Below are 230,659 nucleotides of genomic sequence, written 5' to 3'. Positions count from 1 at the left end.
TTATTGAACTATTTTGGTATTGGGAAGGATTCAAAAAGATTCAAAAATGTCAATTCACTTGAATCTTTTTCAATCCCACACGTGACCCGAAATGTGAAATTATTTTGTTATTGAAAAGTATTCAGAAAGATTGAAAATTTCAATTCATTCGAATCTTTTTCAATTCCACTCTTAGCCCGAAATATGGAACTATTTTGGTATTGAGAAAGATTGAAAAAGATTAAAAAATTTCAATTCATTTGAAGTCTTTTCAATCCCACACGTGACCCGAAATGTGATATTATTTTGGTATTGAAAAGTATTCAGAAAGATTAAAAATATCAATTCTTTTGAATCTTTTTCAATTCCTCGGAAGTTTAGAAATTCTAATATTATTTTTTGATTCAATAGAATTGAAAAGTGTTAATTTTAGGCGCACATGAAAATCTGGTGGCATAAAAAGTATTCAAAAGTATTCAATTCTCATCTTTTTCATTCCTTTTCAATGAGTATTTTTAATCAAGGTAATGAAATAATGCAGCTAATGTACTTTACTTTAGAAGTTATAATTGATAAACTTAATCGATTGTTAATAATTCAAATTGATAATTAAAAATGTTTTTTTTTTTTTTTTTATAAATTTAATTATTTAATTAAGGAATTTTATATTATTAAATTTATTACTATATGTACTAAATATATTTTATATACTGTCAATAACTGTTTCTGCATAAATTTTTTTTTTAATTTTAACATGACTTTTTTAACTGAAAAAATTTAAGTCAACTAAGTCAAATTCAAGACAACGTGACTTGGTTGGCGTAAATGGGTACTAAGTAAGACAACTTAGTCAAAAGCAAGTCAAAACCAAACGTATTTTTGTATCTTAAAATATGTTTTTCATTTATTAAAAAAAAAGAAACTTCAACTTGACTTACTTTTGTCTTCCTAGATTTGCTTTCTTTAAATTTTGAAAATTACGTCAAAATCAAGTTATTTTTTTGACCCGGATCAGCACGATATCGACATGACCTGGGTTCGATTCCCAGTTTGGGCTATCTATATTTTGCCCAATTTATCTGTAAATTGTCTTATTGAGAAAGTTAATTTAAGTTTAATTAAAGTTAATTATACGTTTAGGTTTCACTATATTTTAAAATTCGTCAATTTTTAAATATAGTGAAACCTAAACTTACAATTAACCTTTTCGAGAAAAAATTTTTATATATAATCATATAAAATTATGTATGGGCCATTCTCAGTTAAGACGTAAATTCGACGTCCACGGTAAAAAATCAACTTTTTTAAAAAAATTTATTTAAAAAAATGTAATTATCTCTTAAAACTCGTGCTCATGTAAGTGGTCACTCAAATTAGTTTCTTAATTTTATTTAATTTAGTCACAATTTTATCTCAAAGTCAAAAAACATCTCTCCCCTGGCTTGTTCCCGGGTTGATTCTGTTTATGTATTAGTAATTTAAAGTGCTTAGGAATCAAATAGATTATTCAAATTATATATTTCAACAGAATAAATTGAATAAATTCTCCTAATCAAGCGAGTAAAATTGCATGATTTTTTTTTTTATAAAAAAAATTACGTTTAAGTTTGTTCCCCACCTTTTGCGTCTCGTCCCCTGGCATATTTATTTTCCTGTAAAATCGGTATTTGTTTACCGACTCGCGGGAATTGAAGACCTTGAACGAACGTCATTAAATTTATATTTTGTAGTCAGCGTCATCCGAACTAGGTGCGCAGTCATTTTGTTATTTATTTCAGTACTGACACTCTGTGGTTACAGTTAAGAACGAGTGAATGGAGTTTCTCCCCTGGTAAGTTTTATTCTAAAAATATTTATCTCAAAATTTTAATTCATCTGTATATTTACTTCTTGTTGTTTATAGATTCTATGTTTCTTGGTTAATCGCGTACAATAAATACATTTGTCATTACTTCTGTTTTTGGTACTAAAAAGTATCTCCCCTGTTTATATCTCCCCTGTCTTGTAAAGGCTAAGGGAAAGACACGATATCCAGGGGAGATATGAAAACTTCAAACTAGAATTTATTTTACTGTTTTTTTATTGTTTAAAGGTTGCATATTGTTATTTAATTTAAAGTATAAATATATTCACGATATAGTTCATTGAGAAAACTCGATTACTATGTTTTTTTTACAAAAAAATTAAAGACTAATTATTATTAACTAATAATTAAGGATTGATAATTAAATATTTTAATACAAAAATAATTCATGTTATTGATGAGATTATAATTCAAATAATAATTTATATTTTGAAGTTAAACTGTATTACTAGTATATAATGAAGGCTGTTTGAAAATTTGAAGACTAATTATTATTATCTAATAATTAAAAATTGATATTAAAATTATAAAATGACTGAATAAAGTTAATACTTAAATGAAAAGTTGTTTTCTTTCATAAAATAACATTAAAATCCTTTCCCTGTTTCAAAGTATCCTACTCTGTTTATCAAGTCTCTCCCCTAGATTGAGAATTTTCCCTGGTTTCTTATAAAACAAGATAAAATTAATAAATTGACTGACCGCCTTGCAGACCTGTTTAGAATGATTATTTTGGTCGAAACATCATAAAATTTAATTAAATTTCCAAATTTTTTATCGTGCTGCGTTTTATCAATAAGCGATATACGTCTTAAATGAGAATGACACATTTAATTAAATAATACTGGATTATATATAATTATATATAAAAAAAAGACCAAATATAATCATATCCCAGTAAACACATATACGTAAATGTGACGTAAAAGTGACTTTACGCTATGTCATGATTTACGTAAGATATAAGTCATGAATGAGTCAGATGTGACTCATTATTTCACACTTTTTTATGTAAGATTATGATATAAAACTAATGACGTATACATGACGTAAATGTGATGTCTGTGTGATATTCCATGACGTCAGTATGACATATGGGTGATTTCGAAATCATCAATCCAGAAAAAACATTTTTCCCAGGAAAAAATGATCAGACCTGATCATGCCTGTTCATGGCTGTTCATGTATGTTCACGACTGTTTATGTCTGCTTATAGATTTAAAATTTTGGTGGCCAAGAATCTATCACATATAAGATTCTTATTACTTGAAGTTCATACGAAACTTACTTTTCAACTAAATCTCTTAGGTCAGTGGGTAGTGTGTTAAAGTTTCGAGCGCAAGGTCCACGGTTCAAATCCTGCACACGCCCGAATTTTTTTTTTTTTATTTTTATAGCAATAATTATATACAATATAATATAGTTATACATAATTATATATAAAATTATATAGGGCCATTTTTTATATTTAATTTTTTTCCCGGATGGGCAGGAACAGACCTGAACATACCTGATCAGGCCTGAAGACTCATGCCTGTTCATGTCTGATCAGGTCTGATCATTTTTTCCCGGGTTGAAAAAAAAAAATCGGTCTGTCGGTTGACCCTGCGGGCCAGCCCCAAAACTTCCCGCTGTTTTCGACCTCAAAGAGCTCGAAAACATTAGTGTAGATATATTTTCGAGCTCTTCGAGCTCGAAAATGCTATCACATGCAATTGTTTTTTTATGATCTTTTCAAGCTCTAACAAGTTACCTGTTATGCTGAAGTTTGAAAATTTAAGAATCGAAAATCATCAATGAAGCGGTTTTTAAAATTTAGTTCCTGATTTTGTTCAGTAAAATAAGTGTATTAAGGCAGAAATCAATGTCGGGGATCAAAATCAAGATTTAAATAAATTTTGACTCATGTAAGAAACAATAAAATATGAAATATCCGATAAAAATATTAAAAACTACGTTTTATCGATTTTTTTTGTTGATAATATGATTTAAACTAAAAACCAAGTTCGATGACATTATATGATCGAAAGAAATCATAAAAAAGATGAGTTGGTATGATATCAGGCACATTTTAGTACGTTATATTCTGATTTATCCGGAAAAAATAACATAAAATGTTATTTTTTTAACTTTTCAACGCCGATATCTTTTGAACTAATCAATCGATTTTGATAGTTGACGTGGCAATCGGCGCGTTTTATTGAATTCTAAAGCTGATTAAAAGTTGGAATCGATCGCGTCAGTCGTTTCGAAAATATTTAGAAAAAACCGTTTTTTATCATTTCTTTCTCCCGCGATAACTCTCGAACGAATTATCCGATTTTGATGTTTGAGGTAGCAATCGACGCGTTTTATTGAGTTCTAGAGCTGATCGGATTTTGAAGTCGATTGTATAAGTCGCTTTTGAGAAATCAATAAAAAACTAAAAAAATTTTTTTTTTTTTATCGTAATTTGCAAATATTTTCGAGTCTATTCGATCAAATAATCTGAAATTTTCAGAAAAGTTGATGGCCAATAAGCTCTTCCGATTGCCACCTCAACCATCCAAATCGATTCATTAGTTCAAAAGTTACAAAGAGTTTACATACATACATACATACACACACACACACACACACACACACACACACACACACACACACACACACACACACACACACACACACACACACACACACACACACACACACACACACACACATACATACATACACACACTCGGACATCATTCTGAAAATAGTCAGAATAGCTTCCTAGGACCTCAAAACGTCGACATCTGATGAAAACTCGATTTCCGAAAATCGGGGTGAAAACAATAACTTCCCGAAATTTTTGAAAATCGTCGATTTTCTTAGCGGGAAGTGAAAAAAAAATAAAATATCGAATTTTCGATTTGATTATTACCGCGCGAATGCATTATGAATTCAGAAACAAGATTTGATAGCAGTGAATTATGAAAAAATCCTGGGCGTCTACTGGGTTCGAACACGGCTCCTCTTGACTGGCAGTCCTAAACGTTGCTCCCTGGTCACATCATGAGAGTTCAAGTATTATGCTTAATTAATGCGTTTAGAGTGAAATTCCAGTAAGTACTTAGTTCATAAGTTTTCGTGATGGATTTTTACAAAATTCAAAAAAACTCCATGAACTCATAAATTTTCAAGAGCCTTTTCTGCCTCAATGAGATTGTAAAAATAAGGTGCTAATTAAGTGCTTGCAAATGGACCACAGGGACTGTGAGAATCTCTATTTTATGGGGGGATCCCATAGATTTTTCTTATAGTACTACCCGTATGTGAATCAGAAATTCAACTATTTTTTGTCGATTCAAAAGCGTTTGGAAATATTTAAAAAATAAAATCTTTTTCAATCTTTTTAGGTACGTCGATTTAAAACGATTCATTTTCATTTGCTCTTTTAAAACGATGTAGATTAAATAAATTCCAAAGTATTCAAAACAATTAAAAAAAATTTCTTTGAATTGTTTAGAATCGATTCGAATCCTTTTTTAATCAGGGAGTCTTTTGAAATCTTCCTGCAATGTAAAAACTAAATTATTCTTTCTCAATGCAAAAAGATTTAATACAATTAGATTTTTTGAATAATTTTGAATCCATAAATTGTAATTACTATTTGTCGATTCAAATAGATCTAAAACGATTCAAAATACCTAATCGTATTAAATCGTTGTGAATCGACGAATAATAATTTTATTTCTGCATCGTGGGAAAATTTGAACCGATTCAATACCCCATATAACAATTTTTTTCGATTCTTGAGTAAGTCTACTCTGAAGATTGATAAATACTAGTGTTTTTTTCTACGTATATGTTTTACTACAGATACTTGTGACCAGATTTAAATTGCAAGCCTAGTGCAAGCCTTACATAAGAAATTTGTATCAGATTATAACTCAGTTCTGGAGAAAGGCCATGGTTGAAAATAGTTGCGCATAGCTTGCTCAAGGCTCAAAATTGACTTGAGCCTTGAGCAGATTTTAAGCAAGCCAAGCGTAAGTACCTACTGTAAGTTACTAGTGCAAGAAATGTGTCAGACACTGTTTCATTGCGCGTGTTCAAGATACCTTTAATATTCTTGCGTATGATATCATGAGCAAGACATACACAAATCTTGACATAGGGATCTTAATACATAATATTGCGAAAGATACATACGTAGAAAAAGACACTAGCAGCTAGGGGTCTAGCTCAAGATACTTCAGAGTCTTGCTCAAACACGTGTTACTAGGGACAATTAGATTTTTCGAATTTTTTTTGAAGAAACAATCTAATTGATGTAGATTCAATGTAGATTTAAAAGTATTCGATTTTTTAATTTCGAGTATTTTTCAATGATTTCAAACTGCTTATTAAAATTTCCACTTTTCGAATCGATTTGGATCGTTTCTTTTAATCAGGGATGGCCAAGTTTGACTGATCGGGAAATTGGCTAGATCTAGCCTTGTACGGCCATATATGGTCTAATCAAAAAATTGGTCAGATCTGTCTTTATATTAGCACATCAAGTTATAGATGGCCTGGACTGGCCAGATATAGCCAAATTTCTGTTCAGGTCGAATATAGCCTGATCTAGGCAATTCATATCTCGCCAAATAAGGCCAAATCAAAACGTTTCTTCATGGGGAGTGAATATAGTTTTATGTAACTGGGTATAGTTATAGTGAAGCGAATAAATGTAAAAATCTTATCGAATTATGTGTGTGTGCGCGCGCGCGTGTGTGTGTCTGTGTGTATATGTGGGGCTCAACATTTCTATGATGACAGCAGTTTTCTGCAAAAAATTACTTAGAACCTTTCTCACAAAGTGAAATAGACGCAAAAATACGTGCATAGCATTAGGATTATACATTGACCTTTACGCTCCTATGATACTCATTAAATGGATTCTTTCACGGTGCCACTAGCCGATCTGAGAGCACATAACTGGCACCTTATTACTACATCTAATTAAGGGCAAAGAAACCCCTTGCAGAGGATGTGGATCGTCAACTGACATTTACACTCCTATGAGACTTATAAGATGGATTTTTTTACAATCCCGGTGTTCCATCTGCAAGCACTTAATTAGTACCTTATTTCTACAATTCAATAGAGGTAAAAGAAGCCTACGCTTTATCGATAGTCATTTACTGTTCCGTTGGTTCTATAGGATTGACTTTTGTATGGTGTCTGTACTTTATTCACAACCACTTGATTAGCACCTTATTTTGACAGTCTCACAGAGGTGGAGAAAGCCCTCGTAGAGTATACCCGAGAAATAACTTTTTAATGAAATTTTATGCTGAAAATGGCCTGATGAAATTTCATAAAAAATCATGAAGTTTTATAAAATATTATGCTGAAAATAGGGTGAAGAAATTTTATTCAAATTTATAGAATTTAATGAAATTTCATAACATTCTGCAGTCAGCATTTATTTTTTGAAAAAAATATTAGATTACAAAAAAAAATTGCAATAACACGGAAAAAAATGAACTATATAAACTGAGAAACAACGAGTAATATAATAATAAAGTGATCAGTAAATACTATCATTTAAAATAGTAATTCTTTCACATATAAATAAAACGTGAATAATTATTGAATAAATATCAAAATATATTCCCTATGCAGAAAAGATTGATGTTTGAATTTTAAAAATTGTGACTTAAACATTACAAATTTATGGCACTTATTATAAAATTCATTGTTTGAAATATTAAAATTCCCTATATTGGCACCTAGGGTCCGGATTATAATTTCAAATAGTAATTTTTAAAGTATTTTTTTTCTGTATAGATCTCAAACATTGATCTAATAGATGAAGGCATTACTGAGGTAGACTAATTATATTTTTTATTAATGAAAAAATCCTGGTAACTGCTAGGCTCGAACCCAAGACCTCTCGATTCGAAGTCCATGCTGCTATCCACTGCGCTGACCCACGTAAGTGGTCGCGTATGAATAAATAGTATATTTATCAAAATGTGGAGTTTTAAACTTTTATAATAATTCAAAAAACTTCATATAATTTCATGAAACTTTATAAAAATATATAAAATTTCATATGACTAAGTCCTTAGGATCTTCTTAACAGCTACACTGAAAAGAATAATCGCTAGCTGCTAGCGATTATTTTCTTTAGCAGCTAGCGATTAAAAATCGTTAGCTGCAAGCGATTATTTCGCTAGTAGTTAGCGCTTTTTTCGTTAACAGGTAGCGATTAAAAATCGCTTGCTGGAAGCGATTTTTTCGCTAGCCGTTAGAGATTTGTTCGAAAGTAGCTAGCACGGTGTAGTTTTAACTCAATGTGAGTATAATGTTCCACACTGTTTGGTGTTATTAGCTCGAAACTTATACATCGTCCAATCATAAGATCTTTAGGACAAGGAGGGGGAGGCAATATGGACATTGAGGCAAAATGGGCCACTGAGGCAAAATGGTCCCCCCAAAATTTTTAACATGAAAAGTTTTTGGGGCGGAGGGGAGAGGCAAAATGGGACTCTGAGGCAAAATGGGCCACTAAGGTAAAATGGTCCTCCCAAAATTTTTCTAATGTGAGTTTTTCAGCTTGTTTCACTTTTTTCTTTTTCTGCTGAGTTTTTGGTGTAAATTTGCTGTGTCTATCAAAATGGAAAAATACTGAAAAGTTGCGTAAAATGTGCCCCCAACAAAACTCAATGTATTTTGCTTGGTTGTTTTATGTTTTAAAACTTTTGCTATGTATTTAGTATAGAAGAGTTGATAGTGAAGATTTGGACTTTAAAATAACTTAATTCAAAGTTTTCTGTTGAATTACCATTCGATTAATTAAAAAAAGTTTAGGAACCCGTTTAGCTAAAAATATTCGTAGCTTTTCGGAGTCTAGGCAGCCGATTTATTCCCCCCCCCCCCCTCCCCCGGAAGAATTTTCGTGTTAAAAATTTTGGGGAGACGATTTAACCTCAGTGTCCCATTTCACCCCTCCCCTCCGCCCCAAACGCTTTTCATGATAAAAACTTTGGGGGCCCATTTTGCCCTCATCTATTTCGAGGCATCCAAAATTTTAGGGGGCCCACATTGCCCCCCCCCCCTTGTCCTACAGATCTTTTGATCGGACCGAAAATCATGAGCAGCTAGCGTAAAAATCGCTAACTGCTAGCGAAATAATTTTTTGCAGTTAACGATTTTGAATCGCTAGTTGCTAAAGAAAAAATCGCTAACGGCTAGCGAAATAATCGCTTGCAGCTAACGATTTTTAATCCCAGCTGCTAGAGAAAATAATCACTAGCAGCTAGCGATTATTTTTTTCAGTAAGGAGGCAGCCTTGTTGCTGCAACAGGAAAAAATCCAGTTGCAACAACAGGATTTTCCTGCAGCTGCAACGAATCCGTCATATTGCAGCAACAGGATACTGTTGTTGCGACTTAATAGTAAAAGGTAATTACACAGTAAAAAATTTTGAGTCATTGCGTCAAATAACTTAATGTTTTTAAGTATTTAAAATTATTTTTTTTTGTTCTCACTCGAAATATTTGTAGAAAAAATATTAAAAATTATTATATATATTTATTATTATTTAAAATAATTGAGTAACTTTACTTTTTTTACTTTTGATTTATCTGCTTACCCCAGCAGCCCAAAATTATTATTGAAATTTTTATTTTAAAATTATAAATTAGTTTAATACAGAGGAATTTATTATTTTGAGTGTGAGTGAGAATAAATTCCGTATCTTTCTCTCTCTCTTAAGTGTTGAGAGATAAGTTTTAAAAAGGAAATAAACAAAGATTATATTATGTATTATTCTTATAATTGAAAATCTAAATAATTAAATAATTATTTCTTTTATTTAAAATTAAATCAGGATTATTAATTAAGTTAAATTATATTTATTTTTGGTCAACTCAGTTAATATAATTTATTGTGATATTGCGATTATATTGTTGGCAAAATAACCAGGTATTATTGTTATTAATTTAAACAAACTAAATATTGTGAAAAATTATTATTTTTACTATTGTTTATAAAATTAAAACGTGGAAACCAACGGCTGTCGGGGAAAGTTTAATATTTATTTCTCTTGATCTTTTCCTACTGCTTAATTTCATTTTTCCTGATCTTATTTGTTATGTGTATGTAATTATTTATTATTTATCTACAATTGTTCATCATTTATTTAATTTTTATTGTGTCGCTCGAGTGTTTATCTGCTTCACTGCAAGCTGCTTGCGCGGATCTTTTCCTCGTAAGTTTTCCTCCTGAACAATTTTTGTCCGTTTTGAATAAACGGTCTGGCGCCTGCGTGCACTAATCCAGCCTGAGGAGTTGGTCCAGGCACGAGAACATTTAATTATTATTTATATTTTGACAATTATTTAAATTTATTATTTTATTTTAATTTGATCTCGATATTTATTATCATTTAATATCGTTTATTATTATTTATTATTATTTAGTATCACGCGTGGGCGACCGCATACGCTATATTAGGCTGTTCCGCGTCTCCGTCGCGAAATTCCAGCAAAGTATACGTTATAATTATACGTAAAACTTTATAAAATTTCATGAAAATATATGAAATTTCATATCAATGACACCTTAGGATCTCGATAACGATTATGTAAAATTTTATAAAATCATAAATAATTGTATAAAAATTTATGGAATTTCACAAAATTTTGCAAAATTCTAATAGTATGATTTCACAAAATTTGATAAAATTTTGTGAAATTTTATCAAACTTCATAAAATTTCATGAAAAAATTTTTTTCCGGGTATGGATTCTCTTTTGACCTTTACAATCCTATGAGGATAATACGATGGTTTTTTTTTACAGTTTCTGTGGTCCATCTGCAAACACTCAATTAGCACTTTATTCCTACAGTTTGATGGAGGTAAAGAAGGTCCATGCAAAAGGTTAAGATTATCCAATGATTTTCACGCTCTTAATCAGACTCGTAGGGTGAATTTTCATCTGGTGTATGTAGTTTATTTGCAAACACTTAATAAGCACCTTATTCCTACAGTCTAACAGAAGCAGAGAAGATCCTTACAAATTATTAGGATCCTCCAATGACCTTTACACTCCTATGCGACCCATAAGATAGATATTTTTACAGTCCCTGTGGTCCATTTGCAAGCACTTAATTAGGATCTTATTCCTACAGTTTAGCAGAGGTAGAAAAACCTTCGCAAATTATTAAGATTATCCATTAACCTTTACGCTCCTATGAGACTTATAGGATCGATTTTTTTTTCATAGCTGTGGTCCATCTGCAAGTACCTAATTAGCACCTTATTCCTTTAGCTTAATAGTGGTGGAGAAAATTCTTTTCGAGCACCAGGAATATTCATTGATCTTTCCTGCCTTATGAAATTTATAGGATGAACTTTTACATGATATTTACTTTTTTTTTTGCAAGCACCTCATCAGCACTTAATTATAGATCTATTTATTATACGTACAGATAATCCACTTATAATCTAAAAGACGTATGCTACTGCTTTTAATTCCAGGTATTCGAATTTTTTGTATCTTTGTTTTCTCATTTACATATGTAAATTTTTTTTGAAGCACCTAATTAGTACCTAATTACCAATACTTAATTGTTCTCGATTTTGTGCTGGAATTATTATTAACGATACCTGATTTTTGAAAGCTTGTTTTTGCAAATAGTGACTTTAATTTATATTTGTCCAAAATTGAACTATCTTTACCATTTAGCACATCATTAGCACCTAATTGTCCAACTCTTTTATTTATTATTCACTGTTTATTTTTATTGCGTTGCTAGCATAACGTTACGCTAGCAACGCAACATAAAGGGATCGATTTTGGTGTAAATTAAAGCGCACCTAATTTATAAATTCTACATCTAGTTTGCACCTCAAAAGCAGCTAATTTTGGCATTTTCTAAATGCAATTTCCAGACTTTGCGTTGCTAGCGTCACAGAGCTCACGAGTCAGCTGGGGTTTCTTTTGTTTTTTTATTTTCATAACAATTATTGTTTATACGACTTAACAAAGTTATATACAATTTTATAAAATTATATATAAATTTTATTCCCGAGATAACAATGCTGATCTCACTATATATGTTCTGATATGTCCATGTCAGATCATATCAAATCTAATCTGTACATATATTGTCTGATATGGCCGATTTCCATATCAGGCCTGATATGGGCGGTTCTTATCAGGCCATATCACAAAATTTTTTCATGGGCTGTTGAAAATTCAGTTTTTGAAAATCTTATCAGAACCAATAATTCTTCTTTTTTTAAAAGTTTCAAATTTTCTTAGCGGGAAGTTAAAAAAAAACAAAGATTAATTACCAAAAATATTTAAATCCTAAAGTTTCAATTAAAAATGAATATTAATTACAAGACCATAATTTTTACGCTCTCCTGTTTAGGAAATCTCTTAGAATCCAATAGATTTTCATAAATTCCTATAGAGATTTTATAGCAATGAATGAGTTTCATGAGGTGCTGTCGTTAATTATAGGGCCTTATACATATAGCTATAAGAATCTATTGGATTTTTTAAGCAGAGTCTTTTCATTTTTAACTTCCCGCTAAGAAAACTGTAAATTTTTTAAAATTCGAGAAGTTATTGTTATCACCCCGATTTCCGAAAATCGAGTTTTCATTAGATGTCGACGTTTTGAGATCCTAGGAAGCTATTCCGACTATTTTCAGAATGATATCCGAGTATGTGTATGTATGTGTGTCTGTATGTATGTAAACTCTTTGTAACTTTTTAACTAATGAATCGATTTAGATGGTTTAGGTGGCAATCGAAAGAGCTTGTTGACCATCAACTTTCCTGAAAATTTCAAATTATTTGATCGAATAGACTCGAAAATATTGGCGAATTACGAAAAAAATAACATTTTTTTTCTTAGTTTTTTATTGATTTCTCAGAAACGACTCGAACGGTCGACTTCTAAATCTAATTAGCTTTAGAATTTGATAAAACGCGTTGATTGTTGCCTTAGCTATCTCAATCAGTTAATTTGTTCGAGAGATATCGCGGGAGATAGAAATGGTCAAAAATGTTTTTTCCAAATATTTTCGAAAGGACCGACCCGATCGATTTGAAATTTCAATTAGTTCTAGAATTTAATGAAACACGCCGATTGCCACCTTGAACGTCAAAATCGGTTAATTAGTTCAAAAGATATCGGCGTTGAAATGTTAAGAAAATAACAGTTTATGTTATTTTTTCCGGATAAATCATAATATAATGTACTAAAATGTGTCTTGAATCATACAAACTCTTCCTCTTTATAGTTTCTTTCGATCATCATATTATGTCATCTAACTTGTTTTTTAGTTTAAATCATATTATCAACAAAAAAATTGAAAAAACGCAGTTTTTAATATTTATCTCGTATATTTTATCTTTTATTATTTCTTACATGAGTCAAAACTTATTTAAATCTTGATTTTGATTCCTGACATTGATTTTTGCCTCAATACACTTATTTTATTGAACATAATCAGGTATTAAATTTTAAAAACCACTTCTTCATTAATGATTTTCGATTCTCAAATTCTCAAACTTCAGCATAAAACGTTAGAGCTTGAAAAAATCATAAAAAAACAATGGCATGTGATAGCATTTTCGAGCTCGAAGAGCTTGGAAATATGTCCACACTAATGTTTTCGAGCTCCTTCAGGTCGAAAACAGCGGGAAGTTTTGGGGCTGGCCCGCAGGGCCAACCGACGCCCAGATTTTTTTTACTGTCTCGATAGAAATTTTCACTATACTGACGAAATTTGACCGAATCACAACCAATTTTAAACCATTATCAGTGATTCAAAGACGGTAATTCTTCCGTACTAATGAAAACGCTTGGGAAAGAATAAAAATATTATCAAGTGTATATAAAACATGCAAAATTTTCTTCAGGTTATATAGATAAACGAGATGGATTTATTTCAAAAAATCATCTAATTATTCGATGATTCCAAATATTCTACGTAAAATTTCAAGTAAATAATTTTAAGTGTTAAACTCATTCCGTCGTTGAAATGGATTCTGATAATAATCTATGTAAAGCAATAATTCCATTCTATATAGTGCAACAAAACCTTGATCGGAATTGAAAAATATTTTCTTTAGTATTCTAGATTACCTTGTCTTCCTTTCAAGTAAGCCATTGGATTTGTGTCTTGAAAATCGCGTGTATACCCAAAAGAGTGAGCAAACGGTCTCCTGTAAAAAGGAGGTAGACTTTGGTCTTCTTAAGTTAATTGTATCTTGAGAATATAATTAATTTCAGTATCTGAATAATTAATGTACAAAAATGGTCACTATAAAAAAGATTATATCAAATGTGGGTAGGTAAGCCTACGCTTTAAGACCATGACAATGATGTCATCTAGATAAGTATCACGGTCAAACAAGTTTCCATGTATGCTATATTTTTTAATAAATTCAACTTGTTACGTGATTCCGTCAAGACAGAAAAAAACGTTGTCTACATATCCTCCAGAAATTTTAAATTTTAAGATAATGAAGTTTCAGATGAGTTGAACAATGGGTTTATTAGTAAATTCTATTTATCGACTTCAACTGTAAAAAATATTACAGTCATTACTTACTAAGCTAAAAAATTTGATACGTACAGATAGCTCCTATAAATGTTTTGTCGTTGATTTTTAAATGTAAAATATAAGAAACAGCAATCTTTCTCTCAACTCCTTTCAATTCGACCTTTTGCCAGTCATAAAAAGACTTTTACAAAATCTTTTTTTTAGAGTATTTTCATTAATTTAATTTCATTTTTTTTAAGAACGTCTGACTAAGTTTTCTTACACATCCTTAAATAAATATTATCTTATAAAAATTAAAAAAATCTTGTAAGTTAAATTAAAAATTGAATTTCTTTATTATTCTTAAAATTACATATCATATTAGCACCCAATATTTCTAAATATTTGAGAAATGTTTTTCGAAAATATATTGGCATAATAGTTGTGATGAGTATTTTAAAAATATTTCGAAAACATTTTGTCTACAATATTATGAAAAAATTTTTATAAAACATTCATCTGAAGTATTGTTAAACTATATTTCAGAATATTATATAATATGCTATAGTATATATAATTTATGCTATAGCATAAAATATGTTTCTTTTTAATATATATATATTAAGGTGGCTCATTTGAAACGAATGTATTTTTTTTTTTGCTCCATTGACGGAATATCGATCTAGACATAAAAAAAAATTTCAACATGTAAAAGGGAGGTTTTTTTTTAAATTCTTTATAGTTTAGCTGCATTTCACATTTCGTTATTGTCTAAAGGCAGAAGTTGTAGAGGAAATTTACAAAAAAATTGTTTTGTAGAATTCATTGATTGTTTGTTAAAAAATTTGCCTGTTGTTGTATATCAATACATTTTGTATCAGCTACATTGTTATGGCAGAATAATATAATTTCTAAAAAAAATCATCTCACAAGTGAAAATTAAATTATTAATTTAACAAACCAGATACTTCAAACATAATTTGAAATTTTCACATGTATAATTTCATCTATTTCAGAAACCGAAGATCCCACAGCTTCGGCTTAGAGGACCTTTTTTGTAGCAAATTTGATTTCCTACAAATTTGTCGTTGACGTTTTTGCGATAACTATAGTGGTTTATAAGAAAAAATAAGTTAAAATCGATAATAACCGACTTTTAAATATTTTAACTTTGACATCGTTCCTGTCACATAAATCTTACTGTAGGAAGTTTTAAAATAAAAAGGTCCCTCTACATCTTCTGCCTTTAAACAATATAAAATGCTAAATGCAGCTAAGCTGTAAATAATTTTTAAAACAATCTCTACTTTACATGTTAAATGAATGGGAAAATTTCAAATTCAAGTACCGAGTACTTAAAATTAAAATTAAGGGCTCAAATTTGGTCGAAAACTTTGTTTTTATATCTAGAACAATATCCCAGGTAGGAACCGCCAATGATGACAATTGGGCCAGCGTTGGCCCTTTTTTAATCTGCCAAGCCTTGATAGCCGAACATGGCTAACACTTGGTTCTGTAGTAATACCAAGCTGTAAGCAGGCAGTTTATCATAATTTTTCCATAATTAAAAAAAAGAAAAAAATTCTGAAGCACGACGGGTTCCTTTCGACAAATTAAGGAAAAAAAATGTCGCAAATTTTTTTTTTTTTAATAAATTTGCATCTTTTTATTTCATATACATCAAATTTAAAATAAAAAAACAATTTATTTCTAACAGGGGGACTCCTATCATCACTTCCAAAATAATAATTTCGACAAAAAACAACTTTTATGTTTTACGAAAAATTAAATATTTTTTTTGTTACGTATTGCATATTTTATTTCAATTTTTCTAGAAAAATTATAATTTATTTACCGGTTTTTTAAATTATGAACTTCCCGCTAAGGAAATCGACGATTTTCGAAAATTGAAATTTTATATCGATGTTTTGAGGTACTAGAAAGCTATTCTGACGATTTTCAGAACGATGTCCGAGTGTGTGTGTGTGTTTTAGCTTGAAAAGCTTTTAAAAAAAGAATCGGATTGAAATGCATTTTCCAGCTCGAAGAGTCTGAAAATGTATTCACAATAATGTTTTCGAGCTCAAGGCGCTCGAAAACAGCGAAAAGTTTTTGGGCTGGCCCGTAGGCGAACCGTTGCCCAGATTTTTAATATTTCTCTCTACACGGAAAAAAATCATAGAAACGGTTCCCCATAATTTTTGGAAATTTCATCCTATACCACCATAGGAATTACGACCATAAATTATGGGAGAAGTTCCTATAATTATAGGAATGTTTCCCATAATTATAGGAATAGTTCTTACACAGTTAGAAAATTTGTGTTAAATTTAACACAAATCACATACCCCAAACGCTCACTTAATTTTGTGTGTCAATTTAACACATTATACTTGTGTCAAACAATAACACAAGCCCAGTGTTAAATAGATTAACACAAAAATTTTGTAAATTTAACATTTTTTTGTGTGAGCCCAACAAACCAGTTCTGTTAAATTTAACTTAAAAAGTGTGTTAAATCTAGATTTTTTTTAATGTAGTTTCAACAAACTACTACGTGTCAAATAAACTCAAGTATTTGGTTAAAAATTGAACGCAAATAATTAATTATTTTGACTTAAAATGAATGTCAATTTAACACACATCTAGCATTGAATTTAACTTAATGACTACGTGAAAGTTACATTGTTTCAGTGTTGAAGAATGAAAAGTTGACTTACATACTTTAAAAAATAATTCAACATAAATAAACTCTTAAGATGTTATCATGGGAATTCTATGAATTGTACTTCCTTAAAATAATAATAATAATAATAATAATAATAATTCTCAAAGAGCTCATGTACTCACAACAATTTTTCGAGCTCAAGGAGCTTGAAAACAACAGCAATTTTTGGGGCTGGCCCGCAGGGTCAACTGATAGACCGATTTTTTAGCCAACGAGTAACTGTTTATAAGTGCACACTCACTACCTCATTGTGTTAACCTAGCTAGTGGATATAAGTTTTAATCTATCCACTGGCTTGTTCTGATCAGTCAGCCATCGGCTAAGATTGCGTTACATAGTGAGGTTATGGCTGGCCAATTCTATTAGACAGTGATGAGATATGACTTAAATCTGTTAGCTACGTGCTGGCCAGCTATAAGTTTCAATTCTAATCGGGATATATTAATGTAAAAAACGATATACCAAGATATATATGAGGCGTTCCACGTCAAATCGGACACCATTTAGCTTTTGCACCTCAGATTTTTTTGAAACTTTTTTATCTTTTATTATAGGTCGAAAGAGGCCTCGATGATTTTTTCAAATCGCACGACTCATGATGCGAAGAATCAGAGAGTGCTTTACGATCGAAAAATTGTTTTCGCCTCACTTCGGCAACTATTTCAATTACTATACCTTTGTTAGTTCACGGAATTCAGATATGTTGCATTTTATTTTGAAGATAATTTAATGGAGATTAATTCCATACTTTTCAAAAATTCATTTAGTTTAATAAAGATGGAAAAAACATCAAAATATTAAAAAAAAATTTCCTGTCCGTCAAATATGAAACCCCTAGACACGATATAACTTGCGAAAAAATCGAGTAATTAAATCAAATTTTTTTTTTTAAATTCTTTGAAAGATTTGTGGGTTCCCTATTGCAAATGGCTCGGTAACTCAGAGTCGTTTAATTACAATTAATAAAAGAATAAAAAAGGCTGCATAATTATATCCATATGTATCTATGTAAAATTAATATGGATGGTGATATATCTATACTAGAGTGGCGCAAAAAAACCGACTATTTTTTATTTTTGATTCCGCATGAAAATTTGTTGGTTTACGATGTTTTAAGAAGCCTCTCAAAAAACCAGCTCGATAAAAAATTTTCAAGAGGTCGCTCACGAATTTTTGAAATATCAAAAATGATTGAAATTCGAATTTTTTATTTCAAAATGTTTTCTTTCTCAAGGCAGCAGTAGTTTATATTTATAGAATCATGACTATGCTGAAAATTTGAGCCCAAAATTCAAATATTTAAACGGCGCTCAAGAATTTTCCATAATAACTGATAATATGTAACTAATAGTTCAAATTAGTTGTTGTATTTTTTTATAACTCAATTATTGTCATTTCAGTAAAATATATCTTTTGCATAACCAAAAATATACAGGACAGTCTTGAACAATAAAATTTGGTAAGTTTTGTAGAAGCAAAAAAACCTACAAATTGAATTAAAACATAAAAAAGTATTTAAATAACTTATTATTTCTATTTCTCGGGTTATATTTTTATTCATTGTCATGCTAATTGATGGTGAAAAAATCGAGAAGTTTTATTTTCAATATTTAAAGGTCGCTCGAAAACGTCCAAAAGACAGCACTCGCAAACATTCAAAATTCTTGAGCGAGGTTTAAATATTTAAATTTTGGGCTTAAATTTTCAACGGAATCAAGATTCCACAAATATAAACTATTGCTGCTACGAGAAAAAAAAAAAATTGAAATAAAAAATTCGAATTTCGATCATTTTTGATATTTTCAAAATTCGTGAGCGACCTTTTAAAAATTTTTTATCGATCTGATTTTTGAAGAGGCTTCTTAAAACATCGTAAACCAACAAATTTTTATAAGAGACTCGAAAAAAAAAATAGTCGTTTTTTTTTGCGCCACCCTAATCTATACATTATACGTACATTTATTCCACCAGAGGCGTTTGCGGATAACTGTCCTAGTACAGCTGTTTTTTTGTTTTATTGCTAATTGGTAAGCCTGAATTTTTAGGTAGATTTTTTTAAAAATCTAACTATTGTATTTGTCCTCATGGTCGATTTTACAAGGAATTTCGTCATAAACTATTATAATTAGTTTAGTAGAGTTCAAAAATACCATTCGTTAAAAAATTTATATATGCATAACAGGGCTATGCTGTTACTCTGGTCGTCCTTAAATTATCTTTTTAAGGGCGCCACTGGAAGGATTAAACGGTCTTCCAGAACCGGTTCTTAATGCTCAGGGTCGGTGTAAATTTTAATTATAAGAGAAGGAAGAGGAAGGATAATTTTATAAATAACTAGATTTATTTATTATCACAATATTCACTTTTATTAATTCACAACCTTGTAATTAAAACCTTATAATTTTATCACTTATAACCTTTGACCTTAAACCTTATAACTTTAGACCTTGTAATTTATACCTTATAACTTATACCTTATAACTATTAAACCTTTGGACCTTATAACCTTTAGACCTTATAACTATTAACCTTTTGACCTTATAACTTCTGCCAATTACCTTTGGACTTACTTTACTTAACTACATAGCCACTACCTTGGCATCACACACACACTCACACTCAATTAAAATCATTGCCAACTACCTTTGGACTTACAATTAAAATCGGTTACCTCCCGAATTATTTATTAACTATTCTATACATTTTAAAATTCATTTCCTATACACACTGCACTCATGTCCCCTGGACTTACTCACACACACTGAATTTCAAATGGCTATTCCCGCCACGCACTTAATAAATTAATTAATTAATTTATGAAGAAAAATTATTATTATTAATTAATTAATTTCAATATAACTCCTTTCCAACCACTAAACATTATTTCTTCAATATAATACTGATCCAAATTTTACTAGAATTAATATTTTAAGTTTTAGTTAGTAAAATCTCATTTCTATCTTCTTAAATCGACACTCGACTTTTTACTTTATAGATTTTCCTTTATACCGAGTATTGTTTATAATAATTTTATTAATTAATTTTATTTGTAATTTTAATTATTACTTTACTATAATTATTAATTTTATTTGTGGTTGACGTAAATTAATTTAATAAGTCTACTTAGGTCTTTGTCTGGTTATGGAAATTAATTCTTATTAATTTATTGATTTGGCCATTTTAACTATTTTAATTAATAATTAATTTATATCAACGCGGACTAGAATGTGAAAATTCTGGCTCGTCATTCACGATCGGCCTAGAATTTTCTACGACGCATATAATTCCGGCGATGGCCTGGAATCTTAAGACAACGCCCTGGACCCGGTAATTGGGCCTGGACCCGGTTAGACAACCGTCTGGCTTAATTTTTATTAATAAATTAATTTTATAACTAATTAATCATTGACTATAAGTCTAGACGCGGATTACCCCGACGAACGACTAAGTATTTATGCAATTAAATTAATATCCTGGCTACGGCCTAAAATAATTAATTTAATTAATACCTGATTACTTTCTGATGCGGTTCTCTTTAATTCCCCGTCTCTCGTCGGATCCTTTTTGTTGTCGTCTCGTTCGTCGCGTTCTCCTGCTTTGTCTCGCGTCCTTCCTCCTGTTATTTCTCGTCTTTTTCGTTCTATTTGGTGCTGGCTCCTTCACCTGCTTTTCCAAATAATTAATACAATAATATCAAAGGTACCGGCTAACGGCCTGGTATCAATAATAGTTAATAAAATATCGCTTGGTTCCACAAAAGAATCCAAGTCTAAAATTGATTAATTACCTGAATGATGAAGAGCGTCTTAATTACTCGGCGTCTTGTCCGGTTGTGTGTCTCGGCCTGGGTTTTCTCTTCACTTATAACTGTACACCCACTCGACCGAATTCGGCAACTTCCGGAAACTTCGCCACCCCTACTTATCACTAAGTGGGACTGACAGACAAGCCCCTACGATTTCCGCGTGGGACGACAGTCGCACTCTACCCCGGATAACCCTGGGGCAGTAATAGATTATATCGACCGCGCACATGATAGAAAATCACGGCAATTGAGCGCGGAAAATTCAAAGTTCCCTGTTACATATGTATATATATATATATATATATATTTATGTAATAAAACCGACTTTTGAGGACACGATTGCGTTTACAATTCTTATCCGATCTTAATAAAACTTTCTACGCTTATTTTATGTGTAATTACCACGGTTAGGTTCGAAGATAGGCTGAATCGGTCAATTGGTTTAGAAGTTATGGCTGTTTGAAATTTTAACGATTTTTCGAAAAAATCAGTTTTTAATCACTTTTAAAGTCCATATAACTTTATAACTAAAACTCATAGATAATTTCTGTAAAAAGTAGTTTAAAACTTGACTAATAAGCTTTAATTTGTGACTTTGAACTTTATATTTAAACCATTTCTTCCAATAATTTTATAGCCTTGAAAATTTTAATGGAATCAAAAAATGTTGAAAATATGGTTTCCATTCCACATAACTTATGCTTGTCTCATTAAAATCCAGTTTCGTCAGTTGTATTTTATTGTGCACAAAATAACCTGTAAATTTCACTTATATTTTAAAAGTATTTATTTATTATTTATGATGTATTAAATGTACCTCCAAAGCTTATATAACTTCAAAACTAATATTCATAGACAATTTCCGTAATAAGTATCTGAAAGCTCGTCTAATAATCTTTAATGTATGACCTTAAGCTTCATGTTTTAACCATTTCTTCCAATAATTTGATTGCCTTGAAATTTTTAATGAAATCGAAAAATGTTGAAAATATGGTTTTCATTTCACATAACTTATGCATTCCCATTATAATACAATTTTGTTACGTGCAGTTTATTGTGAACAAAATAACCTGTAAATTTTAGAGCTATTTCATATTTTAAAAGTATTTCTCTTATTGTTTATGATGTTCCAATCGTACCTGTACGTCGTATAATTATAACTGGTCTTGCTATTGTAACAGCGATTACAATTATGATCTAATACTAATTAAATTTTCAATACTTTATTTATGTGAAGGTTAGTTTAGTACATTACCAATATAATGTTATGTCAAATCAACTATCTGAAGGTCTCTATCGAAAATATTTGTTGTCCTTTTTTACCGTCACTCTTAAAAAATGAGTTTAATTTATGTCATGACTATACACTAACATATATCACAAGATATGTATAGATAAAACTAACTTTTTATATCGATTAATTGAAAAATCTATCTTCCATTTCGGCTACCGAATGGCCTTTTTGTTTCAAACAATTCTTTTTTTTTTACTTACATATATTTTTTTTGTTATTAACCGAAATATGTTAATTGAGTTTTCTTATAATGATAAAAAAAAATACTAATGTAATTAAAAAAAAAAAAAAAAAAAAAAACAAATTTTAATGAAAGAAAGTTTTATATATTTTAAATTTACTCGTGCTTCCCGCCATTTTTTTATTATTATTTTTCATGTTTTAATTTTATTATTTCATAATAAATGATGATTACAAGTCGTGTACTTTTGGATTTTCCAAATTTTTTTTTCCTTCAACCGTTTTCGAGATATTGAATTTTGAAAATTATAGAGATTTTTTTTTCAAACGCCTATAACTTCGCGAAAAGTGGTTTAAATAAAATTTTTGAGGAGATAAAAAATGTTCATGTTTAGATATCTTTTCAGTAAAGAATATCAAAAAAATTTTTTGAACTACGCTTCTATTGAAATTTAAACTTTTAAGTATAAATTGTCGATTTAAAAAAAAAAAACATGTACTGATCGATTTTTCTTATAATTTTTCACAGCAAACTGTCACCTATTCTACAACTTTTCCAGCTATCCCTGATTAAAAACTCCGATTGAAACTGATTGAAAACGTCCTATCAGATTTAATCAGAAATTTCTGATTGACATTCAATCAGTTTCAATTGGATTCAATCGGAAATCTGCGGCACGACGGCCCTCTTCCCAAAAAATTATAAAAAAAAAACTTTTTTTTTTAATTTTCCGTCAAGTTATGACCTCTATAATATTTTTATCATATTTAAGGCCAATATGTAATATGTGGGGTGAAATGGACGACTCGAAAAAAAATTGAAAACAGAAAATAAAAAAATAAAAAATTTTTTAGTTACAATTTTTTTCCGAGTGGTCCATTTTGCCCCACATATCACAAATTTGCCTAGAATACGATAAAAACATTACAGACGTCATAACTTGAGTTCAAAAAAAATCATTAAAAAAAGTAAATTGTTTTTGAATTAATATTTTGATTTTCTTCATTTATCTATAAAATATTTCGTTCTATGAAATTTAACTTCTCTACCTAAGGAGTCAAATTTCTCAAAACAACTACCCTGTTTAGAAAATCTCATAAAATCCAATAGATTCTCATGGCTTCTTATAGAGATTTTATAAGAATAAATGAGTTCTATGAGAAGTGATATAGTTAAGTATAGGGCCTTAAACATACAGTTCTAAGAATCTATCGGATTTTTTAAGCAGGGACTCTACAATTATTTTGTACTAAATTTTATCAAATCTTGAAATGAATGAATTGTGATTTGCAGTAAGTAAAATGTTACATCGTTTAAAAACTCGATGTGTTGAAATGAATCGATATCGACTACATTCGAAAGGACGATGTTTTCAGAATGAGTTGGTATCTTCTGAAACCAAGAGCTTGATTTTCTTCAGCCAACTAAGTTGTTTTTTTATTCGAAGAAACTAAAAACATTTAAAGCAAAAATTTATATTTTTAAATCAAGATTGAATTTCTTTATTGGAGAGCTTTATATTGCACACATGTTTGTAATATATTGATAAATTTTAAGTTAAGTAGGGTAAATGCTTTAGTAACTGATCGGGCACCAGTAGTTGGCCGCTTTTGTATTAAGATCCTAAAATTGTCATCAAATGAATATCTTATGGCCTTAAAATTAATATTTTATTGTTGTTAAACTTACAATAATCATAGTTAGTAACTGCTTTAAATATTATACAATTTTATAACGTCAAAAATAATTCGTGAAAATTTCTCACAGCATGATTTAACTAAAATCAGTCATTTACTATAGTAGAGTATCTGAGAGGTGTGTACATTCTTTAATTAATAAAATAATTTTTATTGAGTTAATCTTGTTAAATTAAGTTCTGTACTAGTTACTAATAGATATTTAACAAATTTATTAATGAAATCTTGCAAAAATATTCATGTAAGTACCAATTTAATCACCGGTCAGACACTGGTACAACCAAAACACCATTGTTCCATAAATCAATGACTTCGGTCATATACTGGAACCCGCGATTTTTTACAACACCAATAGTTGACCGCCCGATTGTATACGTTTTTAACCTATACGAGATAAAAGTATCATGTGGGCATGTTCACTTGATGAATAGAGTTTAACACGAATGTTTTTTATTTAAAATGATATGTAGTTATTAAATATAATGATAATAAGACAATATTTGTACTTTGTATCATTTGTGTATCAAATAAGATGATTGCTAGGTTAAGTTTATACTTGGAGTAAATAGGTATTATTTTTATAACATTGAAAATTGCAGACATAAATATAAAATAGTTAATGGTTTATTTTTAACAATAAGTTCTATTATTTTTAATAAGAATTGGATGCATGTGGGGCATTCTACGCCAAATCGGACGGTTTTAAGAATTTTAATTTTTAATTTCCGTCATTTTTTTATATTTTTTAGTACTCATCAAAAAACTCATCCTCCTAAATTTTGAGATTTTTTTTATCATTGGTTCAAAAGATATGAAACTTTCAAAAAAACCGCTCTTTTCATGGTTTTTTGCTTACAACTTTTTGAAAATTTGTTTAAATACAAAAACTCAGAGAATAAAAAAGTTTCGTTATTCCATGTACTTTTAGAAAAAAAACACAAATAATTTTTTAGAACAATTTTTCTGCGTTATTTTTGAGTTTTAAAACTTTAAAGTAGTTTTCTGAAAATCATGCATATTTTGATTTTCCTGAAAATTTGTGTCAACGAATTACTATATATTCCACAACTTTTCAGATGGTTCCGGTCGTGGGACCTCCACGGCTACTATTTTTTTTCGATTATTGAAAATTAAAAAAATTTTTTTTTCGTTATAAATTATTGTTCGTACCGATTTTTGACACTGTGCGCTTGTTTTTTTTACATATTAAAAATTGATTTCGATATTTTTTTATTCTTATTAGGGATTTAAAAGCAGTAAGCAAAAATTAATGCTATTAATGAGCAGTTATAATAAATGTTCTGATTTATTAAGAAGTAACTATTTCGAAGCAAAAGAAACTTTAGATTTGCTATACAATTCAGCTAAGACCATTACAGGAGCTTTAAAATATCGTATAATTATTCGAAAAAGCGACGGAGCTATATTAACTAACGAGTAATCTAGTTTATAAAACAATCGTTAATGTAAAACTTTTAAAAGAACACGGAACTAATTAAAAACGTTTGTAATACAGTTTCGTCGCTTTTTCGAATAATTATATGATATTTTAGAGCTCCTGTAATAGTCTTAGCTGAATTGTATAGCAAATCTAATGTTTCCTTTGCTTCGAAATAGTTACTTCTTAATAAATCAGAAAATTGATTATAACTGCTCATAAATAGCATTAATTTTTGCTTACTGCTTTAAAATCCCTAATAAGAATAAAAAAATATCGAAATCAATTTTTAATATGTAAGAAAAACAAGTGCACAGTGTCAAAAATCGGTACGAACAATAATTTATAACGAAAAAAAAATTTTTTTTATTTTCAACAATCGAAAAAAAATAGTAGCCGTGAAGGTCCCACGACCGGAACCATCTGAAAAGTTGTGGAATATATATAGTAATTAGTTGACACAAATTTTCAGGAAAATCAAAATATGCATGATTTTCAGAAAATGACTTTAAAGTTTCAAAACTCAAAAACAACGCAGAAAAATTTTTCTAAAAAATTATTTGTGTTTTTTTTCTAAAAGTACATGGAATAACGAAACTTTTTTATTCTTTGAGTTTTTTTATTTAAACAAATTTTCAAACAGTTATAAGCAAAAAACCATGAAAAGAGCGGTTTTTTTGAAAATTTCATGTCTTTTGAACCAATCCGGGTCAAAAAATTAGGTCTGTTTTAAAATAAATGATAAATTCAAATATTTTTTCTTTAATTCAAGTCTATCAATCGTATTTATTTTATATAGGAATTTAATCTGTTTCTACCCGTACTATTCCTTATCCAGGCCAATATCAGACTTATGTTCGTATGATATTTAGTCTGTTTTAAATCGGGTTTAGATTAAAAACAGAATTTTTTATTATAATTATTAGCCTGTGTTCAATTGCTTTTAAGGACAAAAACAAACTTTATTTACTGTAATTTTTAGTCTGTTTTTAATCGTTTTTAGATCTAAACAGGATTTTTTGAAAATATAAATAATAATTATATAGATTTATAAGTTCAATTTAATTTTCTTAATATTTGAAACGCTATTGCCCTTCCGTAATAAGATATCACAAGAATTTTGATGTTTGCTAATGCCAAAATATTTTCGATTTTATCCAGTATATAAGAAAATTTTTTTTGACATTTTAAGAGTTATTTTATTACTCTTATTCCATGCTATAAATATTCAGTCAAAACAACTAAAAATTAAGCTGTCAAACTTCCATTAACTGCCGACATTTTTCAACAAAAGATACTCAATGAATAGTAAACAAAACGATCAACTCTGTAACTTAATATTTTTTTTATAAATATTGCCCATAAATAAAAATTTTATAAGTCCATGATTTAATCTACTTTTGTCCTTGCAAAATTTCAGAACTAAAATTTTTCAAAGTTCAAGAATCAATCTAGTTTTGTCTGCCCGTAACGCAATTGTTTTTTAGAACAACAGGTCGAAAACAGCTTAAAATTTTTGTAAAAGTTCAAAAACAGATCAAATAGTCCAAGTAGACTGAAATCAGATCACATTTTTCGGTCCGGGTAGATCAAAAACAGATTAAAATTTTGATAGAAGTTCAATAATAGACTAAGTAGTCTAAATACCGCCTAGTTAGGCCAAAATCAGATCAAATTTTTCGATTCGGGAATGATAAAAAAAATCTCAAAATTCAGGAGGATGAGTTTTTTGATGAGTACTAAAAAATTTACAAAAATGACGGAAATTAAAAATTAAAATTCTTAAAACCGTCCGATTTGGCGTGGAATGCCCCATGTACATCCACAACATAATAAAAATTATAATTACAACTATAATAAATACTTTTATCACAATATTTAATTTATTTAAAATCTAAAAATCTTCTCCATGTCTGACTACATTCCACTGTCAATATTTTTATTGGTTAATAACTGAATTTTATTAATAATAACTTACTAAAAATTGATGAACAATTTTTGCAAACTATAAATAATTTGTGTAAACAATTTTATATTTTAATTATAAATGTTAGTTCGTAAAATGTTTTACTACTGTCACTAATGAATCAAGGTTGTACTAATCTGTTACGTATTTAATGTTATTGGTTTTGTTATAAACTTAACGAATTTTATGAACTAATTATATAAATTTAACTTAAAAAAACATCTAAATACAAAAAAGTTATAGATTAAACACAAAATAACTTATTTAAGTTTGAAAAACAATCGATGTTTTGTGATCGGTCAACTACTGAAATTAATCGACTTAATATTGGTTCGAAATTATTCTTTAATAAATTGTTTTTCTGTTGGTATAAAATTTGACCCATTTTAGTGTAATCGAAAAAGTCTAAAGATAATTTAATGTGAGTGAATGAGTCAAAAAATTTAGAACGATCATAAAGCACCCTCAGCGCTTTCGCGCTTGAGGTGTGCAATATAAATTTGTTATAAAGTCTTCGCGTATTTTTACGGTAAAAAGTATTCTTTGATTCTTCACGTTTTTCGGGATATTATTCAATATTAAAATAAAAATGAAATTAAATGGATTAAGTTAAATTGAAGATAATCAATGCTGTACCGGTGCTAAACAGTTGATATTAGTTCACGACTTACAACGATCAAGGACCAATCGTATGATCTGAGCTCACGTGATCGGATGCTATACGCTAATATCGCGTTGATTATGCTTCTGAAGCTAGTAGAAAATAAAATACCGATTATACGAGTGCTTACGACGATCAAGGACCGATCCAATGATCTGGGCTCACGTGACCGAATGCTCAATCGGGATATCAATCCTCTAGCCATGAACACCGTCAAGTGTCCGGAGTTCGGCACGGTTCAGAGTTTGATTCCCAAAAAAACTGATGAGCTAAAGTCCATGGTCTTTTTATATGATCTTCACATATGAAAAGTGATGGTAACCAGTTTCCCATACGAGAAGACTCGGACTCGCCCGAAAGTTCTAAGCCAATGCACACGTGTGATCCCCCGGAAATAGATTTTGACTATTAAGTAGGCTGATGACCTGGCGCCACTCTGTCGCCGAGCGTGCTCGTGCAGGAAACCATAAATTTGGAGGTTTCCATTAGCTTCCTCTAATTTCCAAGAATCACATGCAGGTGCGCATGAGTTGGGTGGTCTATAGTTTTAAGATGAAAAATCAAGGAAAAGATTGCAACGCTTATGCTTAGATTCTTAAATGGGAACGGATACATAAATTTTAAAAATACGTTAAGTAAAAATGATGAAATTTCAAGAAAAGAGAAATCTATCATATGCGTAATCCATTAGTACAATCCGACTTAATTGTAAAGCGTAGACAACGCACAGGTAGGAATATTTGTCCGGTACGATTGCTGGCGTCAATAAGTCGGCGTAATATATAAAAAGGTTAACGTATAAAAGGTCTTAATATGTACTTATTTGGGAAGAAAGAATATAATTTTTGAATGTAGCAGTCGTTACAATGGCCAACAAGCTCTTTCGATTGCCGCCTTAAACATCCAAATCGATTCATTAGTTAAAAAGTTATAGACCATTCACACACATACATACACACAGACACACACATACATACATACAGACACTCGGACATCATTCTGAAAATACTCAGTATAGCTTCCTAGGACCCCAAAACGTCGACATCTGATAAAAACTCGATTTTCGAAAACTGGGGTGAAAACAATAAGTTCCCGAAATTTTTGAAAATCATCGATTTTCTAAGCGGGAAGTTAAAAATATTAAATTTCGAAAAAAAAATAAAATTATTTTAATTAGATTCGAAATGCAATCTATTGTATTAGAAACGTTACTTAGAGGCATTATACAAGATTTTAATTGATGAAAAAATCCCGATGACTGTTGGGCTCGAACTTGCATCCTCCAGATCTAAAGTCTTTGACGCTATCTACTGCGCTGATCCACGTATGCGATCACCTGAGTGTAAGCAGTATATTTATCATAATACCAAAGAATAACTTGAAGAAATAAAAAACCCGTGATGCAATAATCGACGTACTCTTTCATGACAAAGAGATTATTCTTGCCAAGTCTGGTCGCACCTAATATTATAGTCGAATAATAGGGCGCCACTGGAAGATGAACTCAGCCTTCCAGAACCGGATGTTGTATGATTTTATTTTAATTAAATTAGATTAATTTACTACTCAGGGTCGTTTGTAATATTTTGTGAGTGAGAAGAGGAACTGTAGAATAGGCTGAAATAATGTTACTCCAAATTTTTAATTATTTTTAGCACCTTGCTTTTATTCTATTAACCTTATGACAATAATTATTTCTTATGACAAACTAATGTGTCCCCTGAACATTACTTATGACAAACTAAATTTCCTTATGACAAACTAATAATTTCCTTATGACAAACTAATGATTATCTCGTCTCCCGGACGGTTACTTATGACAAACTAATATTTTCTCGTCTCCTGGACGGTAACTTATGACAAACTAAATTTCCTCGTCTCCCGGACGGTAACTTATGACAAATCAAATTTTCGTCCTCTGGATGTTTTTCCACACCCACACACCCACGTTAAATTATATCTCGTCCCCTAGACGGTAAACCTTAATTTTGTCCCCTGGACATTAACCTTAACCTGTCCACCGGACCTAAATCACAGATACAGTTTTTCTTACTCTAATTGACTCTACTTTACTTTATTTAATTTTGTATTCAATGACATCACTTTCTTTTACTCAATTATTAAACTTGATTTTTCGATATAAAAATTTCACTAATAAAAATCCCAATATAAATTTTCACAATTATTTAGTTCTTATTTACTTTCACTGATTTATTTAATTCATTTTATAATTGTTGATTAATTAATTTTGGTTTTAATTTAATTATTAATTAATTTTCCACCGATAAAATTCATTAACATTTGCTTCCAAAATTTATATAATTAATTCACTCAATTTTCCTGATAAATATTCTTACTACATACTTCAATATTCAACTCAATTTACTGACAAAATAATCCGTTCTTAACTTTTACTCGACACGATTTTACCGTAAATTTTCTAGCGTCTTAAAATTCTGATTTTCCGATTTTATAATTTCACGTAGAATTATTTAAAATTATTTTAAAATATATTATGACTAAATTTACGACTAGAATTACGTTTAAAAATTGACTAGAACATTCGGCCGGTGAATTGGCGTCGCAAGGCCTGAATTTACGATTTTACAACGCGGACAACTTTTGTCTAGAGCGGCCGACAGGCCTGGGATACTTTTGTAATTGATTGAATTTAATTGAATTTATTTATTGAATAATTTACGCGGAAAATTATTTTATTCCAGCCGAGAGGCCTCAAATAAAATAAATTTAGAGTTCAGGCATAATGGCGAGTACCCGGCAAAGAATTTACGGAAGTTTCGAGAACACGAGACGCATGGTTAAACTAGCCGACGGGCCTTGAGCTACCAATCTATTTCACGTAACCCGCAGAAAGATATTAAGTAATTTATTTATAATTAATTCGGCCCTCTAATAATTTTATTAGAGGCCTTAATTAATTACAAATTTTACCTCGAGAAAACTCCAGCCTACGATGAGGAAGGTATCGGGTGGTCTCGTTGACTCCTCTAGTTTTTTTTTCTCCGCCGGTCTGGTTCTCCTCACACTCTCTCTCACCAAAAAGAAATTTTCAATTGATAACCTGTCAATGATCAATCCGCATTAGTAAATTGTTAAATTATTCCTTATTGTAATTATCGGCCTAAAGGCCTAATAATTAATTAACAAGTTAAATATTAATTAATAAATCGCCTCGTTCCACGTGAAGCGTGAACGGAAGTATATATTTACCTTGGTGATAACTAATTTGCGTCCGGCTGTTGTTGTCGTCTGACCAACTCTGTCTACTTTTCGTTCCGCAGTCCATTATATCGTTTCACTTCAGTTCACTTCTCCGGAAACCTATTCCCACTTTCTTAGACTAAGGAAATGACGAACGGACGGGCCTTAGTGATCCATGCGACACCCGGTGACTAGTCGCATCACTACTCGCAACTTACGAGGTCGTCGCCCGGTTATTGGCGGGAACGAAATTCAAATTCAAATTAATTAATTATATGTGTTCATTAAATTTACCCTGTTACACTTTTTATAAATATATTATTATTTTGTACTTTGTTTAATTTTGAGCTACCCGGGAAAACATGATCAGACCTGATCATGACTGTTCATGCATGATCAGGCCTGAAATTAGACCTGATCATGCCTGTTCATGTATGATCAGGCCCGAAATCAGACATGATCAGGCCTGATCATACCTATCCATGTCTGTTCATATCTGAAGCGTTAAATACGCTCAGGCCTGATCGTATCTGTTCATGCCTGAATCGCAAAGAACAAATTTGTTTTATTATTAAATTTTCGAAAAAAAACTGTTTCGATAACAAATTTTGAGCATTTCATATTGTATATGAATCATAAAAATTATTAAAATAATAATAATTTTTTTATTGGGCTATCCCAAAAAGTTTCCGATTGGATCCCGATGTGGCGAAACCAATAAAAGTTCGTTATTTTTGTATTGGGCTATCCCAATGGGTTCCCAATTAGGCCTCACTCAGGAAAAACTGATGTCGGGTATGTGGTTTTTGCATTGGGATATCCCAACAAGTTTCTAACTGGGTCCCGATATGGCAAAACCAATAAAAGTTAGTTATTTTTGTATTGGGCTATCCCAATGAGTTCCCAATTAGGTCTCATTCAGGAAAAACTGATGTAGGGTAGGTAATTTTTGAATTAGAATATCGCAACAAGTTCCCGATCTGGTTCCGACTGGGATAAACCTACTAGGCATGCTAAAGCGATTCCCAATTGGGACCCAATATATGTATTGGGACAATTTCTAGTCGGGTATGAGAAAGATTGATTGTTCATTATATTCTGTCTCGATACAAATGAACTTTAGCAGTGAAAGACATTAATTGGATGATTTTCTCTATTATCTATAGCATATTTTATTATATTATTGTTCATAACCCTTACATTATAGTTTACGATTCCAGTAATTTAAAAAAACTTTATATACATTTTACGATTTGTAAGCACAATGAAATAATGTCTTACGAAACTTTATAGAACTTTTTGAGATTTTAAAAAATTGTATAAAATTTTAGACAATTTAAAAAAATTTGAAAAATTCATAAAATTAGTTTTTCCCGGTTAGTGAAATAATTGAGGTTTTGTCCTGAGAATAATCAACAAGCCAATCAAGTGATTTCTTAAACGATAATATTGCTAGATGAGTCCTTAAGTGTCATTTCATTTCAATAGTCGTAAAAATTAGAAAATTTTTCGATCGTAAAGCACTCTCTAATGCTTCGCATTAAGAGTCGTGCAATATAATATTTGAAAATTTAACAATTCAGATTACTGTTTTAGTATCATGACATACAAAGGAATAGCGTTTTAAAATCAAATTACCAAGATGCTCAAGACGTAATAAAAATTTATAAGTTTAGGTCACCTAATTAAATTTTATACTCAAATACTGCTATTCCCCAGTAAACACATTGACGTAAATTTGACGTCAGAGAGACGTTACGTTATGTCATCATTTACATAAGATAAAAATTATGAATGAGTCAGGTGTAACTCATCATTTCACACTTTTTTACGTACGATTATGATGTAAAACTAATGACGTATACATGACGTAAATGAGATGTCTGTGTGACATTCCATGACGTCATTATGACTTATGGGTGATGTCAAAATCATCAATCGGAAAAAAAAAGAAAAAAAAATTGAAATACCGAATTTTTGATTTGATTATTACCGCACGAACGCATTACGAATTCAGAAACAAGATGTGATAGCAGTAAATGATGAAAAAATCCTGGGCATCGGCTGGGTTCGAACACGGCTCCTCTTGGCTGGTGGTCCTGAACATTGCTCACTGGTCACATCAAGAGAGTTTAAGTCTTATGCTGAATTCATGTGTTTAGAGTGAAATGCCAGTAAGTACTTAGTTCATAAGTTTTCGTGATGGATTTTTACAAAATTCAAAAAAACTCCATGAACTTATACGAAATTTTATAAAAACAATATTTTTCTGCCTCGATGATAATTATAAAATATTATGTAAAATTTTATTAAGTTTCTTCAAATTTTTTAATTTTCTGATGTGATGTAAAAATTAAAAAAATCTTATATAAAATTTTGCAAAACATTAAATAATTCCACAAAACTGTATGAAATTCAATCGATTGAAAAATTGCAATACTAAACTTTACAATCTTAATATTAAAGAAGTTCAAACTGTCGTTACATTTTCTTTGTCATCCTCAATGATATTTTCGGTGTATCATTTAAAAAAATAAAGTTAATTTTTTTATGCTCACGCCAATGTTTTAATCTAAAACGTCTGAAATCTATTGTTGAGTTTATCGATTACTTTGGCCCCAAAAATGTTTGACATTTAGTTGTTATTTTTACACATTTACACATTTTTAAAAATTCATTCTATGGTTGTTTTATTTTAATAAATAGATGATAGAAAACTATGACTTGGAAATTACATCAGTATTGCGTAAAATACTGACTTGTCACTGATGTAATAATATGATTCAATAGTGACATCCATATTACGTATAACCGTGATTTTGCTACTGACATAAATGTATGATTAAAAAATTACGTCATTATGATGTACAATAATCTCTTTATTACTACGCAACAATGTAATGTAGATTTTTTGTCAAGCGTACGTAATTCATAAGTCATAACTGTGACGTCATACAAGAGTCATGCTTACATCAATATGATGTCAAGTTTTTACATTATATTAAAGTCATACAGAACGTCACATTGACATCAAATTTGCCTGAGATGTCGTGACATTTCTATAACGTACGTATGATGTCAAAACAAGGTCATGTGTTCACTAGGTCAGATGATAATTAAACATTGTTTAATAATTTTTTAATCGGGGAAAATTGTCATTTATTTTTCATACTGCTGTGATATTATAAAAAATATTCATGTCTCGTAAGTTATTATGCTATTTAGTTACAACATTACACTGTAAAAAATCACTGGAGTAAGTCCAAGCGGTGTAGGTGTTAAAATCGGCGGTGTTAAATTTTAACACCGAAAGCGGTATGAAAATAACGCCGCCGCCGGCATAAATATTCTGTACCGGTGTTAAAATAACGCCGCCGCCGGTGTAGATATTCTAAATCGATGTTAAAATATTTTACTTTGTGAATATTTTTACTTACTCGATCACAATACTTGTTAATAAATGATATTTTTTATTAATTTTTATAAAGCATTGACATTTTTTGTGTTTTATAATTTTTTAAGTTTTTTAAGTACCGCTTTTACACCGGTATTACCCTGCTTTTACACCGATATTACTCCGCTTTTACAGCGGTTACCCTGCTTTTAGACCGGTTCAACACCGGTATTTTAACACCGCTGCATTACGCCTCCTAGACCCGTGTAATTTCATTTTAACACCGCTCTTTTTACAGTGTAAATATTTTCATTTTTAAGAGACGATTACATAACCTCATAACTGTTTTGTTGAAAATGTAATCTTATGCCGGTATGAATAGTCCTCCGGCTGAAAAGGAGGATTTTCACAACGGTTTCTGACGTATTTAGGGCCAGGGGTCATGAAAATTTAGTCTATTTTGTTCAAAACGGATCCAAACAATTGTTATGAAATAGAAAATTTCCAAAAACTATAGAAAAAAATAACTCAAGAATTGTTTTTTTCGTGAAATTTCGTAGAAAAAAAGCCCAAAGTTTGATTCTTTTGAAATTTTTTGAAAAAATTTTTTTTTTTTACCTCACATTCACTGACAGTAACCCAGAAAATGTAAGAAAATCCGAAAAAAATCACTTTTTCATTTTGATGATGATTACACCATTAAAGGGACTAAACTTGTTCTTTTAACTATTTTTCGCGAAACTTTGATTAATTAATTCGGACATACAGTTCAATGGGTCGATTTAAAAACTTACAGAGCTTTTGGTGGTACATTCTGCTGCAAAAACACCTGACAACATTACCCTTTCCATCAATATTTGTAAAGTAGCAGTTGATTGACTAAAAAACTATAAAAAGTCATTTTTTGTATGTTTTTCAAATTGATATTGGAGGATGAAAAAAAAAGTTTTTTTTTTTTTTAATCGAAAATGAGGCTCTTGGGCAATTTAATCAAGTTTTCAAAGCTGCCCTTAACATTATGGTACAACCATAACTTGCAGCGATATTAATTATCAAAGACAAAAGGATCCTTTTTTATTTAAAGACTGATATCACAGCAACAAATTATCGTACAGAGAAAGCAATAAAAGCAAATTGTAGATTAATAAATTTCTTAACCGGGATTATACATTAGATTTCTCGAAAAAAATTTACCTAGGCCCGTAGACCTAAAAAACAAGACTAAAAAATTTAGAAAATTTTTGTCTCGAGCTATTTCTTATAATTACGCAATGACCGTGACTCAAAAGAACTTTTTGCTAGAAGATCTTAAAATTAAGGATTTCAAGCCTCAAATTACTTTTCTTAATTTTTTGACAGGACCATTTTTCACGAATGCAGCCTTTCAAAAATCACTAAAAAATATCTAAAAATTTTTTTTCTTTTAATTTTTTTGGATAAGTGTATTTGAGATAGAAAAAAAAACGATTATATCTTTTTTGTGTTATTTTATTCTGAACATTTTTTTAAATAAACTTCCCCATCAAATCTACGGTTCGAGAGTTATATCGATTTAAACTATTAAATTGTTGTTAATAACAATTGTTTGCACCACTTTTGAACAAAATGCATTAGATGTTCGTGATCCCCGGCCCTAAATACGACAGAAACCATGGTTCTCAATGCATTGAGAAAATCCTTGGCCAACAAAATGTATATGGACCTTCCTCTTCAGCCGGAAGACTATCGTATATACGTAAAATACTATAACATAGAATGTGCGCATGCGGATAGAGGTTTAAAGAGAGTAAAGCATATGCTAACCAGATTTAAGTACATTCGTTGCAAGACCATCTAATTGAAAAAGTGTTATTTTATTATCATCAATTTTACATAAATAATCAAGTGAAAGTGATTTTTGTATCGACTCCACTTAACAATAAATTTTTTTTTAGGTAAGTCGAAAATAATACAAATCTATGACTATACATAAACTTGCAATAAAAAAATTACTGATAATTCCTGAGCAGTATTAAAACTTTGAGTGCACGTTACAGTCGGTGAAAAAATTTGATTATAAAATGTATAACAGTGAATCTTAGAAGGACTTGTAATGTTCAAGTCTTAGTGTATTTAAAATATTTAGATATTTCTGAAATTCGTTGATATCTTTAAAAATGAATTTTCGATGATAATTATTTTATTGTTTATTTATTATTGAAATTTACTGTAAATTTTAATAGTTTTATGATTGTCAACCATCAATTTATTGAAAATAAACGTTTTGATTGAAAGTAAATGAGATTCCTAGTTAATATTGATTAAAACTTAATTAAATAGAATAAATCACTTACATACTTAAAGTATATGATTTATTCAATTAAATACTTTAAAGCTTATTAATTTTTGAGATGTTTCTAATATCTATTTATTATCAATAAAATATCTTTAATTTTAACAAAATTTCATTGAAGAGCCTTAACTCTATTAATATATTTATTATAAAGAAATCATTTTACCAGTGTAAGAAAGTATTTTCTTTTCGAAAGGTGATTACGAATAAACAGATATAATTATTAGATTACTAATTTAAATACGTCATTTGCAATTATAAATCGGAACACGCAGAGAAATTTTTAATAAAAATTACCCAAAAAGTACTGTGAGAATAAGTGGTAAATATCTAAATTTTTCACATGTACATTGTAAAATATACTGTTCGATAGCATGTAAATGAAGTGCAATTTCTACTAAGAACATAATAAAAATGTCGTTAATGGCTAGATATCCTTTCAGTACCAAACTTTAGGAGTAATTTTTACTCGAAAATTCTTTGCGTGAAGATACATCAAGCTTAAATATATTCTATAATAAAATTGTTTCGCTAATACGATTTGAATCATCATTTTTATTTATTTTTTCGTCTATAAATGTGTGCATTCTTTGATAAGTTTTTATTTCACCTGATTCTATCATTTCAATTTAAATTATGCAATACTTTGATATTTATTTCAGAAATTATTGAGCGTATTTTTATCTTTGAAGTAGTTACTTGACTTTTTTTATTAGATAATGAGTGGTTTAACACAACGGCAATGGTCTCCAACAAAGAGACGAGGACCGATCAGCGCCGAATTCCGGAGTCCAGGACCTGCATGTGTTTCTCTACCATCACTTATAGGTTGTTCACTAAAATAATTAATATTAAAATTAAAACATAAAATAAGGGTTCATTTATTGAATTAAATAAACACTAAATTTCAGGTAAAACTGTTCCTGATTCTAAACGAGGTCGAGCTCCAGCATTTTCATTTGGTAGTCGGTAATTGATACTTTAATTATACTACAAATTAAATCATTAGTTTAAGTTTTTCAACTACTATTTTTTTCAGACATTCACTAAAAAATGAAAGTCCAGGACCTGGGCCAGGCCAATATAATGTGTCAGGATTAAGTGTCAAAGGTATATTACTACAATTTTTCATTCTGAAAAATATTTATAATGAAATAAAAATACAATTTAAATATACTTAAGCTCAAGTATACACGAGATAAAGAACGCAACTATTCAGACATACAAGTCGTTCCATTCATATATTTTTTGACGTTGGAATCCGAACGTATTGATCAAACCAACAAAAACATTGACATCACTATGCATGTTTTAATTAGGGAACAAGCATACACAGTTGAAGAATTTTTATTAACTTTAATATAAACCATATATTTCACAGGGTCTATTTAAGGTTTCGTGTCAATTTTACACGGTATACATATGTTAATTAATAACATAAGTTTTGGGGCAAATATTTAACACATACTAAGCGAAAAAAAACTTTTTAAGTATATGTTTGCGTGTATATTATAGTACCAAGTAAATATTGATGTAATCATAGTGAAAATATACTACAACCAAGTATATTTTTTTGAACCAATTATCAAAAATGGGATAATCGAGAAAATACTACCTACACGGAAAGAAAATTCTAGCAAAATTTACGATGTTAAAATCGTCATCGTGGACTAGATTTTTATTAGCGTCAATTTTAAAATATCTTACTTCAAAATTTACTATTTGGGTTATATTTTTCACTATTTAACATCGTAATTTCAATAAAGACTTTTAGGATTAAAAATTACTTCAAAAATTACAATTTAACATCGTAAAAAAAAAGAAATAAAAATTATAATTCAAAACTATATTTATTCCTATATTTATTTTTCTATGTACTTTTGAATAAAATAAGTATTACAGTGCTGTCTCTGCTATAATACGATGTAAGCTATAAAAATTACGATGTTGTATCGTAATTTTTAAATATTAACTGCGTCTGCCGCAAGAGGCGCTCTTATGACTTATGAATGTTTATTCAAATCGTTTATATGGACCTTAAAAACTATCTAAAGTGGGATCTAAAGTAGGCTCTTCTCTGGCCGAGTGGTCCAAGGCGTTGGATACTTCGCACTCTAAAGGGCTTGGGTTCGAATCCGACGTCCGAACGATTATTATTTTATTCTTTTATTTTAAATTTTACGATATTCACATTGTAGTTTATATTAAAGAGCTTAAGACTTCGTATTATTTGTCTAAAGTATTATTTCTTAAATGAAATTCCAATGCTACATCGTAAAAATGATGATTTTGAAAGTCTAGTCCACCACTACCATAATCGATAGGACAAATTATGATATTACTATCGTAAATTAAATTAGATTTTTTTTCCGTGTAGTTGGAATATGCCTTAATTATGATTAAAGAAATATTTGTCGGAATCTAAAATGTAGTTTTATCATAAATACCTTCAATTCTTTTGTTATCAGACTTGCCACTTGCAGTTGAGCTGTAATTCTGATCCTCGTGCCCTCAAAGTTTCATAAGAAAGGTGAAATCATACTTCCAAAGTGACTTAAAAACTATGATTTCACTTTTTATAGCCTTAAATACAAATTAAGAATATATTTTGTGGGAGTTATAAGTTTTTAAGTTTTGTCAATCGATTGAATTTTCCTAAGTCCCAAATTTTTTATATTTATGTTTATTTCATCCTGACAACTTTGGAATCTTAATTAAATAAATAATTATTACACCCAATCGATATTTGAATATTTTCTAAATAATAACTGTTTTTAATTAATAGTTAAAGAGTTTTTCCCAAGTAAGAAAAAACCCTGATTAGAAAATACGATTAATGACGATTAAAAATGTTTTAATGGTTTTGAATCGTCAATTGATGATTAAAGATTATTAAAAACGATTGAAATTTTTAGTTGTTTTTAATCCTTATGCGGGACCAAAAATTGTAATATTATTTTACGATTAAAGACGATTAATGATGATTAAATTTTTAATTGTTATTAATCATCACAAATCGTATTTTCTAATCAGGGGAAGAAAAAAGTATATTATGATCTAAATAAACTATTGACTATACTCTTATAAACCTAGAAAAATTATGTTAAGATTAATATTATAAATATAAATTGACTTTTGAGAAAAATAATTAAATTAACTCATCAAATTTATTTTTTCAATTTCATAAATTCTGATAATGTAAGATAAATAGATATCTAAAACGATGACTTAGTTAATATATTTAGTAGTTATTATTAATATATTAAACATATATGTTTGAATACAAATAATTTTGTGAACTTCTTTAGTAGTAACTGGCATAGCCATAAACAAAAGATTATAAAATTTCATTGAAATACAAATTGATGTTAGAAATCATATCAGAAACGAAATAAAGTTTTCGAAATTCCTATATTCATATAAATAGGATATTGTCATATTGCATGATCATTACGCACTCGAAACGCATAATTAAATTCAGAACTATGATAAATTGCTCGGAAGCTACCCCTAACATAAGTATGCATTTAAAGTATTTTCGATAAAATGACCTACAGTTTGAAAATTCTAAGTGTATCTTATCTAAGATACCAGGAAATCAATAGCGTGAACTTTTTTCATGAAATCGACTCCTATGAAGTTTGCGGGAGCGTAGGAACTGCAAGTTTTCAGGTTTTTTAGTCAAAAGACCTACAGAATTAAACTTACAAATGAATATCATCTACGAAAAAAGGAATCCAGTTGCGTAATTATTTTTTAGGAGATCCACTCTTTCAGCGGTTTATGAGAGCGTCAAAAATGTAACTATGTCTGATTTTTGTACAAAAGACCTACAAATTTCAAATTTCAAATAAAATTAGGGTATATATTTACAAGTGGGGTCCACATGTATATTAATAAGCAAAAATCGAAATTTAGACAAATGACTTTACAATCAATTTCAACCGCAAGCATTTGTCGGTGAATTCAAGATACTCTTGCACCATTGGGTGTTTTTTTGAGCCCAACAAGCTATGAGTGTATATCCAGAGTATAAATTATGCTCATTTTCGAAATTAACTTTGAGATTTTTCAGTTCTGTGCTACATTGTACTAATTGACATAATTTTCTTATTATTTTATGCACTGAATCTTAAGTCAACGACCAAAACTTAAGGGGACCCGGTGGTCTAGAGGCTGAAAATTTCATGATTTAAAAAAATTTTTTTTTTTATATGTTTATAAATATCAAACCTTTTGAAATTTTGAGCGATTATTTTATTGTTATTATTATATGAGAAAATGCTTATAGCTAAGAAAAAAAATTATTTTTAGTATTTAAAAGATGGCGTTGAAGCCAGTTCCTTTAAAAAAAGGAGCCCGGGCGGCGTAAAACAATTTAGCTCTTCTATGGGTCTGAAACAAAAAATTCAATGGATTTTTAATCAGTATAAATATACCTATCGCTGGTACCAGAATGAAAAAAAAAAAAATTTTTTTGAAAAAGTGGCACTTTGTTGCAATTTTTAGTCAAAAAATTGCCTTTTTTTCGTAACATTTTGCATGTTAAAAAATAGAAATATTCAACGCAAAAATTTTATTCTAGTTCCAGCTATAGCTGTTGGTGTATTAAATAACATATTTAAATTTGAAAGCAATCGACCCGATAGTTTTTTTTTTTTTTTTCAACAACGTCAGGCAGAAAAAAGTAGTTTCGAGATAAACGCGTTTAAAGTTTTAGTTGAAGAAATTCTGAAGAAAACTAGATTTGAACATATACTTACGATTAATCAGCTATTTCAGCACCATATTTTTTTCTTGTGCACTTCTTCGGTTTTTCTTGTTTTTCATTATATGTTGACTTGTTTATCATTATTATAACTTAGGTATAGAAACCGATGCAGATGTTGTCCGCCGCACAATAGAATAAAAATTACTTACTCGGCCGGCCTGCTAAATATCTTTTAGAACATGAAATACTGGAAATATCATCACCATATTTTCACAGTATATTTTTGAAATACTATACTTTCGAAATGTGCAAAAAAAAAAATTGATTTTTCAAACGTTCTGGACCACCGGATCCCCTTAATGTAAAGTCGTCCCAAAAAAAGTTTGGGATTTTGCCCCACCACAATTATCCCACCTTTACCACAATGTTTGTGTTTGCGGACGCATAAGTCGAAATATTATAGTAAAGGTGGAACAATTGTGGTAGGGTGAAATCCTAAACTTTCATCGGGAAGACTGTATATGCCTGTGTGCCATAATTTCTGTAGTTTCATACTAAGTACGTTAATTGACTTGTCATTAAGGCTATATTAACGCACTCTCGCCTTAAACTACATCTCTTATTAGTACGCGCTGGCGTAAAACTGTGTTGTGAGCTTTAGTCAGACACTATACTAGCAAGAGAAGGCGAATACCGTTCAACTACTTGCAACGAAATGTCAGGTGACCTGTTGTACACCTTAAAAGTATTGAAATAACACAAATATACCGATTTTCACTATACAAGAGTTCAAAAAATTTTGTAACTCTTAGTTAGGCCCATAGACCTCCACCGTCCATCTTACAGTATTATATAAAAATGCAATTATATATTAGAAAAAACTTATATTTGAAAATTTGCATGATTTTATTTTTACTAGGCACATTGAACTCATGTCTGGTTTATGTGTATGGGCATCTGGGTGAAACTAATGACTCCACCGTCCATCTTACGGCTTGAAATGAATTAATATTTATAGAAAATTTACTCACTTCAAGCACTTTAGTTATAAGGTCCGGATAGATATCTAGTGTTAGAGACATAAACACATACAGAAAATTTAATCAGCCGTATAGCAGCTCTATTTAGGAAATTTCATAGAATTCGATAGATTCTTATGAATTCCTATAGAGGTTTTATAAGAACGAATGATATTTATGAGAAGTGCTATAGTTAAGTATAGGGCCTTATACATACAACTATAAGAATCTATCGAATTTTGTAAGCCGGGAGAACACGTGGAAAAAGTTGAATTATAGATCTTTGAGGTGTAAGCACTTAGAATCCTGAAAAATTTGGTGGTCCCTGATTCTACTCAAATACCTATATTAGTTACAACACGAAAAAATCACCGGTCTAAATTTTTTTTCGACGAATCGAATTTTATGTGGCTTTTTGAGAGTAAAAATTAAAAATTTTGGTATTTTAACCAAAAGACGTACAATATTTAACTTTTAAATTAATATTAGCTACGTCACAAGGAAACCAATGTAAAGAATTATTTATTGAAAATTTACTTTTAAATCAATGGTGTATTTTTATTAGGTAAATTTTTTTAAAAAACTAACTATTGTATTTGTCCTCATGGTCGATTTTTCAAGGAATTTCATCATAAACAATCATAACTAATTGTGCAGAGTTCAAAAATATCATTCGTTAAAAAATTTATGTATCATATATATATATATATATATATATATATATATATATATATATATATATATATATATATGAGGGTGCTTTGTTTCCGGCGAAAGTATTTTTTTTGTCGCTCATCAAGCAAAATATTATTTTTTATACTAAAACTAAAATTCCTGCCAAGTTTAAGCTCTTAATTCCAATCCTAAGTACTTTCCATTTGATTTCAAAGATTTCCCATTTAAAATACACGTAAATTAAATTACTTTTTTTTTTAACTTTCTAATACTCAGCTGCGTTTTATGACGTCGACACGGTTTTGGTCGCAAATTATAGGGCATTTGGTGTTCTTCAAAAATGCCCATAGTAACTTAGCTGTAATTCCAGCTGTTTTACTGATGTCCGCTGAGGAAGTCATTTTTCGTATCAAATTGACCTTTATTGGCTTGCAGAACGTAAACCAATGAATGTAAACCAAAAATGTAAATAGAAATTTCATAGGAAATTTTATTCCCATCAAAAAAAAGCCCTATGACTCTGTGAAATGAGCGAATAAACTAATTGGATCTGGTTTAGGCGAGGTTAGTTAAACAATTAAAAATTACACAGATTTTATCACAAAATAAATTATAGATTTATTTACACTTATTTACACTTAAAAATTATGAGAATTATAGTTAATAGCAAAAGCGACTAGATAAATTATACGCGATAGCGAATGCAAACTCAGAGATATAATTCACATATAAAATTGACACGTGGTCAATAGCGGTTAAGTCAATAATAATTAATTAACAATTAATTATTGTCACAAGAACAATTTATTTATTCTCAATAAATAGCAGCCTTGATGTACTGTCTAAATATCGAGGATAATTTAGCGTAGCGATTTAGTTATAATTTTACACAAATTATTTACTGAAACGGTTCAAGCACGAGGTTGCAAGTAGCAAAAACACGTTGTAGAATGAATAATGGTAGCGTCGTTGAATCGTCGAGAAGCTTGGTCTCGACGTGGCAGCCTTGCTGCATATAACGAATTTTCCTATTGGCTTAAAAGTGCGCCAACAGGTATCAGTTGATAGCGAGCTCTCTCATAGGCTGACCAATATAAAACGAATTTTGTGATTGGTCAGCTTGTAGCGGGTTCTCAGGACGTCTTGACACGATCCTGAGTTAGAAATTGTATGTGCCGGGCCCAAATAGCGAGTGACCCGGCACTATTCTGACCTTCAGTCAGTAGCGAGTTCGGCAACTCTCGAACCGAGCGGAAATGCACGAAGCTTGATTCAAATTAATCAAGCTCGTGACTGAACAGACTCAAGTCGCTAAAGTTCATAGTTTCCGAGTTATAGGAGTTTTAATAATTTAAAAAATATAATATTAAAAAAAATGACAATTGCTATCTTATTATGGGCATTTTTGAAGAACACCAAATGCCCTATGATTTGCAACCAAAACCGTGTTGACGTCATAAAACGCAGCTGAGTATTAGAAAGTTAAAAAAAAAGTAATTTAATTTACGTGTATTTTAAATGGGAAATCTTTGAAATCAAATGGAAAGTACTTAGGATTGGAATTAAGAGCTTAAACTTGGCAGGAATTTTAGTTTTAGTATAAAAAATAATATTTTGCTTGATGAGCGACAAAAAAAATACTTTCGCCGGAAACAAAGCACCCTAATAAATAAATAAATAAATATATATATATATATATTGTAACATGATGGAAAATTCGACATCGACTCGTGGTTTGAATTTATTTCAAATAAGAAATAGTTACCGGATGAGCAAATTTTAGTGACATCTAGAATCGAAAATTTCGACTTCGACCGACTAATTGATCCAACCCATGGATCGTGATGGGAGATCCGGACTAGACGCCGTACTGAACGGTCACGTTTTACGATTCGAGAAATTCAACCCGACCAAACGAACAATTTTGATTACGACTCTTGAACAACGTGAATTTTGTTCTATAAGAACAATCCGAGTGATTAACGAACAATTCATTGCGATAAGTAAATTTTTTTTAACAAATAACCGCCGTCGTGAACAAGCGAATAAGCCGAAGCCTCGGCACGAGAACTGATCAAGTGTACGACCGATTGATTTGGTTTTATGAACAAGTGCAACGTGATTTGTGGAAATAATAATTAAATTAATGATTGATTGTACGTACTAACTGTATGATAGTGAAATTTCACGCGTTACCGAAATAAAATATTATTTTATATTTTATTTTATTCCAATCGAGCAATTCCGAGAATTACGGATTATCTCCTTCTCATTCGTTGCGGCAGCCGAGTTTTGCCATGTAAAATACTCTGACGTCACCGGTCGAGTATTTCGTTAAGAACTACGTGGAGTGTGTTGATGAAATAAACGGCGAGTTTTTTTTTCTTTCGACAACTGACTGTTATTTTTTTTTTGAGCAAAACTGACTGTTTCCGATCAACTACGTTTTGTTGTACTTTGGTTTATATCGAGTCAAGCCGACAACGGCATTTATTATGTTTGTGTAACCGACAATTTGTGTGAAACCGATCAGTTATTTTGTCTATTGAATATACGACTAATTTGTTTAATTCTGATCACTTATTTTATCGTAATTTTAACTGCCTGACCTTTCCCCGATCCGCCACCCTGAGCCGATATTTTACTAATTATTTATTTGGTGATTATAAAATCACCTGGCACCCAACTTGAAAGATTCTGACCAAGGTTGTCAAATAGTAAGTGTACTCGGACTTCACTCCGGTAGATCCCCGGTGGTGAAAAACCCGTTACAATATATATATATATATATATATATATATATATATATATATATATATATGTATATAAATATATATATATGCATGGGATAGAACCGACTTTTGAGGACACGATTGCGTCTACAATTTTTCTCCGATCTTAATGAAATTTTCTACACTCATTCTATGTGTAATTACCACGGTTAAGTTCGAAGATAGGCTGAATGGGTCCATTAGTTTAGAAGTTATGGCTGTTTGAAATTTTAACGATTTTTCGAAAAAATCAGTTTTTAATCACTTTTAGGTTCTGTAAAATGAGCGAATAAATCAGTTGGATCTGATTTAGGCGAGGTGAATTAAACAATTAAAAATTTGTCACGTAACGATTCAAATTACTTAATTTTTATTTAGTTATAAGTTGAATATTTTAATTATATATTTGAATTTGAGTCGTTGCGCGGGCATTCTGCCATTTCGCCGATGGAGACAGCGGTCCGTGCACGGCGCTAGCGCATGCGCGCTGAGTATGAGTGAGCACATGTGTGAATAGATTTTAATTTATGATTTAAAGATGCAAATAATTGATTTTTGTAAAATTTAAGTTCAACTCAGTATTTAATATCGTTTATTATTATTTATTATAATTATTATTATCACGCGTGGGCGACCTCATACGCTATATGGAGAGATTTCGCGTCTCCGTCGCGAAAATTTAGTAGGTATACGTTATAAATTACACAGATTTTATTAATAAATAAATTATAGATTTATTTACACTTATTTACACTTTAAAATTATGAGAACTTATACTTAAGAGTGAATGCGACTAGAAAATAATACGCGATAGCGAATGCAAACTCAAAGATATAATTCACGTATAAATTGACGCGTGGTCAGTAGCGGTTAACTCACGGAAATTAATCTTACTATTAATCTCTAGCAAAAGAACAATTTATATATTCTCAATAAATAGCAGCCTTGATATACTGACTAAATATTGAGGATAATTCAGCGTAGCGGTTTAGTTTTATATCACAAAAGAATTAATTACTGAAGCGGTTTCAAGCACGAGGTTGCAAGTAGCGAAGCACGTTGTAGAATCATCAATAGATGGTAGCGTCGTTGAGTCGTCGAGGAGCTTGGTGTCGACGTGGCAGCCTTGCTGCATATAACGAATTTTCCCATTGGCTTAAAAGCGCGCTAACGGGAAGTAATTGATAGCGAAGCCTCTTATTGGCTGGCCAATATATAACGAATAACGTGATTGGCCGGCTTGTAGTGGGTTCTCAAGGCGTCTTGACACGGTCCTGAGTTAGAAATTGTATGTGCCGGGCCCAAATAGTGACCTGGCACTATTCTGACCTTTAGTCAGTAGCGAGCTCGGCAACTCCCGAACCGAGCGGAAATGCACGAAGCTTGATTCAAACTAGTCAAGCTCGTGACTGAACAGGTCCATATAACTATAAAACTAAAACTCATAGATAATTTCTGTGAAAATTATTATAAAGCTTGACTAATAAGCTTTAGTTTATGGCCTCAAACTTTATATTTTGACCACTTCTTCCAATAATTTGATAGTTTTGAAAATTTGAATGAAATCAAAAAATGTCGAAAATATGGTTTTCATTTCACATAACTTATGCTTGTCCCATTATAATCCAGTTTCCTCAGTTGTAATTAATTGTGCACAAAATAACCTGTAAATTCTAATGCTATTTTATATTTCGAAAGTATTATTTTATTACTTATCGTGCATCAAATGTACCTCTACTCCCTATGATTATCAATGGTCTTGTCATTACGATAGCACCCATAGTTCTTATCGGATTTTAATCAAATTTTTCACACTTATTCTATAGATGATTACCTTGATCATGTTCGAAGATTGGCTAAATCATTCGAATAGTTTTTAAATTACAGCTGTTTTAATTTCTTGTGATTTTTCATAAAAATCAGTTTTTAATCACTTCTAAAGCTTATATAACTTCAAAGCTAATATTCATAGACAATTTCCGTAATAACCCTGCTTAAAAAATCTCATAAGATCCGATAGCTTCTTATAAATTCTCATAGGAATTTTATGAGAATCAATGTGTTCTATGGGAAGTGGTCCCTCTTCTCATAGAACTCACTGAATTTTATGAAATTGTATAGGAGGTATTTAAAAAAATTATTTTCTCATAGATTTTGATAAGGGATTCTTTATAATAATCTATCGGAAAATACAAATGTTTATATAAAATGAGTTTTTATAAGGTTGGATGGGATAAAATATTCACGGGATTTATAGGGATCTATAAGAAAATAATATAATTTACAAAATTTCTATTCAGTTGAGAATGTATGAGGAAATGATTTAGTCACTAACAAATGGAATCTATGAGAAAATAAATTAGCAAAATTTTTGTTTCAATGAGAACGTATGAGGAAATCATTCCGTCAGTAATGATGGGATTCTATGAGAAAATAATAAAATTGACAAAATTTCTATTTGGATGAGAATGCATAAGGAAATAATCTTGTCACTTACAACTGGAATCTATGAGAAATTAATAAAATTAGCAAATTTTTATTTTAATGAGAATATATGAGGAAATGATCCTGTCACTAATAATTAGATCCTATGAGAATATAATAAAATTTATAAACTTCCCGTTTGGATGAGAACGTATCCAAAAATATTTTTATCAGTCACAATTGGATTCTAAAAGAAAATAATAAAATTTACAAAATTTCTGTTTTAATAAGAACGCATGAGAAAATGATCCTGTCATTAATAATTGAATTTTATGAGAATATAATAAAATTCATCATATTCCTGTTTGTATGTTCAATGACTTGTTGTCTCATGTAAGTTACGGTATTTACGCATATAAACACATTAGTCTAGTCAACAAGTGCCTTTTTGACGAAAATCTGTCCAAGACCATCGAAAATTATGATTGAGGTCTGATTTGATTTGAAATAGCATCTATAAAAAAAAATTAAAGTGGAAATTTGGGCCTGGCAAAAATTGTAACTCATTAACAGTTTAGTAAAAAAAAAAAAAAAAGTGGTTTGGTTTTTTACAAATAGTTCGACAACTATTTACGATATCCAAAATCTGTAAAAAGATCCTCAAAGAGCAGGAAATTTCCAAAAAAAGTCCTGTTTCCCCGAACTGTACCGACAATATTTATAATTTTAATTTAGCGGTGAAAATGGGACTAAAAACGGGTAGCAGTGCATGCACGCGCGTCAATAGAATCAATAGCATATTCGAAAAATATTATTTTAACTGATTAAATATAAATATTAAGAAATAAAAAAAATTTGATTTTTTCTAAACACATGGATTAATAATAATCCACCGAAAAAAAAATTTTACCTGAATTTTTCAATTAACTATGCTTTTGTTATTTAGTTCATTTTTACTCGTTCAAAATTTATATAAAAACCCTGATTATTTCTAAACTAAGAATCCAGGATTTTTTTCACTTCGTAGAGCTGTTCTTGAAATGGTTTAGAAAAAATCGCCTTTGGAAAAATTAAAAAATTTCGATTTTTTACTTTTTTATTTACGATCTAAGGAATTGAAAAATTAAAAATGTAAATAAAGCAATCAAGGAATTTGATTTTTTTGATTATTTTGTTTTTTTATTGCTAAAAGCTACTTAACAATAATTTAAAAAAAATTGTTGCTTACATCGTTTAAATAATTATTATAAACAAATGCATTGTTAATAAAATTAAAAAAAATTTTTTTTGTTTTGGGAATAAGATGCTTGATGAAAATAATGATTTTTAAGAAAAAAAAATCGTCTCTTAAAAAAAATTTTTTATTGCTAAAAAGCGCATTTGCTAATTAACAATTTTTTTTTGTTGCGTATGTTATGTCCAAACTAGTAGCTTGTACTGTGATATTGGACAAGTTATTATAATTTTTATTTTCGGCCCTAGTCTTTCGACCAATAGACCGGGATCAGAGTAATTATCTGGAAGGGTTTTCGAAATAAAAAAAAAATGTTGTAAATATGAATTCAACTTATAACGATCTCTTCTATTTCGCGCGTCCCACGGCGGAGTGTAGTTGGCGCTCAATAGCCGTTATGGCTCTCCGTTGATCGAAAACTGAAAATAAAATAAACCCAGAACCAAATATCCCACCTGGAGATGTCCTGAATCTCCCTGGACTGGCTGCTCCGCTCAGGCTGGGTTAGAAATCCTAATTGGGCGCCAGTTCGTGTGCCCCACGAACAAAAAAATCAACTCAAAATAACACAACGGAGAAAATGAAAATGAAAATAAAATAAAATGACAGGATAGCGATTTCAGATTTAGGAAAAAGGATAGCAAGAAAGATAGCAATAATTAAAATAATAAAATTAAATAAATACCGGGTTGATGACCACTTGCTTTAGTTATCCATTAATTAATTAAATAATCAGTCAATGTATAGCGCATACTCACATAAATAATGTTCGCAAAATAATAAAGCACTTACAACAGAAAATAATAAAGATAGTATGCGCATATAAACTAAATTCAAATAATAATACTATTGCCTACACAATAAATGTGTTGAACAAAATATATATATCGGTGAATAAATAATAATTCACTCGCACATGACCAACAATAATAAAATAATTATTAACGCAAATAATAAAATAATTGTTTGATAACTCAAATCAAAAAAATTAAATAAATATACTAATGATTCAGAGTAACAATAAGCAATACCTCAAATTAATAGTAATTAATACGCAAATTAATTAATACCCTTTAACCAATATTCGAATAAATAGTAATCAATAATTCACTTTCAGAATAAACATTACGTTAAATACTAATTATTTTCAAGCAATATTCCGCTGAGTAATAATTAATAATTAAAATCAAATCAATGATGAGTTATAAATAGTACTCAGATACTAACAATTTATAACTCAAATTATTAGTACTCGAGTCTCAATTCAGATTAGTAATATTTCATAACTTAAATCACGAATATTTCATAAATAATACATAAATAAATAATAATTTATAATTCAACTTATTAATAATTCATAAGCCAACTCAATAATAATTCATAAAACAATACTCAGATAAATAATAATTCGTACCCCAAATTATTAAACTCGGTGCTGGGTAATGTAGATATATACATATATATATATATCAAGCTATCGAGACTCAGGCGCATATGATGATAATCACGTGGCGTAAAATAATAATAATAGCAAAAATATTTCTTCACAATAAGTATTCGCTGTTTGAATAATAATAAATAATCGTGATTAAACTCTTATCATCCCCTGGGCTCGATTATTACTAATTTTATTCGTATGCTTGTAATCACAACTTAATAATACCCACAATAATACTTTATCAAATACGTGATATTCCCACGCTTGCAAATGGCCACCAACGCGGGAATGCAAAGCTTCACGCCAATGAATTTACCAAAGGTACTTACAGTCGTCGTTGTAGTACAATCGGCGAACAGTTGTCAATATCCAATGGGTTCAATATTAAGATATCGCTCTTCGATAGTAGCGTAAATCAAACTCAGTTTAATTGACAATGTGTATATATATATCAAAGCAAATCACTTAAACAAGATTTTAGAATGCAGCAGCACACCTTGCTCGTACAAAAGATTATCCACGTCTGACCATAGCAGCACGTGATTTTCATGCCAGCACCTCGACCGGCCATATTTTATATATGCATCTCAGTTTAACCCATCGGAGTAATATCTCTGTCGCATGTTGCTTACACATACTACCAACGCCGACGTACCCGATGTCAATTGTGTAGCCTTGCCAATTCCCGACGTCAAATGCCCAATTACTTTGTATATTACTAATTAACAAGAATTTAAATGGCTAAACCCATTAATAGTGTATGTAAAATAAGTATAAATTTCATTGATAATTTAATAAATTTGTTGCTGACAACTGTTGCGTCGCCGCGCATGCGCCGACCAACCACAATAATTACAAGCATATAAATAAAATGAATAATTACCTTCCAGCCTCATAAATTATACGTATAAACTCAACCTAATCAGTAATTTTTGCGGATTTCAGTGCAGTTTTCACCTAAACAATTAATTAAATACAAGCGATACAATAATAAAAATAAAATGTCAAATATAAACAAAATAATCATAAAATTATTAAGTGTAGAGACGTGTGAGCAGCGTGTGCTGCCATCTGTTGCTCACCGACCTGATGTGAGACTGCCACGACATTTAAATATCGTGACACCTCCCCACCAGGCCGGTCTTAGCCCTCTGCAAGACCTCTGGCCGAGACAACAGCAGTCTCTACATCCATTGGCGTGTTGATTAATGTATATCATCACTTACCTTCTCTTGCTACGTTGAGGTATAGGAACGGTAGTTGAATGAGTATAATGCAGGGTTATTGGGTGTGTGGCGTTTAATATTTATGAAAACCAAATACACAACAAACAATGATTAAGACTGTAATTGGCCGCCTACCGACACGATCAAAACAAACAATAAATGAATTCGAAGGGAAAAAGAAAATCCGTTGTGAACGCTCGTGGCCTACCCTCAATTTAGCCCATAGCACTGCATAACCTCTGGGTCCCAGGTGAACTTTGGGACTTCGGCCAATGCCTACAACTGCTCGTATCCCGTACGTCGGCATTTCGGACACCGCGTTATTCCATGAGGGGTGTATGGGGTGGGGTACACTCGTACGCTGCAACACACCATACACCGCTCTCTAACGGCCAACCTTGCGCGTCCATGGGGTCCATGGCAAACATCTGTGCCGTCGAAAAATGCCACGCATTCGTCGCAGAACGGTTTCAGCTCTGCCGGTGGCTGGTCGCACTCCCGTGCGGTGTGGGTCCATGAGTAGCATCTTGCGCAACCAATGGGGACTACTCGGGCTGCCCACTGGCGTTTCCAGTCCTCCACCTGGGTGAAAAACAGCCCTCCTACGACTGCCTTCCACTCGTCCGTCCAAGGTTGACGTTCGCGCTCCCTCTCCTCCCACAACTCAGCCCTCAGCCGCTTCCAACCGGCGTCTTTTTGCTCGGCCGTCAAAACCGGGGCCGCCACACCGTAATGCACCCAGTTCCTGGCACACATCAAGTCTGAAAGAAACATTTGATTCAGTTGGTTATCCTAACCCCACTAGAGCTATCCCAGCAAGCGATAGAAGTAAGCAGTAAACAATGGCGAAACCAGAGTATAGCATATAGTAAGCGAGAGACGGTAACACAAACAGAAGCTAGCTAGACATAAACGAACCATTGGAGAATCATCACGCGACCGCCACCAAATTTATGAACGTTAGAGCGATTGAACCTTCAACCGCTTGTGCCACATTCTCAGCCCGCTTGAACAGCTTCAGAAATTTTATATGACTACGACCTACTGGTTTACCCTCAAGAGTTTTCAATTCTACGATCACCGGTGTGACCACCGAATCAACCACCAATGGACCGACAAACCTTGGAGCCAACTTCCCAACCACTTGGTAGCTCTTCTTGGACAACACCTTGTTTGGCCGATACACATGGTCCCCGACTCTAAAAACCCCCACTCGGCGAGTTTTATTGTAATACTTGGCATATCGTTCAGAAGCCCGACGGATGTTCTGGTTGACCACATCTCTCAAATCCACCATTCGATCCATGCGCTCTATCCAGGCTGATCGATCCAAATCGGTATTGAGTTGAACTGCATCATTATTGTGCCCATAACATCTCATCGGACACGGATCTCGTCCAAAGTTGAGGAAAGCTGGACTCACTCCCAAGCTTTCATGATTGGCCGTGTTATAAGCGAATTGAAACTCGTGTATGTGTGTGTCCCACTCCCGATGGTCGTCTTCTAGATAGCTCATGATCATGGTCTTAATATTCCGATTTACGCGCTCCACTGGGTTGGCTTGAGCATGATACGGTGGCGTGGTTATATGTTGGATCCCACACTCCTCAATAACAGATTGCACGTCCTTATTGAGATACTCCCGGCCGTTATCGGTCCAGAACACCTTTGGAGTTCCCCACCGATTCAGGATCGCTTGCCTGAGACCATTAGCCACTGCTTTCCCATTAGCTGCCCGTACTGGGACACACTCGATCCAGCGTGTATACAAGTCTTCGAAAATTATCAGGTAAGCGAATCCTGATTTTGAACGAGTGAACGACATGGTATCTGCAGCCACCACTTCCCATGGTTCCATTGGCGTTCGAGTTTCCATCAGTCCCATGGGCTTTTGTTGGACCGGTTTAGCCTCAATGCAGGTTTCACACTCCGCTACGTACTGACGAACGTCTTTGGCCATGCCTGGCCAATAATACCGAGCTTTGATCCGCTCCATGGTCTTCCGGATTCCCAAATGGCCTGATTGAGGGTGGTCATGAGCCTGTTGCAATACCCACCATTTATCCGTAGGTGGTACTACCAGTTTCCAACTTCCTTCACCATCAGCAATCAAACTCTCCATTGGCGCCGACCCTTGTTTATACATTCGTCCATTTTCCAATCGATATCCCACTATCGAGTTTGGATCGGCTTCCAACCTTTGACACTTTTCAGCGTACCAATCATCCTCTGCATCACCTTCCAGGGCATCTAACTCGTCTATCGGGCTTTCATCTCCTTTCAATCGCCGAGATAACGCGTCTGGGGCCTCATTTTCCGACCCACGGCGATACTCAATGCGCATGTCATATTCAGACAATTCCAGGGCCCATCTGGCCAATTTTCCTGTGGTGTCCCGTGTATTCATCAACCACCGGAGACTGGAATGATCTGTCACCACCGTGAATGTGTAGCCCTCCAGGTATGGACGAAATTTCCTCACTGCCCACACCACAGCAAGGCACTCTTTTTCTGTGGTGTTGTAGTTGGCTTCCGCTGGAGTTAACGATTTGCTGGCACAGGCAATCAGTCGTTCTTTGTCCTCTTCCCGTTGGACCAGCACTGCACCCAATCCTGATTGACTGGCGTCGGTGTATAACACAAATGGTAAAGAATAGTCGGGCGTACTCAAAACTGGTGCCTCCACCAGGGCCTGTTTCAATGCCTGGAATGAAGCTTCCTCAACTTCAGTCCACTTCCACTGGGTATTCTTGCGTGTTAACCTGAATAGGGGTCCAGCTACGCAGGCAACATTTTTCAGGTGACGGTGATACCAATTTATCATTCCATTAAATCGTCGAACTTGTCTCACGGTCTTTGGTGTCGGATAGTTCACGATTGGCTCGATTTTCTCTTGATCTGGCCTCAATCCATCCTTATCCAGCAAGAAACCCAAAAATCGAGCTTGAGACTGGCAGAATTTACTTTTCTCAAAATTTAGAGTAAACCCTGCATCTCGTATCCACCTCAGGACTTCTGATAATACCTCTAGATGTTTTTCAAACGACGGTATGATGTCGTCCAGATACGCTGCAGCATATGGTTTTAGATCTGGAGTGATGATACGATCAATTCCCCACTGGAAGGTGGCAGGCGCATTACATAACCCCATTGGCATCCTCTTGTACTGGTAGAGGCCTCTACCAGGTACCCAGAACGCTGTATATGGCCGACATTGTTCAGTCAACAGAATCTGATAATACGCAGAATTCATATCGATTGTCGAGATGTAATGGCCTTCACCACAGCCATCCAATACTTCATGTATTGGGGGTGAACGATAGGTGTCCCGCTCGGTCACTGCATTTACATCTCTAAAATCCACGCACATTCTGTACTTCCCATTGGGCCGTTTTACCATCACCGGTTGACTCAGCCACTCGGACGACGCCGCTGGTTCAATTATGCCCTCAGTTACCATTTGATTCACAATTTCTTGCATGGCTTCCAACACCACTGGCGATCGCCGATAGACCCGTTGTTTAACCGGTTTATGTGCTTTCAGCCTGATGTCATTCTCAACCAAATGTGTCAGGCCCAATCCTAGTGCCATCAAACTCTTCTGATGTTCGATAAACTGTTGCAACCGTTTTGTTTCCTCACCAGTCAGCTCTTGCAGCGCACACAGTGATTTCCGAGCACCAACAGACGTTTCCCGACTCAACTCATGCCACTCGCCATCGCGTATCCGCCATAAGTTACGTTGCAGGTCCAATTGCATCTGGAAGTGGTCAATGAAATTCATACCAATTAGATTTAGCGACCCCAGTCGTGGTATATAGTGGATTGGAAATGTCACCTCTTCGACATTATCCAATTTAAATACTGGTCCAATCACACCTCCACTCTCATCGGTGGTATGATTGGCCATACCAAATCTGGTAGGAATTTCTTCCATCACATATGAACACCCTGAGTCCATGAGCTCCTTGGCGAACGATCCAAACGCTTTGGTCTTAGCACCAGTGTCAATAATAGCAATGCGAGACATTCCTGCAGCACTTATTGTAACCATTGGCCGAGCACGCCCTGTCTTGAACCTCCAAAACCCACCGGTGATTCTTGAACTCGCCCGATTCCACGATGGCTGTACTGCATGTAACGTATCCGTCGACACGTCCATGGTCGCGTCTAATTCTTGCGCAGAACATCCATTGGACTGATGACTGCTGGCGTGTACCTCGACCTTGACCCGAATACGTTGTGTTTGTTCTGTTGGTTGAGGGATTACCACGCTATGGGAACCGTCATCCTCTATTGACGGCTCGCATTGGCGTTTTTCGGCTGCCCTGACCTCGGTGGACACTGGAAAGTTACTGCAGTCTTGCCCACGGTACCACATCGAGGACACACATCACGATGAGGTTCACGGCAGTCGTAACTCAGATTCTGCAGTGAACCACAGTTGAAACAGAAGCGTGGACGTCGGAATGATGGCGCACGCGGATTCAACCGCCCATTGGTACGTGAAGTCGACGGAGTAGGGTTACTGTCACTGACCGGTACCACTGGCGCTGCTGGGGGGGGGGGATTCTGTCTCACCACCGGTGCCTTGGATCCAGCTGGGGTATCGGTCCTAGCTGTAATACCCACTGGCGCCAATTCCTGTCCCAACACCCGTTTTTCACGTTTCTTATTCTTCCCGGGTTTGGCCTGTTCCACTGGTGGTTGTTGCTGCGTGGCATTCCCAGATTCATGCGCTTCCACGGCATGAAGCAACCCTTTATGTTCGCGGGGTTGTTTTGGGCCGTACGCGTATGAGCATTCTTTAACAAATGCTTCTTCCCGTGGTGGTGGAGCTCGTCTAGTCTTCATAGCCCGCCATTTTTCTTCTAGACGAGTCGCCTCGTACAACAACGCCTGGAAAGTGTCAAACTTACCAGCTGGGCAGTGGTCCCAGTACTCTGGACGTAGTCCTTGGCATGCACGACGAACCTGTCGTGACTCCTCTGGTGGATGCCTCAGTCTCGAATACAAACTTTGCAGGCAGATCAGATAATTCCGAGCTGACTCTTTGTCCCCTTGGTTGCGCGCTCGAATATCCGCCTTAATTTCCCGCTGGCGTCTTCCTCCAGTGAACCAGGTTCGAAATTCGTCCTTGAATTGCTCCCATCGGGTCCCCCGCTCAAAATTGGCTGAGCACCAGGTTGCAGCCACGCCAGTGAATACTTCTGGCAAGACTGCCAGACGATCTTCGTGACGAATACCCGCACTACGCATGAGTACCGATAATCGCCGCAGGAATTCATCCCCAGTCATTGAGCCATCCCCAGCGAATGACAACTTCCAATTACGTGCGATAGCCCCGTAATCACGGTCATGGCCTCGTGACCTCGATCTTGACCGTCGTTCTGCCCTCTGACTGGCATATGAATCGTCAGACGACCCTGACTGAGTCCCACTGGAGTCCGAATCATCGTCACGATGCTGTGATCCCCTTTGGCGATTTTGATGTGTCGATCCATGACCCTGGTTTGTCGCTGATGGCCAATTAACATGCACATTTGACGTGGATGTAGTGCATGCCGGTGGTACTGCGCTCATTTGCGTCCCACACGCATTTACGGTGCGCGTGACAGCTCCATGACCTCCCATTGGTCCAGCTACTGTGTGAATGGTGCTCAAGTGAGACGGTATCGTAGTCACAGCACAACTCCGGATTGGTGATGATGCTCTGAATGGGTCCAATGGCCGTGTCACAGCCGCCATTGTGTGTCCGACGGTCATATTGGCCACCATCGTCGTGATTTTGTTCTCGAACACCCGTAATACCTCCACGATATCACGGTAAGTCGCAAATGCATCTATTGGCCTAGGTTGCGACGACTCTGAGCTCACAACGACCGCTGGTGCACTTGTTACTGGCACCACTGGAGCCCCAGACGGCACAGGTACTCCTACTTGGCTTCCCAGCGGTCGAATTCTCTCCAAGATGGCCACTTCGGCCCGTTCACGGCCCACAGCTGCCTCGCGAACCAATTCATCCACCAATGGGTCCCATAGGGCATCTTTGCCATCGTCCCGGTCCATCAGTCGCTTCACCCGGTCCCGAATAACCTCATCAGACCCATTGTAATTTAGCCATCGGCTACGCAAATATTCCCTCAGAGCTGGCACATCCACATACTCTGGAATAGTATTTGAGTCCGCTGGGATTTCATCAATTGATGGACTCCATCGTACATTCAGGGCCCCTAACGCCCTCTGGTGGTATCGATTCAATCGATTTCTCAAAATTTGTGGCGACCCAAATGTCGATAGCCCAAAACTGGCCAACAGCATTTTAAGTTTGGACGGTGGTTGGTCCATCAACCACGTGAGCTCCGATGGTGGAAGCGTGTCATCACCATCGTGGTTTTCAACGCCCTCTAGATTTAGGGTCTCGTTTCCTGGACGTCTGTCCACCGCTGCCAACTCAGCTGCCAATGGAACGGGTTCCAACTGATGTTCCCAGTCCTGCTGACCAGTTGGGGAGTCGTCCCCATTTCCACCGCGCATTCTCTTACACGCCTCCAATAACGCACTTGACTCGTCCCAAATTTGACGCCACGAATCCATTTTTATTGAAACAAATTACCGACTTAATAAACGAATACAAAAAGAAATCGACCAATTGGTGAAACTATCAAACAAAATATAAACAAGAGATTGGAACAAACAACCCGAAATCTTATCTTGTAACCTACTTCTCCGCACCTAAACCTGAAATTCAATAAAATCGACCTGTTCGAACTAATGGCTCCCTGGCCCCACGTTGGGCGCCATATAACGATCTCATCTATTTCGCGCGTCCCACGGCGGAGTGTAGTTGGCGCTCAATAGCCGTTATGGCTCTCCGTTGATCGAGAACTGAAAATTAAATAAACCCAGAACCAAATATTCCACCTGGAGATGTCCTGAATCTCCCTGGACTGGCTGCTCCGCTCAGGCTGGGTTAGAAATCCTAATTGGGCGCCAGTTCGTGTGCCCCACGAACAAAAAAATCAACTCAAAATAACACAACGGAGAAAATGAAAATGAAAATAAAATAAAATGACAGGATAGCGATTTCAGATTTAGGAAAAAGGATAGCAAGAAAGATAGCAATAATTAAAATAATAAAATTAAATAAATACCGGGTTGATGACCACTTGCTTTAGTTATCCATTAATTAATTAAATAATCAGTCAATGTATAGCGCATACTCACATAAATAATGTTCGCAAAATAATAAAGCACTTACAACAGAAAATAATAAAGATAGTATGCGCATATAAACTAAATTCAAATAATAATACTATTGCCTACACAATAAATGTGTTGAACAAAATATATATATCGGTGAATAAATAATAATTCACTCGCACATGACCAACAATAATAAAATAATTATTAACGCAAATAATAAAATAATTGTTTGATAACTCAAATCAAAAAAATTAAATAAATATACTAATGATTCAGAGTAACAATAAGCAATACCTCAAATTAATAGTAATTAATACGCAAATTAATTAATACCCTTTAACCAATATTCGAATAAATAGTAATCAATAATTCACTTTCAGAATAAACATTACGTTAAATACTAATTATTTTCAAGCAATATTCCGCTGAGTAATAATTAATAATTAAAATCAAATCAATGATGAGTTATAAATAGTACTCAGATACTAACAATTTATAACTCAAATTATTAGTACTCGAGTCTCAATTCAGATTAGTAATATTTCATAACTTAAATCACGAATATTTCATAAATAATACATAAATAAATAATAATTTATAATTCAACTTATTAATAATTCATAAGCCAACTCAATAATAATTCATAAAACAATACTCAGATAAATAATAATTCGTACCCCAAATTATTAAACTCGGTGCTGGGTAATGTAGATATATACATATATATATATATCAAGCTATCGAGACTCAGGCGCATATGATGATAATCACGTGGCGTAAAATAATAATAATAGCAAAAATATTTCTTCACAATAAGTATTCGCTGTTTGAATAATAATAAATAATCGTGATTAAACTCTTATCATCCCCTGGGCTCGATTATTACTAATTTTATTCGTATGCTTGTAATCACAACTTAATAATACCCACAATAATACTTTATCAAATACGTGATATTCCCACGCTTGCAAATGGCCACCAACGCGGGAATGCAAAGCTTCACGCCAATGAATTTACCAAAGGTACTTACAGTCGTCGTTGTAGTACAATCGGCGAACAGTTGTCAATATCCAATGGGTTCAATATTAAGATATCGCTCTTCGATAGTAGCGTAAATCAAACTCAGTTTAATTGACAATGTGTATATATATATCAAAGCAAATCACTTAAACAAGATTTTAGAATGCAGCAGCACACCTTGCTCGTACAAAAGATTATCCACGTCTGACCATAGCAGCACGTGATTTTCATGCCAGCACCTCGACCGGCCATATTTTATATATGCATCTCAGTTTAACCCATCGGAGTAATATCTCTGTCGCATGTTGCTTACACATACTACCAACGCCGACGTACCCGATGTCAATTGTGTAGCCTTGCCAATTCCCGACGTCAAATGCCCAATTACTTTGTATATTACTAATTAACAAGAATTTAAATGGCTAAACCCATTAATAGTGTATGTAAAATAAGTATAAATTTCATTGATAATTTAATAAATTTGTTGCTGACAACTGTTGCGTCGCCGCGCATGCGCCGACCAACCACAATAATTACAAGCATATAAATAAAATGAATAATTACCTTCCAGCCTCATAAATTATACGTATAAACTCAACCTAATCAGTAATTTTTGCGGATTTCAGTGCAGTTTTCACCTAAACAATTAATTAAATACAAGCGATACAATAATAAAAATAAAATGTCAAATATAAACAAAATAATCATAAAATTATTAAGTGTAGAGACGTGTGAGCAGCGTGTGCTGCCATCTGTTGCTCACCGACCTGATGTGAGACTGCCACGACATTTAAATATCGTGACAAACTATTATATATTCTACAATCAAAATTTCTAATGCTATGATCACAATAGATCTCAAAATTTGAAATATTTGATAAATGTATTAGGAGGCGACCCGCCAACGCTAATTACATAGACACAAAATTATCATAAATTCAAAATTAATACGGGGATAAAGGTGGCCACGTGCCTACTCTTTCTCGTATAATTAGAAGTTTTCAATAAAATATTCGTTATTAGAGTACTTCGATAACGTAAAATGTTTCGTAAGAGATTTTGTTAGTTGGAAACTTGTTTGATTACAAAGAAAATTTAACTTAAATTTATAGTACCTGAAGTTGTTGAGTCTAGAGTATACTTCTGGCTTACACTGATTTTACTGTACTATACTACTCGCGGTTACAATTTGATTTGACGTAAACTTGCTATTTTTAATTTAATTATTCACTAACTGAAACAATATTTACTAAACACTAATATATAGTTATAAAATAAAGTGTGAGGACACTTAAACAACTAAATAAAACAACAAAGTGTGAGAACACTTGTGAATGAAAAACTAGTACGGAACTAGTGTGAAGTGTGAGAACACTTGTAAAAGAAAAGTAGTACGGAACTAGTGTATACCTTCCTGTCGTCACTGACCCGGAACTAACAACTGAGAGTGATTGATGAGTGTCTATACTTTTTATATTTTCCGATCGGGTTCTATTTGGTGGATCGTTTTGGGGGAAAACTGTGTCCAATCGGAACACAGTTCCCCTGGGTCCTTTCCCTTTCCCTAGGATTTTCTGCTAGGGAAGTGGTAAAAGCATACCCTGATGCGGGCCTATGTGTGTGCGCATCCGCACATACACCCACATACACAATATTCTATGATATTTGTAACTTATTTATAATAATAGAAATTTATATCTATTTTATAAATTTTCCTTATGACTATTTACTTTTATTTATATATGTAAATTTTTATTTACTTAAGTTTTATTGGTTTAATTCTTTACTTATTTAAAAAAAAATTTATATCTGTTTGCATGAATCTTTTCTTATGTAAATTCTATTAATTAATTTATTTGTTAATATAAAACTTTATAATTTTTCCTCATAGTTTCACTTCTTTAAATTTTATTAATTTATTTAATTATTTGAGTAAAAATTTTTATTTACTCTTATAATTTTTATTTATTTGAGTTTTGTTAATTTATTTAATTATTTATGTAAAATTTATATTTATTCTTATAATTTTTATTTATTCGAGTTTTATTAATTTATTTCATTATTTATGTAAAATTTTATATTTTACTCTTATAATTTTTATTTATTTGAACTTTATTAATTAACTTATTTATTTGAACATTCTGGGCCACGTGTCATTAAATTTATTTCTTTAAGTTTTACGTTTACGTGGACACAAAAAATTTTTATCTACAAAAATGCACTTAAAAATATAAGGGCTTATAAGATTATGTTCTTCGTATATTTTATTTATTTAACAATGAGTCATTGTTAAACTTTCAATTTTTCTTTTAAAATATTTTAAGTACACTTTTGTTGATAAAATATTTTTGTTAATTTTTATGGAAAGTGTTTCCAGATGTTCTTTGGGCCTTCATTCTATTGTGACCCGAGGGGTCATAAAAACATTTTACAACTACATTATTTCTTATCACTCTAGGGGTATAAAAAAAAAATAAATAAAATCTGGTCGCCACGTATTTTTTTCAATGGATAAATTTAAGTGAAATAAATTAAAAAAAAAAAAAGAGAAATAATAATGTTCAGCTTTTTGGCTGGACGTAACACTAAGTATTAATATTAATGAACTATTTCTTTTTTAAATCATAATTTATCATGTTCTTTTGTTTTATAAAAAAATCATTTTTTAATAATTTTTCATTTGTTTATTAAACAAACAATTCGTTGTAAACAAATGAATTTTTACGCTACATTTTTCTTAAATACTAAAAAAAATACTAAAAACAATCATGTGTTATTTTTTTATCGGAAAACATTTTAGGAATATTCAAGTCGAATTTTATCTGTTTTTTCTTGTAATTTAATCAATTTCATAAAGTTTAAAACTGACATTTTTCAAGATTATAAAAAAAGAATAGAAACAATTGAGTAACTTTCTTAAAAAAAATGCATTAAATGAATTTAAAACTATTACAAAAAATAAAGAGAACATCATATTATCAAAATTTCAATAATAAATAAAAATAATGTTTTTTAAGCTTAGTCTTGGCCATATATAGTACTGGATAGCTTCAAGTAAAAGAATAAATTTCGATTTCCAAATGCATGTGGTGGCCGAGCGGGCTAAATCACTTGACTTGAACTGTTTTCAGAGCTTCAATCGAAGGGTCATCAGTTCGAGTCCCATCACATGGAAAATAATTAAAGACACTTCTTTACCGAAGTTGAAAAATAATATACAGTAGACTCTGGTTATAAGTTATATTTCTGTCTATACTCTTACTTACAGGAAAAAATGAAATTGTCGTGAAGGTGAGTAGAACGTCCGATGTAACTTATAACAAGAGTCTACTGTATAACTCTCAGTGGGTTAAAATGAGTTGTCAACTAGTAATTAAATTAATTTTTTAAACAAAGAAATAAATGATTTTGTTTTCTTTTTCAATTCAACTGAAAATAATTTAAAAATTTAAATTACTCCAAATAATTTTTAATTATCTTAGGAAACAGAAATATACCATATTTCTCTCATTTTTTTATTATTATCTCATAGAACCCCATAAGTATGTCGCCTACGAATTAACGTAAAGATAATAAAAATATTTTCTCATTCATTCTTATACAGCGGTAAGCGTGGTATAAACTTGTACCCATAGAATCTTATAAGAAATTGACGCATTGCAAATTATCATCTCATAGATTCCCATAAGAATGTCGCTTACGAATTCACGTGAAAAAATGAAACTATTTTCCCATTCATTCTTTTACAACAAGAAGAAACAAGATTCTTTTACGAAATGTATAAGTACGACGCATTCCTAATCATTCCGATACAAATGTGAACATGTACAACAAATTTTATATAAGAATGAATGATTCATAAGTTGAAAGATTTGGTAAGTTTCTATCGGATTATGCTCGGGTTTGAATATTCTCATAGGTTCTAATATGAACTATCATTTTTCGATGGGACACTTTTCCGATTCATTCTCATAAAAATTTTTTTATGAGAATCTATCGGATTTTTTAAGCAGGGAAGTATCTGAAAGCTCGTCTAATAATCTTTAATGTATGACCTTAAGCTTTATGTTTTAACCATTTCTTCCAATAATTTGATTGCCTTGAAATTTTTAATGAAATCGAAAAATTTTGAAAATATGGTTTTCATTTCACATAACTTATGCATTCCCATTATAATACAATTTTGTTACGTGTAGTTTATTGTGAACAAAATAACCTGTAAATTTCACAGCTATTTTATGTTTTAAAAGTACAGTGGACCTCCGGTAATCCGACAAACATTATACAGGGCAGTGTCGGACTATCGAGTTTGTCGGATTACAGAGCACTGCCTAAGACCGCTATAGTCCGGAATTTTTTACAAAAGAGTACCTTGTAATCCGACAAATTACATATCCAATGATAAGAATCTATATGTAATATGTACATATGTACTTTGAAGTACAAATCATACTTAATTTATGTAAGTCGAATTTAGTAAATTAAATAACAATTGAGAGCTTACGTTTTATTATAAAATTAAGCATAAATGCACATACATATCTACCAAAATAATCAAGAATTATTAATCAAAATCATGTAGTGAATATGTCAAATTATGAAGCTTTGAAATATTCATCAATTTTTTTTTGTTTAAGGTTGTTATAATGCGAGATCAGAGCTTTGTCCCTCAGTCTTCTCAAAAGTAAAAGTTCGTTGTAGGATGTACCATTCTCTTCAGCCCATTGTAAACCTAGCTCAAAAGCGTTAACTGCGTCTTGTTCTGTGACTTGTGGAGCAGTTGCAATCACGTCGTCGTTATCTTCCTGATTGTTTGTTGTATAATTAGAAACCTCTTTAATAATATCTTCGTCAGACATTTCATAAAAAACATTTTCTTCTTTATCCATTCCACGGCACCAGATTTCCAAATCTTCCGGACTTATCTGTGTTTCAGTAGCGACTTGTTTTATAACTTCCGAAGTTACACTGATTTATGGATCGTTGCTAGGAGTGGTGACTATATCTGGCCATAACTTTTTCCAAGACGATTTAATAGTTGATGACGGTAACGCACTCCACGACTGACTAAGAGCAAAAACCAAGTCTTTCATATTAAATTCTTTTAAAGTTTTTTCTATTGGTTGGTCTTTTGATACGGATCTCAGAAGTAGGTTTTTTTTATAGTCTTGCTTAACAAACTGAATGATGTTTTGGTCCATTGGTTGAATCAGTGCAGTGCAATTTGGCGGAAGAAATATCGCAGTGATGCATTTATCCTCAGTTGTCAGTTCTTCTTCAGCCGGATGACCGGGAGCGTTCTCAAGAAGCCACAACGCTTTTTGAGGAGAATTATTATATCTTTTAACCATTTTCTAACTTCAGGTACGAAGCATTCATCAAACCACTTTTTGAAAAGGTCTTTTGTCATCCATGCACTTTTTTGTCCGTAATAGTGTACAGGTAAATCAATGTTTTTGAATGCCCTTGGTTTATTAGATTTCCCAATGACCACCATCTTAAGCGCGTGTGTATCTGCAGCATTAGCACATGGTAGTATGGTTACGCGCTCTTTACTCACTTTTCGTCCAGGTACGGATTTTTCGTTACAAGAAACGAAAGTTTTGTTAGGCATCACACGCCAAAGAAGCCCTGATTCGTCTGCATTGTACACCTGTGACGGGTCAAGATTTAAATCGTTCACCTTTTGCAAAAATCTTAATTTAAAGGGCTCTATGCAGGTGGCATCGTTAGAAAGTTTCTCTCCTGTAATAGTCATTAAACGTATGCCATGACGACTTTTAAAACGTTCTAGCCATCCTTCGCTGGCCACAAAATCATCTTTTTTTGTTATTTCCTTATAAAAAAACTTAGCTTTCATGGCCAACATGGGTCCCGAAATTGGTGCATGCCTATTTCTTTCCTGAAGAACACATGTACAAAGCTTCTTCCACTTCTGGATGTTCAGCTTTCTTGAGTGTCTGTCTCTTGCCTGGCCCGCAGTCAGTAGTTGACACGAACTTCTTAATCTTCTCGTGGTTTTTTTTAATGTCATAAATTGTAGATCGGCCTACGCCGTATTCACTTGCTAAACTACTGAAAGTTTCATTGCGATTTAAGCGATCTAAAATATCACATTTTTCTTTAATTGTCAACGTTTTGTGCTTTCGCTTCTGGGTTTGTGACGACATTACTAGGTACTATACCTAATACACAATGAATAAATAGTAAACAATGAACGCACGCTAGGCCGTACCGCTATCACTAGTAGTCAAATTCAAACTAAGTAAAACAATGCATACGCGTCGAGCACAATAGCGGTAGCGCGTACGAGTTGTGACTTGTTCAAACCTGCGTGATCTACATTAGCGAAGATTGTCAAACATAATTCAAAGTCATGTCGGATTACAGGGGGCGCCGGATTAGACAGGGGCCGGATTATCGTGGGTCCACTGTATTACTTTTATTATTTATGATGTTTCAATCGTACCTGTACGTCCTATAATTATAACTAAGCTTGTCATACTAACAGCGATTACAATTATGATCTCATACTAATTAAATTGTCAATACTTTATTTACGTGAAGGTTAGTTTGGTACATTACCTATATAATGTTATGTCAAATCAACTATCTGAAGTTTTCTATCGAAAATAATCATTGTTCTTTTTTACCCTCACTTTTGGAAAACGAGTCTGATTTCATATCATTATACACTAACATATATCTACACACTAACAAGATAGGTATGTATGAAACTATTTTTTTATATCGATTAATTGAAAATCTACTTTCCATTTCGACTGCCGAATGGCCTTTTTTTTATAAAGTCAACTGTTATAGGACTGGCTTTTTTACATAGAAAAGTGCGAGAGAATAATAAGCTTTACGTCTATTCGAACGATAAAAGCTAGGATATTGATAACAATAATTCAAACAAAATATATAATCATATAACATTACAAAATACCTAGCTAATAAATATTTTATTATTGATTAGATTTTAATGCCAAGGCTTAGCTGCCAAATGGCAGAAGTATACAGAATATACAAAGATACAATATGAAGCTTGTCACGTAAGTGTTTAGGAAATCTATTCTACAAAATTAATTATTGAAAAGATTGAAAAAGATTCAGGAGAAAACAAAAATAAAATTTCAAGAGCAAGTTTACTATTATTTACATCCATCAACAAACTAGAATTTTATTATATCAGTTTTTTAGTCTTCTACTTTTCAAGTTTTCTAGTTTCTACTCAATTTGTCATATAATATTAACTTCCTTTCTTAAGATTTAAGAAAAAATCAAATATTGCGATTTCAAAAATTTAGAACTCCGCGTTTCAGTGATCTCAATCGGTAAATTTCGCCAGAGCTGAATCGATGTTATAACAAACGAATGCTTACATATATGGACCATCCCACGCTAAATCAAATACTTTGAAACCCCCATCCAAAACGTGTCTCAGAATTTTTTAAAATTTTTGTACCTAACCAAAAAAAAAGTTACGAATTTCAAATAAAAAAGTTTTTTATTTAATAAGCTATAACTTTTTTAAAAATTGAATTATCAGGACGTTTTATTTTTTCAAACTTTCCGTTTTTAAATCTACTTTTTGAAAAAAATAGCGCAAAATTATTCAAAGTTATTCTAGAGATTTATGGGGGTATTCAATCTCTGATTAAAAACTGCAATTGAATCTGAATGAAACCTTATCGGAATTCTATCAGTTTCAATCGGAAATGCTCGGGAGTGTTTAAGGTCTCCGACTGAATTTCAATCATTTTCAATCGGAAAATAATAAATTTTATTTTTCAATTATTTTCCGATTAGACACGTGTGTGGCACCCACTTCTTATTAATTATTGATGAGTTTATAGGTTATTATAATTAAGATAATTTAATTAAAATGAACGACTGAGTTAAAAGTTTTTATGGATCGATTTGAATAATTATTCTCCAATGTAAAAAAATTTTATTGCTCCATATAATTTTTTTTGCTCAGTTATAATTAATACATTTTCATAAAATATACGTTCAGCGATAAATTTATAAATTATTGAAGTACACACATTTATCAGACGTGGTTAGGATTGACTTAGTCAGTAAGATTTCGCGCTACGTCGAAAAGAGGGTGGGAGGAAACTTATTAACAATTTGTCGAGACTTATCTGGATGTACGTAGGCTTACTGGTGGTATTGGTTTCCGATTCGTTACGGACTCCTTGGACTCGATGTCAATCCTCTTCAATGAAATCCTCACGGGCAGACGTTGTACACTAAACCACCACACTCATTTAGTAATAAAATTTGGTTTTCTTTAACCAGACGAAGGAGTCGCAAAATCTTCTTATTTCATTAATTCAAATGAAAACAAGTATGACTTATAATAGATTTTATAATTTAGTTTAATATATAAAGAAAAGTAATAGATAAAATTATTCAGCTAACAGATTTTCATGTCAATCGGCTTGCGATTCCTGAACTCAAGTATATACAATAACATCGAAATAGAACTGATTACTCGACTAAATGATTAAATATGACAAACTTATCGTGAGGCCGGCTCATATAAATTGTATTGAGTTCTGGTTGTAGAATAGGAACCTCGCAAAGTGTCATCAGTCCGTTTCCTTACTGGTTCGCCAGTGCCAAACCATCAACCAGGACGTAACACCTGATTAAGAAAAATGATTTGCTGCATTTTAAGTGTATATCTATAGATTCGTTGATTCAAATTGTTTTAAATCATTACAAACTGTTTTGAATCATTCTAAATCGTTTTTCTTAATCAGGAATCGTAAAAACAGTTGACTAGACATAGTATAGGGGTAATAACGAAACGTTTAGTTGATATGACGAGATTATTCTCGCCGTGTATAATAAAAATTGATGAAAACATCAATCAAAATTTAAATAATATATATATATATATATATATCACGGTCGCTCACGAATTTTAAAAATATCAAAAATGATTGAAATTATATTTCGTTTTCAAAATCTTTCTCATGGCAGCAATAGTTTATATTTATAAAATTACGACTATGCTGAAAATTTCAGCCGAGAATTTTAATATTTAAACGGCGCTTAAGAATTTTGAATATTAACTGATAAACTTATTTTTATTTATTTATTGCTTATAACAAGATACAATCTTCATAGCATATATGTACAGTGCTTAAGTAGCACACGGTCATAATATTAACTAGCTGGATGGTTACGCCGAGTCCAGCTCAAGTCTCAAAACAGTCTCTGCAAAATGCGAATACTTTCTTTAACAGATTAAGATTGCTAGTATCTAAAAACTTTAATGATGCGTAATGATTTTCCGTAGTAGAGTTCCAACTAGGTAAAAACTTTTCTCTCAGTTCTGTGTATCTCGGGCAGAATAATAGAAGAAGGACTAAGGTTTCATTTTTCGTTCTGGTGGCAGTATTTATATGCGATTATAGAGTAGAGCTTGTGGGTAGTTTTGTTTATGGTCAGGTTGGTTGCGTAGTTAGAAGCCATTCTCATTTGGAGGAGCAATCTTGAAATATGAGGAGGTAAGCGAGTGAGAATCTGGGTAGACAGCAGGGGGGACTGGCTCAGGTATTTGAATTGACAGGCCAACGGAATACAATATCTGGACAGATCATATTAGATTTTCAATTTTTGGGGGAAAGGTTGTCGAGCATGCCGTCTTCATTGGTCAGACACAGCTGGTCCTTTAGTTGTTGTGCCCAGTTCAAATTGGGAACGTTAAAGAGAGTGGACAATAATGGCCGCCTTCAAGACCGGTACCGAGATGTGGTCAATGTCGAGCTTGAGTCTGACGATGTAACCAGGAGTGCAGCGAGGCAGAGCGAGTAGACGTTTGAAAAAGAAAAGGTTGGCAGATTTCAGCTTCTTTAGGAAGTCAGGTTTTAGGCACCACAAGTGAGACATGTAAGTTAGTGTAGCGCGTGTAATGCTGTGATGCAGCTCCAGTTTTCACAGCTAGGATTTCCCTTTAACTCTTGAGAGAATCGTGAGAACAGTGCCCGCAGCTATCTTACCCTTCTTGGCTGCTTCCTCAATGGTAGTGTTACCTAGTATAGAGCTGCAGAAGTTTACTCCCAAATAGGAGTACGAGCGCACCGATTCAATTATAGAGCCGTTTTTTTTTAAGATGACAGAAGTACGTTTTCTACTGTTGTGACTAACAGTTAGGACCTTATTTTTTGCAACGTTGACAGAAAGACCGTTTAGCGAGCATTATTCTAGTAAGATGAGCAGACTTTTTTGTAGGCGGCGATCGTAGCGGCTAAGAGAACAAGTCGTCGGCGTATAGAAGCATTAACACCTCTACTATTCCAATGAAGAAGCTCTCAGCATCCCTGACTTTGAAGAAGGAGATGATGTCACTGATATATAAGCTAAAGAGACATTGGCTGAGGATTTCACCCTGGAAGACTCCCTCCGTGATGTCGATTGGCTCTGATAATCCCTCGTTACTACGAACTATCATGTGAATATTGCTGTATAGATTACTTAGGAGTCGCAAGATCTCGGAACAGACCAAGTTTGGATAGCTTCTCCTAGAGCTTCTGATGAGGAACGGAGTCAGAAGCTCTCCTAAAGTCGATGAAAAGGGCATAAGCAGGAATGCCTGTGAAATGCGCTTGTAATTGTAACAAGGAGATTAAGATAAATACGTTATCTTCACAACCACGGCCAGAGCGGAAACCAACTTGCTCCTCGGGGATCAGATTATTTTCTTCAGCCCATTCCTTGATTCGATCATGGAGAATCTGAGTAAATACCTTGGCCAGGCAGTTGACCCATGCAATGCCACGATAGTTATTTGGGACCGTGGCGTCACCATTCTTATGGAGAATACACATGGTCTCACTAAACCAGTCACTAGGTGCAGTACCTGATCCCAGAATCTTGTTGAACAATGAGAGGGATCCCGAAAAAAATAGACCTGGAAAAAATAGACCCGGAGAATATAGACCGGAAAAAATAGACCCAGAATAAATAGACTCAGAGAAAATAAATCAGCAAAAATAGACCAAAAAAAAAAAACAGATGCAAACATCTAATGTTTTTCATTAAGTAACTAGTTTTATTTTATTTTGTATAGGGCTTTGCCCCTGAATCCTTTAGAGGTGTCTTTTTTTCACGAAAGAAATTAACAAATGAATTGAAGGCTACGTAACATTTGACCCGAAGACAAATTACCCGCAACAAAACACCCGCAAACCAAAATATCTATAATTAATATGCTATCAGATAATATACTAACAACAATTATTGTTATTAAATATAGATTTTGTGTGTGTAATTAAAAAAATGTACTTACACATAAAAAGGTGTGAAAAATAGCGTCTTTTTTTCACGAATTTTGTGTGTGTGCAATTACAAAAATATGCCCGCACAGAAAACAGTATGGAAAATAGAGCCTTTTTTTCATGAATGTTATGTGTGTGCAATTAAAATAATATATCCACACATAAAAAAATGTCAAAAGTGGCACTAGGTCCCTGAACCCTACCGAGGCTTCACCCCTGGATCCCCTTATTAAGATACTCTTTTATTACGGAAAAAAAAACAAAAAGATTTTTTTTCTCCTTTCTTATTTTTTTTTTTTTAATTGATTTTCGGGATGGATTATCGGGGATGAATTGTCTTGGTCCTAAAAAGCGTCACACCGTGTGGCGGATGTTTTGGTTTGCGGATATTTCGGCATCAGGTATTTTGACGTCGGGTGTTTTGTCGTGGGTATTTTATTGCGAGTGATTTGTCTTCGGGTAAAAGGTCGTGTCACCGAGTTCCGAATTGATAGCCATTGAAAGACATGATACCATCAAATTGTAAGGCCGAGTATGAAGTTCCTCATGAAATCGGTAGTCAGCTGATAAGTTGATTTTTCGGGTCTATTTTTTCTGGTCTATTTTTTCCGGAGCTATTTTTTCCGGTTACCAGCTTTGCTCTGCTTGGCTTTAGAGAGACTTTTAATGAGTTCGGCCATGGTAATCTCGTCGTCGAGTTTAACAACTTCGGTATTTGGTAAGGTGTCGGAGACAGTGGATCTAGCGGGGTAGGTGCTGTTGAAAAATTTCTCCCATTCATGCAGAGAAATAGTGGATAGATGAGGAGAGAAGCTCCTGGTGGACCTGGTGACTTTCCAAAATTCTGTTGGGTTACTGACGTTAGGGAACATCCATAAATTACGTAACACATTTTGAAGATTTTTCAGACCCCTCCCTTCTAGTATGTGATAAATCTTAACAAATGACCAGACCCCTATGCCCTTAAGAGATTTGTTACGTAACATTATAATTTTGTCGCAACAGATGAAGTTCTTGAATAATTTAAATTCGAATTTCTTGCACACTATAATTGCTATATATTCATACTCGAGTCGGAGTATGAGTTTTCTTTTGGTTCCCTCAATTTCTTAAAATTATTATTTTGATTCTCCAACATTCTCTTTGGATTTATTTTGATGTTCTTACATTCTCGCCATGTTTTTTTGCTTTTTTTGTTGTCTGTAAGCTGTTCTGAGTTCTCTATTCGAAGTTTCTAATTCTCGGCAACAATAGTTATGGATGATGATTCGCTTTTGATTCTCCTTTGTTCTTAAAAAATTCACGTAAAAAGTTTTATGAATCAAAAACCAATTAATTAAAAATCTGCCAATCGTTTTTAAGAGCACTGGCCGACAATAGCTACCCAAAAAAAAAGTATCCATGTTTGTGTTTGCAGACTAGATACTTCACTTGGCTTCAATAGAGCATCATTATATCAATACTCTAGTGAATTCGTTTATACAGAAGAGAAGTTTAAAACAAACTTGGTATTTAGTACGATTTCCATTTATTTTTAGTAAAATTCTAAAAATATAATCAAATTATAAATAAACAATACTCATAATTTTGTAAGTTTGTTAATATTGACCCCCCCCCCTTAACGTAACAATGCATAACAAATTGAAAAGCGCCCCCCCCCCTCAAAATGTGTTACGTAATTTATGGAATTTCCCTTATTAAATTTATGTCTAATTTGCCTGACGTGCTTGACTTCTTTAAGTTCTATTAACGAGTAGAATTTGCTTTTTAAAGAGTGATAATCTTTCCAGCCTAGACGGTCGTTGCAGGCTAATTTACAAAGCTTAAGCGACAAGTTTACTCTTTGTTTCAGATGATAACAATCTTTATCAAACCAGGGTTTGTTAGTGTGCCCCGACTTGCGCGAATAGGCTTAGTATATAACAGTGTTTAGTTGCCGATATTATACCGAGACAAAGATTTTTGTATAGGCTATTTATGTTGTCGGTAACAGAGTGTGCCGAAACGAGGGGAGACCAGCTCATCGATGTTCTTTACGCATCTCTCTCTTCTGGCTTCCAACGAGGAATAGGGAGTTTGTCTTGCTTGCAAGCCAGATATACCGCTTGTGTATAGTTTGCGTTTGGAGTAAAGAGCTCAACTGTAACAGGAAAATGGTCTGAGTTGGTAATGACAAGGTTGATTTCCATATTTTTGACGAGGTAAAGCCTTAACATGCTGATCCAATTTAGGTCCACGGTGCTCTGACCATTTTTGTTTGAGAATGTGCATCGTCCTGGAGTGTCTGTTAAAGTGTGGCCATTTAAAAGTACGAAACTATTGATGTCCATGAAGTTCAGGATCATCTTGCCCCTCTGATTGGTAGATCTGTCCATAGAGTATCTGACTGGGGATAAGGAGGGAATATCCAGTATATTAGGGTCGTAGACTCTAAACGAACCAAGCCTGGCGTTGAAATCACCCGCAATTACAAAAATATCATGAGGTATTTCCGAACAAATATGATTTATCATAAGTCGCAGTTCATGAAGCTCCTTAGAGAGATCAGAGTCAGGGCTGAAGTAAATAGAAATGGTAACTATACGTGTGTCTGTTAGTATTATTAATGAAGCAATCCACGAGCGGCTGGAAGCCAAAACTTTATGATGAGCAGAATTATTCACCAAAGTGACAAGTCCTCTTCTGGCTCTCCCTGGCAGATTGTAGGGTTTGGTGGCGGGACTCCAAGACACGATATTGTTTTGGCAAGGAGGAGCAAAAGGGGGGTGTATTCGATAACCAGGTTTCAGAGGCGCTGACATGCAATGAGTCGAGTCCATCGATTGCTTCAACTATCTTATTAAACCCTTGGACGTTCCAGAACGTGAGCTTTGCTGTTGTGTGACTTGTTGGCCATTTTTTATACAATTGCAATCGTCTGTATCCATTTGAGCTTGTGCATCTTCTTATTGTGTTTGAAGGTTACGTGGGATGAAGCGGCTAGTCCAGTTGGAAAAACCAAAACTTTGTTAGACGAGTCCACTTTGTGGGGGATTCCATCTACGTAGGCTTTAGGATGCCCGTATCTATCCTTCTTTTCTTCTTGCGTGAGTCTTTTACCCAATTCCTTTATACTTTTCTCCATTCGCTTCTCCTCAGGGGTTAAATCATGGTTAATGTAGATTGGGATCTTGAGGTTTTTTTTCTTCTCCATGGCAATGTTTTTCACGTTTTGATCCTTGAGGGTGACTTTAAGCTTATTATTTTCCTTTCCAAACACAGATACGCTGGAAATACAGTTTTTAGAGGTAAAGTGAGTCTCTAAAAATTCACTTACTGAGTTGGTAGGATTTACTTTATTAAATACTAAGCCTCTGATGATTACGTTTTTTCTTCTAAGATGTTTCTCGACAGCAGAGATCGAAGATCTTATGACTTGGTTCTCAATCGCAGATGGGTAAGTAACAGTTCGAGAGGTTAGCTTTGAAGGGCATCTAGAATCGGGAGCAGAGAAGGCAATAGATTGCTCCAGTAATTCCAGTCGGGATTTTTAGTCAGCAATCTCTGATTTGAGAGCTACATTTTCAACAGCAAAATCTTTTTTAATCGACTAAATTAACGAGGTGCTTGATAGTTTGACGTCAGCGATTTCAGCTGATAGCTCCAATTTGACTTTGTCGAGATGGGCTTTGTCTTCAGCTCTTTATTTTCCCATGTTTTTGAGGATAGCGTCTAAAAGCTCTTTGCTTTCTCCGATATTATTTTAAAACTGTCAAACTGAACGTGGCGAAGAGGATCCACGCTGTAGTTTCTCAGGTAGGCTGGTCTTGAGTCCAGAATCTCTAAGCCTCTTCTTAAATTTATTAAACAGATCTGGTAATGAGTTTGTGTGATCAGGGTGATGTTTTTTCAAAGATTCTGCCAGGGAAGGCCGGCCCCTACCGCTCCTAGATGTGAATAGTTATGTATCCTTTCCTTTGGTCGTGGGAGTTGAAAGGAAATTGGAAGTGTCCTTGCTTGCGTTCAAATTTCCTGCTGGTAGAGTTGGAGGAGAGAAAGTAGTATTGGTAGTGACCCCTGGTACTTCACACGAGGGACTAGACTCTTCGGCTAGAGTGTTGTTAACTGCCGTATCAGCGCTTGCGCAGATTACATTCATCCCTCGCGGTTTTGAAAATACTGGAATAATTTCAGAATTATACGATATAAATACTGCATAAATACGGTATTACTTAAGTTATTATGGCCAGTTTTTTTGTCAAATCATCACCAAAAACTTACGAAATAAATTCAGAATATTTACGGTAATAAAACAGAAAACATACGATATTTTCACAGCATTAAAACTGTAATTGTAAAGTATATTTAGGGCATTCCACGCTAAATCGACCACTTTTGACCCCGACCCCTTTCGATTTGGCTAAAATTTTTTTTTCCTTTTCTACTCTATTAAAATCATTTTTCAGGAAATTTTTTAATTTTTTTACCCAACCCAAAAAAAGTTATGAGTTTTTCAAAAATAAGGCTTTTATTTTTTTAAATAGCTATAACTTCTTCAAAAATTGACCAATTGGGACGTTTTTTTTTTTCCAAAATTTTTGTCTTTGAATGTACTTTCCAGAAAAAAATATAAAAAAATTTTAAGATGATAAACTCTATCAAATACTTTGTTTTTTTGAGAAAAACCGCCATTTTCTTGAAGTTCGCCATTTTTGATTTTTTTTAATTTCTCATAAAAAAACTTCAATTAATTCTACAATTTTTCCCGCCAATCCCAGAATGAGCAGACTTTTCCTTCGATTTTTTTTATCAATTGAAAAAAAATTTTTGCCCTGTTGGGCTTATTTTACAAAACATCACTGTGGAAATTTTTGAGAATTTCTCGACGACTTTATAGTTTGAAAAATTGAGACGAAAAAATTAATTGAAACTAGTAATCCTCGAAAGTATTTGGATTTTTTTTAAAAAAGTGAGAAAAAAAATTGAAGATACCTATAAATAATTTTATTGTAATTTTTTTTTTAACTACACCTAAAAAAAAAAAAACGAAAAAAAAAATTGCTCTTTGGTTTATTTTTGACCAAGTCACAGACTTTCGAAAAATTAATCTAACGCACATTACTATTTCACTGTAGCCGAAGAGTCTAGTCCCTCGTGTAAAGTACCAGGGGTCGCTACCAATACTTCCCCTCCTCCAACTCTACCAGCGGGAAATTTAAACGCAAGCAAGCTATCGCGTGGGATCGATCTCGAGTCCTAATTATTTGAAGTCTGATCTGTTAATCACTGTGCCAAATCACTTACTTAACCCTAGACTGGTCAACGTATGAGCGTGACGCCGCAGTTAATTCTAATATTTTTATTACAATTACATTTTTTACTAAAAAGGTTTGAATAAAATTTGACTTTGTTCTTCAAACATTTTAAAATATGTAAAAAATTTTTTTGAACATGTTTAATAACATAAAGTTGCTATAAAAAAAATTCTAAAAAAAAAGTAACGGATTTGCGGGGCTGTCTTCATCACTTGACCATAGTCGTTAGTAGATTTTTACTTGCGATCTTGCCGTCTCTGGTGTATGTTTCCTCTTTCCGACTTCTCATGTTTATGCGCAGACTTGCGCAGACTGTTACCGGCTGTTATTATGTATGAAAGATTAGATGGAAGTAAATATTTATTTTTATTAATAAACATTTTTAAAAACTCTGCAATGAAGAAAATAATGTTTTAATTTGTTTTGTGGTTGAATTTTTAATAAATTTATTAAAATATTTTTTTCTGCCCACTACTAAAATATTTCCATCTACTGCCGAAGGCATTAACCTATGTTTACGTGATATTGTTATTTATAAAAAAAATAGTTGAGCTCTTTTTAAGTTAAATAAAATCAAATACTAGCGAAATTTAATTAACAAATAAGTATGTTCAATTTGTTTAAATAACTAATTGTTTTAAACAGAGTTTGAAATTATTGAAAATAAAGTTGAAAATTTTTTTTTATGTTCGAATTTTTTACAATATTCCCGCCGAAAATAATACACTAATAGAAAACAGCCAGAGCGATCAGGCAACGTTGCACTTTCAAAAGCATTGCGGCAATTCTCTCATCATTTGACCAAAGTTCTTAGGTCGCGTTTGTTGACCAGTCTAGGGTTAAAGGATGAAGTTAATAGTACGAGAGCCAGACCTACTTCGACCTTCACCGATTTTGCAACCCGATGAGATATATTTTTTAATATGCTTTGATAATAGATAAATACTCCTATAATAGCTTGCCTACCAAAATCCTGACCAGGCATTATTTGCTGTCGGTTAGTGTACAATTTAGCTGGTTAGAAGAACGGTAAAAAATAAAAAAAAAATTTAATTTTTATTAATTTATTTGAAAATAGCCTGGTCAGGATTTTGGTAGGCAAGCTATTATAGGAGTATTTATCTATTATCAAAGCATATTAAAAAATATATCTCATCGGGTTGCAAGATCGGTGAATATCGAAGTAGGTCCGACTCTTAGACTATAATGACATTAATCTGGATACAAATAAAATTAAGAAAATTGAAGACATCAATTTCTCTGACTAATTATTTTCACTTACATTCTTTTGTTTAAATTAAAAACATGCGAACTAAGAGAATAAAATAAAAAGTTTTATACTTTGTATATTTTCGATCATTTGAAATGCAGAAGTGAACAGAAAATAAAAATAAATTTTTTATAACTTTCCATTACATGAGCATAAATCTGGCGAAATTACAGGATAACTGCGGTATTATTACCAAAAGAATACGATTTTATTACGATAAAAATATCGTATTGTTACGGTTTTTCTATAGCTTTTTTTTCGGTACAAGTTCGGTATTTTTATAGTAATTGTACTGTAGTATTCTCATAAATTTACAGTTTAAATACAGTAAATATATTGTATAACTATAGTAAATAAGTTGGTCAATCTAACCATGATAATACCAAATTATATCGGTGAATATATGGCATGAGCATAAATGCTGAATATTTACGGAATTCCCGGGAAAAAATGATTTTGCCTAATTATATATAATTATATGTAATCACTTATATATGATCAGATCAAAAAATTGGCCAGACCTGATTATATATAATGATGCATCAACGAATATAGTCATTGTTAGAATCTCATTTAGAATATCTGTAAATTATTAAGTAATTTACTTGGGATTTATTGTCTTCATCAATATAAATTTCAGTTAAATTTAATTAAAAAAAAAAAATTATTATCTGTTGATTACTATTTCACTACGAGGTCACTCGTCCAATTCATGTCCCACGTCGATGCTGCTTAACTTTGGTTATCGCTGGATTGATCCTCTACCCGGGAAAAACGAATTATATATGGTCATTTGTAGATCATATATGGTCATATATAGATCATATATAAGTCATATATGATGATACATGGAAATATATAGTTTTCGATTGTTATTGTATATAAATATATATAATATTGTATATAAATATGTATAAATACATATAATAGGGTGGGTAAAAAAAATCAACTATTTTTTTTTTACACTTGCGATCGAAAATTGGGTTGCTAGACACCTTAAAAAAATTCTCACCAAATATGAGCTCTTAATTTTAATAGAAAGATCCTCCGCATTGCAGTTTTTTATTTTTTTCTCAGTCCAATAAAGAAAAATTCATACCTCATCGTAAATTGATTGTACAAAAAAATGTTCAAAAACAATTTTGTAGGAAATTGAATGCTCTACAAAAAAGGTATCTTATATTTTTTCTGTAGACCTCACCATTCCAATGATATTGATGATTTAAGTTTTATTATTTTAAGACAAAATTCATTATTGTTTATGAATTTTATAACTCGACAATAAATGACTATTATGGAATGCGCAATACTAATTTTTGTAGGAAATTAACTGCTCTATAAAAATGGTATCTTATGTTTTGACGATTAAATTAAGCGTTCAAACGATATTCATCATCAAACTTTCATGTGTACTGATTTTAAGAGTTTTTGATGAGACACAGAAAAATTTCAATTCTATTGATGAATTTCATACAAATTCCATTTTTCGTCATTAATATAAGTATTATTTGACTTTAATTTTCAAAATTTTTGAAAATTTTTTTTCAATAATTCTAAACATTTTATTTTTAATTATTAAAAATCACGATTACGTTTTTTTTCGAATTTGTCTTCAAAACGGCTATAAAAATTTTTCCAATATAGCTAGATATTGTCCTAGGAAAAATTTCTTCTATAGAGAATTTTTGTTTTGTATTTCATTTCTTATTGCAAGTTGTTAAAGAGCATCGAAAAAATTACCCTACTTACAATAAAAAATTGTTGAAAATTAACAACTCAGTTGAAAATTGAAATAAAAAACTTTTTTATAACTTATTGAACATTTTTTTTCTCTAAAACTGAAACATATTATAATATCATTTATATTGAAAACTTTGCTTTTTTTATCAACAAATAATTAACTAAGCGATAAACAATGTACAATTTATTTTTTTGAATGCAAACTAAGATACTTACACATAAAAAAAAACTTGATAAATATTTTGAAGTTTCTTAGCTGATAAAAACTAAAATTCGTGTAAATTTTAAAAACTTATAAATTACATAGAAATTTTATTGATTATCTTATCAAAAACTCTTAAAATCAGTACACATGGAAGTTTGATGATGAATATCGTTTAAACGCTTAATTTAATCGTCAAAACATAAGACACCATTTTTATAGAGCAGTTAATTTCCTACAAAAATTAGTATTGCGCATTCAATAATAGTCATTTATTGTCAAGTTATAAAATTCATAAATAATAATGAATTTTGTCTTAAAATGACAAAACTTACATCATCAATATCATTGGAATGGTGAGGTCTACGGAAAAAATGTAAGATACCTTTTTCGTAGAGCATTCAATTTCCTACAAAATTCTTTTCGAACATTTTTTTGTACAATCAATTTATGATTAGGTATAAATTTTTTTCTATTGGACTGAGAAAAAAATGAAAAACTGCGATGCGGAGGATCTTCCTATTAAAATTAAGAACTCATATTTGGTGAGAATTTTTTTAAGGTGTCCAGCAACTCAATTTTTAATCGTAATATATAACTATATATAGGTATATATAATAATATATTGTCAAATTTCATTGATCTCGAATGCTATATATTACCATATGTAACTTTATTCGAACATATATAACAATATATGGGAATATATAGTTTTCGATTGTTCCTACGTATGGATATATATAACTATATATAGGTCTATATAATAATACATGGTCATACATAAATGTGAACATGAAAATTTCATACATTTCGATATCATACACATCGAATATCAATCAACCAATTTTTACTGTAATAACAATAATCAATCAACCAATATCATTCTATTTTGCTTTTTCGAAAGTGATTATGTTCTTTCAATCTTAGCACAACTAAACTTCGTTGTAACGAATATGGTCATATCAAGTTATATATGGCCGTATAAAATTATATACCGTTATATATTGTCACATAGAGATTCAAACGTGAATCGCTGCGCGCGCTTTTCCTTCTCGCCGTGAATTTAACAACACCTCCTAGCTCAAATCAAGCGCATTTATTTATTATAATTTATTATTATTTAACTATTCCTATTATTTTGATGGATTATTTTAGTATGATTTAATTATGGATTTATTGATATTATTGTTTATTATGTTTATATAAATGTTTTGATAATTATTTTGATTTTATATACTTAATCGATATTTTCATTTCAGTCAGTAGCACGCGTGTGTGTAGAGTATACATAAAAATATCGACCGAAGTGAGAGTAAGTCGATATAGCGGTGATAAAATTCAATATTTTTCTCCAGCCACGTGGTGCACTGAAATAATTATTATGTTATCGTTGAAAGGGTTAATAATTATTATGTTTATGTTGATAAATAGGAAATATTATTTAATTTATTATAATAAAATAACTTAGGTCGTTTCATGACTTTGAATATTTTATTTTAATTGAAAATTTCGGGTCCGAGGTCATGAGAGGGGATAACGCGGGAGTGATACCTCTCCCTCGGAAAAATCAACGAAAAATAAGGAGAGAGGACCGGGATTTTGTAAAAGTAGGACGTGTTGTTGTACGTAGTTATCTTTGAGTAAATTGTTCTGGCCCAGTTGCCGTAATAACATAATTAAATAGTTAGAGTTTATTTAATTTGGATAATAAAAATATAGCTTATGTATTGTTTATTATTGAAAGTTCCAGAAGTAAATTTTTGTCAACGCCGGTAAGTCAATTGTATTATCATTTGCTGCATCGGCTATCGCTGGACCCTCGTTAGAGTTGATCGCGATAAATAATTGAACCGGAGTTATTGTTATAATAAGTTGAATATATTCGGCGTCCGTCACGGCATTTGGGTGCATATGTACTAAGACGCGTCGAGTAAATTCTTCAGAAGATTAGACAAGGATAGCGTATGTAGCTCCTTGTCTTACAACAGTACTTAAAATATTATTTCTCTGGGTAAAATTTATTTTATAATTTAATGGTATGCAACCCAGTGTTTCCAAATATGTATCGAGTACCTGCGTCTTTCTCTCCCCAGAGTAAATAATATAAAATAAAGAAAAAGATTAGTATTATTTTATTTCTTACAATCTATATTAATTATATTGGGTAAAAATTTGTAATTTGCAATTTGGTTTCCCCAGTGGATAATTTAATAATATTATTTAAATTGAATTGATTATTATTGTAACCATTTGTTGAGTTTATTTAAATATATTTTGAATTAAATAATTTCGTAAAAGGAACCCAGTGATAGCCAATATTCATTTGTTTGTTTCCTGGATATATTTAGTAGTAATTATTCCTTATTATTTTTTTTATTCATTATATATTTGTTTGGTTGTCATTCCGCTTGGTGCATACATTCTCGCTCAAGATTTTGTCCCGTGATCTCTCCCCTGATTGTTATTGGTTTTGTCCGTTTCGTAAAAACGGGCTGGCGCCCTCGTGCACTAACCCAGCCTGAGGAGCTGGTTCAGGCACACCTTTAATTTATTTATTATTTTTAGTTATAATTATTATCGTTATTTATAATTTTTTTTAATATACACTTGGGTGATCACATACGATTCCAGGTTTGTTTCACGTCTCCGTCGTGAAAATAAAAACGGTTTTCGTTAAAATATCGCCAATTTCCATATATTGCCATATATGTCGCATTTATATATGGCCATATATAATTCGTTTTTCCCGGGTTTTTATTTGTCACAGCACATAATATTACTGGGTTACAAAATTAAATCGTTGATTTAATTTATAAATACTGTGAATTGTTTGATCTCATGGATACGTAATTAATTAAATACAAGTTATAGAATTGAGCTTGAGTAAATAATTAAAATAATTGAGGTAATTAAATTGAGTCTAGTTGAACACTGAACTGATCGCAAAAATTTCATGAGAATAAGTAACATGAATTCAGAGGTTACTGAGCGAAGTAAATAATTGAACACTTAATGATCATTTTTTAATAGCATTAAATGCATAAATATTTGAGTTCATTGAGTTCTAATATTATTGATCACTTAATTTAGTTGGATTGATTGAGATCGTAATAAATTACACTGAATTGAATTTATTTGTTGAACACATGGTAGCATGATTGCAGAGGCTACCGAGCAAGAATTATCTTTTTGTTCAATTAAAAGATTGAGCATAGTAATAATTAAAATAATTATAATATTATGTCTTTTACTTAATCGAGCACTTGTAACAATCATTTATTTAATAAAAAGGCACCTCTGTGATGTTTCCCGTTGGAATAACCTCTTGAGAAACGTGGTCGATGAACACTATAATTCTTGAGTTCTTGATATAATTGATTTTTGAGCTCTGGTGCCCAAAATTATAAAAATTATTATATTTATATTGAGTTTGATGATCGCTGAATTTAATAAAATAATTATTCCAATTTATTTATCTAAGATGAGCCCAAAATAATACGATTTAATAACCCTGTTTAAAAATATTGATTGAAACGAATTAAAAATGATAAAATTCGAATTCTTTTTAATAATTTTAATTCTTTTGCTTGTATATATAGATATACAGTTTGCATGGAGTGGCCGCTTCTCAATTCTTTTCAATCAGTATTTTTAACCAAGGAAAACACGTGTTTTTACTTGAGTGCTCGTAGTTTAAATACTTCGGAGGTATTTGATTTCTGAAATATTGTCCTTCTCAATATTGTTAATTCTTTATTACGAAAGAATGAATATTGTAAATTCTGAGTATGTGTTGATATGAAGATGAGAAAATCGATGTTTTTGACGAGGTTATAATTCGTCATTCTGAACTATGAACCATCTTTATTTTTTACATTCGTCACTGTGATTTTCTGAAGTTGGTATACTTCTAAAATTTTTACTTTTGGCGGTTTGCCTGCAAGCCGTAGGTGCTACCTCTTTCTGCCACAAGTGCAACTATATTTTAATTCAAATATAGTTGTAATTACGCACCCTAGTGGATCCGAATTACGGTAAATTACCTATATCATGGAAAAATACTGTATTTTACCGCAATTTACCGTAATTTGTGGTAAATACCAGATTTTACGATAATTCTTCTGAATACCGTAAATTACGGTAAGCCTGCGGTAAAATACAGCACTTTTTCCGTAAAATACCGCAGTATTGCGGTAGTCAACTGTAAATTACGGTGATTTGCGGAAATTACGGCAATTCTTCCGAATGCCGTCAAGTACGGTACTTTAAGGTTATTTACGGTAAACTACGGCAATTTACCGTAATTCTGATCTACTAGGGCAACAGTCAACAAAAAAAATTTCGGACAAAATGTTGGCGATTGGTGGTATCGACATTTTGTCAATTTTTTTTTTATTTTCTTTGATTTTTAACGTAAAAGACTTACGAGAAAAATTTGTTGGGAGAAGATATATATGGAGAAGGAGAAAGTAACCGGTGCTAAGTAGCAGTGGAAGTAGTTCAGTGCTCGCTATTAGACCGTACCTAATCTCTTGTGCTGTTCCTGGTTAGACATATATGTCAGAATTGTTATATTCGATGCTTGATAACAATTTTAGCCTAGGTACTCCTCCGATATTTGACAGAGTGACAAGTGCCTGTTCTGGTGGTCATAGAGTAGATGCTTAATTACATTATGCCTTTAATGTTCCGTTGAATAATTTTTCTCACTATACAAAAATTAAAAATACTTTTTAGCCAACAAAAAAAAAAAAGTTTTCAAATCAAAACAAAACTTCTGATTGTTTCAAAAATTTTCTGTTCCTTTTATTTTGTGCGTTTGAGTATATTAAATAGGTATAAAAAAATTTTTAATAGCTATATTTTAGCCGATTCTTGTGCGTATTTCAAATGTAACTTAAATATATTAAAAATATACCTTAGAATATATAAGAAATACATGTTCCAAAATATGAAAAAATTATATGAACAATATTTTTCAAATTTTTTAATTTAACCACTACAATATTTTTAATTTAACCAACAACATAAAAAAAGTATCATATTAGAATTATATATTTTTTATGTACTTGAAATATATTTTTTGAATATTTTCATAAATGAATTTTTTATATATTTTAAGACATAGGGAAGGGGAAGCAAAACGAGGTAACCTCAAAATTAACAGTCATAAATTGTTTTTAATCTTCGTGCGGAACCAGAAATTACAATATTATTTGACGATTAAAGACGATTCATGACGATTTAAAATTTTTAATCGTCATGAATCGACTTTAATCTTCATGCAGGACTAGAAATTGTAATATTATTTTACGATTAAGAACGATTCATGACGATTAAAAATTTCAAATCGTCATGAATCGTAAAATAATGTTGCAATTTCTGATTCCGCATGAAGATTAAAGACGATTCATAACGATTTGAAATTTTTAATCGTCATGAATCATCTTTAATCGTCAAATAATATATAGCCATTTCTGGTCCTGCATGAAGATTTATAACGATTTAAAACGATTAAAAATTTAATCGTTTTCAATCCTCTTGAATCATTAATTGACGATTCATGATGATTTAAAACGATTAAAACAGTTTTAATCGTCACAAATCGTTTTGTTTAATCGGGGCACGTCATGCACTTCAATTCCACTCTAGATTCACTCTGCTAAAACTGTGGTTCCACTCTAAAGAACACTTGTGATTCGTTTTGAAAACTGTTTGGATTCACTCTGGAAAGACTCTCGTTTCATTCTGGATTTACATTGAATTTGCTCAGAATTTGCTCTGGATTTACGCTGAATTTATACTCTTGAATTACTCTGAATACCCTTTGGGAATATTTTGGTTATGCTCTGGATTCAGTCTGATACCACACTTAAAAAAGGGCACAAAACCGTTCTGGAATCACGCTGAATCAGTATGGATCCATTCTGACTCTGGTACCAAAGTTGTTCCAGAATATATTTTATACAGGGTGTCCAATAGGAAATTGCTGAAACTAATTGGCTGTCATTTCAAAACACGTGCACAGAATTAGAAAAGTCAAATTGCTTTAAATAGAGGAAATTCTGCATTTTTTAACGCACATAAATAAAATCGAGTCAAATATTTTTTATGTCAATTTATTATATCTAATAAAAATAACGAAAAAGTACAATGATAAAAGTACAACGTAAAAATGGAAGAAAAACCGAAAAAAATTAATTTTTTCATTTTGGTAATGATTACACAAATTAAGGATTGAAACTTGTTCCTTTAATTGTTTTATAAAACTTTGAGCAATCTGAAAATTTACAGGGTTTTTGGGGGTACATTAAGCTGTAAAATCACCTTGTAACATTAGTCTTCCCGCCAATATTTGCAAAGTAGCGAGAAGTTGACTAAAAAACCAGAAAATGGCCATTTTTTGTGGGTTTTTCAAATTGATATTAAGGATGAAAAAAATTTTTTCTTCAAAATAATTAAAAATGGAGCTTATAGGGTATTTATTCAAGTTTTTCAAACTGCCCTTTGAATTTCTGTGCGACTATTAGTTGCTGAGATATCAATAATCAAAGACAAAAGGATCCTTTTTCATTTGAAGGCTGATATCTTAGCAGCAAATTGTCGTACAGAGAAAGAAAAAAAACAAATTGAAGCTGAATAAATTTCCTAAACGAGTCATGAATTGGTTTTTTCGAAAAAACTTTTCCCGGCTTCGTAGACCTAAAAAACGAAACCAAAAAATTTACAAAAATTTTGTCTCAACCTATTTCTTATGATTCCGCAAAAACCGTGGCTCAAAAAATTATTTTTCCGGAAGATCTTTAAACTAGAGATTTCAAGCTTCAATTTGCTTTTTTTATGTTTTCGATACGATTATTTTTCACAAAAATACAGGCTTCCAAAAATCGCTAAAAATTTGATAAAATTTTCTTGTTCCTTTAATTTTTTGGATAAAGATAGTCAAAACTTTAAATTGAACAATAAAAATTGAAGCTTTTTGAACAAGCCTTAAGCTTATTCGTACAGCAATCTATGAATCTCAAAAAGCCACAATTTCAAAACTAGACAACCGACGTGGCCCATATCCCAAGCGATCTTGAATCACGGTATATTACGGTGAATCACCGGGAATCACTGTGAACGCTCACCGTGAAGCTACCGTAAATCACGGTGATTCACCGCGATTCACAGTGATTCATCGTGATTCACGGTAGCATCACGACGATTCACCGTGGTTCATCGTGATTTACGGTAGCATCACGGTTATTTACCGTAAGAGTTTACCGTGATATTACAGCGAATCACAATAAATCGTCGCGAGATCTCACCACGATGACGTAATCACGATGATTTCGCGAAAAGTACTGTTATTGTATAAAAAAAAAGTCAATACATTATGAAATCTGGATGGGGCAGCAAAATTAAAAAAAAATTCACGGTGAATCACGGTAAATCTCTATAGTTCAATTATAGAACATCACCGTGATTCACCGTGAATAGACGTGAATCACTGTGATTTTACTTCAAATCGACGTAATTTCACCTATTAGCGTGATTTACCGTGATTCACTGTAATTCACCCTATATCACGGTGAATCAGGACTGCCAGGGATTATCGAATTTAATCAAGATAATCGCCTATAGAATATATAGAAAGTTTTATTAAGATCCGATAAGAATTGTAAGCACATTCACGATGACAGCCCGGGAAAAAATAATCAGATCTGATCAGATATTAACAGGCATCAGTCTTCAGGTCTGAAAAGATATGAAAAATGACCGGGTCTGACCAGACCTGGCCAGGCATATTCAGGTCTGATCAGGCATGTTCGTGTCTGTTCATGCCCACCCGGGTAAAAAAGTGGTCCTATATAATTATATATTATGATGTATAGCTATATACAAATATATATAATTATTTCTATAAAATAAAAAAAATAAATAAATAAATTCGGGCTTGTGCAGGATTTGAATCGTGGACCTTGCGCTCGAAAGTTTAACCCGCTACCCGTTGACCTAAGAGATTGACTTAAAAAGTAAGTTCTGTATAAACTTCAAATAATAAAAATCTTATACTTAATAGATTCTTGGTCAACAAAATTTTACATCTATTTAATTAATTATTGATTTATAGTTATATGAAATTATATATAATTATAACTACATTATATATATATATATATATATATATATATATATATATATATATATATATATATATAATTATAACTAAGATTTTAAATTTAATCTCATATACAGGCTGGATCAGATGTGAACAGGCATGAACAGACTTGGACAGGTATGATCAGGCCTGAGAGTATTTAACGTTTCAAACGTGAACAGACATGGGTAGGTATGATCAGGCCTGGTCATGTGTAATTTTAGGCCTGATATAATCTATATATAATATATCTAATCGAATCGATAATAATTCCAGATTATGTAATAATTATCCCGCAATAATTAAAAATAGGTATAACATTGTAAGCAATAAAAGCAGAAGGAAATGACTATAATCAATGGAAAGATAATAACGAAAGAATTAATATTCAATAAACACCTATACCCTAATCCTAATTAATAATCGGTAATTAACAAATTAAAATAAGGCTCATCTAATAACATTGAGCTGGATCTAGAAGCTTCTTTCTAAGGCGTGGCGCATGACTCACCACTGTTATGTCCGACTTCGCAAACTTTCCTACAGTCACTCATGTTGAACTCTCCATAGGAATACAATTCCATTTTCTCTTGAGAGACACAAGGATGGGTTCAATGAAGTGTGACAAACCTATTCTACCATATTTCTTTCTTTCTGTCTTTCATTCTCTTATTCTTCGGTCCCCACTTACTGTCAGCTAAGATCGCTCTAATGCGCACAATTAGCATTGACTTAAATTAAGTTCCGTCAACGGGGCATCTCACAAGATGCAACTCACCTAAAAATTTCCTTTTCCCTTCAACTCGGACCCCCATGGTTGCGGCGTTCAAGAAAATTTTGAAACTCGAAATCACTCTACCGAACACCGGTTTGCATTGCGGCTTGTAGCTGAGTTACCCCTCAGCAAAGAGTCAATCACTAGGTACAGCGGTATCCTCAAATCTCTTATAAAAAAAAAAAAAGAAATAAAACCGATCACGTCACTTTTATAATTCAATTAAATTCATAAAATAAATCATTAAAATCGCATCGCGAAAGAAAATCATAACAGTGAAAATATATCAAGGTATACATTTATACAGTCATACATTTATATATATATATATAGAAAAAAATAATCACGCATCGCGGAAACAAGTATAACAAAAATAAGTATTAAATAAATGTTCAAAAATAAAAACCAATTCTCCTTAAAGAGCACTGTTTCTATTTCCTGCGAAGGAAAATAAAGAAATTTTTTTTGTTCAATATAAAATAAAAATTTCTGTATCGAAAGAGGTAAAAATATAAAAAAAAAATAATAAATAATAATGACAGTGTTATTGGTTGTGAGTGATAAGTGTTAATAGAAAATTTGTAAAAATTATTATATCCGAAAATTCAAACTTAAAATTTTGAGCGTAATTAATTAATGTATAAGGTAATAAAGATATTCCTTTAAAGAGTATTAGCTCTATTTTCTTTAAAGAAAAATTAAAGGAGTTTTTATTGCCAAATAAAAATTGGAGTCTGAAATAAACAAAAAAAAAAAAACATAAGTGACAATAAGTTTGTGTATTATTCATCGAATAAGTTAAGCAATAAGTCTTCACCCCACCCTCATCAGGAAATCGCTAGCACCGAGATCTGGCAGCCAATTCAAGGGTCTACAACACGGGAACTAGCGCAAGAAAAAATATAAATTTATACCTCAACACTAAAGGTAAGGTAATAATAATTGACTTCATTTCTTTTCTACTCTAATAACTTTTCCAATCAGCCTCAAAAGGTTTAAGAGGAAATAAGGAAGCTATTAAATTATAAATCGTACGTATTGATCAGCGCATTTTTAATGTTCATATACCTATAAAGATAACTCTGCTTTTACCGATATAGAAATGAAAGAAAGTCCACATCGAAACGTATCCCAAAATAAACAAATTAAGGCTTGAACTAAACATTTGAGCCGAAAATTGCATTGGTTAGTCCGAACGCCTAATCCACGCAACCAAAATAATTAATAAATAATAGTCGGACATAACACCACGATCATCTTCTTTCTTTAACACATACGACTATATCACTGAATTCTACTTCGAATAACTCGACAAATAATTAAAATAATAAAAAACTGAGATTATCACAATAATTCTCTAGCGCACATCTATCTATGAGCCTAATAATAATCGCAGTTTATTGAATATTGTATTTAAAAATAGGTGTCACATTTAAACCACTGAAGATAGAAAGAAATGACTATAAGTTATAGCCTATAACCAATCGAAAAATAATAACATTAGGATCAATAATCAATAACCACCTATATCATAAATCTAATTAATAACCCGTAATTAACAGACTAAAATAACTCCTAATAACATGGGGTCAAATCTTCTTCTTCCACCTATAGGAACTACAATCGTCTTTTTTTTGAGTCGTTTGTCATTGTTCTGGAAATTTTGACCCGAGATCGTCACGTACGCCTTTTCTTACACCTCACCTCGCAAGTATTCAACTCTGCTTAATACCCAGTAAACATATTTATGAAAATTGTACGTCAGAGTGACGTTACGCTATGGCATCATTTACGTAAGATAAAGTCATGAATGAGTCAGGTGTGACTCATTATTTCGCACTTTTTTACGTAAGATTATGATGTAAAACTAATGACGTATACATGACGTAAATGTGATGTCTGTGTGACATTCCATGACATCAGTAAGACATATGGGTGATGCCAAAATCATCGATCCGGAAAAAATATTTTTGAAAAAAAAAAAAAATTAAATACCAAATTTTTTATCTAAGGTGTCATTCGACGCGGCTTATAAAGTTTTAGAGCTGATTAGATTTCGGAATCAATCCATCATGCAAATTTGAAGTTATCCAAAAAAAAAAAACACTTTTTGAAAAATTTTATTTTTGAAATATCTCCGAACGCGCCAAAATTTCCACAGCTCCTAGATACTAACGAGACGCGTCGAATGACCTCCCCTCGCAGTTTTGCGAATGCCGTAAAATTGCCGTAAATTTTCGGGATTTATGCACATGCCGTAAATTTACCGTAATAATTTGGTATTAAAATGGTTATTTTGGCCAGTTTTTTTCCTGCAGTTATGCCATATACTTACTGCACTTACGCTGTAGAGTTACCAGATTACTACAGTAATATTACTATAAAAATACCGAACCTTCACCGAAAAAATGCTGTAAAAAAACTATAACAATACCGAACTTTTACCAAAAAAATGCTGTATAAAAACTATAATACGATAATGTAGTAATAATAAAATCGTTGTTTTTGTGATAATGATACCGTCAGTATCCTGCAATTTTGCCAGATTTATGCTGATAAAATAGAAAATTATAAAAAAAATTTGGTTTTATTTTTTGTTCGCTTCTACATTTAAAATCATCGAAAATGTGCAAAATGTAATATTTTTTATTTTATTTTATTGGTTGACACAATTCTTACTCAAACAAAAACATGTAAGTGAAAATAACTATCTGTGAAAATTGATGTTTTCAATTTTCTTAAGTTTGTTTGTATCCATCTGAATACAATTAGTAACATATTTCAAGTAAGTGATTTGGCATAATGGCTACTAGATCAGACTTTGAACAAATAGGTCTCGGGATCGAGTCCACGAGTTAACGGGTGTTTTTATTTTTTTTTTTTTTTCATGACAGTTATTTAATATATAACTTTATAAGGTTCTATATAATTATATAAAATTATATATAACTGAATAATATTTCGTATAATTATGTATAAATTTTTTTACGGGTAGAACGGTTTGATGCTGCAAAAATGCCAAAAATATACTATAAATATGCTGTATAATTACTGTTTTAATTCTGTGAAAATACCGTATTTTTTCTGTTTTATTACCGTAAATATTAGGAATTTATTTCGTAAATTTTTGGTAATAATTTTTGGTATTTTTTAGTAACGATTCGGAAAATCAAAATTATCTTGCACCGCATAAATAATTATTTTAAGATTTTTATCTTAAGGGAGCCCAGTGGTCTAGAGGCGGAAAATTTCATGATTTTAAAAAAATTTTTTTTTATATGTTAATAAATATCAAACCGTTTGAAATTTTTAGGGATTATTTTATTGTTATTGATATATACAAAAATGCTTATAGCTAAGAAAAAAAATTATTTTTAGTATTTAAAAGATGGCGTTAAAGCCAGCTCCTTTAAAAAAAGGGACCCGGGCGGCGTAAAACAATTCAGCTCTTCTATGGGTCTGAAACAAAAAATTGAATGGATTTTTAATCAGTATAAATATACCTATCGCTGGTACTAGAATAAAAAAAATCGGTCTGTCGGTTGACCCTGCGGGCCAGCCCCAAAACTTCCCGCCTATTTCGAGCTCCTTGAGCTCAGAAAATTGTTGTAGATACATTTTCTCTCCGAGCTCGAAAATACTTTTGTATGCTTTGGTTTTCGAAAGAAAACGTTTTTTACGATTTTTTTTCAAACGATATCTCTCGAACGAATAAACCGATTAAGACGTTCAAGGCGACAATCGACATGTTTTATTGAGTTCTATAACTGATTAAAATTTGAAATCGATCGCGTCGGTCATTTCAAAAATATTCAGAAAAAACCATTTTTCACCATTTCTTTCTCCCGCGATAACTCTGGAACGAATTATCCGATTTTGATGTTTGAGGTGGCAATCGACGCGTTTTATTGAGTACTAGAGCTGATTAGATTTTGAAGTCGATCGTATGAGTCGTTTTTGAGAAATCAATAAAAAACTAAAAAAAAAATTTTTTTTTACGTAATTCGCAAATATTTTCGAGTCTATTCGATCAAATAATCTGAGATTTTCAGGAAAGTTGATGGCCAACAAGCTCTTTCGATTGCCACCTCAACCATCCAACCACCCACACACACACACACACACACACACACACACACACACACACACACACACACACACACACACACACACACACACACACACACACACACACACATACACACACACACTCGGACATCATTCTGAAAATAGTCAGAATAGCTTCCTAGGACCTCAAAACGTCGACATCTGATGAAAACTCGATTTTCAAAAATCGGGGTGAAATCAATAACTTCCCGAAATTTTTGAAAATCGTCGATTTTCTTAGCGGGAAGTTGAAAAAAAATTTTTTGAAAAAGTGGCACTTTGTTGAAATTTTTAGCCCAAGAATTGCCTTTTTTCCGTAACATTTTGCATGTCAAAAAATAGAAATATTCAACGCAAAAATTTTATTCTAGTTCCAGCTATAGCTGTTGGTGTATTAAATAACATATTTAAGTTTGAAAGCAATCGACCGGATAGTTTTTTTTTTTTTTTTTTTCCAACAACGTCAGGCAGAAAAAAGTAGTTTCGAAATAAACGCGTTTAAAGTTTTAGTAAACGAAATTCTGAAGAAAACTAGATTTGAACATATACTTACGAATAATCAGCTATTTCAGCACCATATTTTTTTCTTGTGCACTTCTTCGGTTTTTCTTGTTTTTCATTATATGTTGACTTGTTTATCATTATTATAACTTAGGTATAGAAACCGATGCAGATGTTTCCCGCCGCACAATAGAAAAAAAATTACTTACTCGGCCGGCCTGCTAAATAGCTTTTAGAACATGAAATACTGGGAATATCATCACCATATTTTCACAGTATATTTTTGAAACACTATACTTTCGAAATATGCAAAAAAAATCGATTTTTCAAAATTTCTAAACCACCGGGTCCCCTTAAGTCAAAATTTTTTATTCGAATCGACATAGTTTTATGATTGAATCGAAAAATTTTTACTTGTTTAATGTTTTTATTTCTAAGCAGAACGCAGTAAAATGACGAGTTTTTGCACGACTTTTAGTGCGAAGCATTGGAGTGTGCATTACAATCGAAAAATTCTGTTTGCCGCTTTTTCGCTACTGCTTTTACTGTTCCACTCTTGTTAGTCTTCCTAGCGGATCTGATATTAGGGTAGGATTACGGGGCGTTACCGTAGATTACGGTAAGTTACCATATATTACGGTACTAGAATAATATACCGTAACATACCGTATGTAGCGGCAATAGGATAATATACCGTAACATACCATATATTACGGTATAAGGATAATATACCATAACATACCGTAGTTATCCGTAACCCTACCGTAGTTATGCCGTAGCTCTACCGCACCTCACCGCAACCTTACTGCAATTTACCGCAATGTTACCATAATTTACCATGGTTCTACCGCAATTTACGATCGCCCAACCGTATTTTACCGTAGTTTCTACCGTAATTTACGGTCGTTCTACTTGCCATTTCATGACTGCAAGCAACGGTAAATTAACGAGAGAACTATGATTAAAATACGATACCTGTTCGTGCGATCATCAATAATAAAGTTCTGGTTCTTCATTGTGAGTGATATCTTTACTGCCGATTACAGTAGAGTGAAAGTTCAGCCTACTACTTAACGTACACTACCACATTACAGTGGTTCACGGTAAATAATTTACGTGATCAATTTTAGCCCTAGTAGATCCGAATTACGGTAAATTACCATAGTTTACTGTAAATAGCCGTAAATTACTGCAAATTGCGGTAATTTGCGGTAAGCTACGGTAAAATACCGTATTCTACGGCAAATTTACACTAAAATTTGCGGCAATACTGCGGTAAAATACGGTAATTTACCGTAATTCGGATCCACTAGGAGGGCATGTTTGTTCATAGTAAAGAAGTTCTGATAAATCCACGCTGCGTGAATGTGAGGGTATAACAGGGCTATGCTGTTACTCTGGTCGTCCTTGAATTACCTTTTAAGGGCGCCACTGGAAGTGATAACGGCCTCCCAGAACCAGATCTTAAATCTTCAGGGTCGGTGTAATTTTATTTAATTGTAAGAGAAGGATGAGGAAGGATAACTTATAATAATTTACTATTTCGATTCGCAAGTTAAACCTTTTATTTTCCAATGACCTATTTGACCTTTATAATTTAACTTTACTTATGACCTTTTATAAACCTTATATTTTATACCTTTAATAAACCTTATAACTTCTTATATAAACCTTATAACATTAAACCTTTTAAACCTTAAACCTTATGACCTTAATTGACCTTATAACCTTATAACCTTTTAAAACCTTAATTAACCTTATAACCTTTATAACATTATTTAATTAACCCGCAATAATTTTATTTAATAAAATCAGCCAACTACCTTTGACAATTCCACACACTCACACACTCTCTGATTAAAAATCGCTTAACCTTCGCGATACTTAATTACTAAATTATCCACTAAAATCCTTATCTATTTCACTCACACACTCACTCTGTCCCCTGGACTTATTTTACACACACTTAATTTTAATTTATTTTCCCGCAATTAATAATTTAATTAATTTAGAGAATTATATAATTATTAATTAATTTATTAATTGATTTTTCTTTTATCTCTTCATTGATCATTATTTTTTTCCATTAATTGCTTAACACTTATTTTAATATCACAACCTTCACTCAGTAATTTAATAACGCGTTACTTCAGGTACTTTTATCACCGCGATAATTATTCTTATTTTATTTACCCCGTTTACTTAATTAATTATAATTTCTTTAATTACTTAAATTTTCCTATTTAATTTACCGACGACTTTGACCACGGATCTCTCTTAGCTTTCCGAGACAATTTTAATTGATTTTATTTATTTTATTATTTTTATTAAATTTTATTTATAATTAATTAATTATTGACTAGCAACTATGACTAGATTCGACAGTTCCGGTGCGCAAGTCACTCGACCTACCTGGAAACTTCTAGAACAATTCCGGCTACCTGCCTGGAAATATTTTATTAACGCAATGGCTCCGGCTACCTGCCTGGAGTTAATTAATTACTAAAATTTTATAATTATGTCCGAGTTTAATTTATTAATTTTCTTTTTGAAATTATTTAATTCGCGAGAATTTGGCTTAGACGCGACGATATCAAACGTATACTAAGTATGTGATAAAATTTTCTGGCTTCCCGCCTGGAATAAATTTTATAAATACCTCTCCAGTTAAAAACTCTCCAGATCTTTTTTTCCGTCGTGTTTTTGTCTGGGTTCCGTCTGGTTATTTTTGTCCTTGTAAAAGTTTTGGTCTTAGTTGTGGTTTCGTCTGTCTCTCTCTATACTCTCCTCTCTCTCTCTCTCCTTACTCTCCTTCAACCTGTTACAATCAGACGCAATCAGTAATGTTTATAGAAAATACCGGCTAACTGCCTGGTATTTGTTATAAATAATTGAAATTTACATCGCTTGGTTTCACAATAAACTCAAGCTATTAATTAATTAATTACCTGTGATAATTCAATTAACGGCGTCTGTTATGGCGTTGGTTGTCTCGTCACTTTGTTCTCTCCACCTCTCTATTCGGACGTCCCGATGGTTAATGCCCGATTCTCGTTCCGGTCCCCGTTTATAATTGCTCGCTCACTCTTGACTATAGTTGTCCTTTTATCTCTCCTACTTAACTCTAGGTGGGGTCGACGGTCGAACAAGTGAAATTTCCATTTCCGGACGACTAGTCGCTACCTACCCGGAATACCCGGAGTGGTAATGTCACATGACCGACAGTGCGCATAATAGATTTTATTTGAATTTATTTGAACGCGGTAAATACGAATTTACCCCGTTACAAGGGCCTAATATCCACGCTATTTCTATCGATTCATTTTGTCTTTGTTTGGTAGATGGCACCATGTAAATTTTTTATTCGAGTAATAAAATCCCAAGGAAACATCAATTCTCAAAATCATAGGTTAGACTTACGGTAGAAATATCGTAACTTACAGTACTTGTTCCGTAACTTACGGTAGTGTTACGGTATAGATATCGTAACTTACGGTACTGTTACGGTAGAGCTACCGTAGCTTACGGTAGTTTAACGGTAACTCTACCGCAATTTTACGGTCGTGCTATCATTACATCACCGTAGGTTACGGTAGCTATACTCAAGTTACGGTAGCACTACCGTAAGTTACGATCAATCTACCGTAATACTACCGTAGACCTACCGTAGTATTAGATTCGTCAGGGCCACGGATCTTAACCAAGTTATATATTATCGGGTAGAGAATATAATAAGGATTAATTCTGTGACTTATAACGACCAATTCGATGTATTAAAGAACTTAAAAAACATCAAAATGTAAAAAAAAAATTTTTCGTCAAGCAGCAGAAAAAGTGTCCGTAACCCGTAAACACAAAAACTCGAGAAAAAAGTCATTATTTGGATCACTTTTTTTCTTTATGATTATTTTAGGGCTAAAGTAGTAGTTGCCAATTTTGTATATCTATACATGCTTTTTACATATACTTTCATCACACTAGTCGCACATGCGCGAAAAAACACATCTGATTATTTTTTGGAACGAAATTAAAATTTCTAGTGCAATAAAAAGAAAAAAACAATTCTCCTTGAAACTTTTATCGTATAATTTTCTTTTTTTTTACACGACTCTCTTGCTTTGTTTTTATATATATATATGTATTTTCTACGATTAAATGAGCCTTAAGAGTTGTGCACTCTTGGATTTACCAAAATTTTTTTAAAAACTCAAGTTGTAGTAATACACATGTACCTATCATAGAATCTGAAGATCGCTTGTTAATTATATATAACCATATATAATTATGTAAAATTATATATTCGTAATTTTTTCCGTAGCATTATATATAATTATATGCAAATATATATAATTATGTAAGATTATATATAATCATCTTTTTCTCGGTTCTATATATAATTCTGTAAAACTATATATACTTGCATATAATTGTATATAATTTTGTATAATTGTATATAATTATATAAGTTTTTTTTACGAGGGTTTGAACATACTATTACTCACTATTATGCAATAATCCTATTTGTATCCACTATTTTAATGTTAATAATTAGAATTACTTATGCTGTCACTAGAAACATTTACTTAAGACGCGTTTACATTTGTTTCTCTATTCGCACTCAACTGGATAAACGGTACTATCTCTGTTGCACTTGTACATTAAATAGGAACTTTGTCCAAGCTTTTCTCGTAAACAAATGGAAGTTATCAAAAAATTCAAGTGCACTTCGCTAGTTCATAGAGTGAAGCATCGGGTCTGAGTCTTTATTTTGCGTTTAGAGATTTTATTTCAGAGAAAAGCTGGGACAAAATTATCTGAAAACCGTTCTTAAGACTACACAGTTCACCCAGAGAGTAAGTTGTGATTGGTTCATACTCCCACTCTCCAAAAACTGTATACCCTGCTTAAAAAATCCGATAGATTCTTATAGCTGTATGTATAAGGCCCTATACTTAACTATAGCACTTCTCATAGAATTTATTCATTCTTATAAAATCTGTATGGGAGTTTATGAGAATCTATTGATTCTATGAGATTTTCCGAACAGCCTAAGTTAACGACGTTGCTACACAATAACATTACGAATTAAAAATTTCCGAAAACTCCCGACAGTGAATAACTTTTTAGAAAGCCTTTACAGGTACTGAAAAACATGAGTCGAGTAATTTTACTTTCAAGTGATTTTTTTTTCTTCTATTGTGTTATTAGATTTTCAATCTATTTTTGCTTATGAAATCACTATTAAAAGTAGCTATTATATTGAATGAACTAAATAATCAAACAAAACTGGATATTATGATAAATTAAGTAACATTGGTTTTAGTATTACGAATAAATTAGTCTCTTAATTTGTTTTTATTCAAATCAATCCGTGAACCCATTTTAGTTTCATTTGATTTGTGCAAATGCGTTTCAATGAAATTTATTATAAAATTGCTGCTATAAACTCAGAATGAAAAAACATTAAAATAAACTCAATTTCTTTCGATTTGTTTTTATCCACTAGGATGATCAATTTGAAATGACTTGTTTATTTTAACTTTATACGAGTATTTTTATATGGGACAAATAATTTCATCTAATTTATTGAATTCCTTTGCGAACAAATTTCAGGAAAAAATAAAGCTCCAGCATTATCATTACATGGCTACACTAAAATAGAAAAAATCGAATGTACACCAGCTCCAGGTGATTATGACCCAGAGAAAGCGGAAATTTTTATTCAAGATAGTTCACCAAAATATTCATTTGGAATAAAAGCACCAATCGAAAAAATTAACTCAACTCCTGGTAAGATGTAAATTATATTTTTTATTGCTTGAAGTATGTGTATGCTTCGTTAATTTAATTCCATCTACTTTATATAATAAAGTAGATGGAATAGTAAACAAAATAGATGGAAAAGTAAACTTAATAGTAAACAAAAACCATATGATTATTTGCACGTATTTAATTTTTGTTGTATCCACGCATAATAATTTACATATGCACTGATTAATTTCATTTGACACAGTTACATTAAATTAAATTTAATCAAATTGATAAATCGAAAATCCTATGTCGTGTTTTAAGGTAGTTGTTGGGTGATGGACGTAGTGTCTGAAAGTTCTAAAATTTTTTATACTTATTAAGGGTATTAAGATACAATTACCATTAAAATTTGAAATTGATCGACCATCTTTAATTCGAGATATTTATAATCAAAGTTTGGATAATTAATATTGCGAGCAATGAGGAGTATACGTTTTAAGTCGCGTTCTTGATTCGGTATTTGTCTATATTCGGGCTCGCCACATTTTTCAATGTTTCAAGTGATTATACCTTACATATCTATGATTAAATTTTTTCCACGTGTTCAGCTACACGGCGGATTAAATTTTCTGTATGAGTTTTCGTTTTTAACACAAGATATCTATCTGAACCTTGCAATTGAAGTGCACAAAATGATAAAAATGAAATAAAAATGATGTAAATTTTCACTATCTTCAAAAATAAATTTTTCTAATAATAATAATATAATTTATTTAAAGCCGTAAGATGGATGATAGCGATAGAAAGGTCTATCCAAGAGTTACAAATAATTTTTTAACTCTTGTAATAGTGAAAATCAGCATATTTGTGTTATTTCAGTATTTTAAATGTGTACAATAGCTCACATAGCATTTTGGTGCAAGCAGTTTGGATGTTATCTGCCTTCTTTTACTAGTTTAGTGTCTGGTTGAAGCCCACAACACTGTTTTACGCCGGCACGTACTAGTAAGAGATGTAGTCTAAGGCAAGAGTGCGTTAACATAGCCTTACTAATGAGTCCGTTAACGCACTTAGGATGAAACTACAAACATATGGCAAATAGGCATAAACCTTGAGTTTTGGTGGTTGACTTAAGAGACAATACATTGAAAAATAAGAAAAATATGTCATTTAGTGCAGTATAGCACGGAACATTGAAAAATATCAATAATGAAATAATATATCATGTTTATAACCATATTATAAACAACTGAATATTGACGCTTAATTTATACTCAATTTAAGTCAAATACATCGTCAATCCGCTGACAATTGCATGATGAACAGTTTGGTTTCATTGTTAATTGCTCACAATAAGGATTTTCCTAATTCAAACATGGGTGAGCCCCACTTCTAAACAATTACCCTTGATTCTAATGAAAAAACTAACAATCAGAAATTTTTGTAAAACCAACAGAAAATTAATGAATTTATCCTGAATTTAAAAAAAAAATCTGGGCGTCGGTTGACCCTGCGGGCCAGCCCCAAAACTTCCCGCTGTTTTCGACCTCAAAGAGCTCGAAAACATTAGTGTAGATATATTTTCGAGCTCTTCGAGCTCGAAAATGCTATCACATGCAATTGTTTTTTTACGATCTTTTCAAGCTCTAACAAGTTACCTGTTATGCTGAAGTTTGAAAATTTAAGAATAGAAAATCATCAATGAAGCGGTTTTTAAAATTTAGTTCCTGATTATGTTCAGTAAAATAAGTGAATTGAGGCAGAAATCAATGTTAGGGATCAAAATCAAGATTTAAATAAGTTTTGACTCATGTAAGAAACAATAAAATATGAAATATCCGATAAAAATATTAAAAACTACGTTTTATCGATTTTTTTGTTGATAATATGATTTAAACTAAAAACCAAGTTCGATGACATTATATGATCAAAAGAAACCATAAAAAAGATGAATTGGTATGATATCAGGCACATTTTAGTACGTTATATAATGATTTATCCGGAAAAAATAACATAAAATGTTATTTTTTTAACTTTTCAACGCCGATATCTTTTGAACTAATCAATCGATTTTGATAGTTGACGTGGCAATCAGTGCGTTTTATTGAATTCTCGAGCTGATTAAAAGTTGAAATCGATCGCGTCAGTCGTTTCGAAAATATTTAGAAAAAAACCGTTTTTCACCATTTCTTTTTCCCGCGATAACTTTCGAACGAATTATCCGATTTTGATGTTTGAGGTGGCAATTGACGCGTTTTATTGAGTACTAGAGCTGATTAGATTTTGAAGTCGATCGTATAAGTCGTTTTTGAGAAATCAATAAAAAACTAAAAAGAAAATTTTTTTTTTTCGTAATTCGCAAATATTTTCGAGTCTATTCGATCAAATAATCTGAAATTTTCAGGAAAGTTGATGGCCAACAAGCTCTTTCGATTGCCACCTCAACCATCCAAATCAATTCATTAGTTCAAAAGTTACAAAGAGTTTACATACACACACACACACACACACACACACACACACACACACACACACACACACACACACACACACACACACACTCGGACATCATTCTGAAAATAGTCAAAATAGCTTCCTAGGACCTCAAAACGTCGACATCTGACGAAAACTCGATTTTCGAAAATCGGGGTGAAAACAATAACTTCCCGAAATTTTTGAAAATCGTCGATTTTCTTAGCGGGAAGTTAAAAAAGGATTCACCATCTCATTGTTGAGATATAGCAATTCGGAGTTCAACAATAAATAAAAAATATACTTGTCCATGCATTGGACAGAAAGAATCTGACAACGCTTTACGAGAGTATGCATTGAATATTTGAGCGGTAAATTTAAACAGATACTCAGTACACTATGCAGTAACTGGTGAAGCATATACGACGTTGTCAAATTATAATTTAAGAAAATGTTCAACAGTATTTGTGTATACGTATATATGAGTAGTGTGTAGGTAACCTTCTCACGGGTACAGTATCAAATAAAAGTAATGTCTAATTTAAACCACAAACTACCTTACTCTTACCACGCATACGGCTGATAACTTTTTGACAATATTGTAGCAGGACAACTACCTTAAGTATGTTTTAGACAAATTGGAGGAAAGCAACGTAATAATGCTACGTTATAAGCACAGTGGAAATAAGATATGACTTGTATACATTCCGGTGAACTAACCCTGCTTAAAAAATCTGATAGATGCTTATAGTTGTATGTATAAGGTCTATACTTAATAGGATGGGCCGAAAATTCGCTTTTTTTGTAATTCAAATTATTAATAGAGAAAATATCGTTTATAAGGCTTAAAAAAAAATTTGTGCGAAAGACACAAATTTTAGGCAAACATCTTAGGCTCGCCAAATGAAGTGAAAGTTCAAAATCAGAAAAAAATTCATTCTAATACTTCTTTTGATAGGAAATTTCATTCTCTACAAAAAAGGTCCCATGACAAAATTACGAAAAATTAATAGTTTTTGAGATAATGACGATTTTATATCAAAATTTTACTTTTTTTGCGATCTTCATACTTTGTAACGATGAATTATAATAATGTATGTTTCTTATTGGAAATCTTATTCTTTACGAAAAAGGTCCCCTAAAAAAATAATTTCAAATCGAAATTTTTTGAAATAATGGTCATTATATTGAAAACACTAATGTTTTTTAATATTTTTATATTTTTTTATAGTGAGTATACCCATACACAAAAAAATAATCAGTTCATTCCTGGGTCGTGACTGGTTGCCAATTTTCAAGCATCGGCAGAAAATTGGCTAAATATCGGATGATAACGGTATGTCAAGCATGGCAGTCGCAAGCATTGGCCAATCGTGGCAATTAATCGTCGGTCAAAGCTTACCCAGTGAACACATGACCTTATTTTGACGTCATACGTAGGTCATAGAAATGTCCCGGCATATTATTTAGATTCGATCTGTCAATCTGACGTTCTACATGACTTTGATATGACGTAAAAACTAGACATCGTATTGATGTAAGCATGACTTCTGTATGACGTCACAGTTATGACTTGTGTATTACGTACGCTTGACATAAAATCTACAACACATTGTTACGTAGTAATAAAGTCATTATCGTATATTATAATGGATGTCACTATTAAATCATATTATTACATCAGTGACAAGTCAGTATTTTACGCAATGCTGATGTAATTTCCGAGTCATAGTTTTTTGTCACCTATTTATTAAAATAAAACAATCATTTAATGAATTTTCAAAAATGTGCAAATGTGTAAAAATAACAACTAAATGTCGAAGATTTTTGGGGTCAAAGTAATCGATAAACTCAATAATAGATTTTAGTCGTTTCAGATTAAAACATTAGCGTGAGCATAAAAAAATTAACTTTATTTTTTTAAATAATATACCGAAAATATTATTGAGGAGGACAAAGAAAATGTAACGACAGTTTGAACTCTTTTGATATTATGATTTTAAAGTTTGTTATTGCAATTTTTCAATCGATTAAATTTCATATAATTTTGTGGAATTATTTAATGTTTCGCAAAATTTTATATAAGATTTTTAAATTTCACATCACAACAGAAAATTAAAAAATTTGAAGAAACTTAATAAAATTTTATATAATTTTGTATAATTATCATTTATAAGTTCATGGAGTTATTTTAAATTTTGTAAAAATCCATCACGAAAATTTATGAACTCATGAACTCTGAAAAACTCCGATAAACTTATGAATCCTGTCTTTACCGGCATTTCACTCTAAATACATCAATTAAGCATAAGGCTTGAACTCTCATGATGTAACCAGTGAGCAACGTTCAGGACTGCCAGCCAAGAGGAGCCGTGTTCGAACCCAGCAGACGCCCAGGAATTTTTCATAATTTACTGCTATCAAATCTTGTTGCTGAATTCGTAATGCGTTCGCGCGGTAATAATCAAATCAAAAATTCAGTATTTAATTTCTTTTTTTTTTTTTTTTTTTTTTTTTTCGAAAATATTTTTTCCAGATCGATGATTTTGACATCACCCATATGTCATACTGACGTCATGGAATGTCACACAGACATCACATTTACGTCATGTTTATGTCATTAGTTTTACATCATAATCTTACGTAAAAAAGTGCGGAATAATGAGTCACACCTGACTCATTTATGACTTATATCTTACGTAAATGATGACATAGTGTAACGTCACTCCGACGTCAAATTTACGTAAATGTGTTTACGGGGCAATGGAGTGTTTTGCAAGTTTCGCATACTTTTATTTTGAATAATCGAATAAGTTGAGTGGCATCATTTTCGGGGTGAAAAATTATGAAAAGTGCTATTGGTGTTACAACAAAAAAATAAATAGAACAAAAGTTATCAGGGTTTAAATTCACAAAACTTCTATTAAAAATAAATATTCATTAGATTTTAACGAAACCAACGGCGATCGAAAAAAGAAAATAAAGAAGATACGCCTTTTTGGGTTTTTCCAAAAATTCAAGTTTAGAGGGTGAACAACCTCCAAGTCCATCTACATTGACCAACAAGAAAATATCATTATTTTTATGAGCTTTGGTTTAATTTGTCGAGAATTATTTTTTCATACATTTTTCGCAGTGAGGGCATCATAATAATATTATTTATTAATATTTTACCTATCTTTTTACTTTTAATTCCAGACTTGATTATTTTCATCAGGATATCAAGTATTGTAAATTTTAACATATCTTAATTTTAAGGTACATTTTTTTTCTCGCTTCCGGGTGGAAAGCATCAAGTTTCGTCCCGCTGTGCAAAACGAAGTTGCCGCTTTCCGCCTCCGTCGACGAGAAAAATAGTATACACTCCTCGGGAAGTAAATAAGAAAGCCTCAGATCACATATTTGTTGACCTCGGCTTCACCTCGGCTAACAATTATATGTGATCTGAGACATTTTTTACTTTACTTCCCTAGGTGTGTAATATACTATTTTTTGGCAGTGGTTCGAATAGCTTCTTACTGACACTTGAAAAAAAAAAAAACAGTTGAGAATATTTTTAATACATATGTCAGTAACGTGAAAAACATCATTATATAAATAAACTCATCTTGTTGAAAACAGTTCAGTTATTGCTATGTACTTCATTCTTCACGATTGAGTGTTATAAGTTTGTAATTTTTTTGAGCGAATAATTTAAAATTACACGACTTAACTTAAATTAACTTCTATTTTGTGTATTGAGAAAAATGAACATCAATCCTATAAATGTTATAAGAATCCCTTATTAAAAAACACGATTCAAAGCGATTAGAAAAACAAAACTTTAAATAATTTTTAATGCTTTTAAATACTTTGAATACTTTTGAATCGCCTCTCTTATGGGCATTTAACATTGCAAATCGGTTCGAATCATTTTTTTAATCAGGGCTACTCTTAACAACATTTCAAGCCATGAACATTCTGGAATCGCCTGTAAATAATGAAGAAATACAAATAATGGAAAGTTTTCAAAATATTCTACTTAATGTTATGAATGAATACTCCGGAGTTGAAATAATCGAAGGAAATTCTTTACATTGTCAAGAAACATTCAAAGATTAAACACTGAAAGCAGTGGAAGACAAAGAGTGGGGAAATGCACTTATAAATCAAGAAACACCTTCCAACGAATGCACTAGTAATGATAAAGATTTATTTTATGAGTATAAATTGAGAGCCGTTGACTATTAGCGTAGAGAAAAACAACAAAAATGCAAATACAGAGAGTGTCGGACAAAAATTTGAAAGAGTGCAATCTGTGCGTCAGTTACGACGGTGAGCTCATACTGTGAATCAAGGAGGGATTTGTAGAAAAACATTAGGAAGAATTTGTGAATATACATGAAAAAATTTCAAAGCGCCTATAGATGCAGGTTTAACAGTACATGACTCAGATTTAAAAAGATGGGTCTTATAAACTCAAAAAGAAATTAGTGCTGAAGATTTTGGTTTCAAATAATAACCAAAGTGGATCCTGTCATTCAAACGAGCATATCGTATTGTATCAAGAAAAATAAATAAGTTTTAAATGTTCAAAACAATTGAAGATGGAAAATTATTAAAAGAGCAGGCTGAAACATTTTCCAATAATGTAAAACAAATAACTAAAATTTACAAATTACCGAATGTATAAAATTCAGATCAAAGCGGTTTTCAGTTGGAAATGCATTGCAGGTGAACTTTAGCCATTAAAGGAAAAAAGACGGTAGAATGTCTAGTACAATTTGGTACTTCTTCGACACATAGTTACACAGTTCAAACAACTGTATCGGCTGATGGAAAGCTTTGATCCCCACTATTTTCGGTTTTAAAGAAATCAAGTGGTAAATTTGGGCCAATAGTTGACATGATGATTTTTAGATCTCAAAATATACAACTAGAAGCATCAAAATCAGGGAAACTTCCGTCAGGTATAAATACTTTTTTTGAATTTAACTTAAATAATTGTAAATAAAATTATTTCGGAATTTTTTATTTTCAGATCATTTCAAAATTTGGTTAGAATGGGTATTTTTCCAAATGTTGGTCCAAAATCTTTATGACTCATTGATTCATGAACTAGACATTGCCCTGAAGATGTACAAAGCATTAAACCAGTAAATAAAGATGTTCAAATAATGATAATACCCAAAGGTACAAATGGAAAAATTCAACCGCTTGATGTTTTTGGATTCCGAGTATTAAAAATTGCTGTTCAATATTTCTCGGATCGTACCATTTTGATGAATTCGGACATAAATTCGATTTACGGTATGACATTCTAAAATTACAATCGCTCATTCATTCCATACCCGAGTATAATCCTGGCTAATGAGGATGAGTTTAGAGCCAGTGACTAGCTCAGAATTACTTGCTAGCAGATTTAGCTAATAACGAGCTCACCATTGGCTCATTTTTTTTTTCAAGAATATTTTAACCTCACCAATATCTCGTGAGTGAACAATATTTATTCACACAGCTGGCTCAAAAAAGGACTCACTGTAAACTCATTGCTGGCCACTATTTATTAATTACGGATAGTTCTATATAAAAAGAATTTGCTAACTAGTTATTGATTCTTAACCATAGATAATATTTTTGTTCAAAATAATCAATTTATAATCAGCTTAGTAAGCATCAACTGTATGAAAACAATACATCAACTTAACCTCAAATAAGTATAGACAGCGCGACATAAAAATATAATTGTAACTCAGTAGTATCTCATGGTTGCCTAACAAAAATTAGTTAAAGATAGAGCTGTACGAAAAAAAAATTTTACCTAATCAGCATCGCATAGTTATCTCGTCGTTAGTCGTTACATACGGCGCTAGATAAAATTATAACTGTAACTCATCAGCATCTTATGATTACCTCGTCGCTAATATTTACAGATGGTGCTACATAAAAATATAACTGTAGCTCATCAGCATCTCATGGTTGTCCAGTTAAAATTAGTTACAGATGGAGCTGTATAAAAATAAAATTCACCTTACCAGTATCTCATGGTTATTCCATCGCTAATATTTATAGATGGAGCTATATAAAAATATAATTTTAACTTATCAGTATCTCATGGCTGTCCAGCCGTGATTAGCTACAGATGGTGCCACATGAAAATATAAATGTAACTCACGAGTGTCTAATGGATGTCCAGTAATTATCAGTTATAGTTGGTGCTGCTTAAAAAACAAATTTCACCTCTCCAGTATCTTACAGTTGTCTAGTCACTATTAGTTACAATTAGCACAATATCAAACATATATAGATCATCGAATAGTAGTCAACTCCAACCAGCTATAGCAGCCCAGTGAATATCACGCGAGACTCGTAATCCCATGGATCCAGGTTCAACTCCCGTCGCCGTCTAACTGGACATCACGGTTAATTCGATAATAGGCCCACAAAAAAATTTAAATATGAATTGTTAACTGAAAAACGGACAGGTAAAGCCAGATAAAAGAAAAAAAAAATTTTTTTAATTTCAAAATTGGCTAATCATGATGAACTCATATGTTTTAACTAACCACTGGCTAATTTTCATATCTTTTCATTAGCTCATTTTTTTAGCCAGCGATTAGCTATGTATAATTGCACACTCACTACCTCATTATGTTAACCTAGCTATTGGATATAAGTTTGAATCTATCCACTGGCTTGTTCTGATCAGTTAGTCATTGGCTAAGATGACGTTACATAGTGAGGTTATAGTTGGCCAATTCTATTAGACATTGATGAAGCATGACTCAAATCTGTTAGCTACCGGCTGGCCATCTAAGCTTCAATTCTACTCGAGTATTGAAGCAAACGATTTAAAACGATTAGAAAAAAAAATTCTGAATATTTTTCAATGCTTTTGAATACTTTAAATACTTTTGAATCATCATTCTTTTGGATATTGAACATTGCAAATCGTTTCGAATCGTTTCTTTTAATCAGGGATATCCAGTTATCATCCCCTCGATTTATAGATCTATTCAAGTATTCGTGGTATAAAAGTAGGTACAGAGAAATAAAATCTGGTGAGTTCGGAAACCCTGTGGATTTTGCATTTCAAGAATCATGCAATTCTCATTGTGAGGTTTCTGGATATAAAAATACAGAAATAATCCTATGATCATGGTGCAAAAAGTCGTTGTGTTTTCAGCACTTTTTTCATGAACATCATGATTGCAAAACTTACGTTGAATAGACCTGCATCTGTGAAAACGATGAATATGTAATAAGCATCAAAATGGTAAAATATTGGTTTTTTAATATTTTTGCAAAAATTATTTGTGAATGATTGTTGAAAAAAATGTATGATAATAAAACGTATTTGTTTTAGAGCTTTTTCTTTTCTTTATCGAAGCTGATTTGAATCATACGATATTTAAGAAATTGGGTATCCTGATGCATACAATCAAGTCCGGAATTGAAAGTAAAAAGGTAAGTAAAGTATTAAAAAACAATATTCTTATGATGCGCTCACTGCTAAAAATGTATAAACAAATAATTCGTGACGAATCAAAACCAAAGCTCATAAAAATATTGATGTTTTCTTGTTGGTCAATGTAGATAGGAGTTGTTTACCTCCTAAACTTAAATTATTGGAAAAACCCAAAAAGACGTATCCTCTTCTTAATTTTCCTCTTTCGATCGCCGTTGATTTCGTTAAAATCCAATGAATAGAATTTTCAAATAAAAGATTTGTGAATTTCAACCCTTACAACTTTTGTTTCAATTACTTTTTTATTATAACACTAATGGCACTTTTATAATTTTTCACCCTGAAAATAATGCCATTGGCCCAATTTGATTATTCAAACTACAAGTACAATGCTGTTCATTAATTCCTTTCGGGTAGTATAGAATCGGAAATTAAAATATCTTGAAAAACGAACATATGTATATTTTTTTTATGCAAATGAAAAAATATAAAAATAATAAATTGTAAAAAAAATGCAATATTTAAAAATTTGTGTATATTAATAAAATGTAAAATTATAAATATTTATTGTAAAGTAAATAAATAAAAATAAGTGCCTATCCCTCGCAGTTTTGATTCACCCTGGAAACACCCCGGAAACATGATGGAATCATGGTGGATCCACGGCGGTTACACGGTGGGTTTTTTGTCATTTTATCACCGTGATTCCTCGGTGATTACACGGTGTACCCACCGTGATTCCACGGTGGTTACACGGTGTACCCACCGTGATTCCACGTACACCGCGTAATCACCGTTGATACACTGTGGAATCTCGGTGACTACACCGTGGAATCAGGGTGGGTACACCGTGTTACCATCGTGGAAACACTATGTAACCACCGTGTGTACACGGTGATAAAATGGCACAAACCCACCCTGGATCCACCGTGATTCCACCGTGTTTTCACTCCCAGGGTGTTTCCAGGCTGATTCCAGGCTGATTTAAAACCGTCAGGGATAGAAAAAATCTCTAGATTTATAAATTACTAAAAGAAATATGGTCAATATTTAAAAATTTGTTAATAATTTTTATGTTTATATGAAAATGTTTATATTTAAAAAAAAACTAAATTAAAAAGTTGATAAAAAAAATTGCTATAAAAAACAAATTCCTACAATAGTCGTTTATCTATCGAGTGCGATCGTGTTTAAGACGCGAGTGTGAAGATTGGTGCCCGAGCCGAAGGCGTCTTAGACTCGATTGTACTAGATAAATACATTAGGTTTTGTAACAGATATTTGAAATTGACTACATTTAGTGCCTATAAATGGCAGAGGTTATAAATCCGCGTTTATTTGTTTGGTAAGATTGTTTTGAGTGTTTGTTGAAAATTAGAGAGAAGTCGGTAAGTGGACGAATTAAAATGATGATAAATTTTGTCACAAGATGGCTCGTTAAGTTACTTCAATATTTTTTGGTCGTTTGCTATCGTACATAACCAAAAAATATTTTTTGATCCGATGATGATATCACTTTTAGAACGATTAGGTATCTTTTTTACCAGTTGTATCTTATCTAATATTTTTAGCTGCCGGCTATAGGCGCTAAATGTCGTAGATTTCAAATGTCTGTCACAAAGTGAAACAATTGCATAACTAAACATGTACTTAAAAAAAATATGTAAAAATAAACAACTCTACAAATAAAATATCTATAAAAAATCGCCTGTTTTTGAACATCTCTATAAATAATCACATATACAATTAAATATCTGGAGAAAGTATAACCTCTAAGAATGACAGTATTTTCACTACGTGCTCATAATAATAAATAAGTTTATGTTGTAATATATAAGTATTTGAAATATAAGTACTGATGACAAAACAGATAGATTTTATTTAAGGATACAATTAAATAATGATTATTTATTTTATAATTTATAATTTTTTAACTTCCTGCTAAGAAAGTCAACGATTTTCGAAAAATTCGGTAACCTATTGTTTTCACCCCGATTTGATTAACATAGCTAAAGTGGCAATCGATGCGTTTTATTAAGTTCTAGAGCTGATTAGATTATGAAGTCGATCGTATTAGTCGTTTTCGAGACATCAATAAAAAACTAAAATAAAAAAATTTTTTTTTTTTCGTAAATCGCCAATATTTTCGAGTCTACTTAATGAAATGATCTGCAATTTTTAGAAAAGTTGATGGCCAACAAGCTCTTTCGGTTGCCGCCTTAACCATCCAAATCGGTTTATTGGTTAAAAAGTTATAAAGAGTTTACATATATAGATACACACACACATAGATACACACACACATAGATACACACACACATAGATACACACACACATAGATACAGACAGACACGGACATCATTCTGAAAATAGTTAGAATAGCTTCCTAGGATCTCAAAACACCTCAAAACGTCGACATCTAATGAAATTTTGATTTTCGCAAATCGGAGTGAAAACAATAGCTTTCCGAATTTTTCGAAAATCACTGACTTTCTTAGCGGGAAGTTAAAAAATCCTACCAAAAACAGATTCTCTGTATAACATCGTGCCAAGTACACGTTTAAAATTTTTTACAAATGGAAAAAAAATTATTTTTTACAAAAAAAATCAAGCAAATCGAAAAAATACCAAATACTTAAAATCTTATCAAAAACAGATTCTCTGTATAAAGTCGCGCTAAGTACACGTTTAAAATTTTTTAAAAGTAAAAAAAAATTATTTTTTACAAAAAAAAAGTCAAATCGAAAAAATACCAAGTACCTAGTATGATGCAAAATCATAACAAACATTTTCATAAAATTTCAAAAAAAAATTGTATTACAAAATTTCACTGTACTTGGTGTGCTTACAAAAAAGTAAAAAAAAACATGTTTGATTTTATTAGAAATTAATTTTGCTTGAGTACATGTAGTAATGCACACCAAGTACATTGAAATTTTGTAATACAATTTTTTTTTGAAATTTTATGAAAATGTTTATGATTTTGCACCATACTAGGTACTTGGTATTTTTTCGATTTGACTTTTTTTTTTGTAAGAAATAATTTTTTTTTTACTTTTAAAAAATTTTAAACGTGTACTTAGCGCGACTTTATTCAGACAATCTGTTTTTGGTAGGATTTTAAGTACTTGGTATTTTTTCGATTTGATTTATTTTTTTTGTGAAAAATAATTTTTTTTTATTTGTTACAAAATTTTAAACGTGTACTTGGCGCGATGTTATACAGAAAATCTGTTTTTGGTAGGATTTGTTTTCTTTTTGTCATGTTGATTGTGAATAGTTTTAATATATACTATTAGAAATCGACTTCTAAACTAAACTCAAAAAATCCGTCTTAAAGTAATGCGTAGTCGTGATATATAACACGTGAGGGTATACTGTTTATAGTATTATTTTTTAGAAACAATATAATAGTACTAACTAATAATTTAGTACTGCCAAACATTATAACCTGCCTGATCTATTTTTATAAGACAAATAGTTGCAGTTGTTTAACGGCAGTTCCCATTGAAATTAACGTCAAATATATTCATCAACGTCGGGCTTTTCTGTTAATGATTTGAAATATCAAATGGTTTAGTGGTTTGAGCCTTCTTCCAGCATCTTTCACCTATTACAACTAGCAAATGGTGCTGAGTACTTATCCTCCCTCTCCTTTGACCCAAGGGTATGCTTTTCTTTTCTTTCAGAATCTCCATGAGCATATATATATATATATATATATATATATATATATATATATATATATATATATATATATACATATATGCACTAGCTATTGCTTGCGCGCTTCGGTTGACACGTCGTAATGTTGGATGAGTCTTTATTTTTTATTTATTATTGACATCGACATCTTAACATTTACCGTTCAAATATTCGTAACTATACTTATTCTCTTGCACTTTTCTACGGAAAAAAAAGTTGTAAGTGGTTTTGAAAATTTTTAGAATCATCTGATGTGTCATTAGTTGTTAGTCTATAATAATGACTTAATTAGAGAAAATTATGCGTATTGTCGACGCAGTTAGTAAGTAAAAATATTTCAATTGATCTAAATATATATATATATATATATATATATATATATATATAGATATATAGATATATATATAGCACTAAATTGCCTCATTTTGGTACTGTCTAGCGGATATAACTATATATACAACGAAAGGGTTTAAAATTTTGACGTAAATATTGACTGCAAGTTGTTTCCAACGTTCGTAAAAAGTTGACGATAATCTACTACCGCAACCTGTCACCAACTTTCTGAGAAAATTGAAGGCAACTTTTCGTCAATCCTGTCAACTAAGGGAATGCCAGCTATTGGCATACATTGGAACAGTATTTGCGGCCAACTTGATAGCAAGTTGCAGCAGTTGGTTGCCACTAGCTCGCTTCCAAATTGATTATCAGAAATCGCTTAATGAAGTTGTATATTTGAGCTTCAACTTAACTCCTCATTATAAACCAACTCAATATAAACCGATCCGATTTATTTCAATTGCAATCGTTTGTTGGTCGTTTGTCGATCAATGTTTTTTTTTAGTAAAAAAAAGTAACCTCTAAATTAAAAAAAAAATTAACAGCTAATTTTATTTTTAAGTTTTGCTATCAAATTGTCGGCCAATTCAGGCAGCACATTTTGATAATTTCAACTGTCAAATTACTGTCAGTTTTAATCTAAAGTGGTTTTTAGGGTAATTTCGTACATCTAACAACATTGTGACGCTACCTGTCAATACCTTATTGGCGGAATTTGGAAATCAGGTTTGTAATCAATGGAAACAAATAATTATTTTTTAAGTTAATTTTTTAACGGAAGATTTAATATCATTATACAAAAACAAAATATCATTATACAAAAAAAAAATATTATTTATTGAAGACTACTAATGGAAATTCTAGTTTTTTAATCACATTTTTGTTATAAATAAATTACTGTTTTATTTGTTTTCACCAACAATCACCAACAAACGGTTTCCTAGCAATTTAAATAAAAAAATAAAAAAAATATCGAAATAGATGAGTTCAATGAAAAAAATTAAAGGTTAATTTTTATTTACTTTTTCATAACTAAGCAATTAACCCTTAAACAACTTTGATAGGTCAACATTGATCGACAAACGACCAACAAACGATTGCAATCGAAATAAATCGGATCGGTTTATATTGAGTTGGTTTATAATGAGGAGTTAAGTTGGAGCTCAAATATACAACTTCATTAAGCGATTTCTGATAATCAATTTGGAAGCGAGCTAGTGGCAACCAACTGCTGCAACTTGCTATCAAGTTGGCCGCAAATTCTGTTCCAATGTATGTCAATAGCTGGCATTCCCTTAGTTGACAGGATTGACGAAAAGTTGCCTTCAATTTTCTCAGAAAGTTGGTGACAGGTTGCGGTAGTAGATTATCGTCAACTTTTTACGAACGTTGGAAACAACTTGCAGTCAATATTTACGTCAAAATTTTAAACCCTTTCGTTGTATGTATAGTTATATCCGCTAGACAGTTTGTATATATAGTTATATCCGCTAGACAGTACCAAAATCAGGCAATTTAGTGCTATATATATATCTATATATATATATATATATATATATATATATATATATATATATATATATATATATATATATATATATATATATTTAGATCAATGGAAATATTTTTACTTACTAACTGCGTCGACAATACGCATAATTTTCTCTAATTAAGTCATTATTATAGACTAACAACTAATGACACATCAGATGATTCTAAAAATTTTCAAAACCACTTACAACTTTTTTTCCGTAGAAAAGTGCAAGAGAATAAGTATATTTACGAATATTTGAACGGTAAATGTTAAGATGTCGATGTCAATAATAAATAAAAAATAAAGACTCATCCAACATTACGACGTGTCAACCGAAGCGCGCAAGCGATAGCTAGTACATATATATACATATATATATATATATATATATATATATATATATATATATATATATATATATATATATATATATATATATATATATATATATATATATATATATATATATATATATATATTAAACCGATAGTTTGAGACACCGATTTTTTTGGTCGAAAATAGGTTACATATGCCTCGCAGAGTCCCATGCAAATAATTTTTTTTTTTTACATTTTTTTTTGCGAAATATAGGACAAAATGATAGTTCAAGGACTGTCCCCAAACTATCTAATACGTCGGAGAAACGTCCTTAAACTGTGCGAATAGGATAACGCATACTTTAAGGACTGTCCTCAAAGTAAAGTTATTTCGGGGTCTATTACTTTGAGGACCGTCCTCAAAGTAATGTTAATTTGAGGACTTTTATTTTGAGGTCTGTCTTTAATTTTATATTTTTATCAGTTCCTAATACTACAATCAAACACAAGATCAATGAAACGAAATTCATTTTGGATAAACTCTGAGATTGAAACGGTTTAAACCTCTGTGGAGTCGTTTGAAACCACGTAAATAAAAAGGAAAAAAAGTGTTATCAGCGAAAATTCTGTGGTAATATCATTCATGAACAAAAAAGGTCCGCTCCAAATTAAAAACTACTCATTAGATTAAATCGTCTAAGCGATCATGTTAAAGAATAAGAATCATAGAAACGATGTACTCCTTTTACAATTGAAATATTTGATGCTTTTGAAGTTATAAATTTTCGAAATCAAAAAAGTAAGCTGTAAGCAATTGACCCTTACTACAGTAATTATTGATTTGTTGCACATGTTTGCGCATTTTCTTGTAGGGAATAAAAAGATGTTTCGTTTGAGCTCTGGGTGAGCTTTATAGTACAATTTCTAAAATTGTTACTGCAAAAAAAGTTTTTTTTCGAACATTTGACTACGAGAGAAAAAATCTTATCGTAAAAAAATTTTTTTTATAATAATTAGAAAAGCTAAAATTTGAATGCTATAGGCTTTGAAATATCATTTCTCATGGATAACTTTTTATTCTTAATTTCCTATCAATGCAAGTTTTTCGTGTATCCCGCACCGATTGCCCATGATGCATATACATGAGTGCAGACACACCGTAGCAGCATTGGATAAAGACGTGCTGTGAAAACTTTTATTTTACGAAATTCTGACATTTTACAAAGTTTCAGAAAAAAATTTATAAAATTTTATAAAACTTTACAAATTTCAATAATAGCAATACTATTGGTTCTAGATCAGTTCTATGAAATTGTACGAAATTTCATAAAAATTTATCGAATTTCACTTTAACTGCTTGTGATCTTGATGACAATCATGGGAAATTTTATAAATTATAAATTTATAAGACATCTTTTTATAAAGTTGATAAGATGCAAGCCACATCAGTACAATAGATTACGACGTAAAAATGTTTATTACTTTTTTTTTATACTGTTTGGACTTTGTAAGCTAGTTAATAGTTATAAAATAAAATAACAAAGAATAATTTATTCGTTACGAATCGGTGTTGTGACAAACGAAAATCTTTTAAAAAGCTGATATTTTAGTGTCTTAGTAGAATTTTCAGTTACACTTTATTCTAAACCTGATTTTTCGTAATCCAGGAAAATTACTAACTCTTCCAATTTTTAAAACGATGAAGAAATTCCTGTTATTATGGAAAAAAAAATATAATTTAACAATATTTAGCTTCGTCAGATAAACATTTTAAGATTAAACTTCGAGAATTATACCAAATTTGAGTTAATACTTTGTTTAAGAAAATACTCATTATTTAAATTATTAATTTTTATTTTTTTTTGTGTAACTAAAATTTAAATTGACTCAGCGTCAGTACAAAGGAAAGAAATAAAAAATTAGTCAAGATCTATTTACTTTGAAATAGAATCTCTAACAAAGTTACATAATTAAAGAAAGTAGAAATGTCTCCGACCACAGTAGCTAAAAATCAAATTCCTCAAAAAAAAAAAAAAAATAAATAAACAAAGAAATAAATAAATATAAAAACAAAAACGCCTATTTCGTAAAGAATTTAGTTAGCTATTGAAATTTTTATTTTTCGGTCCGATTTTTGAAATCCGAATTTCTACTAGATTTTGACATTTTAAGGTTCTAGGAAGCTATCCTGACGAATTTCACGATGATGTCCGAGTGTATGTATGTCTGTACGTACGTACGTATGTAAATATCTATAACTCTTGAACAGATGAACCGATTTCGATCGTTAAGGTGTTATTCGACGCGGCTCAAGGAGCTCGAAAACAGCGGGAAGTTGTGGGGCTGACCCGCAGGGTCAACTGATAGACCGTTTTTTTTTTTGTCGAATCTATTTAACATCTTAAAAAATCAGAATAAAAAGCAAAAAATTTTTTTCTAAATTGGAAAAGAGGTGAAAAAAAACCTGCAAAATTTTTAAATGGATTTTAATAGGAAATTAAGCGTTCTATAAAAAAAGTTTCTTATCAATCTTTGATAAATCCATCTGCTTATAAGTTATTAGATCTTAGAATCAAATTGATATTAATTTCGAGATCTTTTTATTTTCCCAGCAAAACTATTAGACTTATAATAAAATATCATGAGATCATTTTTCTAGATGATTTTATTCCCTATAAATTATTCCAAATAAAGTTTTTTTGGATTCCACACTGTTTTCTACATATTTTCGTTTTATTGTGAAACTCATGAAATCGATCAGGATACTACTTTTCTCAAGAACTTGACATTAAGACGAAAATAACTAAGAAGTTATGCGGAATTTTAATAAACTTTGTGAAAGATAATTTGTAGGGAATACAATTGTCTAGAAAAATGATCTCATGATAATTTATTATAAGTCTGGTAGTTTTGCTGGGGAAATAGAAAGATCTCAAAATTTACTATTAATTTGATTTTAAGATCTTATAACGGTGGGCCCTGGCTACTTCGTGTCCAGTAGCCATGAATCACAGTTACAAAATTTCCCGATTGAATAATTAATTAATACTAAATTATTAAATATAAATATAAATTATAATTATTTTGTTGCTGGTTCTTAACGGGAAATAGTTCTCAGGTTGCAGGTCGACTCGTTCTTACCGGACACGCGGCTGAAATAACTTATTCTAGAGAACGCTGGTGATAAAAGAAATTTATTTTAGAGACTCAATTACCGTATATATATAATAGATTTATTTAACCAAGTCCCAAGTATGTACACAGATTTTCCCCTTTTATAAATAAATAAATTACATTTAAAATAAGTATGCGTCCAGCGACCATGAATAAATTCACTGGAAGCGCACAGAGATCATTGGACGCGGAAAACAAATTAAATATTAAATTATCGCGTTGAAGAGAGAGAATATTGTCATACATTAAATATATATATATATATATATATATATATATATAATTGAATATAAATTGGCAAAATCTTTTCTGGTTTAATTAATACGCCGTAATGATGGAATAAGCCTTCTGTTCATCCTCGTACCCTGGGCTCGATGCTGGATTGCCTCCCGTAGGTTTGTCCAGGTTCCTTGGGTCGCTACTCGAAGAACACTCCTCACAGAACGCACTTAATTATTTAACTAATGGTTTTTCAAACCAAATTTCAAAAGAACCAGAATATTCACAAAGTAATTTATCACAAAAGAAAGTACTTCAATTTAATTTAACGTATATAATAAGTAGGCAAGATACAGTTAATTAGCTCAGCGCGTGGATATTCGATCGATCCCTTGAACTTAAGTCTCCATCGCTTGAGTTCGAATCTTCTTTTGTCTAGTCGTCCTAGGCCCCAACCTCAGTTAACCCCTACCTGATTATGCGCACATGACCGATTTACGGTCACCTGCTGCGTGAAATCATCCCTTGTAGTCTAACGCCTAGCTCAGCCAAACTTAGCAATCAGGCTGTAATGAGAGAGAGAGAGAGAGAGAGAGAGACCAAACAGAGACAGCGAGAGAGCCGCACTCTCACGTCGTAAACCAACGCTGCCCGGTGACAATGTAATAACTTTTGAGCAGATGGATTTATCAAAAAATGATAAGAGACTTTTTTTATGGAGCGTTTGATTTCCTACAAAAAAGTATCTTGAGCTTATCTGTACAATGAGCCGTTGCTGAGGCATAAAATTGCAAGATTAAATTTTTTTTTCATGTTATTTAAACGGAAAATCAAAAATCATAAATCGACACCTCTTAATATTAATATAAATGGCTCAAACGTAAACAGAATTTTCTTTTATCATCTTGAACGATATTTTGACGGTAACTAAAGAAAAAGAAATTAGTTATTTTTTTGGCCCACCCTAATGCACATTCATTCTATTTTATAAGATTTGAAAAAATTTTATGCCATTCAAATTCTGTCTCAAGATGATGATTTTTTAATATTTCATAAAATTCTATAAAAATTCTTATAATTTCATATAGTTTTATAAAATTTCATGAATATATAAAATTACTTAATATCTTCATATACGAAATATATGATATCCTATGAAATTTAGTCAAATTCCATAAAGTTTTAAAGTATTATTCTAAATTTTATAACTCTTTGTAGAATTGCATATAAGTTTGAATCCCGTATTAAAGAAAATGATTTCATGAAAAATTTTATAGTTTCGTAATATTTCATAGAATTTCACGAAATTTAATGTGGTTTTGCGAAATTTGAAAGAGTTTTGTAAAATTTCATAAAATGTAATAAAATTCAAATTCAATTGTATGATAATAATTCGTTGATATATTATAAAGGTTCGTAAAATAATTCAGAGTTCAGTAAAATTATATGAACTCTTATACTATTTAGTAAAACTTGGCTGCACAAAATTTATAGTTTGCAAAATTTAATGGAGTCTTATGAAATACTATATAATTCTTAAAACTATATAACATGTTGTACTCATTTATTATAGATTGCATCCTTTATTTATAAAATTATAAGTTTTTTTATAAGAATAGGAAATTTTATAAAATCTTATACAAGTTATTGAAGTTTGAAACTTTATAACGTGATAAAACGTTGGTGTGAGTACATTTGCGTACTCTATGAGCTCAAAAATACTCTTGCATGCGATTATTTTTTATGAGCTTTTTAAGCTCAAACAAGTTACGTTTATGCTTAAGTTCAAAAATTTTAAAGACAGAAATCATTAATGAACGAGCGTTGTTCAAATTTTTAGTCCCAATTATGTTCAATAAAATAAATGTTTTAAGGCAAAAATCGATGTAACTGATCAAAACAAAGATTCGAATCAATTTTGACTTCATTCAGAGCGTCAATATATAATGGATCCAAAAAAAAAACTTTAAAAACGTCGTTTTTTCTATAACTTCAAAAAACTTATTTTTCACTAACAAACTTGAATTAAATATATCAACTATGTGTATTAAACCGATAGTTTGAAGACCATTCTCCAATTAAACCGATTGTTTGAGGACATTTCGATAGTTTGAGGGCTGGCTGAAAATTTCCTTATATACAACCATTACTAAGATTACAGGTCCAAACTGTCAAAATCGTTCATTTTAATCGTTAAAGTTTAATATTAATATCAAGAAGTGCCTCATGGTGATTTTTGATTTCCCTTCAAAATATTATAGGAAAAAAAAAATTTAAATTTTGAATTTTATATCTCGGAAATGGCTTATTGTACAGATAAATTTAGAATATAGTTTTGTAGAGGATTAAACGCTCCAAAGATATCGTCGGACTAAAATTACTTTTATTCAGCAAAAATAATTTTTTTCAGGTCTACGCATTTTTTGAGTTCGAAGAGCTAAAAAATTTGTTAGTCTAAGATGTTTCAAGTACTTTTTCAAAAAATCAGCTAACTAAAAAATATTCAAGGGGTTGCTCACTGTTCAGTCACGAGCTTGATTAATTTGAATCAAGCTTCGTGCATTTCCGCTCGGTTCGGGAGTTGCCGAGCTCGCTACTGACTGAAGGTCAGAATAGTGCCGGATCACTCGCTATTTGGGCCCGGCACATACAAAATCTCACTCAGGATCGTGTCAAGACGTCCTGAGAACCCGCTACAAGCTGACCAATCACAAAATTCGTCTTATATTGGTCAGCCTATGAGAGAGCTCGCTATTAACTGCTACCTGTTGGCGCGCTTTAAAGCCAATAGGAAAATTCGTTATATGCAGCAAGGCTGCCACGTCGACACCAAGCTCCTCGACGACTCAACGACGCTACCAATTTTCATCCTACAACGTGTCTTTGCTACTTGCAACCTCGTGCTTGAACCGCTTCAGTAATTAACTTGTGTGAAATTATAACTAAATCGCTACGCTAAATTATCCTCAATATTTAGACAGTATATCAAGGCTGCTATTTATTGAGAATAAATAAATTGTTCTTTCGCTAATAATTAATTGTTAATTAATTATTGCTGACTTAACCGCTACTGACCACGTGTCAATTTATACGTAAATTATATCTTTGAGTTTGCATTCGCTATCGCGTATTATTTTCTAGTCGCATTCGCTTGAACATAAGTTCTCATAATTTTTAAGGTGTAAATAAATGTAAATAAATCTATAATTTATTTTGTGATAAAATCTGTGTAATTTTTAATTGTTTAAGTAACCTTGCCTAAACCAGATCCAATTAGTTTATTCGCTCATTTTACACTGACAAACTTTCACAATTTAAAAAATTACTTTACTGAAATTTGGACTTTTCTATTTCCTAAATTTTGCACGCCTTGAACGTGAAGTAGTGAGGTTGTGCTTTATAACAGACTTGTCAAGGTCAAGAAATTTTCTCACATTAAACTGTATATATTATTTTTTTTCTTGTAACAGCAATATTTTCTATCTTTTAATTCAATATTATCATAGAATTTCCAGTTGTAAAAATAACTTTTCAATCGTTGCTCTAGAATTTTGAGTATTAATTCCTATGTATGTCACTTCTATTGAAAATTATGTTCAATTTAATAAATGTATTAAAGCAGAAATTAATGTCAGCAAGATCAAAACAAGGATTTATATCAGTTTTAACTCACATCCGAACGTTAGTGGTGTCACGACAAAATATCTGAAATAAAGTAACTGGAAAAAATATCCCAAAAAAATACAAAAAAAACTGTTTTTTTCTATAGCACCGAAAAACTAATTTTTCACTAACAAACTTGAATTTAATATATCAACTATGTGTATTAAACCGATAGTTTGAGGACCATTCTCCAATTAAACCGTTTGTTTGAGGACATTTCGATAGTTTGAGGGCTAGCTGAAAATTTCCTTATATACAACCATTACTAAGATTACAGGTCCAAACTGTCAAAATCGTTCATACTTTACGTGCAAAAAGAAATTCTAAAGAAAAAAAAAATTGAACGTATTCAGGTTGAAAAATCTAATTGATGATCCATTAACATAAATCTAAAAAAAAATTGATTTCTTAATTTTATGTGTAGTCTTGAGAAAATAACTCAGAATCGAAAAACATTATTTTTCTAGATTATGCTTTTTTTAGATATCAAAAAGCATGATTATAGGAAACAAATTTTTTACACTTCTTTTATGGCAATCATTGCTATAAGAGTGTATAAAAAAAAATCAAAATGCGTAAGCTTAGTAGAAATACTAATATTCATACTTTTCAAGGGAAAACATATTATTAGATATTAACGATTTTTCGTATGCTCTCATAACTTTAAAACGGTAGAATTTGCTGAAATACGCCCTTATGGCACTTGCAACACTTTTTTTAGAAGAGTATTATAATAACCGCCCTCATTTAAAGAAATGATATGAAATGATTTAAAACAATTTGAATCGTGTAATATACAGATATACACTTATCATAAATTAAATTATATTTTTTTAATCAGGGTGGACTTCATTGCTTAAAACCATCCTCGACGTACCGGTTAGACATGGGAAAACTTTTATCCGGTTCTCACACTATTAAAAATCTCTCAAACAATCGGTTTAATTTGAGAATTGTTTACAAACTATTGGTTCAATACACATTAGGGTGGGTGAAAAAAATCAAATATTTTTTTTTTTCATACAAGCGATACGGAAAAATGGGTTGCTAGACACCTTAAAATAATTCTCACCAAATATGATCTCTTAATTTTAATAGGAACATCATGCTAATCGCAGTTTTTTATTTTTTTTTTATTCCAATAGAAAAAAATTCATACCCTATCATTAATTGATTGTTCAGGAAAAATATTTTCGAGAATTTTGTAGGAAATCTAATGCTCCTCAAAAAAGGTATCTTATATTTTTCCCGTGAACCTCACCATTTGAATGATATTGAAGATTTAAGTTTGATTCTTCTAAGAAAAATTTCACTTTTGTTTATTAATTTTGTAACTCGACAATAAATGACTATTATAAAATGCACAATACAAATTTTTGTAGGAAATGAAATGCTCTATAAAAATGGGGTCTTATGTTTTGGCGATTAAATTAAGCGTTCAAAAGATATTTATCAAAGTTTCATGTTTACTGATTTCAAAAGTTTTTGATTAGATATTTGAAAAATTTCAATGTAATTTATGAATTTCATACGTTTTCATTTTTTGTTATTAATATAAGTATTATTTGATTTTTATTTTTAACATTTTTGCAAATTTGTTTTCAATAATTAAATAATAACTAAACTAAACTAAACTAAAATAACTAAATAATAACTGAACATTTCATTTTTAATCATTAGAAATCAAATCATGTTGTTTTTTTTCAATAACGTCTTCAAAACGTCGTTAAGAATTTTTCCAATATAGCTGGATTTTGTCCTAGGGAAAATTTCTTCTCTACGAAGAGTAATTTCGATTTTTATGGCAAGTTGTTAAAGAGCACCGAAAAAATTAGCCTACTTACAGCAAGTAATTGGTAAATTTACACATGAAAAAACTAAAAAAAAGACGTGTGGCACTCGGGGACTGCCGCGGTAAAGCTATTGCATAGCATTTTGTATCAACTTATGCAATTATAATTATTTATTTATTTTATTTATGCAGTATTTCTTTTTCTTTGATATTAATTCAAGCTACACTTTTTGAGCGTGGTGACCGATAAGAAAACAAATTTTTCTTTTATTAAATAAATGAAAAGTTAATATTGTTTAAAATATTTTTATTATTTTACAATACATGTGGGTTTTATTATCTTACAGTAGCTGTTGGTTATTCAGAAATATTTATCATTGAAACTATAGGTTTATAATAACTGAAATAAAAAACATAAGTTTGCGACTTAATATCCTCTAAATACCTAGAAAATACCGCGTCAATGGTGGTCCCATATTTTGTTGTGGACTCTTGTGGATCATTATTCATTTTCAAATTCAATGTTCTTGATAGAAAAGTTGTCAACCGCTCTGATTTTTTATCAGCGAAGTTAATGTTGAAATCGCCAGACAAGATAAGTGGAAATTTATTACCATTTGTACCAAGTATTTTCGACCCTTCTTCAGTGTACTCCAGTAAAGTGCGATGAATAAAATGCTCTACCTCGTCCAATTTTGGATTCGGAGAAATGTAAATTGCTACCATAACTATTTGTAGGCCATTTCTAAGTTTGCATAAGCACGCACAAATATCTCCAACAACTGAGCGCCTAACATTAACATCGCTAACGTGTGCAATATTTCTTTCAATATTCGGAGTCATAATATTAGTAATATCATTTTTTTTTTTGGTAAATAGCTACCCCACCTTTTGAAACAGTATCTCGTTTGAACTGAACAATACAATTAAAATTAGGTATTTCAATCGGATTATCATGCGTCATGCAAGTTTCGGTAAGAAGTAACACATTTGTTTGTCTCGTAACTGGATCTTGTAAATCGTATTTATGACTATTTAGAATTTGGCAGTTGAAAGCCATTATTGAAATGTCATTTCTATTACTAATGAAATCTAATACACTTTGAGCTATCGTCTGAACACTATTTAAAGACACTGTTTTTATTATTTCTTCATTTTTCTTCAAATCTTTCTGACGCTGATAATATGCCCTTTGACGTGCATTAGTTTTTTTTCTTTTTAGCTCTTTACGCTTTTCTTCTCTATAAAACGAAAATATCTAGGTATAAATAATAGGTATAAATAATTAGGTATAAATAGTGTAATGACACACCAAAACAAAATTATTCATTTATAAAAAAATAACAATATTAAGAAGTCATTATCGAATTTCGCGCGATGTACATTTATATAGATATAATATCATATATACTTTCTCTGCGCGGCATTCATGCGCATTATCTATACATCAAAAACAAAGGTACTGAATAGTACACGTGCTTGGTTTGATGGTTTCTGTTATATACATAATGAAGAATGAATTTATTTATATATTTATTTATATATATATACATATTGAGAATCTAAATTGAGAATTTAAACTATACGCGTGTGTGTGTTTGTGTGTATAAAAGAGGGCTACTTTTAATATCGCTCATTGTCATATCAAAAATTTAGGTTATCTTTATAGCAGTATTATATTTTCAATTCAAAATTGATACTGCATATTATAACTGGGCAGCGTTGGTTTACGACGTGAGAGTGCGGCTCTCTCGCTGTCTCAGTCTTAATTAGGTCTTTCTCTATCTTTCTCATCGCAGCCTGATTGCCGAGTTTGGCTGAGCTAGGCGTTAGACCACAAGGGATGATTCCACGCAGCAGGTGACCGTAAATCGGTCATGTGCGCATAATTAGGTAGGGGTCATCGGAGGTTGGGGCCTAAGACGACTAGATAAAAGAGACGATTCAAGTGCAGGCGAGGAATTCAATTCAAGCGACACTCAAGTTCAAGTGTTCGGCTAGATAGATCGACACTGAAGTCGAAGCGCTGACACCGACAGCCTCATTATTAATTATTCGATTCGCTCGTTGAAAAAATTTTTATATATTTGTTCTTTTATATAAACTGGTTTATAAAACCAAAAGAAAATTTAAGTAAAGTGATTAGTGAGTGTCCAGCATCAAGTTCCGGTCAGACAGCAGCCCAAGTCCGACATCAACAGCCAGGATCCGGAAGAGAAAGTCCACGATGCAGCGGCGTCCAGTACCGTCGGTACGTCGAACACAATAAAACCAGATAAGAAATATAAATTTTATATTCATATCTCTCTTCAACGCGATCTAATATAAATAATTATTAATCTTATTTTCCCGTGTCCATTAAGTAATTACGCGCAGAATCAAATTTACTTTATTGGACAATTCAACTTGTGAAATGAGCGAATAAACTAATTGGATCTGGTTTAGGCGAGGTGAATTAAACAATTAAAAATTACACAGATTTTATCAATAAATAAATTATAGATTTATTTACACTTATTTACACTTAAAATTATGAGAACTTATATTGAAGCGAATGCGACTATAATTAACACGCGATAGCGAATGCAACTCAGATAGTTTATTTACGTATAAATTGACACGTGGTCAGTAGCGGTTAACTCAACAATAATTAATTAACAATTAATTATTGGCGACAGAAAAGTTTATTTATTCTCAATAAATAGCAGCCTTGATATACTGTCTAAATATTGAGGATAATTCAGCGTAGCGGTTTTAGTTTAGTATTACACAAGAAATAATAAGCGAAGCGGTTCAAGCACGAGGTTGCAAGTAGCAAAGACACGTTGTAGAATCTCTGAGCGAAGCGGTTAGACAGATAGTTGTAGAATGAATAAAAATGGTAGCGTCTTTGAGTCGTCGAGAAGCTTGGTGTCGACGTGGCAGCCTTGCTGCATATAACGAATTTTCCTATTGGCTTAAAAGCGCGCCAAAAGGTAGCAGTTGATAGCGAGCTCTCTCATAGGCTGACCAGTATAAAACGAATTTTGTGATTGGTCAGCTTGTAGCGGGTTCTCAGGACGTCTTGACACGATCCTGAGTTAGAAATTGTATGTGCCGGGCCCAAATAGCGAGTGACCCGGCACTATTCTGACCTTCAGTCAGTAGCGAGCTCGGCTTCTCCCGAACCGAGCGGAAATGCACGAAGCTTGATTTAAATTAATCAAGCTCGTGACTGAACACAATTAATTGGAAAAGAATTTAATTTTATATAAAAAAGGGAATTTTGTAAATACTTGGGAATTTGGTTAAATAAAATTAATTGTATATAATAATTAAATTAAGCCTAAAATTACTTTCATCACCAGTGTCTTTAGAATAAGTTAATTTTCGCCGCGTGTCCGGTCAAGACGAGTCGACCCATCTCTGAGATCTATTTCCCGCATTTCGGAACCAGCGATATAATAATTATAATTCATATTTATAATTAATAATCAATTATTTAATCGGGAAATTATTTAACTGTGGTTCGTGGCTACTGGACACGAAGTAGCCAAGGTCACCGTTATAATATGTGATAATAATGAAATGTATGTATATAGAGTACTCACTCATTTTCTTTCACTATTTTTTCGTGACTTTCTTCATTAATAATAAATGCACTTTGTTCATTTATATTCAAAACACTTTATACACAATTTTACAAGTACAGCTATTCACTGTTGTACATAAATACCTATACACCTATAGACTTTCTCATAAACAGCTGCTTATGTATTCGTCCGATTTCGGAGCATCTCTTCTCGATTCGTGCGAGTTTTGTAGAGTCGTACAATACGTCTAATCGCACGCACACAACGCCGTGTCGAAGACTGCCGAACTGAAACGACGATAGACGATGCACGGCCTTCAAGCCACACCTCCGTGCCCGTCGGAGTTGGGAGCGTGAGGTTTTTTCGTTACGGAATTTCTGGATTCGGTCCCCGCGCTCAAGGCCCGCGATAGAAGCTATGCAATAGCTTAAAAAAATATTCTGAAGTATCACTGTTGATGAAAACTAAAATTTGTGTAAATTTTTTCAAAAGTTGAAAATTAAATTGAAATTTTTCGAATATCTAATCAAAAACTTTCAAAATCAGTAAATATGAAAGTTTGATGATAAATATCTTTTGAACGCTTAATTTAATCGCCAAAACGTAAGACCCCATTTTTATAGAGCATTTAATTCCCTACACAAAATTTGTGTTGCACATTTTATCATAGTCTTTTATTGTTGAGTTATAAAATTCATAAACAAAAATGAAATTTGTCTTAAAATAATCAAACTTAAATCTTCAATAACATTCAAATGGTGAGGTTTACAGAAAAAATATAAGACATCTTTCTTGTAAAGCAGTAAATTTCTTATAAAATTATTGAAAAACATTTTTCTGTACAATCAATCAATCAATGATGAGGCATGAATTTTTTTCTATTGGACTGAGAAAAAAATAAAAAAAACTGAGATGAACAGGATCTTCTTATTAAAATTAAAAAGTTCATATTTGGTGAGAATTTTTTTAAGGTGTTTCGCAACCCATTTTGCTGTGACGCTTGTAAAAAACAAAATATTTGATTTTCCTAACCCACCCTAATACACATTTAAATAATATATAAAATGTTAGTGTTTTAGTCAAATTTAGCTTATTAACTTTCAGAGGTTGTTATGGATTTCAAAGTAAAAATTTAGAATAGAATATGAATACTGATTATTTTTGTAATTTTAAAAATTTGCAAGCAAATTCTTCTATCGAGTGGATTTTTGAGAAAGGTTTTTAAAACGTATTAAATTACCGAACTTTCATACAGGTTTCGAAAAAATTTTGAATTAAATTTTTTTGGGCCACAGTACAGCATACACTCAATGTAAAACGTTGTTCCGATCTTCTTTAATCTTAACTTTATTGGAAAATTTATTCGATCTCTTTCAATCATCTCTATTGAATCTTCTTGACACAAAATTTCCTATTATATTTTTTTAAATTCATTGGGATTATAATATTCTTATCTAATGGCTAAAGAACATTTAGCCATTGTGTTAAATTTCGCACCACCTAGTAATCTTTAGATCATATTTTTTTATGAATATACCAAGACATCCATAACTCATTTACATTTCTGGTCCTAATATATGATATCATGAGGACAGTCCTCGAACTATCGGTTTAATAGTAAAATGAGGATAACAATTTTTTTTCTACAGTATATAAAAAAAAATTCAATGCAGCAACTTTATAACATCATGTATCACGTAAAAAAAAAAAGGTGGCTCAAACTATCGTGTATAAAAAAGTATAAATGTCTTTGATAGTTTGGAGCCGCCCTCAAAATATCGGACCTCAAAATATCGGTTAGATATAAGGAATCTTTGAGCCAGTCCTCAAACAATCGAAGTGTCCTCAAAGAATCGGTTTAATCGGAGAATGGTCTTCAAACTATCGGTTAAATGTACATATAAATATATATATGTATATTCATATGTCCATGAAAATTCTGAAAAAAAGAAAAGCATACCCTTGGGTCAAAGGAGAGGGAGGATAAGTACTATGCACCACTTGCTAGTTGTAATAGATGAAAGATGCTGGAAGAGGGGTCAAACCACTAAACCATTTGATATTTAAAATTATTAACAGAAAAGCCCAACGTTGATGAATATATTTGACGTTAATTTTAATGGGGACTGTCGTTAAACAACTGCAACTATTTGTCTTATAATAATAGATCAAGCAGGTTATAATGTTTGGCAGTACTAAATTATTAGTTAGTACTTGTAAAATGAGCGAATAAACTAATTGGATCTGGTTTAGGCGAGGTTAATTAAACGATTAAAAATTACTCAGATTTTATCACAAAATAAATTATAGATTTATTTACACTTATTTACACTTAAAAATTATGAGAATTATGATTAATAGCGAATGCGACTAGATAAATTATACGCGATAGCGAATGCAAACTCAAAGATATAATTTACGTATAAAATTGACACGTGGTCACTAGCGGTTAAGTCAGCAATAATTAATTAACTGTACTGTCTAAATATTGAGGATAATTTAGCGTAGCGATTTAGTTATAATTTCACACAAGTTAATTACTGAAGCGGTTCAAGCACGAGGTTGCAAGTAGCAAAGACACTTTGTAGGATGAAAATTGGCAGCGTCGTTGAGTCGTCGAGGAGCTTGGTGTCGACGTGGCAGCCTTGCTGCATGTAACGAATTTTCCTATTGGCTTTAAAGCGCGCCAACAGGTAGCAGTTAATAGCAAGCTCTCTCATAGGCTGACCAATATAAGACGAATTTTGTGATTGGCCAGCTTGTAGTGGGTTCTCAGGACGTCTTGACACGATCCTGAGTGAGATTTTGTATGTGCCGGGCCCAAATAGCGAGTGACCCGGCACTATTCTGACCTTCAGTCAGTAGCGAGTTCGGCAACTCCCGAACCGAGCGGAAATGCACGAAGCTTGATTCAAATTAATCAAGCTCGTGACTGAACATTCTCCCCAGCGCTGGCGACTGTGTCGACTGGATTGTCTTCTGGAGAGTGAACTGGTAGTACACACAGCTTAGCGATTGGTCGTACAAGTTCCGTGGTAGCGGTCTTCAGCGTGACTACTCGAGTCAGGCCATCTCTGCCTGGATGTAATGCAAGTACTCAAGCAAGCGGCCACTTCGATGGTGGGAATCTTTCATCAGTCAACAAGCCTAATGAACCCACTTTGATGTTGTTTTGCGGATTATGCCATTTCGAAATAGATTGATGATGTTGCAGGTTTTCTGATGACCATCTACTCCAAAATCTCTGGAACATTTGTTGTAATTGTTGCCAGCGTGACAACGTAGCTGAATTATTTTCCAGTAGTAAGGGCCCAGGTACGGCTATTAGCGGTTCACCGATGAGAAAATGTCCAGGAATTAGAGCGGTTAAATCTACAGGATCTTCAGATAGCGGAGCGATCGGTCTTGAATTTAACACAGCCTCAATCTGTGTTAAGACTGTAGCGAGTTGGTCGTAAGTCAATAGCGATTCACCAATAGTTCGTATGAGATGGAACTTGATTGACTTTACGGCTGCTTCCCACTTGCCACCAAAGTGAGGAGCGCTTGGTGGGTTGAACTTCCAGTCTGTGCCATCTGTAGCGAGTAAATACTGAAGTTCTTTTAGCTATCTCGATCCTGCTGCGAATTCTTTCTTTAGCGTGGCATCTGCTCCTACAAAATTTGTACCACAGTCCGAGTATAGGATACTGCAGGCGCCTGTTCGACTAGTGAATCTTCTAAATGCTGCGACGAAAGCGTCAGTAGAGTAATCGGTGACAATTTCAATGTGTATAGCGGACGTAGCGAGTCATACAAACACAGCGATCCATCCTTTATAGGTTTTGGCACCTCGACCTTGGAAAGTCTTCAGTGTTACTGGCCCAGCGTAGTCTATTCCAGTGTGTAAGAATGCTTTAGATGGTCTTACACGAGCGGATGGCAATTGTCCGATTAATTATTGTGCACGAACACCTCTATGTCTCGTGCACACGACGCAGCAAAGAATGTGTGATCTGACTGGAACTCGACCACCTTCTATCCAGACAGATCTCCGTAGATCAGCGAGAGTCAATTGAGTTCCCCCATGGAATGTTCTTCGATGCGAATGATCTATCAATAGCGTACTGAAGCGTGATGACCTTGGTAAAATGGCTGGATTTTTCTGTTCATCATCCAGCAGCGAATTCTTCAAGCGACCGCCGACTCTGAGTACTCCGTTGTAGTCGATGTAGGGAATCAATTTAGCGAGATGCTGATTTCGACGTAGAGAATCACCATCTTTCAATAGCTTCAGCTCTTGCGAATAGTACTGACTTTGAGTATACTTGATCAGCAAAGTCTTTGCGAGTTCCAGGTCAACTGTAGAGAGTGGTGTGTCCAGTGTGGACTGTGGCACTTTTTTAAATTTAGCGATGGCACGAAGACAAATTCCAAGCGTGCGAAGTAAAGGTGACAACTTAGAGAATTTTTCTAGTAGCGTGTATAGCGGGTGTGAATCTGCCTTGAAGATGGTAAAAACCAGACCTGGATGTTCTTCGAGATGTGATACCATCTGCGTAGGGATATCAAAAGATGGCCAGTTATCTTTTGATTGACTGAGCCACTTTGGTCCCGTCCACCATAGCGAATGCTGTTCTAGTTGACCTGCTGTTAAACCTCTTGAAGCGCAGTCAGCTGGGTTAAGTTTCCCAGGAACAAAATCCCAGCTGACACTTGGTAGCGATTCTTGAATCTTGGTAACTCTGTTGCGAATGTAGACTTTCCATCTAGCTGGGTTGTTTCGTATCCACGTTAAGGATACAGCGGAGTCCGTCCACATGAAAACTGGAACGTTTTCAAGTTTCAAAACCCTCTTGTCGTAGAGTACCAGTTGAGCGAGTAAGACAGCGGCATTGAGCTCCATTCTTGGTATAGTTATAGGCTTCAGAGGTGCAACTTGTGTTTTGGCACACACTAGCGAAATATTGGAGCTTCCAGTAGCGTCAGTAACTTTTAGATAAACTACAGCAGCCATAGCGAGTTGTGAAGCGTCAGAGAATCCATGTAATTCAATTGATGCACCATTTTTTACATGATTCCAGCGCGGTATCTGAATCTTCGAGATTTGATGTAGTTCATCTCGAAACAAATTCTATTCTTGAAGAAGCGACGGTGATAGCGTAGCATCCCAGTCAAAGTTCTGCAGCCAGAGCTTCTGCATGAACATCTTGGCTCTCACGATGATCGGTGCCGAAAACCCCAGTGGGTCAAACAAGCGAGCAATTTCAGATAAAATTGTGCGTTTAGTAGTTGGTGATGCTTCTGGAAGCGAATAGCCGAACTGGAATTTATCCTGTGTTCAATTCCAGGTTAACCCGAGCACTTTACTGTAGTATCCCAAAGCCTACTTGGCAAGCGGAAAACATCCTGTGGCACACATATTTTTTGTGTCGAGAGCAACTTGGATTGCCTCAGCGAGTTCATCTGCACCTCCATAGATGTCATCAACGTAGCGTGTGTTAGTTAGCGGTTCGACAGCCTTCGGAAATTTATTCCCTTCGTCTTCAGCGAGTTGTAAAAGTGCTCTTCCAGCGAGGTATGGAGTCGATGTTGTTCCATAAGTAACAGTAGCGAGTGCAAATACTATTGGGATGTCATCTTCGTCAAACCAGAGTATGTACTGTAGATGATGATCTTCCTTGTCAACTGCAATCTGACGAAACATTTTTGTAACGTCAGTAGCGAATAGATAGCGATGGCAGCGGATGCGAATAAGTACATCACTGATGTCAACTTGAATCTTTGGGCCCACATGAAGTATCTCGTTGACAGATACGCCAGATGTTGTTTTCCAGGACCCATTGAATACCACCCTGAGCTTGGTGGTAGTGCTCTGCTCTTTCAGAACCCCATGATGAGGCAACAGGTAGCTGTTCGATGGTAAATCCTTTAATTTCATACGTTTCATGTGTCCCAAGTCTTCATACTCCTTCAGGAAGTCGGAGTACAACTTCTTGTAGACTGGATCAGCTTCCAATCGTTTGCGAAAACGTAGTAAAGCGTATTGTGCAGCTCTGAGCGAATCACCCAGTTGACTTGGCGAAAATTTAAGCGGCAAGCGAACGGGTATCGACCATCAGACTGTCTGTAATGTGTATTGACAAACTGTTGTTCACACTCTTCTTCTTCTTCAGTATAGCATGTAGCGAATTCTGTCTGTGGCTCTTCTTGGTACCAAAACTTGCTTAACAAGTCTTGTAGTTGATCATCAACAGCGACATGATGACCATAAGCTGTCAATTTTGATGTAGCGGTGTCCACAGATCCATATATGATCCAGCCAAGCGATGTTGACTGAGCGATTGGGTCATTGTCACTTCCCTTTCGTATTTTAGCGTTGATTATATGTGCAGCTGGTGCTGCACCCAGAATGATGTCAATAGGTCGTGATGTCAAGAAGTCTGGATTAGCGAGTTGTAGCCCAGTTAGATGCGGCCATTTCTTCTTCTTAGCGTTGTTGTGTAGCGAATGCAGCGTCATCTTGCATGACCCAAGCGAATGCCCAGCTGACACATTACCAATCCCACGTAATGGTACAGCTGCTTTACTGAGTTGAATATCCAGCTTCTTGATTGGCGAATGCGTCACGAAGGATAACTCCGATCCTTGATCAATAAGTACACGGGCAGTACATGTACTTCCTGTTAGCGAATTCAACTTAACAATAGCGGTAGCCAGTACAACATTGAGCGAATGAGCTGAAAGCAGACTAAGTTAGCGAATTCAAAACAAAAGTTACTAAAATTGGAACTATTTGTTACCTGGGTCGCTACAGGAGCGTCCTGTGCTGGTTTAGCGGCAGCACCATCATCAAGGTGCGTCGACGTGTGATGTGGCTGATCACAATGGCAGCATTTCTGTTTAGTTCTGCAATCAGCGTAGCGGTGGCGTCCCAGACAGTTGAAGCAGAGACGATAATGCTGTACAATCGTTCTTCTGTTCAGTGGCGACGCCTTCTGGTAGCTGGGGCAAAAGAGAACGAAATGCTTCTCCTTGCAGATTGGGCACATGCCCGGTTCACTCGTACGGTCCTTGGGAGTGAAAGCGACGTAACTAGCGGAACCAGTAGATGTAGATGGCGTTGATCTGGCAGGAGTAGCGGATTTACTGCTCACAAACTTCACTTGTTTGTTTGTGGCTGACTTAGCGTAAGACTTGGGTGGGAGTTTTTCAACCACACCCTTAGCTTGATTAGAGGTTATCTTCGCGCCAATTTCAGAGTTTTCCCACGCTCGAACCTTTGCTTTTAGCATGTCGTGTAGTTGTTGATAAGTGGGAAACTCGTTGGATAACCCAAGCGAAGCCATCCATTCCACTCTCAAGTCGGATGGCAAACAGCGAACAGTCAAGCGAATTAAAAAGGGATCCAACTCACCAATTGGAATTCCCAGTGCAGCGATAGCGTCCAGCGATTTCTTGTTAGCGAGTAACAGCGCATCCAAATCAGCAGCAGAGTGTGACGTTAGCGGTTGGCGATCCAGCAAATCATCGATATGCATATCGAGTAATTTGCGTGGATTTGTGTCGCGAGTATTCAACAATTCCCAAGCGGGTTGAAAAGCGTCATCTGTGATCTGGAGATTAGCGAGTAGTGCGGCGGCCTCAACTTTTACCTGCGTCCTCAGGTAATGCATTTTTTGCGACCCGGTCAGCGAATCTTTATTAATGGCGAGAGACGTGAACAAGTCCTTGAACGACTCCCACTCGTCATAAGAACCTTGGAAGGTTGGCAGCTTGATTTGTGGCAAGTTAGACTTGTGAACTCCACCAAAGTAAGCGGTTTGATCATGATTAGCGGCAGGAAGTTCATGAACCGGTTCTGGAGCGGGTCTAGCAGCGCTGAGTCTCACTCTAAGAGAGGTGTAAGCAACGTTAGCGGTTTCATAAGCGTTACCTGTATGACATTCGTTGGCAATGATATCAGGTACATCGTCATACAGCCTCTCGTGAGTTGTGTTGAAACGGTTCCACAATTCATTCAGGATAGCGAGTTCTGCGTCAATGGCGGCGGCACCTTGGGTAGCGAGTACAGCGTCAGTCAAGCGGTTGGACATATTGCGCATCGTGTCGATGCGTTGCATTTGAAGAGCGATTTGAGCTTCGGCGGCCATCTTGTAGATACGTGGCACAAAATGGACGCGATACGTAAAACCGACGCTAAGTTTTCGAACCTCTTTTTCTAAAAAGTCTTTTTACACCGGTGTGTAAAATAGATCACCCTGGGCAGCACTCTAGCAGTGCTCAGCAATGCCCACGGCACTTAGCGATTTTCACGACACAAACTGACACTACACTTTTTCTCACAATTTTTTTCAGATTTTTAATTTTAAATAATTTTCAATTGTTTAAATTTCGCCAGATCCGGCTCGAAGGACCAAAATGTAAAATGAGCGAATAAACTAATTGGATCTAGTTTAGGCGAGGTTAATTAAACAATTAAAAATTACTCAGATTTTATCCCAAAATAAATTATAGATTTATTTACACTTATTTACACTTAAAAATTATGAGAATTATGATTAATAGCGAATGCGACTAGATAAATTATACGTGATAGCGAATGCAAACTCAAAGATATAATTCACGTATAAAATTGACACGTGGTCACTAGCGGTTAAGTCAGCAATAATTAATTAACAATTAATTATTGGCAAAAGAACAATTTATTTATTCTCAATAAATAGCAGCCTTGATATACTGTCTAAATATTGAGGATAATTTAGCGTAGCGATTTAGTTATAATTTCACACAAGAATTAATAAGCGAAGCGGTTCAAGCACGAGGTTGCAAGTAGCAAAGACACGTTGTAGGATGAAAATTGGTAGCGTCGTTGAGTCGTCGAGGAGCTTGGTGTCGACGTGGCAGCCTTGCTGCATATAACGAATTTTCCTATTGGCTTAAAAGCACGCCAACAGGTAGCAGTTGATAGTGAACTCTCTCATAGGTTGACCAATATAAGACGAATTTTGTGATTGGCCAGCTTGTAGCGGGTTCTCAGGACGTCTTGACACGATCCTGAGTTAGAAATTGTATGTGCCGGGCCCAAATAGCGAGTGACCCGGCACTATTCTGACCTTCAGTCAGTAGCGAGTTCGGCAACTTTCGAACCGAGCGGAAATGCACGAAGCTTGATTCAAATTAATCAAGCTCGTGACTAAACAGTACTATTATATTGTTTCTAAAAATAATACTATAAACAGTATACCCTCACGTGTTATATATTACGACTACGCATTACTTTAAGACGAATTTTTTGAGTTTAGTTTGGAAGTCGATTATTAATAGTATGCATTAAAACTATTCACAATCAACACAACAAAAAGAAAACAAATCCTACCAAAAACAGATTTTCTGTATAACATCGCGCCAAGTACACGTTTAAAATTTTTTACAAATAAGAAAAAATTATGTTTTACAAAAAAAATAAATCAAATCGAAAAAATACCAAGTACTTAAAATCCTACCAAAACAGATTCTCTGTATAAAGTCGCGCTAAGTACACGTTTAAAATTTTTTAAAAGTAAAAAAAAAAAATTATTTTTTACAAAAAAAAAGTCAAATCGAAAAAATACCATGTACCTAGTATGATACAAAATCATAAAAAACATTTTCATAAAATTTCAAAAAAAAATTGTATAACAAAATTTCAATGTACTTGGTGTGCTTACAAAAGAGTAAAAAAAAACATGTTTGATTTTATTAGAAATTAATTTTGCTTGAGTACATGTAGTAACGCACACCAAGTACATTGAAATTTTGTTATATAATTTTTTTTTTAAATTTCATGAAAATGTTTGTTATGATTTTACATCATACTAGGTACTTGGTATTTTTTCGATTTGAATTTTTTTTTGTAAAAAATAATTTTTTCTTATTTGTAAATATTTTAAACGTGTACTTGGCGCGATGTTATACAGAGAATCTGTTCTTGGTAGGATTTAAATATCTATAATTAAATAGAATAACTAAGACATTTTTATTCAAATTTTGATGATGAAGTTGATAGTATAAAAAAAAATTCACAAAACAAATTGTTTTTCAAGATATTATTTTTTAAATATTTAAATTGTTAATGACTAAAAACTCAATCATTCTTTAAAAAAATGAACTTCAAATTCAAATTCCTTGTATAAAAATACATAAGAATACACCTTAAAAAGCCGTGGACATAATTTTTTTATTTTTGTATATAGAGCTCTATGGCGGCAAAAGGACTATTTTGGGGAATTCCACTTTTCTTTCTTTACCTTACATTTGCTTATAGTCTACTTTCCTTACTGCGAAGTTTTGTGGCGAAAAATTGCCAATGTCAAACAAAAAATTGCATTAAATAGAGAAAAATCTAATGAATCTCCTAGTACAAAAACCTAGCAAAAAAAGTTGTAATTTTTGTTGATATTCACAAAAGCGTTTTGCAAGTAAAAGTTCATTCGACTTTATCGGAATACTGAAAAAAGATTATTCTAATGCAGTTAATTTAATGTACAAAACTAAATAATTCAATCTTTTCTGAATCGTTTGGTCACACCATTCATACCAAAATATTAATTAATAAATATGAAAATAATTATTTAATTTAATGAACACAAAAAAAAGCTAGCCTAACAACTGATTTATTTATCGACGTGGTCTACGCATGTCCACAGCGGGGAGAAGTTGCGCTCGTCACTATGACTTATTTGAAATTCAAAGTGCGTGGATAATTTTATTTCAGGCAATCATTTATTTTAATATCTTTAATTCAATTAATTATTATTGCCGCTCCTTATATACCCCAATCGACCGTAGGAGGGCCTTCCCTTTTTTTCAAAATGGCGCCTTCTGATTGGGTGCGAGTTTCTGTGACGTCTATCTGACGTTCCTCTTCTTCTTGTTCTTTAATTTAAATGTAACTTATTCATTAACTATACCTAAATCCTGAGCTGCTCTCAATTTCTATTTGGCTTGAAGAATTAGACTATCTTACAGCTTGGAAAGTAGAAAATCTATCAGGGAATGAACAAGCGGATGATACCATATTGGGAACCCGAAAGAGAAAAAGTCGAGGAAGCTCTTTAGGATAGGGTTTGGGGAGAAATTGCGTCCCACCACTTCCATAAGCAACCATGTTAACCAGCACTGGGAGTCCGGTACCACGAGGGCCATTCCAAGCCCACTGCGGCAAGAGTCTCTTTATTTTCTGAGATGGTAGTAGTGTTGGCCCAAGAGAGGTAGGACTCGTGGTTAGATACCACGCGCAATAAGGATTTCTTATTATACCTTCGCTTAACGTCCACCTTAGTCGTCACTTGATTATATTTTTCGACTAAGAGTGTCATCTGGGTTGGAAGATGGGGGTGACCTTGCAGTGCGTGTATGCCCAAAAGGGCACGGAAACGGTCTTCGGTAAAACGGAGGTAGACTTCGGTCCCGTTACATTAATTAATTAACTTTACCTAAATCAGACAATGTATACTTCGTGTGACTTTCAGCATACACTGAGATTCAGAGCAACGAGTCGACAATATTTCCCCTGTCACAAGCTTTATCACTCTATACGTCTCCTGGTCTTTCTTCCCAATAACAAAATGTTGATCCTGAATACCTACAGGCTTAAACCTCGAAATATTTATTATTATCACTACAAAAAAATTACTGGTGTAGTTGTTTTTTTTTTAACCGACTGTTATGGAGTTAGCTGAGGTGTTAAAAATTGGCTCTGTACTACGTTATTATCACTTACAACTTTTTTTCTACACAAAAAGGTGCCGGAGGATAAGAGTATTTACGGATGTTCATACGGTTAGTGCTAGGATATTGATACCAGTAGTAAAATATATAGTCATTTAATGTTACAAAATGACCGACGATGAGGGCTGGTAACAGATAATATATACGTGATAATATGCTCCCTGTTTACAAAACATTATAGAATCCAATAGATTCTCATACATTCTTATAGAGATTTTATAAGAATGAATGAGTTCTATGAGAAGTGCTGCAGTTAAGTATAGGGCCTTATATATGGGTAATTCTCAGTTAAGACGTAAATCGCTTATTAATAAAACGCGGCACGATAAAAAATTAAAAAATTAAATTAAATTTTACAATGTTTCGATCAAAACAATCATTCTAAACGTTTCTGCAAGGCGGTCAGTCAATTTATTAATTGTATCTTTTTTCATAAGAAACCAGTCGAGATACTCAATCCAGGGGAGAGACTTGATAAACAGAGTGCCATGTTCTGTAAAAAAAAACATAATAATCGAGTTTTTTCAATGAAGTACACTCATGCCATAAATTAAAGGAACAATAAAATTTTAGAAATTTTTTAGTAATTTTTGCAAGGCTGTGACTTCGTAAAAAAAAATAATCGTATCGAAAAATTAAAAAAAGCATTTTGTAGCTTAAAATCTCTAGTTTCAACTCATGTTCATTAATTTGTTTTAGACCTCCAGCCATTGCGCAAACATGAGAAATATCGCGAGAAAAAAATTTTTCCTTTTCTTTAAAAGAGCCCACAAACTGCAATAAAATTTTTTCAGCTAAGCCAATGCATAGGTCGGCCAGCAAATTTGATCAGCTTTAATTTGCATTTTTTTCGAGTTTCGTACGATCACTTGTCGCTGAGATATCAGCCTTCAAACAAAAAATAATCCTTTTAGGTTTCATCATCGATATTTCAGGTACTCATGATCGCACAGTAAATTGAAGGGCGGCATAAAAAACTTAAATAAATTCCCTACAAGACCCTCCCATCATTTTTTCAAAAAAAAAAAAAAAATGTTTTTGTTTTTAACATCCATTAGAAGTAAGTACAAAAAAATGACTTTTTTTGGTTTTTTAGTAAATCGACCGCTACTCTGTAAATATCGATGAAAAGACTAATGTTGCCAGGGACTTTTGTAGGTCAATGTACCCCTAATAACCGTGCGAATTTTCAAATTGATCTATCGAGCCGTTTTTGGGGTGGATTGATCAAAGTTTTGCAAAACAATTAAAGGAACAAGTTTTGTTCCTTTAATTGTGTAATCATAATCAAAATGAAAAAATCATTTTTTTCCGACTTTTCGTAAATTTTTGCATTGGCTACTCACCAAATGCAAGGAAATGACAAAAAAAGAAAAAAAATCTCAAAAAAAGTCAAAGGAAAAAAAAATTGCAACTTGTTTTTTTTGTGTTCGAAATTTTTTTTTTTTGAGATTTTTTGAAAACTTTTTTTTTTGATGATTTGAACGTCTCATCAACATCTTAAAGAAGTCTTTAAGAAGTTCTCAGGATGTCGAATGAGCCACCTAGCGAACTCAGTAAGACGTCATTTAAAAGAGTGCTGAAAGAGTTCTTTTTTCTGACTTCGTGAATAAGACTTCATTATGAATTTACCATGACGTCTTCAAGAAGCTCCTAATTTTGACTCCATAAAGAAGTTTAAAGAAGAATACATTTAGATGTTGAGAAAACTGACGTCTTATTTAGGGAGTCTTCAAGAACTCTTAATTAAGAGTTCTTAAAAATGACACTTTTGAGAAGTCATCTGGAATTCTTGATGACTCCATCAAAAAGACGTCGTAAAGCAATCATTCCGACTTTAATGTTGTCTGGGTAAACAGAATCAGCCCGGGGACAAGCCAGGGGAGAGATGTTTTCTGACTTTGAGATGCAATTGTGACTAAATTAAATAAAATTAAGAAATAAATTTAAGTGACCACTTACATGAGCACAAGTTTTAAAAGATAATTACATTTTTTTAAATAAATTTTTTAAAAAAAGATGATTTTTCACCGTGGACGTCGAATTTACGTCTTAACTGAGAATGACCCATATACAGGTATAAGAATCAATCGAATTTTTTAAGCAAGGCTAGTGCGTATATATATACATATATATACATATATATTAGGGTGCTCCAAAAAAATCGATATTTTTTTTTTCTGTCGGCTGTTGTAAAAAAAGTTTCTAGACATCGAAACAAAAATCCTGTCAAAAGGATGATTTTTTATTTCAATTTTAAAAGGTGGCGCTCGCTCTTCGAAAGTTCTCATGCTAATAGCATGGGAATTTTACTTTTTTTATAAAAAAATCTCATAACTTCAATTGACAGTGAGGAAAAAATTCAAATCCTGGATATATTTGTAGGAAATTTTATGCTCTACAAAATTGTTGATGAGCTCATAAGCTCTAAAATGTACGATTCAAAAGTTACAGTTATTTGAAGTGGTTAATTTTTTAAAAATTAATTGTATGTTTGTGATCATGTTTTTAACACAATCTTCACATAAATTGATTCTAGAAAAAGTGAGAAATATAATAATATTATAATAAATATGTTAAAATAATAATTCTGATCGTAGCTGAGTTTTATTCAAAGTAAATTTAGTAAAAACTTTTAATACTTTATGTTACACAAGCAGAAAATAATAATTTCCATGAAAAAGTATTTATTAAACATATTAATTAATCATTGAGTACAAAATTTATATTGATGTTTTTGAAGTCATTCTGTGATACATGAAATTCGTTACAAAGCCTTTGTTTGATACTTTTTATGAGAGTAGCAGTTTTGGTGTAAATACCGTTTGAACGAGGATTGTCAGAAACTCATCAACTTTAAATATCTGTAACTTTTGAACCGTATGTTTTAGAGCTTATGAACTCATGAACAATTTTGTAGAGCATAAAATTTCCTGTAAATATATCCAGAATTCGAATTTTTTCCTTCATGTAAATTGAAGTTATGAGATTTTTTATAAAAAAGTAAAATTCCCATGCTTTTAGCATAGGAAAATTCGAAGAGCGAGCGCCACCTTTTAAACTTGAACTAAAAAATCATCCTTTTGACAGGATTTTTTTTTCAATGTATAGAAACTTTTTTTACAACAGCCGAAAGAAAAAAAAAATACCGATTTTTTTTGGAGCACCCTAATATATATATATATATATATATATATATATATATATATATATATATATATATATATATATATATATGGGGCGTTCCACGCCAAATCGGACACCGATCAGCCATGCTTATAATGAGATAACGATGGGATCTATTTTCATTCGATTTTTTAAATTTCACATTCCAATTTTTTTTACGAAAAATGTGTAAATAAAATATCATGCTCAGGATTTACTATTAATAATTATCTGACACACAATTGTCATCAAAATTTTCAAATTTTATTTCCCCAGAAAAATTATTAAACGTGGAAGGGAATAGATGTTAATCCCTGATTAAACAACTGAATTCGATCGAATTAAACAGAATTAAATTTTTAATTCTATTCAATTCAGATTGATTCTATTAATTCGCTACCTAACTTAAAAATGAATTCTGTCTAATTCAGTAGGAAAACCAGAATTTGTCCAAATTAAAATGAATTTAAATAATTCTATGTGGTTTAATTCTGATTAATTCGAAAATAATTCACCAATTTCTGGTTCTGAATCCGAATTAAACTGAATGAAAACAAATTTGAAATTTTTAAATCAGTTTTATTCTGTTTCATTCAAATTCAAATTTTCAATTTAGTTGAATTCTGTTTTGCAGAGTTCGACAGAATATAACAGAATTAAAATTTTTAATTTGGTTGAATTCAGTTGTTTGATCAGGGAATTAATAATAATTTTTCTGTGGAAATAAAATTTAAAAATTTTGATGATTATTGTGTGTCACATAATTATTAATAGTCAATCCTGAGCATGATTGTTTTTTACACATTTTTCTTAAAAAAAACTGGAATGTGAAATTTAAAAAATCGAATGAAAATAGATCCCATCGTTATCTCATCATGAGCATGGCTGAAAAAGTTGTAGAAGAGGTGACAGTTTGCTGTGAAAAATTATGAGGAAAATCGATCAGTACGTGTTTTTTGTAAATTGACAATTTATACTTAAAATTTAAAATTTCAATAGTAGCGTGGTTCAAAATTATTTTTTTATTTTTTACTGAAAAGATGTCTAAAAACAAACATATTTTATTTCTATGAAAATTTTATTTAAACCACTTTTCGCGAAATTGTAGGCATTTGAATAAAAAATCTCTATATTTTTCATAATTTAATATCTCGAAAACGCTTGGAGGAAAAAATTTGAAAAAAGTCATGAGGGCCTCTTTCAACCTATTCGCTCTGAGTGAAGCCATGGTAGGGGAAATCAAATTGACTGAAGCGTTTGCAGTGGTTACTTTCGGAGTTACGGGAGGCTATGATTACTGAAATTGTAAGCAAGCACACGTGAAAGTATTTATTTTGTTATTATTTAATTATTTATTTTTCATTTTGATTTTTTTCTTAGTATCATATTTTGACTTTGATATGAATTTCAAACAACTTAACCTAAATGCTTACTGCAATCTTTTTTATTTTTTATCATTATACTTACTTATTGATGATTCGTTTAGCTAAAAAACAAAACTGCAATTACTATAAAACTGTCACATATTTTTTACAACTTTTTTTTTACTATTATTTATAATATTTATTTATTTTTATGTTTCTTGCTATTGACATACGTATAAAAACATACTCTGACAGCCTCCCGTAGTTCATATTTTGTCTGGCGCTGCAGTCAAACTCATAGCGAATACTAAAAGATAAAAAAGTTTCAAAAAAATCCGAGATGCAAAAGTTAAATGGTATCCGATTTGGCGTGGAACGCCCCATATATATTAGGGTACTTCATTTCAGAGCAACATTTATTTTATTGTCCCACCTGAAAATCTTGTAGTCGGTGGAAAAACAAAAATTCTGAGCCGCTTGGCAGCTCTTAATTTCGATTTTAACCCGTTGCTAATCCATTTTGTATTTTTCCCATTTAAATAACATTGAAAAATAATTTTTTATAACTTTTTCTTTTCGCTCACCGTATTAATATTTTTTTTTGCATTTTGAGATACGAGCTTTTGTAGAGGACTAAATTGGCTACAAAAAAAGTCCTTTGAATCGAGTCCGTAACTCAATTAGATTTCTACACAAATCGCTTCTAGATTAAAATTTCGTAAAAATAACACTAAATCTTATCTCGCGCCCAAACTATTGATAATTGTTAAAAAAATGTCAGAAACACTTTTGTAGAAAATGTTATGCCCTGCAATTTTCGTAATCAAACGATTTGTCGTAACACTGATTAAGAAAAATGATTTAAAACCATTCGAATTAACTAATACATAGATTAGGGTGCTTATTTCAAAACGAACATTATTTTTTTTTAGTGCCCTGCTTAAAAAATCCGATAGATTCTCATAAAAAAATTTTTATGAGAATGAATCGGCAAAGTGTCCCATCGAAAAATGATAGTCCATATTGGAACCTATGAGAATATATTCAAATCCGAGCATAATCCGATAAAAACTTACCAAACCTTTGAACTTACGTCTCATTCATTCTTATATAAAGTTTGTTGTACATGTTCACATTTTTATCGGAATGAATAGGAATGGGTCATACTTACATTTCATAAGAGAATCAATTGGAAATGTACACGTCTTGTTTCTTGTTGTTATATGAGAATGAATGGGGAAATAATTTTATTATTTTTACGTAAATTTGCTGGCGATATTCTTATGGGAATCTATAAGAAAATAATTTGCAATGCGTCAATTTCTTATAAGATTCTATGGGTACAAGTTTAAACCACTCTTACCGCTGTATGAGAATGAATGGGAAAATAATTTTATTATTTTCTCATAGAATCCAATTATTAGCAACAGAATAATTTTCTCATATGTTCTTATTAAAACAGAAATTTCGTCAATTTTATTATTTTCTCATAGATTCCTGTTGTTAACGACGAAATCATTTCCTTATACTTTCTCATGCGAACAATAATTTTGTAAATTTTATTATTTTCTTATAGAATCCTATCATTACTGATGAAATTGTTTCCTCATATGTTCTTATTGAGACGGAATTCTTATAGATTCCTATAAATCTCGTGAATGTTTTACCTCATCCAACCTTATAAAAACTCATTTTTCATAAACATTTTTATTTTTCGATAAATTCTTATAAAGAATTTCTTATCAGAATCTATGAGAAAATAACTTTTTTAAATAACTCCCATTCAATCTCATAAAATTCAGTGAGTTCTATGAGAAGACGTCTCCCGCTTCCTATAGAACTTATTCATTCTCATAAAATTTCTATGAGAATTTATAAGAAGCTATCGGATCTTATGAGATTTTTTAAGCAGGGTGGTCACAAGAAAATTTTGTTGTTTATATTGGAAAAAAATTTCCTGAAAATTTCAGCCCTCAATTTTGATTTTAAGTACTTCCTCTCGAGCATCGAAGTTTTCCTACATGGAAAGAAATTTCCTTTAAAAATTACCGTTAAATTTACTGTAATCGTGGGACAAATGGCACAATCTAATCATTTGTCGGTAAGTCAGATAATTTTTAACTTTTTTTCAACAAATTTTACTGTAGTCTACTGTAAATTTTATTCGGTTTTCGGTAAATTTTATGAAGTTTACCACAAAATAAATGAATATTTTTCTAATTTTTATTTCAAAAATGGTAATAAATAAAAGCACTGCATTATGTCCCACGATTACAGTGAATTTAACGGTAACTTTTAAAGAAAATTTCTTTCAGTGTATTTAAAAAGCATGTAAATCGAATAACTTTTTTTTTTAAATTACTATAACTGAGCCTGATTTTAAGCTATTGTTTTGAAACCAATTTTTATTTGTAGATTATTTGTTGCTTTTTAAAAGTATATAAAACGGTTTCGCTATAATTCGATCTATGTCGATTATATCAGCTCCAAAAGTCAATTTTTTACTTTTTTTATTTATCTTGATAATTGTGAAGGAACGGCTCATCTTACGAAAAATATGCATAGAAACAATATTTCAGAAAATTTTGTCTTCTAAAAAATTGCTCATAACACTTATATTGCTAAAATGCACTGTTCATGAGATTCATGCATTTTAACATTTTAGCAAAAAAGATTAGTACTACAGTAAGCTCACAATTTTTCTTGTGTCCGCTAAAAAAAAATAATGTTCGTTTCAAAAGAAGCACCCTAATATAGATATACACTTAGCATGGATTAAATAAATTTTTTAAATAAGGGAACTCTTCAAGTTTAGTAACTGCAGCCTTTTAAAATATAAAATCGGGGAAAAGTTTATTTTTTACGTCTCCAAAAACTATTTTTTATTTATTTATATTTTTACTTGTATCACTCATCGTGTTTTACAAGGCACTTAGCGTTCTCCATTTTTTTATCTCTACATTCGAATTCTTCCTTGTTACTCTGCATATTTATTTTTCATCCCAATATATTATCGCTACTTTGACTTTTCACCTCTTAATTTTTGCGACTGTGGCCTGACTTGTGCTTATGACTGTACTGCATCATTACGGTGATGCCCTGCTACCTCCCATGTGCAATGGAGGTGTAGTCGCGTAGGAAAACCACAGAGAAAACCTAGCCAGTACAGTTTTCGGTTTGAGTGAAGCTCCAGGTGTCGATAAAATTCCCATTTTACCGATCACTGGATCTTCATCCCGCGCCTAACGGTCGAAGACCTTTGTTCGATCCCAACGCGTGGCTAAACGGTCACCCAGCCAAGTAGTAATCCTGCTTGATGCTACTTAACTTCGGTGATTGCCCGAGCCACGTGCGTGCCGAATGGCTGCCTCAGCCGCTTATCTCCAAAAACTAATTTCATACAAATACGTGAAAAAGTCGAACCGAAGAATTGTATATCATTGGACTCACTAAAATCTAATCGCAGTAAAATTTTTTAAACCAGTAAATCTACAGCTAGTACTGGTTTTGCAAGTCTCGAATATTTAGGATACTTTTTTTAAACTATCTAAATAACATGATTATTTATGCTAGATCTAAAATCCATGCACAACTTATGACTGACTTACGTAGTATCTGTATTTATATCAAATTTTGATATAATAAATATGGCTTACTTCTGTAATTTGTATTATAATTACAGTTTTATTAAAATCTTGATAAAGTCAACAACCGATTATTTACAAGTACTTTTCAATTTTTTTAGTGAAAAATATAATTAGATGCATGACTTTGAAATTAATTTGAATTAAAAAATATTACAAATGAATTTAGAGAACTGTAAAAAAAAAAAAAAATTTAGACATGACCTTTACGACTAACATAAATATTCTAACTCTTGTCTATTTAAAATTAACAAAACCAGTGCTAGCTGTAGATTTACTGGTTTAAAAAATTGTACGGCCATCAGATTTTAGTGAGTCTGATGATATACAATTTTTCGGTTTGACTTTTTCACGTAGACCTATTAAATTAGTTTTTGGAGACGTAAAAAAATAAATTTTTCCCCGATTTTATATTTTAAGAGGTTGTAGTTACTAAACTTTGAGAGTTACGACGAATTGCTTAATTACAAAAATTGTAGGTGAAGCGGTTGAAGACAAGAAACGAAAAGACATGTAATAGCGGCGTCTTCTTCCTTCGTTGCCACTTGGTGATGACGTGAGCATGGCTGCACTAGGAAATTTTCCCATTGGCTTAAAAGCGCACCAACGGGTAGTAGTTAGCCGCCAATTTCTCTGATTGGCCAACTAGTAGCGAGACTCTCATGCCGGCTTGACACAATCATGAGTAAGAAATTGTATGTACCGAGCCCAAATAACGAGTGACCCGGCACTATTCTGACCTTGAAGTCAGTAGCGAGTTCGGCAATTCCCGGACGTAGCGAAAGTACACGAAGCTTTTCAAAATGATTAAGCTCGTGACTGAACACAAGTTAAGATATTTTTCCACGGACCACCGTTTTTTGCAATTTCTAAGGAATACAATGCTGTTTGCAAACTCCGATAATTTTCCAGAAATATATAAAATTTTATTTCTGTTATTGTCATTAATAAGTTCAATTAATTAAAAAAATATTATTCGTAAATAAAAACCTTCGCCACAAATTACTACAGGTGGTGGCCTAATAATTAAAATTGTGACTGAGCATTAGAGAACTGAAAAAAAATCTTTACAATCTATGCTTTTCAAATGGTGAAATTTTAAAAATAAATATTATGTTCTAAAAATTAAAATTAAAGGCTTAACTTTCGAAAGAATTTTCTTTCAATGCATGCAATAAGATTCTACAGGGTGAGGGAAAAAAAAACTTTAACGCAAAGAAATTTCTCTTCTATACATAGATAAATCTTTTGATAAACAGCTCCAAATGTGTACACAATACCATCGGCTTTTGGCGCAACTAAGGAAGGTAACAAAAAAGCTGCACCAGCATACTCGATTGCCAGCAGACAAAAAGTATTCACAGATGATCGAATATTAGTACCTGGACCTGGAACTTATGAAGCAATCGATCCAGATATTGTGAGAAGTAAAAGTGCAGCTTACAGTATAAGTGGTCGTTATCAACTACCAACTGATCAATCTAAAATTCCTGCACCTGGAGTTTATTGTCCTGAAAAAGTATGAATTATTTTATAATACAATTCTTTTCAATATTTTTAATAATAAACAATTTTTTTTAGGTATTTTTGAATTTTCAACCAGCTCATACATTTGGAATAAAACATTCGCCATACATTTGCAATCTCAAAGATGCAGACAATCAATTCTATTGAATCACAATCAATTCTATTGAATCACAATCAATTTCTACTTGTTTAAACATAATGGAATTATTTTTTAACATTGTTGACGAAATATATTTTAAATAGCTTCCCTAAAAAAATTAACAAAATGAAGTAACTACATTGAAATAATAGAGTAGGAAAATATTGTACTGTATATCCACTATTAAATGCCTGAAACAAATTTAAAGAAAAAAATTGTGAGTCATATCTACGTAAATTCACAGTAGAAGTGAAACTTTTTTAGCAGTTTGAGTTAATCTTCTAGTATTGTAATTTATAATTATCTTATATGTGTTACGTCCTGGAGTCGTGTCGGCTTGTGAACTGCCGGCGCGATTTATTTCGAGTCAAAAGAATAATACAATTAAATTAAATCGGGAGTTTACTTGCGTGTAATAAACCGTACAATTACAATTTCTGATTGGTTGAGAGAGTGATGCATTGGGCATCGGCTTTTTATATCATTACGCGAACCAACACCCTAGAGAAAAGTGGGATAAGGTATTAAGGGCCTTACTCCCAAAAGGGGGAGCTTGTTATCATCGTTCGACACTAGTAGTGGTATTGACACTATAGCGGACCCCACTGCAAAGTGGAGGGGGATATCGCGTGGCGGTGGGAGCTAGCGTGGCATGAGCTGTCCCCACTCTCGTAGATTTAAATTTAAATTTAAATAATATAGTAATAATAATAATAATAATAATAATAATAATAATAATAATAATAATAATAATAATAATAATAATAATAATAATAATAATAATAATAATAATAATAATAATAATAATAATAATAATAATAATAATAATAATAATAATAATAATAATAATAATAATAATAATAATAATAATAATAATAATAATAATAATAATAATAATAATAATAATAATAATAATAATAATAATAATAATAATAATAATAATAATAATAATAATAATAATAATAATAATAATAATAATAATAATAATAATAATAATAATAATAATAATAATAATAATAATAATAATAATAATAATAATAATAATAATAATAATAATAATAATAATAATAATAATAATAATAATAATAATAATAATAATAATAATAATAATAATAATAATAATAATAATAATAATAATAATAATAATAATAATAATAATAATAATAATAATAATAATAATAATAATAATAATAATAATAATAATAATAATAATAATAATAATAATAATAATAATAATAATAATAATAATAATAATAATAATAATAATAATAATAATAATAATAATAATAATAATAATAATAATAATAATAATAATAATAATAATAATAATAATAATAATAATAATAATAATAATAATAATAATAATAATAATAATAATAATAATAATAATAATAATAATAATAATAATAATAATAATAATAATAATAATAATAATAATAATAATAATAATAATAATAATAATAATAATAATAATAATAATAATAATAATAATAATAATAATAATAATAATAATAATAATAATAATAATAATAATAATAATAATAATAATAATAATAATAATAATAATAATAATAATAATAATAATAATAATAATAATAATAATAATAATAATAATAATAATAATAATAATAATAATAATAATAATAATAATAATAATAATAATAATAATAATAATAATAATAATAATAATAATAATAATAATAATAATAATAATAATAATAATAATAATAATAATAATAATAATAATAATAATAATAATAATAATAATAATAATAATAATAATAATAATAATAATAATAATAATAATAATAATAATAATAATAATAATAATAATAATAATAATAATAATAATAATAATAATAATAATAATAATAATAATAATAATAATAATAATAATAATAATAATAATAATAATAATAATAATAATAATAATAATAATAATAATAATAATAATAATAATAATAATAATAATAATAATAATAATAATAATAATAATAATAATAATAATAATAATAATAATAATAATAATAATAATAATAATAATAATAATAATAATAATAATAATAATAATAATAATAATAATAATAATAATAATAATAATAATAATAATAATAATAATAATAATAATAATAATAATAATAATAATAATAATAATAATAATAATAATAATAATAATAATAATAATAATAATAATAATAATAATAATAATAATAATAATAATAATAATAATAATAATAATAATAATAATAATAATAATAATAATAATAATAATAATAATAATAATAATAATAATAATAATAATAATAATAATAATAATAATAATAATAATAATAATAATAATAATAATAATAATAATAATAATAATAATAATAAGGAGAAATATTTCTTCTCCTGAGGCAAAGATGAGAGGGCGCATTGGGCAGCTGTCACTGAAGATTGATGATCTCCGGAAACATGTCTCCCGCATTCAGTGTGTGATTGAGTATGTAAATGCACGTAAAGCATTTACATCTAAAGTCCGCCGCATTGCGGCTGGACTACGCTATCAGCATCACACACTGAATAAGGAGAATCTTCTTAATATCAAAGAAGGTTCCCTTAATAGGTTGCGGGCTCTAGTGACTGCTAAAAAGTCACTAGAGAAAAAGCTGAAGCGGCTTACCGATAACTCTTTGTTTCGGTTAAGTCCTTCACGCTTTCTGACACCTAAGACATCTGTTTCTGGCGATTCCCCATCCATCGAGCAAGTAGAAGCTTTCTGGTCCGAGTTGTATGGTGATCAACTGAACGTGAATCGTGACACTCCAGCTCTCAACGACTTCGAAGCATTTTGTCGACAACAGCGCAACGACAATGCTGATGAAGAGAGCCCCGAAGTTAGCGTGGAAGAAGTTCGTTCAGCTCTGAACAATGGTAAGAACTGGGCTGCTCCGGGTCCAGATGGCATTAACCTGTTTTGGTGGAAGAAATTAACTTCTACCCATAGTCATCTGGCCCGGATTTTTACAGCGTTCATCAGAGCTAATGAACCAATTCCATGCTGGCTTGTAGAAGGGCGAACCGTGCTCATCCCAAAGAAAGGAGACTTGTCTGACCCGAAAAACTACAGGCCTATCACCTGTTTGAATGCGGTTTATAAGATTTTCACCAAAATCTTGAATAATCGCATTCTGCAGAAGATAGACCCTGTATGGCAGCAGATATACGAACAACGTGGCAGTAAAAGAGGCCTGTCAGGTTGCAAAGAGAATCTGTTAGTGGATCGTTGTGTCATTCAAGACGCGATCTGCTATCAGCGCAACCTGTCAATGGCCTGGATTGACTACCGCAAGGCATTTGACTCAACATCTCATGAGCTTATTCTCTTTTTGCTCAAATGCCTTGGGGTCAATCACGATACAGTGGGATGCATTCGGCGTACGATGCAGCTTTGGCGAACACGGTTCCACATTTCATGTGGCAACGACAAACGTGTAACCGAAGCTGTACAGTACAAACGAGGAGTCTTTCAGGGAGATTCTCTGAGCCCTCTGCTGTTTTGTATCTCACTGCTGCCAATATCTGTTTCACTACGCCGCACCCGTGGATACTCAGTGGGTCCACCAAATGATCGAAAGTATTCGATCACCCACTTACTCTACATGGATGATCTGAAGGTGTATGCTTCTGATGAGGAACACCTTCAGACAGCCTTGCATATCGTAGGGGAGTATACCCGGGATGTTGGCATGGCTTTTGGGTTGGACAAGTGCGCGGTCGTTAATCTGGTGAAGGGTAAGTGTTCTGATGTGCGTGAGGATATCGAGTTAGTAGATGGGAGCGTCATTGACCATCTTGACGCCGGAGAGTCGTACAAATATCTAGGGATTGACGGGAGTCCTATGCAGGACGTCTCGAAAATCAAAACGACTCTCTGCAGCGAGTATGTGCGGAGACTCCGGAAAATCTGGTCATCAGAACTTTCCGGGAAAAACAAAGTCTCTGCAACAAACATGCTTGCTGTCCCGGTACTCCTCTACTCTTTCGGTGTTCTTAAATGGGCCCGAAAAGAGCTCAGAGATCTCGATATCAAGACACGCAAAGTCATGAATATGAATCGGAGCATGCACTCTAAATCCTCAATCACCAGATTATACCTTTCCCGGCACATCGGAGGGAGAGGTTTACAGAGCTTGGAGTGTCTACACGATCGTTTGGTTTTGGGTATAACATACGAGGTTGTCAATTTCACTGCAGATGAAAACGACTTCCTTATGCAAATTGTTCATAGTCATGAAAATAGGCATAGGGGAGCGTTTTTATATAAGGCAGCAATGTACGCAGCAAAATCCCTCGGTCTTGGAAGAGTAAACCCTCTTATCGAACTCCCTAAGGAGGAATTTAAGAGGGTCATCAGCAATGCTGAGCAACAAAAACTGCTCAGCACACATATGGACAAGTCCATGCACAGCGTGTTCTTTAAACACGTGCGTGAACATGGCTTGTCCGAGCAGCTGACGTTTTCCTTCCTTAGGTCAGCTGGCCTGATGTCCGAGACCGAAGGATATATTTTTGCCTGCCAAGATGGTGTAATCAATACTCTTGAATACCGTGCTAAGGTGTTCCAGATGTAGCTACCCGACACTTTGTGTAGGGTGTGTAAACAACATCCTGAGACGCTTATGCATCTATTGTCAGCATGCCCTGTGCTGGCAAGAAATGCATATGTCCAGCGTCACAATGCTGCTCTGCGAGTACTTTATTACCACCTAAGACATACTCACGGTATCGATAAAACACCAGTGCTGCCTTATCTGCCAGGAGATATTCCGCAAGTTGTTGAGAATGACCGTTGCCGTATTTATTGGAACGTGCCATTCGCAACAACGCGGAAAATCGATCACAATAAACCTGATATTGTGCTCTTTGATAAAACCGCTCGTGACATTTATGTCATCGAGTTCTCAGCACCTGCTGAGTATAACATCACGGTTAAAGAAGAGCACAAACACGAAATATATCAGGATCTCCTGTTTGAAATTGGCAAACTCTACCCAGGTTACCGTGTAAAGCTTGTCGTACTTATTGTTGGCGTCCTAGGAGGGATGAAACAGACTTTTGTGTCTGCACTGGCTAAAATTCCAACTTGTTCTCCGCAAGTTGAGTTTTTGGCATCGCGGATGCAAAAGGCTGTTATTCTCGGATCCCTCCGTCTCCTAAGGCAACGAAACTTGGCCTGCTGCTCATGCTGATCATCTTGTTAATGAAGCATCGCAGTAGTAATGATTTGGCGCTTAGGTGAGGCCCTCGGTAGAGTCGGACTACCGGGGATACCCCCCTGAGCATTTAACTAAAAAAAAATAATAATAATAATAATAATAATAATAATAATAATAATAATAATAATAATAATAATAATAATAATTATTATTATTATTATTATTATTATTATTATTATTATTATTATTATTAAATTTGCATACCTATTTACTCCTAAGATAGCACATATCACTCGATTTTGTAACTTTTGAAGTACATCTAGCTTATTTCAGTATAGTTAATCATTAGTGTGCCACAATAATCATAATGGGGTAAAACTATTGTATTATAAATTAGACACTTAGCATAGTTATTTACAGAATATCTTAATCTATTAATCACATTAATTTTTTTAGCAATCTTACGACTCACATACATAGCATTGCTACTAAAATTTAGATTATCATCTATCATGATACTCAAATATTTGGTTTCACGAACATATTTCAACTCACTACCATTAATTAACAATTTACATTTATTTCTTATATCTTTTAGTCGTTGATCATGAATAATCATGTATACCGTTTTTTTCACATTAATTTTTAGTTGATGTTTACTTAACCATTCCGACAATAGTCCGAGACTATTATTTAATTTACTTTCAATTATCTTAATATTATTGCTACTGACTGCCAACCTCATATCGTCTGCAAACAACTTGCAGTCAATGCCTGACTGATTAAAAATATTTATTATTTTATTTATATAAATAATAAACAGTAAAGGACCTAATTTCGACCCTTGAGGCACTCTAAACTTAACTTCACTTTCGTGTGATATCGTATTCTTAAATTTAACTTTTTGCCTTCTCTTAAATAAATAAGACTTGAACCATTCAAGTACCACACCACCTATAACCAACTCATATAATATTAATATAAAAGTATCACGATTGATAGTCTCGAACGCACGTGCGAAATCGACGAATACAACCCCAATGAACAAACCTTTATCCAAATCTTTTCTCCAGTTTATAATAGAAGACTGTAAAGCTGTTTCGCATGAGTGGTTTCTTCTAAATCCCGACTGCTCTGGGTTAATAATGTTGTTAACATCAATAAATTTACTAAGCTGTATTTTGACTATATGTTCTAGGATCTGTTCGTATAACGGTAGCGTGTTAATCGGCCTCAGGTCCTCTACTTTAACACTTCCTGCAACTTTTTGTATGGGTGTTATTGTGGAAATTTTCTAATTTTCTGGCACTATACCAAACTTGAGGGAGTTCTTTATCATGTATAAAATAATATCACTTTTCGTCTTCCATATAAGTTTAACAAGTCGCCCATTAACCTCATTCTTAGATCCTTTTTTACAATTAAGCCCAATGATAGCTTTATCAATTATATCATAATCAACATTTTCAAAAACTTCCCATTTACATATAATATCCTTATTTGCATTATCTGAATTACTATTTTGATTATCTATTTCACTAACTATATTCTCTATACTGCTTATAAAATATTCATTCATTTTATTTGTAATTAATTGTATATCAGCTATAGCTTCACTACCAAATTTAATTTCACATATTTCGGAATAGTTTCTTTTCTTATTTCCTAACAAATCTTTTAAAGTTTTCCACATTTTTTGAGGTTGTCTTTTGTTATTGTCAATATGATATTCATAATACTTCTTTTTATTTTCTCCTAATTCATAAACAACTTTATTGCGTAATATTTTATAATTAGTCAAATCCATCGAAAACTGTGAAATCCTAGCTATTTTAAAAGCATTATCTCTTTGTTTCGTAGTATTAATAACTTGTTCATTAATCCACGGTTTATTTTTCCAATTAAATTAAATCAGCTTACGTTTCAAGGGTGCAATCTCATTTAAAATGTCTAAAATATAATTACTTATTTGATCTATAGATAAATTAAAACTTTTTACTTTATCTAAATCATTGTCAATATTTGACATGCTAGATTGAACCTTGGGAAATTTTTTAATCAGTTCAACTTGGAAAGCCTCGTCACTAAATTTACTATAGTCTCTACAATATATATATATATATATATATCTTATTTACATTAATTACTCCCTCAATCTCTAAATAAATGATGTTATGGTCAGAGATTTTCGGCGTGGTCATGACTTTATATAGAATTTTGAAATTAGTAAAAACTAAGTCAATTATAGTTTCTGAACTCATAGTGTCGGCATATCTATATTTTGCTTTAATCCAGAAAATGACATTCTTTCTGTTAATTTTTTTGCGTAATAGTCCATTTTTAGTGTATCTATATTAAAATCGCCTAAAATTACCAATTTACCTAAATCAACTAGTTTTTCCGCCAACTCTTGTATATTATCAGAGAAAACATTTACGCTGCTACGAGGTGATTTATATACATTACAAATGATCAGTTTTTCACTATTGTCATGGATTTGTATACAATTTATCCACGATCCAATTATAAACTCATTACTATTTACAATAACTTTATATCTTATATTTTTATTTACATAAGTAACTACTCCTCCAGTTTTACTATTGTTCGAATTAGTCCTAGTCATGTTATAATTTAGAAATGCGATTTTACAATCCAATACATCATCTGTTGTGTGAGTTTCTCCTAAACATGATATATCTGGCTTCATTAAATTTAAAATCATATCAATTTCATCCTTTCTGTTCATCAACCCACAAATATTAACTGTAATAATGCTTAATTTCGATTTGTTATAATTGACGGATTCACCTATGACTGTTTGCTATTTTTCGGCATACAAAGTATTAATTTGTCTCTGATTCAATAATTTTAAATAAGAACTACAATTTCTGTCAGTTGCAGCATGGTTACAGTTAATATCTTTTAAATTATATTTATCAATAGTTTCTACACAATTGACACATCTTAGATTAACAGATTTACATTTACTGTCGTGATGGTTTTCCGAGCATCTCCGACAGACCTCTTCCTGGGAACAATTCTTAGCAATATGACCAAATTTCCAACATCTTTAACATCTAAGTATATCGACATGATTGAAAACTCTATAACTATTCCAACCAAACCGTATCCTTCCATGATTTATAATGGCTTTATGAATCTTCAAATTTGTCTGGATGATTATTGAACTATTTTTACTTGTAGAGTACTTTTTTATGACTATAATTACATTATTTATGTCTCTCTCCTTAACTTTCAACCATTCATTTTGTTGAATTAAATTAGCTATTATTTTATCATCACTTAACTTCAATATATCATCCTCCACATTAATTATTTTTATTTTAGGCAGCTTTTTTGTGATACTTCTTACTGTAAGAGCATTACCGAATCGAGTTTGAATTTCGTTGGTTAACTTGATCTTGTCACTTTCATTTTCAATATCGATAACAACATTACCATTCGATTGACTTCTAAGTTTCTTCACATTTACTCCGAGTTTGACTACATCTATATTACTTTTCAAACGATTAATTGTATCATCATTCTCTTTTGAACTATTGCTGGTTTAACTATAATTTGATATATATTTGATGCAACTGGAACCTTTTTTATGACCGAGCTATAACTAATTCTATTATTATGATTATTACTAACATTTATAGTACCACCTTCATAAGATATTTGTTGGCTTCGAGTCACTTTTAATGAATCTTTCAAATCAGAGAAATCTTTTTTAACTTCCATTGATATTTTTGATATTTCGTGCTGAAAAAATTGTTTAAGTGAATTCACTACGTCACTTATATGCCTATTAATATCCTGTTTTATCAACTCTTTAATATACTTCAGATTATTTGCATTAATTGTGTCTATTTTATTAATAATTTAATCCACGCTTGACATTCGCTCCACTAATAAGTACACGTTTAAAATTTTTTAAAAGTAAAAAAAAAATTATTTTTTACAAAAAAAAGTCAAATCGAAAAAATTCCAAGTACCTAGTATGATGCAAAATCATAACAAACATTTTCATGAAATTTAAAAAAAAAATTATATAACAAAATTTCAATGTACTTGGTGTGCGTTACTACATGTACTCAAGCAAAATTAATTTCTAATAAAATCAAACATGTTTTTTTTTTACTCTTTTGTAAGCACACCAAGTACATTGAAATTTTGTTATACAATTTTTTTTTGAAATTTTATGAAAATATTTGTTATGATTTTGCATCATACTAGGTACTTGGTATTTTTTCGATTTGACTTTTTTTTTGTAAAAAAATTATTTTTTTTTTACTTTTAAAAAATTTTAAACGTGTACTTAGCGCGACTTTATACAGAGAATCTGTTTTTGGTAGGATTTTAAGTACTTAGTATTTTTTCGATTTGATTTATTTTTTTTGTAAAAAATAATTTTTTCTTATTTGTAAAAAATTTTAAACGTGTACTTGGCGCGATGTTATACAGAGAATCTGTTTTTGGTAGGATTTGTTTTCTTTTTGTCGTGTTGATTGTAAATAGTTTTAATGCATACTATTAAAAATCGACTTCTAAACTAAACTCAAAAAATTCGTCTTAAAGTAATGCGTAGTCGTGATATATAACACATGAGGGTATACTGTTTATAGTATTATTTTTTAGAAACAATATAATAGTACTAACTAATAATTTAGTACTGCCAAACATTATAACCTACTTGATCTATTTTTATAAGACAAATAGTTGCAGTTGTTTAACGACAGTCCCCATTAAAATTAACGTCAAATATATTCATCAACGTTGGGCTTTTCTGTTAATAATTTTAAATATCAAATGGTTTAGTGGTTTGACCCCTCTTCCAGCATCTTTCATCTATTACAACTAGCAAGTGGTGCATAGTACTTATCCTCCCTCTCCTTTGACCCAAGGGTATGCTTTTCTTTTTCTTCAGAATTTCCATGGACATATGAATATACATATATATATATGTATATGCACTCGCTATTGCTTGCGCGCTTCGGTTGACACGTCGTAATGTTGGATGAGTCTTTATTTTTTATTTATTATTGACATCGACATCTTAACATTTACCGTTCAAATATTCGTAAATATACTTATTCTCTTGCACTTTTCTACGGAAAAAAAAGTTGTAAGTGGTTTTGAAAATTTTTAGAATCATCTGATGCGTCATTAGTTGTTAGTCTATAATAATGACTTAATTAGAGAAAATTATGCGTATTTTCGACGCAATTAGTAAGTAAAAATATTTCAATTGATCTACATATATATATATATCTATAGCACTGAATCGCCTGATTTTAGTACTGTCTAGCGGATATAACTATATATACAACGAAAGGGTTTAAAATTTTGACGTAAATATTGACTGCAAGTTGTTACCAACGTTCGTAGAAAGTTGACGATAATCTACTACCGCAACCTGTCACCAACTTTCTGAGAAAATTGAAGGCAACTTTTCGTCAATTCTGTTAACTAAGGGAATGCCAGCTATTGGCATACATTGGAACAGTATTTGCGGCCAACTTGATAGCAAGTTGCAACAGTTGGTTGCCACTAGCTCGCTTCCAAATTGATTATCAGAAATCGCTTAATGCAGTTGTATATTTGAGCTCCAACTTAACTCCTCATTATAAACCAACTCAATATAAACCGATCCGATTTATTTCAATTGCAATCGTTTGTTGATCGTTTGTCGATCAATGTTGACCTATCAAAGTTGTTTGAGGGTCAATTGCTTAATTATGGAAAAGTAAATAAAATTTAACCTTTAATTGTTTTCATTGAACCCCTCTATTTCGATATTTTTTTAATTTTTTTATTTAAATTGCTAGGAAACCGTTTGTTGGTGATTGTTGGTAAAAACAAATAAAACAGTAATTTATTTATAACAAAAATGTAATTAAAAAACTAGAATTTCCATTAGTAGTCTTCAATAAATAATATTTTTTTTTGTATAATGATATTTTGTTTTTGTATAATGATATTAAATCTTCCGTTAAAAAATTAACTTAAAAAATAATTATTTGTTTCTATTGATTACAAACCTGATTTCCAAATTTCGCCAATAAGGTATTGACAGGTAGCGCCACAATGTTGTTAGATGTACGAAATTACCCTAAAAACCACTTTAGATTAAAACTGACAGTAATTTGACAATTGAAATTATCAAAATGTGCTGCCTGAATTGGCCGACAATTTGATAGCAAAACTTGAAAATGAAATTAGCGGTTAATTTTTTTTTTAATTTAGAGGTTACTTTTTTTTACTAAAAAAAAACCCTAATAAAAGTTCCGGAATGCCGGAATATAGTATAGTGCCGGATAGCTCAACTGGTAGAGCACTCGGCGCGATACCGACATGGTCTGGGTTCGATTCCCAGTTCGGGCTATCTATATTTTTCTCAATTTATCTATAAATTCTCTTATTGAGAAGGTTTGCATGTTTTAGGTTTCCACTATATTGAATTGGACCAATAGATAGCCCGAACTGGGAATCGAACCCAGACCATGTCGGTATCGCGCCGAGTGCTCTACCAGTTGAGCTATCCGGCACTATACTATATTCCGTTCAATTTTATCTATAACTTATTGAGCCACACCGTCTATCGTACGGTATTAACACCAATTCAATATAGTGGAAACCTAAAACATGCAAACCTTCTCAATAAGACAATTTATAGATAAATTGAGAAAAATATAGATAGCCCGAACTGGGAATCGAACCCAGACCATGTCGGTATCGCGCCGAGTGCTCTACCAGTTGAGCTATCCGGCAAAATGAAATTTTTGTCAAATGTCTGTCAAATTCGGGCTTTTCCGTTTTTGACGATAATTCGTATACGACTTTCAAAATGAATTTGCATTCGAATTCGGGTAGTAAATTTACGTCAAAACGTATAGCAAGTTGTATGCAAATTCTCGTCAATAACGAAATAGCCCGAAGTTGACAGACATTTGAGAACAATTTCATAGGAACTTTCCCTAGGGTTTTTTTCTAGCAAAAAAAGTAACCTCTAAATAAAAAAAAAAAATTAACCGCTAATTTTTTTTTTTCAACTTTTGCTATCAAATTGTCGGCCAATTCAGGCAGCACATTTTGATAATTTCAACTGTCAAATTACTGTCGATTTCAATCTGGAATGACTGTTAGGGCAGTTACGGCAGACGTCAACTAACCCTAATAGCACAATTTGCTTGAGCCAAAGTTTACTGTACAAAAGTTTCGTTGAATTTTTCCTCAAATGTCCGTCAACTTTTGACTTTTCCATTCTTTACGACAAGTTGTATGCAACTTACTATTGAATTTGACGTAAATTTACTGTCCGAATTTGAATGCAAATTCACTTCAAAAGTTGACTCGAAAAAAGTTGTCTTCAATTTTCAGGCAAATTTTATGTCAATTTATCGTTAATTTGACTTGAAAAATTGTTAAGTATATTTTTACGCTCAAATTGTAGACAATTTTACGTATAAATTTGCATACCTTCTGAAATGGTAAGAATGAACGTTATTGACCATTTTTTTCCGTACAAATTTATTTTAAAATTGAAGAAAAATTAACCGCAAATTTTTATTTTCAACTTTTGCTGTGATATTGTCTGCAGATTCAGGCAGCAGATTTCAGGTAAGTTTTTTTTGCAACTATATAAAAGCATTCCTAACAGCACAGTTTGCTTTAGCAAAAGTTTACTTATAAAATTTTCCTTGAATTTTTCATAAAATTTATGATTATGAAACGAATTTATTTATGCTCATAAAAAATTTGCATACGAAACTATAGTAAAAAATACAGACTGAAGCACCGCTGGTGGCGAAAAAACAAATCACTGCTACAGAAAAATTTCAATATTTACTGAATCATGGCATTTCTTACAACTTTTTATTCTCTGGCAGTGCCCTTTTCGCATAAAAAAATTTGTAAAAGGATTAAAAATGGGGGTACTATAGTATATGCTGGCCTAATTTAATTATTTAAATTAGTTATCATAACTAAAATGGGTAAAGTTTTATAATTCTATGACGAACAATCAATCATCTTTCGATTACAAAAGGAATTTCCTAGATATTTTGTTTTTTAAAAAAGTTTTTAAAAATTGGAGCTAAATACCGTTCTGTCTACGGTATAGAGACACGGTAGGCTAGCGTCATGACACTTTACACATATACATGTGTTTGAACGTGTACTTGGCGCAAGACACTACCGTGTCTTCTAATAAGTCTGCGGCTAAAGTTACGAATGAACGTTTAGTAATCAAGCCATTAAATAAACAGCAATGCAAAGATACGACTCAGCAATTAAAGAGTAATATTGATATCGGTAAACTTGTTATTGGTGTTAATAAAATTATAAATCGTAACGACGGTAAAATTATAGTGGATTTGGAAAAAGAAACGGATTAGATTATATTGACTAATGAAATTCATGACAAATTAGGTGGATCTGTACAGGTTACATCTGTTATTAAAAAATTACTCAAGTTGAAAGTGGTTGGTTTAGATTTAAACTTGATAAAGATGGATGAAAAAGTGTTTTTAAATAATTTGACAAAACAAAACAATTTATCTAACTTAAAAGGTTACAAAGACACGAAAATAATTAAGAAGTACATAAAAAATAATAATAGTGGTTCTGTTATTTTAGAGTTTAATCCTGAAATTCATAAATTTATTCTAGAAAATACGACCGTTAAACTTGGTTGGACAAATTATAAAGTTTTTAATTATATTGATGTAGCAAGATGTTTTAAATGTTGGGGTTACCACCATAAAGCCATTAAGTGTAAAAAAGAAGTTGCATGTAGAAAATGTGCCGGTCAACACAAAGAAAGTGAATGTACAACTGGCATTAAAAAGTGTATAAACTGTGTAAGATGAGCGAATAAATTCAAATTGTTAAATTGGGAAACTAATCATGAAGCTACTGCTGTAAGCTATGGTTTTTATGAAAAAATTGTAAATAATGAACGGAAAAATATAATTACTTGTCAAAAATAGCAACGAAAAAAATCATCTTTACATATAGTTGCACTAAATATAAATGGTTCGATAAGAAATAAAGATTTGTTTATAAAGTGGATTGAAATTGCTAAGCCAGATATTATTTGCTTAAATGAAACTCATGTAAGTGATGATGTTCAGGATCATGAAATAAAAATCGATAACTACAACATTATTCGCACAAATACGTGTAATAATAGAACAGGCGGTGTGATAAGCTTCATAAAAAAAAATATCAAATTTAATGTTTTGTTAAGTACTGTAGATATTAGTGATAGAACTTGGACTAATGCATTCCAATTGAATACTAAAGATAAAATAACAATATGCAACATATATAGGTCACCTAACAGTAATATTAGTAAATTTTGTTCAAATGTCATGATTTTAATTGATAATCTCATCGATCTAGGTAATGCAATAGTAGTTGGGGATTTCAATATAAATGTAAAAAAAAAAATAATTATTATGCAAAAGAAATTCTAGATAATTTTGCATCCCATGGATTTAAACAAATGATAAACACACCAACTAGATCTACGTTAAATTCAGATACTATAATAGATTTAGTTTTTTCTAATTTTAAGTTTGACACAAAAGTACTAAAAACACCAAAAATTTCAGACCACAATATTATTGAAATTAAAATTAAAAATAAAACTAACGAAAATCTGAAACCTTTTGTAATACAAATCAGAGATTATAAAAATTTTAACAGTAACTTTTTTCAAAAAACGTTAAAACATAAAATGACTTATAGTTTAGGAAATATATGTGAAACTATAAATACAGTGAATGAAAATAATTTTGACGATTTCATTAATAAAATAATTGAAAATATTTATAACGCGATCGAAGAGGCTGCACCGTTAATTAGAAAAACTATTTATCTAAATTGGAATAGCAAACCTTGGGTAAATAATAATATTCTTAATAAAATGAAAACAAGAGATGAAGCTTTTTATATAGCTAAAAGATCAAGATGTAAAAATGATGTTAATTATTATGAACAATTAAGAAACGAATTAGTAAATGAAATTAGAATAAGTAAAAAACTATTTTATGAAAAGAAAATTGATAGCAACAAAAAAAATTCAAGATTAATGTGGTCCGAAATAAAAAAATTAATGGGTGATAAAAAAGCAAAGTCAGTAATGCCAGATAATATTAAAGTAAAGAACGAAATAATTTCAAATAAAACTGATATTGCCGATAAATTTAATACGTATTTTGTAGATAGTATACGCAAAATTATAAAAGAGTGTAATGATATTAAAGAAGGTATTTCTGCATCAAAAAACATTGATGCTTCTAGTACAAATATTGTAAATATTTTAAATAATCGTACTTCTATTGTAAATGATGTGAATAATAGTATGTCTTCTAATGTAAATATTATAAATGATAGGGTTGAATCTAATGTAAATATTGTAAATGAGAATTTAATTGACTCTGATGTAAACATTTTAAATTTAAATGATGACTGTAATCTTGCGGGATTGGATAAATTTGACGTTGTTTCGTACGCCGAAGTAAATTCAATAATCTGCAACTTGGATGATAACAAGGGTTCAAAGAATAAAATTAATGTAGGAATAATAAAAATTATGTGGAAATCGGAGTATAAAATAATATTAAGTGTACTAAATCTTTCTCTGAAGCTTGGAGTTATTCCCAATTCATGGAAATTATCAACTATTATTCCACTACAAAAAATAAAAAATATTAACAATATTGAGGATTTTCGGCCGATCAATACGTTACCCATTTTCGAACAAGTATTGGAACAAGTTGTAAAAACAAGACTTGAAAAATATATTAATGAAAACGATATCCTAGACGACGAACAATTTGGGTTCCGAAAGTGTTTCTCATGTGAAACAGCTATTCAAAGCTCTCTTGCTGATTGGTGTAAAAGTTTGGATAATGGTATGTATATTAGGGTTGTCTTTATTGATTTTGCGAGGGCATTTGAAACAATAAATAGACTTAAACTTATTAAAAAATTGGTATAACAGGTACAACATTGGAGTGGTTTAAATCGTATTTGAGTAGCAGAAGACAAAGAGTAAAAGTAAACGATATTTTTTCTAATGAAATTAAAACTGACAATGGAGTGCCGCAAGGATCCAAGCTTGGACCTCTTTTATTTTTATTATATGTAAATGATATGATCAAAATGATAAAGAAATTGGGTATTTCTTGCAGGCTGTTCGCAGATGATACTAAAATTTATATCGCAAGCACAAATTTAAAAGAAATTGAAACTAAATTAAATCTGGGCTTAGTGGCTTTGGCTAAATGGTTACAAGATAATCAAATAAAATTAATTAAAAAAAAACTGTCTTTATGTTGATACGTGACCGAAGGAGAAAGAACGTTATAGGCTGCTGTGATATTGAGTTATATAATACTAAAATTTTGGAAGTTCAACAAACTAAGTACTTAGGTATTGTCCTTGCTAATAATCTTACTTTTAGAAATAATAGGACAGAAGTATCAAATAAAATAGCTAAAAAATTAAATGTAATATGTCGTCTAGGAAAGTCAGTAAGCTGTTACGCTAAAAACTTAATTTATAAAACTATAATTGCCCCTCACATAGATTATGCCAGCAGTATAATGCTCAATTACGATCGAAATGATATTATTAAGCTACAAAAAATTCAGAACCGAGGTATGAGACTTGTTTTGGAGGTAAATAAGTACACAAGAGTGGAAATCATGCTGGAATCACTATGATGGATGAATATAGAACAAAGAATGATCTTTAACTGTTGTATTTTAATTCATAAAATAATACTGAATAAAAAACCAAGATTACTAGCAAATGATATATTGAAGATTAATGAAAAACATCAGTATAATACAAGAAGTGGTACACTAATATCTATAAACCACACTAAAACACATACAGCTGAAAAATGCATAACGTTCAAAGGATATAATTGGTACAATAAACTCCCAGAAAATATGAAAAAAGAGAATAGACTGAATGTTTTTAGAAGGTTGTTAAAAGGATATGTTAAAGAAAAAAATGTTATTTAATTTAAAATAATATTTCATGTACAATAGTCATGGGCTAAGTGAATAAATTATTATAATTATTATTATTATTATTATTATTATTATTATCATTATCATTATCAATATCATTGTCATTATCATTATCATTATTATCATTATTATTATCATTATTATTATTATTATTATCATTATCATTATCAATGTCATTGTCATTATCATTGTCATTATCATTATTATTATCATTATTATTATAATTATTATTATTATTATTATTAAATTTAAATCTACGAGAGTGAAGACAGCTCATGCCGCGCTAGCTCCTACCACCGCGCGATATCCCCCTCCACTTTAGAGTGGGGTCCGCTATAGTGGCAATACCACTACTGACGCTGATGCAACTGCGTCAGCAGTTGAACGATGTTTCTCTACGTTTCCAGATATTTCCAAAAAAAAAAAAAACAAGTTTTCATTTTTCTATTCTTTTGATGTTCGTTATTTGTCGTACAGTCGTTCTTATTTATTCTTATTTATCGACATTTTTTTAGAGAAATCGTCGGCGATGAATAAGTATTCTAAGGCATTAAAGATATCTTATCGATTTGACTATTTTTAGATGTATGCCTATTAGTATACATTTAAAGGAAATATATTATTATTAATAATACAATTATTTGAATATATTGATTTGACAGGTCTCAGGTCGGTCTCCTATTATTTAAGATTTAAAAATTGACAGAGCCATCTGATGAGCAGGCTGGGGCGTAACATATGTATACGCAATCTGATATTTCGGAGCCAAAATCAATCATCCCGTCCGGCAGAAAGATGACATACAGAGCTCTTAACGTTAACATTTTTCTGATCTGACATCCGAAATAGTTATCCCGAAGATAACAGAAAGATATCAGAAAAGCTTCTTACGCGCCATCTGAGGATATCTTCAAGAGCTCATCGGTTAGACGTCAGAAAAATAACATTTTTTAGAGACCTGAAAGAAATCAGTTTACAGAGATCATAAGTCAACACTTTTGGGTTCGTCATATCCATGATATATCCCAATTACAAATGGCTGAGAAACTTAGGGATGAATTTGCCGAAGAATGGGATAAAGTTGACTCGTCGAATTTTTAGTAATCGGCAGCCCATCGATATTAATATTAATGACAATCAAATCCGGTAGAGTATAATAATCAATAATTCTCAATTGATCAGTCATGGTATTTTTAAACTCGTAATGAAAATATTGACCAAGAGGAACTTCACGAGTTACAATCGGTGTTTTCGGTGTACCAAGTGAGATCCGAAAATCAAGAGGTAGATTACTGACTTCTTCTTGATTCGATGTTTTTAATATTTTTAGAAGTTTATTCGCTGCTTCCCGTGATATATTAAAATCAGTCACCCACTGAGCTAGTTTCGATGATAAACTTGTTTCATTGATAGCTACTAAAGCATTTTTTTTTATAGATTACAGATCGATAATATACGTGAGTCAGAATTGCTACTAATTTCACTGTCAGAACTATAATTACTTATTTCATTTCCATTAAGTTTTTCGCCATCAATATTATTGTCTGTATTAATATTTCTTTCATTATCAACATCATCCAATGCATCACAAGATATATTATTACTTACAATGCATGAATTATTTTCCACTGTTTCACTTTCATCACTAGATGAATTTTCAAAATTATGTAATTTATTTAAATAACAACGTATTCGTTTATTTTTTTGACCTTTACACAAATTAAAAAAATTTTTTGTTTTCGACATTCGCTATTGTATTTACAATAACTAATTATATGTAATTACTTTAGAGCAGAATCAATAAATAATGTTTATAATCATTGGTACTTACAGGTTACAATGACATTAGCTGACGAAAGTTGAGGTTATAATAGTTTCATAAGAAAGTTATTTTTTTGTTGTTCTAGAGAGATCCATAAATAGTTATCAGGTTGCTAACTTTCAGATTTCTTTTAAATGACCTCAAGATAAAGTTATCAAAACGATAACATTTTTCTGAGCTCTTAAAGGTAACATTTTTTGGATAACATTATGTCGTCTTTTTGACATTGATGCCGGACGGGATATTAATGGGTAACTCACTTTAGTAGGTATATGATTTTCATTCTATGGTTAAAATATTGCAGATAAGCAACTTTTATTTGAAAAATTCACTATTTTCAATTTTGCAATCTACAAAAAACGGTAAGAATACGATTTCTCAAATCAAATTGTCCCTAAAATTCAAATAATGAAAGAACTTTTAGAAGTTTCGAAAAATTAGTAGGAGATAATTCAAGGAAAACAACATTTTCTCTACAATATAAAAGATATAAAAAATGTGTGAAGTTAAGCTATTCCCAACGTGGTTGGCTAAGAACTCAAAACAGTATTAAAATATACATAAATGACACAGCGAAACACATCAAAATAAATATTCAAAAAATTATACACACGCGCTTGCGCGCAAAATGAGTACATTGGTAATCTATAAAAAAAAAGTTCTATGACATTTTGTGATATCTGATGACTTCCAGGGAAATCTATCAGTATCGAAATTAACTAAAACTTCAACAACGCTCCTGGATAACTATTAATATAAGACTTAAATTTATTATAAAATTATAAAAGATAACTTTTGTACAACAGTCTATTTTCAACAAGAATATAATTTGCTCATTTCGGTATACTTACTCTTTGACAAGTGATAAAATTCAAAACTTCGAACAAGTGTTTTTTCATGTTATTAAAATGGAAAATGGAAAATCGTGATAGTAAACATCTCAATATTAATGTTAACTATTTAAACTTGGACAGTAATTGTTCTTTTTACCATTTTGAAGCAGTATGTAGACACATTGAAAATAAAAATAGTTTATTTTTTAATCGGTTGAATATATTTTTGCTATAATTAAATTATTATCATTATATGTTACGATACTGCACAATTTCTTTCATTTTGTTTATAAATTGGAAGTTCGTTATTATAAACTATTTATGTAACAATACATGATTTTCTCATTTGTTTGAATATTTGCTGTTATCTGCGAATGTTATTAGCGGCAAATGGTGACGAAAATCAGAAATGTATATTTTCGTGTTTATTTCATTGGGAAAATTTTCTAATAATTTTTACTTTCAGTGCACATTATATTTTAGTATGGGACATATTAGCAGTGAAGTTAGTTTCGTTAAGATCGGTGTAGAATTGTAGTCGCGATCGTGGGAGAATGCTCGATTAAAGAAAATGATTTGCTCAATGATGAATGTATATTAAGAACGGTTTTCAGATAATTTTGTCCCAGCTTTTCTCTGAAATAAAAGCTCTAAACGCAAAATAAAGACACAGACCCGATGCTTTACTCTACGAACTAGCGAAGTGCACTCGAATTTTTTGATAACTTCCATTTGTTTACTAGAAAAGCTTGGACAAAGTTCCTATTTAATGTACAAGTGCAACAGAGATAGTATCGTTTATCCAGTTGAGTGCGAATAGAGAAACAAATGAAAACGCGTCTTAAGGTGTCTGTTATTCACCAACTTGATTTTATTTTAGCAGCGCCCCCTAAATTTTTCGCTAATGATCTAAAAAAATTATCAGACTTATATAAGCCCTTTATATTCATATCAAACCGTGCCGTAAAGACAATACATTTCCCATTTGAATAACATGGGGTTTTGGCGCGTTTGACATTTAATTTTTTTCTCCTCAGCAAGTTAATATAGAACGATGAGACATACATATTTTTGTAGGAAATTAAACGGCTCCTCGACGATATCACGGGAAAATACGAATATTGGACTCACTCACAGCTAGAATAATTAGTTACTAAATGGTTATATTTGGTCAGTAACTTTTGTAATTTCATCAAGCTTTTGAATCGCGGCATTTTGAGTATAAAATTCCAAGGCTATATGAAAAATTTTAGCACGGTAAATTCAACATTCAACCCCCAAAAACATACTGTTCGAATGGAAATTGAGTGATACTAAATAGTCAATGCGATTCACAATTTGGTCACCCGCATGGAAAAGCTATATATTGTTAAAAGTATATAAAAAAATATATGGTGAATATGTGATAAATATATAGCGGCAAAAATATCTATATTGAAAAATATATGTTTTTTACATCTATTGGATTATATATTTATAATAATATATTTACCCATACATGTTTTGTATTTTTCTATATATATTATCTCACATAAATGCTCAATATATTCTTTCCATGGATAGTATACATATAATTTATAAGTATAATATAATAAACTTGATATATACTTCCATATATTTTGACCCATATAATTAGCGGTATGTGGTCTCTATAATTGATTATATATAAAAGAATTTATCTGTTTAAATATATGGTTCGCAGTATATTGGAATTATATTTTTTCAATATACTTTTTCAATTTCTACACATTTTCACAAACAAAAAGTCAAGCTTATTATTTTTTTTTCTTTTTATCGATCTTGCATTTACTGAATAACTAACGTAGTAACCTAAGAAAATTAAAAAAAGTACCATATATTTTACAGTATACTGGAAACCATATATTTTGCAATATACTAGAAAACATATATAAAAAATACAAAAAAGACTATATATTAATTAATATACTACTTTCAATATAATATATCAATATAAGAAAAGATATATTAATATATATAAATATATATATATATATATATATATATATATATATATATATATATGTAAAACATACATAGAAAAGTCATATATTGATAAATATATTGGTAATATATCCTAGCAATCTATTTTTATTCAATATATTATTATATATTAATACGGCAAAAATATTAATATTATTTTATACATTGTACAACATATCACATTATAATAATCATATATTTTATCATATATGTTTTCATATATAAAGCTTTTTCATGCGGGCAGCAGTCTGTGCGCAAGAAAAAGCGATTTTCAATAGTTGGGCTTGAAAAAAAATTAAATCGGTCTGTCGGTTGACCCTGCCGGCCAGCCCCAAAACTTCCCGCCTATTTTGAGCTCCTGGAGCTCGAAAAATTGTTGTAGATACATTTCTGAGCTCTTCGAGCTCGAAAATGCTTTTGTATGCCTTTGTTTAGAAAAAAAAACGTTTTTTACCATTTTTTCTCAAACGATATCTCTCGAACAAATAAACCGATTAAGACGTTTGTTAAATTGAAAGAATGCACAAAAGGATTCTAGTGTAGGTGTGGTTAATTCAATAATTAAAAATTAACACAAAAATTACAGATTATCAATTAGATGTTTTATTAACAATATATACACTGAAAACCTGTGAGAATTAATATTACTGAGCGAATGCGACGTAAAACTCACGTATAAAAATTAACACGTGGTTGAGAGCGGTTAGATTCACGAAAATTAATTTAGATAATAATTACACGCGAATAACAATTTATTTATTCTCAATAAATAACAGCCTTAATTTACTGACCAAATATTGAGGATAATTAGCAGAGCGGTTTAGACTTATATCACACAAAAATTAAATTAGCAAGGCGAAGCGGTTAGACAGATAGCTGTATTTGTACTAAACAATCCACGATGTCCGTTAATGGCTTGAGCAGGGGTCTTCTTCTTCGTTGCCGCTCGATGGTGACGTGGCAGCCTTGCTGTATGAGACGAATTTTACCATTGACTTAAAAGCGCGCCAACAGGAAGTAGTTGATAGCGAAGTGTCTCATTGGCTGGCCAATATAAAACGAATTATATGATTGAACGGCTTGTAGCGGGTTCTCATGGCATCTTGACATGACCATGAGTTAGAAATTGTATGTACCGGGCCCAGATAGCGAGTGACCCGGCACTATTCTGACTTGCAGTCAGTAGCGAGTTTAGCAATTCCCGGAAGTAGCGAAAGCACACGAAGCTTTTCGAAAACGTACTAAAATGTGCCTGATATCATACCAACTCATCTTTTTTATGGTTTCTTTTGATCATATAATGTCATCGAACTTGGTTTTTAGTTTAAATCATATTATCAACAAAAAAATCGATAAAACGTCGTTTTTAATATTTTTATCGGATATTTCATATTTTATTGTTTCTTACATGAGTCAAAACTTATTTAAAACTTGATTTTGATCCCTAACATTGATTTCTGCGTCAATTCACTTATCTTACGGAACATAATCAGGAACTAAATTTTAAAAACCGCTTCATTGATGATTTTCGATTCTTAAGTTTTCAAACTTCAGCATAACAGGTAACTTGTTAGAGCTTGAGAAGATCGTAAAAAAACAATTGCATGTGATAGCATTTTTGAGCTCGAAGAGCTCAAAAATATATCTACACTAATGTTTTCGAGCTCTTTGAGGTCGAAAACAGCGGGAAGTTTTGGGGCTGGCCCGCAGGGTCAACCGACGCCCAGATTTTTTTGATTGGGTAAGCTAATTTATAAAAAATTATAAGAAATTTAGTGAGATAGAAAGTAAAAAAAAATTATCCACGAAATCAGAAGGAATTGGTTTCAAAAGTGATCGATTTAGCGTGGAATGCCCCAATAACATAATTGTGATTTAATTGTCCGTGGTCCTGACTTTAATGATGAGAGCATCATTATTATTCACAATTCTCAGTAAGTAAATTTTAAAAATGTATGTTAAGAGTATATTTGAGGTCGCGATTGCGTGTTTTGTTTTCGTTCTTCAAACTTTTGCAGAATTCAAACTTTTTGAAATAAAAAATTTATGTATGACTTGAAGTTAACAATTGCGTCGTTGCCGAACTTAATATTTATTCTTTTTTACTTTTTTTTAAATTCCAGTTCTTACATATAATTGGTCAATTAAAATGTTGAATAACTCAAAAACTACTTAAAATTTTCAAAAGTGGCAATGGAACTTCATGCTTAGAATCACCTCTTCTACCTAAATTTTGTCGCTGTGAAAGTAATTCAGGATCATCCTGTATATATATTTTGACATATATTAACACACCAAAATGGACGTACAGACTGACTTCACAGCTTAATTTAATCAGAATGAAAGTATATAAATGGTCACCATGAATTTTAATGTGGTCATTGCTTAACATAGTGCTATTCATATTTTAGGTCTTAAGTATATGAACCCCGTCCCAAACATACTGTTCGAATGGTAATTAGTAATATTAAACGGTCAATGCGATTCATAATTTAGTCAGTAGTCTGTGTGCAAGAAAAAGCGATTTTCAGTGGTGGGGCTTAAAAAAAAATACATAGCACCTCAAACTCGTTGGAAATCAAAAAATGGTCAAATATTATCATTAATTGGTCAGGAACAGAAAATTCAAAAAAAGAAGTTTAAAACTCCAAGGTCACCTAAAATATATTGGCACCCCAAAATGAACGTACAGACTCACTTCACAGCTCAACTTAATTAGAATCAAAAGTATATATAAATCGTCACGATAAATTTTAATTTGATCATTGCTTTACATAGTGCTATTCATTGCTTTGGTCTTAAGTAAATGAACCCCTCCACGTTCATCAAGTTTCTTTCTAACAAACAGTAAAATATAAGTACATTAAGCAATACATTTATTTTTCTATGTTCGCGACATCGTAATTGAACATGTTATATGCTGAAAATCAAGGAATTTTGGAATAAATAAAAAAAAAAAAATCGACAAGCAACAAGCAATTGAGTAAAAAAAAAGTTCGGGACCATCTATATTGAATGCCAAACATACCAGAGCATATTAAACCGAAAAAACTAGTAGATGCTGCATACTTTTGCGTATGAAGTATTTAGAAGCATAGTTACCATTCACATATTGAAAACGTTATTGCGAACTGACAAACGGGGTCACGCAATCTGTCGGTAAAAAATCAAACTAATGATGTGTTACAAAAGTCGAGTAAATACACAGTAAATGCATGCTGTAAACACAAGAAATAATTTTTCTACAAGAAATTATTAAGAAATAAATATTAAAATGGAACTTGGAATATTTACAGAACGTAAAAAGACAAAAAATAAAGTATGTTGAGCAGTTAGAGATTGTCAGAGTAAAGCAAATAAAAATTAAAACATAGTTCTCCGTAAGTTTCCGACGGCTAGTGATAAATTAGTGCTATTAGAAAATTATTTTAGTAATTTTGAAAAAGTTGATAAATTAAAGACGTGGAAGAAGTTATTAAAAATAAATGAAATTACTTCTCACATGAAAGTTTACTCTTTACAATTCAAAAAAACTGATTATTTTATATTGCCAGGTGCGTTTGTAAAGTTTAACCTAAAAATTAAAAACCGAAAATATGGTTTTTATTTTTTTTTAAGTAAATAAACATTTTATTACAAGAACAAGTTATTAAAATTATCTTAGATATTTTGGCATCGATTTCATGAGGTTTTTCTTTCATGTGGCTCGTTTGGATGCAAAGCGCGGTAATTATGGTAGTATTTTTATCGCTTTTTTCGCGGTTTATTCCACACTTTATTAAATGACCAACAGCTAAAATTCGTTCCGCGTCATGTATATTTTTTTGTTTTGGGTTTTTACCCGTCCAAAATAAGATATCTGATAAATTTATTAACATTTTATTAATTAGTCCAATTATAACATGGGTTACGTATTTAAAAGTACAACATATCGTCCGCCATGTTTTTTAGGCCACGGATCCGTGTCAGTTTCCAATTTCAGATAACTAAAACGGACAGCTTGGGAATAGGTTTGAGCACAAACTACTCTATCGCCATAGCGGTATACTCACGGCCTTTAAATATTTCGTATTAATATGTGAAATGAGATTTCAGATAATATTACATGCTGATATGCCTGACACTATGCTACTGATTATTGGTAAATGACAACTGAGAAATGGCCACCAATCAAAAGAATGTACTTCTATCTTAAAGGACATGTTAATTGACAATACTACGTTGTTTCATTGAAGATGTATTCAAAGTTCTAGCCATTGGGTTGATCTACGCAAATAATGATACAGATAATTGGTCAGTACAGTGTAGTAATTGGTCACTCTTCCAACGACTCTAGACACGGTGAAGTGGGTTGGGGCTGAAAATACTGCGTTATTCCGTTTAAAATGTATTTAAAGTCCCAGCTACTAGGTTGATCACCGCAAACGATGCTATTGGTAATTGGTCAGTAGAGTATAGTAATTGGTCACTTCTCTAACAACTCTATAAACACAGCGAAGTAGGTTGGGGCTGAAAATACTGCATTTTTTCGTTTGGTATGTATTAAAAAGCCTAGCCACTAGATTGATCTACGCAAACGATGCTACTGATGATTAGTTAGTGCAGTATAGTAATTGGTTACCCCTTCAACGACTCTACAAACAAAGTGAAGTAGGTTACGGCTGGAAATACTGAGTTGTTTCGCATAACTTGTATTTTTAGATACAGATAATTGGTCAATACAGTGTAGTAATTGGTCACCCCATCAACGACTCTATTAACTCAGTGAAGTAGGTTTGGGCTGAAAATACTGCAGTATTTCGTTTAAAATGTATTTGCACGCCCATATACTTGATCGATCTACGATAATGATGCTACAGATAAATGTTACCGAAAATTGAAGTAAAAATTCCCAGTGAACACAGCAACGTTATGTGATATAACGTCGAGAGAATATGTAATGTAACAAATTTAACGTAAGTTTTAAATTCTAATGATATAATGGAACTGTTTTGTATATGATACGTCAAATTTGTGACGTAAATAAGACATTAAGATTACATACATGTTACTTATCGAGTGATATTACATTGGTGACCTAAATGCGACGTTATATTTACATCACATAGTAGCGTTAGCTTTGCATTCTAGATATTGCCTGAAAAATACTTAACAAAATCAACTTACAAGTGACATAATCTTGGTGATTCTTTTTTATCGTCACACTTACATTAGAATGTAATTTTCCGGCTATGTTCCTACTGTTACTGTAGTTTTAGATGAAAAATAGTTATATTTATTTTGCATTGAAACTTTTCATCGCATCTATGTTAGAAATTTTACTTTAAAATTGTGTACATATTTCGACGAAATTGTGATAGAAAGATTTATGAATAAAAATTATGTATTTGTTCTAATTAATATTTTCACATTTACATTATATGTAAACAATAATATTTGACATCTATATAAACGCGATGACGTCTATGTCGAATCGATAGAATAAATTTCGGGAAGTTATTGTTTTCACCCCGATTTTCGAAAATCGAGTTTTCATCAGATGTCGACGTTTTGAGGTCCTAGGAAGCTATTCTGACTATTTTCAGAATGATGTCCGAGTGTGTGTATGTGTGTGTGTGTGTGTGTGTGTATGTGTGTGTGTGTGTGTGTGTGTGTGTGTGTGTGTGTGTGTGTGTGTGTGTGTGTGTAAGTATGTGTGTATGTAAACTGTTCGTAACTTTTAAACTAATGAATCGATTTGGATGGTTGAGGTGGCAATCAAAAGAGCTTATTGGCCATCAACTTTCCCGAAAATTTCAGATTATTTGATCGAATAGACTCGAAAATATTTGCGAATTACGAAAAAAAATAATTTTTTTTTTAGTTTTTTATGGATTTCTCAAAAACGACTTATACGATCGACTTCAAAATCTAATCAGCTCTAGTACTCAATAAAACGCGTCGATTGCCACCTCAAACATCAAAATCGAATAATTCGTTTGAGAGTTATCGCGGGAGAAAGAAATGGTGAAAAACGGTTTTTTCTAAATATTTTCGAAACGACTGACGCGATCGATTTCAAATTTGAATCAGCTCTAGAATTTAATAAAACGCGCCGATTGCCACGTTAACTATCAAAATCTATCGATTAGTTCAAAAGATATTGGCGTTGAAAAGTTAAAAAAAAAAACATTTTATGTTATTTTTTCCGGATAAATCATAATTGACGTACTAAAATGTGCCTGATATCATATCAACTCATCTTTTTTATGGTATTGTTTTCACCCTGATTTTTGAAAATCGAGTTTTCATCAGATGCCGACGTTTTAAAGCCCTAGGAAGCTATCCTGACTATTTTCAGAACGATGTTCGAGTGTCTGTATGTGTGTGTGTGTGTGTGTTACCGGTCTATAATTTTTAAACTAAAGAAGCGATTTAAATGGTTCTTGCGAAAATCGAGATACCTTGTTGGCCATAATTTTTCCTGAAAATGTTGAATTATTTGATTAAGTAGACTCGCAAATATTTGCGAATTATAAAAAAAATCGGTCTGTCGGTTGACCCTGCGGGCCAGCCCCAAAACTTCCCGCTGTTTTCGACCTCAAAGAGCTCGAAAACATTAGTGCAGATATATTTTTGAGCTCTTCGAGCTCAAAAATGCTATCACATGCAATTGTTTTTTTACGATCTTCTCAAGCTCTAACAAGTTACCTGTTATGCTGAAGTTTGAAAACTTAAGAATCGAAAATCATCAATGAAGCGGTTTTTAAAATTTAGTTCCTGATTATGTTCCGTAAGATAAGTGAATTGACGCAGAAATCAATGTTAGGGATCAAAATCAAGATTTAAATAAGTTTTGACTCATGTAAGAAACAATAAAATATGAAATATCCGATAAAAATATTAAAAACGACGTTTTATCGATTTTTTTGTTGATAATATGATTTAAACTAAAAACCAAGTTCGATGACATTATATGATCAAAAGAAACCATAAAAAAGATGAGTTGGTATGATATCAGGCACATTTTAGTACGTTATATTATGATTTATCCGGAAAAAATAACATAAAATGTTTTTTTTTTAACTTTTCAACGCCGATATCTTTCGAACTAATCAATCGATTTCGATAGTTGACCTGGCAATCGGCGCGTTTTATTGAATTCTAGAGCTGATTAAAAGTTAAAATCGATCGCGTCAGTCGTTTCGAAAATATTTAGAAAAAAACCGTTTTTCACCATTTCTTTTTCCCGCGATAACTCTCAAACGAATTATTCGATTTTGATGTTTGAGGTGGCAATCGACGCGTTTGATTTAGTACTAGAGCTGATTAGATTTTGAAGTCGATCGTATAAGTCGTTTTTGAGAAATCAATAAAAAACTAAAAAAAAAATTTTTTTTTTTTCGTAATTCGCAAATATTTTCGAGTCTATTCGATTAAATAATCTGAAATTTTCAGGAAAGTTGAAGGCCAATAAGCTCTTTTGATTGCCACCTCAACCATCCAAATCGATTCATTAGTTCAAAAGTTACAAAGAGTTTACATACATATACACACACACACACACACACACACACACACACACACACACACACACACACACACACACACACACACACACATACATACACACCCTCGGACATCGTTCTGAAAATAGTCAGAATAGCTTCCTAGGACCTCAAAACGTCGACATCTGATGAAAACTCGATTTTCGAAAATCGGGGTGAAAACAATAACTTCCCGAAATTTCTGAAAATCGTCGATTTTCTTAGCGGGAAGTTAAAAATTTTTTTTTTAGTTTTTTATTGATTTCTCAGAAACGAGTCAAACGATCGATTCTAAAATCTATTCAGCTCTAGAACCTAATAAAACGCGTCGATTCCCGCCTTAACTATCTCAATTGGTGAATTAGTTAGAGAGATATTACGGGAGAAAGAAATGCTAAAAACGGTTTTTATCGTAAACAATGGCAAGCACAAGTATTTTCGGCTCGAAGAGCTTTGAGTTTCCATCATATGTCGTCATTTAAGGGCGCTAGGATGCAATTTAAGCATTTTCAGAGCGATGAGTGTGTGTTTGTGCGTGCGTGCGTGTGTGATTTAGATGGTTCTTGCGGCATTCAAAAGATTCCTTTTGAACTCAAATTTTCAGAAAATTTGAGATCATTTAGTTGAATAGTCTCTGAGATTATTAAGAAATCTTAAATATCGCTATTTTAACCGTCTCAATGGGATAATCCGTTCGAGAGATATCGACAAAAGAATAGAAAAAAAATCTTTTTTTTTCGTTTTTTGTGTATATTTTCGAAATTATCGCATCGATCAATTCGAAAAACTAATCAGCTCTAAAACTTGATGTAAGCATTCGACTGCCACCAAGAACGTCTCAATCGGTAATCCGATCGAGTGATATATTCGGCGAAAGCCTGAAAAAATTGGTTTTTTTATTAATTTCCGTGAAAATTTCGGAAACTATCAAATCGATCAATTCCAAAATCTAATCAGTAGTTCTAGAACTCGTTAAAAGCATTCGATTAGTGCCAAGAACGTCCCAGTCAGATAATTCGTTGGAGACATATTGTCGTCGGATTAATAAATGTAAATTCTATGTCTGCTTCTTTTATTGAATAACATCTTAATTACTGAACAACTCCACTTAAAACTAATATCTTCTTATTTCTGTAGATCTTATTTATGCATACACGATATAGATGCAACATATCACGTGAATATTTATTTTTGAGCCAATTACTGAACATAATTTTGAATAGATATATAAAAAAATACTCATTTCAAATAAATTCTAAACGAAATAATGCGGGATTTTTAGCCCCAACATACTCCACTATGAGTGTAGACTCATTAAAGGGATGACTAATTACAATACTGTACTGACCAATTATTTGTAGCATCGTTTGCGTAGATCAATCGAGTGGCTGGGTCTGAAAATAAATTTTAAACAAAATAACGCAATATTTTTAGCCCTAACCTACTTCACTGTGCGTATAGACTCGTTGAAGGGGTGACCAATTATTATACTGTACTGACCAATTATAAGTAGCATCGTGTGCGTAGATCAATTTAGTGGCTAGGACTTTAAATACATTTCAGACGAAATAACGCATTATCTTTAGCCCCAACCTACTTCACTGTGCTAACAGAGTCATTAAAGAAGTGACCAATTACTATACTGTACTGACCAATTATCGGTAGCATCGTTTGCGTAGATCAATTCAGTGGCTGGGCCTTTAAACACATTTCAAACGATATAACGCAGTATTTTCAGCACCAACCTACTTCACTGTGTTTATAGGGTCGTTGGAGGAGTCACCAATTGCTATACTGTACTGACCAATTATCAGTAGCATTATTTGCCTGGATCAATCCATTAGCTAGCCCTTTAAATACAAGAATTAGATAGATTCCTACGCTGTCCATTTTAGTTATCTGAAATAACGTTTTCAATATCTGAATGATAACTATGCTTCTAATTACTTCATACGCAGAATCATGCAGCATCGACTAGATTTTTCTGTTTAGTATTACCTGGTATATTTGACAATTAACATAAATGGTCCCGAACTTTTTTTTACTCAATTCCTTGTTGCTAATTGATTTTTTTTTTATTTAATCAAAAAAGCCCTGATTCTCAGCGTATTACATGTTCAATTATGATGTCGCAAACATAGGAAATTAATTGCATCGCTTAATGTTCTAATATTTTACTGTTTCTAAGAAAGAAACTTGATGATCGTGGAGGAATTCATATACTTAAGACCAAAAAAATGAATAGCACTATGTAAAGCAATGACCAAATTCAAATTCATCGTGACCATTTATATACTTTTCATTCTGATTAAATTGAGCTGTAAAGTGAGTCTGTACGTTCATTTTGGGGTGCCAATATATTTTAGGTGACCTTGGACTTTTAACTTCTTTTTTTTGAATTTTCTGTTCCTGACCAATTAATGATAATATTTGACCATTTTTTCTCTCCTTCGGTACCATCAAAATAACGGCTAAACGATGATTTTCAACGAGTTTCGCGTGCTATTTTTTTTTTTAACCCCAACTACTGAAAATCGCTTTTTCTTGCGCACAGACTGCTGACCAAATTATGAATCGTACTAACCGTTTAGTATCACTCAATTTTTATTCGAACAGTATGTTTTTTAGGCCGAATGTTAAATTTACTGTGCTAAAATTTTTTATATGGCCTTGGAATTTGAAACTCAAAATTCTGACAGTGAAAACCCTGACCAAATATGACCAATTATTCTAGCTGTGAGTGAGTCCAATATTCGTACTTTCTCGTGCTATCGTCGAGGAGCCGATTTGTATTGTTTCTTTTAATCAGGGCTCAAAAACAATGGGAAGTTTTGGGACTAGTGCACAGGGTTAACTAATAGACCGATTTTTTTCTTCTAATTTAATTAATTTTAAAGTTTAAAACTGACGTTTTTCAATATTATGAAAAAAAAACCAATTGAATAACTTTTTTCAAATAACTGAATTAATTGAATTTAAAACTATTACAAAAAATAAAGAGATTATCATATTATCAAAATTTAAATTATAAATAAATATAATTTATTCTAATTTAAAATAAAATATTTTCAAATTAAGAAAATTATATGGTTTAAATGAAGCAAAACTATTTTTAATAGAGATATCGAATTCATTCAAACTTTTAGTATATTAAATAAAGTAATTCTTTTTAATTACACTGTAAAAAGAGCGGTGTTAAAAATGGACTCATTTTAACTCCGCCTGGTGTAAAAATGAAATTACACCGGTGTAGGAGAAGTAATTCACCGGTGTTAAAAATACCGGTGTTAAAGTGGGGTAACCAGTGTAAAAACGGAGTAGAACCGGTGTAAAAGCAGAGTAATATCGGTATAAAAGCAGGGTAACCGGTGTAAAAGCGGGGTAAACTGCGTCTGCTTGGAAAATGAACTTTAAAGATTATAAAACACAATAAATGTCAGTTCTTTATGAGAATTAATTAAAAATATCATTTATTAACAAGTATAGTGATCAAGTAAGTAAAAATATTCACAAAATAAAATATTTTAACACCCGTAAAGAATATCTACACGAGCAGCGGCGTTATTTCAACACCGGTCTAGAATATTTACACCGGCGGTGGCGTTATTTTTACACCGCTTTCAGTGTTGAAATTTAACACCGCTGATTTTAACACCTACACCGCTTGGACTTACCCCGGCGATTTTTTACAGTGTAGTACTGGATAGCTTTAAGTAAAAGAATAAATTTTTATTACTAAATGCATGTGGTGGCCGAGCGGGCTAAAGCACATGACTTAAATAGTTCTCAGAACTTCAATCGAATGGCCGATAGTTCAAGTCCCATCATATGTCGGAAAAAATAAAGACTACTTCTTTACCAAAGTTGAAAAATTATATATAACCCTCAGTGGTTAGTGAGTTGTTACTAGTATTTGAACTATAATTTCAAACAAAGAAATGTACGATATTATTTTCGTATTCAATTCAATTAAAAATTATTTTAAATAATTTTTAATTATATGAAGAATCGAAAATGTATGCTATTACTTTCTCATTCAATTCAATTAAAACGATTCTAAAATTTAAATTATGCAAATAATTTTAAATTATCTGAGGGACCAGAAATATACGATATTATTTTCTTATTCAATATAATTCAAAATGACTCAAGTCAATTCAAATAATCGTATAAATCCTCAAATAATATTTTATGTTTTCAGGATTCGATATGATTGAAAGTAATTTATTATAAAATGACGCTTGAGAGCACTATGATTTAACGATTTGAGCATATTTAAAATTATTAAGATTTGAATCATTTTGAATAATTTCAATTATGATTAAAAATAATTCAGAGTTAAGAATTTTGAATTCTTAGCTAAATAATAGTCTAATTTCTGATGGTCCATTCGGGGATTAGAGAGAATTCGGAGAGATTGGATTTTTTGAATACCTTCAACTTCTTTTCAATCACTAAATAATAGTCTCATTTCTGGTTCATTGGGGGTTTAGAGAAAATTCGGAGGGGTTCGATGTTTTGAATACCTTCGAATCCTTTTCAATCGCTAAGGTGAATTAAAAAGTATTGAAACTTGACTATTTTGAATCGCTTTAAATATTTTCTAATCGTTTAAGTAAATACAAAAATATTATGAAGTTAAAATTTTAAATTACTTTGAGTATTTTCTAATATCAAAAGTGATTTAAAAAGTATTTAAATTTTATGATTCTGAATTGCTCCAAATACATTATAATCACCGTGGTGATTAAAAAGTATTCGAATTTAAAAATTCGTAAGCTACTGAAATACTTTTAAATACATTGTGGGAATAATTTTCCACTCTCAAAAAAATTCCGTCAACCACCGTACTCTTTGGGTCATAAAATCCCAAGATTTTCCTCAGCCTTCGTGAGACTCACACCACCAGCTAGCAACACTGGCCCCGTTCTATCTTTCATTTTATTGTATCATTGTAATTGCGGATTACTGTTTTGACACATATATATATATATATATATATATATATATATATATATATATATATATATATATATTGTGACCGAAGATTAGCTCGACTGGAATCCGTCAGTCGAACTATTCCCGCACAATCTCGTTGACGTACCTGATTCGGCTGCTGCAGTTGTTGGGCGCCAGGTGATGTCTCAATCACCGAATTCGATACTCGGACGCAGGCGGCTCAGGGTGGCGGATCGGGAATAGGGTAGGCACTTACAATTATCGTCAAATAACTTACAGTCAACTAGACAAATTCTATAGTATATTTAACAGCAAGTAAATTAATGTAACAAATCGATGACAATTAAAGTTCTGTAGTATTGCTCGACTGACTCGACATACTAGTCAATCCTTATGGTAATCTAGCCGGGTTCGGCAAGTGACTCGATATAATGTAAACAACTACAAATTACAATATCACAACGTACTGACTTATGCTATTTATTCTAATGACTCGAAATAATTATTGTAACAACACGTAAACTCCGGGTATCCCGCGATTCGCAACTTAGCGGCCAAGTGATGTCAATTCCCTTGACTTAACACCCGTCGGTAACTCGGATTACTACGTTAATTAACGTCCAAATGTTTACTTAACTACTAGGCTGATAACGGTTATAATACTCAGAATACAAAGAATCGGAACGGCAAATAACGAGACTCGCAATGCGCGGTAAACAACTATCCAATAAGGTAATTCACAAGTAATCATATCAAATTTCAAAAGACAACAGAACAGTTGTACCAGCGGGATAAGTCGAATTGTGAACGCCTGACCCACTATAAGATTTAAATCTGTGGAGTTACACCACTCTTCGGCTTCAACTCGAGTTATCCCTCGAAACAAGTTTAGTAGACTCGCTCACCGGTCGATGATCTTGCAGTCCTGAATACTCTCGGCTCCACGTGGTCAATGAGGTTAATTGGCTGGCCGGTAACGACGTCAGAATACCTCCGCAAGATTCGGAAACTCCTCCCAACAATTAACTCGGACTGCAGTCCTGGTGTGATGACCAGGATTAATCGTCACAACCCGAATTTACTTTCCGAAGTCGGAATCTTTATCACGAATTAATTACAAGCAATTTTCGTACTCTTTATCTCAAAAGATTGTTCACAAGCAATTTATATTACAGTAAAGCACGTGTCAGTTAATTCGAGGTACGATCCAGAATGGCGTCGTCTGTTTTTCTTCTCCGGTTCCCGCCTTTAGTTCCGGGCTTCCTCACTTGGCGGCGCGTCGATAAGGCCTCAACCCGACAGTCATATCCAGTGTACCGGTCAGTTTCCACTTCCACTGAGACGGTCGGTCACGCCGAAGTCACTCCGGTTTTCCGGGTAATTACTCGCTACATGCTACTATCGGCTGTGAAATCCGTTGCTCTAGCTGTTCGTGTCAATTAACTATGCTGTTCGAAGATGTTGTTCGTTCGGCAGGCGAAATCACGATCCGCTGTCAAATTCGGACATTTCCGCTAGTGGTAATTTCCAGAGGTCGTCCCTCGGCTGGGGCCAGCTGCTAACTCCTCGGGCCGTGAGATGACGGTCCTCGACTCAGCCATTTCCTCTTAGGCTCTGGTGACCAGCAAACGAGTACCTATCTTACAGCTAATAAGACCAACTTAACTACCTTATACTATTATAACTAGGACTAATTTTGCGAGTCTCGGATCTTTCTCGTACCCCGCTGCCAACTGGACGAATTAATACTTTTAATTCACGCGGGAGAATTATTCGAACGTCGGGATCGGCCAAGTAAATGTACTGCAACTGTCAAAATAACTTAACCTTACGTTACAAAAAAAATATAGCTGTAGGAATAAACAATAAACTTGCGACTTAACAAGGAAAGTGACCACGTGTCGGCGTCGAATTATGTAGTGCAATTTGAAATGTCACAATATATATATATGATTAAAAAGTATTCGAATTAAAAAATTGCTAAGCTACTGAAATACTTTTAAATACATTGTGGGAGTAATTTTCCATTCTCAAAAAAATTCCGTCAACCACCGTACTCTTTGGGTCATAAAATCCCTACCTCGGCATTCAAGGGGCTCATGATATGATATATATATATATATATATATATATATATATATATATATATATATATATATATATATATATATATATATATATGTCGGAACAACATTGGGTTGTTGCAAGGCATCACCATTATTATTATCACTAGACATCTTTTATTTCATTAATAACAAATGGATATTAAAGTTTATACAAATAATACACACAGCTTACAACTAGATCAAATCGACCTTAACAACAATCGATTAACAATAATGCACAATATCAATTATTAACTACACTTAACTATTTGACAATATGATTATTTAATTATTGACGGTATTTATGATATTCAAACACTAAACGAATGATATAATTAATATGTAATATTAGAATAATATTCTACGGTTATTTATGTGCTAGTTTGCGACGACGTAATTAGGCACGAGAACGAATACACGATCCGCAAGATAGCAAACCGTTCTTGATAAGTGCTCCGAGAGAACTGTCTCTAAAAACTATTTTTAATAAGTGGCCCCTTCAGGTAATTATTCTGAGGGCCCTCTGGGTACGTTATTTTGTAGTTACTTCAGTCCTATCCTCCGGTATTGCTATCCTCCGATCGTGGCAACGTTAGATGCACAGATGTGATCTTTCGAGCCTAAGTCTGTCATCATAAAAGACTTAAAATAATTTTGATAAAATTTACCCAAAGGGATTAAATCATAAAATTGTAATACTAAGTTTTTATTGCTAGTAATAAACTAAATATACTCGGGATTTTCCAACATCCCTTCCAAACCCAGCTATTGTACATTTCCGACATATATATATATATATATATATATATATATATATATATATATGTGTGTGTGTGTCAAAACAGTAATCCGCAATTACAATGATACAATAAAATGAAAGATAGAACGGGGCCAGTGTTGCTAGCTGGTGGTGTGAGTCTCACAAAGGCTAAGGAAAATCTGCTTCATGCCCTTTGACTCTCGAGGGTGTTAGCTTTTGCTAACACTTCGCGTTGTTCTTGGGATCCCGTAACGTCATGAGCCCCTTGAATGCCGAGGTAGGGATTTTATGACCCAAAGAGTACGGTGGTTGACGGAATTTTTTTGAGAGTGGAAAATTACTCCCACAATGTATTTAAAAGTATTTCAGTAGCTTAGTAATTTTTAAATTCGAATACTTTTTAGTCATATATATATATATATATATATATATATATATATATATATATATATATATATATATATATATATATATATATATATATGTATATATATATTTGAATTTAATAGATTGTATCACGTTATCGATAACTATACTCTACGGGTTTTATTAATTATTGTGGAAATTAATTAACATTAGTCGAGCATTGTAAAGAGTGTAGTTATAAACTTAAATCGAATGCACGGCTGGTCAGGATCTTGTCTCGTATTCTTTCCTTAAAATAGGGAAAATAAAGAAATTAAAACTCGAAATGCCGGAGAACAAATTAGTTTCATGTGTAGTTGGCGGGATCCAAGACGATGCGATCCGCACTACTTTAATGACTCATAAATTCCAAACTATCGCGGAGTTGAACGAGCGTCTCGCGAATTATGAAACCACCCACAAATTAAAAGATAAAAACAGAAATGCGAAAAAGTCACACGTGCGAGATTCCAGTAAAGCCAAAACCCGGGAAGAAAAATCGAGGAATGCTTGTTACGGTTGTGGTAAACCCGGTCACCAACGCCACAATTGTCCAGAAGTAGATAATACTACTAAGTCAAGTAATTCGAAATTTACCAATCAAACATTGGATGAGAGTCTGTGTGGTTATTGTAAAAAACCAAACCATTCGGAAAAAGACTGCTACTCCAAGCGACGGGACGAAGCCAAGAAGAAAAAATCTGCATGACTAGATGTATGCTCAGTCGAAGTTAGTAAACCGTTAATAACATGCGTCGTGAATGAACAAGGAAAGGAGTGTATGGTTGATTTGAGCAGCGATTGTTCAGTCATACGAGATCGCGAAGCTCGCGCTTTGGGATTAAAACTAAGACCGACCCAAGAAACACTTTCCGCGTTTAATCAAGCCGTGGTAACCCCAATTGCGAGAGCAAAACTGAAGCTTAATATCAACGACATTACCTTTAGACTAAAAGCGTACGTGGTCTCAGACGATCCGTTATCAAGGGATATTCTGATTGGCCGCGACATCCTCAAGAAATCCCGGATCGAAGCTATCGTAGATGCCGCCGGTATACAGATCATGAGAGACCCCGTTGAGGTACATATGGTTGAGTCCGGTAAGCGGAAGATAGAAGTAATATGAGAGAAATCGGCAAAGCCAGTGGAACAACCATGAAGATCCGACTGACGACCGATGTACCCGTTCATTCGGCACCGAGACGGTTATCTTACGACGAGCGCAATAAAGTGAAAGATTTAGTCAAAGAATTATTAGACGGTGAAATTATTCGGGAAAGCCATTCGTCTTACGCAAGTCCAATAGTAGTTCGCCACAAGTCCGGAGGAGATATACGCATGTGCATCAATTTTCGAGGGATAAACACGGTCACCGTCGTCGATCCTCATCCTATGCCTCATATAGATGATCAGATCGATCGATTAAGCGGAGTTTTATATTATATAACACTCGATTTAAAATCCGGATTTTATCAGATTCCTATGGACAAAGACTCTATCAAAGTGACTGCATTTGTAACTCCAGCCAGTCATTATGAATTTCTACGTATGCCGTTTGGTTTAAAGAACGCTCCTGCTGTTTTCCAAAGAGCTATAAATACCGAACTTGGAGAATTGAGGTTTACAATAGCTCTTGTGTATTTCGACGACATTTTAGTTATAGGCTCAAGCATAGAAGAGGCTTTTAAAAATCTAAGACTTGTTTTGAAAGCACTTAAAAATTATAACTTTACGCTTGATTTGAATAAATGTAAGTTCTTTCAAACAAAGATCGACTATTTGGGCCGGGAAGTATCCAGGGATGGAGTTCGCTCAGGCTCTTATAAAATCGAAGCCGTTAAAACCGCAGAGATCCCCAAAGATGTAAAAGGAGTGCGTTCATTCCTTGGCCTTGCGGGATACTTTCGGAAATTTATTAAACACTTCGCTCAAAAAGTCTCGCCACTAACAGACTTGTTGAAGAAAAACAGTCCTTGGGTTTGGACTGAAAAACATACTGAAGTAATAAATGAAATAAAAGAAATAGTAACAACGAGGCCGGTTCTTGCTATCTATGACCCGACCCTTGAAACTGAGGTCCATATAGACGCTAGTTTAATAGGTCTTGGAGCCATGCTTATGCAAAAGCATGGGAATAAAAAGAAAGTTGTTTCCTACTATAGTCGTAAAACAACACCAATCGAACAAAAATATCATTCATATGACTTGGAAACACTTGCGGTCGTTGCAGCTCTTAAAACCTTTCGAGTTTACCTGATGGGGATAAACTTCACTGTAGTTACTGACTGCAGTGCCGTGCGGGCCACCGTTGTGAAAAAGGACATACAACCACGTGTTGCCAGATGGTGGGTATATTTACAAGATTACAATTTTGACATTGTGTATAGACCCGGCGCTCAAGGAGCGCATGTTGATTACTTAAGTCGATATCCCATCGAATGTTTAGCTGTTGATGTCACTCCCAGCGAGTGGATTAAAGTTGCGCAACTGCAAGATCCCGATATTGTGACAATCATAAAGATTTTGGAGTCTGGAGATAATCTAGCAAGTACGAAACATTATTTCAAAATTTATGACCTTAGGAATGAAATAGTTTTCCGAAGAACCGAGAATGGAAATAGGTGGTTAGTACCACAAGCTTCTTGTTTCCACGTTGTGAAAATGTGTCATGATGATCAGGGACACCTCGGAATTTATAAAACTCTTGAGAAACTGCGCGAGCATTATTGGTTTACAGGCATGAAGAGATTTATTTCAAAATACGTTACTGCATGTTTACAATGTCTGTATTATAAGTCTACCTCTGGCCGCAAGCCTGACATGTTGCACCCCATAGAGAAGATTGCCCTTCCTTTCCACACAATACACATAGATCACGTGGGCCCGTTTGTTAAAAGTAAACGAGGCAATACCCAGATACTAACTATAGTTGATGGGTTTACTAAAGTTTGCATTCTTGAGCTAGTGAAGGACGTTATAGCCAAGTGGGTCATTCGAGCACTGACCCAATTATTTTCACTTTTTGAAGTTCCTACTAGGATTATCAGTGACAGGGGCACGAGTTTTACGTCACAACTGTTCGCTGCTTTCTGTAGAGAGTACAACATCAAACATGTCCTCAATGCAGTTGCAACACCAAGGGCAAACGGACAGTGCGAGCGTATGAATCGCACGCTGCTAGATTCATTAGCAACTTCCAGTGCAGGGACAGACGAAGGCCAATGGGATAAATTTGCAAAGATAGTCCAGAGCAGTATTAACAGTGTCACTAATCGGACTACACTAAAAACCCCAGCTCAACTTTTACTTGGTTACAGGCCTCGCAGCATGGCAGATTCTGTTCATTTAGGTACAATTCAAAGCTCGTTAGACGCCCTCGATCTCAGAGAGATGCGGGAGCAGGCGAAAGCAGTTACAAGAGTTGAACAGGGAAAGCAGAAGGCCAGGTTTGACGCCAAGCGATCCAAACCACCACAGTATGCTGTTGGCGGTATCGTTGTGGTTGCTACCAATCCAGTTGTGACTGGACAGAGCAACAAATTAGTCGCCAAGTCTAAGGGTCCATTCAAGGTTACCGCAGTATTGCCCAATGACCGGTATGAGGTCCAAGACCTGCGGGAGCTGCGGAAATCCAGGGGACAAAAGACTGTCGTAGCGGTTGACAGGATGAAAAGATGGATATCCTTCAACGCACTGGAATAAATTAAGGTGAGATTATGATTTTAATCAATGTTTGTAGTTTGCAGGTCTTAGAAACGCGCCTTTAGGTCATGTAATAGGCCAAGAAGGGTGACCAGAGCAACAGCGAGTACTCTGGCGTTGAGGATCCATGACGGGTCTCCAGGATGCTCGATGGTGGGCTGACCTCTAGCGACAAGCAATGAGTTGCGTCGTCCGGATTCAGTCATTGTGCTGGTCATTCTGAGAACTCCGAGCCACTGGGTCAATTGGACAAGGCAGTGGATGCTCGATCTCACCTACTGCCAAGTCAGGAACTTCTAGAGCCCGTCAGCTTGTCACTGACGGGAGACACTATGGAGGTCCCAGGCCAGTCAGGCGTGGACTGTTTTACCGACCCAGTTGTTCTCTTGGTTCTTGGCCACTGGTCATGGCAGGTTTGGAGGACGCTGGCCTGATGTTGGACTAGTTGGCCGTTACTTAGAGAATGTCATGCTGGGCTTCAGTCAATAGCCTTCAGAGACGGACACTCTAGCGCAAGGCCCAGACAACTCAGTATGTGTATACTTAACTGAGGTCTCGTCCTGAACAGGCATCCGTGAACCAAACCGTTTGGTAAAACGGGGGGTTTCACGAGGTAAGGCCCTGGAATGGCTGAGAATCCCATTTTGTCCTGTCCCCAGGCACCCCCTGGTCACTATCGCGGGTCGATTCATACTCTTGGAAAGAAGTGATCACTCTGACTAGAGGAGTGTGGATTGAGCGGTGATAGTCACCTTCTTGTAGTTTTATTATCCTGATCAGGTCATTGATGGGAATTTGCCTGTATGAATTTTTCAGATCCAGGTAGTCAAAACCGAGAACGGTTTGGGTGGTCAGAAAAGGCCGATTGTGGGAGTAATTTTCCACTCTCAAAAAAATTCCGTCAACCACCGTACTCTTTGGGTCATAAAATCCCTACCTTGGCATTCAAGGGGCTCATGACGTTACGGGATCCCAAGAACAACGCGAAGTGTTAGCAAAAGCTTATATATATATATTTGAATTTAATAGATTGTATCACGTTATCGATAACTATACTCTACGGGTTTTATTAATTATTGTGGAAATTAATTAACATTAGTCGAGCCTTTTAAAGAGTGTAGTTATAAGCTTAAATAAACTATTAATATAACGAAGTAGACTACTGCAGAGGTATAAGGATTTGATTCGATTCGAAATAATTTGAAATTTTTGAATCACTTCTAATCGCTTTTTTAAATCAGGAACAGTAATAATGGTTGAATTATGAATTTGAATTCAATAACGCTTATAATCTAATATATTTTTTAGTGAAACAAACAGTAAGAAAAGTAAATACGAGAGCTTACCGATATTTATGATTAATGCATTTAAAGAAATTCAGTTAAAATTTTTTTTATTTGTCATTAGTGAGTAGAATTTTTCTGGTTGGTTATTTTATTGTCTACATGATATTGTAACATTTATATGAATATATAATACACATAAATTCCACAGTATTATATTATTGTACTAAACAAAAAAAAATAAATAAATTTTTTTAAATATTTCTACCGGAATAATTGACAAATTATTTATGGTCATTCTCAGTTAAGACGTAAATTCAATGTCCACGGTGAAAAATCATCTTTTTTTAAAAAATTTATTTAAAAAAATGTAATTATCTTTTAAAACTCGTGCTCATGTAAGTGGTCACTCAAATTCATTTCTTAATTTTATTTAATTTAGTCACAATTTCATCTCAAAGTCAGAAAACATCTCTCCCCTGGCTTGTCTCCGGGCTGTTTCTGTTTATGTATTAGTAATTTAAAGTGCTTAGAAATCATATAGATTATTTAAATTATATATTTCAACAAAATAAATTACATCTTATAATCTAAATTAAATCTTACATTTTATGTTTTACTTAATATTTTGGCTGACATTAGGAAACTTGTTCGAACACCTAATCTATATTTCAATATTATATTGGGTGAAAAGGAATTTTAATCCTCACCCAGGGTCAGAGTGGCTGCTGACGCACTTTATTATCACTAGCACACTCTAAATAAGACCTAAAGTAAATAATACATATCTGTAATGAGTTTTTGAATGTTTTCCAAATTGAAAAAAACATTTAAAAACAAATTATGGTGTTTGAACAGTTGTGAATAGTTAAACAAACAAGCAAAAAGGTTTCCATTAAGATAATAAAACCATTTAAAAGAGAAAGCGACGCAAACAAAAATTATAATAGAATAAAATTTTAAATCTAAATAATAAACATTCAAACAAAATTTATCAAGCAACCAAAATGAGTAAAAACATAAAAATAGTAAAAATATAAAATGACCATAGGTAATAATATTAATCAATTAATCAATGGAGAGGAAATTAATCCACAAATTATATATTCTATAGAGTGATATAAATTGTAAGTGGTATAACTTATATTGCTTATAAAATGATGCAGCTCACAACCAATACGATTTACACGATTCTTAAAATGGTGTAATTTATAATTAATACTATTCTTTACAAAATGCCGTTTATAGAATGAGATAAATTATAAACGATAAAATGGTATAGTTTAGAAAACATAATGTAGTTTATAAAATTATCATTTATAAATAATATAGTTTATAAAACCCACAGAATGATATAGCTTATGAAAATAATGTAGTTTATAAAATTATCATTTATAAATAATATAGTTTATAAAATTTACAAAATGGTATAGTTTAACAATAATATAACAATATAAAAATATAATTTATCCAATAAGGCTAAAGGGCGGGTTGTGGCGGACCCATGTAGAGGGGGTCCGAAGCAACTACGTCAGCGGGAAAAACAATGTGGAAGGGATAGTGCGGCCCCGAAACAATGGGTTTCCGGAAGGAAGTGGAAAAAATTGGATGGACACGGCAGAGCGTAGGCGTGGAAATTCCCCCAAACTTACGGAATTGGGTCCACCCGAAAAAACCGCTATATCTAGGCAGATTTTACATGTACTCGCTCTCTCGTGTACTGACAAGCCTAGTGTAAAGTTCAACAATAGAAAAAAATAAGTGTCGAGCAGTATAAAAACGAGGGCGAAAACTACATAAGTAAACCAGCGTACTACATAAAAAGAAAATCCAGGTACGATTTTTAATTAAATAAACTCAAATCAATTGATAATACGTTAAAGTATTGCTATACCTCATCTCCGATTTATTTCGAATTATTTTTCCAAAAGTGTTTCAAATAATTTCGCCATATTAATAGATTATTTTAAAAATCATCTTGCGCTAGTTAAACTACAATTTAATTTGAATTATATAAAACTGCAATTTAGAATCGTGATTACTTTTTATTCTCTAGTTTTTAATCAGTTAACCGTTATCTTCGGATTATATTAAAAGATATCTGAATTGTAGTTGTTACGACTAGGAGTTAATTCCAACATTGTCATAAAAAAAAAAAAATCTCCAAACCTCGAAATTTTGTAATTAAGTTGGCAATATAATTAAGATCAAACATTTTTAACATCGTGTTATTAATTTAAAAATAAACCTATTCTCCTTAAATTAAGGTCTCTGGGGTTCCCGGTCTATAGGCTTCGGCTTGGGCCAAATACCGATACAACATTCATTTATGTCAATTTTTGACATAACACTGAAAATAAGATTTATTTGAGCCAAATATATCGTATATTTTGATATGCCCAAATATAAATATTTAATTGTGAGAAAGTAATAATAGAATTGAGCAATTGAATTGCGTCAAATAAATGATTAATGTGGGATAAAGAATCGATCCAATTTCTGCAAATAAAAGTTAGTTGGGCCATGTGCTCAAGTATCACCAAATTTTCCGTTATTGGTCAGAAATTTAATATCTTTACTACAAATATTTCATTTATTTACCACAAATAAATTATACATTTCAGTTAAATTATAAAATTATACGAATCAACTGTCATATTTAGTTGTACCAAATATATGTATTTGTCATTAAGAAAGATAAAAAAAAAAAAACCACAAAGAAATTGATTTATTTGGGACAAATATTCCTTTTTTTCGAGATGTATGATGACATATGATTTTCCTTACAGTTTTTATTAATTTCATGTAATCTTATACTATTTACAATTTCAGATATTTTAGCACATATATTCTGAATCATTCTACTCAACCTCAAAAACTTACTCTGCTTTTCAATGTTTGTAATGATTCATTAAGATGATTATTTAAATAAAAGAAAAAAAGTTGCAGTACGTAATTAGAATAATTAAAATTTATTCTAATATAATTGTGTAATGAAATAATGCAGTATTTTATATACTATCAATAACTATTTCTGCATAAATTTTTTTTTTAATTTCAATATGACTTTTTTGACTTAAAAATTTAAGTCAACGAAGTCAAATTCAAGACAACGTGACTTGATTTGGACTTAGTTGGCGTAGATGGGTACTAAGACAACTTAGTCAAAAGCAAGTCAAAACCAAACGTATTTTTATATTTTAAAATATATTTCTCATTTATTTAAAAAATAGAAACTTCAACTTGACTTACTTTGGTCTTCCTACACTTGGTTTATTTTAAATTTTGAAAATTACGTCAAAACCAAGTTATTTTCTTGACCCAGATCAGCGTGATATCGGCATGGTCTGGGTTTGATTCCCAGTTCGGGCTATCTATATTTTGCCCAATTTATCTGTAGATTGTCTTATTGAGAAAGTTAATTATAAATTTAGGTTTCACTATATTTTTAGATTCATCTATTTTTAAATATAGTGAAACCTAAACTTTGTAACAGGGTCATTTTCAACCTTGCCAAGTTTGGCCCCTTTATTAATTTTTGTTAATAAGGGCGCCACTGGAAGATAAGACTCGGCCTTCCAGAACCGGCGATGTTATATTAAATTAACTTCAGGGTCGTTGAATATTGTGAGATCAGATTTTTTTTTTTCAATTCAAATTTCTTTTTCTCTTTGATTTGATAATTTTAATGACACAGATTTCCACATCACCCATGAGGTACTGTGTATCGTGATGCGTTCCCATTTTTTTTTTATGGTGGGTCCCCCAGAGGCCAATCAACCATAATATAGACTCGAAAACTCAAAGAACGTTAACAATTTTTTTTAATGATACTAAAATTAATATTAAATTGCATAGCTTAAAGCTGTTGCTTTCTTATAAAATAAAAAAATAATTAAAGCTTTAAATAGCAGACTAGAATCGATTGTCAGAAGTAAAGCTGAAGGCTTTAATTTCTTCTTAAAATAAATAAAGTAATTAAAGTTAAAAAAACTAGACTAAATTCAGGTGGAAGAAGAGCTGAAGACTAACTTCTTCTTAAAATAAATAAACTAATTAATTAAAGCTTTATAAATCAGACTAGATTCAGGTGGAAGCAGAGCTGAAGGCTCTAACTTCTTCTTAAACTAAATAAATAAATTAAAGCTTCAAATATTGCACTTAATACTTATGATATATCGGAGCTTAAAGCTCTAACTTTATAATAGAATATATAAAATAATTTTAGTTTTATTTATGGATAAGTAATAATCCAAATCAAAATTTGAAATAAAAAATTTTCATAATGGAAAAAGCTGAAAAAAAGTCGACAATTAATATAAAAATAAAGTAATTAAAATTTGATGAATACACGCGAATAAAGTATGAAAATAATCGTTTTCCACAGTGGAAAAAACTGAAAGAAAAGTCAACGATTAATATGATAATAATTTAAATTTGATTAATAGACGCGAATAAATAATCAAAATAATATTTATCCAGAGTGGAAAAAGGTGGAAAAAGTCGAAAATTTTCACGATTCATCCATTTCCCAATCGTCACCACTATCATATGAGTGTAAATTCATTTGTTGAGACTGGGGCTTCTTCTTTTCGGCATACAAGTTGGATGGTTGCATCATTTCCACTAAATTTTTGTCGATTGACATTTCTTTCGCACTTAATTTTTTCGATTTGAAGTTCGATCTTATAACGCAAAGCTAATTCAGACTTAGTTGATCTAAACTGTTCCTTTTTTTTGTTTTAACGTCAGGTATCATAGAAAAAGCCCTTTCTGCTGGAGCATTCGAATGAGGAAGGGCTCTTATGATACTCAATAAAACCCGCAAAGTTGGAAACTGTACAGTACCAGATGAAGACGTGAAGGTGCAAATTTCTCCCCACATGTCATCAAATGACAATTGGCACCATCGATCCTTCAGACTTGCACTGACAGTGTATAAGGAACGCCATTCTTCCTGAAGATTCCCTTCTGGAATCGCAAGTGTAGTACAGATGTTCTGTAATCGAGAAATCGATGATTCTCTGTCAGAATCAAGGAGAGCGATTTCCCTCGAAAAAACTGTTAGATCAGACAAAAACGTGTTGTCAAATGGTAACCGTAGGTGAATTTGTTCCGCAGCTGTTTCAAAAAATTTTTTACATTGGGAGCGAACTTCATTAATGACTGATTCAGGAATTCCTAATTCTAATTGGCTCCTTAAATAATCTTCGCAATCGGTTCCAACATCAACTTCAGACTCATCACGGTGGTTCTCAATGGATTTGAAGTCAATGTTTGTAGCCTTAAAGATTGTAGGATCCAATAAATCTGGTTTCATGAACCTTTGAAGTACTTCATCGAACAATTTCTTTGAAGAAGGTTGTAATTTATGGACTAATGTTTCACTAGATTGAAACTGTGCATTCATCTTTTCCAAAGAGTCAAGTGCAAATTTTAAAAAAAGCAGATATGCTTTTGTCACGGGATTATTCATGATACTAAGCAATTTCGTTGCAACTGCAACATTATTCATAAGAGATTGTTCGGTCAAATAAGAAAGCATCGCGTCCCAATTATCCAAAATCCTAGAAATTGCGATTTGCCGAGACAACCACCTTGTCGGAGCAAATCGCAAAAGTTTAGATTTTTAATTAAAACCCTCCTGAAAAACAGAAAAATTCAGCTAAACGTTTAGGACTACCATTGACGAAGTTCGGAATTCCTGAGATAATTTCATCGATTTCAGCTGGAATCGCAGCTTTGCAAGCGTCTCTAGCGATTAGCACTAAAGAATGACATATACATGGTATTGTCAAAAGATGTGGAAGACGTTTGGTCAAATGCTTCTGGAATGAATTATTTATACCAACCATGACTGGTGCATTGTCACAAGCAAGTCCAATTAAATTATCCAGGGAAATTTTATTTTGTTCCAAACCATTTGTAAATTCCTCAAGAAGTTTCGTAGCGCAACAGTCAGTGGCATCAACGTGAATTAATTGTATTAACTCAGTCCTTATCATCAAAGAATCTGGATCAACATAGCGAGTCATTAACGTCATCCATTTGTCGTTGGTGTTATCAGTAGTCTCGTCAACATAAGCCGAAAACTTAGATTTTTGGAGAACTTCTACGACTTCTTGTGTTTGTTTAACGCTGACGACGTTGTTGATAATTGCAGTAACTTTGTTCTACTCGCACTCATGCTCTGTAAAACAGCAGGTTCTTGACCAATGAACTGGAATAATTGCAGCAAGTCTCCAGCGATTGACAATGGTAGATTTTTTTCACCTATAAAAGTCGCAAATCGAATTTCAGCTGCTTTAACACGATCATTAAAATCCAGTTCAGGTGAAGATGAATTGGCATCGCTTGGTGAATCAGCACTGAGATTCGAAACACGCAAATTTTTAGGTGTGAATCAGTTTTGGCGTGTCGTTTAATTTCAAAATTTCCCCAAGAATAGTCTTGATTACAGATGAGACAAAAAAACCTACTCGGATCTTTTGGGACATCTGTCACCCATTTTTTCCACTCTGGATTTTCTTCTAGCCATTGGTGTTGAAATTTTTTTTTTCTCGAGTTTCCTTTGGATTTTTTGCAGAAGGCTCTGGTAAATCCATGGTTTAAAAATGACTAGATAACACCAATGTTACGCTGATAAAAAAAAATCGAATAAAGAAGAAAAAAAAAATATATGACACTGCCGTGGAATTGAAGACGCGACTTGGCAAACACGAGGCCAAAAGTACGACCGAACGTAAAAAAAAAATTATATAAATAAAAAATTAAACTAATAATATTTAATAAAATTATTCAATAGATAAAAAAAAATAATTAAATATGTGAAATGAGCGAATAAACTAATTGGATCTGGTTTAGGCGAGGTTGGTTAAACAATTAAAAATTACACAGATTTTGTCACTAAATAAATTATAGATTTATTTACACTTATTTACACTTAAAAATTATGAGAATTATGATTAATAGCGAATGCGACTAGATAAATTATACGCGATAGCGAATGCAAACTCAAAGATATAATTCACGTATAAAATTGACACGTGGTCAGTAGCGGTTAAGTCAATACTAATTAATTAACAATTAATTTTTGTCACAAGAACAATTTATTTATTCTCAATAAATAGCAGCCTTGATGTACTGTCTAAATATTGAGGATAATTTAGCGTAGCGATTTAGTTATAATTTTACACAAATTATTTACTGAAGCGGTTCAAGCACGAGGTTGCAAGTAGCAAAGACACGTTGTCGAAACTCTGAGCGAAGCGGTTAGACAGATAGTTGTAGAATGTTTTAATGGTAGCGTCGTTGAATCGTCGAGAAGCTTGGTGTCGACGTGGCAGCTTTGCTGTATATAACGAATTTTCCTATTGGCTTAAAAGCGCGCCAACAGGTATCAGTTGATAGCGAACTATCTCATAGGCTGACCAATATAAAACGAATTTTGTGATTGGTCAGCTTGTAGCGGGTTCTCAGGACGTCTTGACACGATTCTGAGTTAGAAATTGTATGTGCTGGGCCCAAATAGCGAGTGACCCGGCACTATTCTGACCTTCAGTCAGTAGCGAGATCGGCTCCTCCCGAACCGAGCGGAAATGCACGAAGCTTGATTTAAATTAATCAAGCTCGTGACTGAACATTCTCCCCAGCGCTGGCGACTGTGTCGACTGGATTGTCTTCTGGAGAGTGCACTGGTAGTACACACAGCTTAGCGATTGGTCGTACAAGTTCCGTGGTAGCGGTCTTCAGCGTGACTACTCGAGTCAGGCCATCTCTGCCTGGATGTAATGCGAGTACTCGAGCAAGCGGCCATTTCGATGGTGGGAATCTTTCATCAGTCAACAAGACTAATGAACCCACTTTGATGTTGTTTTGCGGATTATGCCATTTCGAAATAGATTGATGACGTTGCAGGTACTCTGATGACCATCTACTCCAAAATCTCTGGAACATTTGTTGTAATTGTTGCCAGCGTGACAACGCAGCTGAACTATTTTCCAGTAGCGAGGGCCCAGGTACAGCGATAAGCGGTTCACCGATGAGAAAATGTCCAGGAGTTAGAGCGGTTAAATCTGCAGGATCTTCAGATAGAGGAGCGATCGGTCTTGAATTTAACACAGCCTCAATCTGTGTTAGGACTGTAGCGAGTTGGTCGTAAGTCAATAGCGATTCACCAATAGTTCGTATGAGATGGAACTTGATTGACTTTACGGCTGCTTCCCACTTGCCACCAAAGTGAGGAGCGCTTGGTGGGTTGAACTTCCAGTCTGTGCCATCTGTAGCGAGTAAATACTGAAGTTCCTTTAGTTGCCTCGATCCTGCTGCGAATTCTTTCTTTAGCGTGGCATCTGCTCCTACAAAATTTGTACCACAGTCCGAGTATAGGGTACTGCAGGCGCCTCTTCGACTAGTGAATCTTCTAAATGCTGCGACGAAAGCGTCAGTAGAGTAGTCGGTGACAATTTCAATGTGTATAGCGGACGTAGCGAGACATACAAACACAGCGATCCATCCTTTATAGGTTTTGGCACCTCGACCTTGGAAAGTCTTCAGTGTTACTGGCCCAGCGTAGTCTATTCCAGTGTGTAAGAATGCTTTAGATGGTCTTACACGGGCGGATGGCAATTGTCCCATTAATTGTTGTGCACGAACACCTCTATGTCTCGTGCACACGACGCAGCGAAGAATATGTGATCTGACTGGAATTCGACCACCTTCTATCCAGACAGATCTCCGTAGATCAGCGAGAGTCAATTGAGTTCCCCCATGGAGTGTTCTTTGATGCGAATGATCTATCAATAGCGTACTTAAGCGTGATGACCTTGGTAAAATGGCTGGATTTTTCTGTTCATCATCCAGCAGCGAATTCTTCAAGCGACCGCCGACTCTGAGTACTCCGTTGTAGTCGACGTAGGGAATCAATTTAGCGAGATGATGATTTCGCTGTAGAGAATCACCATCTTTCAATAGCTTCAGCTCTTGCGAATAGTACTGACTTTGAGTATACTTGATCAGCAAAGTCTTTGCGAGTTCCAGGTCAACTGTAGAGAGTGGTGTGTCCAGTGTTGACTGTGGCACTTTTTTAAATTTAGCGATGGAACGAAGACAGATTCCAAGCGTGCGAAGTAAAGGTGACAACTTAGAGAATTTTTCTAGTAGCGTGTATAGCGGGTGTGAATCTGCCTTGAAGATGGTAAAAACCAGACCTGGACGTTCTTCAAGATGTGATACTGTCTGCGTGGGGATATCAAAAGATGGCCAGTTATCTTTTGATTGACTGAGCCACTTTGGTCCCGTCCACCATAGTGAATGCTGTTCTAGTTTGGCTGCTGTTAGACCTCTTGAAGCGCAGTCAGCTGGGTTAAGTTTCCCAGGAACAATATCCCAGTTGACACTTGGTAGCGATTCTTGAATCTTGGTAACTCTGTTGCGAATGTAGACTTTCCATCTAGCTGGGTTGTTTCGTATCCACGTTAAGGATACAGTGGAGTCTGTCCACATGAAAACTGGAACGTTTTCAAGTTTCAAAACGTTCTTGACGTAGAGTACCAGTTGAGCGAGTAAGACAGCGGCATTGAGCTCCATTCTTGGTATAGTTATAGGCTTCAGTGGTGCAACTTGTGTTTTGGCACACACTAGCGAAATATTGGAACTTCCAGTAGCGTCAGTAACTTTTAGATAGACTACAGCAGCCATAGCGAGTTGTGAAGCGTCAGAGAATCCATGTAATTCGATTGATACACCATTTTTTACATGATTCCAGCGAGGTATCTGAATCTTCGAGATCTGATGTAGTTCATCTCGAAACAAATTCCATTCTTGAAGAAGCGACGGTGATAGCGTAGCATCCCAGTCAAAGTTCTGCAGCCAGAGCTTCTGCATGAACATCTTGGCTCTCACGATGATCGGTGCCAAGAAACCCAGTGGGTCAAACAAGCGAGCAATTTCAGATAAAATTGTGCGTTTAGTTGTTGGTGATGCTTCTGGAAGCGAATAGCCGAACTGGAATTTATCCTGTGTTGAATTCCAGGTTAGCCCGAGCACTTTTACTGTAGTATCCCCAAGCTCTCTTGGTGTATCTTCTTGGGTTTCACTTGGAGCGACTTGAGAGAGTAATTCAGTTGAATTACTTGCCCACTTGGCAAGCGGAAAACATCCTGTGGCACACATATTTTTTGTGTCGAGAGCAACTTGGATTGCCTCAGCGAGTTCATCTGCACCTCCATAGATGTCATCAACATAGCGTGTGTTAGTTAGCGGTTCGACAGCCTTCGGAAATTTATTCCCTTCGTCTTCAGCGAGTTGTAAGAGTGCTCTTCCAGCGAGATATGGAGCCGATGTTGTTCCATAAGTAACAGTAGCGAGTGCAAATACTATTGGGATGTCATCTTCGTCAAACCAGAGTATGCACTGTAGATGATGATCTTCCTTGTCAACTGCAATTTGACGAAACATTTTTGTAACGTCAGTAGCGAAGAGATAGCGATGGCAGCGGATGCGAATAAGTACATCACTGATGTCAACTTGGATCTTTGGGCCAACATGAAGTATCTCGTTGACAGATACGCCAGATGTAGTTTTCCAGGACCCATTGAATACCACCCTGAGCTTGGTGGTAGTGCTCTGCTCTTTCAGAACCCCATGATGAGGCAACAGGTAGCTGTTCGGTGGTAATTCCTTTAATTTCAGACGTTTCATGTGTCCCAAGTCTTCATACTCCTTCAGGAAGTCGAAGTACAACTTCTTGTAGACTGGATCAGCTTCCAATCGTTTGCGAAGACGTAGTAAGGCGTATTGTGCAGCTCTGAGCGAATCACCCAATTGACTTGGCGAAGATTTAAGCGGCAAGCGAACGACATATCGACCATCAGACTGTCTGTAGTGTGTATTGACAAAGTTTTGTTCACACTCTTCTTCTTCTTCTTCAGTATAGCGTGTAGCGAATTCTGTCTGTGGCTCTTCTTGGTACCAAAACTTGCTTAACAAGTCTTGTAGTTGATCATCAACAGCGACATGATGACCATAAGCGGTCAATTTTGATGTAGCGGTGTCCACAGATCCATATATGATCCAGCCAAGCGATGTTGACTGAGCGATTGGGTCATTGTCACTTCCTTTTCGTATTTTAGCGTTGATTATATGTGCAGCTGGTGCTGCACTCAGAATGATGTCAATAGGTCGTGATGTCAAGAAGTCTGGATCAGCGAGTTGTAGCCCAGTTATATGCGGCCATTTCTTCTTTTTAGTTAGCGTAAATGACGGTAAGTTTACAGTCAATAGAGCAAGCACATGAGCTTGGATGGTAATAGAAGCGTTGTTGTGTAGCGAATGCAGCGTCATCTTGCATGACCCAAGCGAATGCCCAGCTGACACATTACCAATTCCACGTAATGGTACAGCTGCTTTACTGAGTTGAATATCCAGCTTCTTGATTAGCGAATGCGTCACGAAGGATAACTCCGATCCTTGATCAATAAGTACACGGACAGTACATGTACTTCCTGTTAGCGAATTCAACTTAACAATAGCAGTAGCGAGTAAAACATTGAGCGAATGAGCTGAAAGCAGACTAAGTTAGCGAATTCAAACCAAAAGTTACCAAAATTGGAACTATTTGTTACCTGGGTCAGCTACAGGAGCGTCCTGTGCTGGTTTAGCGGCAGCACCATCGTCAAGGTGCGTTGACGTGTGATGTGGCTGATCACAATGGCGGCACTTTTGTTTAGTTCTGCAATCAGCGTAGCGGTGGCGTCCCAAACAGTTGAAGCATAAGCGGTAATGCTGAACAATAGTTCTTCGGTTCAGTGGCGACGCCTTCTGGTAGCTGGGGCAAAAGAGAACGAAATGCTTCTCCTTGCAGATTGGGCACATGCCCGGTTTACTCGTACGGTCCTTGGGAGTGAAAGCGACGTAACTAGCGGAACCAGTAGATGTAGATGGCGTTGATGAGGTAGCGGATCGACTGTTTCCAAACTTCACTTGCTTGGTTGTAGCGGCTGACTTAGCGTAATTCTTAGGTGATGGTGGTCTTTCACTAGCACTCTTAGGTTGTGTAGAGGTTATGTTTGAGCCAATCTCTGAATTTTCCCACGCACGCACCTTTGCTTTTAGCATGTCGTGTAATTGTTGGTAGGTGGGAAAATCATTCGATAACCCAAGCGAAGCCATCCATTCTACTCTCAAGTCCGATGGCAAACAGCGAACAGTCAAGCGAATTAAAAATGGGTCCAACTCACCAATTGGTATTCCCAAAGCAGCGATGGCGTCCAGCGATTTTTTATTAGCGAGTAGCAGCGCATCCAGATCAGCAGCGGAGTGTGAAGTCACCGGTTGACGATCCAACAAATCATCGATGTGCATGTCAAGCAATCGACGTGGATTTGTGTAGCGAGTATTCAGTAATTCCCAAGCGGGTTGGAAAGCGTCATCAGTGATCTGTAGATTAGCGAGTAGTGCAGCGGCCTCACCTTTTACCTGCGTCTTCAGGTAATGCATTTTTTGTGACCCGGTTAGCGAATCTTCATTAATAATGAGCGAAGTAAACAGGTCCTTGAACGAGTCCCACTCGTCATAAGAACCCTGGAAGGTTGGTAGTTTAATTTGCGGCAAGTTAGACTTGTGAACTCCACCAAAGTAAGCGGTCTGATCATGATTAGCGGGCTGAACTTCATGAGCAGGTTCTGAAGCGGGTCTAGCAGCGCTGAGTCTCACTCTAAGAGAGGTATAAGCAACGTTAGCGGTTTCATAAGCGTTACCTGTATGATATTCGTTGGTAGTGATCTCAGGTACGTCTTCGTATAGCCTCTCGTGAGTCGAATTGAAGCGGTTCCACAAATCCGTCAGGATGGCGAGTTCAGCGTCAATGGCGGCGGCACCTTAGGTAGCGAGTACAGCGTCAGTCAAGCGGTTGGACATATTGCGCATCGTGTCGATGCGTTGCATTTGAAGAGCGATTTGATCTTCGGCGGCCATCTTGTTAATACGTGGCACACAAAATGGACGCGATGACGTGAAACCGACGCTAAGTTTTCGATCTTTTCTGTTTTAATAGTCTTTTTACACCGGTGTGTAAAATAGATCACCCTGGGCAGCACTCTAGCAGTGCTCAGCAATGCCCACGGCACTTAGCGATTTTCACGACACAGAACTGACACTACACTTCTTTTTTCTCACAATTTTTTTGATTTTTAAATAATTTTTAATTGTTTAATTTTCGCCAGATCCGGCTCGAAGGACCAAAATGTGAAATGAGCGAATAAACTAATTGGATCTGGTTTAGGCGAGGTTGGTTAAACAATTAAAAATTACACAGATTTTGTCACTAAATAAATTATAGATTTATTTACACTTATTTACACTTAAAAATTATGAGAATTGTGATTAATAGCGAATGCGACTAGATAAATTATACGCGATAGCGAATGCAAACTCAAAGATATAATTCACGTATAAAATTGACACGTGGTCAGTAGCGGTTAAGTCAATACTAATTAATTAACAATTAATTTTTGTCACAAGAACAATTTATTTATTCTCAATAAATAGCAGCCTTGATGTACTGTCTAAATATTGAGGATAATTTAGCGTAGCGATTTAGTTATAATTTTACACAAATTATTTACTGAAGCGGTTCAAGCACGAGGTTGCAAGTAGCAAAGACACGTTGTAGAAACTCTGAGCGAAGCGGTTAGACAGATAGTTGTAGAATGTTTTAATGGTAGCGTCGTTGAATCGTCGAGAAGCTTGGTGTCGACGTGGCAGCTTTGCTGTATATAACGAATTTTCCTATTGGCTTAAAAGCGCGCCAACAGGTATCAGTTGATAGCGAACTATCTCATAGGCTGACCAATATAAAACGAATTTTGTGATTGGTCAGCTTGTAGCGGGTTCTCAGGACGTCTTGACACGATTCTGAGTTAGAAATTGTATGTGCTGGGCCCAAATAGCGAGTGACCCGGCACTATTCTGACCTTCAGTCAGTAGCGAGATCGGCTTCTCCCGAACCGAGCGGAAATGCACGAAGCTTGATTTAAATTAATCAAGCTCGTGACTGAACAAAATACTTATTTAAATACCTGAGGTAATTGCTGAAATTCACTGGATCCACCAGTCGCTAACGGGTTAAATGCTCACTGAGAACTGACCATCGCAACATTAAAAGCCTACGATTTAACTCACAGATACATTACACACTCTAACAGCTTAGAAATACACATAGAGCGAACCAATGAGAACATCATAAATAAATGACGTATATCATTGTCAAATTCCGCGAAGCAACGGTTTTAAGACTGCATGGACCTTTGGCGCGCAAACAAACGAAACGTCGATTGTTGATCAACATCAGTGTCGAGGATAACTTTCGCGCGTTTTTTAATATATGCAGAGATTTTAATTTCATATTAGGAAAACATTAAAATATAAATAATACGAATAAAAATACATATAACAAAATAAACAATATATTTGTAAATTAAAAAAAAAAAATCTGATCTAACCGCGGAATCAAACACGCGATTCTGCGAACGTGAGGCTAAAAGAATTGCACGCGCCCATTCGCTCATGTTAAAAGTATAAGACATGAGGTAATATAAAAATCGTATTTTAGACTTTAAGTAAGAATTAAGTCTAATAATTATTATAAATAATATATAATTATTTTAAATAATATAACATTATTAATAATAATAAATTAATCATTAGAATTAGGTGTAGTAGTATAAAAATGATAAGAAGCGATAAATAAAGTCTAAGAGTCGCGTTTTGTTATCAATTTAAATAATATTAATAAGCTTTTTTTGTAAGAATTAATTTAAGATAATTATAAAATAATTAACTATTAATTAGTTTAAAAAAAAAAAAAAAAATTCGTCTCCGTCGCGGTTGTGAACCCACGACTCGAAGCTCCTGAAACAAAAACATTACCGCACGGCCACAGCTCTAGTATACCTAGTTAGTGCAACAGCTTATATAAAAATCGTATTTGAAACTTTGAGTAACAATTAACACTAATAACTAATATTAATAATAAATGACTTTTAATAATAATTATTAATTAAAATTACAATTAATAATCTAAAATTTATTATTAAATAAAAATATAATGAGAGGAGTATGTTTTAACATTTATTTATCCATTTTACAGCAATTTAAATTTGTTCAAAAAATTTTTAATTATCAGTTAATTAAAAAATTTGAACAAATAAATATTTAAAAATTTATTACGTTAAAAAATAATAAAAAAAAAAAAAAAATCAAATTCGAGTGCGGATTTGAACACCCAACTCTGAGCGGGTATGAAACGACGCATGGTGGGGACAATATTTCTCCTCCGCTTGTCTACAGCGCTCGGTTTCTCTCGGCTTCTTTCGGTTTCCCGACACACCGATGGACAAAATTGCATGTGTGCACCGCGCGCACGGCGCTCGGGAAGGGGTAAAAATATCGCACGTTCTGGCAGCACTGCTCACTAATATCTAAGTCCGAGACCCTTCGGCTATTTTCGTAAATTTTCCCACTCTTCTTAGTTCCTAAGTAGGGAGGGAGGCTGAGTCTCCAAAATTGGCGTTTTCCGGGGACCAGTCGATAAACTAGATTACGGGGTTAATCGATTTTCGATAACTAACCAACCGCGGGGAATTCCAGAACAATTTAAATTTAAATTATTTGAATAAGTTTAATTTTACCCCGTTACAACTTACAATTTACCTTTCCGAGAAAAAATTTTATATATAATCATATATAATTATATATAACTAGAATATATATAATTATATATAAAAAAAATGGCCAAATATAATCATATATAATTTGTTGAATCGAGAGAATGCATAAAAGGATACTGGCGTAGGTATGGTTAATTCAAAAACTAAAAATTAACACAAAAATTACAGATTATCAATTAGATGTTTTATTAACAATGTGTACACTGAAAATCTGTGAGAAAAATACTTAATAGCGAATGCAACGGATTTAAGTTGACGTATATTATATTCAACACGTGGTCGATAGTGGTTAAACACGCGAAAATTAATTTGTAATTAATTAATCGCTAACGACAACCGATTTAATCTCAAAAAATAGCAGCCTTAGTATACTGTCTAATTATTGAGAACAATAAAGCGTAAAGTTAGCGGAGTTATATTACTAGAGTAATTTATATTGAACGAAGCGGTTAGACGGATAGCTGTATTCGTACCAGGGGCCCCAATCCACAATGCTTTCCCTGTGAACCTTAATGGCTCCGTGTATCTAGTTTAAGAACTAAAATTACATGGACGTATACATACGCGTTAAACGTATAAGTGTATCCGTGTACTACTGGTACTGTCGGTAAAAAGCTGCGAACCGCTAAACATTTGAAATATTGCATATTTTCACATGTAACATGTAAAAATATACAATATTTACAAATGTTTATCAGGTTTGCAGTACTGAAGATGCATACATTGATAATTAAGTTATAATGATTGAAAAGAATTATAGAAATTTGTAAGCAATCTTTTTTGTGAATTTTATTGAATTCATTTTATTATTCTATTAAAATTTTTCAACATTCACAATAAATGAACAATTCACTGATCAATTTTAGTACTATAAAAATTGATCAAAAAAATTTTACAAACTAATTAGAGATTAAGTAATAACTTCTTTTTAAAGTTTTTTTGAAAATTTTTCAAGAATGCATTTTTTATTCTTGAAAATGAAACACTTCTAATTTATGAGAAATTTTGACATTGTCCGTTGCTTACTCTTGGCTGCTCGGAGTACATTTATTTACTCTGTATTTCGTTTTTATTTATTTGTTCTGAGCTATGCTCTAAAATAATTTAATACATAGAGATTTACGTACTCTGAGCAAGCAAATTATTTTAAATACAAATAACAAACAAATAACGAAGTAACATCTAAATACATGGCTCTTAAACTATTCTTAAATTATATTACATTAGAGAATAATTTAAAAAAATTAAAGTGATCATGACTTCAATTCTATAGTATTTGAATATATAAGATACATTAACTCTAATCAATATCTAATAATGTCTGTTTGTATAATAATTAATTATTTATATTTTTAGCATTATTTTGGCTGATATTCTGATTTGTAAGAAAATAAGAATGTTTATTATTCACTTATAATATTTTCTTAACTATATACAACAACACACATTTCACCTTTCATAAACTTTGATCTGTGCTTTTTTATGTATTATACTTTCTAGTTCTTTCCCCTTATTTCTTGTTTTTAATGTCACATATACCCTTATTAAGAGAAATGATTTAAAACGATTAGAAAAAAAAATTTTAAATACTTTTTTATGCTTTTAAATACTTTGAATATTTTTGAATCGTCTTTCTTATAGGTATTTAACATTGCAAATCGTTTCGAATCGTTTCTCTTAATCAGGGTATATATATATATATATACATATATATATATATGTCGGAGATGGACAATATATATAAATTATTCTAAATTCTATGATACAATATTATTGTCGACAATAATTAATTTTAAGTTGAATTATTCTATGTGGGTACCAATTTAATATAGTGGAAACCTAAAACATGCAAACCTTCTCAATAAGACAATTTATAGATAAATTGAGAAAAATATAGATAGCCCGAACTGGGAATCGAACCCAGACCATGTCGGTATCGCGCCGAGTGCTCTACCAGTTTTACTTACAATTTAATTTTTTTAGCTTCTATATATACAAAGATAATTCACCAGTATCGTACATATGTATAGTTTCATTGTTTAAAATCATCCTGCATAAATTTTTCATTGCTGAAACATAGGAAATAAAATTGTTATTAGTTCAATACTATAAATCTTAGACAGAAAACAGTCCATTGAAATAATAAAAAATTTGATATTCGATAAAATTATAATTTTCGTACCGTAAATATATCTAATGTTTATAACTTTGTACGCCTTGGTGATTTCATTATTTTCTCAATTCATAGCTGTTAAAGAAATTAATCGTAATTAAGTTTTGAAGTATTCAACTATTTCTTTAAAATATTATGGAGAGTATAAAGCAATATAGTATTTACCTGAGACGATATTGATTGAAGCTTAATTAACACTAATTTTCAAAAATATTAGGAACTTTGTCTCCTTGTTATTGAAGATAATGATTTTCGTGATTGCAGGCAGTTGACATTTTTCAACGATAGTTCAATTATTATGCGAGATTATAAAATTTCAGTTCTGTAATGCAATTAAATTAGTTACATACTTTTAAGGAATCGTAAATACAATTTGTAATACTTACTTAAAAAAAGCATTTAAATTTTCTTGGTGTATCTTTATCTTTTTTGATGTTATCTGTTACAAAATTAAAAAGTTGTAAATTATTTGTACAATCACCACTGGAGTGTTAAATAACTTTAAGTTTCAAATTTTATTATGACATCATGATTTGTAAGCTAAATGATTTATATTCATTTTACAATTGTACTTACTAAATATTTTCAACATAATGAAAACAAACGAACATATTTTCACAGTAATCATATTATTTCACATTTTTGCTTACTTCTGGCTTGTTATTCTTCACTTCTGCACCGATCAAAATATAGAAATTGATTTTTTAGCTACTTTTATTATTAAATTTTATTTTTTTTATACTTTTTAAATGATTAAATCTCGAAAAATCTAGAATATTCCTGTATACGATGCTTTCTTTACGAAATTTTTCTCACAAATAATGAAAAAAAAAATGTAAAAGGCTCAAAGCAATAAAAACCATATGGTTTTAAAACGTTTTTATATTTACCTCTTCTCAATATAGTAAGGATTCATACTTTCATACTTTTAAATTTGACAAAGAGAGAGAGATAAAACCTTTGCACATGCGTTGAACAATACTAACTATACAGTTTTGCTTGAAAAGTGTACATTATGGTTAACAAAATAAGAAGTAGCGGGTATTTGAATATCATGCGTGCGCATACACAAATGATTCTCAACTATAAGAATATATTTTAAATAAATTTGAGACTTCAAATGCTTACCAAAATCTTCTATTCTTAATGAGAACCATTTTTTTTTTTAATTTAAAAGCCGTCACTATGAACATATTGTACATTCAAATGATTTTATTCTTTATTTTGAACTGATTATAAATATTGAAATATATATATCATAAATAATGTTAATGGATTCAAGATTCCTTGATGACAAACATAATAACAATCTTAGCGAATTATCACTGATGGCTATCCCACAGATAAAAAAAACTGAAATCTATTAATTTTTGGTTATTAGTATGTTTTGGACAATAGCTAAAAAGTAAAATTTTTTTTCCGTTCACATATTTAGAGTTAAACATTTTTCTGTTTCTGTTTTAGTGCTAAACTAAAGAATAAAATTAATTTATTGATAGTAATAGTAAGTAGTGAATACTTTTTTTCGATGGTATTAAACGATAAAAAAAAAATTATGGAGGAAATTTTTATGTTTGCTTGGCATATTCAATTGTATTCAATAACTATATGCTATATGACTATATGAGAGTAAAAAAAATTCCATTGTTGCCAAGTCAAAGAGTTTTAAAAAGGTTTACTTTCTGACAAAGTACCAGGTATACTTTTGGTTTAAAATTTCTATGATTGTACATCTGAGTTCATATTCTTATATTTTCAAGCGACTATAAATCGATACTATACCTAAATTTAGCTGTAACTTAAGTAAAGTTATAAATAAACATAGACATTCCGACTACATCGTAACAGAGATAAAGTGTCGAATTTACATTTCGCAGCCCAGAGTCCGATTTCTAACACTTATTTTGATAACCTATACAATTTTTTTTTCTTTATTGAGTAGCGTCACAAATAATGAATGACATACAGTACTAATTTATAATTTCATTAACTATAATAGTATAGTAACTAATAATGACAGTAATACAAATATTAGTATATAATTTTAAGAATATAGTTATGCTTGGTTGTAAATCATTGATTCCATACATTGTTTTTTATTAATGTGTAACGATTGATACATACGAATTGCGATTTAACTTCTGAAATAACATTATTTTTTTTTTATTTTCTTTATGAAAAAATATACTAGCCGCACCCAAAATCTTCGTATTAAGATCCTCTCACCTTTTGCAGGTACCTATGTAAGTGCATGCACGATGAGTAAGAATAGACAAAGATCGATAGATAAGACAATATACCTGTCTCACTCTCTCTCCATCAAAAAGGGCAGAGCCCCTTTCTCAAACCCAACTACGTCACCTAGCTGTATACTCATCTTGCATCCACATTACCTGCGTACATCTATTTACAATACATTCATAAGAGAATGTGTATGCGTGTACGGGCGTAGTACCGAAAAATATGTATAGCTGCGACTCAGCGGGACACCTGCACGTGTGCACCGGACCTCTAATTAACTCAACGGTCATAAAAATTTTACGACCATCCAATTTCCATATTTCGAAATCGCCGCGTATGTTCTAATGATATGACTAAACTCGGACCTATGTACATGATCATTCGTTTTGTATTAGAGCACTTACACATTCTTTGTTGTTTACAAAAACAATATCATCCAATTTCCATATATGGACTTTTCTAAATTTTTAGAAAGCTATACCCGGAACTGCGTACTTAGTCATTTGTTTGTCGAAGATGATGAGCTGTACCCAACGATTGCATCAGAAAACACATGACTTTCCCATCAAAACTAGAGTATATAAACTGCCGAAAATCTAAAGAAGGCAGTCAATCGCTAATCTGAACTAACCTCTGTCGGATCTCGAGTCACTCGCTCCGAAATTCTATAAGTTAAAATCTCCGATTAGTTCTATCGGCCCAAGTCCGATTAGTACCGCGAATCAGAGATAAAATCTTAATCGTTGTCCACGTGACGGTCCACCGCCTAGGCAATCGGGCTCCTTGGCCAAATACCTAGATTTTAATCTTGCGAAAATCGCGGTCGATTCGACTCATCAAGATCATCGGTCTCGTGACGGTCTATAGCCTAGGAAACCAGACTCCTAGATCGAAATCCTAAATAAAATTAAATACTTATACTCGTACTCGACAGATAGGGGAGTGTATCCGCTCGGCACCCCAGTAGCTCCGAGTCCGAAAAGTGCATCAAATTCCGCTGAGTAAAATCCCTAAGCCACGGGCAGGGTCGCAGCGAATCAAACAAAAACAATTCCGCGATCATAAAATTCAAAGTGGTGAATTGTGAGAGAGTGTGATCAGCGAGATTGTAAACCACCTCAAGCTGAGTAGTAAGTTAATCATAATTGTTAATTTTAGTACACACATGTAAACAACATTATAATTTTATAAGAATATACAGATTCTTTTCTTTTTTTAAAAATTATCTTTCTCTTATTTATACCTCTTACTCTAACATTCCTAAGTTAACGGGTACAGAAAGAGACAGACGTAAAAGAACAGGGACTTCTCGAGGGCCCATATTCACCTACCTGCTTCTCTCTCGCTTTAAAATCCCTGACCTACCCTAAAGCCACGCAGGTCAACGATTGGGATTGTCTATCCTACTTCCGCTCGGTACGAAATAGACTTATTTAGTAATCAAAACTTGCCAAATATTAAACATTGTCACACTAGCCACGTGACGGTCCTATTAGGCTTCTTGGTTGAGTAATAGAATAAATATTGTGGGTAATTTTACTAAATAATTAATTAATAATAACCCTTCGCCCGTCGCCTTCACTCTCTCCGATCGTGACAAATGAAAAATTTTAAAACACTTCAGAAAAGTTTAATAATACTTCTGAGTTAAAAAAAAAAAAAAAAACAACATTGCTTTATAAAAGTTATAAGTTTTCTAAAAATTATAATTTCAAAGTAACAAAAATTACAAAGAAAAATTAACTTTGAAATTTCCATTTTTTACGAGTTTTTCCACCCTTAATGTAATAACTAATTCAACTTACAAATAAACGTTAAGGATTGTTACACCTGTTTATTACTCATACGTGCACTATTTAGTTTTAACGGGAGGATGAATCGATTTCATATTTGGTTGTATTTTTAAACTCTTATTCTTAAGTGACTTTTTAGCTCTGTTTAAAGTCCTAATTAACAAAAATACAACGAAATATACAGCAAGTATTATTTGTGTATGTAGTAACTCATTTTTTTTTATAGAGGTATCCAAGAGATAATATGATATCGGGGAAAAGCGAAACACGTTGCGATAAATCGTTTTATTGTTTTTTATCTTATCATTAAAGAAAATAAAAGTATTTAATAACAGTATTTTGTACAGCCCAAAAAGTGTAATCTTAGTCAAAATATTTTTATGTAAGCCTAAACAACAGATCTTTGATGACCTCGGTTAATGATCTAAATTGATGTTTTCATAACAGGGATTTATAATGGCAATACTTACTAATTTTTATTTTATGATGGGATATTAATATTTATTGTAAACGAAAACGGTCCAAAAATTTGAAGATTTTATCGATCACATTGTCAGGGAAATAAACTTTTATTTCTCTTTAGATATTTGTAGTTGTAATTATTTAACAATTATTTCTATATTACTTTTTTTTTTATGTATTATACTTTGAAAACTTGGTAAGGAGACTTCACTTCGTAGTCTTCCAGAGCTATTTAGTTTCTTGTGATATATCGTTATTGAAGTATTGTCGAATTTGTGTGCTGTAGTTTTTTATAATAATTATTTATTTCTTAACTATACAAGTATAGTGGCACTGTGTAATTTTGTGTTGAATAGTTTGTTATATAATCTTGTACATTACTTTCTAAAAGGTATGTTAAACAAAGCTAATAAAATAATTGGTATCTAAATCTCAAACTCATGTCTGCACATACTAAAACAAAAAAAATTTTTTGATGCAAAAAACTGGTGTAAAAAACTTGCGCCAAGAAATTTTTTATGTGTATATATTTTTTCTTGTACTTATGGGAGTCATTTTTTCGTGTATCATTTATCTTTTCCCTTACATAATCTTTATTTTATATTTTTAGAAAACAATTTAAAATGAATTGTGTCGTTCAAGGATGTAATGATAAAGTGGTACGCGCTTTTCGTTTCCCACCTCTACAAGAAAGAACATTTCTTACGGTGGCTATCGCGTGCTGGAGATTCAAATTTGTTGAACCTCTCAGCTGATCAAATTCATAGGACGAAACGTATTTGTGTTAAGCATTTCGATCAGAAATGGTTATTATCGAAGAAACTAACACTTACTGCTATTCTTGATTTATTATTACCAGGTATTCATTTTTTGAATACCAATGATAACTTCAAAACCACATTGCTTCAGGAAAGTTAGAGATCGAGAAGTTTTTAAAAAAATTTTTGTGATTTATAAAATGTATAATTCTGCATGGTAAATTTGAATACTGCAAAATTTCTAATACCTGTTTTAACCCGATGAAAAAAGTTTTTGTCTAATCATATATAATTATGCATAATCGTCTATATATGATTGGATCCAAAAATTGGCCAGGTCTAATTATATATAATCAGATCTGTTTATGCATGATCATGCATAAATGAATATAGTCATTTTTAGAATCTCATTTAGAATACCTTTAAATTATTAATTAAGTAATTTAATTAGGATTTATTGATTTCATCAATATAAATATCGATCAAATTTAAATAAAAAAAAAAAATTACTATTCGTTGACCACCACTTTACTACGAGGTCACCCATCCAATCAATGACCTACGTCGATGCTGCTTAACTTTAGTGATCGCTGGATTGTACTCTGATCCTCTAGTCTGTTATGAACTTACAATAAAGAAAAGTTTATGGCATTACTTAACTCAAATAATCAAGTCGATACATCATACGTAAATAATGCACCTAATAATGAATTTGATTTTGTACATAAATTACAATAGAATTCAATAGATACATATAATCAAATCTATTTATCTATAAACTTATAAATATTCGTATATAAATCGATATCGATTAATACTTTTAAATTGCTGCCGAAACCTTTGAACATTTTTTAAGTATTGGGAATTTAAGTTTATTTGATAGTTGACAAAATAAAAATTTAATAACATTTATATTAAAAAATTGTCATTTTATGTAATATATATATATATATATATATAACTACATATAACTTTATATCAGTCATGTCTGATCAGATCCAATTATATATAAACTTATGCACGAGCATACATGAATTTATAGTAGCCATGTCTGATCAGATCTAATTGTATATGGATTTGTATCAGTCATGTCTAAACAGATCTAATTATGCATAGACTTATATATACTCAGATCTGATCATATATGGACTTATATATGGTAGTAAATGGAGTTGACAGCCAAGTATTATCATGTCTAATTATATATAGAGTCATATATAATTAGATCTGATCATATATAGACTTATATATGGTTATATATGGAGTTATACCAGCCAAGTATGAACATATCTAATTATGTATAGACTCATATATAATCAGATCTGATCAGATCTAATTATATATAGACTTATATATAATTAGATCTGATCATATATAGACTTATATATGGGCTAATAACAGCCAGGTATGATCAGATCTAATTATGTATGGGGTCATATATAATTATATATAATCATGCATAATTATATATAACTTCATATATGATTATATATATGAACATATATAATTATATATAATTAGACAAAAACTTTTTTCATCGGGAATATAAAATCGATATTAAATAGTTAAAAATACTTTTGCTACTAACCTTCACATGAATAAATAGATATTAAGCTATTCTTGATCTCTTAATTTTTTGATACGAGTAAATTAGGCTTTTTATATAGATATTTTTTTAATATTGCAGAACTCATCGATGTTTCTCATTATTGTATTGATGATGGGAACGTTCATTATTTTCATATCAATGATAATAATAATCAGGATATTGTTAATGAAAATGGGAATATTATAATAAATATTAATGAAGGTACTGTTACGTCCTGGTAGATGTTTTGCCGCTGGCGTAATTGAGCGGTCGATTTAAATTGGACGTAATAAAAACTTACATATAATTATAAATAATAATTAAGTATGGGTTGAACAGCCACCATTTGATGGTTGCAATAAACTGGTTGTTTGATTATATATATATATATATTATTTCATATATCTAAAGCCGATTTATTCAATTATAAGGGTATAATTTTGAGTGATGTGAAAATATACAGTTGAATTAATTTATAAATTGTTAGTGTACTCTTAACAATAACTTTGAGAGCGTGAGAACGAAGTTGAGGTTTTAATATTGAGCCTGACTGCTCTCGATGATTCTATGTTTCAGACTGACTTCTCTTGATTGAGAAAAACTAGAGTAACTCTTATCAATACGTTTGGGCATCAAACCCGCGCATCGATTCATATGGAGGGGTCATTGGAGATAACGCATGTTCTCGAATGATCCATTCTAATATTTATTGAAAATACTTAATTCTCACGATCTCTCCGATTTTGTTACTAACAAATGAGTCACTTATCTATTAACAAAAGTTATCTTAAACAAAAGAGATGTTTGTGCAGCTGCACGTCTCGAGGATTTACTCGAGGCGTCAGCGCTTATTTATATTTGATAAAATATAGAAAAATAACTTTATCAACTATTACTCATATCCTTAACGTTCAAATATCTTAAATAATATTATTTTATTATTATATTATATTATTTCATATAATCAATTAAATACTATGGAAATTACTTGGTTATCGATATTCGATATAATTAGTTAGATTTTAGGTCGGTAATTAGAGAAGTAAATGCCCACGTCATCTGACGTACAGGCTGGGACGTAACAGTACTATCGTAGTTGATCAATATTACGATAGTAGTAATATTCATACTGAAGAAAATAATATTGATAGTATGAATACAAGTAATAATGATTCCAATTCCAATAAAAATAACGATAATAATACTGAAAACGATTATACTGCGAATAATCGCACAAAGAACTTGAAGAAAGGTAAAATTCAATGTAATTTATTAAATTGATATCCCTAATTGAAAACTTTGATTGAAACCGAACAATTATGAACGTATATTATTTTTGTAACGATGGCTCTCTTAATTCTTCCATTTTCATTGATTATAGATCCTTTGATTCTGCGATTGTTTAATGCTCACCGAGTAAGTCAATTGAATCCACGGGACCAAAAAGTTTATAATTACGTATCAATGTTGGATCAAAAAGTCAAGTCTACAAAACAAAAGTATTCTTCCTTAAAGTATAGGCTAAAGGAAGCTGAAAAAAGTTTCGTCACTGGGACTTGCTGGGAAGAATTTCAAGAATTATCTGAAATAACTAAAAATTTGATATCTTCACATTTCCGGAATATAAATAAAAATAAATACCACCGCAATTTCACTCGCGAAGATAAAATATTTGCATTGGCTCTGTATAAGCGCAGTAGTGCCGCTTATAAGTTTCTTGCGGATGTATTTTGTTTGCCATGCGAAGAAACTTTGCGGAAATTCTTGACGACCGTGCCATTAGAACCTGGTGCAAATCCGTTTTTATTCGATGCTATTGCTGGAAAAGCTAAACAAATTAATAATGTGAAGCGCAAATATTGCATGCTAATTTTCGATGATACTTCTATCACACCATCACTTCAATACAATGTGTCAACAGAAACAATTGACGGTTTTGTTAATAACGGCATCGAACGGAAGCCCGTGCTTGCCAAATAATGCAACTGTTTGGATTGTCAGAAGTGTAGATGGTTCGTGGAAACAACCGATTTGGTATAGTTATTGTAAGTCAAGTCCTACATATGAAGATATCGCCAAAACTTACAAAGACATCGTAAGAAAATTAAAGTCAGTTGATTTACCCGTGATTACTTCGATTTGTGATCAAGGCATGACAAATTTAAAAGCAATCTCGCATTTGCAAGATAGTAGTAAATCTAATAAACCAGAGAAGTTTGCGTATGACGATATAATTGTAATTGATGAGCAAGTCATTTTTCATATGTTTGACCCACCTCATTTGTTGAAATGTATTCAGTATAATTTATTAACAAAAAATTTAAAATTTAAGTTGTTAGATGGGAAATGGCGAATCGCCAGTTGGGAACACACAGAGTTAGCTTATGAAATTGATGCATCTTTCGAAGATAGGCGTATGATGAAGAAGTTAACTGACAAGCACGTGATTCCCAATAAAATTCGAAAAATGCGAGTGAAATTTGCGTCACAAGTCTTTAGTGATACAGTAGGCACTTTCATCTACCGTTCATCCATCCAATCAATCCCCAATGTCAGCCAATGTGGACTAATTTAAATGCCTGCAGAAGCTCAAGGTACTGGGGAGCTTCTAATTTTTTTAAATGAATTTTTCGACTCATTAAATAGATCTACAATATTAACATGTGATAAAGATAAATGTGACAATTACATTAAAATAATAGAATCTTTCGAATACATTCCGACGAAGAAAAATGATAAAACCCATCCGGAAGTCTTAAAAAGTTGTATAAAATTATTAAAGTCATTCAAACTCATTAAAATTGCGTTAAAAGAATTAGGTTTTGAATCTTTTAATCCGCGCGTATTCAACCAAGATGTTGTAGAAAATATTTTTAGTCAGATAAAACAACTTGGTGCACGAGATAACAAACCAAATTCCGTTTCTTTCCGCAACCATTACCGCACACTTTTAATGAAGTCTTTTACAGTTCAAAGTAAGACTGCAAACTGCGAACCCGATAAATATTCAAATTATTTTGTAGATTTACAGGGAATGTATGAAAATTTATTAAATACCAATCAACTTAAAAATTTAGATAAGTTTCCTGATGATTGGGAAACTTCTTTGATAAATAGAATTGATATTGAATTTAATAAAAATGAATTTTACAATTCAGTACAGTCGTTATTCAGCCAAACCATTGGAAACTGTGATGTATGTGACAAGAACCAAAAACTGTTCGAAAATTTGAAAGATGAAAAAATTAATACAGATTCTAATGATGTTGAAACATTAGAGAATGCATTAAAAGTGTCTCTCGCAAATTTCGCTCATCACAATGATTTCGGACAGAATATAAAAACATATTTGCTTCAGGAAAAGCAATATTTTATATTCTCTGAATGTGAACGTGCAGAAGTATTGCGGATAAACATAGTTAATATATTTGTTGATAAATATATACATAAATACACAAAATATGTAAGAGATATTTTGTCGGGGATAAATCTAGATTGTCAGAATCATGTGATTTTTGAACAAGCTAAAAAATTTTATCATGATTTGACACGTTCGAAAACGAATAAAAATGAAATTCATAAAAATAAAGATTAAATTATTTCTTATAAGGAATATACATGTATACTATAATAGGACACATGTTATAATTGCATTTTATCTCTTAAATTAATTTCAGTGTTATTCATTTAATGATAATTTGGTAATAATAATGCAGATTACATGTTTATATTTTTGTGTAATGTTGTTTTAATATACTTTTATTATTATTTAAGTAATATTCTAAATTGTTATTTTGTCTGCCGTATTGTTATATTGTCATATCGTCAATAAGTTGAAGTTTTAAGTTTATTATATTTAAGGTTTATTATATTTTATGTTTTACTATACACTATACTTTGTAATTATTGTATTGTTTTTGGATAGCCGCAAGTAGTTTCGACTATATGGTCAATAAAATAATAATAATAATAATAATAATAATAATAATAATAATAATAATAATAATAATAATAATAATAATAATAATAATAATAATAATAATAATTCCATTTTGAATAATTTTTTAATACTTTGTAAAGTAATTTTAAATAAGGGTTAAATTACATACTCTTATTACTATAGTACAATATAGTGTCATTTTTAAAATTAAAAATCAAAATAAAATAATTTAACATTCTATCATAGTTAAATGAATAATTCATAAATCTCTGTACAGCGATTACTCATAAATATTTGAAATATTCATTTTTAGTTACGAAAACACTTTTACAAAAGTAGATGTCAGCATCTCTTATTGTGAAATTGTCGATAAAGTCACATCAAGTGATGCGCATAACGAATTAGTAGTAGCGACAGGGTGGAGAGTATGAGAGTTAAAACAGCAACATTTTTCGTTCATCTCGGTTTGGGGCTCCTGATTCGTACTGAATAATCCACGATGTCGATTAATGGCTTGAGCAGGCGTCTTCTTCTTCGTTGCCACTCGATGGTGACGTGGCAGCCTTGCTGTATAAGAGGAATTTTCCCATTGGCGACAACAGGAAGTAGTTGATAGCAAAGTCTCTCATTGACTGGCCAATATAAAACGAATTATCTGATTGGCCAGCTTGTAGCGGGATCTCATGGCGTCTTGACACGGCCATGAGCTAGAACTTGTGTGTATCGGGTTCAGATAGCGAGTAACCCGGCACTATACTGACTTGCAGTCAGTAGCGAGTTCGGCAGTTTCCGGACGTAGCAAAAGTATACGAAGCTTTTCAAAAATGATCAAGCTCGTGACTGAACATAATTGTGTAAAATTATATATGATCATATATAATTATATATGATTATATTTGGCCATTTTTTATATATTGAGTGTACAAATTAGTCCGGTCCGTTTTAAAAAGATGGCTCTGGCTGTCATGAATGTTTTATTGTGACAGTTGATCTTGGTGGTTTCAGAGAGGTTAGACATCTGTCAATAACATTCCGTTCCCATCACTTTGAATTTCGTAAAAGAACTTGTTTTTAATTTTTTTGAATATGTCAAATTTTGTGTTAACTAAGCAGCATCTGCGGGAGGTTTTAATTTTTTGCTTTAATTGGAAGAAAAGTGCAGCGGAAGCGCATCGAATGCTTGTGGAAGTTTATGGTGATAATGCTCCAACTGATAAATCATGTGGGGAATGGTTCCGACGTTTTAAGGATGGTAATTTCAGCGTTGAAGATAAGCCTAGACCCGGACAATCAAAAAAATTCGAGGACGAAGAATTGGAGGCATTACTCGATGAAGATCGAAGTCAAACACAAGAGGAGCTTGCAGATAGTTTAGGAGTGACTCAACAAGCAGTTTCTGTACGATTAAAGTCCATCGGAATGATTCAAAAACAGGGATACTGAGTTCCTCATGCATTGAAACCAAGAGACGTTGAAAAGCGATTTTTCACTTGCGAGCAGTTGATTCAAAGGCAAAAAAGAAAGGGTTTTTTACATCGAATTGTTACTGGAGATGAGAAATGAATATTCTACGATAATCCTAAGAAGAAAAAATACTACGATAAGCCTGGTGAATCGTTACCATCGACTTCGACATCAACAGAAAAGCAAAATTTGAGTTCAAAAGTCATGCTGTGTATTTGGTGGGACCAAAAAGGTGTTGCGTACTATGAGTTGCTACAACCTGGCGAATCTATTACGGGCGATCGGTATAGGTTACAATTAATTCGATTGAGCCGTGCATTACGTGAAAAGCGGCCGGAATACGAACAAAGACATGATAAAGTTATTCTTTTGCACGACGACGCTCGACCTCATGTCGCAAACGTCGTCAAAAAATATTTAGAAACACTCAAGTGGGATATTTTACCACACCCGCCGTATTCTCCGGACTTTGCTCCTTCGGATTACTGGTTATTCCGACAGATGCAGCACGACTTGGCATGTCACCGGTTCATTTCTTTTGCAGAAATAGAAAATTGGATCGGAAGTTGGATTGCCTCGAAAGACGAATCATTTTTTCGAGATGGAATTCGAAAATTGCCTGAGAGATGGGAAAAAGTAATAATCAACGATGGACAATACTTTGATTAATCTATTCATTTATTTTGTTTTAAAAAAGTTAGTCTTAGGTATTAGAAAAATCCTCCCAAAAGAGTAGTTCGAAAGCTCAATCCTGCTAAGAGCTCAACCAATATTAATTTTCTCATTTAAATTACGTGTAAAAAAAATTTTTTTTTGTTTCTTGTATATAAAAGTATTTAAAAATTTTTCTTTCGAAAATCAAAGTACGTGGTCTTGTAGCAAATTAAATTCTCTACAAAAAAACCCTTGAGTGTTTTCTTCGTAAAACTAACAGAAAAATAGTTATGAAGCTTGAAATAATAATGAATTGAAAAACTTAACGTAAAGATAATTTCCGGATTTTATTACGTGAACATGTTTATATGATGAATCTATGTGCTATGTATAATCAGTAAGGAGTTTTCAAAAGATTTCGGAGATCGTACTTATTTCCCGTATTAATTTCGAAAGAAAAATATGGTTTTTAAGAATTAAAATTTTTTTTCTTTCTGTATTTTTAAATTAAAAAGAAAAGTCTGCTTTGAAAGTAAGAAAAATTTTTGCCCTGTGTTCAAAAAAAAATTGAAAGATAACACTAGTCCAGATGAAAAAACCTAAATTTCTATTTAAAAACTGTTTAATATAATGGAAACATGAAGTTATACTATTTAATATAGTTTAAAGCTTCATAACTTTTCTTCTGTTAGTTCTTTGGAGAAAACAATCAGGAGCTTTTGTAGAGAATTTAATTTCCTACAAGACTGTGTGCTTCGATTTTTGAACAAAAATTTTTTTAATACTTCTATTTTTAAAAAACAAAAAAAAAATTTGTTACATGCAATTTGAATGGGAAAATAAGTATTCGTTGAGCTCTTAGTAGAATTAAGATTTCGAGATGCTCTCTTGGGAGGATTTTTTTTACACCTAACACTAACTTTTGAGACCATAAGAAAAAAATTTTTTTTTCTGAAACACCCTAATAATTATATATAATCGAGTTATACATAATTTTATATGATTATATATAAACATTTTTTCTTGGATATGGATGTTAGGGTGGGTTGAAAAAAGACTTTTTCTTTGTTTTTCTTAGCATGGGGGTAGAATTCCTACCTTATAAAAAAAAAAACTTTTCAAGAAACAAAAAATTTTTTTACTCAATGTTTTGAGGTGCTCCACTCGTTTTTTAAATAAATAATTGATTAAACAGGGTAGTTTCAACAAAAAAAATTTTGTTTTGTCCGAATTCGTGGAAAACATCTAATAATTGTCAAATGTGAATTTTTTTACTCCATTTTCATTTTATTCAAATGAAAATGCTATTCATTTTTGGATTTTTTACTTAAAATACAAAAATAATAGGAAAAAATTTTTTTAAACTTCTCACTTCCAATTAGCTTTTAGGGGGAGACTACAGATTCTAGAACACTATTTTTAGATTTTTTACTAACACCCGTTCTCAAGTTATTGATATGGGAGAAATTAATTAGTAACTCTGAAGTGTTTAATCGAAAATTTGATGAAAATCTATCTATCTTCTATATAAATAAAAATCAATTGCTGTTCGTTAGTCTCGCTAAAACTCGAGAACGGCTGAACCGATTTGGCTAATTTCGGTCTTGAATTATTTGTGTAACTCCAAAAAAGGTGTGAAAGGTAAATAAATATGAGTTCAGTATAGTGCCGCATAGTTTAACTGGTAAGAGCACTTGGCGCGATACCGACATGGTCTGGGATCGATTCCCGATTCGGTCTATCTATATTTTTCTTCATTTATCTATGAGTTGTCTTATTAAGAAGGTTTGCATGTTTAGATTTCCACTATATAAAAAACCAATTTAATATAGTAGAAACCTAAACATGCAAATCTTCTCAATAAGACAATTATAGATAAATTAAGAAAAATATAGAAGGCGTTTCACGCCAAATCAGACACCATTTAGCTTTTGCACCTTGGATTCTTTTGTAACTTTTAGTATAGGTTGAAAGAGGCCTTCATAATTTTTTTCAAATTTTTTTCCCCAACCGTTTTCGAAGTATCGAATTTTGAAAAATGTAGAGATTTTTTTTCAAACGCCTGTAACTTTGCGAAATGTTGTTTGAATAAAATTTTCAAAGAGACAAAAAATGTTCATTTTTAGACGTCTTTTCAATAAAGAATATCAAAAAAAATTTTTTGAACCTCGCTTCTATTGCAATTTAAACTTTTCCGCATAAATTGTCAATTTACAAAAAACACGTACTGATCGATTTTCCTCATAATTTCTCACAACAAACTCTCACCCATTCTTTGACTTTTTCAGCTATGCTCATAATGGGACAACGATGGAATCTATTTTTTTTTTTATTTTTTAAATTTCATATTCCAATTTATTTTAAAAAAAAATGTCTTATAATAATAGCATGCTCAAGATTTACTGTTAATAATTATCTGACACACAACTATCATCGAAATTTTCTAATTTCATTTCCTCAGAAAAATTATTATTAATTCATTCATTATTATTATTATTATTATTATTAATAAGATTTTTATGTATTAATTAGTTAGTAATAATTATTCTGTGGAAGAAAATTTTGATGATAGTTGTGTGTCAGATAATTATTAACAGTAAATCCTGAGCATGCTATGATTTTAAGACAATTTTCTTCAAAAAAAAAAAAAACTGGAATATGAAATTTAAAAAATCTAAAAAAATAGATCCCATCGTTGTCCGATTATCAGCATAGCTAAAAAAGTTGTAGAATAGGTGACAGTTTGCTGTGAGTAAATATGAGGAAAATCGATCAGTACGTGTTGTTTGTAAATTGACAATTTATACCTAAAAGTTAAAATTTCAATAGAAGCGTGATTCAAAAATTTTTTTTTATATTTTTTCTCGAAAAGATACCTGAAAACAAACATTTTTGACTCTATAAAAATTTTGTTTAAACCACTTTTCGCGAAGTTACAGGCGTTTGAAAGAAAAATTTCTTCATTTTTTAAAATTTAATATTTTGAAAACTGTTGGAGGAAAAAATTTGAAAAAAATCATGAAAGCCTCTTTCAACCTATACTAAAAGATTAAAAAGTTTGAAAAAAATCTGAGGTTCAAAAGCTAAATGGTGTCTGATTTGGCGTGAAAGGTCTTATAGATAGCCCGAACTGGGAATCGAGCCCAGACCATGTCGGTATCGCGCCGAGTGCTTTACCAGTTGAGCTATCCGGCACTGTACTATATTCCGTTCAATTTTATCTATAACTTATTGAGCCACACCGTCCATCGTACGGTAATACACCAATTTTATATAGTGGAAGCCTACACAGAGTTGATTTTTTTATTTTGCTCTACAATCGATTGAGGCTGTACGAAGTCTGCCGGGTCTGCTAGTCATATATAATTACATATGGAGCTACATATGACACTCCCCATTTAAATATTGCATTACGTATAATTATATATAATTATATATGATTATACATAAAAAATTTTGTCTCGGAACAGTATTATATATAATCATATATAATTATATATGGAGCTACATTGACACTCTCCGTTTAAATATTGTATTACATATACTCATATATGATTATATATAAAAAAATTTTCTCGGAATAGTATTATACATAATTATATATAATTTTATAAGGAGCTACATATGACACTCTCCATCAGGAGACACGGTAGTGTCTCGCGTCAAGTACACGTTCAAACACATGTATATGTGTAAAGTGTCATGACGCTTGCCTACGATGTCTCTATACCGTAGACAGAACGGTATTTAGCTCCAATTTTTAAAAAACAAAATATCTAGAAAATTACTTTTGCAATCGAAAGATGATTGATTGTTCGTCATAAAATTATGAAACTTTACCCATTTTAGTTATGAGAACTAATTTAAAAAATTAAATTAGGCCAGCATATACTATAGTACCCCCATTTTTAATCCTTTTACAAATTTTTTTATGCGAAAATGGCACTGCCAGAGAATAAAAAGTTGTAAGAAATGCCATGATTCAGTAAATATTGAAATTTTTCTGTAGCAGTGATTTGTTTTTTCGCCACCAGCGGTGCTTCAGTCTGTATTTTTTACTAAAGTTTCGTAAGCGAATTTTTTATGAGCATAAACAAATTCGTTTCATAATCATAAATTTTATGAAAAATTCAAGGAAAATTTTATAAGTAAACTTTTGCTAAAGCAAACTGTGCTGTTAGGAATGCTTTTATATAGTTGCAAAAAAAACTTTTACGATTATGTAAAACTCATGTTTAACGTCCTTATGGTGTAGTTCTATTCACTAAGCAGTATCAACCTTGATAGCCAAGCTGACAGCAAGCTAACGACAATCTATTGCCGCAACTTGTCATCAAGTTGACCGCAGGAATTGGCATTTCCTTAAATTAGCTGCAACTGGTTGCCAAGTTATGAGAAACTTGATAACAACTTATAGGATCTCTTCCAAAAGCTGAAAGTTGTCACCAATTTGGGCACATTTAATTGACACCAACTTTTTAATTAGTGCTATGTATATATATTTATATAGTGATCAATTAAAGTATAATGTTTACTTAGTGATTGCGTTGAAAATCCGTATGATTATCTCTAATTAAGTTATTATTATTGACTAAAACTAAATTTTGCGTCAAATAATACCCTTCATTTAAGAAATATAATTTGTGGATTGCTAAAAAATTTTGAATGTTGTGTGTTCTCTCTAGTTATATTCGCGAGGTCCCTGATAGCCTCCAACCGTCAGTTAACTTCAAGCTACTGCCGTATTAGCCAATTCGAAGGAAAAGTGTTGGAGAGCAAACAGTTACCTTCAAGTTGACAGTAAATTGTCTGTAACTTGAATTCAATTTGACCAATCCTACCAAAAACAGATTCTCTGTATAAAGTCGCGCTAAGTACACGTTTAAAATTTTTTAAAAGTAAAAAAAAAAATTATTTTTTACAAAAAAAAAGTCAAATCGAAAAAATACCAAGTACCTATTATGATGCAAAATCATAACAAACATTTTCATAAAATTTCAAAAAAAAAATTGTATAACAAAATTTCAATGTACTTGGTGTGTGTTACTACATGTAGTCAAGCAAAATTAATTTCTAATAAAATCAAACATGTTTTTTTTTCTCTTTTGTAAGCACACCAAGTACATTGAAATTTTGTTATACAATTTTTTTTTGAAATTTTATGAAAATGTTTGTTATGATTTTGCATCATAATAGGTACTTGGTATTTTTTCGATTTGACTTTTTTTTGTAAAAAATAATTTTTTTTTTACTTTTAAAAAATTTTAAACGTGTACTTAGCGCGACTTTATACAGAGAATCTGTTTTTGGTTGGATTTTAAGTACTTGGTATTTTTTCGATTTGATTTATTTTTTTGTAAAAAATAATTTTTTCTTATTTGTAAAAAATTTTAAACGTGTACTTGGCGCGATGTTATACAGAGAATCTGTTTTTGGTAGGATTTAAATGTTGTATCACGTATAATCATATATAATTATATGTAATTCTATATGGATATATATACAAGATTATATATCATTATATATGATCATATATAGTTATATATAATTTCGTATGATTATATATAAACATTTTTTGTTTGGGCATAAATTTAAGTAAGTTAAAAACAACTAATATGTCGCAAAAAAAATCGGACGTTTAAATTATTGATTTTTTTCTTATAATGATACTGATTAGCCTCTCTACTTACTGTGAAATTTCAAAAAGTACCAATTGATACCGTAAAGTTATAAAACTGATGATAAAAGTCCGAAAAACATCATATAAAGTCGGAAATTCGACAATTTTTAAAACTCACAGCTCCAAAGCCAGGTCAACACCAAAGTTGAAGTTTCCAGGGCTATTTGGGAATAGAATAATGTGTAATCTCTGAAATTTTTGGAAGATTTCAAGTCGATAGAAAAAAGTTGTGGGTATCTAAAAACAGCAATTTTTTAAAAATCGACCGGATTTATCTGACTGTATTTCGAAGACATAGCAGCAGTTAGGAAAAAATTCGGTAAAAATCTATAGAACATACTTCAGCGAAAAATTTGAGCTATTAATCATCTTTCAACTCAAAAAATTGTAGATTTCAGAGCATTTTGAATGTCGGAAAAAAATTATTCAAACAGTGGCTCAGTTAGAAGCCCACATCTAAGCCGGAGTTAAGTTAAAATCAGTGAAGTATTTTTTTCTTGAAAACATAATGTTGACAGAGAAAAATGCCGTCTTGTCTAAAGCTCTAAGTTATATAGAAGCTGAGGTATGAATTTTTGAAAATGACTAAAAAATCAACTTTTTTCAAATTGCAAAAAATTCCCCAGCGGCTGGATTTGATTGCATCGAGCTGAAATTTTCAGGATCTTCTCTTTTTCTAACTTACTTTCGAAAAAAAAAAACGGCGTTCAAATCGGTGGACCACGCGCGCACACTTTCGTCGAAATGTAATGGATCTGCCCATGTATATATATATATATATATATATATATATATATATATATATATATATATATATATATATTGTGAAGTTATTTTTCGTATGGGGGTCAAATCAAAGTGAACGTCACAAACACCAACTGATTTTTCTGTATTTACAAGCATGGTAATTCAAGACTTAGAATTTAGCGTACAGGTATTAACGATTTTGATATAGATTTTTGATTAAAGTTATAGATTAAGAATTAAATATGGAGTAACGCCTGGCTACAGTTATGGGTTTTTTGATAAGAAAAGTAAAGAATTAGAATCAGAATTATGGAAATTTAATATGGAATATGCCTTGAGATCAAAGTTTGGGATAGTGATAAACTTTGAGTTTTGGTTTACAGTTCTGGAATTTTGAGTATGTGGAGAAGTCAGTGTTACCGTGGAGCGGGACTTGAGTTAGTCACCCGGTATCATCTGATGATAGAACCTAGTTCTATCCCTATGAGACTTCTTGGTAGATTGCAGAGGTCTAGCTGAAATGCTAGCGCTCCAGTATAAAAGGAATCTGATGAATGCAGATTGGGATCAGTTTTGAGTTTTGGTTTGGCAGGCCTCAACAGTAATCTTGTGACCGTTGCTGTTGTGGAAGCCGTTTGGTCATTTTTAATTGCTTTTGTCTGACAAGCCTCAGAGGACAAGTCATAACCACTTGTACCGCTGAGGAAGTCATAGGTCACTTAGTTTTAAGTTTTACGATCCCAGCTGAAGTCTGTTCCAGGAGAGCAACTACCAAGGATATCCATACTCAAGGTCAGGTTTAGTGAGTACGTTTGGTGAGGTATAAGCCTCCAGTTATCGATATAGTAGAATTTGGGAATTGATTTATGGATTTAGAATATAGAGGTCAGTTATAGATAATGGTAAGATTTAGTTTTGGATTTTGAGTATTGAGAAAACAGAGTCGAAGGGAAACCTTCGAAGAGTACGGACGTGAGCGTTCGGCTCTGGTCGCTCGAAGCGAGCAGACGTGTCCAGAAATGGCATTACAGTTCATGGCATTGCGGAAAGCTACAGATCAAGAGTAT

The 230,659-nt window shown here is 32.2% G+C and overlaps 2 protein-coding genes and 1 long non-coding RNA gene across 5 annotated transcripts; 2 read left to right on the top strand and 1 right to left on the bottom strand.

Annotated features, from left to right (window-relative positions):
- The first annotated feature begins 36,569 nt into the window (after window positions 1-36,569).
- On the top strand, window positions 36,570-219,231 carry LOC103576289 (outer dense fiber protein 3). 2 transcript variants are annotated; one of them, XM_014440119.2, is made up of 7 exons: window positions 36,570-36,688; window positions 37,803-37,914; window positions 37,998-38,055; window positions 38,126-38,196; window positions 99,753-99,929; window positions 149,305-149,564; window positions 149,627-149,894. In XM_014440119.2, the coding sequence occupies exons 2-7, from the start codon at window positions 37,806-37,808 to the stop codon at window positions 149,717-149,719; spliced, it is 768 nt and encodes a 255-aa protein (XP_014295605.1). In that variant the 5' UTR covers window positions 36,570-36,688; window positions 37,803-37,805; the 3' UTR covers window positions 149,720-149,894. The 2 variants fall into 2 exon arrangements, with proteins under 2 accessions (XP_014295605.1, XP_053598077.1); XM_053742102.1 differs by lacking the exons at window positions 149,305-149,564; window positions 149,627-149,894 and adding an exon at window positions 218,489-219,231.
- On the top strand, window positions 163,101-166,985 carry LOC103580445 (reticulocyte-binding protein homolog 2a). 2 transcript variants are annotated; one of them, XR_008404324.1, is made up of 3 exons: window positions 163,101-165,840; window positions 165,930-166,360; window positions 166,454-166,985. XR_008404324.1 is itself a non-coding variant. In XM_008562190.3 (2 exons), exons 1-2 carry the CDS (start codon window positions 164,427-164,429, stop codon window positions 166,265-166,267), a joined length of 1,752 nt encoding a protein of 583 aa, XP_008560412.1. In that variant the 5' UTR covers window positions 163,101-164,426; the 3' UTR covers window positions 166,268-166,985. The 2 variants fall into 2 exon arrangements, 1 of the variants encoding a protein (XP_008560412.1); XM_008562190.3 differs by having other exon boundaries at window positions 165,930-166,985.
- LOC128668675 (uncharacterized) lies at window positions 209,523-211,003 on the bottom strand. The gene is made up of 4 exons (XR_008404325.1): window positions 210,431-211,003; window positions 210,275-210,340; window positions 210,060-210,161; window positions 209,523-209,931 (listed from the first exon to the last, which is right to left on the bottom strand). It is a non-coding gene; the product is annotated as an uncharacterized LOC128668675 (long non-coding RNA).
- Window positions 219,232-230,659: the final 11,428 nt, after the last annotated feature.

Source organism: Microplitis demolitor, chromosome 9 (genome assembly GCF_026212275.2).
Source record: "Microplitis demolitor isolate Queensland-Clemson2020A chromosome 9, iyMicDemo2.1a, whole genome shotgun sequence".
NCBI lineage: Eukaryota > Metazoa > Arthropoda > Insecta > Hymenoptera > Braconidae > Microplitis > Microplitis demolitor.
The sequence above is the reverse complement of the archived record's forward strand: the minus strand, read 5'-3'. Positions and strand labels throughout refer to the sequence as shown.

Excerpts from the sequence above, each read along its gene's own strand:
- LOC103576289 (XM_053742102.1), top strand. The coding sequence starts at position 37,806 with ATGAGTGGTTTAACACAACGGCAATGGTCTCCAACAAAGAGACGAGGA. Across the intron at positions 38,197-99,752 it reads GTCAGGATTAAGTGTCAAAG|GAAAAAATAAAGCTCCAGCA; the intron begins GTATATTACTAC and ends AACAAATTTCAG. Across the intron at positions 99,930-218,488 it reads AAAAATTAACTCAACTCCTG|ATCCTTTGATTCTGCGATTG; the intron begins GTAAGATGTAAA and ends CATTGATTATAG.
- LOC103580445 (XM_008562190.3), top strand. The coding sequence starts at position 164,427 with ATGATAAACACACCAACTAGATCTACGTTAAATTCAGATACTATAATA. Across the intron at positions 165,841-165,929 it reads GTGTAAAAGTTTGGATAATG|GTACAACATTGGAGTGGTTT; the intron begins GTATGTATATTA and ends TTGGTATAACAG.